The sequence below is a fragment of the Sciurus vulgaris genome, assembly GCF_902686455.1.
Source record: "Sciurus vulgaris genome assembly, chromosome: 5".
NCBI classification, from domain to species: domain Eukaryota; kingdom Metazoa; phylum Chordata; class Mammalia; order Rodentia; family Sciuridae; genus Sciurus; species Sciurus vulgaris.
In genome coordinates this window covers 102,431,296-102,683,563 of record NC_136465.1, presented here as the reverse complement: position 1 = coordinate 102,683,563, position 252,268 = coordinate 102,431,296, and the positions used below count along the sequence as shown (strand labels likewise).

The 252,268-nt window shown below is 35.5% G+C and overlaps 1 protein-coding gene across 14 annotated transcripts; it reads left to right on the top strand.

The window, feature by feature from the left end:
- Nucleotides 1–84,897: 84,897 nt before the first annotated feature.
- Nucleotides 84,898–235,929, top strand: KIF21A (kinesin family member 21A). Of its 14 annotated transcripts, none has more exons than XM_079139261.1 (37): nt 84,898–85,362; nt 162,810–163,032; nt 163,155–163,337; nt 164,230–164,379; nt 165,093–165,227; nt 165,583–165,750; nt 167,505–167,620; nt 170,782–170,977; nt 171,371–171,560; nt 171,914–171,977; nt 177,228–177,431; nt 182,544–182,582; nt 186,663–186,753; nt 187,148–187,265; nt 187,666–187,854; nt 188,329–188,528; nt 189,711–189,818; nt 193,023–193,091; nt 193,195–193,409; nt 193,560–193,713; nt 193,884–194,078; nt 194,502–194,603; nt 195,365–195,530; nt 196,012–196,032; nt 200,879–200,939; nt 201,456–201,510; nt 203,981–204,195; nt 206,518–206,625; nt 207,999–208,127; nt 210,153–210,191; nt 214,214–214,350; nt 215,950–216,130; nt 217,443–217,607; nt 219,524–219,641; nt 220,975–221,145; nt 222,457–222,656; nt 234,658–235,929. In XM_079139261.1, exons 1-37 carry the CDS (start codon nt 85,319–85,321, stop codon nt 234,749–234,751), a joined length of 5,013 nt encoding a protein of 1,670 aa, XP_078995387.1. In that variant the 5' UTR covers nt 84,898–85,318; the 3' UTR covers nt 234,752–235,929. The 14 variants fall into 14 exon arrangements, with proteins under 14 accessions (XP_078995387.1, XP_078995393.1, XP_078995398.1 ...); XM_079139262.1 differs by lacking the exon at nt 84,898–85,362 and adding an exon at nt 139,611–141,285; XM_079139267.1 differs by lacking the exon at nt 196,012–196,032.
- Nucleotides 235,930–252,268: the final 16,339 nt, after the last annotated feature.

Sequence of the window (252,268 nt, the reverse complement as noted above, 5' to 3'; positions counted from 1 at the left end):
GCACACATATGATCCCTTAGAAGTTTAATACAAAGCAACAAATATATTGAGGACTTAAATAACTGAAGAATTCTTATTGTTGTAAAACACATATACACTCACACATACATGACAAAATTTTCATCTTTAGCAGTTTTGAACATATAGTTCAGTCGTGTTAAATATATTTGCATTGTAAAACAGATTTCTAGAAAATTCTATCTTGCAAAAATCTAAAATTCTATACCCCTCTCCCTCCCTGGGAATTACTGTTCTATTCTCTGTTTCTACAAACTTTACTTTAGATAACTCATATAAATTAGATAAAATAGTATTTATCTTTTCTTGATTGGTCCAAGGTTCATTCATGTTGTTCTGTGACAGAAGTCTCTCCCTTTTCAAGGATAAAGAATATCATATTATATGTACAGGCCATATTTGCTTTGGGGATGCTTCTGCTTGTTAATTATTATGAAATCATGAATAGTGCAGTAGGAATGAAAACGTGTACAATTATCTCTTTAAAATCCTGCTTTTACTTCTTTAGGATGTATACCTGCAGTGAATGAATCACTGAATTTTAAATTTTATTATTTTTTTAGAAAGTGCACTTTTCCATAGTGATTGCACCATTTTACAGCTTCACCAGAAGTGCACAAAGTTTTCAATTTTCCACATTCTGGCCCATACTTGTTATTTTCTTCTTCTTTTTTTTTTTTTTTTGATGGGTCTTTTTTTTTTTTTTTATTGTAAACAAATGGGATACATGTTGTTTCTCTGTTTGTACATGGCGTAAAGGCATACCATTTGTGTAATCATAAATTTACATAGAGTAATGTTGTTTGATTCATTCTGTTATTTTTTCCCTTCCCCCCACCCCTCCCACCCCTCTTTACCCTCTATACAGTACTTCCTTCCTCCATACTTGCCCCCCTCCCTAACCCTAACTCTAACCCTAACACTAACCCTTCCCTCCCCCCCATTATGTTTCATCCTCCACTTATTAGCGATATCATTCGTCCTTTGGCTTTTTGAGATTGGCTTATCTCACTTAGCATGATATTCTCCAATTTCATCCATTTGCCTGCAAATGCCATAATTTTATCATTCTTTATGGCTGAGTAATATTCCATTGTATATATATGCCACAGTTTCCTTATCCACTCATCAATTGAAGGGCATCTAGGTTGGTTCCACAGTCTGGCTATTGTGAATTGAGCAGCTATGAACATTGATGTGGCTGTATCTCTGTAGTATGCAGATTTTAAGTCCTTTGGGTATAGGCCAAGGAGTGGGATAGCTGGGTCAAATGGAGGGTCCATTCCAAGTTTTCTAAGGAATCTCCACACTGCTTTCCAGAGTGGCTGCACTAATTTGCAGCCCCACCAGCAGTGTATGAGTGTACCTTTCTCCCCACATCCTCGCCAACACCTGTTGTTGCTCGTATTCTTGATAATCGCCATTCTAATTGGGGTGAGGTGGAATCTTAGGGTGGTTTTGATTTGCATTTCTCTTCTTACTAGAGATGTTGAACATTTTTCCATATGTTTGTTGATTGCTTGTAGATCTTCTTCTGTGAAGTGTCTATTCATTTCCTTAGCCCATTTGTTGACTGGATTATTTGAATTTTTGGAGTAGAGTTTTTTGAGTTCTTTATAGATTCTGGAGATTAGTGCTCTATCTGAAGTATGATTGGCAAAGATATTCTCCCACTCTGTAGGCTCTTTCTTCGCATTGCTGATAGTTTCCTTTGCTGAGAGAAAGCTTTTTAGTTTGAATCTATCCCAGTGGTTGATTCTAGCTTTTATTTCTTGTGCTATGGGAGTCCTGTTAAGGAAGTCTGGTCCTAGACCAACAAGGTGAAGATTTGGACCTACTTTTTCTTCTATAATCTGCAGGGTCTCTGGTCTGATTCCGAGGTCCTTAATCCATTTTGAGTTTAGTTTCGTGCATGGTGAGAGATATGGGTTTAGTTTCATTCTGTTACATATGGATTTTCAATTCTCCCAGCACCATTTGTTGAAGAGGCTATCTTTTCTCCATTGCATATTTTTGGCCCCTTTGTCTAGTATGAGAAAATGGTATTTATTTGGGTTTGTGTCCGTGTCCTCTATTCTGTACCATTGATCTACCTTTCTATTTTGGTACCAATACCATGCCGTTTTTGTTACTATTGCTTTGTAGTAGAGTTGAAGATCTGGTATTGCAATACCCCCTATTTCACTCTTCCTGCTAAGGATTGCTTTAGCTATTCTGGGTTTCTTATTCTTCCAGATGAATTTCATAATTGCTTGCTCTATTTCTGTAAGGTACACAATTGGGATTTTAATTGGAATTGCATTGAATTTGTATAGCACTTTAGGTAGTATGGCCATTTTGACAATATTAATTCTTCCTATCCAAGAACATGGAAGATCTTTCCATCTTCTAAGGTGTTCTTTAATTTCTTTCTTTAGTGTTGTATAGTTCTCATTGTAGAGGTCTTTCACCTCTTTTGTGAGATTGATTCCCAAGTATTTTATTTTTTTTCGAGGCTATTGTGAATGGGGTAGTTTTCCTAATTTCTCTTTCTGAAGATTCATCACTTATGTATAAAAATGCGTTGGATTTATGGGCATCGATCTTGTAACCTGCTACTTTACTGAAATCACTTATGAGTTCTAAGAGTTTTCTGGTGGAATTTCCAGGTTCCTCTAAATATATAATCATGTCATCAGCGAACAGGGATAGTTTGAGTTCTTCTTTTCCAATTCGTATCCCTTTAATTTCTTTGGTTTGTCTAATTGCTCTGGCCAGAGTCTCAAGAACGATGTTGATTAGAAGTGGTGAAAGAGGGCATCCCTGCCTTGTTCCAGTTTTTAGGGGGAATGCTTTCAGTTTTTCACCATTTAGAATGATATTAGCCATGGGCTTAGCATAAATGGCCTTTACAATGTTAAGGAATGTTCCCACTATCCCTATTTTTTCTAGTGTTTTGAGCATGAAGGGGTGCTGTATTTTATCAAATGCTTTTTCTGCATCTATTGAAATAATCATGTGATTCTTGACTTTAAGTCTATTAATATGGTGAATTACGTTTATTGATTTCCTGATGTTGAACCAACCTTGCATCCCTGGGATGAAACCCACTTGATCATGGTGCACTATCTTTTTAATATGTTTTTGTTTGCGATTTGCTAAAATTTTGTTGAGAATTTTTGCGTCGATGTTCATTAAGGATATTGGTCTGAAATTTTCTTTCCTTGATGAGTCTCTGTCTGGTTTAGGTATCAGGGTGATATTGGCTTCATAGAATGAGTTTGGGAGGGTTCCCTCCTCTTCTATTTTATGGAATACTTTGAGAAGTATTGGAATGAGCTCTTCTTTAAAGGTTTTGTAGAACTCGGCTGAGAACCCATCTGGTCCCGGACTTTTCTTTGTTGGTAGGCTTTTGATGACTTCTTCTATTTCAGTACTTGAAATTGGTCTATTTAAATTGTTTATGTCCTCCTCATTCAGTTTAGGCAATTCATATGTCTCTAGAAACCTGTTGATGTCTTCGAAATTTTCTATTTTGTTGGAGTATAGATTTTCCAAATAGTTTCTAATTATGTTTTGTATTTCAATCCTGTCTGTTGTGATATTTCCTTGTTCATTCCGAATTTTAGTGATTTGGGTTTTCTCTCGTCTTCTCTTTGTTAGTGTGGCTAAAGGTTTATCAATTTTGTTTATTTTTTCGAAGAACCAACTATTTATTTTGTCAATTTTTTGTATTGTTTCTTTTGTTTCAATTTCATTGATTTCAGCTCTGAGTTTAACTAATTCCTGTCTTCTACTACTTTTGGTGCTGTTCTGTTCTTCTTTTTCTAGGGCTTTGAGCTGTAGTGTTAGGTCGTTTATTTGTTGAGTTTTACTTCTTTTATTAAATGTGCTCCATGAAATAAATTTCCCTCTAAGTACTGCTTTCATAGTGTCCCAGAGATTTTGATATGATGTTTCTTTGTTCTCATTTACCTCAAAGAATTTTTTAATTTCCTTCCTAATATCTTCTGTTATCCATTCATCATATAATAGCAGATTGTTTAGTCTCCAGATGTTGGAATAGTTTCTGTGTTTTACTCTTTCATTTATTTCTAACTTCAATCCATTATGATCTGATAGAATGCATGGTAGTGTCTCTATCTTCTTGTATTTGCTAACATTAGCTTTGTGGCATAATATATGGTCTATTTTAGAGAAGGATCCATGTGCTGCTGAGAAGAAAATGTATTCACTCTTGGTTGGATGGTATATTCTATAAATGTCCTTTGAGTCTAAATTATTGATTGTGTTATTGAGATCTATGGTTTCTTTGTTCAATTTTTGTCTGGAAGATCTGTCCAGTGGTGAGAGAGGCGTGTTAAAATCACCTAGTATTATTGTGTTGTGGTCTATTTGGTTTCTGAAATTGAGAAGGATTTGTTTGACATACATAGATGAGCCACTGTTTGGGGCATAGATGTTTATGATTGTTATATCTTGCTGATTTATGCTTCCCTTAAGCAGTATGAAATGACCTTCTTTATCCCTTCTGACTAACTTTGGCTTGAAGTCCACATTATCTGAAATGAGGATGGATACTCCAGCTTTTTTGCCGAGTCCATGTGCATGGTATGTTTTTCCCCATCCTTTCACCTTTAGTCTATGGGTATCTTTTTCTATGAGGTGAGTCTCTTGCAGGCAACATATTGTTGGATCTTTCTTTTTAATCCAGTCTGCCAGTCTATGTCTTTTGATTGATGAATTCAGGCCATTAACATTCAGGGTTATTATAGAGAAATGATTTGGTTTCCCGGTCATTTGGTTCATTTTTAAAATTTTGTTTATTTATTTGTTTGACACAACTTGTTTCCTCCTTTATTTGACAATTCCTTTAGGATAATTCCTCCCTTTGCTGATTTGCTTCTTTGTTTTTCATCTCTTCCTCATGGAATATTTTGTTGAGAATGTTCTGTAATGCTGGCTTTCTTTTTGTGAATTCTTTTAGCTTTTGTTTATCATGGAAGGATTTTATTTCATCGTCAAATTTGAAGGTAAGTTTTGCTGGGTATAAGATTCTTGGTTGGCATCCATTTTCTTTCAGGGCTTGAAAAATGTTGTTCCAGGCCCTTCTAGCTTTTAGGGTCTGGATTGAAAAATCTGCTGATATGTGTATTGGTTTCCCCCTGAATGTAATTTGGTTCTTTTCTCTCACAGCCTTTAAAATTCTGTCTTTATTTTGTATGTTAGGCATTTTCATTATAATGTGCCTTGGTGTGGGTCTGTTGTAATTTTGTGTATTTGGAGTCCTATAAGCCTCTTGAACTTGATTTTCCATTTCATTCTTCAGATTTGGGAAATTTTCTGATATTATTTCATTGAATAAATTGTTCATTCCTTTGGCTTGTTTCTCTAGGCCTTCCTCAATCCCAATAATTCTTAAATTTGGCCTTTTCATGATATCCCATAGTTCTTGTAGATTCTGTTCATGATTTCTTGCCATCTTCTCTGTTTGTTCAACTTTGTTTTCAAGGTTAAATATTTTGTCTTCAATGTCTGAGGTTCTGTCTTCCAGGTGTTCTATCCTATTGGATATGCTTTCTATGGAGTTCTTAATTTGGTTTATTGTTTCCTTCATGTCAAGGATTTCTGTTTGGTTTTTTTTCAATATCTCTAACTCTTTATTGAAATGATCTTTTGCTTCCTGTATTTGCTCTTTTAACTGTCAATTGGTGCGATCATTCAATGCTTGCATTTGCTCTTTCATCTCATCGTTTGCTTCTCTGATCATTTTAATTATGTACATTCTGAACTCCTTTTCTGTCATTTCTTCTGCCATGCTATCATTGGGTTTTATTGATGTAACATCTAGATTTGTTTGCAGCATTTTCTTTCCTTGTTTTCTCATATTGTTCAGGTATCAGTGGACCGCTGAGATATTGCAGATTTCCTCTATTGACTTACAATGTCCCTGAAGATTTCTCTATATATCCCCCCTTAGCCTTCAGTAGGCTGAAGTCTTGGAGGAAGTTGATAATGCGGTGCTCCACAAGGAAGCTGCTTCTCTAGGAGTGGTGGCCTTCAGGTGGGGTATAATCCCTGCTAGTGGGCAGAGGTGCCTCCACTTGTTAACCAATGGTCATCCAAAGGGGACCTAGGCTGCGGGCTGAGACAAGGCCTGTTTGGGCCTGAGTCTCTGGTTTTACCGTCCTTGTGGGGAAACCTCACCCAGCAGGGAAGACTCACCCGGTGGGGAGGTCTCGCTGGTCAGTTCCCTCCTAGAGGTTCCCCTCAATTTACAGCTACCGCCTGGGCTGGGCTGCCTTCCTCTGCAAAGTTCCCAGGGGCCCGGCCCTACCTCCTGGGCCTGGGAGCCTCACCCTTCGCAGATGAATCTCCTTAGGCTGCCCCTCCTCAGAGAATTTGCCCACAGGCCTGGAACCTTCGCTCCACCCTAAGCCTGTCTCTGTGCGGCTCTTCCACCCAGAAGCCTCCTAGATCCTGGGACCCTGCTCTGCACCTAATCGCCTCGCTGTGTGGCCCCTCCTCTGAGCAGCCACCTGTGGCCCCGAACAATCGCTCTGAGTCCCAGAGACCCGCCACAGGCCTCTTCCTCCAGACAGCCGCCCAGTATTCCGGTGCGGTCACTAGGAGTCCAAGAAACTCACTGCGTGCCTCCTCCTCCCACCAACCACCCGTAGACCGGGGCAATCAATCGCTCCGAGTCGAAGTGACCCTCCCCATTCCTCCTCCTTCTCCAGATAACCCCCCGGGTGTTCAGGAGCAGTCCCTCTGAGTGGCTCTGAATCCACGTGACCCGCTGCACGGGTCCTCTGGGCAACCGCCCGGAGCTCTGGTGCGGCCACTCAAGACCAAGCGTCCACCACGCTTCTCCTCCAGGCAGCCCCCCTGTGTTCAGGAGCTGTCACTTTAAGTCCAAACAACTCACCACTCGCCTTCTCCTCTGAGCAGCCGCCTAGAGCGCTAATGCAGTCACTGCGAGTCCAAAGGACCCGCCGCGCTCCTCCTCCTCCTCCTCCTACTCCTCCGGGCAGGCCCCGGGGTTCAGAAGTGGTCAGAGTCCAAACAGCTCGCCACGCAGCCCCTCCTCTGGCAACCACCTGTAGCTCTGGTGCGGTCACTCCGAATCCAAGTGGCCACGCTCCTCCTCCTCCTCCTCAGGGCAGGCCCCGGTGTCCTGAGTCCACACAGCTCTCCTCGCCACTCTTCCCCTGGGCAGCCGCCGGAGCCCCAGTGGCTGCTCCGAGTCCCAGCAGCTTTGCCGAGCGGCCTCCTTTACGGCGCTCCCAGCTGTCCGAGTTCACTGCTCCAGCGGGGGGAGGGGCGTCTCGCCGGCAGTTCTACTTCACAAAGTTTCCTGCGTTCCGGGACCACCGTCCCATCCGGGATGCCTCCCCAGGGGGTGAGAGTCACCCGGCTGCTTTGAGTTTGTCCCAAGTGTCTCAATATCTCCTCTTTTGAATCCTGAGTCCTGGAGCAACATGAAATGCAGCCACCCTCTAGGCCGCCATCTTGAAGCCCCCCGTTATTTTCTTCTTTTTTGACAATAGCCATCCTAATGTGGCTTTGATTTTCATTTCTCTCATAATTAATAATGTTGAATATATTTTCATAAACTCTTGCCCATTTGTATGTCATCTTTGGAGAAATGTCTTTTCAAGCTTTGCCTTTATTTTCAAGTCTTGCTAATTTTTCTATAAAATGAAAACTTGTTTTATAGTATTCAGGGCCCACCATTATCTGCCTTAATCTGTTTCTTCTGCTCTCAAATTGCTTTCTCCCCTTATTTATCTTCCATTCTTCTACTCCTCATCTCCTTGCATGAACATGGTAGGTGTTACCTCTTATATTTCTCCTTATTCACTAATTTTCTTTATTAGATTTATGTTCTCAGTCAAGAACATTGCTTCCCTACCATCTTAATCTATCAAACCCCTATTTTGCTTTAAGAACACTTAAAATTCATTTCAGTTATTTATTACTTTTTCTTTTTTTATGCCTGTAGGGTACTTTATTTTTGTGCAGAGGAAAATGAAGGGTGGGGAGGGGGGAGGGGGGAGGAAAGATAATAGAATGAGGCAAACATCATTATCCTATGTACATGTATGATTACACAAATGGTATGACTCTACTTCATGTACAACTAGAGAAATGAAAGTTGTACCTCATTTGTGTATGATGAATCAAATAATAATAATAATAATGGAAAATATGAATAATACTAAAAATAAATAAAATCCTATCATTATATTTACCATATGCTATCTTTTTATTATTTGGGTAGTATGTACCTTCCTACTCATTTTACCAACCAATCACTTGTCTCATAATCTTAGACTATTCAATCTAAAATAGCCCCCCAACAAGTTCCCTCTCCAACTTATTACCCAGTTTTATTTTTTATAAAACTTATTATTTCCATTTGTCATGTTTACTTACTTGCTAATTGATTTTTTTTCTGCCTGTCAAGTTTGCCATCCTTACATCAAAACTATGTGGGCTAGGAATCTTGCTTACCTTATTTACTGTAGCATTCATGGCATCTAAAACAACAGATGGCAGGTGGGGGATACTTAGTTAAGTATTTGCTCAATAGGGGCATAAACGAATGAGTAAACAAATGAGTTAAACAGAGCAAACAAATACAAATATATGATTAAGAGAGTGAAAATGAATTTGTAAGAGTGAATAAAATTACTACAAGAAGATATAAAAAAGTGTATTTTTTCCTTCAAATCCTTGCATCTTAAGCCCACATTGCTAAATAAAATCAATGTGCTTTATTTTTATTCTTTTCTGTCAAATAGAAAAATTGAACATCTTGGGAATTTCAAACTATTTGCTTCATCCATTTTCTTCCTCCTCCCCAAATTAAATTAAGAATTAACCCACTGGTTTTAATCTTCTCATATAATCAGGATGCTGATTATAGAAGTTCCATGAATATTTCTTCTAATTCCCTGATTCAATAGAAATTAGATATTACACTAAGTGAATCATTTAGCCCCATTCTTTCTTTCTTTCTTAAATCATCAAGAGAATATCCTTCCTATTTCTGCTTCATTAGATATTTCTCAGAATCCCTCAGGTCAGGTGAAGTCAAAGATTCTATACTGACATTGTTATCCAGCTCAGTGACCATCGGGAGGTGTTTCCTCAAGTTAAGAGTCTTGAATAGACTTCTACTTTCATTAATGTTTATATAAATTTCAATACCAACAGAACAATTCTAATAACTACTGACTCCTGATAACATAAAGATTCAAAGCAGAAAGCAAATTTCAACTAATAATGGAGCCCATTAGAAATGCTCCTCTGTTTCTACAACACATGCCTCGGGTATAGGCTTGTGCAGTGATTAGGGACACAGGCTCTGGAGAAAGACTGCTTCAATGAATCCTGCCTCTGCCACCTACCTGCTGAGCATATTACTTAAATTCTCTGTGCCTCAGGTTTCTCATTTTTTAGATGGAGATAATAATGGTACTTAACTCATTGCAAGTTGTGAGGACTAAATGTATTAGTGCTTGCAAGGTGCTAAGGAGAGAGCTTGGCGTATGATTATAGTTACTATCAGTTAGGCACATATTGGGATACATCATGTAAATATGGTATGCATTATGTAAATGAAAATCTGATCAGCATAACTCAGAAAATGATTTTTTAACTGAGTCATAGAACAGGGAAGGATAATTTGGGCAAAAATTGAGTTGAAAGAACCCAATTATAAGTTGCTACCAACCATTAAAATTTACCCTTAACATCATTCATTTTATAGTTTGTTTCTTCTCACAGAAGACTGCATCTTTTCCTACCTAAATCAGTTACTCCTAGGAATTATCCTTGGCATCTCCTCATTACTTTTATTCCATATCTAATTCACAAAAAATTCTGTTCATTGTACCTCCTAAATACTAGCTCTCAGACAAATCTACTTCATTCCATCTTTATCATCATTAGAAAAGTCCAAGGGACCATGGTTTCCTTCAATCTAGACTACTGCCATTGCTCCCTAACTGATCTTACTGTATCCATTCAATAATTCCACTGATCTAGCCTTACAATTTAAAAAAAATTAAATGTGACATTGGACATATACTGAAAACTGAACAAGACATAAATATTAACTCAGTGCACTATCACAAATCCAACACATGTTTAACCACCACATAACTTAAGAATTAGAACTTCGTCTGCACTGCAGAAGCCCATCTAATTCTATCTCCAATCATTAGCCTCTCTCTCCACTCCTCCTTGTATTACCACTGTCCTAACTTCAAACACCACATCAGTTTTATGGACTTTTAAACTTCATATTCTTAGCATCATGCTGTATCTATTTGTGTTTGGATTCCTCATTTGCATGAAGTTCACCCAGGCGGTAGTGTGTAGTTGTAGTTTCTTCACTTCTACTACTATATAGTAACCCATTGCATACTAACAATACAAATTATTTACCCTACTCTTGAAGAACCTTTGTTCTATTTCTAGTTTAGTACTATTAAGAACTGTAAACTACTATCAACATTTTTGTACTTGTCACATGCTGCACATGGGCACTCATTTCTTTTGGGCCCATCCATGCCAGTTATAGTAGCCAGAATGACCTCTTCCCAATGCAAATCTAATCTTGTGATTCTTCACTCAATGACTTTCAATAACTCATAAGAAAGACTAAAATCTTTAATTTGGCCCACAGTGCTTTGCATAATATGAAGTCCCTCCTTCAAGCCAACTCTCCAGCAATACCATCTCTGCTTCAGGTCCTTCTTTCCTTTCCCGGGTGAGAAGATGCTCCCTCCCATCACAGGGCCTATCATTGTTACTCCACCTGCCCAGATGGCTGCCCTTCTGCCTCCTCCCCTAGCTTACTCATTCTTTTTTTCAGATTTCAGTTCTATTTTCAATCCCACAAGGAAATTTTCTCTAACCTGTTCTCAGTTTACTTTTCATAGCATAACCTACATCCCCTTCTTATCATTTGTCACAGGTGTAATCTATTTTTCTTTGATAAACATATTCCCAATCTCCCATACCCCTTTCATACTTGATCATCAGTTTCATGAGGGCAAGGACTATGGAGTTTGCTTTTGTTTGTTGATTGACTTTAGGTTTTATCTTAGCCTTCTGCCTGGCCCCAAATAAGAACTCAAGAAATATTTGCTTAAAGAAGAATGAATAAATGAACGACATTCCCACTCTTTAGTTTGTGCAGGGGCTATAAGAATTAAGGTGGTGCTGAAGATAAGCTCAGTTGTAGAGTATTTGCCTAGTATGTACATGGCCCTAAGTTTAATCCCCAGGATGGCAAAGAAGAATAAGAACAAGAACAAGAAGAGGGAGGAGGAGGAGGCGGAGGTTAAATATCAAAACATCAGAGAATTTATTTAGTCACATCATTATCTGAAAGAATTATTAACAACAGCAATAACAACAAACCTCCCCATTTCTCTCAAGAATCATTCAGGCTACTTGTTAGCCTCAATTAAAGTCTGAACTTGGTTCATTCCATGTATGCAAAAATGTTAGCTTAACTTTGCCAGATCTATATTTTATGGACATACTTATAAATGTCTTTTCATAAAATGAAGCTTAAGCATGAGAATAGATTTGGACCTTTCCATATTGGTGGGATATTGATGGTGGCACCTCTCCAGAGCAACTCTTAGGCACAGAGAGAATGTTCACTACTACCAGCCCTGCAGTGGTGGAGCTGTCTGGAGTCTGGATTGTTCCCCAAAATATCAGCAATATTGTTGAAATGAAAGGATGTGAAATGAACAAAGAAAATACAAAACATCTTCCCAGGCATGAGGACACAACCTATAAAAGTAACTGAATAAACATTTAGTGTTTTTTTCTGGATTGGTTATTTTATAGAGATTATTTATTTATTTATTTATTTGTTCATTTGTTTATATTTTTAATAGTATAGGATATTTACTATTTCATAGTTTTTATTTGGGGTAAGTATAAACACTTCTTTGTATAGTTGGTATATATTTAAAAATAAGTGGGTATTCAAAGTAAGATATCACTTTAGAGCTTGAAGAAGCTCAAAAATCAAAGTACAAATTACAATTTGTTAAAACAAAAATTGAAAGCTACCCAAGGTATTTCAGGTTTACAGATTATACATTTTTAATAGAAATGAGGATTTCTATTAGATTTAAATCATTTGAAGTAAATAAAGTTATCAATAAACTAGCTTTGTTGCTAAGAGAGAATCATTTGCCTCCACATGTCTTTTTAAAAAATGGTTAATCTAAGAACTTTCAAAAGAAAATTAAATTTGTTTTTTAACTATAAATTTGTGCAGGGGAGCTAGTGATTTGAAAAAGATAATTATCAACTTGTATTTCTTTAAATATCTAGATATCTAGTTGCTCCATATTTAAAATTAGATGTTGGAGTGGTGGTTTCTAAGGTGTCTTCAACTTTCTAGGATTGATGCCACTTGGTTCTTTGATCCCATCAGTCTGTTTGGTCAGGAGGAGTGGAGTTGCTCTTCTTATGTAGCCCTCTAGTGGCTGGAACTTAAAAGGGCCACAATATTTAAGGAAGAAAAAGAATCAGATTTGCTCAAGAAAAAGAAAAAAAAAATAATAAAGAAAAAGAAGAGCCATTTAAAGAAGCAAAAGGATCAGGAAAAATAGAGAGTAAATGAGCTAGACAGTGAGAGGAAAATTAAGAGAGCTCAGTGCAGATTGTGAAATAGATGAGAAGGTAAGGACTCAAAATTTCCTATAGGCTTTGTGCAAACAGCTTGTGATATATTTCCTTACTTAATCTTTACAAAACTCTAAAGATTGTAAGACCCTATTTTTACAAGGAAAAGGAATGGGAGGGTAAACCCACATTCCGAATCATATAATTGGGAACTATAAAGCTGAGATTTGATTTCAAATATCAATAATATCATGTAATGAATGGAGTTGGGGACACTGAAGGTAATCACTTAGAACTGAAGTTGTCTCTTATTCCTTATAGGGTTGCAACCTTCTGTTGGCTCAACAACTGGACTAGCAGGGGCATGATGGATGGGACAGGGCCACCACCCTACTGCACACCAATCCACCTACTTATGGTTCTTGTGGAACTGGAAGTAAGGGGTGGGGTTCGCTGATGACTCCCAGGTTTATAGCTCCTACCTTAATGCATTAGCTCAAATGGGTGGAGGGGGAAAACTGGAAATATTATGACAATTTGTGTTAAAGGAGTGATTTCTACATTCTAGGTTCTGCTAGGCACACCATCCATATGGAGGAATTCTTTTTCACCTTGGGTTAAGAAAGCTGAAAACCTTATATCTTCACATTTGCTTGTTGCTTCTTATTTTTCTTTATCTATTTTCATGACATGTAATACTGTATCTATAGCCAAAGGCTAGGGATGGGCTGTCGTTGGTAAAACATTACACTGGTTCCAGGCAATACTTAGAGACACTGTGAATAGTTTTAAGGGATACTTCTCAGGCAATGAAACAAGACATGTGCCAGGAAATGCCTGTTAAGTTCTAAATACTGCTTGTAAATTGTTACCAAACTAGATGTTACTACATTTTAAAAGTAATTTTTAAAAAAAGTTTGAATGAATCCTTAACATACATAAAAAAGGAAATTTCCAATGAGGTAGTTCTCACTATTATAGTAAAACCTTCACATGAACATTGGAATTAAAACTTAAAAATATTTAAAAAATAAAAACCAAAAAACTATTTGCCTGGTTTGGTGGTGCATGCCTGTAATCCCAGCAACTCAAGAGGCTGAGACAGGAGGATCACAAGTTCAAGGCTAGCCTTAGCAATGTAGCAAGGTCCTGTGCAACTTAGCCAGTCTCTGTCTCAAAGTAAAATGTACTTTTCCCAGTAAAAGAACTGGGGATGTAGCTCAGTGGTAAAGTACCACTGGGTTCAATCCCCAGTACTGGAAAAAAAAAGCACCCACAATCTTTCTGTCCTTGTTTCAATCCTATTCTGTGATATGATCCCTGTGAAAAAATTTCAAAGTATTCTTGCCTGTTTCTCCATTCATACCAACATATGTAAGATTTATTTTTTTACTACCTACTACACACGAAATTCTGTAACTTTAAAAAATTTTTGCCTAATATAGGTATTTTCTCCTTAGACATTTATTTGTAGGAACATTTTTTATAGGAACATATTTCATACTGTGGGTGCACCATTAATTGCTATTTTAATTATTTCCAGTCTTATAAACACTTATTAAGACTACAATAAATAGCTTCTTGCAGATAGTTCCATACTGTTAACTATGTTCCTGCAGAATAGTTTCTCCAAAGTGGGGTGGAAGAATCAACATATATTGCCACGTCTCTTTCCAGAAAGATTGATCCTTTCTAGAGATGCAATAATGTCTATTTGCCTGTTTTGTCTCTAGAGTTGATGGTTAAACTGGCAAGAACATAATACCCAATTATTATCATTATCATTTGTGGTATTGGGGATCAAATCCAGGATCTTGTGTGTGTTAGGCAAACACTGAGCTGTATCCCTATTCCCCAGGCTCACCTTTGAAGTGCTGTTATCTGACATAGTTCCCCTTTCATCTCAAGTTCTGTTATTATCCCGAGTCTTTTCAGTGTACACATGAATACATCATCAACAACATAACCATTTTGTCTCTCAACCTCTTCATTTCTAATGATATTCATCTTCACCCACATGAGCCATGTACTTTCACGGCCACAGTTGAACTTTGTCATTATCTGGAACTGCTCGAACTCCTTAACTTAAATTTAGACATCTCATTCTCATGCCTTCTCTCTATTCTTTTACTTCTCTTTCCAAGATACTCCCACAAGATCTGTTAATCCATCTAATTAAGGTTTCCAGTCCCATCTGTCCATTCTCTCTAAGTAAACTATCCTATATATGTGAAACAATCTTTCCAAAATGAGGCAAGCAAAGCTTTGGGAAGCACTCCTTCTCGATTTTCTTTTGGATTGTGTAACATCCAGTGACTTTCAGTGCAAAGCAGTTCTAGTCAGTGTTTGGGAATATGGAAATTGTATGGGGTTGTCACAAGACTAAGAGGTCGCAGTTCAAATTTAATGTACAGATCCCAAGGATGCTATATGTTCTTCAAAACCTGGAACAGACCCACAGAAGTATTGGAACAAAACAGAAGTATTGTCCTACTCAAAATACTAGCAATGGCCCTAATACAGAAACACAGAATCTTAATAATCTGATAAAAAGAAAGAATGCAGATTCATGTAAAATCTTGTTTATTATTTAAGGGATTCTAATGACCTCTGATGCCCAGCTATAGAACCCATATTAAAAATTCCTACCTAAACTCTGTACTGTTTAAAAATATGACTAGCTGCACTCAACCATTTCCAAGTTCCTGATGTTAGTCTTTCTGCCATAATTGAAGCTGCAAAAATATTCTGCTATACTTTTTGTCTTTTAAAAAAGTCTAGTTTAGCAAAAACACAATAACCCCTTCACTTTGATTTTTCATAGAACAGCTGAGAGAAATTATGTTTCAGAAGGAAATTCAATAAATCTGGGATAATTTTTAAAATGCATAGATTTTATAGAACTATCACTATTAATCATAAATGTCCCCTTTTATGTCATATTCTGCCTAAAGAATTCATTATTATTCCTTGGATAAAGAATTAGGTAGGACTTAATCCTAACCTAATCCATAGCCTTGTGGATACCAAAACCCTTTTGGTAGAGTTTTAAGAAAGTTCTTAATCTTTATTATAATTATATCAACCGAAAAAAGCATCAAAGGTAGTAATGAATACTCTCCTCATCTTCCTCTCAAAGTTGTGTATAAAAATTAAAATTGCTTTCAGTCCTGCTATGGTTTAGGTTGCCAAGCCACCTCTCTCCATTCACCTTTACTTCCCTGGCTTCCAGTGTCTTAGACAACTCATCATTTCCTAGATTTGAAATGTAATTTCTTCTGTACCTGTTGGTGTATCATTTTTACTCATTATTATCTCAGTCAACAAAAGTATGCTCATTCTTCAAAACTCAACTCAAGCATTACTTTGACCACAGATATTTCCTAAATTGATCAGAATTATTTTGTGATTATTCATTTCTTATATTACTTTTATCTCTTTCTATATTTCTTTTCTCTCTTTTATTTGATTCGGTCACATGCAGTTATTGATAAGGGTATCTAATGCCTTCTACTAGCAAATTCCTGGAGATAGGGCTATTTGTATCTTAGGATCTATGTCTCACAGGACACAATACTTTTACTTTTCCAAAACATTCATTCTTTTATTTCTTTTTAGAGCACCTGTTTATTTTTCCCCTTTAAAAATGATCATAAATGTAGCTATGTTCTTTATGCATTTATTTCTTGACTCCTTCAACAAAATGCAAATTCTATGAAGGAAGGATCATATGTACCCTATTCATCTTTGTTTCTCCAGATGAAAAAAAGGCCAAAAAATAACTGCTTGCTTTTACATTAATTCAGCCTCCAGATGGACAATTCCTTGAAATTATTGACTAAAGCAAAATTCATTTTTTTACTCTTTCCCAATATCTCCATATATTTTAATTAAAAATCAAATATATTTTGTTAAAAATGTATACATGAAATCAAAAGTGAAAAGAGACAAAATCAAAGATCTTGGAAAATCATAGTAGTTTTTTTTTTTTTTCTAATTTAAAAAATCCTGGTCATATACACATTAAATTTATTATCTTAACTATTCTTAAGTATAGGTCAGTGGTACTAAATGCATTTTTAATATTTGTAAGCACCACCACTATTCATCCCCAAAGATCTTTTCATCTTGTAAAACAGAAAATTTATACCCAATAAACAATAGTGCACCTTTTCCTCTCTCCCCAGACCTGACACCCACTATTCTACTATCTCTGTGCCTTTGATTATAATTGGTGACTCATATGAGTGGAATGATAAAGTATTTGTCTTTTTGTGATTGGTTTATTTCACTTAGCATAATGTCCTCAAGTTTTATCCATATTATAGCATATATAATAATTTCCTTCATTTTAAAAGCTGAATATTTGATTATATGTAAATATCACATTTGCTATCCACTGATAGACTCTTGGATTGCTTCCACAATTTAGCTGTTCCGAATAATGCTACCATGAACATGGTAGCATTTGAGCAAGAGTGCACAATTACATCCTTGAGATTCTACTTTTGAATTTCAGGGAGTATACATACCCAGAAGTGGAATTTCTGGATCATTTGGTAATTCTATTTTTGATATTTTGAGAAACCCCCATAATATTTTCCACAGTGATTGTGCCACTTAACACTCCCACCAACAGTACATGAGAGTTCCAATTTCTCCACATCCTCACCAACAATTGCTATTTTATTTTTTATCTATAGTAACCATCCTAGTGGGTGTGAGGTGATACCTTATTTTACTTTTTGATTTGCATTTCTCCAATGATTGAATGATTTTGAGCATCTTCTCATGTGTTTATTAGCCATCTGTATATCGTCTTTGGACAAATCTCCATATAAATTCCTTGCTCTGCTTTTGTGTTATTCTTTAGTAGTTGGACTTTAGGAGTTCTCTATAATTTCTGGATATTAATCCCATGTCAGATGTATAATTTGCAAATATTTTCTCCCATTTCATGGGTTGCCTTTTCTATTTTGTTGCTATTGTCTCTTGATGCATAATTTAAATAGTTTTTAATCCAAATTTGTCCATTTACTCTTTTGTTGCTTGTGTCCTTGGTGTTATATCTAAAAAAATCACTGCCAAATCTAATATGATGCAGCTTTTCCCTACATTTTCTTCCATCAGTTTTATAAGTTTTTTTTTATTGTAAACAAATGGGATACATGTTGTTTCTCTGTTTGTACATGGCGTAAAGGCATACCATTTGTGTAATCATAAATTTACATAGGGTAATGTTGTTTGATTCATTCTGTTATTTTTTTCCATTCCCCCCACCCCTCCCACCCCTTTATAAGTTTTTTTAAGCCTCACAATTAGATCTTTGATCCATTTTGAGCTTATTTTTGTATAATTAGGTAAAGATCCAACTATATTCTTTTCCATGTGTGGTGTCTTTCCAGCATCATCTGTTGAAAAGACTATCTTTTCCCCATTGAATGGTTTTGGTACCCTTGTCAAAAGCCATTTGACCATATATATGAGAATTTACTTCTGGGCTTTCTATTCTATTCCATTGATCTATATGTCTATCTTTTTTTCAGTGTCCCACTGTTGGGATCACCATAACTTTGTAGTAAGTTTTGAAAATAGGAAGCAGGAAGTATAAATCTGTCTTTTTTCTTCTTTTTTAAGGTGTTTTTTTTGGGGGGGGGAGGTGCTATTGGGAGTCTTCTAAGATTCTGTATGAATTTGAATGTGTCTCCTGAAAGTCATATGTTGAAACTTAATTGCTACTATGTCAGTATTTAAGAAGTGGGGCATTTAGGATGTGATTAACTCATGAGGGCTCCTCCTTCATGATTGGGATTCAGACCCTTTATGGGACTTCACATAGTGTTCAACCCATTTCTGTTCTTTGTCACATAAAGACATGGTGTTCATCCCTTCTGGAGGATTCAGCCACAAGGTCCCATCCTAGGAGCAGAGACAGTTGTCCTCAGTAGACCCCGAATCTGCTGGTACCTTGGTCTTGGACTTTCCACCCCTTACAACTATGAGAAATAAATGTCTACCATTTATATATTACCCAGTCTGCAATATTGTACTGCAGTAGCATGAACAGAAACAGACAGATGTCCATTTGTCTGGATTATTCTTTTGATTGGTACATAACTGTTCATAGTACTCTCTAAAAATTTCTGTAGAATTGGTAATAATATCCCCACTTTTAGGAGTCTTCTCTTTTTTCTTAAGTCAATTAAGTAAATATTTGTCATTTTTGTTAATCTTTACAAAGAACCAACTTTTGTCTTTATTTTTTATTTTTCTCCTCTCTAATTTACTGATCTATGCTATTTGGTACCAGGGATTGAACATACATATTTGGTACCGGGGATTAAACCCAGGGGAGCGTAATCCCTGAACCACATCCCCAGCCCTTTTAAATATTTTTTTTTTTAGAAACAGGGTCTCACTGAGTTGCTTAGGCCCTCGCAAAGTTGTTGAGGCTGGCTGTGAACTCTCAATCCTCCAGCTTCAGCCTCCCAAACCACTGGAATTACAGGTGTGCACCATCACATCTGGCCTCTGCTATAATCTTAGTTTTCTGTCTTCTTGCAGATTTCAAGCTTACTTGGTTCTTTTCCTAATTTATTATGTACTAAAATTAGGTTTTGAGCTGTGATATTCTTTGTTTTCTGGTATAAGCATTCATAGTTATGTTTTGCACTTAGCACTGCTTTTACTCTGTTCCATAGTTTTGGTATATTGTGTTCCAGTTTTCATTCATCTGTGTGTGTTTTCTAATTTTCCTTGTGATTTCTTTTTGATTCATTAGTTGCTTAAGATTGTGTTGAATTTCCACAAATGTGAATTTTCCTATTCTATTTCTGTTACTAATTTCCAATTTCATTCTGTTTTAGTTAGGGAAGATATTTTTGTATGATATCCTTTTAAATCTCTTGAGACTTAACTTGTAACCTGGGGGTGAAACTCAGTGATAGAGTGAATGCCTAGCATGCACAAGGGCTTGAAGCCTCCAGTTATTATTGTAGAACTATTTCTCCCTCAAATCTGCCAATTTTTGCTTCATGTATTTTAATTGTCTATTATTAGATGTAAACACATTTGTAATTTTATATCTTCTCATTGTACTGAAACTGTTATTAATATATAATATCCTTAGATCCCTTGCATACAAATTAGTCTTCTCTTACTGCTTCAAGATTCTCTTTTTAATGTTTGATTATGATGCGTTTTTGTGTGAGTTTTGTTGAATTCGTCTTTCTTGGTGTTCGTTGAATTTCTCGGACATTAACATTCATGTCTTTCATCAAATTTTGGAAGTTTTAAGTTATGGTTTCAAATAATCTCTCTTCCCTCCACTCCATCTTCTGGTACTCCCACAGTGTCTATATTGGTGGGCTTGGATGATGTCCCATAGGTCCCTCATGCTTTTCTCCAATCTTTTTTCTCTGTTCATCAGACTTGATGATTTCCATCATTCAATCTTCACTTTTCCTAATTATTTCTTCTGCCTGCTCAAGTCTGCTTTTGAATCCCCTTCGCAAATTTGCATTTGATTTGTCGTATTTTCAATTCTAGAATTTCTTTTTGGTTTGTTTTTAAATTGCCTGTCTTTTTACTAATATTTCCATTCTGTTCATACATTATTTTCCTGACTTTTCTTCACATCTTCCTTAAGTTTTCCCAAGAGTCCTTAAGACATCTGTTTTAAATTCTTTGGTACCAACCACTTAGTGTCATTCAGAGACAGTTTGTGTTTATTTAGTTTTTACTTTCAATGGGTCCTGCTTTACTGGTTCTTTGTATAACTTTTGATTTTTTTTTGTTGTTGTTGTTGTTGTTGTTAAAAACAGACATTTGAATCTAATAATATCGTTATTGTGGAAATCAGATTCTTCTTCTTCCCCAAGATTTTATATTTTTGTTATTGTTTTGGTTGTTTTTTTGTTGTTATTGCAGGTTGCTTCTGAGCCAAGGTGTAAACTTAAGGTCTTAGGTAGTTTGCAGTCTGTACCTTGGGCATGTGCACTCACTTTTTAATTTCACCCATATGTGCAGTTGTTTTTTAATGTCCCAGTTTTTAACATCTAATTCCCAAAGAGGAAAAATTGAGGAAAAAGCAGGCACAGTTCCTTTAAGTTCCCTGGAAGTCAATTCAGTCCAAGGGGGAAGGGCTAGCAGCAATGCAAGAGGTACAATAGTGGTTACCTGACTCCTTGTCTGCACTTCTCTGATCAGAAGCATCCAAGCAAAGGTCACCAGTATTTGGAGGACATGGTCCATTTTCACCTCCTGGGCTTTGGCAAGCTGGTCCATGAAATTGGGATGCCAGATAGGTAGCTGCTACTAAGAGATGAAATTGACCAAAATTAACCACAATTTACCTTTCAAGCCTCCCCTGAAAATTACAAACCTTCAATACACTCTAGAGTTCCAAAATAATTACATCAGACCTATTCTGCCAGTGTAATTATTATCTAGGTGGGCACAGATTCCTGATTTTCCTACTCCATCTCTTCTCAGAATCCCCCAGGATTAGTTTCTTTCAAAAGTCTTTATTAAAGTTCCCCCCAAAACTTTTTTTTTTAATTTTTAAACAAGGGAAGGATCAGGATGTGGTGATTTTGATGAATATCATTGTGTCCTAAGGAATGATCATATTCATGTGAATTCTTCAGTTAAATAGTTTTGGATTGATTATCTTCTATAGACCTTTATAATATGAAAATAACTATGTAATATATTACTGTGACTTTTTAAATTATGCTTCAGTTATGGTCAATTTGTATTAATCCCTCCAGAAAACAAAATTAAATGAAAGAAGAGAAATAATTTTGTGAATTATGCTAATTAAAAAAAAAAAGCCAGTGATCAGTGAAGCTTGGATACAGTGCTTTTGCTTCCATCATCCAGGAAGTTGCTCTACTCTTCAGCAACAGTCATATTTGTATTTGCTAAAATATCTTCTTAATGAAAAATGTCTTCAGCATAAAGCAACAGAAGTTAATGTGTGTTTTTCTCTTCAGTGGAAACAAAAGGTTTATGTAACTCCATCAGGATTCAAACATCCTTATAAAAGTCATCCAATAACACAGTAATACAAATCAAGTAATGATTTGTTGGGACACCATTTATAGTAAAATTAAACCATGGGCTTATATTAATATTCTTTATATTAACATGTATATTGTTCAGTATAAAATGACCAAGTTTATTTACATTGTTATACAACTATGTATTGTGGATAGACTAACCTGCCATTTTAACATGTGCCCCCTTTTTTTCCCAGTTTGCATTTGATATATTATTTTGACAATAATTTACACAAATCATTCCATAAAGATCTTAATTATTCTTATACCTCATCCGAAGAATAAAGTTCTCATTTTACACCATAATGTGCAAAGAATAAATTGTTTTCTTAACTTAGAGACTAGGACATCTGTTTTAAAATATCAAAAACCTAAATTACAATTTTAATTATGTCTGATAAATTTATCTGACCTCATTACTTTTTGTTGGATCTTTAAACGAGGCAGTTTCCATTACAGGAAAACTAATTTATAGGCCCAGATTAGATTTTAAAGATCAGATAAGTATATCCTTTTTATTCAAATGCCACTTAATGATCATGTCCTCCTAAAGAAGGTGAGTTTCATTTAATGTATGAAATGTTTACATCCCTTCAGGCTGCTATAACAAAATATCTTAGACTAAATGTGCCATAAACAATAGAAATTTATTACACACAATTGCCTATGAAGACTAAGATCAAAGGATCAGCAGATTCTAGTGAAGGCTTGCTCTCTGCCCCATAGATGGCACATCATTAGATGTTATATCCTCACATGGAAGAGTAAAAGGGGCTGACCGATTTCTTCAAACATCTCTCATAAGGACATTAATCCCATTCAGGAGAACTCTGCTCTCACCTCTCAAAAGCCTCACCTTCTAATGTCAACTTAGTGATTAATTTTCAACATATGAACATTCAGACCAGAGCAGAAACTGATCACCTCCCGCCTCTCACGGACACTTAAAACATAGTTCCCCTGATAATAAATCCCCCACCCCCGCCACTACAATGTAAGCTCTACAGGGCAAGAGTTTTGTTCACTGGAAACAAAACAAAAAAAACAGTGACCAGTACTATCTGGAACAGTGCCTAGAACTGGATCTTGATAAATATTTGTTGAGTGATTTAACAATATAAATGTTTCAAATGGTGCTTATATGTATCTGTTACAAAAAGAAGTCTTTATTTCACATTCAGAAGTCATTGAATTATAGATGCTATAACCACTAAACAGTTCAATAAAACTTTAGCTTTTCAGTGTGCAAAAATATTTTGTCTAGACCTTTAAGACAACTAAAGAAAACCTGAAAAATTAAGAATTCAACAAATCTTTAAATCCTATTCTAAAGGAAGTGATGGGTAATAAGAAAAGTGGATATATCTGATGCACAAAAACAGTTTGCTATACAGAAGTGTGTGATATTACAAAAATTCTTAAATTTTTATTCTTAAATATGTTACCTAAATTATTTTTTTAAAAGAACACTGACAATAACTCTTGCTATTGAGTACCATGGCAAAACTCATAAGAGAATGCACACCCTAGAGAGAAGATAACTGAATCAAGGAGTTTATTTGTGACAATGAATTGTGATAAAATCAGGTAGAACTGGTTCTGAATACCAATTCTGAATGATACTTTCCATTTTCCTCCCTGCAATTAAAAGTGAACATTTCTAATAAATAAAATGTCCACCAAACTTTGCAAAAAGTCACTAAAATTTTTAAATATTTGGCCAATAATTAAAATTTTAAAAACCAGATGTTCTATCATAACATTTTCGGGCATGAATTTTCAAAATCACACTGTGCTAGTGATGAAGAAACCTACTTTTTGACTAATGTTGTTCAGTGGAAAAACTCTGTACAGGGCTTGGGTTCATGAAGGGGCACAAAATAGGGGGTTGACCATCTCTGTTCTTTTTATAACCTCTTTGCTGCCACCCAGAGAAGAAAGTGACCTGGAGAAAGCATGCCAAATGTCAACATTTATCAGATTTGGAGGGTTATGTTGCCTGTACAAAGTGATGGTGTCAGGAGTGGTTAAGAGCCCAAGCTGGAGCAAACATCCTGCATTCAGATTCCAGTTCCACCACCTATTGGTTGTATATCCTTGGGCCTCACCTGTAAAACTGGTGTATTTACTTCAAAGGGCTATTGTGAATATCTATTCGGCTTAGAGCAAAACCTGGTGCCCAGCCCAGTGGATCCTCATAACTATGAGTATTTGCTATTATGATTACTTTCCTATAAGTTTGAAATCTTTCATAGTTAGAAAAATAAAAAGAAAGAAAATGTCATATAAAGTTAAATTTCCTCCATTGATTCTGATCATTGAAGAGGAAAGTTAAGTTCTCCAAGAAGGAATTCTAGAATAATAGGTGGACACTCAAGAGTATGTTTTATAACATACTGCTAAAGATTTTATACAAAGAATAATGGGTTGTTCAAGTTTTGTAAAATAATGTATCCTACACCTGGAAAATTCATGTTCTTCCTAGGGGCTTAAAAGTACTCTAATCAATGCACATTACCTTGATTTAATTATTAAATGTCGATTGCCATGGGTATAAAGATGTACAAATGTATCTTAGTAAAAAATATTCCAACTAAATTACATTCAAATTTAATTGAAATATATGCTCCATTCTGCCACAGGAATTTTCGTGATTGCTTTCTAGTTGCTAATTAGTTATCATGAGCATGATTTTGTATCTCTTTCAGTTTTGACTTTGTACCATTTCATCACGGTAACCACAAATATTCATAATCATTCCCTCCCCCAAACTCCTTTCTCCCACTGCACACATGAGCTGGGGTTGTGGCTCAGTGGTAGAAAACTTGCCTAGCATTCATGAAGTCGTGAGCTCAATCTCCAGCACTGCAAAAAGCAAACAACAATAAAAACCCAACAACATAAATTGGTATGCATTATCCTATTTGACTCTCATACCACATGATGATGTGGAGCATAGCTACAGGATGGAGAAAGTAGTGAAGAAATTGGGATAAAAGCCTGGGTTTAGTTGTTCTGCAGTGGTGAAAATCTTGTATGCCAGGTACAGTGGAACATGCCTGTAGTCCCAGCTACTGGGGAGGCTGAGGCAGGAGGATTGCTATAACCAAGGAGTTTGAGAACAGCCTAGGCAACATAGTGAGACCCAATCTGAAAACAAGAAAAAAACAAAGCCCTGCTCCCAACTAAAAGCCCATAAAAATAAAAGTCTTCTGTGAAGATTTTGAGTTGGATGTATCTTACTGAGTCTCTAGCCTACTTCTTTTACATCTGAGAAAAATGAGTGGTTAAGGGGTTTTCTCAAGGTTACATAGTAGAGCTGAGCCTTAAATAGCAGATATCAGACTCTAAAACAAGTTCTCTTAAAACAGAATACTACTTTCTCTAATTAGGTATCATTAGTGGAAAGTTTGCTGGGGTTAAAGACTGTGCAAACAAACTCACCAAAATTCTTTTTCAGTTTTATCTTATTCGGTTCAATATATCTGATAGTTCTTGTTTAGTTTATTTCCACAGATATTTTGGGGTGCTTCCACATCAATTTCAGTTCAAAATAACCATTAGGACATTCTGAGAGTCTTTATAGGCTACCCAGGATATACATGGGTAAGGGTATATTTTCACAGTCTAGGATAATGCCATGTGTCTGCATGCATGTACACACACACACACACACACACACTCACACACACACACACACACTATATATATATATATATTTCCAATAATGTAACTCTCATCATTTTCTCTACAGCTCTCCTGTCATCTTTTTTCCACTTCACAGCTATTATAAAATGGAGATATGGCCATAGAATCATGACAGATAGTCTAGTGAATATCTTCCCAGTTCTTTCAATTAGCTAGAGAAAAAATGAACTATAAAAACAATGGGGTGGAGTGATTTTAACAAAAAAACATTTCATCAGAAATGACAATTATGAACCATAAAGAATAATGTTTTAGCATTAAAACCAGGAAAGAAGAGAAGCAAGTTCCAGGAAAAACAGAGTCAGAGGTGTGGGTTCTAATCTAAGCTTACCATAACTCACTCATAAGACTTTGGGCATGTCATGGAATCATTCTGTTTCTTATTTCCTCAGAGGCAAAACAAGGATGACAATACTCACTCTGCCTCACAGGGAAGATGTTTGGATTATCTAATTAGTGATTGTAGAGTGTTATTAAAACACACTATGTAATTATTTTTGGACCTGAATCTCATCCTATGTAATTCAATGGGAATTTTATTATTACCCCCTTTAATTATGACTGAAGATTTTACATAAAATTTCCCACTTCCTCTAATTCTCATGTTAGAAATTTTGCAATATGACCTTTGTGCTAAATATGGTCATTTACTTTTTCTAATTACTTGTTAAGAAAAGATTGCCAAAACCAGTATAATGTTCCTGTGCAGATGCAGAAGATGTTATGAAATACTAGGCCTATGATAGGTCATCCTCTCCAACCTCACACCTCAATAAACTAGCTCCCTGACTTGATTCAGCAAAACCTTTGTAAGGAACTACCACATTTAATTTTAGAATCAACATTCAAGGTTATAACCAGCTTATATTTCCTTACCATGATAAAATCATCTTTTACAATGAGAATGTCAGATTTGAAGTCATGAATAGCATTTAGCAACTAGAGCATTGGAAATAGGGATCAAATTTCAGCAATTGGTGTCTAATTATTTGGGCAAGTAATCTTTAATGCTGCTCTCATTTTTCCTTCTATTTTTGACTATAGAAATCAAACTAAATGAAACAGGATTCTCAAGGCTCAAAAATGTAAGCCTTCTTTAAATTGTAGAGTGTTGTGAAAAAGTTACATTATTATCTTATTATTGATGTACCTAAAAGAAATGGTCCTAAAGGGAAACTTTTCCCTCTGTCAGTCTCCCAGAAAAGAAGTTGATCCTTTGAACAAATGTATTATATAATGAAACATTTTGCCCTGAATGGTGAACTTCAATGATATCACAAAGGTAGTGCTCCTTTGTAGAATATATCTGAGAACATGTGACTGACCTTGAATCCACAGAAAAGAAATTAGTGCAAAATACACGGAAACAAATATATTGTATGGTCTCAGGAAGGGCAGCAAATAGAATGGATTTCAGAAAATCTTCTCAGCCATTTAGTATCACAGAAGCAATTTTATTTGCCTTCTCTACTTGACAATTCAGTAAACGTTCATGGACACCCCAGAACTCAATCTTATCCATTTAAATATCCAGAGAAACAGGTCTACCATGCCTTCCAGACCAGAAAACTGTGGGATCAGGTAGCCCTTTGGTGGCATCCAGCTTTCTGGAATAGAGGATCACTAATGGGCACATGAAGGTGAAAATTTTGGAAACTGTGCTTGAGGTCTCTCTTGATTCCCAACCAGCCCGCAGCTTGGTGATGGTATCTTCAGGGATTAAAGAGATCAACACAAGCTAATTTATTTACTTTTTCAATGTGTGTATAGGTGTTACAGAGGGCATTAATATCTGTTTATATACTAATTTTTTAATTGAATAGATTATTTAAACTAGTATACTAACTTTGCATGTAGCTGGAGGGTAGTCCTCACTTCAGTACTGAAGATTCACACACGCATAAGGAAGGATGCAAATCTACTTAATGATTCATTCATAGTTCTTTACTTGACTACTTTTCACTTTTGGAGTTGTGGTTTCCTTCACGTCACAAAAGGTATAGGATGACAACAACCTTTGCTTAATTGCAGCGGCCCTCAAAATTAGTGTGCTAACCACAATGAAGGGAGTTTTTTGGGAAACTACACTTCTCTAGACCCCAGCCATGGAGGTCTGCTTTAATAGGTCTAGGTGCAGCATTCAGCATGCATGAGCCAGATGTGGGAAATTGCCTTACCCCACCTGGCTTCTTCGAAATAATGCCGTCAACAACATAATCACCTTTCACTATAGTTATGGCATGCCCTACACTATGCCAAGTACATTTTATTCAATACTTCAAAGCCCTAAAGGGTATTTGTTTTATTCATTTAACAATAGGAAACCAGGGACCAGAGAGATTAAATAATGCCATTTGGTAAAGGTGGACTTAAGTTTCAAACTGATTTGTCTGACTTCAGAACTCTTATTTAAGGCTACTTTTTAGTTGACTCTGAGCAGAAGTTTTTATTTCAACAGCCTTGCTACTGGCCCTTTTTCCCCTGCCAGTTCCTTGCTTAAGAAATACTGGCTTAACTTTTCCAAGTAGTTTTGCAAAAATTTCAAAGAAGTTTGTTGAAAGCAGTTTTTAAAAATGCCTTCTACCCAGAAAACTGGTCAGGAAGCCTTGAAAATGGATATTTTTGAGTTGATAAATTGTAATTTAGGTCAGAGTTTTCTGTGCATATTCTCCCTTTACCCCCCATGTAATTGTTACACTAATCTGACACATGTCTAAAAAGCCTCATGACACACATAATGTCTCTATTCTGTGTTGCAATGTTAAAGCCAAAGTCAGACATTTTTGTTCACAAGTAACACCAAATCTCAGATCTGTACTAACAGGGGCTAATAAAATAAATCATGATGATAACAACTTCCCAGATTTTTTAGAATTTTGGATCCTAGAAGATCAAAGGAGGCACTCCAACTTTCTTCCCCATATCATTTGGAAATATATCAATGTATGTTAGCATTCGTTTCCTATAAAATGTTCTCCTGGTGGCTTATTAATACTACCTTCATATCACAGAATTAGTAACTGGTTGATTTAGGTATCAATAGAGAGTAAGAACCCCAGAAGCCCAATGAATTACACTGACACTATAGTCCTTAACTTCAGTTAACTGAAAATTCTCTCCATGACAACTGCAATAGCAGCAGAATATCCACATCCAGGAAACTGCTAGAGGGAGCTCTGTGCCACAGTTCAAATTCCCAGAGGGAGTCAAGGGGTGCCAAGGATAGCCACAGAACAAACTGTGTCCTTTGATGTTCTCATTTGTTTCTATATCTTTAAATCCCAGAGATTTCCCTTTTAACCACCCAAAGCACCCAGTGCCCTCCCACACATCTCCATCATGATCAAATCGTGTTTCAGAAGAAGATCTAGTCTAAGTTCACACTGTGGCATTGACTTTCAAACTATTTGCCATGTTTTTCCATAAAGAAGATATTGTGGGGATGTGACTCAATGGTAGAACATTTGCCTAGTATGCACAAGGCCCTGGGTTCTATCCCCAGCAACACACACACACACACACACACACACACACACACACACACACACACACAAAAAAAAAAATCCAAAAAAAATTTTATCTCATGTCCCTGTCTATACCTATATGACTGAAATTAAAGTCTCATGAAATAATATGAATTTGGATACTTTCTATTTTAACCCATTTCATTTGTTTGTATTTAAATTAGGATGCAATACATTGATTTCACAAAGTTGTAGCTTAAAAATCACTGGCCTCCTATAAATGTTTAATAAGATTATTGTTCCCCTTTTTAGGTATATTTTCACTCTAGCAAAAGGTACAGTATAAGAAAAAAAAGATACGGTGTAAGGACAAAGAAATGCATTTCAAACATGAAATTTTACACATTGATAAATTTATTATAAAGGTTTAGAGGGATAGGAAAGAAATTTCACTGTTCTGAATTCCCAGCAATAGTTAACTTCTTCTTTATATGCTCTATTTTTTAAGTTTTTAGTTGCAAAAATAATATATTTTCTAATCAGAAAGCTAGGAAAATACCAAACAACAACGAAGTTGTAAAACAAAGTTTACCATACTCTAACTACCCAAAAACCTGTTTATCAGACAACCTCTGTTAACATTTTGCTTTTATCCTTTTATGTTTTTGTTGTGCTTGTATCTACATGTTATTTTAAAATAGCACATATTTAAGATAATATATAATAAATATGTTTTCATGGTATTGTGATTTTCAAAGTTTATGTGTTGGCAATGTAATCTCCAATGCAACAGTGTTGGGAGACAGGGCCTGATAAGAGGTGATATTTGGTCATGTGTGTGAATGAATCAATGTTACCATGGAGTGGTTACTTATTATAACAGTGGACTTGTTATAAAAATCTAGTGCAGACACCCATGAGCTCTCTCTACCCTTCTCTGGTTCTTCTGCTGTTCACCATGGATGAAGCAGCAGGAGAGGCTTCATGAGACATGAGTCCCTCAACCTTGAACTTCCATCTCCAGAATATAAGAAATAAATTTCTTTATAAATTATCCCAGTCTGTGGTATTCTGTTATAGCAACACAAAATGGACTAAGACATCTGATAATACTGCTAAAATCCTATTAAGTTTGATACTCAGTTCATTGCACAGATGTATCATCATGTACTTAAGCAATCCCACATATAACTTTATAATATTAAACAATGGAAACAACTTTAAATAATGTGAGGTTAGTGTGAGCATGTTTTTGAATATTTCCTTGAGTTCATTCCCAGAGTTGGATCTCAGGAGTGAAGGATTCATATATTTAAAATACTCTGCCTTAGACTTTGTCCTGGGGTCTATGGGGTCAATGGCACAGTTCTCTCCATAGCAACTGGACTGTCTTGAGTAGGCTTCAGATTTCAGAATATATATTTGCTGACATCTGAAATGTGATTAATAACTGAATATCAAGGGCATCTCTACAAAGTGAAAAAAATGTGAGAAGCCACAAATCTTTTATAAGCAACAGAGATGGGCATGTGGGAAGGAGTATGGTTGCTGAGCAATCATCAGCAGTCCAGAGCTCACTGTAGAAGGCTGGGTCTGGAAAGGCCTGAGTTGCTTTTGTGGCTGCATTTAGATGATCACATTTATTTTAGCACCAGCTTCATATTCTCCCCCTTATTCTTCTAGTTCCTTTCCGTACTGAGTTCCATTCTTATTTCCCCAACTGAGAAACTGCATGCCCTCTATCAACATTCAAGGTCAGGGTCATCTATTAATGGACCATGTCACTGTTTCTTGCAAAGCAGAATTCTGATCATAATCCCCAATAAACATCCAATGATTTATTGGCGCATGCCAACAGTATCTTGTTACTTTGATATTTAAGATCTTCTACAAATCTTGTAATCTCCTATAATATTTGACCAGAGCAAGAAAAGAATGATTTCTTTTGAAGCAGAAAGGAAAAAGGGAGCTGTAGTTACGAAAAAATTAAGATATCAATGACCATAGAAAAGAAAAATAAGTGAGAAAAAGGATGGAACTTGAGAGCATTATGTTAATCGAAATAAGCCAAACTCAGAAAGTTAAGGTTTGTATGATTTCTCTCACATGCGGAGTCTAGAGAGAAAAAAAGATTAAAAAAAAAGGAGGGAAGGAATCTCATGAAAATGGAAGAGACCAGTATGGTAAAGGGTACAGTGAGAGGGAGGAGAAAAGGGAAGACACTGGGGAATGACATTGACCAAATTACATTGTTATATTGTGTACATGTACAAATATGTAGCAACAAATCCCACTATTATATAGTTACAATGTATCAATAAAAATGGGAAAAAAGAAAAACAGGATAATTATGGTAAACGATCAAAAGGATCATCCTTTTATGAGAGGTATTTGGAGACTATTCATTCATTTCTTACTTCTTTCTTGGTTCTTTCACATGTATTAAATACCCATAAAGAGTCAGGTTGTTAGTCACAGCAGAGTCAAAGTTAAATACCTTATAGCCAAGGCCTTTAAGGAGCTCAGAGTCTGTAATAGGCACCCACTGCTTTTATTTACGTTGAAACTTAAATGTGACAGGAAACGGTAGATACAGTTTCCTATGTGAAGCTCAGATTGGGATGGAAGAAATAGTATGATTAGACAAGGCACAGGTCAATGCAGAGTAATATGTGATGCCAATTAGTTTTCCTGGACACTGGAGATCCTGAGACTGTATCCTGGAATTGCATCCGGGATACAGTCATCACACTTGCTTATAGAGTTACCACTTAGTAGTGCATCATGGAGCTAACTAAGTTCTGCCATGTAGGAATAATGGCACCTTGACTTGACACTAACATCTAAAAATGTTTGTCACTGATGGGCAAGGGAGAGGAAAAGTGATTTATTTGATGCTTAGCAAAAAATTGTAAGTAAAACTAATACCAGATATGTTAGGGAATGTTATCAGAATAGATCAGGCCCATTTGAGTTTTTTCCAGGTAGTATCTACCTGAATCAAGAAGGAGAGATGCCTAAAACCCAGAGAGTTAGGAGTCAACTATTTTAGGGAAGCTGGTAAACTTTCTCCTTAAATTATTCAGGGTGCCTCCAGGGAACCTGGACCATTTGTTTGAAAGCACAGAGTACAATAATTAGTCATACTGGAAAGGAAGACAGTGACCAATGCAGATAAGGTGCTATGGTTGAAATTATGTTGCAAAATTTTAATAAAAAACAGATCAACCAGTGGAGATTAAACCAGATATTGAAAAAAAAAGTGGTATCATAGAAGCTTGTGAAGAAGCACAGCTTAATTTTTAAGAAGTCAACTAAATGCCTGTGCTTCTTTTTGACTGTGGTCTTACTCCTAGTTTTGTAATAACCCAGGTGTACCCAGCTATCTCAAAAGGTGTGATGAAATTCCGCAAACCACATATCTACTAAAATAAATAATCTGAAGTAGGAAAGTATACTTGATGGGAACTCATGAGATTTGAATTCTAGTCTAGCTTGCCAATAACTAGTGTGATTTTGAGCAAATGAAATTTCTTTATGGCCCTCAAATTTTTTTTCACTTTTAAGTTAAGTAATCTGGGTTTTCTTTTTTTCTTTTTTTTTTCTTTCTTTTTTTTTTTCTTTCTGTACCAGGAATTGAACTCAGGGGCACTTAGCCTTTGAGTCACATCCCCAGCCCTTTTTGTATTTTATTTAGAGACAAGGTCTTGCTGAGTTACTTAGGACCTTGCTAAGTTGCTGAGACTGGCTTTGAACTCACAATCCTCCTGCCTCTGACTCCCAAGCCATTGGGATTACAGGTGTGTGCCCCAGCACCTGGCTGGGAATCTGTTTTATATAGTCCTACTTAATGATACAACTTTGTCTTTTTTGCACAACTTAGGCCTCGTGGGTGTGTTTGGAGGGTTGGTTGTTATTACTGACTTGGACATCAGACTTAGGCAACTCTCCAATACTCTAGTTAATTATAAGTTGCTAAAAACCTTGCACTTTTTTGAAGAAAGTAATTGAAGCTTTGTCATGCACCTGGAAAGACCCACAGAGTACTCAACAGAACTCAAGGAGAGGAGGATTAAATATGTATTGGTGGTCTGAGATCAGTGAAGACAAGAGGATGGACCACAGAAACCCATGTAATGGAGGCTTTTTCTACCTCATTGTTACTGAGAACTATGCTCGTGCATGTGCGTGTGTATGTTTCCTCTCATACTTTTTTTTCTTCTTTTACACTAATAACTGACTTTAAAAAATATCAAAATATTGCTTTCTGGGATCTTGTGACCCTTAAGTCATGTTACTGATCATTTTAGCTTTGGCAGATGCAAGAATTATACCTTTGATTTTATAGGTTTATAGCTGAACAAAGCCTTTTGCTTTCCCTTGCTCAGTTTCTAATAGAGCAGAACAATTGTTTTTTGTTTGTTTTTAATTTGAAAAATCATCCTGAGCTGTCATCAACACCCATCCCAAGCATGCCAAGTCAAGTGTTATAGCCAGTCAACGCTTCAATTGATAGGAGAAGGTCAGTTTGGGGTCAGGCATTAACCATGAAGAATTCATGTATTTCACCTATTAGATTTACTTGTTATGAAATTCTTAAGTATAGGATATTGTGGCAAGAAGTGTGCAAATGTTTAGGTTGCCACCACTTTGAGCGGTTGCTCACAACACAACCAAGGTGTGGCCCTTGTCCTCCACAGGTCCTATCTTGCTGATTATTTATGGTAATTACACAGGAGGTGAACACACAGTACAAGATGGAAAAATAAAGAAGATATTGTGAGAGTTAAGGGGAGAGGAGGGAAGAGGCGGAGAGAGGAAAGGTAGTGAATGGAAAGGGTGTGGTGTGTGCTTTGGTTTCTGAAACCTTCAGGTCTAATCAACCATCCAGTAGATATTAAGTATCTGTAGCACTAAAACTTTTAAAATCCAGCTCAAGTCTTTGTTTCCAACTACTGCTTTTGAAAGGTGCCTCCAAGTATACATTGAAATAGTTAACTGTTTTTTAATTTAAAACAAAACAAACTCCACCTAATTTGCAGTGTCTCTTATTTTAACCTTTATATACTTATCAGAAGCACATGCGTGTCATAACATCAATAGTTGCTATTTCAAACATTTTTATTTATTGTTCTTCCGTTATCCTGCTGAACAGTTCTTTCCATATCATCTGGGTATTTAAAAATTCATATTGTATCTAAATCTTTAACTTTGTTATATATTTGGGAAATCTGTTAAAATACCCAAGATTCTGTTTACTCCATAGTAAAATGGGATTTGAATATTTCCTAAAGATTGTCGAAAGAACTGAATGAGATAGTGTAGAGAAATCACCTCTCAAAAATCACAGTTTGAGTTAATTAATGCTTGCAAGTGTAGTATTAGCCTGACAGACACAATTTAGTCTTCAAGATATTGGTTACATAGACATTGAATGATTCAAAGTATAACTTACAGGTATGAATTTAGAGGCCTGTGAGAGTTCCATTGCTTTAAACTCTACATCCATTCACAGAACTTCTCTGTGGGCCAGAAAGGATCCCCAGTATAAATAGGTAGTAAAATAAGATCTGTGGGATGAGTAGGAGCTAGCAGCTGTTGGGAGAGAGAGTTCACCAAGAATAAATAAAGGGGGAGATTGGGAATGGGCACCAGGAGAGGAAATGAACTTGTGTGAAGATTTGCAAAGGCTCCCAAATTTGTGCATTGAAATCATCTGGGGAAGTCTAAAAACATCTTGATGCTTGGGTCTCACCCCAAAGGTTCCAATTTTATTTATCTGAGGTGGCCTGGGTTACAGAATATTTTTAAAGTTCTAATGTGCAGTCAATGTTCAAAACCAGTAATCTCCAGGCAAGAAGTCAGGAAGCCACAGGAAAATAGACACAAAGGGTAATGAGGAAGGATGATAGGTTAAGATGGAAAAAATGCATATGCAAAGGATCAGAGGACATAATGCAACCATTACAAAATAAGGTAGATCTCTTCTTTACTCTTTGATACCATCTTGGAACGTTATCTGCTAAAATAAAAAAGCCATTGGAAGAACAATGTAGATAGTATCAGACTAGGTGAAGAAAAATCTGTGCACGCGGGTGTGTGTGTGTATATATATATTACTTAGAATGATCCACAACCAAATTTTAATGTAGTTACTTCTACTGGATTTGGAATTGTACAGTGAGTATTTACTATGTACTTACTTTTAAAAGTTTGTTGCTTTTAAAAAGATTCCTTTTACCTACCTTGAATTGATTTTGTTTTTTCTACCTTAGTTATTAAGGGTCTTTACACAACAGTAGAAGGCATGGAAATACAAAACATCAAGCAGCTTAATATTCATCACCCAGAGGGAGGTGTTGAGGAGCAGGGCATTGAGTTGGAGGGGCCCCAATTAGGAAGGGTAGTCAGGCTCTGATCATGGTGGCTCTGGTATGGCAGGATCACTTCCTTGTATATGTTAATCCCAGATTTGAGGAGTAAATAAGGCAAATCATCCTTCTTGCTATTCAACTATCTGATGATAAAGCCTCCAAAGCTTTCCAATACATAATAGCATAAAGGATTGTTTTGAAGAGTTGAAGTATTTTCAGCTGAAATGTTTTAACCTAGTCTGAATTTAGTGCTGGTAGGAGAATGTCTGTGCTAACTTGTCCTTTAATAATTGCTTCCAACTGATCAGTATCAACTTCTACATCTGCAAACACTTCCATTAATCTTTTAGTTGACATGACATCTAGAAGAAAAATGATAGCAAACCTCAGTAAAGATATTTAAAACATCTAAGAAATTGTGGAACAAAAATGTGTCATCTAGTTTATGCAAACCCCCAGGGAAGAAGAAAGTGATCTTATTTTCACTTAGGAATGTTTACCCTAATCTACTGCCAACATTTTTAAATTAAGTATTTCCTCTCCTTGCTAACAAGTAACACCCTACTTCATGCACTAAAAATTTATACTCTCATGTCTAGATGAGAGCATTTACATAGGGTTATGGACAATCTCTTAAATGCATTAGTTTTAAAGTGATCTACTTTGAAAGAAATCAGATGTTCAATACAACAGTGACTTTTAATCTATGTTCATTGCAAAATAAAACATATTTGGGAATATTTAAAGAAAATAGAATGAAATTTAAAATTACAAAGTAAAAAGTCATGTCACAATCACATAAGTTAGGAAATAAAACATTACTAGCAATGGAGAAACCCCCACCACTGCATGAATTCCTTCCAGACTGTATCTTCCTTCCTCTCCTCTAGACTTAACCCCTCTTATGACTTCACAATAATCACTTCTTTGATTTTGTCACAATTTGTTTTTTTCTTTGACAACCAAAGTATTCATCCTTTTTTCTGAAATTGATACAAAGGATGTATACTAACAGTTTTGTGTCTTAATTCTGCTTAACATTATGGTTGTAAGATTTATCCATTTACAACCATGTAACTGCAATTTGTTCATCCTTATTGCTAAGTAATATTCTGGTGCAGAACATACCACCTTTTTGTTCATTCTACTTTTAATAATTTTTGTTCTCTGAGATTTTATAAAGGTGATTCTGCCTTTAGAAATCAGATGCTCTTTATTAATTATCACAAATTAAGGAAGAGGACAAGCAGGATAGAACCACAAACTCATTGAAGGAACTCCAGGCCGCATGCTTTACACAGGCATTCTTGAAACAGCAGAGCATTTACACCTCCTGTGAGGCAAGTAACTCCCTGCATGCTTTGACCCTGTTAGACTGTCACTACAGCTGTGAAACAGGTGCACAGACCTATTTTTTTCTTTTCTAAACAGTTGCAAGGAGTCTTCCTGCCATCACCCACTTCTCAGTAGGTGGTCCTGAACAAAGCACTGCAGGATATCACAATTCCTCAAATCTAAGAATGGAACCACCAAATGACCTGGCTATCCCACTTCTTGGTATTTTATCAAAAAGTATGCTAAAGTCAGCATACTATAGTGATATAGGCACATCGATGTTTTTGGCAGTGCAATTCACAGTAGCCAAGTTATGGGACCAGCCCAGATGCCTGTGAACAGATGAATGGATAAAGAAAATGTGGCATGAAATTATGGTGTTTGCCGGCAAATGAATGGACCTGGAGAACATCATGTTAAGTGAAATAAACCAGGCTGAAAGTCAAGGGTCAAATGTTTTCTCTCACATGCAGAAGTTAGACCAAAATAAGGATAGAAAATGCAGTGGGAGGAAATCCCAGGAAAATGGAAGAGAGATCAGTGGAGTAGAGGAAGTTGATAAAGGAGGAAGGTTGAGGGATGGGAAAAGTGAGGAATGGTGGAATGAAATTGACCTATATATATATATAGGTCATATATATATATAGAACATATTATATATATATATAATAGAACATATATATATGTTCACATACACATATGAACATAACACAGTGAATTTTCATCTTTTGTATATCTATGAGGCACTAATTTAAAAAAAACTATAAATAATTAGAAGGAAGACTAATAGAGTTAAGGGAATAGGGGGAGAGAGGAAGGGAGAGAAAGGGGAAATTCTAAGGAATAAATTATATTCCATGCTTATATGATTATGTCAAAATGAACCCCAGTAATATATATAACTATTATGCACTAATTTTTATTATTATTATGCACTAATTTTTAAAAAATCACTGCAGCAAGTTAAGTTCTCTTCCTCACAGAGTTCTCATTATGAACAGTTCCTTTATGGAATTAATGCAACAAAAACAATTGCCATTTTCTAACATTGCTGAGTTGATGCCTGGGCAAAAGTGAGTGAATGAAACTGAGAATTTCTGTGACATATGACCTAGAATATTAATCGAACTCTGGAACGGGGAAACTTACAGAGTTTGTAGCCAAAGCATAAAACTTGTTGGACTGTCAGAAATGTTAAATTCCATACTAAGTACAAATATAACAATAGGTTACTCTTTAAATTTACTATCTGAGGAGGAATTTTAAAATCAATTTATAGAACTGCTAAACAGATAATTCCCATATTAGTAAATACCTCTGCTAAACAAATACCTACTCTCACATGGTCCCCTCTCTAGTTAGATTAGAAAAACCTTGGGGAATGACTGCTATTAGCCTGGCTGGGTCTACCCACTGGGACTGAAGGTGATTGCGAAGTAAATCACCACAGAAAAAAGTTCTACCACACAAAAAAGAAGGTTCGAGTGTCGGATGTAAAAGCAATTAATATAGTAAAAATTGGAGTAATATTAAATTTAGATCAACTAACTGGTTCATGAAGAGCAGAACATACAGAAAACCTGACCAGGAAAAGTGGAATTATTGGTTAAACTGTCACTTCTCAAACTTCTGCATCCCTACTAATAGGAACAAGAATTTCCTTTAATTATAAAATTTCATCTCACATTACTAGAAGGGTTTTTTTTTTTTTATAAGATTGATAGTGTAAATGGAAAGTTAAATTCAAAATCTAAATTTTGTTGGTTTAATGATAAGATGTATAAAAATAGTCACTTTTTCCTTACCTCAGAGTACTGTAGCTGGAGGCTGAGGCTCTGATGAGTTCAGGATCTAGTGTCACGCTTGACCAACGCGTCTAAAAAGCACTTGACCCTGGTCTAAGAAGCACTGTTGCTGGAGGTGCCAAGGCCCTCAATACCGCTTTTGAGAGGACTGTCGTAGGCCATCCTTGTCCGCCCTCATCCACTACTGCCCACCATGTGGAATTCCTGAAGATGCCACGCCTAGTTAGATTGCATCCCACTGGGATGAGGCCACATTTGTCAAGCTGGTGGCAATCCTTTGTGCTGAGCACCAGATCAACCTAATAAAGGTTGAGGATAGCAAGAAACTGAGGGAATGATAGCCTCTGTAAAATGACTAACAGGGAAATCCCTTAAGATGACTGGTTGCAGATCAAATAAAAAATTTGACTCCCTCCCCGACCCTGCATGGAAAAATGTTTAAAAATCACAGCATACAAAAACAATTTAATTTGTAGAAAAGTAGCCCAAATGTTTTTATATTTAAGTATCTAAAATATCTTACAAACTGAGCCACCAGTTCATTGAAATGTCTGTGAACTGTTTTCACCGACTGGCCAACTGGTCCTGTAGAGGATAAATAGAACCACCCCAAACCTGATTGATAGAGTACAGCAATTTCCAAAACAGGAAACAGGCTGACTGGATCATACTAACTCCTGACACAGCAATCTCCTCTTCTGAATGCATGTATTTGTATTAAACTGGGGAACATTTCTAACCTGGTTTACTAGCTAAAAAATGAGGCTCTTTAGTAATATTTTCACAGTTGGAGAGCATTAAGTGAGAGGAAGAGTGAGCTGTGACAGACTCCATTTCAATTCCTGCCCTTTTTATCACTTCAGTATTTTTAAATTGTCAAGGAAAATGTTTATGATATATTCAAAGTTGAATTTCATCACAAAGAACAAATAGCTACAGAAATTCTACAGGTTTGTTGCTAAATATTAACATAATAGTAATGTTACTAAGTAGTAAGGTTATTAGAATGGTTTATTCAGAACCTCTAAATCACTGAGTATGGACTGTGTTGGTTTTAGATGAAATTCCTTTTTTATTCAAAGACTAAAGATAAATATATTAGCTTGTTTGAAAGATTTTGTAAGGCAGTGATGCTCATCAAAGCCAAGATTGAGGAAATAAAGACTGTAGAATAGCACCATTTGTGGTTTATTTTTCCATTCATCTCCCCCCTTAAAAAAATACATATTTAACAAAAACTGAAGTTATACTGGAAGATAAAATATTTTTACCTTTTGAAGAGCCTGAATTCTGAATATGGAGCAAATTATATGAAGCAAATTCTCATAAGTTTGATATCTTCACAAGCAATTTGTATCTTAAGACAAAATTTTGCCCTAATTCAAACTTTACCTCAGCAGTACATTTTATGCACATACAGGCACACATACACTCACATAACAGAACAGGTGATAATAACATTTAAGTCATGTATTTTAAATTTGATAGTTAGAATTTATTTGTTTTTCTCTAGTATTCAGAATAATAATTTTCAACTATTAAAGCATTAAATTTGTAATTTCATAAATTGATTTATAAGGGATAATTCATTGAGCTTTGGCACAAAACATGTTATTACAGTATAGGACAAAGCCATGTATTAATACAAACATATATTTTCTTTCCCTCTATGCCTCTGTAAAGAAGTAAAAACAATAAATCACTGTGTCCTTAAGAATACGGAAACGTTTTCATTCCCATGCCAAGGAGTAATATATTGAACCGCAACAGATCACTTATACTGATTATGTGGGAAAACAGGCAAAATTAAGTCATCAAATAAAGTCAAATTAAATTGGATAAATATTGCCTAGTTTATTGCTAAACAGGCAACCCATACCATAAATTCTTAGTGGGTAAGAAATGTGGACAAAGCACTATGACTGTAGGAAAGCTAGCAGGAAGTATGCTGGTTAATTAAGCTGACTGGCCCTTAAGCAATGTGCCAGGCTTCCCTTTTCTAATTCAGCTCTGTGGAGAATTGAATGTCTGTGAGTGTGTGGATCCATCATATCACAGTACAGGAAGGTGCTCCTTTTGTCAGATTCCCACAGGGGCATTGTTGAAACCCCACAGCAGAGGAAGTCAGTCAACGGAAAAGATCTTTCAGTGTCACCAAGAGCTGGTAATCTAGCTCGTTGGCTTCCATATCCAGATTTGCCACTGATTTGCTCGTGATAAAACAGCCCTCAGTTTAGTAGCAATATGGACAAAGCACTAAAATAAAAGCAGCTTTGCAGCAGGCATGGTAGCATGTTTAATCCTCTTGGAGAGCTCTGAAGTCCCTGGCCATGGTTAAGGGAACAGTACATAGTGAAGGGTTTTGGTCTTCTGGGGAGAGAAAGAATTAGGCTGAAAAGTCTTTCTATAATAAATACATGCCAGAAATGTGATTAAGGATTACTGACAAAAATTAAAAGGAAAAGTAAATTTGGCGTAGAATGCAACCTTGAGAAAATATAACCACCTAGCCATCAGTATTGGGTTTGATCATTTGAAATGTGAGGGACTATAAATACTTGAAGAATTAGAAGGCAAGGATGACTTACTTGGAAGGAAACAAGTAGCACCATTTACTGAGAACCATCTATGTTTTAGGCATTCTTTTGGAGGCAGATTAGATTATTTTCACAGTAATCATTATAACGGTCTTAAAAGGCAGGTATTGTTTTCTCCGTAGCAGATAAGCAAAGTATGGTGCTAAAAGTTTCCTTAATTTGTTCAAGGTGATGTAGCAATTAAGCGGCAGAGTCAGTATTTAAACCCAGGTGTATGCTGACTCCAAAGCCTCTAGTTGTCACTTGAGGTTATGGGGTAGGAGGGATGAGGCAGACTGAGTTCCTATGCTATTCCAAGAGGGGAGCTTGCTTGATAATGACTTTTCATGAAGAAGGCATTAATTCCCTAATTGAAGAACCCAATGAGATTTTGCTTGCTGCAGGTTAAGGTAATCAGATGCTGCTTTATGTGTAGATCCTTAGAGAACTACAAGAGAAAGAGAGCAATTTCAGGGAAAATACTGGACTCTACATGAACAAAATTATGTTTGCACCACCAGTATAGTCACAGAAAAAAGCTAATTATTAGTTTATTGCACAATGCAACAATCACTTATTTTTTATTAAATGTGGATTTTTTTAATGCCCATATGATACTTTAAAGTAGGTGCCTTCAGCTTTATTCTCAACGTGAGTAATTGATATTACATTGAGTGATACTAATTGCACTTGATTTTAGTATTCTTTTTTTTTTTTTTTTTTTTGTACCAGGAATCAAACTCAGGGGCACTTGACCACTGAGCCACATCCCCGGCCCTATTTTGTATTTTTATTTAGAAACAGGATCTCACTGAGTTGCTTAATGCCTCACTTTTGCTGAGGCTGACTTTGAATTTGCAATCCTGCCTTAGCCTCCTGAGCCACTGGGATTATAGGCATATGCCACTGTGCCTGGCAGCTTTTAGTATTTTTTAAAATTCAAAAGTAATACATTTTTTGCCAAATGACAATTTCCCTAGAAGTGAAAAATTCTGAACTTTTTAAATACTATAACACCAAAATAGAAAAGAAAGAAAAAAATTGAAGGATTTTCTGACATGAAAACAATTGCTTGAGAAATGTGCCCTTTACTATAATATGAATGGAACAGGAGAGAATGCTCATTAAAAAACTCACTTGCTTTAACATTAAATACATCATTCCCCTATGTACAAGGATGATTACACGGATGGTATGAATCTACATCTTGCATAACCATAGAAATGAAAAGTTGTACCCCATTTGTGTACAATGAATCAAAATGCAGTTTGTAAAAATAAAAATAGATAAATAAATAAATAAAGTAATTAAAAATCAGTGCTAGGTACTGGACAGAGCAAAAAGACCTGGGTTTTAGTTTCAGTGTTTCCACCAATTAAAATTTGGGTAAGTTACCAAAACAAAGGGGTTGAATTTTCTGATCTAAAATGTCTCGTGCAGCTCAAAGTCTCAATATACCTGTATTTCTTAAGAGTAAGATGAATAGCTTACAAAATATTTTCTCAGGCAAGGGTAGATTCATAATGACTTTGAGTCACGGAGTGTTCCCTGGACAATCACGATGAAGGTACCATATGAGAAGATCTTTCCTTGGCTCTGTGTATACACATGATGTAATGTTTTAATAGGCCCCACCTCGTCTGGTAGAATCATTTTATCAGTTGAGTTCTGGGCTGACAGCTTTAACAGGAGCACCCAAAGTGGGCTGTGAATGAAGTTTAAAGGCCTTTCACTATGCTATATGAGAAATTTGGAAAAATCAATATTGCAGCACATGGAGAATGAAAAATTTCATTACCCACACTAGGGCTACTTACTCTGGTGGTACCCGTGTTGTGTGAAACAAGCAGTTGTGCAAATAAAACTGTACTTAGCAAGGAATTCCCAATCAGTGAAGGGGAAGTCCCAGTGATCTCTCAGCTCTCACTATCATCGTGCATTTACCTACTGAATCTCTTTAACTTCTTTCAAGTAATGTGAAAATTCTGGCATTTAGCCATGGTTGGAGAATTATCAGAGTTTTTCTATGTGGGTGAGGGAAATCACTTTGCTACACAGATTACTGCAATAGTTCCTCAGTGTAACAATAGGATAAACTAAAGCAAATAAACTTTACATTTCTCTGGTACTTCACTCTCCCTTCCTGGTTATCTCTTTCTTTAATGTATTATTTTTAAAAGCAAGAAGCATATGCAAAGAAAATATATCACAGACATGCAAATGCAGTTATTCAAAGTTTTTGCTCAAACTTTTCTTTTTTCACCTTGAAGCTGTAAGCTAGATTTTTTTCCCTTTTGAAGATTTGAGCATTTAATTTTTAGATTAGATATCTAGACTGGTGATCAGCATTTATGGTTCATAAGTCAAATATATTGCTTGTTTCTGACAACACTGTTCCCCAGCAAGAAAAAAGGGAAAATGAGGGATACTTATCCTTGAGATTTCTATCAAGGGATCACAAACAGTGCAGTTCAACAAACATGTACTAAATGCTATGCTAGATACTGGAGGTACAAATCTTGAAAAATAGTGATTATTGCTCTCATGGAACTTAAAATCAACTTAAAATATAATTATAGTAATAGTAATGTTTATAATGTCAAAGTTTCCTGTAATGCCAAATCGAACTAAGTATTTTAGATCAATTATGTCATTTAATTATCCCCATTTCCCAATGGGGGTACAGATTATTATCCTCATTTTATAGGTTAAGAAATTAAATATCAAGGTTTTGTCCAAGTTCATACTTATAATGAATGACAAAACTGAGTTTGAACTTTGATCTGTCAATTCTAGAATACTCTCCTTTTAATCAGTATCTTAAAGACCACTAGGAACACACCTAAGGAAAAAAAAAAAGGAAAAAGAGAGAGAGAGAGAGAGAAAGAGATAGTTCATAGAAGGACACTTCAGTGACCTATGGCTCTATAGATTGATGAATCCTAGGCCTTTCATACAGAAGCTGACCAAAAATAATATATTTCCCTTCATATGTCATTCTTTAATTCAGGTATTATTGGAACTAGCTGCATGTGGGTTGCCCGGAGTTCAATCAGGAAGAACATGGTTCTTGTCTTCACAAATATTAAACTTACAAATTCACACATAATCTAGAAACCTCAGATTTCCATAAATTTGTAAAATTCAAAAATAAGCCAAAATTATCCTGCAAATTTCTATGCAAGATTATCTAGGCATAAAACTTCTTGCTGATATCTTTAAATTTTCCATAGAAGTATTTTAAATGCAGGAAAAGATACTAAGCACATGGCTACCACAACAAATTGAAGAGGTGGCCTTAATTGTTTTTATAGCATTTAAAAAACAATAAAAAAATTAAGGAAGATTCATTTGAATCCTGCCATAGAGCAAGTATTTTAATATATTCTAGATATTTAAAATAAGTGTAATTGCCTGTCTGCTACAAGATTTTCAAGATTATCAGAACTTTACTTCAGAAGAATCTATTTTATGAGAAAAGCTAGACAGTAAGAAATTGTATTTTTTGAAAAGAGGTACCATAAGGCTTGATAATACAAGGAAGCTTATTGAGAATCAAGGACCATAAGCTAAGATAAAAAAGAAAATTTGTGGAAAAGTCTTTTTGTTCTTGTTCATAGCAGGGTAGACATAGGATTCATTTTTATTGTAGCTTCAACTTAATGAGAGTTTTGTAAAGATTAGAGAAGAAAATCCTACTTTATAGCTGAGCAACTTCACTCAAGTTCTATTTAATATTTGGTCTGAATAAATTTTTTTTTAAGTACAGCAACAAGCAAAGCTAACCAATGAACTAATTATTCTTATTGCACACAGATGACTCTGGGTGGTATAAAAGAATATTCTTTAAAAAATCAGTGAATAATGAGTTATGGTTATAAGGCTAACTTTTCTTAAACAATCCTATGGGAATATGAGCATTCAAATACACATTGTTCTCTTTTATATGACTACCGAATATCTTCAAACTTAATTGACCTCTTAAGGCAGGGTTACAAATACTTTTAGATAAGCTATTTTGACACTAGCCTTCAAATTCAGCATTACCTTTAAAAATTTTTGCTGTTTATCAGAACTGCATGCCTGAAGGTAGTTTTAGTTTGGGGGATAGCGCTGAGGGCTCTGAGCCAAGTCTTGTAAGTAAGAATGGTTTATAATCCAAAATGAGCAACATCTTTAAAGTAATAAGACATTCTGATATGAGTCTTATGGAAAACAGAGGAGCGATGATAGGGAGACATGTTGCAACAATGATTTTCTTGGTTAATAACCCTGAAAGGCTGATCAGCTGGAGTGCCAACTGAGGGTTCAAGGAATTTGAATGACTTGTTTATGGTGAACCTCGTAGAGCAAACAGTAGAATCAATAGCTGAGCTTTCATCTGAGGATACTCACCAAGGTGTAGCATCACTGCTTGTCTGAGCTGGTCTAACCAAAGTGGCCGGTTTTCTTGTGGGACAAAGGGAAAGAGAAGAATGGGGGATCCTGGTGGTAAAGGGGAAGATTCTGTGCACTTTTAGATTATATGAATAATGTAAAATCTCACTTTTACTGAAAGACTTGAGACTAAGAGCATTTGACAAGGATCAAAACAAATAAATTATTTTAATTATATTGAAGCGGAAAATAAAGGTTATTTTTTGTCATTGTTCTTCCTGTTTTGCTTTTGTTAACAAATGAAGATACATTAAATAAGGAAATAAAAGAAATTTTTCATTAGCATCATTCAACTCCACCATCTCTCTTGTGAAAACTGGCATTTCTGTTCAAAGTATTTCAGAGTCTTTTGCAAGAAGAATTTTATAAAATCTTATAATATGTCTTTGTTTTTGCTGCTGTGACAGAATTCCTGAGACTGGGTAATTTTATAGTGAATAGAAATTTATTTCTTGCTGTTCTGAAGGATGGGGTGTCCTAAGTGAATAAGTTAGCTCTGGTGAAGGTCTTCTTGATGCTTCATTAACATTGCAAAAATATCACATGGCAGAAGGGAAAAAAAGAGGGGGAGAGGGAGAGAGAGCACAAAAAGATACCAAACTCACCCTTTTATAATGAATCTGCTCCTGTGATAACACCTTAATCCACTCATGAGGGCAGAGCCCTCCTAGCCCAAATCCTTCTCAAAGGTCCCACCTCCCCATGTTATCACAATGGCAATCACATTTCAACATGAGTTTTGGAGGGGACAAACATTCATGTACCATAGTAAGGTCCATGTACATTCATCTCTTTAAATTACCTTCTTTGGATATGTTTGGGATGATAATACTTTAAGTTGTCACAGCATGTTGAAGTTTTCAAATAACTTTCACAGTAATTTGAAGTAGAAACTAGAACGGTGCATCAGTCAAAGTGCTCCAGAGAAGCAGAACAAATAGAGAAGTTTTGCTGTTTTTTAAGTAATTGGCTTACATAATTGTGGAAGCTGGTAAGTCTGAAATTTGTAGGGGAAGCCTGCAGGCTGAAAACTGAGAATTCTTCTTTTTTTTGGCAGGGAAACCTTGGTGCTTGCTGTTAACACCTCAACAAACTAGATGAGGCCCATCCCCATTATAAAGGATAATACTTCTTTTACATAAAGTCAACAGGTTGTAAATGTTAATCAAATCTACAAAATACCTTCACAAGTTTCTTTTCTTTTTTCTCATTTGTCACATGTCAAGTAGAAGTTCAGTAAAGTTAAAGCACCCTACAAAATCACTCACTGGGAATTGACAGAAGCCAGGCTGTAGTGCATATTCTGTCTCCTAGCTTACCAACTCCTTTCTATCGTTTTTCTCTTGAATTTTTGCAGCAGGGCTCAGAGCTCTTAGAATTTATCAGGTAATTATTTCCTCAGTCACAATGAATTTCTTTTTCAGGTTTCATGATTATTTAGGAATTTTTTTGTTCTTGATTAAAAAATAATTTTCTCGTTTCTTGTCATTTATTCTTTTATGTATTCACTTCACAAGTTATGTGATTCTAAGAATCTAGTAGTGCTTGCAATTTTACTTGTCACATGAGAAATTATCCTGATGCAATGGTATCCTCCAAGAACACTCAGAGGCAAGCTAACTTGGAGTTCATGGAACAGACTGGCTCATGGGTAAAATTAGGATGTCAAATTACAGTTCATTAAACCATACAGAGTGTAAACCTGGGAACAGAGGTAGAATGGGTTACCATATTTAGACTAGTTTACCTGGGGAATCACATCACCCCATTCCCTGATAAAGTTCGTATGTTCTGTTTCTCTCTTGACTGCATCAGCTTCTCAGCTTTTGATGTGACTTTGAGAAGCAGAGCTTAGATATGAACAAGGGGCCCAGAAATGGGAGGCATTTGTGGCCAATGAAATATACTTGCTATATCAGAAAATGCAGGGGCAAGTATACCTGACACAACTCAGCAGGTCAGTTAGCTTGCTGAGTCACTGTGGATTTTGTTTCTTGGCTTGAGAACATGTAGGGCCAAAATGGGATCATAATGTATGTTATCATGACCCAGGAGTATCATGATCATGAATTGATCTTTCTATCTTTGAATAACACCCATTACATCATATTTTCTATTAACTCTATTAATTCCATCTTCGGGAGATTATCAATTTACTTGACATTTCTGCATGTGTTTTGATTTTGCCTTACATATTTTACATGGCCCTTGTTTACTCATTGTTTATACTTAACAATCTTGTGAGAATCACCCATAAATCATAAATTGTTTGCTTACTATGTATTCTTTATACTTGCTAGTTGCTAGTTTCGCCTTTTTTTTTTTTCTTTTTTCTTTTTGACACTAGGGACTGAACCCAGGGACCGCACTTAACCACTGAGTCACATTCCCAGCCCTTTTTATTTTATTTTATTTTATTTTTTTTAATTTAGAGACAGGATCTTGCTAAGTTGCTTAGGGTCTCACTAAGTTGCTGGGGCTGACTTTGAACTTACCATCCTCCTGCCTCAGTTTCCCGAGAGATGGGATTGCAGGTATGCGCCACTGCACTTGGCTCACTGTTTTCTTGTCTTTTAGAGCATAATGGAATTTTTTAGATAATTCATACTTCATAGTATTGGAGGAAATAATCACAGCTTTTTATAAACCTGAGGGTCAACAGGAAATCTTTAAGAATCAGTCATTAATTATGGACTTTTGTTATGGAATTTTGCCTATTATGACTTGGATTCAAAACAAAATACAAAAACAAAGATGAACATTGTGTGGTCTCCCAGTCTGAGTAATTGTAAGAAGGGGACGAATATCTGTAAATAAGTAAATACTATTACAAAGAACAACGATGCAAAATAAATGGAAAAGAAATGCTATCTTTAAGAGAATAGCAAAATCTTCCAAGAGGAGTTACTGAAGTCAGACTTGATAAATAGAGGCTTGCAAGATGGCTAGTTGAAAAGATGAAAGCAGGCAGTACCAACCACACAAGGAAGATGTGGAGGAAGAGAGGAAGACTGCATGGTCAGGGAATGTGGCAGATTTGGAATGGGTGGAATGCAGACTTTCTAAGAGTTGGAAGATTAATACGGTAAGGCAATTTGTGTTCACAATATGGGCGGCTTCATAAGACTCTGTTAAAAATGTTGGACTTCATCTTTAGACAGAATTGTAAGAGAAGTTAGGATTGAGAGTGACATAATCAGATTTATTCTCCCAGATATCATCCAGTTTGGGTCAGCTCAGATTCTGATCTCGGTTTCTACCTCAAGGCTTTGAGAAACCACTGTTTCCTGCCAGCCTCTTTAGCTCCATCCAACAAGCGCCCATGACCCAACATAAACATCCTTTATAACCCTTAGCCAACACTCCTCTTCTTTCAAACACAAAGAAGAGCACTTTGTATTTTTTGGTTATACTCCAAGTTGAAGTTTTCACTCGTATCTGTGTATGCAAATTGACTATCTCTTTACATAGCCATGAATCCTATTCTCTCTGGAAAGTCCTCTCGAATTGAAAAAAGAAAAGACATTGAAAGCATGAAAGCATCAGTTTAGAAATCATATGATTCACCTTCCTCATTCCATTCTGCACTGATTTTGTATAACAGTTTTGAAAACATTTCATATTATTTAGTTCTTTTTTTATTTTATTTGTTCTAATTAGTTGTACATGACAGTAGAATACATTTATACATTTTGATAGATCATACACAAATAGAGTGTAATCTCTCATTTTTCTGATTATTGCAGAATCACATCAGTCATACAGTCATACATGTAGATGAGGTAATTATGTCTGTTTCACTCTACTATCATTCTTTCACCATCCCCCTTCCCCTCCCTTCAATTCTTATGCATAGTTCCCTTAAAATTTCATGTCTTATTGCCATGTTTATTACAATTACATACCTTTAGTTATTTGATGTTTATAGCAAAACTCTAACAAATAATGGCATTAACTTCCTATGCAGCTCAAAATGTTTATTAACCATACAAATTCAAGCTGGATTTTTATAAGAGTAATTACATGAGTGTAGATGTAAAGTTCAAGGTACAGAAATAATGGCTGACTTTATTCTTATCACAATTGATGCAGAATGTGGCTTGGAACAGAAAATAAGAAAAAAGAATATAATTCTGATAATAGGTTAAATTAATTGAACTCCAATCATAGACACTTCTGTTCATTTCTGAAAAGGGTCTCGTTTAATCCTCTGTCTGAACACATTAAGTCTCTCCTTTTTTTGTGAATGACGTGAATTCAGGTGTCACTCAGGGTTAGGAAACACCCCTGTTGATTGGTGCCTGGGAATCTTTAGGGCTTCTAGACTGACAAAATTGTTCTCTCCAAGTGCAAAGGCTCAAATACCTGTTGTCCCCTCCCACCTCTCAGGAAGCACCTGCTAGTCAAACAGTGATTTAAACAAAAGATGCTTGAACCCGTTAGTGAAATGACAAGAAATATATAGAATTTCTTATGCTTAAAACTACATTTTACCTGCCTTGCAAGCACAAGGCCCTGAGTTTGATCCCCAGTACCGCAAAAAAAAAAACAAACAAAAAAAACCCCCCCAAAAAAAAACACTACATTTTGTGTTGGCTTTATTCACTAGTGGGATGTGCCAAAGCAATTTTGCTGTTAAGTTTTAAGTTTAAAAAATACTTAGACAACTCAGATGAGATTGAAAGTCGTTATTAATAATATTTATTTAGTGATCTTATGCGCATGGTTCTATTCTAGGGAATACACACACACACACACACACGCACACACACACACATGCACACATATTGTTGATGTTGTTGTTTGTTTTATTTTTGTTTTTCTTGGGTACCAGAGATTGAACCTAGGGGTGCTTAACCACTGACACATCCTTAGCCTTTTTATATTTATTTTAAGACAGGGTCAAACTAAGTTGCTGAGGCTGTATTTGTATGTACGAATATACTAATGTGTATATATTTATATGTATAAATCTGTATATATTCATTTATACATATGTATACAAAGATAAACATATATACAAATTTCCAAATAATTAATTTCCAATAATTGTGTGTAGTGGTTTTAAATTAAATGAAAAAAAGAACAATTAATAATGATAGATTCTTTACAATCTGAAGATTAGGGAAAAATATTTAGATAAACTTAAAGAAAAAGGAAATTTGTAGAATTCATGAGAAAAAGAGGTAAATTCAACTAGGTAGATATTTTAACTATAACACATGGTACATGAATACTCAATAAAACAACAAATAAGAAAAATATTTACAGAATACATAGCTGAGAAAAAGGGAAATTTTTTAAAATAAAAAAGCTCTTAAAATTCAATAAAAAGGCAAAGAATCCATGAGAAAAATAAACAGAAGTTATGAAGCATTTTATAGAAAAAGAAATACAAATATCCAATAATTATATAATAAGAGGTTCAACTTCAAATACAAAGAAAATCAAAATAAAATAAGATGTCAATTTTTTTCTTATCAGATTTCTAAGGATAAAAAGTTTGAACATGCTGGGTGCAGTGGTGCAGTCATCCCAGCAGTTCCAGAGGCTAAAGCAAGAAGATCATGAGTTCAAAGCAAGCCTCAGCAACTTAGTGAAACCCTGTGTTTTTTCAAATTATAATTTTTTTATTTTTTTGTTTTTTACAGACTGCATTTTGATTCATTGTACACAAGTGGGGTGTATCATTTCGTTTCTATGGTTGTGCATGATGTAGATTCATAGCATTCATATAATCATATATGTATATAGGGTAATGATGACTACTGTCTCTTTCCACCATTTTTCATAACCCCTTCCTCTCATTTCCCTCCACATAATCTAAAGTTCCTCCATTCTTCTCTTACCCCCATCCCCTCACCCCCATTATATATTATCATCCACTTATTCGGGAAAACATTTGGCCTTTGGTTTTTTGGGATTGACTTATTTCACTTAGCATGATATTCCCCAATTCCATACATTTATCTGCAAATGTCATAATATTATTCTTCTTTATGGCTGAATAATATTCCATTGTGTATATATGCCACAGTTTCTTTATCCATTCATCTGTTGAAGGGCATCTAGGTTGGTTCCACAAACTAGCTATTGTGAATTGAGCTGCTATAAACTTGATGTGGCTGCATCACTGTAGTATGCTAATTTTAAGTCCTTGGGTATAAACCAAGGAGTGGGATAAGTGGTCAAAAGGTGCGTCCATTCCAAGTTTTCTGAGGATTCTCCACACTGCTTTCCAGAGTGGTTGCACCAATTTGCAACTCCACTGGCAATGTAAAAGTGTGCCTTTTTCCCCACATCTACGCCAACATCTATTATTGTTTGTGTTCTTGATAAAAGCCATTCTAATTGGAGTAAGATGAAATCTTAGAGTTGTTTTAATTTGCATTTCTATAATTACTAGAGATGTTGAACAGTTTTTCATATATTTATTAATTCCTTTTATGTCTCCTTCTGTAAAGTGTCCAGTTCCTTGGCCCATTTATTGATTGGGTTCTTTGCATTTTTGGTGTGAAGTTTTGTATTCTTTATAAATTTTGGAGATAAGTGCTCTGTCTGAAGTGTGTGTGGAAAAGATTTTCTCCCATTCTGTAGGCTCTCTTTTCACTTTATTGATTGTATCCTTTGTGGAGAAAAAGCTTTTAAGTTTGAAACCCTGTCTTAAAATAAAAATATAACTAATGCTAGGGATGTTGCTCAGTGGTTAAGCACCCCTCAGTTAAATCCCAGATACTAAAAAAAAAGTTCGCACATACACTCAAGGCATTCTCTAACATTACAATTATATATGTACATGTAATACATACATATATGTATACATATACAGATATCATCATCAGAGATAATTTGGCAATATCTCTCTCATTAGAAATGTATACAGTGTGTATACTCACAAACATTTGTAAATATTTATTCTCATGAATGTTGTGGCACTGTAAGAGCAATAAGATGTAAACATGTAAATGGCTATCAATAGAAAACTTGCTATTTACTTCCACATAATATGATCCTGTATGGACATAAAAGAAGGGTAGAGTATGGACAGATAGATTGATAGACTGATAGATAAAGATAGAAATTTGGCAAAATATTCATTGTGAAGAATTCTGTGTATAATATATTTTACTTATGTTTTAAAAACCGTGGATGCAAAGCAGAAGCTGCAAAAGAAAATAATAGAGATATAAAACTTCATCAAAATTAAGACCGTTTTTGTTTCAGAGGACATTATGAAAAAAGTGGAAAGATATCCATCCCATGTAGTGGTAGAAAATAAGTGCAAATCATATATATATATATAATAAAGAACTTGTATCCAGAATAAGGAACTCTTACAACCCAATAGGAAAAACACAACAAAATTAAAAATTGGTAAAGATCTTGTTTTAGTCAACTTTTCTGCTGCCGTGATCACAAGACCTAACAAGAACAATTTTAGAGGAGAAAAAGGTTATTTTGGAGCTCATGGTTTCAGAGGTCTTAGTCTCTAGAGGGTCAACTCCATTCCTCAGACATCATAGTGGGAAGGTGTGGAAGAGGAAAACAGCTAGGAACATGGTTCCAGGAAGCAGAAAGAAAGTGACAGAGCTAAGGTAAAATATATATTTCAAATACATACCCCCAGGGACCTACCTCCTCCAGTAGCACCCTACCTGCCTACAGTTATATTAATCCATATCAGAAGACTAATTCACTGATTAGGTCAAGGCTCTCATAACCAAATTCATTTCACATCTCAAGTCTTTTGTATTAACTCACTTGAGTTTTTGGGGGACACCTCATGTCTAAACCAAAACAGATCTGAATAGAGATTTTTCCAAAGAAGATATACAAATGACCAAAAAGCACAAGAAAAGATATTAAATATGAAAGCCACAAGGGCTTTTTTTTCCCCCCATTAAGATGGTTAAAATTAAAAGACAGACAATAGTAAGTGTTAGTGAAGATGTGAAGAATTGGAGCATTCATACAACACTGATGAAACCTGTGAAATCACTCAGTAATGTTTGAAAGCAGTTGGTACTTCCTCAAAATATTAAACTCAGAGTTTAAAAGATGACTCACCAATTGCATGCTTACATACTTAAGAGAATTCAAAGTAGATGTTCATACAGGACATGTACATGAATTTCACAGAAACAGTATTCATAATGTCCCCAAAGTGAAATCAATCGAATGTCCGTTAACTGATGAATTAATTAAAAAAAAAAAAAAAGTGCATTACAGTGGTACCCCATATCCAAGTGGGATCCACTCGAAGACCTGCAGTAGATGCCTGAAACTGCGGATATTACTGAATCCTGTATGCATTATACTTTTTCCTATATATACATACCTATGATGTGTACATTTACTTTATAAATTAGACACTGTAAGAAATTGACAATAATAATGAATAGCAAAATAGAACAATTATAACAATATGCTGTAATAAAATGGACATGTGAACATGGTCTTTTTCCATCTCCCAAATGTCTTCCGGTACTGTACTCACCCTCTTTCATTGACGTGAGATGATACAATGCCTATGCGATGACATGAAATGAGGTGTATGACGTAAGCATGTGGTGTAACATTAGCTGCTGTTGACGTTTGACACAATGTCAGGAGGATCTTCTGACTCAGGTGGTCTGGAATCATTAGGCTGTGAATGGCTGATGGTCAGGAGCACTTTATGGCGTCTCTTTGGCATATATAAGTTGTCAGTCTCAATTACTACTTTCGCACGTCAGGGCTATTATTAAGTAATAATCCCTGTGTGTATTCTTTAACATTCTATTTACTATTTAACATCATATTTCAAGCTTTCACAATTTTATACTCAAGGCTGTAAGTATTCTTTACTTTTTTTCTGGCAGGGTGAGGTAGTGAGGATTGAATCCAGGGGTGCTCTATCACTGAGCTACAGCCCTAGTCTTTTTATTTTTTATTTGAAACAGGGTCTCTCTAAGCTGATGAAGCTGGTTTCAAACCTGTGATCCTCCTCCTGCTCAGGCTCCAGGGTGGCTGGGAATACAGGTGAACTCCCACGGCTCCTGGCTATTTTTTAAAATTCTCTGTAACACTCTAGGTGTACTATAATTTTATTTATCTACTCTACTTTCCATCAATATTTGAGATGTTCCTAATTGAGGCCATTTAAGAATTACATATTTCGATTGTTTTCTTAGACATACTTTTCTGAAATTTTCTAATAAACTTGTAGGAATATATTATATATTTTGCATTCTAAACTGTTACCAATTTAATGTAAGCAAATAACTTTCCCTGTGTTTTTGCTTATCTTCACTCTTTTGATGCTGAAGTTTTTAACTTGGCATATTATAAACATTTTATATTTTGAAATAATTGTACAGTTATGGATAGTATAGAGGTTTGATGAACAGTTCTTAATTTTAATGAAATCAAATTTGTAATATTCCTTTTATGTTCAGTACTTATTTGGGGTTCCTATTAAGAAATTCTTCCTTTGAGTGATCTCATGAATACTATCTTCTAAATTTTCTTCTATAATGTTTATAATTTTTCCTTTATATATTAAAGTTTGTAATCTACCTGATTATTTTTATTACTATTTTTTAACTATGATGCGAGAGGTCCAATTTCATGTTTTTCTTTCTTCCTTGCTCTTCCTCTTCCTCTCTCTTCCTCTCCTTCTTTTCCTCTTTTTTCATATTCTTTCTTATTCTCAATTTTCCTAGAGCCAATAATGGTAAAGTTCTTTCTTTAACCACTTATCTCCAGTACTGCCTCTCTGTCACTGATCAAATGTGTGACTCTTTTTCTGAGGCTTGTAATCATGTATTTCTTTCTTCTTAATAAAAAATTTTATCTGTTTCTGGTGTATAGAAATGCAATTAACTTTTTTCTAATGATTTCTATCTCATAGCCTTGTTAATATTAATACTTTCTCTGTATATGATTTATGTTTTTGCTATTGAAAAGTAGCTACAAATACTGAATTTTATTTCTTTCTTTCCAATTTTGGTACATTTCTTTTGCCTAGAGCCTTCAGAGAAATGTTGAAAACTAGTGCTATTAATAGTATCTTTTCTTGTTCATGATTTCAAAAGGAATGTTTCTAATGTTTTCACCATTTAGGAGGATTCTTGCTTGTGTATAGATTCATTTCATAAAGTTAAGGAAGTGCCTATCTATTCCTATTCTTTTACTAAGAGCTTTTTACCAAGAATGATTGTTAAATGTAATAAAATACTTTTTTGGCATCTATTGTGATGATAAGTTTTTCTACAGATATTCCAATATTAAACAAAAGTTTCATATCTGTAATGAAACCATTTTGAACTGAATATATTATTTTAATTATAATTCTAAGGTTTTGTTTGCTAATATTGCCTTTAGGATAGATTCTTTTTTTTTCAATTTTTTTATTAAAATCTTTTATTTTTACAGACTGCATTTCAATTCATTGTACACAAATGGGGTATAACTTTTCATTTCTATGATTGTACATAATGTATATTCACACAATTCATGTAATCATACATATATATAGGGTAATACTGTCTGTTTCAATCTACTGTTTTTCCATCCCCACCCCCTCCCACCCCTTTTTCCTCTACACCATCCAAAGTTTCTTCATTCTTCTCTTCCACCCATTACCCACCTCCTCATTATATATTGTCATGCACTAATCAGAGAAAATATTTGACCTTTGGTTTTTTGGGCTTGGCCTATTTCACTTAGCATGATACTTTCCAACTTCATCCTTTTAGCAGCAAATGCCATAATTTTGTTCTTCTTAATGACTCAGTATATTCTGTTGTGTATATATACCACAGTTTCTTTATCCATTTGTCAATTGAAGGGCATCTAGGTTGGTTCCGCAATCTAGCTGTTGTGAATTGAGCTGCTGTGAACATTGATGTGGCTGTATCTCTGTAGTATGCTGATTTTAAGTCCTTTGGGTATAGGCCGAAGAGTGGGATAGCTGGGTCCAATGGTGGGTCCATTCCAAGTTTTCTGAGGAATCTCCATATTGCTTTCCAGAGTGGCCGCACCAATTTGCAACTCCATCAGCAATGTAAAAGTGCCCCACATCCACACTAACACTTATTTTTGCTTGTGTTCTTGATAATAGCCATTCTAATTGGAGTTTGATAAAATCTTAGGGTAGTTTTATTTATTTATTTTTTTAAAGTCCCAAAAATATTTATGTGAAGAAATCAAGGAGAATATAAATCAGGGTAACTGTTCCTTATCAGGATAAAATTACCCCAGATAATTGGTGATTTAGGGTAGTTTTAATATGCATTTCTCTAATTACTAGGGATGATGAGCACTTTTTCATATATTTGTTGATCACCTGTGTATCTTCTTCTGTAAAGTGTCCAGTTCCTTAGCCCATTTATTGATTGGGTTCTTTGTATTTTGGGTGTAAATTTTTTTTAAGTTCTTTATTATAAACTTTGGAGGTTAGTGCTCTGTCTGAAGTGTGTGTGGAAAATATTTTCTCCCACTCTGTAGGCTCTCTTTTCACATTATTGGTTTTTTCCCGTGCTGAGAAAAAACTTTTTAGTTTGAATCTATCCCATTTATTGATTTTTGCTTTTATTTCTTGCACTATGGGGGTCTTGTTAAGGAAGTCTGGTCCTAAGCCAATGTGATGGAGATTCGGGCCTACTTTTTCTTCTATTTGGTGAAGGGTCTCAGGCCTAATTCCTAGATTCCTATATCCTTGAACCATTTTGAGTTGAGTTTTGTACAGGGTGAGAGACAGCAGTTTAATTTCATTTTATTGCATATGGATTTCCAGTTTTGCCAGCACCATTTGTTGAAGAGGCTATCTTTTCTCTATTGTAAGTTTTTGGCACCTTTGTCTAGTATGAGATAATTGTACTTATGTGGGTATGTCTCCATGTCTTCTATCCTGTACCATTGATCTACCTGTCTATTTTGGTGCCAAAACCATGCAGTTTTTATTACTATTGCTCTGTAGTAGAGTTTAAAGTCTGGTATTGTGATACCTCCTGCATCATTGTTCCTGCCCAGGATTGCTTTGGCTATTCTGGGTCTTTTGTTCTTCTAGATGAATTTCATGATTGTTTTTTCTGTTTCTATGAGAAATGTCATTGGGATTTTAATTGGAATTGCATTAAATCTGTGTAGCACCTTTGGAAGTATGGTCATTTTGATAATATTAATTCTGCCTATCCAAGAACATGGGAGATCTTTCCATCTTCTAAGTTCTTCTTCAATTTCTTTCTTTAATATTCTGTAGTTTTCATTGAAGAAGTCTTTCAACTCTTTGGTTAGATTGGTTCCCAAGTATTTTTTGTTTTTTGAGGATATTGTGAACCCAGTTGTTTTCCTCATTTCCCTTTCAGATGTTTCATCGCTTATGTATAAAAATGCTTTAGATTTATGCATGTCGATATCACCCTCATACCCAAACCAGACAAAGACACATCAAGGAGAGAAAATTTTAGACCAATATCTCTGATGAACATAGACACAAAAATCCTTTAAAAAAATCCTGGCAAATCGCATCCAAAACCATATTAAGAAGATAGAGCACCACGATCAAGTGGTGTTCACCCCAGGAATGCGAGGTTGGTTCAACATCCAGAAATCACTGAATGTAATTCATCACATCAATAGACTTAAGGTTAAGAATCATATGATTACTTCAATTGATGCAGAGAAAGCGTTCGATAAAATACAACATCTCTTCATGCTCAAAACATTAGAAAAAATAGGGATAGAAGGAACATACCTCAACATTGTAAAGGATATTTATGCTAAGCCCATGGCCAACATCATTCTTAATGGAGAAAAACTGAAAGCATTTCCTTTAAAAACTGGAACAAAACAAGGATGTTTCTGTAGAATACTGAAGGCAAAGAGATGATATTAAAAGTAGAGGAAAGAAAGCCCCATTCACCCACAAAGGAATGATCATTGTTTAGATAGCTGTCCTAAAGTGAAGCAATGGAAAACAAAAGATACCAAAATGACACCTTCCGTATGCTGGGAAGAAAAAATTGAATCATTCGATTCTTTATCATAGTGAATATATTTTAAGAGGAAGGGACAGTAAATAAAATTTCAACCAAGTTAACTCTAATAGAAATTATTATCAAGAGGCAATATTAAAAAAAATAGTGGCTGATCATTTTCATGTACTAATGAAAGATGCATACTTTCAGATTCAGAAAGCCAAAAGCTTGTAAGGAAGGTAAATAAAAACCAATACACACCTTCATCATTCTCTCCAATCATTCTAGGTCCTAAAATAAAACATAGAGAAGGCCTTCTCATTTTATCCTCCATATCGATTAGGATTTCTTTATTTGTTTCATCTTTTTGTCTCTCTGTATTCTGTGCTGTGAGTATGTTTTGTTTTGTTTGTGGTATATAAATTGAACCCAGGATCACTCCTGCTGAGTTTCATCCCTAGTCCTTCTTATTTTTATTTTTATTTTGAGAAAGTGTCTTGCTAAGTTGCTGAGGCTGACCTTGAACTTGTGATACTCCTTCTTAAGCCTTCTGAGTAGCTGGGATTACAGACACATGCCATCATACCTGAATATTCTATTATTATTTTAGATCTATTTTCTAGTTCTTTCTTTCTTCAGCTAGGTATAATTTACTATTTTACACATACTTTGAGTTTTTCAGTATTAATTATTCATATTTCTTTTTTTAACTTTCCAAATTTGACTGGCAAACTCTTTTAAAAAGTCTTTTGGGGAAGTTAGGAATATAACTGGGTGGTACAGCACGGGCTTAATATGTGCTAAGTCCTGGGTTTGATTCTCAGTCCCACCCCAAAACAATAGTTGTTCTTCTATCTTTTTATTTTCATTTCTCTTTACTATTTCTTAAAGTATATTATACAGTTATTCATATTCTGTTTCTGATCATTTCAGTAGCTGCAATCTTTGCATATCTGACTCTTTAAGTTATTGGTTTGGAGCTTTGTGTCCATATAATTAGAGTTCAGGGTTACGATGAGGAAATCTCAGGGAAGATGTATTTTTTTCCCTTTTATATAGATATAAAGTCAAAACACAAATACGGTCACATTGTCATATTATGCAGTGGAATTTTCCCTAGTTTACTCATCAAAGGTGTCACTCCTTGCAGATCTTAGTTTTTTGTAAAACTTTCTTCTATCTAATGTCTCATTGTACTCAGACCCCAGACTTTTCTTCTTGTTCCTAGTACAAGTGGCTTATTAAAACCTAAATTTGTATGTATTCTATTTGTGTACAATAAAAATAAATTTAAAAAAATGATAAATCAAAACATCATTAAAAAAAAACCTAGACTCGACTCCTCCACTCCTGCATGAGTCATGAGTTGGGTCCCAGCACGCTGGAATAAAAGCCTCTTGCGGTTTGCATCAAGTAACGCCTCCTGCGGTTGATTGGGGTTGCCGTCGATCCGTGGGACAGAGTTAGGGTCTCCTTTTTGGGGGTCTTACAACATGAATTAAGGTTCTATAAATCCATTTTTATTTTGATTTTAAAGTGTGAGCATGCTCCTTGAACTGTTGAAGCCAAGAAAGGGAACTTCTACACAAGGGGGCTCTGGAGGCTGCCTAGGGGAGGAGTGGCGAGGAGAGCTGTGTGGACTCAGAATACCGGGGAATGCCCTGAGGAGGAGGAGGAGGAGCGGGGCCGCTTGGATTCAGAGTGACTGCACCAGAGCTACAGGCGGTTGCCAGAGGAGGGGCTGCGTGGCGAGCTGTTTGGACTCAGACCACTTCTGAACACCGGGGCCTGCCCGGAGGAGTAGGAGGAGGAGGAGGAGGAGCGCGGCAGGGCGTTTGGACTCACAGTGACTGCATTGGAGCTCCAGGCTTCTGCTCAGAGGAGAAGGCAAGTGGTGAGTTGTTTGGACTTAAAGCGACTGCTCCTGAACACAGGGGGATTGCCTGGAGGAGAAGCGCGGTGGGTCACTTGGTCTCCAGTGGCCGCACTAGAGCTCCGGGCGGCTGCCCAGAGGACGCATGCAGCGGGTCACGTGGATTCAGAGCAACTCAGAGTGACCGCTCCTGAACACCTGGGGGGTTACCTGAAGGAGGAGGAGGAACAGGGAAGGTCATTTTGACTCGGAGTGATTGATTGCCCCGGGCTACGGGTGGTCGGTGGGAGGAGGAGGCACGCAGTGAGTTGCTTGGACTGCTAGTGACCGCACCGGAATACTGGGTGACTGTCTGGAGGAAGAGGCGTGTGGCGGGTCTCTGGGACTCAGAGCGATTGTACGGGGCCTCAGGTGGCTGCTCAGAGGAGGGGCCGCACAGCCAGGCGATTAGGTGCAGAGCAGGGTCCCAGGATCTAGGAGGCTTCTTGGTGGAAGAGCCGCGCAGAGACAGGCTTAGGGGCGGAGCAAAGGTTCCAGGACTGCGGGCAGATTCTCTGAGGAGGGGCAGCCTAAGGAGATTCATCTGCGAAGGGTGAGGCTCCCAGGCTCAGGAGGTAGGGCTGGGCCCCTGGAAACTTTGCAGAAGAAGGCAGCCTAGCCCAGGCAGTAGCTGTAAATTGAGGGGAACCTCTAGGAGGGAACTGACCAGCGAGACCTCCCCACCAGGTGAGTCTTTCCTGCCAGGTGAGGTTTCCCCACAAGGACGGTAAAACCAGAGACACAGGCCCAAACAGGCCTTGCCTCAGCCCGCAGCCTAGTTCCCCTTTGGATGACCATTGGTCAACAAGTGGAGACACCTCTGCCCACTAGCAGGGAATATACCCCACCTGAAGGCCACCACCCCTAGAGAGGCAGCTTCCTTGTGGAGCACCGCATTATCAACTTCCTCCAAGACTTCAGCCTACTGAAGGCTAAGAGGGGATATATATAGAAATCGTCAGGGACATTGTAAGTCAGTAAAGGAAATCTGCAATATCTCAGCGGTCCACTGATACCTGAACAATATGAGAAAACAAGGAAAGAAAATGCTGCAAACAAATCTAGATGTTACATCAATAAAACCCAATGACAGCATGGCAGAAGAAATGACAGAAAAGGAGTTCAGATTGTACATAATTAAGATGATCAGAGAAGCAAACGATGAGATGAAAGAGCAAATGCAAGCATTGAATGATCGCACCAATCGACAGTTAAAAGAGCAAATACAGGAAGCAAAAGATCATTTCAATAGTTAGAGATATTGAAAAAAAACCAAACAGAAATCCTTGACATGAAGGAAACAATAAACCAAATTAAGAACTCCACAGAAAGCATATCCAATAGGATAGAACACCTGGAAGACAGAACCTCAGACATTGAAGACAAAATATTTAACCTTGAAAACAAAGTTGAACAAACAGAGAAGATGGTAAGAAATCATGAACAGAATCTACAAAAACTATGGGATATCAGGAAAAGGCCGAATTTAAGAATTATTGGGATTGAGGAAGACTTAGAGAAACAAACCAAAGGAATGAACAATCTATTCAATGAAATAATATCAGAAAATTTCCCAAATCTGAAGAATGAAATGGAAAATCAAGTTCAAGAGGCTTATAGGACTCCAAATACACAAAATTACAACAGACCCACACCAAGGCACATTATAATGAAAATGCCTAACATACAAAATAAAGACAGAATTTTAAAGGCTGTGAGAGAAAAGAACCAAATTATATTCAGGGGGAAACCAATACGCATATCAGCAGATTTTTCAATCCAGACCCTAAAAGCTAGAAGGTCCTGGAACAACATTTTTCAAGCCCTGAAAGAAAATAGATGCCAACCAAGAATCTTATACCCAGCAAAACTTACCTTCAAATTTGATGATGAAATAAAATCCTTCCATGATAAACAAAAGCTAAAAGAATTTACAAAAAGAAAGTCAGCATTACAGAAAATTCTCAACAAAATATTCCATGAGGAAGAGATGAAAAACAAAGAAGCAAATCAGCAAAGGGAGGAATTATCCTAAAGGAATTGTCAAATAAAGGAGGAGCCAAGTTGTGTCAAACAAATAAATAAATAAAATTTAAAAAATGAACCAAATGACCAGGAAACCAAATCATATCTCAATAATAACCCTGAATGTTAATGGCCTGAATTCATCAATCAAAGACATAGACTGGCAGACTGGATTAAAAAGAAAGATCCAACAATATGTTGCCTGCAAGAGACTCACCTCATAGAAAAAGATACCCATAGACTAAAGGTGAAAGGATGGAGAAAAACATACCATGCACATGGACTCAGCAAAAAAGCTGGAGTATCCATCCTCATTTCCGATAATGTGGACTTCAAGCCAAAGTTAGTCAGAAGGGATAAAGAAGGTCATTTCATACTGCTTAAGGGAAGCATAAATCAGCAAGATATAACAATCATAAACATCTATGCCCCAAACAGTGGCTCATCCATGTATGTCAAACAAATCCTTCTCAATTTCAGAAACCAAATAGACCATAACACAATAATACTAGGTGATTTTAACACGCCTCTCTCACCACTGGACAGATCTTCCAGACAAAAATTGAACAAAGACCATAGATCTCAATAACACAATCAATAATTTAGACTTAACGGACATTTATAGAATATACCATCCAACCAAGAGCAAATACACTTTCTTCTCAGCAGCACATGGATCCTTCTCTAAAATAGACCATATATTATGCCACAAAGCTAATGTTAGCAAATACAAGAAGATAGAGACACTACCTTGTATTCTATCAGATCATAATGGATTGAAGTTAGAAATAAATGAAAGAGTAAAACACAGAAACTATTCCAACATCTGGAGATTAAACAATATGCTATTATATGATGAATGGATAACAGAAGATATTAGGAAGGAAATTAAAAAATTCTTAGAGGTAAATGAGAACAAAGAAACATCATATCAAAATCTCTGGGACACTATGAAAGCAGTACTTAGAGGGAAATTTATTTCATGGAGCACATTTAATAAAAGAAGTAAGACTCAACAAATAAACGACCTAACACTACAGCTCAAAGCCCTAGAAAAAGAAGAACAGAACAGCACCAAAAGTAGTAGAAGACAGGAAATAGTTAAACTCAGAGCTGAAATCAATGAAATTGAAACAAAAGAAACAATACAAAAAATTGACAAAATAAATAGTTGGTTCTTTGAAAAAATAAACAAAATTGATAAACCTTTAGCCACACTAACAAAGAGAAGACGAGAGAAAACCAAATCACTAAAATTCGGAATGAACACGGAAATATCACAACAGACACAATTGAAATACAAAACATAATTAGAAGCTATTTTGAAAAATCTATACTCCAACAAAACAGAAAACCTTGGAGACATCAACAGATTTCTAGAGACATATGAATTGCCTAAACTGAACGAGGAGGACATACACAATTTAAATAGACCAATTTCAAGTACTGAAATAGAAGAAGTCATCAAAAGCCTACCAACAAAGAAAAGTCCGGGACCAGATGGGTTCTCAGCTGAGTTCTACAAAACCTTTAAAGAAGAGCTCATTCCAATACTTCTCAAAGTATTCCATAAAATAGAAGAGGAGGGAATCCTCCCAAAGTCATTCTATGAAGCCAATATCACACTGATACCTAAACCAGACAGAGGCTCATCAAGGAAAGAGAATTTCAGACCAATATCCTTAATGAACATCGACGCAAAAATTCTCAACAAAATTTTAGCAAATTGCATACAAAAACATATTAAAAAGATAGTGCACCATGATCAAGTGGGTTTCATCCCAGGGATGCAAGGTTGGTTCAACATCCGGAAATCAATAAATGTCATTCACCATATCAAAAGACTTAAAGTCAAGAATCACATGATTATTTCAATAGATGCAGAAAAAGCATTTGATAAAATACAGCACCCCTTCATGCTCAAAACACTAGAAAAAATAGGGATAGTGGGAACATTCCTTAACATTGTAAAGGCCATTTATGCTAAGCCCATGGCTAATATCATTCTAAATGGTGAAAAACTGAAAGCATTCCCCCTAAAAACTGGAACAAGGCAGGGATGCCCTCTTTCACCACTTCTAATCAACATCGTTCTTGAGACTCTGGCCAGAGCAATTAGACAAACCAAAGAAATTAAAGGGATATGAATTGGAAAAGAAGAACTCAAACTATCCCTGTTCATTGATGACATGATTATATATTTAGAGGAACCTGGAAATTCCACCAGAAAACTCTTAGAACTCATAAGTGAATTCGGTAAAGTAGCATGTTAGAAGATCAATGCTCATAAATCCAATGCATTTTTATACATAAGTGATGAATCTTCAGAAAGAGAAATTAGGAAAACTACCCCATTCACAATAGCCTCGAAAAAAATAAAATACTTGGGAATCAATCTCACAAAAGAGGTGAAAGACCTCTACAATGAGAACTATACAACACTAAAGAAAGAAATTAAAGAACACCTTAGAAGATGGAAAGATCTTCCATGTTCTTGGATAGGAAGAATTAATATTGTCAAAATGGCCATACTACCTAAAGTGCTATACAAATTCAATGCAATTCCAATTAAAATCCCAATGATGTACCTTACAGAAATAGAGCAAGCAATTATGAAATTTATCTGGAAGAATAAGAAACCCAGAATAGCTAAAGCAATCCTTAGCAGGAAGAGTGAAACAGGGGGTATTGCAATACCAGATCTTCAACTCTACTACAAAGCAATAGTAACAAAAACAGCATGGTATTGGTACCAAAATAGAAAGGTAGATCAATGGTACAGAATAGAGGACATGGACACAAACCCAAATAAATACAATTTTCTCATACTAGACAAAGGGGCCAAAAATATGCAATGGAGAAAAGATAGCCTCTTCAACAAATGGTGCTGGGAGAATTGGAAATCCATATGCAACAGAATGAAACTAAACCCATATCTCTCACCATGTACGAAACTCAACTCAAAATGGATCAAGGACCTCGGAATCAGACCAGAGACCCTGCAGATTATAGAAGAAAAAGTAGGTCCAGATCTTCAACATGTCAGCTTAGGACCAGACTTCCTTAACAGGACTCCCATAGCACAAGAAATAAAAGCAAGAATCAATAACTGGGATAGATTCAAACTAAAAAGCTTTCTCTCAGCAAGGGAAACTATCAGCAATGCAAAGAAAGAGCCTACATAGTGGGAGAATATCTTTTGCAATCATACTTCAGATAGAGCACTAATCTCCAGAATCTATAAAGAACTCAAAAAACTCTACTCCAAGAATTCAAATAATCCAGTCGACAAATGGGCTAAGGAAATGAATAGACACTTCACAGAAGAAGATCTACAAGCAATCAACAAACATATGGAAAAATGCTCAACATCTCTATTAATAAGAGAAATGCAAATCAAAACCACCCTAAGATTCCATCTCACCCCAATTAGAATGGCGATTATCAAGAATACGAGCAACAACAGGTGTTGGCGAGGATGTGGGGAGAAAGGTACACTCATACATTGCTGGTGGGACTGCAAATTAGTGCAGCCACTCTGGAAAGCAGTGTGGAGATTCCTTAGAAAACTTGGAATGGACCCTCCATTTGACCCAGCTATCCCACTCCTTGGCCTATACCCAAAGGACTTAAAATCAGCATACTACAGAGATACAGCCACATCAATGTTCATAGCTGCTCAATTCACAATAGCCAGACTGTGGAACCAACCTAGATGCTCTTCAATTGACGAGTGGATAAAGAAACTGTGGTATATATATACAATGAAATATTACTCAGCCATAAAGAATAATAAAATTATGGCATTTGCAGGCAAATGGATGAAATTGGAGAATATCGTGGTAAGTGAGGTAAGCCAATCTCAAAAAGCCAAAGGAAGAATGATATTGCTAATAAGTGGATGATGACACATAATGGGGGGAGGGAAGGATTAGTGTTAGGGTTAGAGTTAGGGTTAGGGAGGGGGGCAAGTATGGAGGAAGGAAGCTCTGCATAGAAGGAAAAGAGGGGTGGGAGGGGTGGGGGGAAGGGAAAAAATAACAGAATGAATCAAACAACAGTACTCTATGTAAATTTATGATTACACAAATGGTATGCCTTTATGCCATGTACAAACAGAGAAACAACATGTATCCCATTTGTTTACAATAAAAAAAAAAACAAAAAAACCCCTAAATTTGTGTACAGTGATGAGCAGATAGTCTGGCAAATCCATCTCCAGTTCTTTCTTACTCCCATAAATTCACACTTCTTCATTGTTTCTGGCCTTAGCTCTGTCATGTATGAAAAATGTTTACCTATAAAATTTTATCCAGAGGAGCTGGGGTCGTCGTAGCTCAGTGGTAGAGTGCTTGCCTAGCACGTGTGAGATGCTGGGTTTGGTCCTCAGCACCACATAAAAATAAGTAAATAAAATAAAGGCATTGTGTCCATCTACAACTAAAAATATTGTTAAAAACTACTTTATCCAGAATGTTTGAAGAATTGTATCAGGAAGGGGATTACTGAGCCCCTAATACTGGATAGTCAGAGGTAGAAATCTTTTTTTGTTGGATTTCTCAGATTAGAATCAAGCACTTGCCTTTTTCTGCATTAATTCCTGTACACATGAGTCAACTTCTCTCATGTTCTGTCCCCAAGTTCCACTCCTTTCCCGTCATACTTGGTCAGCACATTTCTGCTGCCCAGTAAGCATCTGGAGAGGCAGAGGGGGGAGGGAAAGGAAGGCAAGAGAGTGCTGTATATTGGTACTCCTCCTAGCAGACATCCTTATTCTTAATGAGTTTATTGCTTGGTGCTCCTCTCATTTGGTTTGTTATGAGGGAGAAGCATACATAGTAATAATGCTCATGAAAGGAAGTCTCATTTTCTAATGTCTCCAGTCTTCTCATATATAGACTGGAAAGGGAGGCGGCTGCAGAACTAAGTATAGCACATCCCTTTAGACCAAAGGACTACTCACTTTGTTCACCTACAGTTCTCAAATTTGGGGCCTATATAACATATTATTTGACATACTGTTTAATATATACTATATACACATTTACACATTAATAGGTATATAGTAAATTTCTAGAAGGCTAAATAAAAATATCATTGTAGCTACCTCTGGGAAATGGGAATCATGGGTTTGAGGGGTAAAAGTTACTGTTTTACCTTATATCTTTCTGCCTTGTTAAATTTTTCTTTTTTACCATGAGTATATTTTAAATATATTATTTAAGCTGTCTTGAAAAGGCATGGATTTTAAAAATTAATGTTTATAAAGAAATGGGTGAGGTTAATTGAGGACATGTGGCCGGGAAGGAAGCAAAAAAAGACTTCGTTTTTATGATTTATTTATAAAATTTCATTTAGCATACATATATTGGTCACTTACTAGGGGTTAAGCACTGGGAAATGTAAATATAAATAACCCCCCCAAAGTTAACTTATGGTAAATATGCAAATACAAATAATTCATGACAATCCACCAAGGAATTAAAGATGGGGAAATTTGTGAACAGGGGGAGATTTCAAATCAGAAAATATGTCTGTTTTTGCAGGGGAAATTCTATTCCACTGGTAAATCTTCTGCATCATATGGTTTTCTACAACAAAAGGAAAATCTGGCATAGATTTTCTGTGATAACTGAAATAAATTGTGAAGTCCTTCTTCATATATGGCAGTCTAGTCCCTTATCTGTGGGGGAAAGGAGAATGTCTGAAATATCAGATACTATTGAACTCTATAAGTACTGTGACTTTTCCTACATAAATATATTTATGATAAAGTTTATTTTGTAATTAACTTAAAAGAGATTAAGCATTATAATAATAAGTAGTACAAAAGAACAAATAAATGGTGACAAAAGTTATTTAAAACTTATGAAATATTTGCTTCTGGAATTTTCCATGTAATATTTCTGGACTGTGGTTTACTGCAGGTAACTGAAACCTCAGAAAGCAAAACCAAGGATAAAGTGGATGACTTTATGTGCCACACACTTGTCAATATTTGCTTTGTATTCTACACATGAATAATTTCATCTAATACTCTCTATATTAATGGTTTCATTTAACCATATGCTATTGCTCTTTGTGATAACATTGCTACTAAATGACATTTACTTTGTTATTTATAAAATAAATTTCCAGTAGCTCAGTGCTTTTTCTAACTTTCACTCCTCACCCCCAAATCCACTCTTTTGCCTTTTTACTGACCTCTGTTAAAAACAGGAATAATGTGATCAACTTTTTTCTGACCTTGGATTCTCACCTGCACATACCTGAATGCTGACCAAGGAGAGGAACATGGACATTTTTTTTAGTCCATTTTCTGTTGCTAATAACCCAACGTCACAGACTGGGTACATTTTGAAGAAAAGAGGTTTATTTCAGTTCATGGCTCTAGCTCAAGGTTAAGGGGCTGCAGCTGGTGATGGCCTTCTTACTGACAGAGGCCTCTAATCCCATCGTGGTACAGGACATCATGTGGTAAGACAGGGAGCCCGTGTGTGTGTGTGTGTGTGTGTGTGTGTGTGTGTGTGTGTGTGTGTGTGTGCATGCACATTCGTGCACTTTCTTATAAAGCCACTAGGACTCAATCATGGAAGCTCCACACTGTTGACCTTTTTCTAAATTTAATCACCTCCCAATCCTCACCTCTAACACCACAGTCAGATAAGTTTCCATACTCAGTACTTCACAATGGTGAATAGACTCCAGCCTGAATTCTAAAGGGGACAAACCAGATTCAAACCGTAGCAGAGATCAAGTTAAGTACCACCAAAAGGTAGTCCAAGGTGAGAGAGCTCAACCATTCATCTGGCAAACATGTCTTGAAGGTCACTGTCTCAGTCTGCTGCCATAACAAAATGTCATAGATCAGGTGGCTTTAAAAAAACCAAGTAATTTCTCACAGTTTTGGAGGAAGGTAAGCCAGTATCAGAGTGCCAACCTATTCAATTCCTGGACAGGGTTCTTTTCCTGGTTTGCAGACTGCTGCCTTCTCCTGAGTGAGGAAGTGAGCTGGTTTCCCTTCCTCTTCTAATAAGGCCACTAATCCCACATGAGGGTGTACCCCTCATGACCTTATCTAACCCCTATGTGGGATTACCTCCACATAGTCCTATCTTCAGTTACCATCACACTGGTGGTTAGAACATCAACATAAGAATTCTGGGGAAATATAAATTGATCCATAACATTACACCCCTAGCCGTGAAAATTCATGTTTTTCTCCTGTTCAAAATACATTTATTTCAATAGTCCTCCAGCTCTTAACACATTGTAGCATCAATGTCAAAGTACATGAAGTCCAAAGTCTCATCAACATGTCATCTACATCAGGTAAGTATGAGACTCAAGGTATGATTCATCCTGAAGCAAAATTTGTCTCTAGCTATGAAACTGTGAAATCAGAGGTTATGTGCTTCCAAAATACCATGGTGGGACAGACATAGGATAGAAATTCCCATTCCAAAAATGTAGACAATTCTCAAAAGGAAGAAATTAGAAGGAAGAAAAACTGGTAGGTTCTAAGAATGTCTAAGACTTAGCAAGGCATATTCTATTAGATCTTAAATCTTGAGAGTACCATATTTTAATGCATAATCATCACCACTGCCTCGTTACACACTGTTTTTTGAGCCCCCAAATCAGTTTATAACCTGTCATCATTATGTGGTATGATTCTGTTTGGCACCCTAATTAGAAGGTAAAGAGAACAGCAATGTATTCACCAGTGGCATATGGAATGTGCATTTGTCTTGTGCACTGTGAGTCAGGAGCCTAGAACTTTCACAGAAGCACACTCTCAGTGTATTTCCAAAGGCTGATTTGCATGTTTTGTTTGGAGCACTGGAGTGATTACATGATTGGCACTGAGGATGACCTGTCAGATAACCAGACCAATGACAGTAGTTCAGAGCCTTCAGACATAGAAGTTTAAATTTTTGAAGGCCATATTTTGCAATACTGAAATAAATTTTCCCAAGAGTACTATTTTGACTGTAATCACAAATCAGTAACAATTGAGTTAGCTTTCATAATGGTCACACTCCACTTTTTTGAAAAAAAAAAAAAATTGGCATGAAATCTGTGACAATTATGTAGTAAAATGAGTAATGCTCTTTTGCTTGATGCTCTTCCCCCTGGGCCACTGGGATGGCAGAGTTAACCTCCTGGATCTAGGTGGGCATCCTACCCTCACAATTTCAGGCAGAAGTCCATTTGGACTGTTTAAATTGATGTGGTGTCCCTAATTATCTCTGAATTGCTTTGGGGATATTCCCATCCTTGTTCCTGAAGAATAGAGTATGTTTGCAACTATTTAGTTCCATCATCCGCCATTATCCTCTCTCCTTCCGCTTTAGTTTAATTTTGCAGTGCTTCTCCTTGTAGGATACTCTAAAGTATTTATTAAGTGATAGTCCATCTATATCCCTGGTGTTTTCTTCAGAACATGCTTTACTATTTTATGGATAGGCTGAAAATTTTCTAAATTTTCAAGTTCTGGTTCCATTTTGCATAACAATGACATCTTTAATTCATTTCTTTCCTTTTGCACTTTAGAAAAATCTGTCAGGAGGAACCAAACTGCTCCTTTAAAACTATGCTTATAACTCTCCTCAGCTTAATATCCAGTTGTATTGCTAGCAACTTCTACCTTCCATAAAACACTAGAATGTAGTTCTGCCAAGTTTTTGCCACTTATAACAAGGATTGCCTCTCCCCCAGTTTCCAATAATCTGCTGCTCTTCATCTGTCTGAGACCTCACCAGAATTGCTCTAACATATTTTTAAATGCACCTCAAACTCTTCTACCCTCTACCCATTACCCAGTTCCAAAGCCACTTCTGCATGTTTGGCTATATTACAGCAATACCCCACTTCTTGGTGCAAAAATTTGTCCTAGTCTGCGTGGGCTGTTGTAACAAATGCCATCTCCTCCACCATCTGGCTTATGCTAGATGCCACCCTCTGAAGATAGCAGCAGAGACCTTGTGCACATACATGGCCTGGGTACTGTCATTCTGGTCTTTGCTTGTACTTCAGACTTGGAGGCGAAAAGGGGGAAAGCCCCAACCTGTCAAGACATGACACTCATCAGTAACACAAAACAAAATAATTTGATGTTTAGATGAAGGGAATTAAAATAATTAGAAAATGTTATTATTGGTACATGATGTTACCAAATGAAAGCGTCAAATACGAGTTAATGAGGAGTATACAGAGCTTTAAGAAGCAATTAAAAATAATAATGCATCATCATTCATATGTGAGCACTTTTTTCTGTGTAAACAGTTTTATTTATATTAAATTTATTTATATTTAGATTTTTTATTGTTTACATTCATTTAGACTTGTTCTGTGTCTAAAGTCTTAGAGTCTTAGTCCAGAATATGATAGATATTTGTTGTGATGAAACTGTCCAACTCTTTTTTGTGTGTTACCCTGAGCTGTTTCACAAATTTTCAACAAGCTGGGTCAAAAGAAAACTCACATGCACATCTACATACCTTGTATGTGCAACAAACTGTGCTGTCCTTGAACTGGTCCAACTGTGTTCCATGAAGAAACAGCTAGTGTCTCTGCAACTCACATTTATATTAGTTGATATTTGGACTTAAAGGAGGTTCCATTCATTCATCTTTTGATTCTGTTGATGTCTATGGAGCATCTAATTTGTGCCATTGCAGTATGACAAGGATTAGGCCCAAAGTAGTGAACCAGACACGTGGGCCATGCCTTGCCAGAGGTTATACTTAGGTGAGTGGAGCTTACAACCAAACAGGAAACAATGTGTTTAGCAGGCATTTATCTGATAACAAATAAGTATTATGAAAACAACCTAGGTGCAAGCAAACTTGAACAGGAAGTTTAAACATGAGGGAAATTTTGAAAAGGACAAGAAATTTCAGATGAAGATGATAGAGAATCTTAGAAACATAAGCATCAAATTTTTCTTACACTTTAGTCTTGGAAGTATGCTTTTCTGTGGAGTCCATATCAGTTTAACAGAAGTAGTAAAGAACTGACTTGGGGGAAGTTCTGTTTTTGAGAAATGTATGTAGCACAAGATACTATAGGTATTTTGATTTTATACATTCACTAAATAAGGTTTTTTAACCACTCAGATAAATATTTCCAAAATCTTCATGACTGACATAAAAATAATTTCCAGATAATTTGATAACTGCTCTGCTATTCAGACACTGTTGTGGGTGCATTGAAGAGAGGACAGGCAGGAGTCAGGGACTCCTTCAAAAAATTTTCTATCTTTATATTTCAGTATTAAAAAAGCACTTTCGAATTTTTACTACCTTTTAGTGTTCTTTCTAAAATTCTAACATTTTAACAGAATATTTCTCACACATAGTTTTGTATCATTTACAATATTAGCACCAGTGACCTTTAGGCCCTAAAAAATAATACCAGCATTACCTTTCTCCTTCTTGTTTTTCATGCTGGGGATTGGACCTGGGGTGCTTTTCTGCTAGTGAGCCACATCCTCAATCCTTTATTTATTTTTATTTTGAGACAGGGTCTCATTAAGTTGCCCAGGCTGGCCTTGAGCTTGCAATCCTCCTGCCTCAGTCTCCTCAGTTGCTGAGCTTACAAGCATACACCAGTGTGCCTGGCTCTCTCCTTCTAGTCTTTCTTTTTTCTAATGGTTTACAAGCAATGGAATAAAATAAATATACACGAGTACATACTGATACAAATAAATGATGGAAGAAATAAACAAATGAGAAGAAAGGATAGTTATTTGTTTGGATGACAGTAAATACAGAAGAAATGATGGAAATATTTTGATAATTGATAATTGTTATAGGCAAATCATTGATAATTGTTATAGGCAAGAAATCATTGACAGATGCTAAAATTAGTGAATGAAAGTATGATGAGAAAAAAATTTTTCATGCTCTCAACATATCTTCCCATAGCTATATATCAATAGCAAAGACAAAATAATTTGCCACTGGAGAAACCTGGCAGTCACCATTGCAATCTTGTGATCAAAGTTAGTATCGCTGGAGATAAGACATATTGGTATCATGTGTTTGCTGATTTGATGTGCTGAGCAGAGTGCAATATCCTTATTCTTGTGTTTGTGCCGAAAAATGCATAACCTCAATCAAATCTTGAGAAGAGCTCAGACAAACTGAAGCTGAAAGCTATTCCACAAAATAAATGGCTACTAGCACTATTCAAAATTTCGAGATCTTGAATGAGGAATAGTCACAGACAGGGAAAGACTAAGAACGAAAGTTAAATGCAAAGTGGGATCGTGAGTTGGGTCCCCTGGAACAAGGATGGTCTGTGAATTAATGCTAATATTCTTTTTTGATACTTGTCATATTTTATGTGTGTTATAGAAGCTGAGTATATGGGAACTCTGTTTATTTTGCAACTTTTTGTCAGCTTAAAATTATTTCTTTATAAAAAGTTAAAGATAAATGTATACAGCTATACCCTTTCTCTGTGTGTGTGTGTGTGTGTGTATGTGTGTGTGTGAGTGTTATAAAAATCTCTAGGACTTGAGATTTTACTACCTTTATCGCCATCAGTCATCAACCATCAGCCTGGCCTGAATCAAATCATTTCCTGCTTAGATAATAGTAATAGGCATGTAACCATCTCCATTCCATCCTTGGCTCCCCTCAGTTTGAGTTAACCCAGCAATCAGAGTGATCTCATTAAAGCAAAGTTGGCAGTGTCACTACTTAGCTCAATAGACCCAATGGCATCCTCTTATTTATCAATTCCAATTTTCTATCTCCTTAAAATCTAAGCTCTACAAGGCAATTTTTTTCTTTCACCCATTCACTTTCTGCTATATTTTCCTTGCCTCAGTATCTTCAACATTATGGACACTTTAAACATTGTTATTGATTAAATAAATAATTTTATTTGTGGGTGTGTAATCATATGGGTTGAATTTAAGCCATGGGAGGAAGTGTAAAAAGAAAAGTAAAAAGAAATGAGAGAGGACTTTGATACAAGAACTGGGAATTTCAAAATTTAGAAACTGAGAAGGGAAGACTGGCCAAAAGAATCCAAGATATAGTTTTCCAAATTATTAGCCTAAAAGTAGAAAGTATCTCAGGAAAAAAAAAAGAGCACAGTCAACTCTTAATAGTCATTTGGCGTTCAAAGACATTGTTGCCAAATGAAGGATTTTTTCAGGCCATGCATGAACATTTGATACTAAGTATCAATATGCATTGCACTTGGAGCTGAAAATACCACGAAAGGCATCTACAGATTTCAAATTTAGTGGTCAGGACAAATTCAAAGTCAATTAATAACTTTAATTATGCCTATACACAATGTAAGTATATGAAAGGGGTCTTTAATATAAATATGAAGGAGTAAAGAAAGTAGTTTTAAGTATTATGTTATTTAGGCACTAAAATAATTACATTGATTTAGTAGGCATTTGTTGTTGTTATTTTTTTGTTTGTTTTTTGATTCTGGGGAGTAAACCCAAAGGCACTTAACCACTGAACCACATCCCCAGTCCTTTTTATTTTTTATTTTGAGATCGGGTCTCGCAAAATTGCTGAGGCTAACCTGGAATTTGCAATCCTCCTATCTCAGCCTCCAGAGTCAGTGGGACTACAGCTGTGCGCCCAACTAATTTATTGATTTTTGCAAGTGGAAATGAAATTTAGATTGAACCATTTTGTATCTACCTTAGAAAGCATCTCAAAGGAGTGAACAGTTCCTTTGCCTTCCTACTGTTAATTCTGTTTCTTGGACACCTGACCCTTCTTTCTCCATCCTGTTAAAACTTTTCTGCCATGAGTACAGTTAGCTATGTTCATCTGAGAAATCCATTGATTCTATCCTTGCCTTTTTTTCTTTGGTTCCCTTGGTACCTTGATGCTTCTGTTCTGCATTTATTTATTTATTTATTTATTTATTTATTTATTTATTTATTTATTTATCTATTTTGTAATATTGATTCAACCCAAGTGGTCCTTCCTTCTACCATACACTTATATTTCTTTTCTATCAGATGAACTTTCTTCCCACCCAACTTGCCTGCTTCTGCCAGTAGCACCACTATTCACTCAGATTTAGGATTATTTTAAAAAGCCACTCCATAAATTCATCTTCTCTGACTGAGAACCCTCAAAGACCCTTTTGTTCACATTTCCCCCTCCTTCTTCCCAGTGGATGCTTCCATCATTTTGATGGTGTCTTTATCGAGCATTTTTCAAGCCCACGACCTAACATTTTTATGATAGGAAGTTTAATACCTGAATCCCTTATCCTTCTCATGTATTGCTAAATCCTATTAGTCTTTCCTTGGTACATCTTTGTAAGTCCTACTTCTCCCTTTTCACTGTGGTCCACTAAAAGGCCTTGTTCAGGCCCTTACCACATTTTTACTGAAGTAGAAGGATGCTATGATTCCACTGTCCCAGTTCTCCCAGTCCAACTCACAGACATCTCAAAACATTTTAAAATTTTGTTTTACCTTACACATTTTCAAATAACTGCCTTTATCTTCTCACTCTTTTACTTGCTAAGTTTAAAGTTTGCTATATTCTACTCTATTAGTCTAAACTCTGCTTTCAAGACTCTATTCATCTTATTGCTCCTTAGTATGAAACACACTTCCTTTCTTTCCTCCTCCTCCTCTTCCTTCTCCTCTTCCTCCCTGTCTTCCCCCTTCTCCTCCTTTTCTGTGGTGTGTGCATAAGTGAGTGCATTTAGGTGCTGCTATGATCTTGTTGCTAATTTACCCTTTATCAACATCTTGTGCCCACGTGTCTATTTTTATCTTTAGAGTTAATGTCAGATTTAAAAAGAGGCCCTTTAAATGATTTTGAAAAGTATTTGGGTTAAAAAGGGAGTTTAACAAGAATTTTCCTGTCAGAAATGATTTTCTCCTTAATCATTTCCAATACTTGCACCTCTTCAAGTATTTGGAAGGGTAGTTTAGCATCATAGAATAAATACAAGTGTCACTTGTTTCTCTTGTCTGGGAGGACTTTATTGGAAGAGTGTTCTGTGGAACCTCTGGTCTCAGATTAGATCAGGGAGATGAAAGCAATTTCAATGGATTTAGGCAACTCGTCTTACAAAGGTAAAATGTACAATTTTGTTTAAAAAGAACCAAATGTGTGTTATATATGTAGATGAGAATTGAGAGTTCTAGACGTAAGGCCCTCTCATCCATATTATGTGGGCTTATCTTGGGGGGGAGGGGAGGTAAATCTAAGCACTTATTTGTAGAAGTTGTGAAATACTCATACTATCATTCCCAACTTTAAAAAGTCAACCTTTTATTTTTTAATTGCTATAGGTTTTCTGAAACAAAATAACAATAAAAAAAATTCTGGGTTTTATTAATGTTTTGGTTGCAGAACATCCAGAACCATGAGAATTGAAAACCAGCAATGTGGAGGTAATAACAAAAGGAAAATGGTTAGAAAATAGAACACAGGAACTTCATTTATCAGATACAGGAAAATAATGTTATTGATGAATAAATAGGACAAAGTAGTTCTAAAACCCACTAATAATATTAACATTCAGCAATTCAGCTCTATAGTATTCAAAGAAAAAAAAAAAAAAAAAAAAAAGAAAGAAAGAAAAGAAAATCCCACAAAGAATGAGGTTCTAATGAATGACTATCCCAAACTGACTATCAAGTTTGGTCCTGCACAGTTAGAAAAAAAACATGCTCCTCTTAACCAACTTGGCTCAAGATTTTGGCTCAAGACCAGCATGACTTAATAGCTGTAATTTGCATTTGAATGCAATTAACTGGGCCAGTACTTTGGGGTAATCAAGCTGTCTGCAACACACATATGCTGCAAACCTAACAAAAGTCCAAAGCACTGGAGAAGAGTCTTTATTCCTTGAATTTCCCCTAGGCATGGCACTCAGGTCCAGGACTTTAAATGTACAATTTAGATTTCAAACTCTGATTTTTAAGTGTGAAGAATGAAATCTAATTTTTAATGTATTTTTTCATTCTTAATAGAGAAAGGTTTAGCTACTTGTCATTTTTTCTTAGAATATTCTTCCACTTTTGTAGAAATTTACAAATTTCAAACAATATCTATTCATCTATATACAAGGATAAAAGGAAGGAAAATAAAACTCTTCAAACGCTTACTGTCTACTGAGAAATGTCATCAATATTCAAAATAAGCATAAATGAAAATGTGAATATGGTTAAAAGTTTGACTATTTAGTAATGTTATGAATAATTAAACATGAGTTTACAAAAAAGTTAACAAACTGCTTTAATATTAGGTAAAGTACCACTATAAGAGTTTATACCTTGTTACTTTTCAGCATATATTCTTTTCTTAAAATATTTTTTTCATTTATAGGTGGACACAATACCTTTATTTTATTTATTTAATTTTTATGTGTTGCCAAGGATCAAGCCAGTGCCTCACACATGCTAGGCAAGCACTTTACCACTGAGGTACAAACCCAGACCTTAGCATATATTCTTCATATGTAAACACTTGTAGTGTAGGCTGAGGTTTTATAAACCAAAAGTATAAAATCTGAAACTAATATCGAAGAACAAAGAGTCCAGGACAGACAGTAAAAATGCTTGAATTTTAATTTAGCTGTGCTACCAATTTACTGAGTACTATGTGTGTGTGTGTGTGTGTGTGTTGGGGAGTGGGGGAAACTGGTGGCAGTCATCAATTCTCTCAGGAACTGTTCCTTAACTGCAAAATGAATGCAGTCATTGGAATTGTAAGTTGTCTTTCATCTCCAAAATTACAGGAGTATTGCTTACTTTTGTTAGTTATAGGATCTCAGGTGCTCTGATTTCCTTCCTAAGTACTTGAATAACACCTTTAGTAGACCATATGGTCTGGAAACAGTCTTTCTGAGAACTATAATCAGTAAGCAACAGCTTATCTATGATGAAAATTTGTTTTGTGTTGAAATCAAATCATAGAATGTTCTTCTTCTGGTAACCACTGATTTACTTATTCAACAAATAAGTACTGTTGCCCTTGAAGGTTTTTCATAACTTGTACCACTTAAGAATTTGCAGTCTAGTTGAGAACTTAGAAAATGATCATCACCTCTACAACAAAGACATAAGCAAAATGCAATGGAGGTTTGGCAAAGAAAAAGTCATATATGTGATCCAGTGGAGGTGTGAAATCACTAAAAGGTTGAAGAAAGGTGATCTTTTAAAAAACACTGTTCTGAAATATAGATAAGATTTTAACAGAAGTTGTTGGAAAAGCTTCTCTGTTCCCTCAGACATGTAATTTGGAAATAATCATTGTTCCTACCTGCTAGGGTCATGGAGAAAATTAAGTGAAAAAATACATGTCAGGCATTTAGCGTGATGTGCCGACATGATGGAAGAGTCCTAAAATCATTTTCAAATTAGTAATGGGAAAAAATGCATGAAACAAAAAGGATCACTAAAGAAAGACTGACATTTCTGATTGTGCCACTAAAGGTAAGGTTCCTAAAAATTTTTTTCAAAAGGATTTCTGAGGAGATGGTTGCCTAGACATGCTTTTTCAAAACCACTTGTTTACATATGTAGTTGTAATCAAAACTTTTCCTTTTAATCTTTCTGCTAGCAGCAAAAAGGAAGAGTCAAATAACTTTTAATGACTGATTAGAATGTGGAAACCAGAAAAACATGGAGTAGATGGCCTAGAGGGAGAAAACTGGTGAGGTCTTTGCCTCAGTGCATGTTGTAGCTTCTTTTTGGCTGCTTGTTTAGGGTGTGCTGGAATGAATCTTTGTACCTTGGACAGGTGCAGCTGCAGCATCTGTACCTGCTTTTAAAAGCACTCTGTTTGCAATCATTATTAAAATAATTGGTTAGTAGTTTATTCTGCACTTACTAGGAGTAAGTAAAGCTCTTTCTATCCCCCAAATAACTCCATGAGGTAGGAAATACATTACTTATGTATAAGCAGACTTAAGTCTCATATCTTGTTCAAAGTCATATAGTTATCCAGCTAATATTTAGTGAAAGTTACTATGTACTAGACAGTGTTGAGGGATCTACAGAAACACTGGTGAGTAAAATGGAAATAAGAGATGGGGGGAAGAGAAGAATAAAGGAACTTTGGAAGGTGTAGAGGAAAATGGGGTGGAAGAGGGTGGAGGACAGAAAGATGGTAGAATGAAACAGACAGTTTTATCCTATGTATATGTATGATTATATGAATGTTGTGAATCTACATTGTGTACACCCATAGAGATGAAAAGTTGTACCCCATTTGTGTTCAATGAATCAAAATGCAGTCTGTAAAAATAAAAAAAGATTTTAATAAAAAATGTTCAACATTTCTAGCTATTAGAGAAATGCAAATCAAAACTACATTGAGATTTCATTTCATTACAGTCAGAATGGCAATTATCAAGAATACATGGAAAAATAAAGGTTGGTGAGGATGTGGGGAAAAATATACACTCATACATTGATGGTGGACTGCAAATTGGTGCAACAACTCTGAAAAGCAGTATGGAGATTCCTCAAAGAACTAGAAATGAAACCGCCATATGACCCAGCTATTCTACTCCAAAAGATTTAAAATCAGCATACTACAGTGGTGCAGTCACATCAACGTTTATAGCAGCATAATTTATAATAGCCAAGCTATGGAACCAACCTAAACACTAAGTAGATGAATGGATTAAGAAACCGTGGTATATATACACAAGGGAGTATTAGTCAAAAATGAATGACATGTGGCACTTGCTGGTAAATGAATGGATCTAGAGACTATCATGTTAAATGAAGTAAACCAGTCCCAAAAAGTCAAACATTGAATGTTTTCTCTGATATGCAGCAGCTAATTGAAAATAAGGGGGCGGGGAGGAGTAAAAAATTAAAAAAAATAAATAAAAGAGAGAGAAAAAAAGGGGAGAGGGAATTTAATCAAAATAGAGGAAAGATCAGTAGAGCAGTCCAGGGGATTGAGGAGGAGGAAGAAGGGACAGGAAAAGGAAAGAATGGTAAAATGACTGTGACTGAACTTCCCTGTGTGCATGCATGGATGTGGCACTGTGGGGCCCAACATTGCGTGTATCCACAGGATACTAATTAGAAAAAATAAAAGAAAGAAAAAGAAAACCAAATGGATTGAAGAGAGATTAGTGGAATGGAGGTGGGGTGGCAAAGGAAAAGGAGTTCTGGGGACTGAATTGGAGTGGGTTGTATTCCATGCTTTTGTGATAATGTCAGGGCGTATTCTCATGTCATATAGAACAAAAAAGAATTAATTTAAACAACTAGAAATAATCCTTACTATCTTTGAGCTTATGTTCAGATGGAGGGAAAAAGACAATAAACAATAACAATAACAACTAAACCGAGAAAATATTAGCTAGTGATAAGAGCTAAGAAGAAATGAAATAGTGATGCTGGGGAAACAGCACCAGCTCCATGGGCAAATCATCATTATGGTCACAATCTAATGCTTACAGGGGTCTTGTTCTTGGTTTAATGCTGTTGTCACTGTCTTGTGATTCTTCACTTTGTCTTTGGACTTGAGTTTTAAGTGACAAGATACTGGAGCATATAAGCAAGCAGAGGACATGTGTGTAATATGCGTGTCCTCCATTTCTGGTGCCCCATTCTTATTGTTTTAGCTGACTCTTTCCTCACTGTGACCAAAATACCAACAAGAACAACTTAAGAGGAGGAAAAACTTATTTGGGGTTCACAGTCTCAGAGGTGTCAGGCAACTCCATTGCTCTGGGGCCAAAGTGAGGCAGTACATCATGAGAAAAGGGCCCAGCCAAGGAAAGCTGCTTAGTTCATGGTAGGGTCAGGAAGAGAGAGGGGGAGAGAGAGAGAGAGAGAGAGAGAGAGAGAGAGAGAGAGAGAGAGAGAGAGAGAGAGAGAGAGAGAGAGAGACACCAGGGTGGGGGTGTGCAGGAAAAACACTTCCAGAACACGCCCCCAGCGACTCACATCCTCCAACCATACCCCCACCTATCTACAGTTACCTCCCAGTCAGTCTATTCAAATTAGGATGTACTGATTAGGTTATAGCTCTCACAATCCAATTACTTTACCTCTGAATGTTCCTGCATTAACACCAGAGCTTTTGATGAACACTTCACATTTAAACCATAACATTTATGTAGTATTCATGACCTGCTCATAACCATAGAACTATGGGTGACCCCATGCACGCGGAGTTCAGTGAGATTCAAAGCAAGTAAGAGGATGAAGTAAATGTACTGTGTATGACTGAGGAAGCAGGATGCTGATATCTTAACAAGCTGTCCTCTCAAAAGAGAAGTTGCTTCCCATGCAAAAAATAAGGCAATGGTATTCGAAAAGCATGGCAACCATTACTTCCTGCAGTAGTCAGAAAACCACTGATCCTGAAAGTGATGAACAAAAAGGAAAGGGAAAGATAGTTTCTTTTCATTTCAGGCCTTCATTTTTTATCTATAAGACAAATGTTAGAAGAATGAGCATGTATCAAAAAGTGAAAGGGCTGCGGGTACAGCTTAGGGGTAGAATACTTGAGAGAACCTCTGTTGATTCCCAGTGATAGACAGACACAGAAACACACACACATGCATACACACACAGTGAATAAAAAGCTGAGTTACTTTTGTGCAATGTTTCTACTTGCACTTAAGAAAGAAATACATGTGCATATTTGAATTTGAAAATAGAAATTACATAATTCTTATGATTTAGCAAATGTATGCTATATTCATATTTTAAACTAGCATTGTTCAATATAAAAATGAATGGTAAAATTCATGGAAGTAGTCTAAAATTTTCATTTTTCTTTATGGAGAATGATGTTAAATAGCAAAACATCATAACAATTTAAGAGAGAGCCTAGAAGGAAGGAAAGCAGTTTTATATTTTTATACATTTAATAGTATTTTTATTCTGTTTTTATAATAAGACACCTGCATTACCATTTTCAACTAGGTGGTGCAATTTGTGTAGCTGGCCCTTGTTGGGATGCTTCTTTCAACTGAGTGATCAGGAGAGGCCTCCCTGAGGATATAGCATTTCATTTGATACCAAAAAGTCCAAAATGAGTGAATCATGAGAAGTTCAGGGAAAAGAACATTCCAGGTAAAGGGGAAAAGTAGTAAAAAGATCCAAGGATAGAAATTTGTGTGTTCAAGAAGTACAAGACCAGTATCACCAAAAAGTAGTGGGTAAGGATTAGAGTATGAAGAAATGAGGTCAGAGTTGGAAGTGGCCAGAGGGAAGGGCCTTAAAGTTTAGAGGAATTTATTTTGCTTGTGTTAGGTAGCCATTGAAAAGTTTAAGGCAAGGAAATACACAAATGACTTAGTCATCCTTCAATGTGGAGGCAAGAGTGGACTCAAGGAAGACCATCCTGGGCAATTTATGCTTGAATTGCTTACCTTCCAGCTTGAATTCATCTTCCTTCTATCATAACTTCCACTGTTACTCTTCTAGATTTCTGAGTCTTAGAATTTGACATTAGATTCCTGTAGGCACTGACATTGTCTTATTCTTCTCCGTATCACTCGTGTCTAGCATTGTTTGCAAATAGCAGTCACTTATTAAATATTTGACTAATGACTAAAGTTTAAATCAGTCTGTAGTCAAAAAGCTCTGTCCTTGGAATTTCCTTCAAATTAAGATAATTAATTAATTAGATGAACCATAAAGAAAGGTGTTACAGCAGTTGTAAAGGAATCTGGAATAAATACAATATGGGTTGTTAATTTTACAACTTTTGACATTTGGGAGAAAAATCACTGACTCAGAATTTTTACACTGTCTCTTGCTGAAACCATGCACAGTAAGAACTCAAAGCCACAGCTATTATTGGTACTAATGTTTTGGCCAAAATTTCCGGCCTGGTGACTTGGGACTGAAATGGACATGAGATATACTTTGACTGGTTTACATGATATTTAAATATTGTGCTGAATTAGTGTGGATGGCTAAAACTGAGACGTTTTCACATAAAGATTTGATTTTTCTTTCTCACTTGAGAGGCAACAAACACAGTAAGCAAACAAAAAATGTGGCAGCACAGGGTTTACTTTCCAGCAGGGCAATGCTCAGCCACAACTGAGAATGACCACTGCCTTTGGAAGTCGATTCTGTTTATCAGCCTTCATCTTGCCTGCCTCCCTCACTCCTTTACCTGCACAGTTCCTGCAGACATCTGAGTTTGTGACAGATTTTTCAGAGGTAGATAGGTAATAGTGCCATTTTAGTGAGAACTTACAAAAAATCAAATTATACACATTTCTTTTATTTTTCTTGCTAAATATCCTCTGCTCTTATTGCCTTCCTTACATCAATCCAAGAGGCAAGGTGGCCTGTCCAGATCCACCCTGACATGGACCTGGCCAGGGCAGGATGAAATGAGGCTCTTATGTGTTGATGGATAAATATTGAGGCTAGGGAAGGCTCTCTAGAGGGTAGCCAAAGGAGAACTTTGTCACCAAGTTGGTCTATAAAAGGATATTCACCATCACTGCTCTCTTTACTTCCCATTTATTTGTGTTATAATTTAGGGATAGCAAGATTAAGGCACAGAATAAGCTTAAAACTATCCATAATTATATACCCCATGGGCCTTCCCATGGGTTTGGATCATTAACACTTCTTTTTTGTCCCAAAGTGTGTTGCCTCCTCTGACCCATGCTGCTGTAACTGGTGAGTAGGGTGATTAGGTATATGATTTTAGATTATATGTACTTGGGCAGTGACTTTATTTGGATAGTGCCATTTAATCTATTATGCCGTTTTGTGTGAACCCACAAGCTTGTTTATAGAAATGTATGGGGCAGTCTACAAAAGATATTCTGTGGCAAAGCTAATAAAGGCTGTTTCCACAGAGCTATCTAAAGGCATGTGGAAGCACAATGGTGGCAAGGAGAAACCACAATTGAACAATGTTGATAGAATCCCAGGATTGGGAGGTGCTTTTTGAGGTCCGGCAGGGAAAGAAAATCAGTTTGGAAGGACTTACTACACAGCTCGTTTTGATGGATATTCAGTTCTGGGATCACTTGGCAGTACCAGGGTGTAGTTCATTTACCAGTGTACAAATGATTGAACAGAAACGCATTCAGGAGTCTGAGAGTAAATCATTTCCATATTCCACACGAGCTGGTAAATGGGCGATGGGTTGCAGAACAGCCCAGCTGTCCAGAGACAGCAGACAGACCAGGGAGCCAGTTTAGCATGAATGACTGAATCCAGGGAGGGAGGGCGTTCAGCGTGGGGGCTAGGAAAGGGGGTCAAAGTCCAAGATGAAGAGAAGACAATAAGGCTACGGGTGGAAACAAAGCAGACCCAGAGCAGCAGCTGGCTAGTTGCTGGCGCGCGGGTGAATCCAGCTTTGGTTTTAGAAAAGACACAGGCACCAGGACGTGTACTGGCTGCTTCACAGAAGAGCCTGGAAGGGCGCACCGGTCGGTCGCCCGCGGGCGTGGGCATTGGGGCGGGCACCCTCCCCCGCGCGCCTCCCTGCCCAGCAGCGCCAGGCAGTGCCCAGCGGAGGGCAGGGCGGGGCGCAGGCTGGGGGAGGGCGAGGTGGGGCCCGGCTCTGCGGCCGCCGCTGACGCAGTGCGGGGCGCGGAGCCCTGAGCGCCCGGGCGGGCGTGGAGTCCCCTGGCTGGCCGCTGGGAGGCCGCGTCCCCGTCGGAGGGGGCAGGGCGCATTACTCGGTCGCCAGGAGGCCGCCGGCGGCCTGCTCGCTCCCGGGCCGCCGCACTCGCCATTCAAGAGCGCCTCGTCCCCGCCCCAGAACCTGGGGGATGTGCGGGGGAGAAGGGGCGGGCGCCCGCGAGCCGTGAATCACCTCCTCCTCCTGCTGCCTCAGCGCCGCCGCCACCTTTCCATTCAGTCGCCCAACATGGCTGGAGCGCGGCGGAGGTGAGCCGGCCGCCCCCTACCGCCCCAGCCTCCTGCGCCCGAGCCCCGCGACTCCCGTGGCGCCTCAGCTCTGGGTGCACAGGCCCAGGGGCCCCGCCGCCGCCAGCCGCCATCCGCCAGCCGCCAGCATGTGGGGCGCCCCGGACGAGAGCTCCGTGCGAGTGGCTGTCAGGTGAGGACGAGCAGCGGGCTGCGGGCGGTGGGTTGTCCGCGGGCTGAGGGAGCGGGGAGGACCTGTTGTGGCCGGGACACGGGCTGCTGGTGTGCGACCTGAGTGGCATCTGGACCGCGGCGGCCGCTGTGGAAACTGAGGCAGCGGGTCCCCGCCGGCCTGGTGCGCGTGGCCCGGGAGGCGCCGCGGTCCTCATGACGTGGGCGTTTGCAGGTGGTCGGCGGCTGTGTGGCGCGGGTCCCCAGGGGCGTCCTGACCCCTCGGGAAGAAGCGGTCGCCGCCCACCCCCGCCGGGTCCGGCACCCGAGGAACAATCGCCTCAGGTTTGGCCTCCTTGAGCGATCGCCTGCTTGGCTTTGCCTGGAGGAGTTGCCTCTCTGCTGAACTGTGGTGTTCTTTTTATTATTTACTGAGTGTCTGTCATACGTGTGCTTGCAACTCCGGCCTTCTGAGGCAGGAGACAAAGCATCAGACTGACAGGGCTTGAGATCGCGGAGCCGCGGTGAGCCCACTCGGGTTCTCGAAGTCGGTGCAAATGGAACATCTTAGTAAGCATCCCAGGGAACTAGATGCACTCAAATATGTGGGCGTGAGACAGACTTGGTCTCTTAGGCATTGGAATGGGAGTTGTATTTAAGGTAAAACCAACCCGTGATACATCCATAGAAGGAAGAAAAAACTCTTCAGCAAGAGCACGGGTTAAATGGGTGACTGGGTGAAACATTCTGAAGGTAAGCATAACAGATACAATATAACAGTAACATTATACATGCATGGGTGTGAGCTTTGAAACACTAGATACATCAAAATTGTATTTTGGTCAATGACAGATACACTAATATTCAAAGTAATTTAGACTGTTTTGATACATATCAAGGAAAGCTCTGACAGTTGCTCTTGGAAAATTGCAACATCATCACAGTGTTTAAAAAATTAATGAAGCATTATCATAGAGCAAGTGCATGGCTTTCACTGCTGTGGTATCCCATTGTTAATTCATTTCTCTTTATTTGTACTTTCAGCATTATAAAAATAATCAGTCCCTCAGGAAATTCAGAATTACCAAAAATCTTCCACTCCTGTACCTTTCTGGAAAATCATTTAAAAAATTTCATTATGTAAACATTTATATAGTTGTCATTTTAGTGACAAATTTTGGGTAACAAATCTTGATTAGACATAGGAATGGCAGTTTTATATACTTTGTATCTTTAATCAACTTAAATAATAGCATGGATTTGAAAGTTTTAAAAAATACCCTTATTTTACCTAGGAGGAAATTACCACCCATGGAGGTGACAGTTTTATGACTATTTAGAATCACCTGTTATAAAGCTTTGAAGTTTTAAATCAGCCTTTTGGTTATTCCAGGGCTACTTATCCATTGTTAGCTTGTTTCTCCTAACTACTTTTTCTTTTGGTCTTATAATACATATTAATGACTATAGCCAGGCTGGAAGAGGGGATGGGAAAGGTGGGAAAGGAGAAAGAAAAAAGACAAGAAGACCAGTAAAAGGCCGTTCTGTTAAAAGATCTGATCATGGAATATTAATGAAAACAGTTACTTTTGAGAAAAAAACATTTTTAGAGACTTGAGCTTTTTGTGTGTATATTCTGATGTTCTTTCTAGTGAAGGTGAGCAGAGTCATGACAACCCTAAAGTGATGTTGACTAATAAATACTCACATTTGGTGTTCATGTTAGCGCTTTGTAGGCAAATGAGGGTGGGTCTGATTTTGGGGGAAAGATTTTATAAAGGCTTTAACAGAACCTAGTAAGCCACATTGTGAAGATTCACTTTGGCAAAATTGGGGATTTTTTTTTTTTTTCATTAAATCCATTGTTCTGTGGTCTGAACAGAGCTATTCTCTAAACTTACTTTATGTAGGATAAAAATAGTTTATGCTTACATAGCATTTTAATATTTATAATGTGCTTGGACATATATTATTCACTTAAAACTAATATTTATTAAACATATATCCCATCTCTTTTATCCTGATTTCTAAGCTAAAAATAGTAATAATAATTACACATATATCACGTACTAGAGTCAGGATGTATGTTATGATGTTTTATGTTATAGTTGGGTATGGTGCTCATGCCTGTAATCCCAGCTATTCAGGAGACTGAAGCAAGAAGATCACAACTAGAATGTCAGCCTTGGGAACTTAGCTTGATTTGTCTCAAAATAAAAAAACTAAAAAGGACTGGGAATGATGTAGCTCAGTGGAAGAGCATACCTGGGTTCAATTTCCAGTACTGCAAATAAACAAAAACTTATTGAGATGTTTTATATCATGTAAAAATCTTATTTATTCATCTCAATGCTATATGACTTAGGTCCTGTTATTTGTATGGCCATTTTACTTATGGGGCAGAGAAAGAGGGAAACTGCCCAAAGTTATACTGGTGGCAAATGGAAGAAATAAAGGTCCAACCCAGATGTCTTGACTCGATAGCCCAAGTTCTTAATCATTAACCCTGTATAGGTGAGAAGCAAGAACATGCTTTGCAGAGTTTTACTTAGCTAAAGGTCAGGTGCTTTTTTCTAGAACTGTATTAGTTCAATTACAAATGAGCAGTTTTGACAGATTACTCACAACTTGACATTGCTAGAAAAGATAGTGCTCAGAAGAGAAGACCTGAACTTAAATCAACTGAAATATTCCCTCAGAATCTTTCTAACATCTTCCCATCCTTCCCTCCAGTTTGTGGCAAGCTTCATCTGCAGGATATATAAATCAACACAAAATGATCTAGCTATACACATAACCAACAGAGGTATTTGGCTTTGCCTTTAGTGAATAATATAACAATAGGTAAAGAGAGATGACTGTGTAAATGCATAGAATGTCGTGAAGCCTTGAGTTTTATTAGGTGTAGAGACTTATTAGTATGTTAAAGCTGATAACTCTATTATAGGTTTTTCAATATAAGTGCTTGGACTATATAAGACTTTAGGAAAAAGACGTTAAGCAGAACATTTCTCTAGGAGAATGTTCTCTAGGGAGAACATTTTTTTCTCCCATTGCGGTACCAGTGATTGAACCCAGGGATGCTCTTCCACTGAGCTACATCCCCAGTTCTTTTTATTTTTTACTTTGAGACAGGATCTTACTAAGTTGCCTGGGCTGGACTTGAAATTGGAATCTTTCTGCCTCAGCCTCTTAAATCACTGGGATTATATGCCTGCACCACTGTACGTAATCAGGGAGAACATTTTATATTCAATTTCTGAAAATAACTTTTGCAGAGTATATTTGAGGTTTTCTCCATGACATCTTTCATTGCAGTAGGTATGGATTCAGAAGACATTCCTGCTGTCCAACATCATGTGGCTGTTGAGCTCCGGAATTATGATTAAGGAACTAAATTTTGAATTTAATTTAGTTTAAAATTGAAAACTAGTCTTTAATTCAGTTAATGGAAACTTTTAAGTATGCTTGGAACAACTTGGTTTATGTGATTTTCCTTTTTTAAAAAATATTTTTTAAATTGTTGCTGGATCTTTCTTTTCATTTAGTATTCATATGTAGTGCTGAGACTCAAACCAAGTGTCTCAAACATGCTAGACAAGTGCTCTGCCACTAAGCTACCACCCCAGCCCCTGGTTTTACTCTTTCAACTATAAAGCTTATGAAACCTAAATACTGATAACATATTTTTCATGAAAATTTTGTGTCTATTTGACATGCGCTGTTAGTATAATACATACACTGGATTTCAAAGGCAGTCTGAAAAAATGTAATTATCTTGACATTCTTTATATTGATTACATGTTGAAATGATAATATTTCAACTACACTGAGTTAAATAAAATATTGAAAATAATTACATTTATTTCTTTTTTCCTCTAAAAATGTAGCTATTAGAAACTTTAAAAGTATATATGTGGCTTAGATAATATGTCTAATGATGAGAGCTTCTTTAGAATTTAAAAAATGTGAGGAAGAAGGGAACATAAAACTTTGCATAGATAAAGAAAGGACCACAGACTAATTATCATAGACTTATTACGTCCTTAGACCAAGATAATACAATATTGGGTGTCTATTTTTGGAGTGGTCACATTATATATATACATACACATTATATATATATATTTATACATATACACATTATATATATATAATAGATTTAACAGCAATAATTTTTCCTTAAGGTGAACAGGAATACAAAGGTATTAATTGTAAACTCAATATGGTGGATAATTTCCTAATAAATAAGCTGAACAGATGGCTTAGATAGATGTCATCAACAACAGTGAACAATGAAGTATAGTGTATATTCTCTTCTTATTATCTAAGCATACTGACTTGAACTATTCAGTTAACTCAAAGTGACAAAATCAATTAAACATTTTGAATTCATATCTAAGACATGTGCCTTTCCCCCTTTCTCTGAAGACTGACACAACAAATTTTTAAATTTTTTTCAAGAACTTTAGCTTGCAAAACATGTTAAGAGTTGGCTAAACATGATGACACAGAAAGGACCATTGTGTTTGCATGTTATTATACGGGGTTAATGAAAATTTCTTTGCTTGACTTTGGCAGAACTAGGTATCCTTGATGGTGAGTTTGGATTAATGTGTAATATAGTTCAATTTATGTTTCAGTTTGCTGTATTTTTACCTTACTGAAGCATTTTTAAGAAATGTCATTGCTCAACAGCCTTAAGGTCTGGTTCAACCATTAGAAACTGTTTTAGGTCTGTCATTGACACTCATTTGCAATGTGACCTTCCTGTGCTTTCCTCCCCCAATGCTGAGGTGGCATCTTAAAGCTAAGAAGGGTTATCAGATCTTTGCACATGCTATGTATTAAGTGCAATTTTAATTGTTGTTGTTAGTCTAACTGTTGGTTCTGATGATGCCTCACTATTGACAGAAGGGAATTTTTTTTAACACTTCCAACTTGACTTTTCCTATATTGACCTTAGCTACTTTCATTATTGAGAAAGAAACATTTAGGTGGTTATGATCATTCTGCTTATGATAATGAATGATTTTTTATTTAACTTATATTAAAATTCTATAAGGTAGCCTGGACATATATTATCTTTATTTTATAGAGGAAAAGGTGAGTCTCACACTTGGTGGGAGGCTGGGCTGTATGTAGTTCAGTGGCAGAGCACTTGCCTAGCAAGTGTGAGGCACCGGGTTAAATCCTTAGGGCCATGTAAAAATGGAACAATTAAAGGCATTCTGTCCATCTACAACTACAAAAAGAAAAAAAATTAAAAAGATACTGGGTGATCTCTTCAGGGCTTCTGGTCCACTAAGTATCAGAGTTGGAACTCAAATTCAGGTTTCTGATATCTATTTCTGTGCTCTTCAGTGTATTTCCAAATGTTTTCAAAATATTTACTAAAGAATCTTTCAAGCTGAAACATTAACTATACATGTGAAGAAAGTTATTTGAAATAATTTTTTGCTTAGAAAATATAGATGAGCAAGGCCTCTGGGTAACATTTACTTCATGGAAATAAATGGTTATTTGGTTTTTGGTCATTTGTTTATTCCTTGATGCAACAAATATTATGAAGTGCATACTGTAAACTAAACCCTTTCCACCACACACATGACACACATGATCCTTGCTCCTATGGAGCTTATACCTAGCAGTACAAGACCGTTTAAGTGCACAAAATGTGTTAGAACAAACAAAACAGAACCAACAGCACAGACTAGAAATGAAAGATAGTAATTTGGGTTTCTTTGTTTGTTTGTTTGTTTTTTCTTTTTGGTACTAGGAATTGAACCCAGGGGCTCTTTACCACTGAGCTTCTTCCTCAGCTTTTTTTTTTTTTTTTTTTTTTTGAGACAAAATCACTAAGTTACTTAGGGTCTCACCAAGTTACTTAGGGCCTTGCAAACTTGCTGAGACTGACCTCCAACTTGTGATTCTCCTGCTTCAGCCTCTCAAATCACTGGGATTACAGGTGTTCCCAATTGTTCCTGGCTCTCTTATTTTTTTGCAATAGCACTTTGTTTTGTTTTGTTTTTGTTTTTTGATAACTGGAATTGAACCCAGTGTTGCTTAATCACTGAGCCACATCCCCACCCCTTTTTTTTTAATTTTTTTTTTTTTTTTTCTTTTTTCTTTCCAATAGGCTCTTGCTAAGTTGCTTAGGGCCTCACTAAGTTGCTGAGGCTGACTTTGAACTTGCAATCCTGCTTCAGCCTCGCCAGTTTCTGGTAGTATAGGCACAGGCCACCATTCCCAGCTAGCATCATTTTTTGTTGTTGTTCAAACATTTTTTTTTTTATAAACAATGATTTTAAAAATTGTGTTCTGCTTCCAAATATATTTCATACAAAAATTGTACTCCACAGCCTATACATTAGGAGGACATTATTTATATTATGTCCTACTTGATACAACATACATGTTTTTACCTGTATGCCTTTGTTTTGGGCTCTCATCATAACAGAAATGAAAGAAAGGAAACAAAAGACCTAGAAGATGATGTAAATTGAAAGTCAATGAAATGATTTATTTATAAAATATGAGATGATTCTTTTTCTTCAAATATGGTTTGATAAGTTTAAAAAGTGTGGTGAACCTGTTTATTATTTGGAGCTGCATGGAACTGCAAGGTATCATGTTTAATTATTACTGCCCCTTGAGCTTTTGCCATCTTACCCTCTAATTGGTTAATATTTTGATGCATAATTATGGGGTAGTGAATGATGCACTAGAAATTCCAGTTCAGTGAAGTCATGAAAGCAGAAATTATCTTAGTAGTTAATATTCTAATCTTACAATTCTTGTCAATTTTTTTCAAAGAAATTGACTTGGATTATTTATAATTATGGATGTTTTCCCCCCAAAATGTGTAACATACAACTCACCTGTAAAAATCTCACTTAGAAATGATTATTTTCTATCAAAATTAGACATGACCTGATATTTTAAGTTTCAGGAAGGAAAAGACATCAATGAAGATGCATACCAGATAACAGACAGTATTTGTATACTGTGTATCATTGGAATAATTTTTATGCATAACAAATTTATTTGTTATTCTATTCAGTGTTTCCCTCTGAAAAGAGGATCTATGAATTCTGCCTTTCATCTTGGTTTCCCAGTGGATTAACTATTTAATCTTCTCAGAGTATTAAAATAGTTTTCTCATAGCTGAGGCTTTGTTTAAAGCAAATGACAACCAAGCCAAAGGGACAGTTTTTATGATTATGATTTCTATGATTATTATGAGATCTTTCTGGATATTTAAGAATTATATTTGAGATCCCTTTGTCCTCAAATGTGTTTTTTTAATTTAAAAAGTTTATATAGTTAACATAATTTTTAGTACCCTTATAATTATTGAAAAAATAGTTTTAAAACTAAAAGGGGCCTTGAAAGAACTAGCTGGTCAAGGCCCTTTTTTGAGATAGTTGTGATAATAGAGGTCTGAAGAAGTAGAAGGAATTGCTTGAGGTTACAAAACTAGCAGCTCCAGTCTTCTTTTGATTAATGCTGTGTATTTTCTAGGAGTTCATGTTTTGCTAGCAGGCATCCCAGCAATAGAATATCTTTAATTTTGAAGGAAAAAAAAAGAAGGGGGATGGGAAGAAAAACTGCAGTTTTAATTCCTTAAGCGTCGTTTTAAAAGTTTCATTTAACAGATGCATTCTAACACTCTCGGTGCCCTTTACTTTGGTTTTATGGATGCCTCATTTCTGGGACTAGCCCAGTAATTTTAATAAGGATCTTGCAGAAGCAAAGAGAAGAATTCTAGGAGTAGAAAGGCTTATCTAAATTTTGAGATTTCTGGTATATTAAAATATGACAAAATATCAGAACTGACATAAAAATAACAGTTTTTACATTTATTCATAATGAAATATTTTAACAACAACCACATAAAATGCAATTTGTAATAGTCTAATTATGAAATAATCTTTAATGTGTAAATGAAAGTTGGTGTGAATTCTAGGCCTGGAACATGTTGCTACTCTGCTACATGCCCATGTTGGTTCTCAACACTATTTTTTTTTCTTTCTGTTACCCCAATAGGCTAAAAGATGATAACTCATTCCAGTACTAATGGTCTCACTACAGGGAGGGTGGCTGGGAAGTGGGTGAAGCCTGCTTATGAGAATCTCGAGTGGAAGATGGAGGTAGAAATCTGGGTGGTTTAAAATGACCCTATTTTGCTTGTTACTTCACCAGTGGTTATTAAGCTTTTAAATCATCTTAGCCTTTTCTTTATTTCAGAGAGAAAGAAAGATTATGACACACAATTATAACAGAGGCCTGTCATACAAAAAGTCTCCTAAGTTTCACCTCTATACAAAGCTTTTTAAAACTTTTCCCATGCAGAGAAGTTTCTTCCTTTGGAGGAGGCACAGTCCTTCCTTATATTCTTCCTTTCTCCCTCTGAAATAGAATACTCTTTTAAAAAAGAAGGTACCAATGTATTGAATGCTTTATTACAATAGAACATTTGAAGAAAATTGGGGTTATGACATAGAACAAATAGATATCTACATGTCCAGATTAGACTGACAGTCATTTAAGATTTAACCACAGAGTCAGTCTACTTTGATGACTATTCAAATCCACTGCTTCTTTAGTAAGAGGAAAAAACAGAAAAAAATTTCAAGTGTGGATGTAGAAAAGTAAGCATCATGAGCCCCTAGCCAGGGGCTAAAAAAACCAAGGACAATTCATTCCTCACTTTTTGGATCTCTTATTGTGTAGTTAAGATTTTAGTTTTTGAAATTGGATTGATATTATTTTCAACTTTGGAGAGCTGTGTCTGTTACTTTGTCATGATGGTATCACAAATCTCTGAACATGATGAAGGAAATTATATGTTTTCTCAGAGTAGACATTCACATTCTTTTATATGTCTACAATGTCAGTTAGGAGTTGTTCTAAATAAGTTATTTATTTATTTTTTTCTTTTAGCAAACAGGAATAAGAGGCTTTGGAGAGAGTCAAGCTGTAGTTAATTATTGTGATGTGGTATGTTGATCACATAATGTACTAATGAGGCATAGGGCATCTGCAACCTCAGTTGTATTCCTTCTAATTTTATTTATGTTTTTGGATCAGAATGTATTCATTTATTACATAATTATTAAATTTCCACTGTGTACTAGCATTACACAAACTGGAGGTATTAAAGCTATCAAGGGTAATGTGATATAATACAATAAGCATTGGATGGTCAGAAAACTGTTTTAGAACTCTTACCCTTGATAAACTTGGTCTTGGGCAGGCAGTTCTCCACCTACTTCAGTGGATTTGGGAAAGGATTAAAAGAGACAACCATGTGAAAGCATTGGAAAATGATTTTTACATAACCATAGGTAATAATAAGATTAGAGATGAATTTGTATAATCAACCATGGGCATGTTGGTAATATTCCAGACTCCAGCTATTGGATTAGTCATTCTCTAATGTATAACCCATAACTTGAATTTTCAAAGTGCTTTAAAAGTACTTGCTATCTGTTCTTTTTGTCTTTCGAGTGTCTATTATTTGAGCCACTATGAATGACATAGCAATATATATACATATATACATATATATATGATATATATTTCCAAACACCTTACCTAACCTAGCTTACCAGTTTTAAACCACATATTATCCTGCTTTACTCTATCAAATTCCTCCTTGTATGGTTTAGCAGAATCTACTATTTTTATTCTTTCTTTTCCTGTTTTCCAATTGATATGGTTTTTAGTGTTTTGTAAAGTTACTACCATATTCTTTGTGAGATTAACCATTGTTTTGAGTTACACTACTCTAGATGTTTAATCTAAGAGAATAGTGACTGGATAATAAAAATGTGAATTTCCCTTCTGAATTGGCTTGCATCTGATCTTAGAAATGATTGCTGATGCTTTCCTTTTGCTTTCTCCTATCAATCTTGACAACAAGCCACTAAACTATGCAGTGGATCAAAGAGTACTGTACTGGGTAAATTTATGAGTAATTGGACCAGAAATAATAATCCTATGTAATTTTTACCACAGGTCTGCCTTTTCTGTACTTTTTTCCTGGTTTCTGTAGTTGATGGAGGCAAGGTACCTGCGGTACTCTTCGACAGAGCTAAGTGAAGGCATTTTAAAGGAAAACTCATTCTGGCAGGCATGGTGGTGCATGCCTGTAATCCCAGAGACTCAGAAGACTGACACAGGAGGATCACAAGTTTGAGGTTGGACTCAGCAATTTAGTGAGATCCTCAGCAACTTAGTGAGACCCTGTTTCAAAATAGAAAATAAAAGGACTGAGCACGTAGCTCAGTGGTAAAGTGCCATTGGTTTCAATTCCTAGAACAAAAAGAAAAAAAAAAAAAAAAAAGACATACTTAGAAGCAGGAAATATATATTGCAAACCCAGTCTAATCATCTCTTGTTCAGCTTTACTTTCATAAAGATGTTTTTCGTTTTTTTCTATTATTGAAATAATACAGCCACATTAGGAAATGGATCATAGAACAGACAAAGAAACAGTTCACTGCCCTGAAGTAATTATTATTAGAATTTTGGTATATTTATTTTTAGTGCATTTTCACAGGTGTATGTAGTCGTTTTTTTTTAAATTTTTGTTTTTAAATTGAATAATCAGCATATGGATACTCTATTGTAGCATAATAATCACTACTTTATGCATAAGAATTTTTCCATGTATTTATATGAAGTATATTTTGAATAACATGCTAAATATTATACATCATCTGCTTTATTTCTATGATTCAGTACTTTATATATTAAATTCAGTATAGCAAATAGTAATATAATTGGCAAACCTTTATTATTAAATAAGCACACTAATTTCATTTTTCTAAGACTTGTCCTGTCTCCTATGACTCTTAGTAATGTTCTCATTTGCACTGATTAAGCACTGACTACAAATGACTATTTCCTGGAATCAAAAAATGAGGGATAGTGCTATTTACCCAGACTACATGGCTAAATGTTATGGTACTGATGATGCTTTTCAGAAGGCATTGATATTGAATTTTAACTTTTCACCACCTATATCTACATCAGGACATAATGTATTAGAATATTATAGACATTTGACCGACAGATGATAAGCCAAACACAGCAAACAGAAGTCCATAATCATTCCATGCTCCTTGAAAATTGGTCCTTTCTTTCTCCCCCCACCCCCTTTTTCCCTCTGTTCAACCCAAAGCTCTTTTGTTTGAGTTACCTATTGGTTATTTAGTCTGTATCTGTCCTGCCCTAAAATGGAGGTTCTCAGCTATTGATTAAACTTGAAATTGCAAATTTAATTCCTGGTTATTTGACTGGCTATGTAAGTTTCCTTAATTTAAATGTGACATCTGTGATGCTTTTGAGTGTCAATTTAGGCAATACAGTATGATGCTGTTGAATTTCAGTTTGCCAACTTGCCCTTAGATTGGCACGAGATTCCATCTTTCCTTGATTATATTCTTTTTATTCTGCTACATAAGCATAATTGGACCTTCTGTTACCTTTGTAGCATATTTCTTGTCTCTGAGTACAGAGTTTTTTGGTTTGGTTCTTAATTTTTTATTTTTTGATTTTGTTATAAATCATCATAATTTTACATACTATATGTGTTTTGATTCTGTCACTGTCAACATAGAGTAACTCAAGGACTTTTGATGATTTTGCACTTTTAAATTTAAGCATTTTTGATGTCAATTTTTTGGCCTATTTTATATTTTTATTTTATTTTATTCTTTTTGGTACTGGGGATTAGACCCAAGGGGACTTAACCACCAAGCTACATCCCTAGCCCTTTTTTATTTTTGAGACAGGATCTCACTAAGTTGCTGAGGGCCTCACTAAGTTGCTGAGGCTGGTCTTAAACCTGTGAAACTCTTGCCTCAGTTTCCTGAGTTGCTGGGAGTACAGGTGTGGGCCACCTGTGCCTGGCTTATTTGATATATTTCAGTATTAGAATCCTGCCTCATTCTATTTAAAAATTGTCATAACGATATTATATTTTATTGGTTCCTATGAATAAGTGTGATTTGTAAGTCCAGTTGATTTTAGAGTGCTGCTGGTAAGGACAAATTTGTGAGTTTGGTCCTGGATGGACTTCAGCTTTCCTACTCTTTAATGCAACCTTTACAGTTACTGTAAATACTGCTGTTCAGAAGCAGGGTTTGGATATAGGTGAGGATGAATCAGTACAAATCTGTTAACACTGGCTAAATGTATCTCCAAACATGTTTCAGAATTTTCATCCCTTTCATTATGAATGAAAATAATGCTTCATTCAATATCTATAGAAACTGAACAAATCTTGAAAGCTTATGTAAACTAAATAAGTGAAAATAATATCTATTTTATATGTTTGTTGTGAAAACTAAATGAAATCATGCATTAAAACCCTAATCATATTTTTGGCACTTAGTAAATGTTTTCTAAATGATAATTATTACTGTCATTTTTGATGTTACCATTTTCCTCTAGAAGAGGAAAAAACTTGTCAAAATGACTTCACTGACTCTGAACTTTGGTTAAGTAGAAGATCATAGGGTAATCAAAAGCAGAACATTGTGTCTGCCACCCCCCCTTGCCCCTTTGTAGGAAATCTGAGTTCATTGGTCTTTAGTAAGATAATTGCCATTAGCATTTTTAAAAGAAGTATCCTGAGCGATTCTAATCTACAGCAGTGGTGAATATCACTGCCTAAGTCAGGAGCCTTCTTCCCAGGATACGTTTGAATCTCTGTCTTCCTCACTTTTTGTCAGATGGAGTCGTTGGTGCCCTGAATGGGTAGACTTAGTTCCTCTGAGTTTTTTGAGTCAGTCCTATATAAAGCCACAGTAAATAACAGTAGTGGTTTTTGCCTCCAGGACCTATTGGTCTAAAATTTGTTTTGCTGTTCTGAACTTACTATTGATTTTGCCTGTGCTTTTGGGTCATAGCCTTCTCTTTAATCTCCTATTTATTTATTTGCCCAGACTTGGCCTCTGTCTTAGTTTCCTGACTTATGTCCCTTTCCTCATATCTAGATTCCAAACACACTTGATTTAGTGGAAAAGCCCTTTTCTGTGGAGAGACTTGTCCTCTTCTATTTCATCTGGATTTCCCTTCAACTAATGTGAGCCCCTCCAAACTGGAAGTTGCTACTTAACTGACACCACTGTATGCATGTGCTGTCATGGATGTAGCCTTAGTCACCTGTGGACCTCACTTCACTTCCTTGTCACCCTGGCCTCTGGTCAGGCTACTTGTACTACTCTCCTTCACCAGTGCCAACCAGGAGGCCCCTGTATGTTTTCAGATTAAAGTCACCTGAGATCAAGAAACTGTGATTTTGATATGAGATTAATGTGAAACATACACACACATACATGAACCGCCCAAAATAAAATTCACTAAATAGTTAAATGAACTTAGCTAATAGTGTATAAAATATATTAATGTTAATGAACAAAAATAAATTGATAAGAGATATATGGGTTTGTCAAGACGCCTTCTTTTTTTTAGTTTAAAAACAATTTTATTTTAAAGTAATTATAGATTCACATGAATTTACAAATACAGTTCAAAAATGTCTTGTGTACTGCCGGGTGCTGTGGTGCATGCCTGTAATCCCAGCGGTTCAGGAGGCTGAGGCAGGAGGATCACTTGTTCAAAGCCAGCTTCAGCAAAAGTGAGGCACTAAGCAACTCAGTGAGACTCTATCTCTAAATAAAATACAAAATAGGGCTGGGGATGTGACTCATTTGTCGAGTGTCCCTGTTTCAATACCTGGTACCAAAAAAAAAAAAAAAAAAAAAAAAAAAAAGATCCTGTATACAGTTTTAAATCATTATCTAAAGCTCTCTTTGATTGTCACTTTGAAATGGAATTTTTGGTCAGTCCTAAACTGTGCCTAATGTTGCATTAATATAAAAATGTCCTATTGGCTTCTGCTGTGACCTTACTATATATACAGTGACAGTTTGGCATCTTATTTTGCTAAAGTATCCCACAGACTGCTGGGCAAGGCCAAGCTACTGGCACACACATTAAAATTGTTCTGGATGGGACTGGCACGTCTAGGTAAGTCAGGTATGGTTTCTCTCCCAGCAGCATCACTGACAGTGGGGTGGGATAGGGAAAAAGGAGAATATGAGAAGGGATTATGGGTGTTCATTCTTGAAACCAGGTATCCATCTTGGCTTTTTGGTTCTCTGCTCCTGGCAGCCCTGTATTGTGGAGTAAAAAGCATTAGGGCTTTGTGGACAGTGTTATCTCAGTATCTATCAAGTAATTGCTAAGAGCTGGCTGATTTCCCCTTTCTTTTCCTAAGTTTATGTTCCCTATTTATTTTTAATCTTCTTTTTAATTGAATAATATTTACACTTTTTATGGGTTACAGTATTGTAATTTGATAAACGTATATAAAATGTAATGACCAAATAGGGTAATTAGCTTTTCCATCTTCTTGAATACTATTATTTCTATGTGTTGGGAAACCTTCAAACTTCTCTAGTTATTTTGAAATGTATAATTAATTGCTGTAGACTGTAAATGCCCTAGGTGCCATACAACTCCAGAGCAACTTGTCTCCCTCCTACTGTTGTGTTACTCATGATGCATCCTCTTCACTCTCCCCACTATCCCTACATTTCCTAATCTCTAGTGATTTCTGTTCTACTCTGTTCTACTCTCTTCTTCTATTGATTTCCTTATTTATTTTGTTTCATCTTCTCATTCCCACCTTTTCCTTAATTTTATTTATTTATTTATTTATTTTTTGCAGCATGGCTTATTGAAAATAGTGTAGACAGACTTTAAAGTCACAAAAATATGAGTTCAAAATTTTAGGACAGCCACTTAACCTTTGTGAGCCTTAGTTTTCTCATCTGTAAAACAGAGTTAATGCCTATCTATCGGGTTGTTAAGAATATAACAATACTAGTGTATAGAGAGCTATAAAAGCCTTGCATCTAGGGAAGTTTGGGAGATGTTAGATTCCTTTTCCTTTTTCCCTCTCTTCATCCTCCTGTTCTCTTTTTCTCTCATCTTTATATCTTTGTCTTTTCCTTTTGTAGGTAATGTCTAGTAACTAACCATAATTTCTTTTCTGACCACTTCAAGATAGGGATTATTTCTTTGATGAGCTCTTGTTTATAAAACTCCTTTTTTATCTATGTGCTTTCATCTATGAAGTAGAGATAATAAGGGTACTAGCTGTGTTCGTTAGCTTTCTGTCTCTGTGACAAATTACCTGATCAACTCAACTTAAAAGGAGGAAAGAGCTGAGTGGCTCATCCCTGTAATCCCAGCTACTCAGAAGCTAAGGCAGAAGGATTGTATGTTTGAGGTCAGCTTGGGCATTTAGACTAGTGGCCCTGTAGGAACTGGGACATAGCTCAGTGGTAAAAGAGACTTGGGTTCAATCCCCAATACTGGAAAATAAATAAATAAATAAATAAATAAATAAAGAGAATAGATTTATTTGGCTCACAATCACAAGATTTCAATTCATTGTCACTTGGATCCTTCTCTTTGGGCTTGTGCAAGGCAGAACATTATGGTTGAAGCATGATGTGGAAAACTGCTCATCTAGTGGTGGCCAGGAAGCAGAAAGAGAGAGGAAGGTGCCAGAGTTCTTATATCCCTGTTGAGGGCACACCCCTAATGGCATACCTTCCTTCCACTAGGCCCCACCTCCTGATGTTTCCACTGTCTCCTGATAGTGCCACCAGCTGACAACCCAGCTCTTCACATAAGAGGCTTTGGGCAACACTCCAGATCTAAACCTAGTAATAGGACTGTTATGAGAATTGGTTGACATACTTATAAAGCATACAGAAAAATGCCTGGCATATAGTAAACCTCAATAATTGTGTTTGGATTAATTTACAAAAAGCTATGTCTATAATAGAACCTCTCACAGGTCTTCAAAGTTACTTCATCTGTCTCTTATGAAGAAGAAAAGGGATGATAACAGTATACTTATTTTAGATAATATATATGACCTTCATATCATCAGCATTGTGTTTATATGATAGAATGCTGCCTTGGTTTGCTTTTATTGACTATGCTGAGTTGAAAAAGTCAAGATTGACCAGTTTGAGTAAAGTCTTCTTAATTTTGTCTTCCTTGGCATGTGCACTAGTGGAATTTTCTGTTTATCTCTAAGGACATGGAAGCTGCTTTTGATTTCTAACTGCTTACCTGGAAAGGTGAGCTGACTGGCATGTTAATCCTTAAACCTCTGAAATATATCACTTAGTTCATCATTAACCTAAGCACACCTCTACTTATGCCAACAAGGGTTTTTTTTTTACTAAGACCCCATAGTTTTTTTTAAATAGAAACTACCATCTCACTATTTCCATAAATAGTGGCCATTTCACTATTTCCATATGGCATTTCTAATTTGAAATAACTTTTGAAGACTTGATGGAGGTGACAGTTTTGTTTTACTAACTTAAAAAGGATATTTGACGCCTTCAATTTTCCACAAGACCCGGGACCCATTCTATCCATCCCTCTAGAAAATGGGAGGTTTTGTGGGCGTAGTCCTCAGCAGCTCCTGAGATATCTGGCCTCCAGGAAAAAGGAACCCATACAATGGAGGGGTTGGGGAGCCCCAGAGATGCCGATATTTTATGTACAAGCTTAATGATGAAAACTCTGTATTCTTGTGTCGCTGTATAATGTTTTGCTAATAACATTTAGGACCAATTCACTCTTTAAAAAAAAAAAAAAAAAAAAAAAAGGATATTTGATTAATTTTGCCTTTCTTTTTTGTATGATAAGAAAAGTCATTCTGCATATTTTTAATTTTAATTACCTTGGTTAAATAAGAAAAAAATAAATCAATGAACAAGTATTGTGACTTTCTTTTTTTCTTTGGACCTTACTCAATAATTGAATCTTCATTGTTTATTTAATATTAGTTCCCTAAACCTTTGACTAGATGACTAGTTTTGTTTGCATTGAAAACAAGTTCTGAGTGATGAGGTATCAACAAATGAAGTCTGAAACTTTTAAATCATGGTGGGGGAGGAGATTTCACTTTTTAAAAAAAACCTGTTTAGGAAACAAACCTGATTAATTTTTTTTTTCTTTTTGGTGCTGGACATCAAACCCAGGGCTCCACATGTGCATGCACTCTACCATTAAGCTATATCACCAGGCTGTGATGGAACTGTTGACACTATACCTTTTGTGTTCTTTACAAGTTGACTTGCTACAAAATGAAACTTTGCAATGACAGATGAACCTACAATATATTGGTAGATCAGTAAGTGGACTGCTAAAATTTAATTGTTTTCTGTCTTTAACAAACAGAAGAATCATCCTCATCCAAGTATAAGCTGTTAAAATAATGAATACAACTGATGGAAACAGAGTAATGCAACTAAGGATAAATATCCTTCACATTCATAGTTAAATTCCCAACACTTATGCTGTAAAACAGATGTTTACATATTTGAGTTGTTTCCTGTACATTCTGATGAGAACCATATTCTTGATTTACCTGGAAAAACAAAACATTCAATAACAGGAATTTCTGTTTTCAAAAGCAATAATCGGTGTGACTTTTGTGGACTTTCAAATATGTTTATTTTATTTGCATATATTTTCCTTTTACAACTCAATCTTTTAAAATGAACTTTGGTGATGAAAGTAATGCTGTTGGACTTTGAATTCAGATCCCTCTGTGCCACTGACTCATTTTCAGGTGTAGTGATATAAAAGTAAACTTGTGGAAAAATAGCATGACACCTCTCTGTGACTCAGATCCTATGTGTAAAGTGGATACTACTTCTTTGGAGTACATCACAGGTTTAGTAAAAATTCAAAAAGGAAGCTACCTCAAGCCTTTGTAACTATGGCAGAAGTTACTTACTTAGGTATATTTTGATAGCTAAAGGAATGAATTTGTAAGTATAATAAGTAGCTCTCATCTCTGACCATTCCAATAAAATTTCCCTCAGATTAATTCAATGTATTTCACTTAGTGAAATTCAGTTTATTAATTATTGAAACCCAGTAAGATCAAATACACACAACACACTTAGCTGGGGAAATGCAAGATGAATCAGGTATAGATTTTGCCCACCTAGAACTCAGTCCATTTCAGAGAATCTTACATATTCATACAAGATCTGATGCCCTTCCCTTGAAACATGTCAAAAATGAATATGAACACATTATGTACAAGTTATTGGAATAGTCTGCCCCTGCAGCAACTATAATCACATTAGCCACTTTTAAAGACAAAAGCAACTTAATATTTGCATAATAGTAATGTAAATGCTTCTTAATAATTAAGTCCTGTGAAATCTAATCTTTGCAATCTCCTAATCTTTACCATAATCCCATTGGTTTATTAGCTTTCTCTTCTATACTTATCCTTTCTAATGCTTTCCTAATTTCTGTGTTCATTCAGCTTTTTCAGTCCCTTTCTGTGAATTTCATCCTATTCTCATAAGATGTATTAATTGCAGAGATATACTGACAACTGCTCATCTGCACATACCAGGATATGAGTATGCACATCCATTTGTGTATTTGTGTGTATACTCATGTGTATCTATGTTTCCTTTTCCCATAAAGTTGGCTAGTAACATTTGTTGGCCAACTTTGGTCTGAGTAACATAAATCTTTTATGGAAATTTCCTGAAATATACCATTTCTAAGAATATTTTGAATACAGTTTTAAATTCCTTTGTTAACTGCATATCTTTTTCTTATGTATCTATTTATTCTTTCTTTCTTTCTTTCTTTCTTTCTTTCTTTCTTTCTTTCTTTCTTTCTTTCTTTCTTTCTTTCTTTCTTTCTTTCTTTCTTTCTCTTTCTTTCCTCCCTTCCATCCTCCCTACTTCCTCCCTCCTTTTCTTTTTTCTTCCCTCCCTCCCTTCCTTCCTTCCTTCCAGTACTAAGGACTGAACCCAGGGGCACTTTACTACTGAACTACATCCCTAGTCCTTGTTACTTTTCAGATAGGGTGTCCCTAAGTCACTAAGAGTCTCACTGAGTTGCCCAGGCCAGCCTCGAACTTGCAATCCTCCTACCTTTGCCTCCTAATTGCTGGTATTTCAGGCATGTACCACACTGTACCTGGATTTTATTTCATCAATCCCAATTTCCTGTGGGTATAAGACTAGGTTTTTTTTTTTTTTTTCCCCTCAATAAACTGATAATCTGTGTTATGAAAGGCCAAAACCCAAGGAATGTTGAACTTTTAATATTGTTGGTGGTTAGCTGCTTAATCTTTGGTAGACTTTTAAATGTCATCAACAATTCCATTTTTTAGTCTCTAATCTTACTTCTACTAGGTGTATCTTTCAGAGTAGCCAGCTCTTGTTATAGCTGCAGTAATATGATTGACTATGAGGAAGATAGGCCTCGATATCAGGAGACTTGTTTAAGGTTTTCTCCTTTTCTAGTTTTTGACTTTGGGTGAATTTTTTCCTCATTTGTAAAAAGACATTGATAATACATACTTCATATAATTATTTGTTCCTAAGGATTCTTTTCCTAAGTCTACCATATTGTTAACACTACATCTGCTCATCATATGTAAATATAATTTATATTCTATGATAGTGTTTTATTTGTAGGTTGCTACATAAACAGTTGTATTTAGTGTTGGTTTTTTGTTGACTTCCCCCACTGCACATGAATTGTGAATTATTTAAGAGCAAGGAGATAGGCTTTTTTATTTCTTCATTGTCCTTTTCAAGTACTTGGTAGGCATGTTGACTCTAATCTTCAACTTCAGAAGAGGAAAATATAGTGTATTTCAGATTCTTAGGGGGGCTTTGGTCAATCAGTTTAAAAAAAAAAAAAAAAAAAAAAAAACGACTTCTACTGATGTGCCAGGAGTGTTCTGGGTGTTGGGGATACAGATGTGAGCAAGACAAGAATTTTCACCCTGAAGGGGGCTAACGTTGAGTGAGGATAAGACACTTTTTTTTTTTTTTTTTTTTAATTCAGATACTCAGATGTACTATGGGAGGATAGAATGATATGCTTTCCAGTTATTGGTCTTTATTGGGAAGAAACATTTGAGTTGAGACCTGGATATTGAGAAAGGAATCATGGGGAGATCTTAGAGAAGAACATTCCAAGAAAATCACATGAAAAAGCATGTTAGTGGAATAGGGAAGAACAGCAGTAGAGACAAATATAACACATAGAGAAGAGGATGGAAACAGGTAAGATCAGATCGGTATGGATCAGATAGTTTTGAAGTTCAGAGTGGAAATTTTGAATTCATTTAAATTTTAGTGAGATCACTTTAGAAAATGTCGTGTGGTAATGTGATGATATGAACTGATTTACATTTTAGAAAGATAACTCTGATTGCTATGTATAGGATGGACTATATTTTAAGAGGTAAATATGGAGGTGATAGGCAAGTGAGAAAGATGTTGTGTTCCAGAAGAGAGATGGAGGTGGGTTGGATGGACTGAAAAATAGGGTGTAATGGATGAGAAGCAGATTTGGGGAGATAAAGGTGTTAGGATGTGCTGATACAGAAGAGGAGAATCAAATAGATTCTGTTTGGGGCTTTGAGAGGAAATTGATTTTGTGGGGTGGAATTCATTGTTCTACTTCGATTATGTTGAGATTGCTATTTGCATTAGACAACTAAAAAGAATGTCAAGTTGGTTGTTGAACATATGAGTTTAAATCATAGGGAAGATGTCTGATCTGAGGATAAACTTCTAAGCTCAAACAGCATTTAGTTGGTTGAAGTGATGGGACTTTACCCATGAAGAAAGAAAATTTAGAGAAGGCTTGTTAGGAAAAAACCCTGGGACACACTCAAATTTCGAGACTAAGAAGAGAAGATCCAGCCAAGGTGACTGGAGAGGTAAGAAAAAAGTGGTGAAAATATGTTGTCCTAAAGTTGGTTTTAAATGTTGCTGAGTCAAGTAAAATGTGAGCAAAACTTCGCATTTGACTTTGGTTAGAGCTAAGTTATGGGTACCTCAAAACTGAGCTATTTCTCTGGTGTTTGGTTGGAGTAGGTTAAGGAGGAGATGCTAGGTGAGGAAACAGAAACAGCAGAATCAATAATGCACATGATTTGGTGGACCTGAGAGTATGAAGATGAAGTAGTTTTCTTTCTTTCTTTTTTGTTTTTTACAAAAATGGCAATAATTTTTATTGACGAGATCAGGGAACCCTGAGATTATGGTGTTGGAAGCATTACTTATGGCAATTTCAAGTTGCCAGATTGCCAAAAATGCTAATAGTATTACTAGTGATGAAGGGAAGACTGGCCCATGAGATCAGTGGATGAGGCCATGCGTCAAGGATAGCAGTAAAGGTCATTGAAGGTGATGTGAGGTTTGGAGGAAGAAGGAGGAGAGTCAGGTTAAAAACTTCACTAGGCAGCAAGGAGAAAACGCCTATCCAGGCATTGATTTATATGTGGTGTGGAGGAAGAATAAAAAAAGCCTAATTATTTACAGCACTTCAGTGAAAGTCGTGTTCTTAGTGCACAGGCAGGTGAGATTTTTTGGTTGAGGGCATAGGTGAGATTTCTAATTGAAATAGCTAATTTTTCTAAATTAATTTAGCACTTGCTGAGTGCCAGAATCAACAGTTCTAAAAACAAAACTCACATTATCCTCACAATAGTGCTATACTACAGGTACTGTTATTAATCTTACTTTGTGAATGAAGATAGGTTAGTAACTCCAATAAGAAGTTAAGCGACTTGCCCATTGTCACAACACTTCAAAGCGTCAGAGCTGGATTTGAATTTTAGCTCCAGCCTATGTTGTAGCCTTAACTACTCTTCTGTTCTGCTGTTGGTGAACTCTGATTTCTAACATGCGGTAGGGGTATTTAGGAGAGAAGTGAGAGACTGGCAGTGGAACCAAATTAAAGAATATACATAGCAACCATGAATGAACATTTTTATATTGAAAGATGGTCTTGGAAACTGGATATTTTGTGGAGGCTCTGGTGAGAACAATTTCATGACATTTTTCAGTATTTCAGACCAAAGAGAAACTTGCAGATCTTGGATGGCTGGTTTTGCTGGGGACTGGAGATGTTTTACTAACTGGGAAAAAGTGGCTGAAGAAAATTTTGAGATAACTTTGGTTATCACTGAGAGTACTGGAGCATTCTCCTCTCTGCCTGTCCTGTTTTGAATTCCATGGCTCCAGTTCCCTCTTTGTTATATGTCTGTGGCCTCTTACAATAAATGTCCATTTCCCCTAGAGTCAACTTTTTTTTTTTTGGCAAAATGCCATTGTCTTCCTTGTCCACATGAGCAATGAGAAGTTAACACACGTCTATGACTTGTCAAACAGCAGAAGTGCAGCTTGCTGGCTTAGTTGCTATTCTTTTGCTTTTCTTGATTTTCTATCTTCAGCTTTTTCCAAATGAGCAGCAAATGCCATTGTGTATTTATGTGTGTGTGTTTACATAGCTAGACTCAGATATTACCAAGAACTCAACCATCCTCCTGGGTAGATACTCTGGGATGGGCCTGACTTCTATGAGATGGACATTCTGAGATGGTTTACTCTTGAGTTCTGCAGAAATGAGATGCCATAATTCTCTTTGTTTTTTTCATTTCTTTAAATAAAAAAACAAAAACAAAAACAAAAATCTTTGGGCTACCCCCTCACTTGGTTTGGCAGGGGAGAGACATTCTATATTCCTATACTTTGGATAAGAAAAGAGAAAATAGTGTTCTCTATACCCAGTTCCTTCAAAATATTTGCACCATGTATCTTTAGCCTTACCTCATATAGCCTGAGGCTGAGAGATAAGGGCTGATAGTAGAAAGGTCAGTTGGTCACCTCTTGGGAAATCCTTGGGATGTCTGCAGGTTTTTCTTAAGGCTTTTAGTTGACATTATAAGATGACAAGAAAAATATTTTCCTTATCTTGTCATAACTCTAGTATTTTACTATGTGAGTTAAGAGCTCATGTGATTTTGTAGTAAATATTGCTGGACAATATGATTCCCTCACATAGGAGTTCCTATCAACCCTCAAGGGAGAGGCAAAAGAATTGATTACACTACAGAAAGGGAGTTCAAAGACCTAGGACTCGGTCCTACTTCTGCCAGTAACTAGAAAGTTACTTCAGTCAAATCATATATTTTCTCATGGCCTAATCTTTAAAATGAGAATTTGATAAAGGATCTCTTCGAAGATTCCTCTGGCTCTAACATTTCTGAATCAGTTTCCAAGACATTCCTACACTACTCTAGGAACTTGTCGACCTGTTACTCAAGGAAGTGGAGCTTTCAGATTAGAGTTAGTGATATACCACTTTGTCCCATGTCATACTATTCATTTAAAAAAAAAAAAAATCACTCAACAAATACTACTTTGTTTACTTGTATGTATCCAGTCATTACACCAAGTTCTCATGCAAGGTAGATACCATTTGTCATTAGTGAGCCATGCCATTAGCATAGAACACATCTGTCTTTTCACAATGTCACAATTTATTGAATCACAATAAATTCATAAGTGACATCAATATCATCAGTTTTAATTAACCAAGTACTCTTGGTTTCACTTGGTAATTGTAACCATGGCAATCACAGTTCTTTTATTCCATTTCAATCTTAATTCTTTATATCTATAACACTCAAATCACATGTATCAATAATGTATAAGTTACAAAAAGGTTGAGAAAAGCTTAAGGTGACCACAGAACTTAAAGGAGTCAAAGCCCAATGTCAGTATCAATGCAAAAAGTCACTGAACCCAACAAACCAACTTGGCAGAGCTGTCAAGTCATAGAGCTGTCAAAATGAGGGTCCGGAAGGCAGTTTCCAAGTGAGCAATGTTGTGGACTGGAAAAACTGCTGAGATGAAACCTGGGGATAGAAAGTTGCAAGTTCATTGTTGTGATTTTCTTGGGCAAGGCTTGTGAGTAGTGACCAGGTGATGGGTCAGTGTGCTGTGTTGCAGTTTGAGGGGCTCTTCCTTTTATGGGTCTTAGGTGAGGGGGTTGTATCTGACGTGTTTGATAAACTTGTGTGTCTAGTTTCTGGTAGGATTAGATATGCCTATGTGCCCATGTGCTTCTGATATAATTTGATAAATTCACAGGTGGTAATTATTTTTTATTAGCACAAGTAAGTTATTTATAACTATGCGTCCTGATTGTTCTGTGTGACTGGGGTTGTTCTTTTTAATAAGTTCTGTGTGTTCAACATTTGGTGGTTATCTACTCATCCAGACAGGTTACCAAGTCACTCTGCCTTAGAGGTTGTTCTGAAATGGAGTAACTCAGGGCTAGGCACAACCTGAAAGCTGCTGTTTTATACAACATGGAGTAACTCAGAGCAGAACAGCCTGCTCTCCACACTATTCCTCTTGCTCTGAATAGAAAACAACAACAAAACCAAAAAACAGTTCAAGAAACTCTCAGTTGAGCAAATAGTAAATTAAATAACACTTGTCAATTCTAAGTACAGTTCCTGGTGCATAGCAGTTTCTTAAGAAATGTTAATTCCCTATTGAAACAAAAATCAGTAAAACCTTTTATCATATCCTGGGGATTGCACTAATTGTGTCATGTTAATGCTAAATTTTTGGTGATTTGCAAATAATCTTAGTACATTATCAATGTAATATAATGATGTTACCTCATCATTTGTCACAGGCATTTAGCAATTTCCTCATGTTGCAAAACCAAGCCTTCCTTTAACTTATTAATGGGTCATTCTCACTGCTGCTGCTGTAGCTACTTGAATATTCACCATTCATTAAGGAATATTATGAATTAAATTGTGTCAATTGACAATTTCTGTTGCTTCTGTTGTTTCCTGACATTTCTCAAATACCCCAATATTTATGTGTCTAAGTCAGGTGTCCCAATCAAATATTAGATATTAACATCAACAGATTTATAGAGCTTATAAAAAATTCTCAGAAGCCCTATGTTGTCATCCATCAGTTATCCAAGTGAGAGAAGAGGCATTTGCAGTTGTTGGAGGAGATTGAACAACAAATGTGTTGTTTTTTCATCACCAAACATGTCACTTCATGTATGTGGGTCATTCCTGCAGAATTACTAACTGGGCAGGTCTCAAAACTGTTACTAATCATCTCTATCCAGATACAGATTAGACCTTGCAAAATCAAAGCTTTCTGGATGCCCTTCTGTCTTTAGCTACCTTTTGCTTATTTGAATGACAGAATTAGACATCGCTTGGAAGAGGAACCAAATTGGATTCCTACCAGCATAATTGAGTTGGAAAGCTTGCCATTTCATATTCATGGTGTAGGTGCATTGTTACTATCTTTTATATCTATGCCATTTTCCCCCCATTCCACTTGTCATCACCCTGATTCAGGTCTTAAATTATTTAATGCCTTATGGAATATAATAGTGTCATTAATGATGTGAACTAGCACGGTATGCCCATTCAAAAGAGCAAACCCTTCCAGGATGATCTGACCATTGAATTCAGTTGTTCAGATTGTTTTGTTAGCTGTAACCTCTCTAGAACTTTACAGGTAACAAAGGAAACTATATTTTCCTTGTTAATAACATTGCAAAGTAATACAAAGAAACCTCTTATAATGGTTCCCTTATGATTAAAAAGTAACCAGCTAATGCATTTTCATTCTTTGTCCATCTACAAGATAACATAATATAAATTAATATAATTATATATTGAGGAAAGTTTAGTGAAATTTAAGCTATTGCCAATATTTTTGATATTAGAAAGTATAGTCATGACCAAACAAGACGTCTTCACTTGAAGGAATTTTCTGTCCTCTTCACATGATTTTGGTGCTAATAGATGTTATATTCTTACTTTTCAAGTCATATTCATATTTTTCAAATTTTTTCCCACAAGTTAGTACTGTAATGTTTTTCATTACTCTCTCCTGAGCACATATCTTCTAGTACTAATGTTTTAAAATTTTCTGCCTTTTCCATGCACCCCTCATTGCCAAATTCTGCTGCTTGTTTCTCATTCATGTCTTACATATTTCACTTTTCTTTTTACCCCACCCTAGCCATTCACATTGCCTTCATTCCAGCTCTGATCTTTACTATTTAATTGCTGACTTACTGTTATAGTCAGCTAACTCATGATAGAAATAACATTCATAAGGCTTCTTACATGTTAAGGAGTAAATCCTCATATTTTTTTCAGTCAACTCTTCTAATTCACTTGCTATTCCTGTTTTGAAGATGACAAATGGACTCTGAGAATATAAGAGACTAATAATTAAAAGAGCCAGGACTTGAACCAGGTCTTCTGACTGCCAGTCACATGTTCTATTATGTCCTTCTGCCTTGTCTTAGATCTTCTTCCATGCTCTATTTCATTGCTATCAGGGTGTTTTTTCCTAAGTATCACTTTGAACACGTCTCTGCTGATCTTTTTGTCTTCTTGCCTTTGTATATCTCTACCCTTTGAAGTTAGGACGCCAAACACTTGCAGATTTCTCCTTACCCTAGGACAGAACCTGTTCTTAAACACTGGGCCATCAAGTTCACCATTGTCTTATCTTTATTTATTTATTTTTTCTTTTTTGGTACTTAGCCTGGGAATAAACTTATTTTTCTGAATGAATTAAACCTTTATTACCAGCCCGTCAGTAGCTTGATTCCAGGAACTTTCGGCCCTGCCTTCTATCACTATTCTAATAATTTGTGCTGTTGTTGCCCCTTGTACCTTAGTTACTGCCTTTGTTTACTGCTTAGTTCATCTCTGAAGTTTCCCTTGAGCTAATATGAACAACAGAACACTTGTATTCACATACTGTTTAGCACAGACCCTTGTATATGGTAACAATCTTTGTTTTATTTATAACTAGTTTGTCAGTATCCAGGACAGTGGTTAATTCATCAAACACCTTCAATAAATATTTGTTGATTGACTCTATGAATTTTGTTACAAATCAGAATAGACCTTTGTGACTGAGTCTGTGAAATCTGTAGACATTATCTGCTTCAGGCTTACCGTATATCTGCTTAGAATTCTGCTTGCTGTGTGATCCCATATTCCTGATATTCTCTGCCTCATGCTATGCCTACCTACTAAGACCTTCCTACACAAGCATATTTCTTCCTATTGTGTGGTGCTACTGGGACCCACTCATTGTCAAGTTCCTATGGGTCTATTAGGTCTTTTGGTCTTACATTTAGGTTGAATGAGATGTTTGTTTAGCCCATGTAGAATTCTTTAAGAGCTTCGTAGATGCATTTTAATTGTTTTTTAAAATGATTTTCCGACTGTGTTTGTAGTACGTGTCAACCAAATATCAACTAGATCTTATAACAGTAAAATATCAAAAGCAGTGATGTAACAGTAGGTAATGATCTCATAATGATTATTTTTGGTTTGCTTTCTGCACAACTACACTTTTGTCATTGAATAACTAGAGGCAGAAAGAGTAATAATGGACTACTGGTTAAATTATAATCTCTTTATTACCATTCCTAGCAACAGGAAGAATACTTATGTCTAAATGGTTGGGTAATGATTTTGAATGTTTCTACTAATAGAGAAAAAAAGAAGATATCAATTCAAATTCCTATAGTTTTTATTCAATGTTTTTATTTCAAAGGAGTTGAGCATTTCAAACCATGCCCCCAAAGTGATGCCAGGTTTTTGGATGGTACAAAGTAAAGGATAGATAGCTTATTAAATTTTAGGCAATTTTTTTTTTTTTTTCAGTGCTGGGGACAAATTCAGAGTCTCATGCATGCTAGGTAACTGCCCTACCACTGAACCACTATGCTCCTAGCTCATAGTAAATTTGTTGTATATAGCATGTTAGGATTCTTTTAACTTTCTTATAGAGAATTATTTGACTAGAGTACAGGGTCTGGGACTGCAGCTCAGTGGTAGATACATACTTAGCAAGTACAATGCCCTAGGGTCAGTCCTCATCACCAAATAAATAAATATATACATAAACAAACTAGGGTACATTTGAACCATTTGTGAAGTCTAAACATATAGTATGTTTCTGAACATTTTATGGGTATTGGTATAAAACCTTTATTAACTTCAGCAGCTGTTTTGTTTAACTCTATTTCATTGATCTTTATTTGTCACAATTTAACCTCAAATATTACATCTTCCTAAAGGAAAAAAAATTATAAGGTAAACAGTTGCACTTTAATATGACTCTAATTCTACACATGACACTTGATGGTCTTATCATTATGGCACAAAAAGAAGGGGCTGCCTGAATACATTTTTTGTATCTTACGGTGTATTCATTTTTAAGTTTTTACTAATATAAATATTAACTAATTAAAATAAATACAAAAATAATGTGTATTTTTAAGATTTTACAGTCAGCTTTGGAGTGATTTGAATTAATGATTCCTCATAAAACTTTAAAATTATTATCTGTCAAAATTGATTTTGTTTTCTTAGAACAAAGAAATGATGTGTGACATTAGGTACCCATTTGGACACATTTTCTACTTGTCCTGGAGGGACCTCTTTTAAGTAAAGGAGTCAAAGAGACTCAAGGATTAGGTGTTGATGTTTTGTTTAAGTGGAATAACATTGAATAGATAGGAGCAAGAGGGAAGAATTGACCAATTGTTTTCAGAATGGGGGTTAAGAAACTGGGTAGGCCATATGAGCTACTAATGTATTTGTTTAAACGGGAAACAGATTAAGATTTTTTAGATGTTACAGTGTAACATAATGAAATTTTACTTATTTTTGAGAACATCTTCTCAAGTATCATATTCTTTTTCTTTTCTTTTTTTTAAAGAAAAAGTTCAGATAGGTAATTAAGATTGATATTTGGTCTGGGAAATAGAGATGAAATCTTAAAATATTTGCCAGATTAGCAGTCTCTTTAACTGTCAAAAATGTTATATATGTGCTCCAAAATGACAGAAGAGTGAATTCATGATTATTTAAAATGAAATATATAAATATAGTATAATAATATCTTAATATACTTATATCTTAATAAGCATATTAAGATTTTTTCTTACCTTATGAATGAGAGTTTTTCAGCATTGGTGAACTATATGAAATTTATTAAAATCTAAAGATTTTAGGATAGCATTTAAAAGCAAAATTAAGTGTCATTATTTGGGGGCTTGAGTGGGTTCTTGAAGCAGTTGCCATGTAGGTGTTTGTGAAAAATACTCTTCTAATTATGGCAGATGCAGTCGTTATGGTAGGTACATAGTCAATTAATTTTCAACCAGTCCTTTTCATCTACTTGATGGTGGAGGAGGCCTAAATAACCATCTGATTTTTATTTTTCATCATAGGTCATCATTCCTAGTGAGTGACTAAACATTTAAGTATTTCATGTAGAATGTCTAGACAACAGCTAGGAGAAACATAAACCTTGATTTTTATGGACATATTGTGTTGCCATGTGCTAGAGTTTAGATGTGTTTACCAGTATACCATTAATCATTGTACTTCCTGAAAATATATTTTTTGACCTTAAATTCACTTTCGGGTCACTTTTGGGTTCTTTTAGTATCTAAAGAAACTAAAAACTGTGGCATATTTTTAGATCAATTTGAATATTTATTGAATTGTTCTATTTACAATATATTGTGTTGGGTTGATGAGAAACCCTGTAAGGCACAACATTTCAAATTTCAGTGTGTAGTCCAGTCACCCATAACTCTTGTAAAAATAAAAATTTCAATTTAGCAAGTTTGGGGCGGGGCTTGACATTCTGCATGTCTAATAAGCCCCTCAGTTGATGCATAAGCCACAAGACGATAAGGTATAAATTATATCATTAAATAGTTGACATTCATATTGAAGTATTAGTATTTATACATATGAAATATTTAAAACTTCAAGATAAGAGGTGATTGAGAGCTAAAAGAGGTATGGACAATATCTGGTCTGAAAGTTGAGGTAAAGTTAAGATTATTTTGCACAAAATGAATTAGGGACTGCTTCATGGCAAGGGTACGGTTTAAGGTAGGCCTTCGAGGGAGGTAGAAATTTGAGGAAAGGTGGAAGAAACTTCACAAAGAAGGAGAGCAGTGTCAAAGACAAACAGGAGTCTGAATGAGGATAGTGATTTCAGGGCAGAGAAGAGCTTTCTCTCCCTTTCCCTCATGCCTCCAGGATGTGAGACTTTTGGAGCTTTGAGGGAGAAAAAGGGAGCTAGAAAAGGGAGCTAGTTTTCTAATATGTAGAAAGTTTTTTTTTTTTTTTTTTTTAAATTTTGGTTGATTTTTGAGTTTAATTCCACTGTGGTCAGAAGATAACAATTAGTATATTTCAGTTCTCTGAATTTGTGGAGATTCGCTTTATGACCCAGAATGTACTGTTTTGGTAAATGTTACAAGAACTCTAGAAAAGTGTGCATTCTCTAGTGCTTGTGTTTAGAGTTCTATGAATGTCAACTAGGTATAGGTATAGGTATAGTTCTATATCTCTACTGATTTATTTTTGGCTTTTGCTTTATTAGTTACTGGGAGAAGTGAGTTAACATTCTCCTAATATGATAATGGACTTACTGATTTTTCCTTTTCTGTCAATTTTTGTTTTTTAGTTTTGGAGTTGGGTTAATGTTGTATTTTCCTGTTTTATCAATCCTTACATTAGCATCCTACTGATCTTGATCCAGTGGAGATTGGGAATGGGTTCTTGTTTCCCTGTGTTGAAGAATAAATAAGTACCTGAGAACCTCAGAGGCAAGCATTGCAAGCAAGTTTTATTTAAGAAAGTGATACAGGATAGATTCCCCTGAAGAGGAAGGGGCCTCAGAGCTGAAAGCCCGTGGGAGGGGGTGCAACTTACTTTCTCTTAGACTCCAGAACCTCCCTCTTTGATCATTATTTTCTCTTTCTTCCCATATATGTGATTGGGAGCAGGAGCTGGAGGTGAATAGTTAGCAACCCATTGTTCTCTTTGATAACCAGTTGTCACTCTCTCTGTCCCCTAATACTACTGCTTCTGTGACAAGTTTCTATAAACTTAATAGCTTATGACACACACATTTATTATTGTTTAGTTCTGGAGATCAGAAGTTCAATGTGGGCTTCATTGCACCCAAATCATTGTGCTCCAGAGGCTCCAAGGAGAACCTCTCCCTAACTTTTCTAGCTCCTAATGCTATATAATCCTTGCACTTCTTGCTCATAGCCTCATCTTTCATCTTCAAAGCAATCGAGTAGCATCTTCAATCTATTTCCGTCTTCACATTACCTTTTCTCTTATAAGGACTCATGATTAAATTAGGGCTGATGCATAATTCCCCCATCTCAAGATCCTCACTTACTCACATCTGCAAAGTCTCTATTATTGTGTAAGGTAACATTCATAGATTCTAAGGATTAGGAGGTGGACTTTGGGGGGGGGTTTATTCTGTCACAATTTTATTATCGTTATAAAATATTTCTCTTCATCTTTAGCAGTATTTCTTGCATTAACTTAACTCTTCATTTAAGGTTCATTGAGGTTCTTAAATCTTTGAGCTTGTATTGTTCATCAATTTTGGAAATTTCTTGGGCCACTATCTTTTCAAATCCTGTTTCTGCCTCGTTCTCTTGTTCTGGGGCTACAGTTACACCTGTGGTACATGTTGAAAGAGTCCTATATCTCCCTGTGCTTTGTTTTCTTCTCAATTATTTTTTCTTTCTGTGCTTCAGATTAGATACTTTCTGTTGATCTGGTTTTGAGTAATCATAAATGTCTTCTTTGTCCAAGCTGTTATTAATCCTACTCAGTGAATTTTTGATTTCAGATATTATATTTTGCCATTTTTAGAATATTCATTTAATTATATCTAGATTAAAATTCTCTCTTGAAATTCTCTTTTCATCCTTTCTGTACATATTTTCTTCTCTTTAGTATATTTGTAGTAGTTTTTATTTTATTTATATATATATTTGCAGCATTAGGGATCAAACCCAGGACCTCACACATGCTAAGCAAGTGCTCTACCACTGAGCTACAATCTTAACCCCTATAATAGTTATTTTAGAATCTTCATTAACTAACTATAATGTCTTGATCTTTTGTTGATTTTTTCCCATTATTTGTTTTTTTCTCCTAATTATTGGTCACATTTTCCTCTCTTCAGGTATCTGTTTGCCATTGATTTTATACTAGATATAATGTGTTAAAGTTTCATAGAAAATTTTGTTTTTGGGATAGGGCATGGATTATAAGAATTGAAAATTACTGTAAATAGGATAGTATGAAGGTAAGAAAACCGGCTTGTTACTTGTGAAGGAATTGGGCTGGGGAATATTTCCTAAAACAATTGCCAGAATGTAGCCAAATTTGGGAATTTTCTCTAGAACTTGTTGGGAAATTGAGTAATCTGTGTAATCTTTAGCAAGTTATTTAACCTCTTGATGCCTCCGTTTCCTCTTCTCTAAATTAGATAATTATAGTGTCTGTCCCACAGAGTTATTGTGAGGATTACATGAACATGTCTGGCAGCAAAGCAAGTATTCTGACTTTGGCTATTATTTACTGAGGACTGAAAACAGACTACTGGATTTAGCTACCTGAGAGTAATTAGTGTCTATGACAGTGACTTTTCAAGAAGGTTCAGGAGAGAATAAGGAATCAGACAGTAAGAATAGGCCACTGTTTGCTACAAAGGGGATTAGAGAACTGTGGTAACCAGAGGAGTACAGAAGGTTAAGGGTAGATTTAAGGCATGATAATAATAATTATAATTATAGTAATCTATAAAGTAAGTATATATAACTCTGAAATTCTGTGCAATAGGTACTATGTTTACCCTCACTGCAGAAATGAGGAATCTGAGGCATAGAGAAAGGAATTCAATCATAAATATTTGTATGCTGAGAAAGACCTAGAAGGAAGGGAAGAGATAATTCCAGGAACCAAGTTTTCAAATAGGTGAGAAATGATGGAAGACAGCCCACAAGTGAGAGATTGATCTTTGGTAGCACCAGGGAATGTACATTCATTTTACAAACTGTATGAGTAGATTTAGGAATGGTAAGGTAAAATTTTATTTTGACAGCTCATTGTTTCTCATTGAAGTAAGAAATAAGGGGGGTGAGCTGAAAGTGAGGTTGGGGGTATTGGAACAGAATCAGAAAATTACATATTTTGGAAAGTAGCTGAGTGAACTTAGGGTATAATGAGTACCGGTATTTTGGTAAATACTGAGGACCCTTTTGATTTTATTATCATAAACATAAAGAGAAAAGGGGGTTAGGAAGGTTTTTGAGTAGGAAAAAGACCAGTTAACATGATGAAGCCAAGAAAGGAAGAAAACAGTCCTTTTCCTTGAAAAATTTAAAGTCTACGTGCTAAGTTAAGCAATATAAGCCTAAAAGTATGCATAAAGAAGCAAATGATAAATGCCAGTGGATGGCCTAGAAGACCACAGGTTTCGTCCCTGCAGAAGAGGGAGTGTAAGAATCAGAGTGGCTTGAGTGAGGAAGCATTGCATATGCAGATGCCAAAAGGACAATCATTTATCATCTCCTGGGATTCAACACTGTGCTTTAACATTCAGTCTTTGAATTCTTTATCTTTTGAGTCTGTACCCTTTGGAGTTGGAGTTGGGTCTATATGAAGTTAACACAATGCTATTGTTATTCTTAAAGAAGGCATAATCATATTGTAATGACCTTGAAACACCTTCATTTTCATTTTGTTTATCAAATGTATTGCTTAAAAAGTGTTGAGAGTTGGAAACATTATTTTATTTTATATTTTTTTTTGTAGGGAGGATGTGGTTAGGGAATGAAGTATGGAGAGAGAGAGAGAGAGAAAGAGAGAGAGAGAGAGAGAGAGAGAGATAGATAGAGACAGATATTAAACAGGATATGTTCTGTAACTTCAAGTTTCTGTTAGAATTTAGAGAAGTGTTTTGAGTGCTGTCAGCTTTCTTTGACTTAAACATGAAGGAAAGAAATGTGTAAAGTCATGCTTTACATATGAGCTAAGGAACGAATTTTTTTTATTTTTAAAGAAAATAAAATGATGGTCATACATATAATGATGGGCTTGTAACTAGCTGTCCTGTGACTCTTATGTCCATTACTGAGTGAATTTATCATTTTTCTTATTGCATTTTTTTTTCTTGTGGTCTAGATAAGAATGACCAACTTTGTGTTTTTAGTCATTTCAGGGAACAGGCAACCTTCTGTTTCAAACAGAGGAATGTCTGTTAGTAAGAAATATGGAACAATAATGTGGGACTTTTTCAGTAGTTTGTTTTGGAACTTTATATACATTTTTATAAAGCAGCTGCAAGGAAAAGTGTGTGTAGGTTTTTGTTTCTTAAATGTTAATGTAAGGAATATTTAAAGAACTTCATGAAGGTTCTCAGCAGTGTTTTATTTGACTGTTACTATTTAAATATTTTCTGTACTGTAGCTTAATTAGATGGAACAGATTTAGACAAGATCGTAAATTTATTTAACATACACATCTCTCCCCCTTTCTTTCTCTATTTCTTTCTTCTCTCATCTTCCCTCCTTTCCTTCTGTTGCCCTTCCTTTCCTTTCTTTCATGATATTGGGGATAAAACCTGAGAGTACTTAGCTTCTGAGCTATATCCCCAGACCTTCTTTTATTTTGAGACAGAGTCTCACTAAATTGCCCAGGCCAGTCCAGAACTTGAGATCCTGCCTCAGACTCTCAAGTAGAATAGCTGGTATTACAGGTGTGCATCATTTTCTTTAAAAACTAGGCATTCTTGAAAATGTTACAATGATTTTCCTCAATGGAGATTTAAAAAATTTGTGTATTTTTCTAATTAATCTCTTACTTTTCAAAATAGCATTTAATGTAAATTTAAAAAATAAATTCTCAACTTTAATTTTACTACACAAATAGTGTTAAAGTCTCCATTATGTATTTTAAGGGGTACCCACTGTATTTTTAATTGGAAAAACAGAGGTCTTAGGAAAATTTACTTTTAATAAATTTGGAATACTTGGAATAGTATAAATATTTCTGAAGTAATATGAAACTATAGCTAATCTCGTATTAATTTGCTAAGAAAAAGAACTCTTAAATTTTGTCATTTTCGTGATATATTATTAGTCTCATTTATTGCTAAATTATAGAAAGCATAGTTATAGAGCTATTATACATTTTTACATTGCTACCTATATCATGAAATGTGATGATAGTATTACATTTCAAGGAGCAGATGGTTATTATCCCAGGGGAAAGTAGAACCCTTATATTTAATGACCCCAAACACCTATTAAAAATTCCCAAACTGACTTTGGTTGTGTTTTTCTAGTTATAATAAAGAATAACAATTCAGGTTACTTTTTAACACTACCTAGGGTAGTAAAAGTAATACCTAAAATGTGTCATCCTTTCTTGATTAAAACATTTTTAAAGGAACTTGAGAATGTAGTAATTATTTCATGTTTTTTTTTTAATAATCAAGTCATTTTATTCTGATCTGATTTGCTAATAAAGTAAGAAGAATAAGGTGGTCTTTCACCATAGGTAGGTGGCCCTTACATTTTAAGATCAAGAATCCTCTGGATACTTGATAGATATTTAGATTCCTAAACCTAGCTATTTAGAAATTCATGCTTATAAGCCAGCATGTTTAACAAACTCCCAGGTGATTAGGATGAATTTGGCCCTTTGAAAAATTTTTGCTAGGTGGTATTTCTTCAACATTAACTTAATTTTTATTAATATTTAACATTTACTTAATTTTCATTAAATCTTCAACACTAGTCTTAAAAGGAGTAAGACTTTGCTGTTAAATTGGCATTGTTTTACTTAAAAACTTACATGAAAGTATTTTAGCTATTTTAGTATAGCTTTGAAAGTTAAAATAATAAGTTCTCATGTTTCATGTTTCAGTTTATAATAACATTATTCTTTTGTGTTGAGTTCTATAGTTTAACAGATAGTATTACATCTATTGCTTTTATATCTTCACAAGCCTGTGAGGTAGGTAAAACAGGTATTATGATCTTCATTTTATGTATTGGAAATAGGCCAATGGAAGTTAAATGACCTGCCCTAGGTCACGTAGCTAATAAGCAGCTGAGCTTGACTAGAACATAAGTCCTGATACCTAGACCAATACTGTTTCCATGGTATGACCCCATATAAGTTATTTAAAATTGAAGACTTAAAAAGTATATGTTTGTATACACACACACACACACACACACACACACACACACACACACACACATCATCATCATCAGACCTGATAAAATTATTCTAATTGTAGGTTAGTGTGCTGATTAGATTTTAGCATTTTAAAAGTTTAAAATTAGTTAATATGGGGATCGGTAGGGTGATTTTAGCATGTCTTTAGACAATAAGTATACTTTATCTTTTAAACTCTAGACTGTGAGTTTTATAAGGGCACGGACTGTGTTTTATATATCTTTGCTTTCTCATAGCTTAGTTTGTTCTTTTGCAGAGTACCTAGGTGTTCAACAAGTGTAATGAATGAGTGCATAGGTGAATGAATGACCTTCAGGTTATTGTGTCAAGAAAGGGTGATGGAAAGTTTTTGATGTGTATTCTTGTCTCAAAGTGGGAAAGACTCATTATTGGGCTCTTGATATTTAAGTAGGAATGACACACATTCTTGAATCACAAGTACATGTAGTGCCAGTTCTCCCAAGCAGATGCCAAATACTGCTTCATAAAGGAGCATAATAATCACATCATAGTAATGATTTTGTTCCTATATTGAATAACAGAAGATTTTAGTTTTCAGGTCATATATACACTTTTATCCATGAGTAAATGTAATGTTACCGGGGTGGAATTAAATTTTAAGAAGTGAAAGGGGTTTCTCTCATTTTTGGAATGTCTCAGAACCCTTTTGAGAACATCTGAAGAAATTGTTTCTAAAGTTTTTTTTTTTTTTTTTTTTCTTTTGTGGTACTGGAGACCTAACCACCCAGGGGTGCTCTTCCATTCAGCTACATTCCCAGCCCTTTTTTATTTTGAGACAGGGTCTCATTAAGTCACCAAGGCTGACCTTGAACTTGAAATTCTCCTACCTCAGCCTCCTGAGTCCCTGAAATTACAGGCATGCACCACTGTGACTGGCTAAAGTTGACAAACTTTTTTTTTTTTTTAATATTGTTTTTTTGTCAATGTACCTTCATTTTATTTATTTATTTATTTTTATGTGGTGCTCAGGATCAAACCCAGTGCCTCACATGTGCTAGGCAAGTGCTTTACTATTGAGCTACAAACCCCAGCCCACTAACAAACTTTTAAACTACCTTTGCAACTTTTTTCTTGTTGTTTTTTCTAGAAAGAAATTGATTCACCTCCTGCTCTACCCATGTGACTTTTGTAATCCAGAAAGATTTCTAATATTCTACTATATGTTCACTGGAGATCCTTTTGTGTTTTATAAAATAAATTTCTCTAGTTCCTCTTATGAAATTTCTAAAAGGCACAGTTGCCTTTCTTTCCTAGAATGAGATTATTCCCTTGCCAATTATTCAGAATGTCCAAGTATGCAGTTTTGGTAAGCTGCAAGTTTTTAAAAATCAAAATATGTATTTTTTCTCCCTTTTAGAAGTAGAATAAAAAAATCAAATCCACTCAGTTTATATATCTGCATAATTGCAGGTCATTACCAGCTTGACAAAAAGTACATTGAATCAGTGTTTCAAATGAAGTTTTAGATAAACTGTGGTTTCATATATTTGTACAGTTTTTTTTTTTTTGTGTCTCATGTAATTGATAAATACATTCATTACTAATCCTGAAATCCCATTTCTTGAAAGTGTCTATCAAAACATTTTTTCTTGAAAAATATTTGAGAAGAATTTAGGAGAAGGAAGTGCTTTAAACACTTGTCATGATGACATGCCTTCAGTTTGTATTCTGGGCACTGGTTTTGATTCAGTGTTTGGTGCTTATCCAAGAGTTCCTCCCATGCATTCTGTAGTTCTTTCTGGCCACACTCTGAGTTTGCCTCAGTAAGTATCTGTAGAATTATGGGAACTTGGCCTTTTACTGTTGTTGATAACATTTTATAATGAATACCCTTTAATCACTGGTATACTAAAATCTTGTTTTCAGTCTAAGAAATGTTTTTCAAAAATTGTTTTTTTCTAAGACAATGAATCTGGGTAATGAATCTGCTTTGAACATTTTGTCTACTTACTGTTCCATTTTCCATGTATTATTCCAGTTAGTTTTGACCTGGAAACAAACTCTTTCTACATATTCTTCTCTTATCTTTTAGCTATTCTGAAAACTTTTTGCTTCTTCTGAAAGTTGTCTAGAAATTGTTCTGTTCAAATATTCCCGGCTTCCTTCCTTGATATACAGTCTGGCCCTCCCCCGATTTGCTTTTGCCAGTTTATGGTTCCCTTTGAGTTCCTATTCCTTTTTTGAATTCCATTTGTAGTACTTATTGTTTATCTTGCATTTTTAATGCAACATAGCTGTATTCTCTGGGAAGCAAACTCTGTGAGTATAAACTCTTGTCTTAACTTTGTTTCTCAACAAATGCTAACTATGGAACTTTTCAACAAGTGGATGCTCCATAAATGTTTGTTCTCAAGGACTAAGCTTTTAGCCTACTTGCTATTAATAATAATTCTGTAAAGATCACTTACCTCAGAAAACTGTATATAACCTGGGCAGAAGATTGCCTTCTTCTTTGGTAGAATTGACTATTTTCTGCTTCAGACTTTTTTTATTTTTGATGATTTCTGATGCACTATCATAACTACACATCTTGGTAGTACATTTATCTTCTGTTTTTTTGTTCATGTAAAATGACCACAAGAGCTTTATCCTAAATTACCCTTTCTGTATTTCTGTATCTAGTGATAATGCTTGGCACTGTTAGCATACTGCTGATGTTAGCAAAAATGTAAAAAAGTTAAAGACCCCACCCCTTTTCCCAGTAATAGATTTTTGGACTCACAACTGTGCTCATCACTTAGAGACATGAATAATGTTTATTCTGAGGCTGGGGTTTTCCTAAAACCAGGAAAATAAATATTTTTTTGTATTATGTTTACTCTGCTTTGTTTCTAAATTATTATTTTTATTTTTTTAGCAGAACTCTGTCACTATTGTACACTAGAGACACAGTATTAAATGCAATAAAGAGGTACATGATGCTAATTCATCCCCTTTCTTTGTCTCTGATTCCAGTAAGATTGGGAATAAATTAATTGAGGTGAGATCACATCAAATACATTTAAATTCTTTGAACTTATACTAAATAAATGCTTTGTACTCATGGTTGTCAGGATACAAAATCTCTCTGTTCAGAAGTGACAGTTATGGCTTATAAGTGGTTCTTAAGAAAAATGGTATGATTCCTTTTGCCTTTTATTCACCAAGTATCTAAGCCTAATTCTGTCATAATAGAAAATTTCAGTTTTTATTGCTAAATTATTGCAGTTCTCAAGTGTATCTCAATTTCACAGAAACAATTCTTGCTGGCTGTGTGGCCTAGTGTTTCAGTTACCTCATTAGTAAATTGGGACATCCTGATTTGGTTCCACATAGGACCTGCCTATTCTTCCTAGCCAAGATTAATTTCCCAACTTTCTTAGTTGGCCCCAGTGACACCTCCTATAGGCACACCTATTTCTTAACTAGTCTATTTCTGTATCTTGTCCTATTCCCATCCTGTGCAGAGTAGGTTAGGATTAAATCATTCTCTGACTGCTGGTGCCCCTGGACCGGCTTGTGACAGTGCTCTTTACTAGAACCCATGTGAGGACTAAGCCTGGCTGGCTTTGCAGTTGAAGGTCTCAGCATTTGTTTCCTTTTTCCCTGCTTTATATGTTGCCTTCGGTTGTTTCTGACCCCAGATTCAAACCAGTTTACACACACACACAAAGAACCCTCTTGAGAATCACAGGGGGTAGTTGCCCTTATCTTATTTTAGAGACAAGGAAACTGAGGCAGAGTGAGTCTCAATTACTTGAACAAGTTCACTGATCTCTGAAGTGGCAGAGCCAGGATTCAAATCCTGACCATTTAATCTGACTCTGAAATCTGGGTTTGTTACCACATACTGTACTGACTGTGTACAATGCCTGGGTCTGCTGAGAGCTGGCATAGTGACTGTATTTGGGTATTCTATGCCTTTTTCTCCCTCAACTGAATAATCTAGTATAGGTCAATACCTGAATTTTGATTGATTCTTTAGTAAATTTCCTAAGGGGTTGCCTTACCCATCTAATTACCTTTTTAAAGAAGATTCCATGACCACAGGGTTTTCTCCTGCTTTGACTCTCAAGTCCCGCCTACTAGCCATGTTATTGAGGTGCATCTGATGGAGTTTATGAGGTCAGGATTCCCATGTTTTCTAACCTAAGAAACAGAGTACATACAAAAGTGTGCAATTCTATTAATTTCTTATAACTTTTGTTATTGTACATTATAGAATCTTTAGAAGATCAAAAAAATTTAAAGAGACCAAAAGTGTCTATATTCCAGCCCAGAGAATGTCACTTGTTGGCTTTAAATACACATATACAGACTTCAGAATTTAGACAAACATGTATATTCATGCCATATTCATACACTCTAGTGTCATATTTTAACTCAATTAAGATAATTAAGTAGATATACTGTTTTTGTACTTGTTTTTTAAAAAAGGATTATTTTCATTTACATGGACAATGTCTTAAATGGACTTCGTATATTCTTATTTGGTATTTTAAGAACAAATTCTCTCATTTTATGACATCCATATTTTCATTCTATACGTCAACTTCTAAAATATACAAAACAAATAATATTTCATTACTTCTGCCGCTGCCTTGGTCCAAGTCACTGTTGTCACTTGCCTGGAAGACTTTACATCCTACTTTTAATTCACCTCATTGTTTGTGATCCTCTATGGTGTATTTTCTATACAGAGACTAGTATGATACTTTGAAAATCGACATCATATCATGTTACTCTTCTGCTCAAAATCCTCCAGTAGCCTCCCATCTTGAAGTCAGGTTTTCTGCAGTAGCTTACAAGGCCCTATGTTATACAGTCTATAAAGATTTACTGAACTCCCACTCCTTTTTTCTCTTATTCTGTCCTTGCCCCATTGGCTTTTCTTCTGCCTACTCAAATCTGCCAGGAGTGCCCAGCCTGAGGACCTGTTGCTTGGGAAGTGGTAGTCTCATATCAGGTAATCTACCACAGAGGCAGGAATAGAAATCCTCAAATACCAAATTCAGATGCATAAACACAATTTTTTAAATTGATTTAAAGCACACCATGGGAAGGAAGAGGAGAAAAATGGAACAGTTTACACATTTAGTGTAGGGCACAAGTGACTGAAGGATCACACTCCCTGAATCATTGTACACAATGTTTATATGTCTTTTCTCTCTTTGCCATGTCAGCAGCAAGGAACAGAACTGAGGTGAATGAGGGGCCCGATCAGATGGAAGATGCCCAGGGCTGTAAACTTGCTGTCAGAGAGACATAGGAGCAAGTATGCCTGGCCTCAGCTGAAACCTGCCAGGTAGCCTCCTGAGATGCTTTGGGATTATTTGCTACTTGGACGGAGACCATGTGAGATAACCAAATTAAGTCCTCATGCATTTAGAGTGTTTTATATACCTCTTATTTATTTAGTATGTCATGGATATTCAGTGCCTTAGATATCTCATTATATTTACAGCTTCATGAATAGTAGGTGCTTCTTACATATTTAATGCATGAATCTAGGTTTCTCCTGTCCATCCATTCTTACTTATATTTAGCGATACATGCTCTAATTACTAAACAACTTCCATTTATACTCAATACATCTTATGAATTCTGCTTATGTTTCACAGACAACGTGCTTACTAACTATTTTTATAGGCTTAGCACATCTTAAACTTTTTACCTGTGTCTTATAAACCACACATTTATTTACCTGCAAAAGGAAATGCACATTACAAGGCCTTTGCCTTTGTGGTCCCTTCTTTGTTCATAATACTCTTCCTCCAGATATTTGCATGGCTCCTTCTCTTTCTTCAAACCTTTGCTCAACTATCACCTCAAATATCTTACTGATAGTGACCTAATTGTTCTTTCTCCCTGACCTCTGCTTCTCTTCTGCCTTGTTATTGCCCTCACACTTAGGACCACTGGACACACTGTGTACTGACTCACTAGAACTGAGTTTCTTGAGGACAGGCACTTCATCACTTCACTCAATGCTCCTTCTCCACTGCTCAGTACAGAGCATTGTTGAGTAAATATTTGCTAAGTGAATGAATGAGAAACTAAATAATTCTTTGGGGCTATATTTAAAATAATGAGACATTCTTTAAAAAGTAGTGTAGACATAAGGAAAATTTTTGACCCCAAAGGCTTTGAAAGTGTTAACTTTGTTGTCAGGGAACATAGAGAACATAATAAATGCATTTTCTTTAAGTTTATCTGAGATAAGAAAGATAATTAACATTAGTTACCATTTCTGAATCTGTGGTTCCATGATAAATCAAGTAAAGAATAATTTTTGTAGTAGTTACTATGTATTGCAACAAGTGTTTGTGGAATTTATGGTCTTTCCAACAGAAGTACAAGGAATGATTTTGGAATTAAAGTACTTGAATTTTATTAATTTTTACTTTATTTTTTGGCACTGGGGGTTAAATTCAGGGGTGAACTATATCCCGTCCTTTTCAAATATATTTTTATTTTTATTTTTGAGACAGAGTTCCTTAAGTTGTTTAGGGCCTCACTAAGTTGCTGAGACTGGCTTTGAATTTGTGATCCTTCTACCTCAGCCTCTGGAGTTGCTGGGATTACAGGCATGTGCCACTATGCCTGGCTTAAAATGTTTACATTTTAAGTGGGAGAGCACATATATTCAATAAACAAGAAAAGGCAACATGTGCCATGATAGGATTTTACATGGAATAAGTTATAAAGCTAATAAATACAGTGGGATTTCAGAGAAGAAAAGGTCAATATGGGCTGGAATGCTGGGGAGGTCACCATCTGGACTTTGTGGGATAGATTGGATTAGTTGAAAGAAGAAGTGTTTAATGGATGGAGAAAAAAAGATGCAGAAGACTTGCATGACATGAGAAAGCATTTGGTCTCTATCCTATTATGTTGATGGTAAACCATTGAAAATTTTAAAGGAAGGTGTGATATGATTGGATAAATGTTTTAGAAATAAAATAATGGGTGTCGTATGTACTGAGGGAGAGGTAATGGTTTCCTCTGGAATAAAGGTAAAGAAAGCTTGTTATTTAAAGAGATGATGGTGTTCTGGACTCAAGCTGAGTCAATGGGATTCTCTTTTTTTGGTTACCCTTCTTTATGTTTGTTTGGTCTTTTACTTTACTTTTCTCTACCAATAAACTTCTCATAGGTCCCTTTTACTGCATGTATTATTTTTCAGGTTTCTATTCCCTACCAGTTTATAATCATCTTGTGCCCCAGGTTCCTAATTCAGTGCTCAGAAAATATAAGAAAAGCTTAAACTAATTAATTAACGTCTAAAAATTTGATTAGCTCAGAGTACATCTGAGATGTTTTTCTTCTTAAATTGAGCCTTCAGAATATTCCAGTCTTTAGTCGGGGAATGGTCAACACCTGTTCATAAAATATGGTTAGTGATTAGGTGATTGACACAAAATAAAAATTTGCATCTTCATAGTGTCTATACAGCATATCCTGGATGCCTGTTCTGCTTCTTTGGTAGTTCATATGTGCATTATTTCATTTTCTCTATCTTGAAATGAAATAATTTATATAGAGAGTGCTTAAATGAGCAAAATATAAGATTTGATGTGTAAATATATTGAAATAAAAGTCAGCTGCTAGTAGGGAGGAAAAAACTTTTAAATATTTTGACATAGAACTCTTAGTCTATCAAAAATGTTTCTTTGATAGCTCTATGGAGAGCCCATAGGCATAGCTTTTTGGTAAAGTGCTATGATTTCAGAGCAGTGATTAGAAAGAAATCGAGTACAAGTCTGAAAGACAAGAAAAATGTGTATAATAAATACAAAATAGGTATTTCTTTGAGCTCCTTAAGTACCTTCTGATGATCTCAGTCATTGACACTTATGATGTCCACATTAAACCAACACTCATTGATCTTTTCTCCCTATGATAATTTTTAAACTCTAGAATGTGAAGTGTACTCTCAAGTACCTACTTGGGATAGTTCATACAACATTGTTGGTACCATAGACAATAAAAATGTGTCAGGTACTTTACAGATAAAATTACAGTTAGAATAATCCTTTTTAGTTGTTAGTTTGACTTGTGGTTACTTAAAAGTCTCTTAGGATGCAATTTAAAAGTCCGGCTGAGTATTGTGTTCCATATGTGTAAGCTGCTGTGGTAGAGGCAAAACTTTCTATTTCATTCTCAGAAACTGAGGAGTTTGTTCCCCTCTTCATCCAACAGTGTGTTTTGTCTGTGGGCTCTGCACTCATCTATTTATATCTTTCTGGACAGTGGCTAGTGTTAGATTATTTTTGTCATCCACTTGAGTTGCTATGACCATGTGTGATGAGCTGGGCTCCCTGTGGATCAGTGGATTCCCAATGTTAGTGTGCCATTATTTTGGTCAAGATGTGGAATTGTGGACCCTAATCCACATGGTCTATTTGCCTCACTGCAGTGAGGCCCAGAATCTGGAACTTCAGTCATTCAGCAGATATTTAAGTACCAACAATATCTGCTAGGAACTATTTATTCTAGGTATTTATTCTAGGAAGATGTCAGTAACTTCTCTTGGGAGCCCTTTTACCACTGTATGTGTATGCCAATGTGAGTGTTAGGGTCACTTGTGGGAATAAGGCAATAACAGTAAATAATTATATAGTATGTTAGAGGGTGATAAGTACTATAGAAAAAAAATAGAGTTGGTAAAGGTGGATCCATAGTGTGGAGAGTAATGTGTGGAGCGGTGAGGGGTGAGAGGTGGAAGTAGGAGTACAATTTATTTATTTATTTATTTATTTTTGATTTTAAAATTTGTTCTAATTGTACATGACAGAATGCATTTATACATTTTGATAGGTTATACATAGATGGAGTATAATCTCTTATTTTTCTCATTATACACCTTGTAGGTTCACGCTGGTAGGTCATGCAAGTCATATGTACATGAGGTACTAATGTCTGTTTCACTCCACTATCTTTTCTACCCCCAGATCCCTTCCCCTCCCTTCACTCCCCTCTACCTAATATAAAGTCATTCTATTCTTCCCTATCCCCTCCCCCTTACTGTGAATTAATGCTCACATATCAGAGAAAAGATTCAGCCTTTGGTTTCAATTTTACCAGCTCTCCATATTATTCTGATGTGTACTTGACTGTACTTTCAAAAACATTACTTTAGACATTAAAATTTAAAATGGTGATTTGACTTCCTTTCAGCAATACTTCTTCAAACAAAAACGAAAATCTTTTGAGCACAAATATTATGCTCAAAAGATAAGCTTTTAGCAGTTTTATTTGGGTGTAATTTATAGATCATAAGATTTGCCCAATGTAAGTGTCTAGTTCAATCATTGTTAGTACATTTATAAACTTGTGCCTCCATTGTCATGGTCCAGTTTTAAAACACTTCCATCACTTCCCAAGAAGTTTTCTTTGTGATTACTATCAGAACCTCCTCCTATCCCTGGCTTCAGACAACTACTGATCCTGTTTTCCATCCCTACAGTTTTCCAGAAAATTTTCAATAATGGAATCTGCTATTTTGAGTCTGGTATCTTTCACAGGCTGTTTTTGAGGTTCATCCACATTCTTGCATGTATCAATAGTTCATTCCTTTTCACTGTAGAGTACTATGTATATGATTTACACTTTACCTGTTCACCAGTTGAAGGATTTTTTTCTTTCTTGATATTCTGTTTTTATAGTAATAGAAAATTAGTTGATGTGGAGGTTTTATACATGCACACACATGTATGTGTGCTGTGTATGTGTATGTATATGTACATACGTATATATTTTTTTCCTTTCCTGAGGTAGGCAGAATAATGACCTCCAAGTCCAAAAATGTCTAAGTCCTAAGGTAGGCAGAATAATGACCTCCAAGTCCAAAAATGTCTAAGTCCTAATCCTCAGAACCTGTGAATATATTCCATAAAATGGCAAAAGGGAATTGAAGAAGCAGATGGAATTAATTTGCTTAATTGACCTTAACATAGGGAGATTAACCTGGATTATCTGAATTGGCCCAAGAAATTAAACAGTCCTTAAATAGGGAAGAGGGAAGCAGAGTATGTCAGTGATGTGATTGGGAAGAACATGATTGCCATTGCTAACTTTGCAGATGGAGAAAGTTTCCATGAGCCTGGGAATGTAGGCAGCCTGTAGAAGCTCAACAGGGTAAGGAAATGAATTCTTTCCCAGAGCCTCCAGAAAGGAATGTAGTCTTGATGATATATTGTTTTTTACCTCAGTGAGACCCATTTGAGATTTCTGAACTACAGAATAATAAGATTATAAATTTGTGCTGTTTTAAACCACATAGTTTGTAGTAATTTGTTACAGTGGCAATAGCAACAGATACACCTCCTGTTAATTGCCATCAGATAATAATTTTGAAGCTCTGTGGCAAATACACATCATCTTTATAAGAATCTCATTTACAATTTCTAGAGTTATTTTAAGACTGATTTTTTTTTCATTAAATCAACCCTTGTTTATTCTACTAATTAAGTAGAAGTGGAAATAATACATCATATTACTCACATTAAACTAGATATACGTCAGGGGTGTGCTTTCTAAATGTGGCAAGCCATAATCCCCCAAAGAAGGAGCAATCTTGCTACGAAAGAAACCTGTCCCTGGACTCCTACAGTATTAAAAACAAAACAACAAAACAACACATAGATTTTTTTTCTCTCACATACCACATTCATTACTTTTGACACCAGGTGTGTGAGGGTATTTCCCCACATAATAAGCAGTTCTCCAGTGGATATCAGCTGGATGTTCTAATTCAATTTAATTATAACACTCTCTACCAGGTGATCAGTTACCAGGGTTCAAGGGCTCTGTCCCACAAGACTGCCCTGGCCCCTCCACTTCAGGTTTCAATTGCTAAGTAGTAGTCTGTCGTTGTACTTCTGACTAACCACACAAAATTCAAGAGTTCTCATTCCCGCCTCTTCAGTTTTTATTAATTTGCCAGAGCAGCTAAAAGAACTTAGAGAAACACTTCACTTATGTTTACCCATTTTTTGTAAAGGATATGACAAAGCAGACAAATGAACAGATGCATTGGGCAAGGTGTTGGGTAAGGGTATAGAGCTTCTCATGCCACCATTCGCTGTGTGTGGTTAGTTATGCGGAAGTTCTCTGAACCCAGTCCTTTTGGACTTTTATGGAGGCTTCGTTATATAGGCATGATTGATTGTATCATTGGCCAATGGTGATCACCTGACCCTTCAGCATTTCTCCTCTTCCAGGAGTTGGGCGAGGGGTAGACTGGAAAGTCACAGTCATCCAATTATGCCTTAGTCTTTCTGTGATCAGCCCTCATCCTGAATCTATCTGGAGTGCCTCAGTCACCAGTCATCTCACTGGACTACAAAAGACACTTATTCCAGAGACTCCAAGGATTTTAGGAATTGTTTGCCAAGGTCTGAGGATTAGATATCATTTTATGATATCACAAGAAGGAAGGAGTTCAGTTTTGAGTACTTAGACCAGTCACTTATATCCTCCTTGCTTGAATTTTCTTCTCTACAAAAAGAGGAAGTTAGAATAAAGAATCTTTCAGGTCTCTTACAATTCTAATAGAATAACTATTTGTACATGTGTATATGCATGTTTGTCTACACTATTATTCTTTTATCCTTGTAAGTCAGGATTTGAGGAAAATGTTTCTTACTTAGGGATTTCAAAATATAAAGTTTTGTTGAGTAAGATAAGTTGATGAATTGCTTATTTCACTTAATTTAATTGCATGTTTACTGATTTTTTACCATTGCTTTGTACTAAATATATAAGGTGAATATCTTTGCTGCCCTTAAAGATCTCATGGTGTCACAGAAAAGACACAATTAGACAATTCTAATAAAAGTGCTATGCACAGGGTGCTAAGGAAACATGAAGAAAGAGGACTTAACCCTTAGGAGATGAGGACTGGCCTCCTGCAGGAAATGATGCTGGGTGGTATCCTGAGGATGGACCTTTCAGGCAGAGGACAGGACATTTGTGGAGCAAAGGAGGGAGAAAGACCCAGAGTTTTGAGGATAGAAAGCCTAGCTTTGAAGGTGGTAGGGTGCTATTAAGAAGTTTTAATGTGACAGGAAAGAGCATTTTTGGCAAATTTGATTTTAGTGTTTTTGCTAAATTTGATTGAATGAGATAACAAATGTAAAACAGTGCTGGGCACATAGTGTATATTATACAAGTGTTTGTGATTAAAATCTATAGAATCTTTGCCATTTTTGTTGATTTTGGATACTAATACTGTTTAGATATAGTGATACTCTTAGGTTGTCAAACACATGGAAATAGCAAAATTAAAAATGCAGATCAGTGTTTTTTTTGTATCTAGTTATTTTTAAAGTGATTTGCCAAAAGTGATAAAGGTGATTACCTAGACAGAACCACATTCAGTTTCTTTAAAGATCCGATTGAAGAGAATGAAGTTTAAATTAGACAAAATTTAACAGATTTTCTGCTTAAAAATATAAGTGGACAAAGACTATAACATTTGATGTGAAGATGACATCTGTTTTGCATGCTCTGTGAAGAATTGGCTTGGAGAACCACTGCCTGGCTGCCTCTGCTTTGATTAGCATCTGAATGGCAGAATGAAAAAAGACATGAAACCAAGCATTCAAAAGGAGGACTGATGGATTTCCTGCAGATTTGTTTAGTATTTAGACACTCAAGTTCTGGAATATGCCTGAACTGATCTGACCTACTATAACCCTACCCCGCAAACTATGATGCATGTACTGTTGTGTTATACAAGTTGAAAGCTCACCCACTTTTCTTATATTTTCTTGTTCTTCAACAACAAAGTTGGATGGTTCATTGTGAGAATGAACTGATATTACATGAAATGACAGGAAAACCCAATATGGTGCCTGGCACATTATAAATGCTCAATCTACAAGTTCCCTTTCTCCTCCCTGTACTTCAGTAACACTAATGGCGAGAGCTTTGTTCCTTCTCTTTTAACACTTTGTGGAAAGTATCAAAAAGTTACCTCAATTAGTTTAATAGTGCTTAAGTAAGTCTGGGTTTTCTAGACAACTGAGCCCAGAAACTAATGTTCTACTAGGAGTACAATCCCAGTACGGCAAGAGGAAGGAAAAAAATGAAGCAAAGGAGAGATGGCAGAGATTAATAAAGATGGATATAATCACAAAAATTTAGATGGGGGTGGGGATAAGATACAGTAGATCCTAAAGCAGTAATCAGCAGGACCTGAGATCTTAAAATGAAGGGTATTTTCAGCAAGAAGGGCGCATCATCAAAGCTGGGCGCTAGCAGAATGTATGCAGGGAAGAGTAAAGGGAATTCTTGGGCACAGTGTGCCTCAAGCAGCATTCCTCATAACTCTTTATGCAGAGTCAGTCAGTGCCCTCAAGCTATAGTGGTGTGTATGATAACTGTTGCAGTGCATAAAGAGGTTTACCCTTGGTTCATTTAGCCTTTCCTTGCAGGATCTCTCACAGGAACATTTGCTTTATAATTCAGTCATTATTCCTTTGTGGCAAACTTAGCACTTGCACATCTTTTGTCACCCATTTATGTTGGCAAGAACATAAATGGCAGTGGAAGAGTCATGGTGAAGTGCTGGACAGAACTCACTCAGCTCAGGACAAGGAGACAGTTGGTGCACTTGTCAGCTGAGAGCATTTACAGCATTGCACACTCATGTTGAAGCCCGGGAAAATTTAGCACTGCCTGCTGAATTGGATCTCACTGGTAATACAGTAAATAAAACTCAGATTGTGTGAGAATATGTACTATAAAAGAACTATGCTAGATGTTTATATAAATAAGAATCAACATTTAAAAAAAATAGCTTTATATTCTGCTGCATGTTGAATTCAGTATTCTTTCCTTTTACTAGTGCATTATAATTATACATAATAGTGGAATACATTGTTACATATTTCCACATGCATACAACAATATAATTTGGCCAATTTTGTTCCCCAATACCTCCCCTTTCCTTTTTCTCTTCCTCCCCTTAGACCTCTTTCTCTACTGTCTCCCTTTTGTTTACATGATTTGTCTTCCTTTTGTTTACATGATATCCCATCCATGCCTCCCCCCCACTTTTTAAAATTATTTTTTTAGTTTCTTCTAATTAGTTATATATGATACTGTCATGTCTACTGAATGCACTTTGAACATCATGCATAAATGGAGTATAACTTCATTCTTCTGGTTGTACATGATGTAGAGTTATACAGGTCATGTAATCATATGTGCACATTCTACTATCATTCCTACACCCATAACCCATTTCCTCCCTTCAAGTTCCTCTGTCCAGTCTGTTACCTCAAATTACCTCTATTCCTCACCCCATTGTGAACTAGCATCCACATATCAGAGGAAATATTTGACCTTTGATTATTTGGGATTAACTAATCTGGCTTAGCATAATATTCTCCAGCTCCGTCCATTTGTGGGCAAATGCCATAATTTCATTCTTCTTTAAGACTGAGTAATATTCCATTATGTAGATGTACCACAATTTCTTTATCCATTCTTCTGTTGATGGTAATCTAGGTTAGTTCCATAGTTTAGCCACTGTGAATGGAGCTGCCATAAACATTGATGTGGCTGCATCACTGTAGTGTGCTGATTTTAAGTTCTTTGGGTATAAACCTACAAGTAGGATGACTGGGTCAAGTGGTGGTTCCATTCCAAGTGTTCTAAGGAATCTCCATACTGCTTTCCATAATGGTTGCACCAATTTGCAGTCCCACCCTCAATGTATGAGTGTATCTTTTTCCCCACATTCTCACCAACATTTATTGTTGCTTTTATTCTTGATAATTGCCATTCTGACTGGAGTGAGATGGAATCTCAGTGTAGTTTTGATTTACATTTCTCTAATTGACATGTTGAACATTTTTTCACTAATTTGTTGATCGGTTGTATTTGTTCTTCTGTGAACTGTTTGTTTAGTTCCTTAGCCCTTTTATTGATTTGTTTATTTGTTTTTCTGGTGCTAAGTTTTTTTGAGCTTTCTATATATCCTGGAGATTAATGCTGTATCTGAGGTGCATGTGGTAAAGATTTTCTCTCATTCTGTAGGCTCTCTCTTTATGCTATTGATTGTTTCCTTTGCTATGAAGAAGCTTTTGAGTTTGTTTCTATCCCATTTATTGATTCTTGATTTTACTTCTTGTGATTAGGAGTCTTGTTAAGGAACTTAGTTCCTAAACTGACATGATGGAGATTAGGACCTACTTTTTCTTCTATTAGGCGCAGGGTCTCTCTTCTAGTACCTAAGTCCTTGATCCACTTTGAGTTGATTTTTGTGCATAGTGAGGGATAGAGGTTTAATTTCATTTTGATACATGTGGATTTCCAGTTTTCTCAGCACCATTTGTTGAGGAGGCTATTTTTTCTCCAATGTATGTTTTTGGCACCTTTGTCTAGTGCCAGAAACTCTATTTATGTGGGGTTATCTCTGTGTCTTCTATTCTGTACCATTGGTCCAAGTATCTGTTTTGGTGCCAATACCATGCTGTTTTTGCTACTATTACTCTGTAGTATAGTTTAAGGTCTGGTATTGTGATGCCTCCTGCTTCACTTTTCTTGCTAATGATTGCTTTACCTTTGCTGGAGCTCCTATTTTTCCAAATGAATTTCATGATTGCTTTTTCTATTTCTATGAAGAATGTCATTGATATTTTAAAAGGAATTGCATTATATCTATTTAACAGTTTTAGGAGTATGGCCATTTCGACAATGTTAATTGTGCCTATCCAAGAGCATGAGAAATTTTTCAATCTTCTAAGATCTTTTTTAGTGTTGTGTAGTTTTCACTGTAGAGGTCTTTTCCATTTTTTGTTAGATTGAGTCCCAAATATTTTATTTTTATTTTTAGGCTACTTGTGAATTGGGTAGTTTTCTTAATTTCTCTTTCAGTGGATTCATCACTGATATATAGGAACACATTTGATTTATGGGTTGTAATTTCCCTTTTTTTTCTCTCTAGTTTGAACATATGAGAGAAAACATATGACCCCTGACTTACTGAGTTTGACTTATTTCACTTATAATAATGCTCTCAAGTTCCATCTGTTTTCCTGAAAATGATACAATTTCATTCTTCTTTATAGCTGAATAAAACTCCATTGTATATATATATACCACATTTTTAAAAAATTCATTCATCTGTTGATAGAAACCTAGACTGGTTCCATAATTTGGTTATTATGGATTGTGCTCCTGTAAATATGAATATACATGTATCACTATAGACTTTTTTCTCCAAGTAGATTGCAAATTTTGTCAACCAAAATTCATGTGTAAATCTCTGTATCCCCCATTGAATTTATTGCAGGACCCATAGTAAACCTGTTTTGATGGTATCTCTTATCAAGTGAACACTAGGTGTCTGAACTTCGGAACTGAAAAAAGCATTCTGATGATATTTGAATGAATCCTTCAGTATCCAGATTTCTACTATTTTCCATTTAAAATTTAAGGACCAAGTACATTGAAATTCCTTGCTATGGGGAGCTTGCTTTCAGAACTCTCTATTCAAGTTCAGGGACCACTTAGTTTTAGACCATAGGATACTTGTCTTTCCAGATTCATGCTGTTTCAATGATGAGATCAGCATGTGTTACACTGAGATTGTAGCTATGGTTCCTTCTATTCTGACTCCAATATAATAATTACATTCAATTATTATAATCATAATTACCCAAGTATAATAATCAAACTGTTACTACTATTTTGAGGGCTGTGGCCAGGAAGAAGTGTGACTTGGGAAGAACTCACAAGTTTTGGAAGAAGCCATGTCTTGGCTTTAGTTCTGGCTCTCTCTGCCACTTAATTGCCTATGCATTATTTTTCTCATCTTTAAAATTGGAAAAATAGTATCTACTTCTTACGATTATTATACAGAATAAACATAATTTAAGTAAAACGATTGGCATATATAGTAGGTACTTGATGAATGATGAGTATTGTTATTCTCTCCATCAGTGCAATTAATTGTCTTAATCAGCCCTGGAAAAATATGTATTTCCCTTCTTTAAAGCAATCAGTCATCTAGTTTTTGTTGAATAATTTCTATGGATTAGATTCTAAAACTGATTGTACACATGATTTTTTATTGGTACTCTTCTTAATGTAGGTTGGTGTAATAGGAATGAAGTCTATATCATGATTTTATGAGTTTTATTTATTTTTCTTTTTTTCTCTTGGTACTGGGGATTGAACCCAGGGGCTCTTTACCACTGAGCCACATTCCCTGCCTTCCATTTTTATATTTATTTTTTATTTTGAGACAGGGTCTTTCTAAGTTGCTTAGAAAGAGTTTCTAAGTTGCTCAGTAAGAGTTTTCTTTAGTTTTTTTAAATGAATTTTACACTATTCATTAAAGACTACCTTTAGGAAAAGAAAGCTAATGTCTCATAATCCTACTTATCTTTACTTCTCCTCATAAATTTGAGTCTTTGACCTTTTCTTCCCTCCCTCCCTCCCTCCCTCCCTCCCTCCCTCCTTCCTTCCTTCCTTCCTTCCTTCCTTCCTTCCTTTCTTCCTTCCTTCCTTCCTTCCTTCCTTCCTTCCTTCTTTCTTTCTTTTTGATATTTTGTACCAGGATTGAATTCAGGTGTGCTAAGCCACATCCCTAGCCCTTTTAATGTATTTTTTAAAATTTTTGAAACAGGGTCTTACTAAGTTGTTTAGGGCCTCACTAAGTTGCTAAGATGACCTTTTTCTTGTTAGCATAAACTGACTGCTGTTGTTCCTATATAGTAACCATTTTACTACAGATTTGTACTTTAAAATGTCATATATACCGTAAATATACAAAATAATATTTATTCTAAAAATTTTTATTTAGATCACTCAAGTTTTAGTCAACTTTTTTGCTGTAGTGAATAAAAGATCTGACAAGAACAATTTTAGAGGAGGAAAAGTTTATTTGGAGGCCCATAGTTTCAGAGGTCTCAGTCTATAGACAGCATCTCCATTCCTTAGGACTCAAAGTGAAGCAGAACATTATGGTGGAAGAGTGTGGTGTAGGGAAGTAGCTTACATGATGATCGGGAAACAGAGACCCAACTTGCCAGACACAAAATATATACCCCAAAGGTGCACTCCCAATAACCCACCTCCTCTAGCCACACCCTGTCTTCAGTTACCAGTTGGTTAATCCCTATTAGAGGACTAATTCACTGACTAGGTTAAGAATCTCATAACCCAATCAATTTACCTCTAAGCCTTCTTGCATTGTCTCACAATGACCTTTTGGGGGACACCTCACATCCAAACCATAACAACTCATATGAGTAGCTGGTCTGATTTGAATACTCATACCTTGTAAAGATTGTGCAGTGAGTAGATCACACAACTGGAAGAGAGAGCCCAGGTGATTTTTTTCCATTTGAATACTTTCCATAACCTTTCCTCTCTTATCCTCCCAAGAAACTGACAGGTGGAAAGAATAGTGCTAGACAAAGGAGGTTAAATATATTGGACAAGAGTTACAAAGAGATGAAACAGAGATTCATTTAACTGTTCCCTAAAGTACAACTGGGTTAGAAGGTGTGTGGGGGAGAGAGGCAAATGTACCAAAGATGGTAAGGTGTATAGTATATGGGTAGTATAGCAGAGAGGAGAAAGATGTTAAGCTCTCAGCTCAAAAATTACAGAACACCAATTTATCTAGGGGAAGAGGGTGAAAACCACACATGAAACTTCAAAGCATGTACTCAAGGTAAATGGGAATTGAATTAAGTCATTTAAACTGTTGTAAATTAAAGATTTAAAGGATTTCCAGCTTTATAACAGTGGACACCTGGTGGAGAGTGCTTTGTTCTCCTAGAACACAATGGGTAAGAACGTACTAGGAGTATACTGCGCCTAGCAGAGGGTGGGTTGTTTTTTTTTTTTTTTTTTTTTTTTTTTTTCAGTTGACTCCAGAATTTCAGCCTGTCCTAGAGACTGATTAAGGTAAATGTGTCTTACTCCAAATATTCTTTTAGGGTTTAAATTGCTTACAAATATTATTTGGTTTGGGGGCATTCTGTACTAGTGGCAATGGCAAGAAAACTCCAGTGAAACTAGGTCCGAAGCCTATTGTTAGTGGCCAACGAGGCATACAGGTAATGTACCATGGGGAGTATTACTCATCAATTTATATCACACATTGCTCCTTGAAGCCTGTGTTATGGATGATATGATCTATACACTATTTTTACTTATTGATATCTAATTCTTGAATGGACAAAGCCAATTCTGTATGTTAGCAATATGAAAAGCATATGAAATATCAAACATCGTTAGCTTTTTTTCTTTGTTCTCTGATTTTCAGGAGACAGCATTATGTATATGTTTTTAATGAATAAATTTTAAGGAACCAAAGAGAGCAAATATTAATTTCTCAGACACATGTTTTTTCACTTGCAGTTTTATTTATTTATTTTTTTAAATTTAAGAGGATGGGAATGTGGCTCAGTGGTAGAGTTATGCTTAATGTATCAGAGTTAATGGGTTCTATCCTTGGCACCCCAAGGGGGAAAAATGAGGACATGAGCTGATGAACAGCCTATATATTAAATTTCAGCATTCCTTGTTGCAGTTTTATAAATACATGTAAGTTAGCATACAGAATTTGCTGCTATAATAGAGATCCAAAACAATATGATTAAGTAAAAGGAAAGTATTATGCTAGTCTCAGGCTAACAGGAAATTTGTAGGCTCCTTCTATATTGTCACTTGGCTATTCCTAGGATATTGATCTCATGTGCATGGATGGAGAACACCATATTCACATCCCAGCAGGAAGAGGAGAAGGGAGGACATGGTTCTTTAACGGGACTAACCAGGAAGTAGTACACATCTGTCATCTTGCAACCATTTAGTCAGAACTCAGTCATATCACCACATGTAAGTAGCAAAACGGGTTATGAAATGTAGACTTCCAAATACCCACCCAGAATTCCTGTTCCTATGGAAGGGGGACATGGATTTTGGGAGACATCTAGCAGTTTCTACATGTGTACTTTATTTCTGTCACCAAACCTCATCCATTTCATAGTATATTGTCCCTGGATAATGGGAAGTCTGTTCTTGAGTCCAATTGTGACTTCTTGTGGTTGGCCTATTCAGTCTGAAAGCCAACTTGTCTGCCGTATGAAATACACATCCAATGTACAATGCCAAAGTAGGGACAGGGTAACACATCCAATAGACAGTGATAGAGGAAAAGCAGCATGAGACACTTCATTTGGAAAAGGGAAAGATTGGAAACCCAATAGTCACTGATCCTTACTTAGCACCTGTTAAATCCTGTGTATAGGAATCATGAAGACTTTTATGCTGGTAGTAGAAAAAGGTCTTTGTTAGCACTGATGACAAGCTGGCCCCACTGTCCCCAGGGAGGAAATCACTTGTGCTCCCTGGTTCCTGACTTTGTCCTTTGGGAGATTCTTTATTATTCTCCATGGCCAGATGTAAAGTGGATATTGGAAAGTATGTTGTTTTCCTGGGACTAGATAGCTTTCAAACTCACTTGCTACTGGTGCAGGTAAGGGAGCCTAAGGGGGCTTTATGTTGAGCAGTCCAGGTTTGTGTCTCTCTGTGTGTTTAAGTACTACATCCTCCCAAAACGTATTGAACTTTAAGCCTATTTGGCTCCAAGTACAAGTTACCATAATCAGTCGTTTCCCGCAGCTAAAATGCTGGATTTTAGCTGTGCATGGTGTTGTACACCTAAATTCCCAGTGACTTGGGAGGCTGATGGAGGAGGATTGCAAGTTCTAGACCAGCCCCAGCAACTTAGCAAGATCTTGTCTCAAAAAATAAAAAAGGACCAGAGATACAACTCAGTTGTCCAATCCCCAGAATGAAAAAAAGAAGTTTGAATTTTAATTGTTGACTTTTGTGTTCTGTGAATCCCTGTTTCTTAAGGCTTAGATGAACAGGTAATAGCTTCCATATCTTTTTTATTTATTTAATTTTAAAAATTTGTTCTAATTAGTTATGCACGACAGTAGAATGCACTTATGCATTTCCTCATGTACATACGTGACTGCATGACCAATGTGATCCTACAATATGTACAATCAGAAAAATGAGATATTATATTCCATATCTTCTTAATTACTGGCTAGCTCCCATTGTGTGAGTGGGAGCTGCAGGGGCCCATGGAGCTACTGGCCTAAGCAGTGACTTCTGAACATTCTGTTTTCACTGTGTTGGTGTGGAGTGTAGAACAACTTAGATTTCAATCTGTGGGTGGTGTGAGCTGAATTCCCTTCCACGTCTACCTGAGACTGCTTGATATAGGCTGAATTTATATATCTTAGGTATATAAATTTATATATCTTGTTGAAAGCAGCGAGAAGAAATCAATACCTATTAACATTCTTGATTTTTCAAGTAATTTTCCTTCAAGTTAGAGGCTTAGTCCCTTCAAGGTGACAGTTGACTGAACATTTTGCCATGGCATAACAAGAGCCAGTATCTTATCTTTGGACTGTTTGCTCACCTGATGTTCATTCTCTGTCAGTGCTACATATCACAAGTTCTGTTAGTGTGGCATCTACTTATAGCTATCAGTCTATTTTAGTTAGGATATGGGTTGGGCTGTTTGAACAAAGATCCCAAATTACTAATAGAAGTTTGGACATCTCTTCCACATTACAGCTGGTATATTAACAGCCCAGAACTGAAAAGTTCCACTGTGCTGGGGGCCCAGGATCCTTCTCTCTAGTTGGTCCATTGTCCCTCGTGTTGTCCCGTTCACAGGGGTCAGCCTGGTGCACCACCACCATTGTAATCTAGCCAGTGAGGAGGGAAGAAAAAAGGCCAAGACCCATCCTTACAATTTAAAGGCTCTAGTGTTGGCATTGACTAGAACCTGGCCATATAGCCACATCTAGCTATGAGAAGGCCTAAAATGTGCAGGGTATTCAGGCAAATATGTTATTAATAGCAAATATTTTTATTAATAAGGAAAAAAGAATGAATTTGGAGTACCATTAGTATTATGCCACAAAATGTAAAATACATATTTGGATTTTAAAGAACACAAGCAAAAACAAAACCCAAATTAAACACAAAGCTTTTATCACCACACTTAAATTAATGTTTGGGAGGGATAATTTTAAACCTTGGCATCAACCCCTGAGTGCATGACATATAAATTTAATTGCCTTTGGAACAATGCAGTCTGCAATTTGCCTTTTGAGGACTATAGTGAATATGCTCATGTGCATTACATTTGAAACTGTCTGTTTAAAAATTTATTTCTTCACCTGTGAGGGTTTTTTTCCTCATTAATACTTAACAAGGCATAAAGTACTGAGTATACCCAAAATAGCATTAAGTCTCAAGCTTTTCCATCAAAATTCCCCTAACTACAGTGAAAGAAAAATGTGTAATGTACTATCCAACTGTAAATTTCTTAAGTATTATATAAAAAATTGCTTTAAAATTTTTATTGCCCTGCGTTTTGTATATGTATTGTAGAACCATGTTTGTTTTCATTGTGAAAATGTATTAAGTACTAATTAATCTTATCAAATGTAAAGTTGACATTCTTCAAAGATGTGCAGTATTTTTTCTTTTTTCCACATTGAATCCTAAGTCTGAATATGAATAAAATAGTTGAGAAGATTGGGTAATTTGGCATATAAAACTCACATTTTATATATATGAATATATATATATTCATATATATATTTCCACCCAGTTAAGAAACTAAAAGATATTCAATATGGCTACAGGTGGCATGCATTTTAAAGGCTACTTTCCCTTTCCTATTTCTTCAGTAATTGCCTCCTCAGTCCATTCTGCTGTAATATAACTGACTCCTCCTTTGTTAAGTCTCTAATGAAATACCACGTTTTCTGAGGAAGAACTCTTTGACACATGAGCTCTAAAGACCCAATGACACCTAGCTCTTGTTCCTTACTTTTTGTAATCTTTTTGGTTTGAGTTGGTAATACTTGGGACTTGCTTCTAATCAGTAGAATATTGCAAAAGTGATGGGATATTACTTCTATAATTGCATTATATGGAATAGGTTTTAAGAGATAGGAGTGAGATTCTCCTGGTGGTTTTGAAATAGTAAGCTGCCATATTTGAGAAGGCCACATGGTTAAAACCTGAGGGCAGTATTTAAAAACTGAAAGCAGTCATCTGCCAGCAAGAAAACAAGGACCTCACTTTAGAACTGTAAGCACCTGAATTCTGCTGACTACTTTAATGTGCTTAGAAGACCCTGGACTCCCACTGAGAACAACCTCCAGTTCTTGCCCTGATTTCATCCTCCTAGGACTTTGAGCAGAGACCCCAGTTATACCATGCCTGGACTTCTGATTTGTAGAAAGCGTGAGATCCTAAGTATATTGCCCTAGGTCCCAAGTTTATAGTAATTTGTTACACTGCAATAGAAAACAAATACAGGTTTGAAGAGTCCTGTGTTGCCTCAGGAACACAAAACAAAACCATCCACACTCCTTATCTTACCTTCCTTCTTCCTGGATGTGACTGCCAATATTTGGAGCAACCTTGTCCAAGTGGGGTGGAGTTGAGGATAAAACCCAGAAATTTGGTCTACAAGTTTCATGTTCTGTTGAGCTTTCTTGTCTGAGCTCATCTTAGAATCACTGATTTAAATACTATAGTTGGTGAAGCTGTTTGACTTTGCAGTGCCTAGAAACAAAGTTACTAGGATTTGGCACTTTAATAAAATTCTGTTGTATCTGTATAGGTCATATAAGTTAGTTATTTTAAAACAATAGATCTAATAGCCATTATTAGGATTTTCCTTAGGTGAAAAACAGTGTAAGGAACAATGCACATATTTCTTTGGTTGATTTGTTTTCCATTTCATTTCTTTTTCTTCCAAATCCTACCTACCTCTGAACCTTCTGAAATACCATCTTCTCTCTCCCTGCCATGATGATACTGTTCATCCCTCTTCTAACTTGGACTGATGTTTTCTACCCATTCTGCCTTTGAATTTGAAACTCCCAATGGGGCATCAGCATTACTTAGTGTTTGTTAGAAATGCAAATTTTTAATTCCTACTTGGACCTCAACATCAGAATGTATATTTTTATAAGCTCCCCATGTTATTCATGTATACACTAAAGTTTGGGAAGTGCTGCTCTAATATTCTTTTATGTGTAATAGTATATCATGTTGAGTTACAGTTATTTTTGTATTTCCTCATTTCCAGTACTAGATGATAAATTCCCAGGTGTCAGGAACTTAAAGTTTGTTCTTCATTTTTCTTGCAGTACCTAGCATAGCATCTTACATGGGAGGCACAATAAGTTATTTGTTAAATTGAATCAAGTCTAGGAAGAGTTCTTAATTTCTTTAAATTGTTAGTTCTTATAGTTAACCTCAAATGTCTGTAGTTTAGTCAACACTATTTTGATAAAGCAGAAACCTTTATAATCTATTTGTAGACATTAGACCTTGTCCTGAAAGGGGAAGCTAATGGCTTAGGCAGACATTTGTGGTTCAAAAATTGTTAATGGCATTTTTATTCAATTCCAGAGACTCAGATTGTTTTCTCGGAATGTACAAATGTAACTCCTAACTCTTTTAGTGTCCATGTTAATGAATGACATTTATCTATTTCCTCTGACCTTCAATTCAAGAAGAGGATTAAGTGCATTCTGTGCATTTATCAAAGATACTTTGTTCTCTAATGTTTCTCTAGCACCTGAGCTAAAAAGTCTGAGAGTGAAAGCCAGCTTGCCCATTTGCCAAGGATCTTTTCACTTCCGAACTCTGATCTCAGTTTAAGGTAATAGGCCAAGTTAAACTGGTGAGAATTGTATGGGAACTGCTATTCACATTCTTCCTTTCTGATATTTCATGAAGTAATGAATGGTATTCAGCAAAAAAGGTAGAAAAATCAGAAAAAAAAGGAAGCAAATTTATGAAAGTTTAGCCATCAGAGAGGCAATTTCATTGACAGGTAATTTCATTTTACATGCTCTTCTATGGTCCATTTGTGTTTGTGTGTTTAAAAAATGCTAATTATTAATTTTGTATGTGAAGGACCTTTTGCAATTATTATTATTATTATTTAAAAACCTACTAGTATGCTGAATCCTGTTGGTGCTCTTTCATGGTCAGTTCTGCTTCACTGCACTCAGCAAGCATGATAGTATGTTGTGTCATATAGTGTATCCAATACAGTATGAAAATAATTTTAAAAAGCCTGTCTACTTGCCTGTTAAAAATATCCCATAGTATAATCTCTCTTTTTTCCCCCCCAAATTAAATATATAGTGACCTGTGAAATTTAAATTCTTAGGCAACCTTATCCTTTCAACATAATTTGTGCTTTTAGTTTTTTGATAATCAGATTATAATTGTTCTAAAAATCATCACATATGAAGTGTCTGGAATTTTAGAGATAACACCTCAGGAAACCTAATATTATTTACTAAACTTCTTACTAGATGCAAGGGTTTCCTCTATGACAATGTTTCTCCAACTTCTTTTTTGATTCCCAAATCATTTTTTCATAAAATAAAATCATATAAATAAATAAGAAGCTGAATCTGCTATGCTTTAAGAGAGTGATAGAAGACAGAGAGGTTGAGGTACCTTCAGGCAGAAGAGCTGGAAAATCAAGGAAAGGTAATTTTTAAAAAATAAAGTTGGATGACAAATCCAGACTTACATTAATTACAACAATTTAAAAATATAGGTTGAGCATTCCTCATCCAGAATTTTGAAATCTTAAATTTGAAACTTTTGAATGCTAACATGATGCACAAGTAGAAAATTCCATACCTGACCTCCTGTGATAGATAGCAGTCAAAATGCACACAATTATTAAAAATATTGTATAAAATTACTTTCAGACTGTGTGTATATGGTGTATATGAGACATAAATGAATTTTATGTTTGTACACAGGCACATAGCTCATTATGTAAATACAAATATTCCAAATTCTGCAAAATTCCAAAGTCCGAAACACTGCTATGGGAAGTCACAACAAACTATGGACATGACGAACCTACTTACTTCTGATGATGATTTGGTTGAATAAGCCTTGGTTTTCATAGGCTTATTCTCAGAGGAGCTTGGGATTTCATGGGGATTCTTAAGAGCTACTGGGGGTGGGGAACCTAGTGGTAAGGAATCCCTGGGGCAGCACCAGCAGGAGGTACTCATTTTTAATGTGTTTTTTTAATGTGTGTGTGTGTGTGTGTGTGTGTGTGTGTGTGTGTGTGTGTGTGTGTGTGTGTGTGTGTTTCCATATTGGGCCTTAGGACTAAGATTTTGTTTGAGAGGAAAAAATGTGGTGGAAATAGTGACATTGTTATTTGTGTTGTGTGTCAGGGGACCCTACCTTAGGGTGTCAAGGTCCACTTCTAAATTCAAGCATAAATGGCAGTGCCCACCACTGCTTCCAAAGTCTGGTGCTAGGCTAGCACTCTGTTAGAATCCAAGTGAGAGCTAATTAAAAGTATTGATCCTGGGCCTCACCTCTGGAAATTCTGACTTAATAGGTCTGGGGTGGGGCCTGTGAATGTAAATTAAAATGTAACTAAACAAAATAAATAAACACATTGAACTTACCAGGTGATTCTCCCATGCAGCCAGGTTTAAAAACTGATACTACTCTTATCTGTTATCAGTAGCCAGTGTGAGAACCTCCCTGTCTCCTAAGACAATCAACCTGATTTTGATGTATTATTTGTTAAAATTTTCTTTCATCATTTTGACTGAAATATTCATCTCTGTAAGTTTATTTGAATTCTCTGCTGAGTGTACCATGAGTAGACTGAGCATATATCTCAGTTTACTGTGACATTTCTAATTTATTACAGTTATCTTGGAACAATTATTAATAGTATTCCTTTTGGTTTTGGAGATATCCTGGATTGAATAGATTATATGATCTCTCTAACTATGACTAATATCTTTAGGACCAAACAATTTATATGAAGCTGAAGAGCAAATATTAGTTTTTCATTGCTGCTATAACAAATTATTATAAATTTGGTGGTTTAAAAAACCCAGGGACTTACTCTCTTATGATTCTGGAGGTCAAAAATTCTAAAATGATTTGGCACGACTGTATTCCTTCTGGAGTCTTACTCCACGATTAGAATCTCTTTCCATGCCTCTTCTTGCTTATAGAAGCCACTTCTTTGGCCTTTGACCCCCTCCTCCATCTTCAAAGCCAGCAAAGTCTGGTCAAGTCTTTCTCACACTGCATTACTTTGATATGCCTCTGCTGAAGTAAATCTCCTGACTTTCTCTTATAAGGACACTTGTAATTACATCAGGCTACCTGACTATCTCAAGATTCTTAATCACATCTGTAGAATCCCCTTTACCGAGTATGTTAATGTGTACATGGTTTCAGGGGTTTGGGACTATTATTTAGCTAGCCAAAGGGTACAATCTATTCCGTTATATTTTGTACTTGTCGGTAGCAGTAACTGCTACCAGAAGAAAAATATCAGGAATTCCTAGTAAAAAATATAAACAGAGAAAAATGGGAACCCAGACTAACTGATTGCTGAAGAAGCTTAGAAAATATAAAAGTACTTATTATAATTACTGTTTTATTGTATAATTGCTTCTGAATTTAAGGATCAGAAAATACTATATTTGAAAGGAAACCATGTTTCTAATTGAGTTAATCTTCTTTATCAGCATTTATTTTTATTTTAGGACACATAGGAAATGTGACTGTTGTCAAACATTTGATTCAGGGATTCTGAAATCAAGAACATAAGGTTAAAAAAAGGTAGATAAAGATCAATAATTTAGAAAGAGTATCAATTTGTTTTTTTCTGCAAAGGACAAATAGATTAATGGTGTTGTGAATGAATCTTCTTTGCCCTATTTAGTACTGTCATCAAAATATGCCAGATGTCACTCATGTCACTATGCCAAGTTCAAAATTGCATACACAGTCCTTTTAAAGATTATGGTCTTGAAACAATAAGGTCTAATGTCATAAAGGTCATAAGGTATCCTTCTGTATTAGTTTTATTATTGCCATATAACAAACGATCACATATTTAGCAACTTGAAACAAGTAACACATGTATAGTTAATGAACTTTACATTGCTGTGACCAAAATACCTGACAAGAACAACTTAGAGGAGGAAAAGTTTATTTTGGCTCATGGTTTTAGAGGTTCAGTCCACGGTGGGCTGACTCCATTGGTCCGGCCCAAGATAAGGCAGAACAACATGGTGGAAGGACATAGCAGAGAACTGCTGCTTCATTCATGGAGCATTCATGGAGGCCTGGAAGCAGAGAGAGCAAGGGGAAGGGACCACAGGGAAGATGAACCCTCCCAAGGCACACCACCAGTGACCCACTTCCACCTGCCTACATTTACCATCCAGTTAGTCCATTCAAAGTAGGATACACTGATTAGGTTACAGCTTTCTTAATCTCATCAGGTCACCTCTGAATACTCTGGCATTGATAAGGAGCTTTAGGGGCACACCTCATTCCATACCATAACAACTTGTTTGCTGTGTCTTAGTTTCCATGCATCAGGAGTCCAAGCACCTTTCACGGGATCTTCTGCTCAGGTCTCAGGAGGCTGCAGTCAAGGTGTCATTTGGGGCTGCACTTCTCATGTGGGCTTGCTGTCTTTTTATAAGCTTTAAGCAGGTTGTTGGTAGATTCAGTTCCTTGTAGTTGTTTGACGGAGGTCCCATTTTCTTACTGGCTGGTCAGAGGATTGCTTTCAGTGCCTAAAGGTATCTCTCTTTAGGCACTTTACCACTTGATGCTTTCTTCCTGCAGTCCAGCCGAGGAGTAGCACACCTGCCTAATTAGATCAGACTCAACCAGGACAATCTCTCTTCTATTAACTCCATGGCCACTGGTTAGTCACTGAATTGAAAGTGGCATCTTGTCATATTCATAGGTTCCATCCACACTCAAAGAGCAGGAAATATACATGGGTGTGCATCATTAGCCACTGCAGATCTTATTAAAATTCTGCATCTCATACATTTGCAAAAGTGTTTCTTGTAGTTTCCAGCCTTGGCTTTGACCTGTCACATGTGAGATGAAAGAATTATAGCTTGTTTTGGTGTTTGTGATAGGAGTTATTTTTCCTTGATGGTAAAAATTGGTATCAATGACCTATGTTCATTACCTCAGAACCAGAATCCTAACCTGTACTATATTATCCATGCTCTTAAAAGGTTATTTCTATTTTAGAGATGAAATGACTATAAGCACAAATAACATACATATGGGATCAAGGACATATTACTATCATAGGAAATGATAAAATCAATTTTCTCATAATGTTATAGTTTAATAAACATATAGTATTATTAGGCAATAGAATAAAATGCTTGCCTCTCCCTCAAGGTTTCATTTAGAAAGAACTTTTGAAAATTCTTTATAAAATTGGGATAGGAAGGGAATAAGAAAAAAATAGAAAGTATTAGAAACTGATCCTACAAGAGAGTTGACTATCATCCTGTTATTATGACCCACATTCTTAGGTGATTTTTTTCCCTACCCTCATCCCCTTAGGAATCTTTTCCCTTCTTCCATTCAAGTTTTTGAAATAAGTTAAAAAACAAATCATTGTTAATTAATTCTTTTAATTATAAGGATTTATAAAGTCATTCTATTGAATGAAAAAGATGATGCTTTTTAAACTTTGCATTATCACTAGTAGCATATTTTACAATAAAGTCCATTACATGTGTTTTAAGCACCACCTCTGCCCAGGAAAAAGAAAGGGTCAGTGACTTGTTTGGGAGGAGCTGGAGAATTGTAAGGAACTTGATGGCTTTGTATTCTAGGTCAGTGCTGATTTCAGAGATGGGAGTGAAATGGATGGTAACAAAATTTAATGCTGAGAAAATAGTTATTGCCATTTCTTGAGGCTAACTCTGATTCAGTTAGTTGTTAGGGATCCAGTGATCCATTCAAACAAGATAACTGGGGAGAGTGTGTTAGAAGAGAGGCAACATTAAGGGAGACAAGGAAAAAGGCAGTTCTGTGACCTAGTATGCAGCACACTTCTAGCTATGGGTGTAGGGAGTGACTACCTGATAGGAGCTGTGGCCTTTGGGAAAGGGCATAGTCTAGCACCAGGACCTGGTGGGGAAGGAACCAGGACAATAAGCTGACCTTGTTCTCCTATCCTGCAATGTCCTACTGTCCTACTCTCCACTGTGATCCTCACTGGGTGCTCAAGGGGCCCCTTGTTGCAGCCCATGAAAGTCAGTCTCCTGGGCACAGGGCAAGTTGAAGATGGTCAAGAATCAATCTGGAGGAGGTAACTATTTGGCAGAAGTCTCAAATATGCGTTTTGGTGCCATCTTTCATCTTGTGGAGACCAGGATGATCATTTTAGAAGACAGTGTCTTAGCTGGAATATCTAATTAGTGTCCTGATATTCATAAAACTTCTCTAAATTTTAGCAACTTTTATGTTATTGCTTCTGCTGCAGAGGACTGTGTGTTAACCAGCAAGCAAAAACACTTTATGTATCTTTGCTCTTATTTATGCCTGAACTGACTTTTTTTCTCTTCTCAGTCTGAAGAATTTGAACCATCCTCCAAACTCAGGTCAAGTATAATTTCTTGTGTGTAGCTTTTCAAGTTCCTCCCCTATTCACTTCTGGCCAATCTTTGTTGTATTTCTCCACTGTATATATAATATTACATTGCACATGTTTACTTTTCTTGTAGCCCTCCCCCACATGGCTATACCCCTCTTATTTTTTGTTTTAAAGATCTGTGCCTGTCATACAGTTTGGTATGTAGCAGATACTTCAGGGGAGTTGATTGACTAAATGGTTTTTTGAGGGACTTGGGTTTTAGATATGCCACCACATGAAGGGACCAGCAAAGGCAGAAATTTTATCTGCACTTTGGAAAATAGGTAGGTGGGTAACTATATCTCTTGAAGTATTACTTTCTCTCCCTGTGTTGTTGTTACTATTATTTTAGGTAGAAACTTTTCTATTTCTGGGAGGAAGACTAAAGAAGAAAGACTCATTTTCCAAAAGGATTAATTACAATGATGAAAGAGGATTGGACTTTTTCCTAAATCCAGAATTTTGCTCATTTCTTCTTTTTTTTGTCAGACTGTGTGCAGTATTTCAATGTTTTTCTTTGAATATCTGGTGTTCAACAGAGGAAGTGTCACAGTGCCTAAGTAAGAATTAGTTTCCTTACTTAAGAGAGCTTCTCTCAATGTGCCATATTCTTAGATAAACTGGGAGGATAAAAAGGCAGGAGGTATGGAGTAGAAGTCAGAGGAAATTGGTATAATATTCCATCATGTATTTCCCTTGCTTTCTTTCCTGAGTCAGCTACAATGGAACTGCACTTGAGGGAAATAAATCTTTTTCCAAATGGTGTTGCAAATCAGAGACTGAGTAACTTAGCTGAGGATTGAAGACTTAAATGTTAACTCTATATTCTGTATTAAGCATTTCAACTGAACATCAATATGTTGATGGAGATCTTTTCATGTTATTGGGTAAAAATAAACTTGATCAGAACCATCACATGGAGGTGAGGCAGAAAGATGCATAACTGGTTACTTAGATTAGGACAAGATGGATGGATCGTTTTTCAAAGTGATTTATCATTAGTGGGTTAGAAAGTGAGGTTCTCCTGTCATTTTTAGAAGTTTATACTTCCTGGTTCCTAGAGCACACTGTGGCACTATATTATTCTTAGACTTTTTATTGAGCAGATGATTTTTTAAAATGAAATTATTGAGGGTTGTTTCTTTTGAATGTCTTAAAGACATACCTTTCTTTCAGTCAGCCATCATTGTAATTAAATATCCATCTTGGGGAGAGGATGTCCTTTTGTGTGGCCTGTTCTCTTAGGAGACAATTCATCAAGGCCATCATTGGCCTAATAACTTTTCTAGAACAGAAGGTGGAGGCTTAAAGGACAGCAGATGTTTCTTTTAGGTAGTATCTACTACTGGAACGAACTGGAGGAAGGTTAAAAAAGGCACCAGAAACCCCAGTGGTTCAGATGTGACAAAATGATAGCCCCTAAATTTTAGGAAATGGAAGGGAGGACACTAGTAGGATATAATTAACATTAAGAAATCAAATTGAGCACTAGTAAGTAGCAGCCAATAATAATGATCATCCAAGACACTAACAAATGAGATAAAGGCAAAAGATCTGTACAAGAGATAGATTTGTTGTTATGTAGGAAGAACAAAGGCGTTAACAAGGTGCCAAGCTGGCTAGTTACAGACAGGTGTAAGTAAAAGAGCTGCACAAAGTGGGAATGAGGTCAGATTATTGAGTAAACTGGAGAATCACCACTGTCCTGTGGGGATGAGATCAGAATAGCTCAAGTAAAAAAAAGAAGAGGCAGTTTACAAAGACATGTAGGTAATGGAAAAGTTCGTCACGTCTGTGAAACCATAGAGGAAGGACAACAGTACTTTCCAATAGGACAAGAAGCCAGCAATGGCCAGTGGCAAAAAGGGGAACATTTTATGTGCTGCTCTATTCCTACTTGTGGGGAAAAATAACAACCCACATATTCACAAAAGAAAGGTGTATTTATCCCTTGAGATATTTTTAATAAAATGGGGAACAGAGGAATCGGAGAGGTGAAGGTATAAGAGAAAGTTTGACAACTACTTATAAAACTACATACATTTAAAAATATGGGTTTGTTGTCTACATCCATGGGCTTACATTATTGATGTTAGTGCTACTCTTCTAATTTTGAAAAAAAAAAATTGTTGTTTGCACATCTAGTGGGAAGTTATAAATTATAATGGCATGGGTTTATTTATTTTCCTTAAGTCAGCATTTTTTTCAGTAACTACAAATTACTGCTTAGCCATATGTCAACATTCTAGTCTCTAGCATTTAATTCAGTTTAATTAACTATAAGAAAAAATTGCACCATAATAATTTAATCCCCCCTTTTAAGTAAACCTGTTACTAAGAAACTTAGTTCTGTTCCTTTCTGAATGAAATTCTACCAGCTATATGGAGATAGAAAAATGATAATACCGAAAGACTGAAAATACTCATTTTGGGAGCTTGGTGTGTGCCTCAGTGGTAGAGTGTTTGCTTGCCTAGCATGTGTGAGGTCTGTTCAATCCCCAACACTATCAAAAAAATAAGAAATAAAAGAATTCTCATTTTGATTCCTATTGTACCCTATGCTGGTATAAATAGTGCTGTAAATACAGTTTGATTAATTATTAGTATGAGAAGACTAATTTGGGATCATGTCTTTAAATGGAGGTATAAAAATATTTAGCTTACTTTTGTTGATCAGTATATGTGTATATATGTGTGTGTGTGTGTGTGTATACATATATATATGTGTGTGTATACATATATATATACATATACACACATGCAGGTAACAGCATTGTATTATACTTCTATTCTTTCCAGAGTAGTTTCACACTAATTTTCCTAAAATCCAAAATACAGCTTTTTTTTTTTTTTGGTACTGGGAATTGAATCCAGGGTGCTCTACTGCTAAGTTACATCCCCAGCCCTTTTTAATTGAATTTTATTGTTTTGCAGTATAGGTGATTGAACCCAGGGGCACTTTACCATTGAGTTATATCTCCAGCTTTTATTAATTTTATTTTTATTTTTGAGACAGGGCCTAAGCTTCTGATGTTGGCCATGAACTTGTGATCTTCCTGCCTCAGCCTCCCAAATAGCTGGGATTACAAGTGTGCAGTACTGTAGTGCCTGGTTCAAAGGGTGTTTTTTTTTTTTTTTTTTTTTTTTGGTGCTGGGGATCGCACCCACGACCTTGTGCTTACAAGGCAAGCACTCTACCAACTGAGCTATCTCCCCAGCCCTCAAAGGGTATTTTTAAAAGATATAACAGTTTGGAAACCCAAAGACCATTCTTTAACATGTTGGAAGGCCGGAACTGATGTAAGTTGTTATGGTGCTTTATGGGGGAATTGACTTAGGGAATTTTCAAGTCATATAACAATACTTGATATCTATGTAGACTTTCATTGACACGTATTTTCTCATTTGTTCAAGATGCTGTAATAGGGATATGACATAATATCTTGTAGATGTTTTATGGATAAGGTAATTGAAGCTGAGAGACTGACTTGCCAAAGGTCACAGCTAGTGTGTGTTAAGACCTGTGAAGGGTCTGAGAATTTTACTCTACTTATAGTCAGCATGCTTTTTCATGCTTGCTGTTTCATGGATAGTGGCAGAAGACATTAAGACTCCTAAGTTGGAGACTAAGGACTTTTATTTATTTTTTATTACAAAACCCTGGTAGATTTTATTACAGAGAAAGGTTTGAAAGACAGTTTTCAAATCATATCAATCGTATGGGAAGTGATTTGACTAAGGACTTGTATTATTCAGAGTGCAGTATAGTAGCACCGTAAGCTTCATGTGGATTTAGATTGGTTCCTCATTCCCTCCTAATGTCAGGAGCAGTGCAGGACATCTGTTGTATGGATGCTGTGCAAGCAATGGGGCATCAAGAAACATTAAGGATGGGATTCACTGGTTTTATAGTGAGCAGAAGCAAGCCAGCTCTGTCAGGTGGAAGACATTACTTATCCTGAAAGTTACTTGCTGCAAATAATCCATGAAGAGCAGTCAGGGTCTTCCATTCTTGGCATGCCAGCAAGAATGTGCAGGGTTGCTGAAGTCCCATGGTGCATTTCCTGTTAACAACAGTATGTGGCAGAATTAAGTACACTCAGTTCTGCTCTCATTATTAAAACTCTAGGTGAGTACGTAGCAAGCATAAACCTTTCCCCAAATTATGTTTATCTTTTTCTTCCAGTTTATGTTGAAACTAGCCCTCTTGGTTTACTCCATATATTCAGTTAACTAAAAATGGTTTGATTATTATGAAAGCAAAGTACAGAAAGAAGGACCCAGTTTCCCCAGTTTGGGAAACTTAATTGGATTCAGCTTCAGAATCTCCTGCTGTCCCCACTGGCTACTGTCACTGCAAGGAGCCATAATAGTGTTTTCACAAATGAAACTTCTTGTCTCAGTAGTGATAAGAAAGTATGAAGTATACAGTAGGAACCATGAAGAAATAAGGAATAAGAGGCATAACTGAAGGTGAGAATACTGTATGGCAGGAACGAAAATAGTTTGTTGCCACTTTTTAAAAGTCAGCATAGGAAACTTTAATTTTCTTTTTCTTGAAAGGTTAATTAAAATAGAATTTGAACTTGCAAAGAATCTTAGAAATATTGAATCTAACCTCCTTATTTTACAGATTAGAAAATTGAGAGATAGAATGGGTAAATGCTTGTTCTAGAACAAGTTTTCTTATGACAAGAGTGAAGTGATATGAGATTATTATTATCATTCCCCTCTTAGTGTGATGTAGGGGAGTCAGTATACATTTTCTGACTTACTTTACTTCATGAATTTAGAATATACTGTGTCTCCAAAGACTTATTTGCTAGTGGAGAAACAATAATTCAATTTATATCTACTATTCTAAAATCATGAACAAAGTCCTCAGAGGAATAAGTAATTAATTCAGCTTGGGGAAAATGAAAAGAATTATAAAGGTGCCAGTATCTGAGGTGGGTCTTGAAGAATTATGAATAGGTTTCTAGGTAGAGAAATGGAGGACCAGCATTCTACATGGGAGGAGTTATGTACAATGTATGGTGGATAAAGGTATGGTTGATCAAGAAATGATGAAGTGTTAGATGTAGCTGGGGGTGACTTGATTTGAGGATGGAAAGACAAGAAGAATCCAGATTGGGGAAATTCTTATGTAATAAGATATGAATGTGGCCATTTTTTTCTGGGAAAAGATTGACATTTTAAGGTAGGTAGTTACATGTGGCATTAGGCATAATATCAGTTCAGAAATCAGAATCACTAAAAAAAATGGAAGTCATAAAAACCAACTGCAATAGAGATTTAAGAAATATGGAATTGAATATAGGATCAAATTCTGAAAAGAGGTCAGGTAGGATGAAGACTGAATGGTTCACCATAATTTTAAATAAGTTGTTAGTACTATTTGTGGGAGCAGTTTTAATAGAGTATGAGAGTAGAAGCTAAATTGCTGTACATGCTAAGGGAAAGATTCAGATGTGAGAAAATGAGGACACCATGTGTTTCTTCATCTTCAAATTAATTAACAGTTTGTATTATATTCTGTTTCAAACCTTCAATCTTCAAAAACTAGGCATATCAAATTATAGTTTTATAACTTTATAAGTATCTACATATTATATTTATTTGTAATTATGTATCCATAATTTTAGATATATAGATATAATAATTATAGATAGCTAATTTATAAGTATCTGTTATATATAGATATATGTTGTTATCTACATATGTATAGATAATAGCCTTTTAAAATATAATATTTCTGTGTCATATTAGAATGTTACATCCTAAACATTTGTGGCATAAATTTTATGCAGTTTTTTAAAGAAGCAGTTTCAAATATATCTAGTTGTGTGATTATTAAAATTCTACAAGGCTTTCCTATTTGTATTAATATTAATCAAAATGTTTATTGGTGTTGGGATTAGATGAATGTTTGTCATATTGTTTACATACATAAAAGTACTAAGAAAGAAGGAATTTCAAAATATTCAGAGTTGTAAATATCAGATTCTTTTTTTTTTTTTTTGGTTTTCTATTTCTCGGAAGGACTGTTAAATATATTTTTTTAAAATTTTGATTCATTGTACATGAATAGAGTACAACTATCATTTCTCTGGTTGTACACGAAGTAGAGTACAACCATTTGCATATTCATATATGTACATAGGGTAATGATGTTTGTCTCATTCTATTATCTTTCCTTCCCTGCCCCCTCCCCACTCCTCATTTCTGTCTACACAATCCATCCTTCTTCCATTCTTCCCTTCCCTTCCCTTGGCCCCATAATGTATCATCAACCACTTATCAGAGAAATCATTTGGCCTTTGGTTTTTTGGGATTGGTTTATTTCACTTAGCATGATATTCTCCAACTCCATCCATTTACCTGCAAATGTCATAATTCTATTCTTCTTTATGGCTGAATAATATTCCATTGTGTATATACCACAGTTTCTTTATCCATTCATCTATTGAAGGGCATCTAGGTTGGTTCCACAATCTACCTATTGTGAATTGAGTTGCTATAAACATTGATGTGACTGTGTCACTGTAGTATGCTGATTTTAAGTCCTTTGGCCAAGGAGTGGGATAGCTGGGTCAAATGGTGGTTCCATTCTAAGTTTTCTAAGGAATCTCCATACTGCTTTCTGGAGTAGTTGTATCAATTTGCAATCCCACCAGCAATGTATGAGTGTACCTTTTTCCCCACATCCTTGCCAACACCTATTGTTGCTTGAATTCTTGATAATAGACATTCTAATTGGAGTAAGATGAAATCTTAGGGCAGTTTTGATTTGCATTTATCTTATTACTAGAGATGTTGAACATTTTTTCATATATATGTTGATTGCTTGTAGATCCTTGTCTGTGAAGTGTCTGCTCATTTCCTTAACCCATTTATTGATTGGGTTATTTGCATTCTTGGTGTAAAGTTTTTTGAGTTCTTTATAGATTCTGGAGATTAGTGCTCAATCTGAAGTGTGTGGCAAAGATTTTCTCCCACTCTGTAAGCTCTCTCTTCACATTGTTGATTGTTTCCTTTGCTGAGAAAAGGTTTCTTAGTTTGATTCTATCCCAATTATTAATTCCTGCTTTTATTTCTTGTGCTTTGGGAGTCATGTTAAGAAAGTCTGGTCCTAAGCTGATACGATGAAGATTTGGACCTACTTCTTCTTATATTAGGTGCAGGGTCTCTGATCTAATTCCTAGGTCCTTGATCCATTTTGAGTTGAGTTTTGTGCAGGGTGAGATAGGGGGTTAGTTTCATTTTGCTGCATGTGGATTTCCAGTTTTTCCAGCACCATTTGTTGAAGAGGCTATCCTTTCTCTATTGTATGTTTTTGGCCCCTTTGTCTAGTATGAGATAACGGTATTTTTTGTGGGTTTTTCTCTGTGTCTTCTATTCTGTACCATTGGTCTACCTGTCTATTTTGATGCCAGTACCATGCCGTTTTTGTTAATATTGCTCTGTAGTATAGTTGAATGTCTGGAATTGTGATACTACCTGTTTCGCTCTTCTTGCTAAGGATTAGGACTGTTATATTTTATTTCTATGTAATCTCAAAAAATGAATAACAGTTTTGAAATTGAGATTTGTAGTTGCATAAATTCAAGCTCTTTTTTATTTTAAGCAGGTAAATTGGTTTGGGTTGGCATTTCTTCTGAGAATTCTTGATTTAAGTACAAATTTAGAGACTTGGAGAATTTAAAGTACTAATTTTTGAAGAATTGAAAAACTAAATGCATACCTAACTTTTAAAGTGTTGTTAGCCTCCAGTTACCTGCATATGTGGGACACCATCCCCTCTCAGGTGGGAATTTCTTCAGACCTGCTAGGATATTGCCCTTGCCTCTATCAAGTACAAAGGGTTCAGTACATCTTCATGACAATAAAACCACACTTCCTCCTCCACCCATGCAAATGAGTGGAATTGGTCATCATCTGTTTCAAACAGATCCTCCTTGCCATTAGCAAGGATAATAATCAGATGAGTATAGGTTAGGAGGTTAAGGTTAAAGACATGCAGAGAGATATTGGCATTCTAAAATTGGCTGTAAAATCTGCAATTCAAATGGCACCTAGGTTTCCTTTGTCATGTTGAAATTAAAAGTATTTTAATAACCAAGTTACCTTATGGTTATAATTATTTGAAACTATTAAGGCACATATTTCAAACAGTAGTTCAGTTCTTATCTTCATTTAGATAGCCTTGATTATTTTGATTTGTTTTATTACATGGGATTTGTTAAGCTTCTCATAGTATAGCAGCCATAAAGCTGGAAGAGAGCAGAGACCTGGGGTTAATGAGGTGGCTTTCAACAGAGAGACCACACTGAGCTCAGGCACTGACATAATCAGAATGCAAAGGGGTAATGAGAATTTCCAAAATTAATTGATATCTGAACAGAATTGTAAAACATGAGATATTTAGGCTTGTAAAGGAGTTGGGAATTGAGAGATTGGAGAAGAGTGTCCAGAAGGAAGGATTGTCTTATAGAAGGCATAGAAGTAAGAGAGCACATAGCTGGTTTGAGAAACTGATTAAAATAAACTCTCACCACAACCATTAATGAAAATACTTTAATACAAAGACGGAGCCTTGCAAAAGCACAGGGTTGCATCAAAGGGTTTTAGGAACCTGATCAACTTAATATTTTACAAATATCACTCACTGTGCAGTGAATAGAACAGATTGCTGGGGGCAAGATTTGACAGACATGTAGGTAAGGATAATTTTGTAATATTCTAAGTAAGAGATAATGATGGCTTTAATTAGGATAGTGTAGATGAGGAAAGAAAGAACTTGGTGGACTTGAGAGTTATTTCAGAGATAATTGATAGCTCTTGGAGATGGATCAGATAGTAAAATAGGAAAGAGGGAGGAATTTATATTTAGCTGAGATTATCATTGGTTTTCCTATTGGGGGGTTGGCAACAATCAAGATGCTCATTTTCCTAAAGAATATTGGGTTTCAATATGGTTTCTTCTCCTTAACTGGATGAAGTAAGGGTGTAAAAAAGAGAATATTAATTTTTAAAAACACCACTTATTCAGAATATATGGTGCAAGAAAGCTACAGCCATAACTATTGTGGGCTGTTTTTATAGTGTAAGAATATAGTTTATTATAAGGAATTCTTTATTTGTTATACTATCATTTTATAGCAGCACAAAAGTATTGTTTTCTTCTTTCTCTTTTTTATATGCAGTATCCTACAGTTAGTGTTAAATCTAGCTAGAATCTTGGAAGAAATTATAGTTTCCCCCCAGAAGTGAGGAAACTGTTGCTCTGACAGAAGATCATGTGATGTCTGTGGAGTGACATTAAGTAATAGGTTCCAGGTCTTCTGCGGGCCAGTCCGTTGCTCTTTTCATGGTACCTGACTTGCTCCATGTCAATTATTGTATTACATTAAAGCAAACACAGTTGAAGACTTTATCAAAGGAAAAACACCAATATCATAAAAAAAAGGAAATCATTGCTTAAATCAATATATTTTTTACTTACATTTTTTTGGGACTGTGGAAATCTATTTAGATCACCAGGGTTGCAGAAGTTAACTTTGTTTTCAGAATTATCTTTCTTGTCCTTCCATTGACTTTTCATTTCAATAAACTGGAAACAGTTAAGAGTCAAAAGATTTAGACTTGACTTTAATAAGTGGATGAACTCATTCTTCCCCTATAGACTTGACTTGTATAAAAAAAAAAAAAAAACAAAACCAAAAACACCCGATAAACAAAAAAATCAAATATGTGGGAAGATTTCTTTAAAATCCATTCTTAATCCTGTCTTTATTATTTTATTTTTCCCATCTCTGTCTTATCTTTCTTTTTTAAAGATAAACCTCTTTTTCTCCACAGTAAACAGGAATCTCTTTAAAAAGCCTAATAAGTTGCTGGTGTGTATGTCCAGTACAGTCCATGCCCAGTATAGTCCTATTTATAGAGAGAATAGAATAGGGGCAGATTTTGGGCTGTACTGTTACGAACATATCACTATATTTGCTTTCCTTTGTAAATAGGCCTGATGTTAGGAAGAGAAGACAGAACAGAAAGGTACTGGAGTCTGGAGTAGTATCTTGAATGTGGGATGGTTGTAGTACTGTGGTCGTCAAAGTGGGCGGAAGAGAACCTATAATAGTCACTGAGTTTGGTAGAGAAAATAATAGAACTTTTATTTGTGTTTATTTTTAATTTATTTTTGAATAAAATTCTGCTGCTGTATATATATCTCAGTACATAACTAATAAATAAAGAGGTACATACATATGTACATGAATAGAAATGCACATTTAAATTATGAGCATATGCTTAAACATGTTAAACTGATAGTAAGTAATGGTCAAATAAGTGAAAATCACTGGTAAAGAGTTTGCAAAAAGGTGAGTCAAGGTCATTAGAGTATCAAGATAAATATGTTCTTAATATTTCATTTTTGCTTATAATGATCATCAGAAATAAAGAGAAGAAACCTAAAGCAAAAATAACAAAAACAACATTTTAGTAGCAGATTTTATTTGACTGGTTTGTCTATTGCTTACCGAATCAAGGAAAAGTATTTAACTGAATAAGTATTTAAGATGAATTTTATACTCTTCATGACTTTTGATGATTATTAAGCAACTCATTGGAATTGTTAAATAAGTCATCTCACATACTAAAATTAATTGAGTAATTAAAAATTTAAACTATTCACTCGAAGCAGAGGTTAATTACATTAGTCTTTTACAAAAGTCAAATTACATTTGGTCAAGAGTTTTTAAATCATATTATTTGAAGGTTTCTTTTTTGAAATTTTATTTTATCTCATTGTTTTTCACAGAATAAGACCACAACTTGCCAAAGAAAAGATTGAAGGATGCCATATTTGTACATCTGTCACACCAGGAGAACCTCAGGTCTTCCTAGGGAAAGATAAGGCTTTTACCTTTGATTATGTGTTTGACATCGACTCTCAGCAAGAACAAATCTACACTCAATGTATTGAAAAACTAATTGAAGGTTGTTTTGAAGGATACAATGCTACAGTTTTTGCTTATGGACAAGTAAGTACCATATTATTTTTGTAGGAGTTGTATCTTTTCAGAAATGTCAATTCAGCTGCACTTTCATTTTTTTTCTTGAGGTTATGTTAAGGTTGAACGTTTTTCTCTTTTCTTTTGTTCAGACTGGAGCTGGCAAAACATACACAATGGGAACAGGATTTGATGTTAACATCACTGAAGGAGAACAGGGTATTATTTCTCGTGCTGTGAAACATCTTTTCAAGAGTATTGAAGAAAAAAAACACACAGCAATGAAAAATGGGCTTCCGCCTCCAGATTTTAAAGTGAATGCCCAATTCTTAGAGGTAATAATCTAATCGTGTCACTGATTTCCTTTAAATCTTATCCTTAAGGCATAGCCCTATGATTTTATATTGTTGGCTTCTAGCACAGTTCTTTGCAGATAGTACCAATAAGTGTTGTTCAAGTAAGTTAACATTAGGTAGTAGAAAATAGGTAAACCTTATTTATAGGCAATGATATTAGCATTTAAGATCATAAACACTTGAACAGTGTACATAGAGTAAGAGTACAATTAACATTATTTATTTCAGATCATTTTTTTTATCTCAAGGGATAAAGATAGTTTAAAATTACTCTGATAATTTAGATAGGGTCACAAAGTGCTGGTAGCTCAGCCACTAAGGCAGGGGAAGCATGTGAAAAATAATAGGATTATGGCTATAGCACTAATCTGCCTGCAGAGGCTGTTCTCTGCAAAGACAATTTCATCAATGCAGTGTCCTAGGATTGGGGCAGGATTTGATCAATTTAAGGCAGTTTAGTCTGTTGTGAAAGGCTTAACAAGAGAATAGGTAGGATTTGAGCAATAGTGTAGCAAGCCGAACCTGGCAATATAATTCCGAGTCCTTGGTCAAGGGTGTTCTGGTATAGATCAACTGATTCATAGCTAATCATTTTGGTCATTGGAACATGTTGTTCAACTGTATTAAGTAAGTACAAAGTAGAAAACTTAATTGAAATTAATATCATTTATCTTACTGCTGGCTTTAATGGACATCCCAATTTAGTTAAAAACCAGGGAGAATACATGTATGTGTTTCTACCAAAAGAAAGTTAGGGGATAGTGAAAAATGAAAAAGTGTTCTTCCGTATGTTCATACATTATGACGTATATATTGATGCTCATGGAGCAATTTCTACCAAAATCAAACTGCTAATATTTCTTTGTGATAGCTCTATAATGAAGAGGTCCTTGACTTGTTTGATACCACTCGTGATATTGATGCAAAAAATAAAAAATCAAATATAAGAATTCATGAAGATTCGACTGGAGGAATTTATACTGTGGGAGTCACAACGCGTACTGTGAATACAGAATCAGAGGTGATGTTTATGTTGTAATTGAAATATGGCACAGTTGGTTTTATTTAGTTAGCTATACTGATAGTCTGCTTAAGATCAAGATTTGAAATTTGTGTCCTTATGTGTAACATGGACTTAAAAGTCTTATCTTTTTCCCTCATATTTTTAAAGCAGGACATAGTATAAAAATGTCAATGTTATAATACAGGCTGTGCGTTTATCATGACATCAAAATCATCTAAGACTCTGTATGTATAGTTTCCTTTCACAGATAGGGTTAAATGATTGATGGTGAAGGATGAGACCACAAACTAGTTGTATCTTTCAGTGTAACATAAACAGATAAGATTGCATCTTGGCTCCTAAAGGGAAACTTAAGAAAAATTACAAAACCCATAAAAAAAATTCAACAGAAGATACAAAAGAGATCTAGTAAATTAAAGTTATTGTTCAGTTTGTCCCAAAGTATTCTTCTGTAACCATTTTGGAATGGAAGCTGCAAAAGTCAGCAAATAACAAACAATGGAATCTCAGTGTTTTTTCCTGTTTAAAAAATAATACACCATTATGCTGAAAAATTCAGCTCAAAAAGTGCCTGAAACTAAAATGAAAATATGAAAATCTGCATCTTTTACATTCTGTAATGTGATGGGGTTTAGCTGTTAGCTTGGATGTAAGATTGGGCTGTGTCTTATTTAAATGTTGCTCAGGTGAAACTCTTCTTCCTTTTCCAGATGATGCAGTGTCTGAAGTTGGGTGCTCTATCCCGCACCACTGCCAGTACCCAGATGAATGTCCAGAGCTCTCGTTCACATGCCATTTTTACCATTCATGTGTGTCAAACCAGAATGTGTCCCCAAATAGATGCTGTGAGTTACTAGTTTTCATTTCTCAGACTTTTGAAGTTGTCTCCTTAAATATCACATGCATCTCAGAAGAGTACGCGACCATGGTGTAATGAGTGCAGTTACCCTTTGGTTTTAGGGACCATGTGCTGTAGGTTTCCCTTCCTTAACATAAGCAAAGCCTTAGTCGATGACAGTTGTGGTTTGACCTTTCCAACATTAGGTTTCTAATTTCCAACAGAGACATTTGCATTTATTTTCTTTTGGCTATGTCTTTTTCTTCAGCTGTGATTATATATGTATGTAGGATAAGGACAAAGAGGAGGGTTCTCTAGTGTCATGTTAATAAAGATATTTTTCTTGTTTTCCTTACTTGCAGGAAAATGCAACAGATAATAAGATGATTTCTGAATCATCACAGATGAATGAATTTGAAACCTTGACTGCGAAATTCCATTTTGTTGATCTGGCAGGATCAGAAAGACTGAAGCGAACTGGAGCTACAGGCGAGAGGGCAAAAGAAGGCATTTCTATCAACTGTGGACTTGTAAGACTACAGCTGTGTGCCCGGAATATATCAGGGCTTTTCTGTTGTCCTTTTCTTTTTTACAACATACAATATCCTCAAATGGAGATCTTTTATGCACTTAACTGAGAAATACAAGTCGCAGTAAATTTATTAGTGATTCACTGAATCTCTCACATCACATGTAGACTTTCCCTCCCTTTTTCCCCCTCACATTTCAGGTTTTCTTTATGTGTGTAAATTTAGTTGAATTAAATTTCACGATATGTGAAAAAGGTTTATGTATATATAATTTTAAAACTTTTTTATGCTCAAAAGTCAAACAACATTATTTTGTAAGACTCAAAGTATCTCTTTACTAACAATTTGTGACAGTCATTTTATTGGCTTTGAGATTATAGTCAAATGATTTTAGTAATTTTTTTTTTTTCCAAAATGAAAGTTTTTGTAGATTATATTAGGAATTAACTTTAATGCTATGCCACCTAGTGGTATGTTGACTGGAAAACAACTGTGCTTGAATTGGTTTAAGACTTTCGGTGTGTGGAAGAAAATGTTTTAGAGCAGATCTGTGTTTACTAAATCTTTTCTTATTGTCTTCATTATAAAATTGGACATTTGTTCCTGCATAAAAGTAATAGCATCAGTAAATTTCTGTGGTGCTGACAACATCAGGTTTCATGCTTTCTGCTTTGCTTCTCTCCCATCCTGAATCTGGGGTCTCCAAAAATATGCCCCCCACCACCTTTTTTTAATCTTTACCCAACATTTGCTCATGTATCATTGTGACCTGGTGTTGGGGCACTGTACTGAGGCAGCTGGAGAGAGCCAACCCTCCCAATCCCAAGACCCATGTTGATGCCACACCATGTGTTTGAATGTTGTATAAAAGGGCATGGCCTGGATCCTGGATTTTGTGTATTGTTTTAAATTTCTTAGGAGATAAAATTATGGTGGTATTTACATGTGGACTGTCAGGGAAAGATGAAGTCACTGCTCTGTTTTCCTATTTAGGCTGTTGAGGCATGTTGAGACATATCTGATGGTTTCATTGTGACCAGTGCTTAAGACTGTAAATAACCTCTAGAAAAGGAGAACCAAAACCCAATACAATCCCGATACCCCTCACTGTATGTTTTGGTTATAACAATGACATGGTTACAGATATTTGTATTATTGAAGGCTAGTATGGCCAGTTTTGGGTAATGCTTATCTTGTAAATGCTAGCTCATTGACAATAGGAAAAACAGTACAGGTAGCAGGAGTGACTATAGACTTCAGCAATTTGACTCATTATTACTATTTTTTTTTAATTGAATGCTTAGCACATAGTTTCTTTGTTATTTCTAAGGGAAGTTTTACTTGTACATGAATTTCTAATTCAGAAAAATCATATTGATACTTTTATTGTGGTTAAAGGAAATTTTAGCTACATGAAAGGTCTCTATTGCAGCAAGAAAGTTTTACAGGATTGTTTACCAAATAGTTTGTTCATTGAGTTGAGAAGAATTTACAACATGAATCTATATTTTATGGTTATATATATGTGTTATAAGTAATATTTATATATTTTGAATAGTATCAATTATTAGTATTTAATATAGAACACTTTAAAGTTTACTTTATATGTACTTGAAAATACAAATGTAAAACAAAACCAAAGACAGATGTTCTCATATTTGTCACATCTCCATTTTATTTAGTCATTATAGTCATTCTTTATTTAAAAGTGTTGTAATTAGTAAACATGTCTGATTTTCTCCTCTCTCTTTTAGTTGGCACTCGGCAATGTAATAAGCGCATTGGGAGACAAGAGCAAGAGGGCTACCCATGTCCCTTATAGAGATTCTAAACTGACAAGACTACTGCAGGATTCCCTTGGGGGTAATAGGTATGCATAAATGACTACCCTCTATATTAATAAATTTAATTATTTATTATTTTTAATAAACTTATAAGATGATTTGTAATAACATCTTTTACTATAAAGCAAATTAATTGGATAAAAAACTAATAAGTATGAGTCATTTTATGTGTTATTATTTCAGGTAATCCTTATAACATTCCTTCAGGTATTATTATTTCTATTTATAGATAAGGAAATTAAAATTCAGAGAGGTTAAATAATTTATCAGTCATTTAATGTGTAAGCAAAGTCTATAATAGGAACTCTTTCTCCTATACCATTGTTTCTGTTTTAAGTACTTAGCACATAGTAGATGCCTAATAAAATTTTGTCAAAAAAATTAAGTGCTATCTTTAAATATTATTGAACATTTTTATTGAACATATTATTGAAGAGTCTCCTAAAATCTCAAACTTTTTTTGTATTTGGAAAAAAGCATTTAAAATGTCCACAGAAGGAAATATAGGGTTGTTTGCTGGTTCTCAACTTTCCAATTCTTTGCCTTCTGACATGGTTCATCAACTAAGCACATCCTTTTGGTAAAGCATTCCACTCTGTAAATGTCAACATTTTTGCATTTAAATCCAATCATTGCATAATTCAACCAATGATAAACAAGCACAGCAAATCCATTTTATAGTGTTTTTGATGGTCTAACAATTCATTTACTGAAAAAATCATTAGATACTCTGCTATGATCTGGTAATTAAACTTCAAATTTTCTTTATGAACAACCATTATTCAAAGAATTTTGGATAATGTTAAATCTCTGGTTTTGAAATAAGTTTGGTTTAGAAATAAAGTTTTCATAGAATTAAATAGAATTTTTATATTTCTTCTTTTTATGTAATATTGCCATTGTCTTAACTCATTTCTCGTATAGAGTATCCTATGTGTGGACACAATTTTGCTTCCATTGTTGCATATTTCTTCTATATTTTCAGTCTGAACTTCAGCATTAATCCAATCAAATTTTTTTATTAAATAAACAAATTTTTGTTTTAAACCAAATGTACTTTTTTTTTTAGTTTTTGAAGTTGTAGTATTTTGTTGTATTTATTTCTTAACTATAAAACAAAGCAGAGATGTTAAATGTCCTACCAAGTGTAAATACTTTTGAGTACTTTGCTACCTTTGAAAGGTTACTTGTTCTGTAAGCAGTCTTAAAATATTTTCACTGCAGGTCTTGAATTCCTGTTGAGTTTCAGGCAGGCTATAACTAATCTCAGATGTTCCTCACCTGTTCCCTTAATGAATAGTAACCCCTCTGAGGAGATGAACCCTTTTAATTCTACCCTTAGTGTGCCTCAATTTCTGCTTAAAATGTTAGGATTGAATTTCTAGTTGAAAAGCATTGTCTTTAATGTAAATCTCAGAAAACAAAATATCTTCATTTTTTGAAGCTCATATAAATTAAAATAAAAATTTTAACCGAAGTAGTTTTGGAAATAAGCTTCATATATTTATGTTCATAATTAAGTCTTTTATCATTTTTTTTACCAAACTGGTTTTACATATTTATAATGCTTAACATTACAAGTTTATACCAAAGGTTTTAGAATATACAGAAAAATGTAAAGCATGTATAAAAATCAATCATGTTTCTATTGTCTAGAAGTAACCACTGCTAACATTGTGATATATTTTCTTCCAGATGTGTACTATAACTTAATATGCCATATGTAATACAGTATATTTAAATTATATCACTTCTTTTAGAAGTGATTTGAAATTATTGTGTGAACTCTAAGAATAAATAGCTTTAATTTTCATTCTTTAAATTTGTACCTTTGGGGTTTGCTTAATATATTACCTTTTCCCTATACAATTGACCTTAGCCAGTTCTTCTCATTCCTGACTTTTGTCATTCTTATCAAACTTTGATCTCAGTGCTTCTCAAAATATTTGTGAAGGGCGAGTCCCTCTCCCATCTCCATTTAGTGGTAGATTAATATTGTGCATGACTACACTGTTTGCCCCATTTGTGACTCACCATGTGAGTTTAAAAACACTTAATCTGGTCTGCACTCTATTCAATGAGATGAGTTCATTGATTACAGGACCGATTATAGAAAGTTCAAGTGTTAAGTTTCTAAAACGCTTACTCTCAATTTCTGTATTTATTGTGGACAAATAAATAGCAGAATGGCGCTGGACTGGGGACCATACTTTGAGTTCTAATCAACATCCATAAAACCTCACTTTTGTTTGATTACTTTATATTCATCAGATGAGAGAGAGAGGTATAGAGGCAGGAGTTATTTCATCTTACTGATTTGCAATAAATATTATGTAGACATGCACACCACAATTATTAATGACCTAATATGCTACAAATATTGTGTTATATATTAGGAGACTACAGATTAGAATTGATAGGCATTGATTTCTATTAGGATAGGCAAATTAGGTCTTTAACTACAGTTCCTATACATTGTTTAGTTAGAAAATGTGAGTGCCTAACAAACCACCTTTTGTTTCATTGACAGACACAATAGCTGGGGCACGCTAAGCATTTCACTAGCCAATGTTTTGGTTGGTAAAGCAATTTATCATGACCATAAACTAATGTTTCTAGTGTAATATTTTTTATTTTTTCTCCAGAATAATCTGGTTGGAAACTCTGGAACTTTGATCATTCAATCACACATGATGTATTGTACTATGTCACGTAGGATATGTTCTCTCTTTTTGTCTGAGTGTAATTGAATTTTATGTAAAATTCTTTGCTGACTCAAAAATCAAGATACCAGTAATGAAAGGAAGAAATTTTAAAAATATTGATATAAGTAAATAGTGAAATTACTTTGATTTTCAACTTATCATATTTGTAGTTAGATTAATTTTAGATTATTACCTGTATTGCTTCTGAAAGTCTCTGTATAGAAGTGAGAAACAAATGCATGTGTTTGTACTTTCAAAGAAGAATAATACAAATTTATTTTCTCCAGTATTACCTAAAAATACACAATCCTTTAAAGATTAAAGATGGCCATAAAAGCATGAACACTTTTAAACTTGACTTTATTTTTAAGTTAGTAGTGTCAATCTTTTGGTATTTCAAAGACAGATACTATTTAAAAATGATTATTTCAGTATTCTATTTGCTTTTATATGTAAACCTAATTACTATTTGTAACTTTCAGTCAAACAATCATGATAGCATGTGTCAGCCCTTCAGACAGAGATTTTATGGAAACCTTAAACACTCTGAAATATGCCAATCGAGCTAGAAATATAAAGAACAAGGTGATGGTTAATCAGGACAGAGCTAGTCAGCAAATCAATGCACTCCGTAGTGAGATCACGCGACTTCAGATGGAGCTCATGGAGTACAAGACGGTAAGCAGATGGGGTTGACTGCATTTTGTGATACATCTGAGACTGGCGTGTGTGTATATAGTGACCTCTTTTTTGATGGTTTGCTCTTTGTGATGTGTTTCTGGAGTCTGTTGGTTGTAACAGTGGAGGTATCTGGAGGTAGGATTCTCTAGTCTTCCTTTTGGTTAGTGTTAATGATGTTCAGTCTAATCTAACTAACCATTTGTTCAAAACACATCTTACCCGATCAGTTTTTTTACTGACTAATGCACCATGAAGGGTTGTAGCAAAGGGAAAGGATCTTTTTGCCTTGGGACTGCTAAGATAAAGAGCTCTTGGTTGTAGAATTGTAATTTCTGGAGTTAAACAAAACTAAAGGCTCTTCAACCAAAAGAAAATATTTTCTTTTTCCAGGGTAAAAGAATAATTGATGAGGAGGGTGTGGAAAGCATCAACGACATGTTTCATGAGAATGCTATGCTACAGACTGAAAACAACAACCTGCGTGTGAGAATAAAAGCCATGCAAGAGACAGTTGATGCTTTAAGGTCCAGAATCACACAGCTTGTTAGTGATCAGGCCAACCAAGTTCTTGCCAGAGCAGGTATGCCTTTGTATATAGAGGGATGAGTGAGGGATTAACTTCTGGAGGGCAGGGAACATTGTGTTAATTACCTAGAATAGTTGAAGTAGAAATGCTAAATGGTGTGTATACAATCTGTGATTTTAAGTTAAATACCTCATTTTAAAAAATAATAAATTCTTCTACAAACAAAATGTGTCCTTCACATCTTATTATCTTGTGGTCTGCTCATCTAAATTAGGATAGAAAATTACTGTAAGAATTGTGCTTTAAAGAACTGTTTGTTGTTTTATATCTTCAAACTCTTTTTCCCTCTTGTTTTATTGACAAAGAAAACTTCATTTAAAATAAAATTTTAATTTCATATTTTTCAGGTGAGGGAAATGAGGAGATCAGTAATATGATTCATAGCTATATCAAAGAAATTGAAGATCTCAGGTATGGTTTTTCTAAACATAGTGCACGTGTTTTAGTACTGAGTTTTACAATATTATAGTGTATCTATTTGTTGGACTTTATTGTACAGCAACTGTTCATGGTGATATTTCAGCCTTCTGAACACGTTAACCTTAGAGAACTAGATACGTGCCTTTCCCACAATGTCATATTCCAAGCCACTGTCCTCTTCTTTCTTCCCACATTATCCTCCTTCATTGGTTGCTTACCTAACCTGACATATAGTACAGGCATGAAAGTTGTTGATGAAGTTATCTTTGGTGTCTTTCCTTACTTTGCTTCTTTCTCCATAATATCAATATTTACAAGTCACCTCCAGCTTTTTGAATTTTCTGTTACTCTTGTTCCCGTCTACTTCTTTAGCCATTCTTATGAGTAAATTGTTGCTTGTCTATCTGTTATACCTGCCTCTCTTTGGTACATTCATTCACATGTCATGCAGTGTATGGCACATGCTCACTATATATCCAGTGCCATGCCATGGATTGGGATAAGCATGACGTAAACAAAGAGTGCAGTTTAGGTAGGGCATCATTTATTAATAGTCACACATAGTAAATGGGATGACAGAATTTAGTAAAGGATGCCCATGCATGGTATGGGAATGTGGAGAAGATCAGAAACCCAGATTGTGGGAATGAGAGTGGAAAAGGAGGTCAGGGGCATTAAGATTTTAGATTCCATGGTTTGCCTTGATGACTGAGCTTTTATCCCTTGAAGTAAAACTCTAGTCGAGTCCACAGGGAAGCATCTAAGTTCAAATCTCACTTGGTCACCCACCCAGTAACAAGGTAGGATGAGCTCATCTTTCACAGCTACCCTAACTTGTCCCCATCTTGCATTTGTGTTCTCTTTCCCCTCTTTTCTTCTGGCTATTCTAGATGTATTGTGACAAGTACTGTTTCTGGCTCCCCAGGGCACAACAGATCACTTCAGTGTTTCAAAATCAGAAAACAAGAAGACATCCTAATGTGGCAATAGATAGTTATTTGAATAAACATAACTTTTATTTTATGTGTGTGTATATACATATATATATATATTTTTTTTTTTTTTTTTTTTTTTTTCCTTTCTGTTTGTCAGAGGACTTTGGGGCCTTGTGTCCTGCTGAGCAGCTAAACTGGACTTGGCAGTTTCTACCCTGGATTAACTATGCTTTTCCCTGACTATTGCTCAAAATTCATTCTTTGAACAATATTTCCTCACTTTGTAGACCCTATCTTTACCATTCCATGAAATACAACTGATATGTTTGTAAATTTCTGAAAATCCTCTTCAATCAGTTCTTCTCTTTAGCTCTTTATTTCCTTGGTGCTGACCAGTTGTTAGGGCTGATTGTATTTTCTGGTTCTTGCAGTCTATTTCCTCTTCTCCACCCTGTTATTCTAAGGCTGTAGTAGGCTTGATCTCATTATTGGACAAAAGGCATGACTAGCATTTCTATTTGCTAGAAAACTGCCTGAGTCATTTCTGTTCCTTCTAGTGGCTGAAAGCAGCATCTCTTCCTTCAAGGTTTTAAATCCATTTCTTAATCCATTTTGAGAACAGAGGTGACTCATGGGTCCTGAGTTCAAGGGTTGATCAGATCTTTCCTGGTATAGGTTAATACTTTGTTTCAGGTTTCTAGCTTTGTTGGCTCTTTAATTAGATGTGTCCCACCCCTGGAGAGTAATCTAGAATCCCAGCATTATAATTTACTATGTAAAATAATTTACTTATGGGAAAAGCATAAATGAAACTTGAATTCAAATTGGATTTCCTGGATTAAAATTTAAGCTTTTATTTATTGATAAGGTGTATGACCTTGGCCAAGTTACCTAACATCTCTGTGTTTCAGTTTGCTCATCTGTAATAATGACATAATAACTGCTATCCTCACAGAATTATTATGGGCTCAAATCAAAGAACAACATGTAAAGGTTCTTAAATTGAAAGGTATTGTAAAGGTCTAATGTTATTATTATTTAGATCCAAGTTCTCACATTCTGTTTCTACCTTCTAAATTCTACTTTAATCCATATTTCTGTCAAATTTGGCTTCATGAAGACTTCTTTTCACAGCTGCTTAAACTTCATGCAAATTTATATTGATCTAGTCCCCTTGGAAATATTTCTACTTTGTCTTATTATCTTAATTGTTAAATAATAGGAGTTACCTTTTAATAAGATTCCAAGTCATGTTATTTTTTGAATCACCAATTAATCCTTGTATTTTTGAGGTATTAAAATTTTTGTAGAAATTTTTGGACAAGTAGAAAAATATAAAAAGATGAAACTAAAATAACTTATAATCTTCCCATTCCAAGAATGGATATTAACATTTTGGTATATCTCTTCAATAGTTTTTCAATATTTTAATAAAATCAATGTCAGAGTGTATGTGTTACTCTGCTATCTGTTTTTAAAATGTGATACTGTATTATAAACAAATGTTATGAATTATTTTTCTGAAACAGTTTTTATGTGGCTCCATATAGCAATATTTTATGATTGTAATTGAGCTTTTTAATCCCCTACTACTAGATAACTATGCTGTTTCCAAAGTTTTGACAAATTCTTATTATTTGTTAAATATAGCATCAGTTAGGCTAGTTTTAAATTATGTCATAGACTCTCATCAAATTCCTAGGGAAAATATCTACTTTCATCTGCATTTTATCAAGGGAAGAGAGGGGCTTTTAGATACTGATGGCCTGTTGCTCCCTGTCTGGCAACAAGGTCCGATGTACCTCCTCAGGGCCCGCCTGAGGAGAATACAGGGCTGAGCAGGATGATGAGTGTTGGGGGCAAAGGAAACATACTAGAGCCGGGAGGTCTGTCAGCACACGAGGCACAGCAGTAATCTCGTTTATTGAGGAAATCACACAGCTTTTATGTAGGGTGGAGGTTAGGCGGGAACCAATCAGCTTAAAGGTCAGCAAGGCATGGGGGGTTCACGCAGGTGAGAGTCCCATAGGACTATATGGCAAGCATGAGCTTCATGGAACTGTTGTTAACCAATCCCTGACAGTGGTCTGATTTATCGTCATTAACTATTGAAACCGCCTTTGAGGCCTTGATCTTGCTCACTCGCCAGGGAGTAAGGAGTCAGCCTGAGTTAGTTAACGTGTCATTAGTCCCAACAATGGCCCAAGATCCAGTGAGTGCAGTTGAGAGGCAAGCCCTGTCTACGGCTGCCCCTTTCCAGAGATGCCTGTCTACTTCCTCTCATGCCTCACTGCCTAATCTCCTATTAAATGAAATGTGGGAAGCAACAAGTGGATGGGCAGATAGCTGAGTGGAAAGAGAAAGAGAAAGAAAAAGGGTGTGGGGGTGGGGAGAGAGAGAGATGTTCTCTTTATAGCCTGTATAAGAAGTGGCTTCTGCTAATGTAGCACGGGGTTTATAGAAGTGAGCTCCGAAGTGTTCAGTGTTCTTTAGCACTAGGGACCGAAGAAGCACGGAATATGCCCCTATCAAATATAAGCTTTTAAAATCAGGCAAAGCCCAACAAAACATAAGTTGTCTTTCATCATATAATAATTGAACCAACTAAAATACAGGTCATTACTGGTTAGATGATTTATTGTTTTTCATTCATTCTTAGCATTCATTAGTATGGATCTAGGCCTTGTGCTGCATTGAAAATCTAGGAAAGTGTAATATGTTGCTTGTACTTTTCTGTTGTTTGATAATCATAATCTTGGCTTTGCTTTTGCAAAGTTAACCTGAGTTTTTATACTCAGTTTGCCTTCTTGATTAAAAAATATTGACAGCATTATATTCAGAATTTTCTTCAAAACAACTTTGAAATCTTTATATAGGCTACTTAGTCATTTATTTTAAAATTTAATTAAAAATTTTTTTTGGTCCTGAATGGAAACCAGGGCCTCAGGCATGCTAAGCACATACTCTACCACTGGACTATACCCCCAACCCCTATTTAACCATTTAAAAATGCTAAAATTGTTGTTCTACTCATACATGACACCAGATATATAAAATAAAACCATGTTCTTAAGAATGTGTGGGGCATTGACATGAAACATGTTCACTGATACATGTATACTTTGTTTCTAGCTGGTTTCAAGAATATCATAAATAATTTTGATAGTGAAAAGACACTGAGCTGACTTCGTTTCAGAGCTTAAAGATTGCAAATAATATAGCATTTTCTTCTGAAAAATTTGAACATATGGTGAAAATGCTTAATAATATAGTGTCAAGGCAAAGGCAGGCCCTATGTTCTTAGAGTCCTGTCTCTCTCACCCTTATACCACATTAACCTTGAAAATCTGTTATTTTGAAGTAGGTAATTGTGTTCTTGGTGGTTTAAATCAAGTAAATGTGAAGGGATTGACCTAGAGTTTTCTCTGAATCCTTTATTAAAAGTCCAGGATCTTTTAGGATCTTATTATTCTGTGTTTTCACTTACTGCCTCCAGTATGTATATTACTCTCTTGTCATTACTAGGACGCCTGAGCAGACAAAAGCATGTTTTCAATTATTAAACTCAGGTTTCCTTGGAGATAACATTTTTCCCACACTATATTCAGAGCCAGATGTCTGCCTACCAGTTAGGGGCAAATTTGACTGACTATTCCTTGCAAGGTTTTAGAAGTGCTATTATTATATGATGAATGAGCAACTGAAACTGTGGGGTCCATGCTGCTTGTGTATTTTAAGTTTAAATAATGAGTTTGTAAAGCTAGGACAACTGGTGCCCAGTGGCTAGAATTCAAGTAATTACCACTGGCTTCTGAAGGTGTAGAGTTCTTTTGAGCACTGAAGAGTGTGATTTGAGATTGAGATTTATACTTATTCAGTTGGAATTTGAAAATGTCTTAAACATTAACATTTGTGAGCACAATTATTTTGAAAAACTAAAACCTATAAAAACCTTGTAGCAATATTGAAATGCATTTCAGAATTTTTTTTTTAGCATGCAAAACAATGGATTTAAAATGTTCCCTGTTTATTCCTAAAGCAGTCAAATTTATAGAACCAAAGCAAAATGGTTGGTTGTCAGGTGTTGGAAAAGGTGGGAAAGAAAGTTAATGTTTGATGGGTACAGAGTTTCAGTACGGGAGGATGGAAAAGTTCTGGAGCTGGTTGGTGGCCACAGTTGCATACAGTGCTTAGTGTCACAGAACTGCACACTTAGAAATGGTTAGGGTGGTACATTTTATATAATGTGTCTTTTAGCATAATAAAATATGTTCCTTATTGAAGTGCATATATTTTTGATCATTAGGGCAAAATTATTAGAAAGTGAAGCAGTGAATGAGAATCTTCGAAAAAACTTGACAAGAGCCACATCAAGATCGCCATATTTCAGTGGATCATCAGCCTTCTCTCCCACTATATTATCTTCAGACAAAGAAACTATTGAAATTATAGATCTAGCTAAGAAAGATTTGGAGAAGCTGAAAAGGAAAGAAAAGAGGAAGAAAAAAAGGTAGTAGTATAAAATCACTGTTATGTGAATACCTACTTTTCTTTTCAGGATATTTTAATTTGTGATTGCAATGAATTTATATAGTCTTATAAGTATATTCACATATTAAATAAATCATTTAAATTAGCTGACAATGATAATTATACACTTATTAATGGATTATCTCTACTTATATGTAAGAAAAATAAATTTAGTTTTAACAATATGTTAATGATTTTTATTTAGACTGTGACAAGGTAATGTTAATGTTAGAAATTATTTTAATTTTTCACAAATAGCCGCTTTTGCATTCCATTCATCTTGCTTTTCTGCAAAGTTCACTGTACCATTACAATTCAGTGTTTCATTTTTTTCCCCCATTTCCTAATACAATTAAGTAGTCTCATGGATATTCTAATTCCTGTCTAGATTAGTTTAACTAAAGGCTAAACTAATCCATCAAAATGTCATTTAATGTCATTTGGTCTCTTAAGTATTTTCTGCAGGGCTTCTAATTTGATCATATGAACATTATTCATGCTATTTCAAGCTGTCTGAGTCTTCCAACAAGGAGTTACTCAGCTTTTCACCACTGTTCTAGGCGTTTTCTTCTTTGCATAATTTTATCTCCCTCTAAAATCAACTGAGTGCAAAGAAGAGGAATAAAATGAAAATTTGACCACTCATAATGTGTGAGTGGTTAAATTCTTATAGTACTCACAAATTCTTCACATGTTCACACATTGATTCTATAGTGCAGTCAAATTATTTACTGACAAAATATTTTGAACATTCCAATCAAATTTAATCATTTGGGGCTAGATATTCAAAAGAAGGCAAAGCCATTTTATTTGCTATGTTTTTTTTTATAGTGGGAGGAGCTTTATAGAATTATTATTGACACAATTCTATTTGCTGCTTTGCTCAATTTATTTAGAAATTTATTTAGGCAACCAGGCATTTCTTCTTTGAACAGTTATAGGAAGTTTAAACTCTGCAGATTAAGTCTGCTTTGGGTTTTTGTGTTAAAAAAGAATAATTATTACAGGAGTTACACATTTATGGTTAGGAGGCATTGAATTCTTGAGATACTAATGTCCTAATAGGTGTTTTTCATGGATGACTGAGTATGGCAGCATTAAGAAATGTGTAATGATTAGTTCTCCCCTTGTGGAAGGCAATTAAAACTGAAGTAATGATCACAGGATATTAAAACTAGTGTTACCCAACATTCTACTTGAATGAATATGAGACTTAGGCACATGACTTTTCATTTACTTGTAAAATTCAATTCTGTAAATGGTCAAAAAGCCAAAAGGTTTGTTTTAAAGCCCAAGGTAGTTTGTGTTTATGAATAATAAGTGAGTATAAACAAGGGTATACCTTTCAAGGTCGTGAGCTGACTGCCTTTTTCCTTGAAGTTAAATTAGAGATATTGCTTTAATAGCTTTTTGAGTATGAATAATGAAAAATAAATAGGGATTCCAATAGAAATGCTGGTTTTGATATTTTTGTATTGGTGATATGTACCCCAAATTAATACCTCTGGTTCAGGTTGTTTTGTAATAATCCATGGTAATAAGCACTTTTGAATGATAAACTTTACTAATGGAAAAATACTTTAGTAGTAAGATGTGTCCTTGTTTCTTTATTTTGGAACTCCTATCCATTGTAAGGTAAGCAAAATTTAAATTAAATATCAGTTACTTCATACTGAACAATTGCAATTCAGTAAGTATGTTAGATGTTAAAATAATTCTTATGATAAAGATAACAGTAGGTATTAACAATAGCTCACTGAATAACTGGATTTAAATATAAAAATGTAAATGTAGAAAATAAGTTACTTCGTAATAAATATGAATATAATTGGAGATAAAATATTTGTGAGCAAAAAGAATAAGCCAGTCAAGAAGAGAAAGCTTAGAATGAGAAAAACAAATTAATATTTCCTAAAATTTGATATCTTAGAGTGTTTTATAAACCATGTTTACATAAGTGTGCTAGTGTATCTTTGTAAAACTGACACTTCTATAATTGGTGAAAATAGAAAATTTATCTGGAGATAAATTTTACAAATTCATATTATTACATACACAGGTTTATAGAATTTAATGAAAATTGTCTTACCACACTGTAGACAAATGTTTTGGGTTAAAAATGAAAACCAATTTTTTTACTCAGCTTGATAATGCATTTCATTCATCGCACTTAGAGCTCAATAACTTTTAGCTCTGTGTAATACAACTTCCTATTTTTAAAACACAGATAAGCTCTCATTTTAGTCAAAGGATTGAAACAAAGCAAACACACAATAAACCAGGAGTCTCCGAGTGTTCAGAATGACTGTGGCTTTACTAAAGCTAGTATTTAGTCTTCCTCTGGAGCTCCCAGGAGGCTGTAGATCCTGCTTGGATTTATAGATTTGGGATCAGTTGCATTGTAGACATCATCTTTATCTATTTTGTTTACAAAAGAGTACATTTCAAAATTTGAACTCTGCTTCAATTTTCACATACAGTTCAATGATAAAATGATTGTTTGGAATTTGTGACTCCTTTTTATGAATGCATGGTATTCAGATTCAAAGTCATCTGCTTTTCTCCTTTCATCTCCTTAAATTCAAACTCAGGAGCAAAGCTGTCTGATTAAAAGAATTCATACTGGGGAAAATGGCTGATAACCAATAAGCTTCCTTTCTAGGGATGTTTCTAATTTTGAGAGAGGACACATTAATCCAGTGAAATTTCAGCATAACCTAGCAAAGAAGAAAACCATGCAAACTAGAGAGGATGTTTTAGCCCTCCTTCAGCCGAGAGAGTTCCTAAACCTGTCTGGGACTTGACGTTTGGCATAGACTATCCAGAGCTGTCCTGGCTTTCACAGCTGCTTACCACTGAATCTGCATGTTGTTTAGAAGTTCTGGTCTTTGAATTTACTGTTTTATGTTGCTGGTTTTGATTTAGTAGCTACAGAGTCTACACAGAGTACCAATGTAAAAGTTGGTAGGAAGAGTGCATTTTTATGTGAGAAGCTACATTTGCAATCAAGAAGGATGCCACAAATTAATTGTTCCACATACAGGTGGATGTTCTCTTCTGTATTATTCTTACCAGAGCTGTAACCGATAGCTAATATGTGGGGGTTTAAGTGCATTTCTAATATTTTGGGCTTATTTTTATTGACCTGAAAACAACCCAGAGGTATAGATAGTAAAAAAATAAAGGACTGTCAAGGCTCATGGATGCCCTGTTAACAAGATGATTTGCCTCTGAATAATTGCATAGACTATGTTGCCCATTTTACACTTATGTAAATGTTAGAATTGTTGGCAAAATTTCTCTTTCAGCATTGTATCAGAACCAAATAAAATAGAAACTGAACTCCTTTATAATATGGAGAGGGTGTTGGATTATTAGTTTATATCTCTGCCTCTCCACGGTCTTTTTGAAATATTGATTGAAATGTTTTTTAAAGAGCTAATTGGAAAGACATTTAAAATTGATCTACTTTTTCATTCATGTGATTTATACATTTTAATATAGCTCTATTTTGTAAGGTAAACAAAAATTCTTTATGTTGAAAACAGGAAATTTGAGCTCATAATTAAGGAACCATATCTGTTGAGCCATTGTAGTCTCATCATCAGTATTAGCCTAGATTAGACTTAAATTTTTATGTATATAAAGAAAATTTACCATTCACACATTAAGTCCCATGGTTTTGGATATCTAGCTTTAAATGACTATCAATAAAATAAAATCTTCACTCATTCTTCAGACTGCACTATATTTATATTTAGTGGTGTTGGGTTGAAACTCTAAAAGCACACGGATTTCTTAAGTGATGGCTTTACTTTCCTTTTTCTAACTGCTATACTCAACCATTAGATCCCTGGTTAATATCATGGTAGACTTTTTTTTCTTTTTCTTTTTTTCCTTTTAGAAAGATTGCTAGTCTTATCTTGCAATTACAGTATTTAAATTAATTGTAAAAAACAATCACAGACCAAGAAATAAAAAATTAAATGCAAGAACACATGATACAATTTAAATGAGAAGAACTGGCTTAATGAAATAATTTGTACCCCAAGCTCAATCTCTTCATTTTTAAATATCGATGATATCAAAAAATCATTTTGGAATTCTGGGCAGGAATGCTACATCCAGATTGCTGTTATTCTTAATCAGAGCCTAGCACATCTTTTTTTTGTCTACATGACAAATACTGGAATATAGTACATTCCATTGAGTAGAGCGCCCCCCCACCTGAGATTGTGTATGGAATTTTTGTTAAGTTATATTTCAAAGTCTATATCTACAAATTTATATTTTTTTCTTACACTTTTTTTGCTTAAAAAAAATCTTATGAATGGAAAGTACTATAGTTCCTATTTTATTTCCACTTGCCTTAGGTATGCCCTTTTGGTAGGTAGTTTATAATAGTAAAGTCCTATGAGACTTTTTTTTAATTAATAAAATTATAGTTTTTCACTGATATCATAACAACCATATTCATTTGCCTGTAATACCATTTCATGTATAATTTTGATAGAGGATTTTTAAAATTTAGATTTAGTGATGTTCACCTGCAGTATATTAAAACAAAACAGCAAGTTTTTAAAAGTAGCATTCTAGTATGTAGTATTAGTATTTTCATACTCTGGTATAAAGGCATTACTTTGTGAAGATTTTTAAATGATGCCATTAAATGGTCTTTTGTAAAGATTTAAAAGGAAGAGACCATCTCATTGAAAGTGGGCTTTTTTGTGGGGGAGAAATTGAGAAAATTGATCCATTTCAGAATTTAAAAAGCAATGGCATCCAAATACTCTTAACTACTTATCAACTTAGATAAATTGAGACTGTACCTTTTACTGTTGAATAATTTCAACTGATAGTCTCGGTATATTCTTTCTAGATAAAATGCTACTTGGTTTTCTGCTTACTTTTTATTCATACAAAATGTATTGCCTTTTTACTGTATATTGTCCTTTGATGATATCTTTTAAAATTTATTTTAAAGTCTTCAAGCTCATGTATCATTTTTACCTTCTTACCACTTTCGCTTTTTACTGTCTGGTTTGTCCTTCATTGGCTTGGCCTTCCAATACTGTGCCTCGTGATTTTGAAGGCTACAGAAACTTGAGGAAAGCAATCAAGAAGAAAGAAGGTTGGAATATTTCCCAGGTTTTTTATTAAAATGTCATTTAAATACTTAGTTGCCATTAACAAAGAAATGTGTTATAGATTTATAGATTGCTTCAGACTAGATTAGTTGTATACTCCTAAAAGTAGTGATGATTTTTACAAAAACAAAACTACTAAAAACTTTTAAGGTACCTTTTTAAGAACAAAAACTTCACTAGTTACTTGAACTGAAATTCAGGCAATTTTATGTGATTTTAGAGTAAACTCTCAAATTATGATGATGATGTAACTTTTTTAGTACAAAAATGATCAATCCCCTACCACTAGATTTATTAAAAAAGAAAAGCCTGTAATTCTGTATCTTTCAGAAACTTGTGAGCAGAATGGGTATTATTGATTAGGCAAGAATTAGTATTTTGATGTAGCACATGGATGCACATGGGTGGGCCTCTTTCTCTTTTCTTCCTTATTTGGTGTAATCTTTATTAGAAAACATTGAAATGGCAACAAAAGCAAAAGGAAACTGTGGCCTTACTATAGATAAGACTTGTGAGGTTTTCTTAAGGTTGAACTAGAAAACAGAAATTTGCTTTTAAAATTTATTTGGAAGTGCGTATCAAAATCAAGATAGTCTACTTATTTCTATTTGGAATATGAGCAAAGCGGAAAAGCTTATTTCTGAACTTTAATGAAAATTTGCATTTTACTGATTCAGAATTATGATTACTTTAATAAAGATCAACTCATATTTCACTTCTTATTAGTACTTGTCTTCATAGATTTTCTAAACAAATCTCCAGGTTATATACCAAATTAATTAAGAAAATAAACTTTCAAAATAATATTTACTTATTTTAGAAGCATCACTTTAGAAATTTATTTCTTCCTTAAAATAAGAACTTGAGAATTTTTACTGCAAAATTAAATGACTATTTCACTTTAAATATCTTCAAAGCTTAAAAATTTTATTTTCTTGAAATTATTTATAATTTACATTCCAATGTTATATTCTACACATTATAAGTATTCTAAAATTTCTAAATTTATATTCCATCAGTCTATAATTTCTTTAAGCTATTCAACAGTTAGAATATAATATAAAAGTGAAATAAAATGCAACATAAAGTTATCTGTGGAAGCATTTTGCCACCTTGAAATATTCAAGTTCTTTAAATTGCTTCATAAATAGTTTGCTTGCACTTTTATCGTGATCTTTAAAGAATATCAAAAGCTGTGCAGTTTGGTAGGTAGTACTTCTCAATCATAAATGCATACACATATCTCTGAGGGTTTTGCTAAAAAATGAAGATTCTGACTCAGTAGGATTGAGGTGGAGCTTTGTATTCAGCATATCTAACAAGGTCCTAGTGATGCAGATACTTTAGGTCTGTGAACTGAATTTTGACTGAAAGGTTTTAGAATACTGGGCCTGGGAGTCAGAACTCCTGGTTTTAGTTCCCTCCAGTGGATTAACTTTCCTAGGCCACAGTTTCTTTTTTGTTTGTCAAATGAATGGGTTCATTTCTAATGGTAATTTTAGCTCCCAAGATTCTGATACTATGTGAAGTGCAAATTTAATATCTTTCATTGCTGTGTAGTTATTTTAGGTACCAATTTGCCTAGTTTATTGAGGAAAACTTGAATATTTGAGTATAATAATTTTAAATATCAACTTGTGTTTTAAAAGCTGAAACCTTAAAAGTGATTTGTAATGGTGAATTAATAATGTAACATTTTGACAGTTATTTTTTCTGCATCAAAGTGGCATAAACAACTTATAATGCATGATTTAATATATAAGTGAAAGATAACAGTTAATAAGTGGAATATTGGTTACTTGGGAGAAGCAGTAGTATGTGTTTCCAATATTTGGAATCAAATAGTCCTATGGCTACAGACCTGACCAAACAGAGTTTTGGGATGAAGAAACCAACAATAAGAAAAACTGAAAACTGTAATTGCTGTGGGTGATAAAGTGATATTGCTTGGGGTGGGGCAAGGAGACCTGAAGCATATGTCTTGCTAACACTTTCTCCTTTGCTAGCCCTGAGTCTTGGGCCCAAACTTCAAGTATGACATTATTTGAGTCCATTCTGCTGACTTTTTAATATGAATGGATGAAGGGTGATTTTTTTTTTTTTTTTTTTTTTTTAGCTTTTTTTAGCTTGAACTGCATGATGGTGGAAACAGCAGTTCTAGTATATTATAAGCAATCTAAAAGAGGTATTCAATATATTACATGAGGGCTGGGGAGATAGCTCAGTTGGTAGAGTGCTTGCCTTACAAGCACAAAGCCATGGGTTTGATCCCCAGCACCAAAAAAAAAAAAAAAAAAAAAATATATATATATATATATATATATATATATATATATCACACAAAAATATATATATATCACATAAAATTGTTGCTCATTTGTCATGAAGGTTCTTTCCAATGGTTTCTAACTTTCTTCAAATTGATTTTTTTCTCTAGCAAAATGGTCTAACAACACTCAGGAAACCCTGTTAACAATTTACTTGACTCCAGTTAAAACTATTTTTTTGGTGCTCTTGCTGGCACTTTTTTTCTCACTCCAGAGATATGCTGTTTTCCATGCATCTTTGTGCATTTTTCAAAAATTACCATTCCATTCAAAATTAACTAGAGTGTGACACACAGTCTTTTTAAAACAGAGATGCTCATGAAGAGTTAAAGGGATTGGCTTATTTTTGCAATACTGCAGCACATTTACTATGTGCCCTTCCTGGGTGCAGGGACTATAGAACTGAGCCACTCAGGCTCTTTGCCTTCATGAGACTTTCATTCTTTTGGGAAAGACAGACATCAAATAAATAATCATACAAATAAACATATATGATGAACTCTGAAAAGTGCTTAAAAGAGGAAAACATTTATATTCGTATTGTTCTGAGTACAAAAATATCTGTGGGAATAGGAACCTAGAATTAAACTTTTGAATTAAATAAATAATAACAATGTCTAAATTGTTTTTGTTTTTCTGTTTTTGTTTTTGTTTAGAAACTAAAAATAAGTACATGTAGTGGGAAATTATTCAATCTAGCAGAATATCTGAAAATAATTATAGCTGTTGTGAAGCTATTCTGATAAAATTTAAAAGCTCTTTTTAGAGGAATTTTATTTGGAATACATTACTTATTCAAATATTCTTTTTATTCTTAATGATTTTAAAATGCTACTGTAGAAGGAAAACATAAATTCATTTAAAGTTCATTTTCTTAATGTTATTTAACTTGATTAAATGTATAAGTCTAGTGAACAGAAATATAACTTCTGTTCATACTTGGTCATGGTTGCTAAACCTGAAAAGTTTCAAAGTAATTTGTATGTGCAAAAACTTTGCTCACTGCAGTCTTCCATCTTCTCCTAGGACCACCAGGGCTGAATTAGTTTAGCTATAATCATTATGTGACACCATTGTGTAGTTATGGCTGTAGGTACTAGATCACTGAACAGGAGGGCTTCCAATTGTATGTAGAATCTTGTTGCAGACCCTGGAATTTCCTATTCAATCAGAGGGTAGCCTGAACTAGTTTTTATAATCAAAGAACCATTCTGTGAGAACATGAGAAACAGCCCTGTGCTGTGGGAATGGTCTAAGAAAAGACTTGAACACTCTGATGGATATAGCTAGCATAGACTAACACACTGTGGACAAACTTATTTTGAGTCTTTATTCTCAAATTTATTAGGGCATCAACCAAAGTGTGGTTTTTATAGCTTTGTATTTTTTTGAGAAAAGTTTTATATATTCAGAAAAGAAAACAAAAATGTATGTTTTATTTTCTTTTGAATTTAAATAGCCTTGTACATTGTAGTTAACTGTCAGTTAACTTTTAGTGTCTCATAAGATCTTGTGCTTCAGGGTATAATCTATTCATCAATGTTTCTAGAAAATGAGCTCTCCTCCAGTGATGTGAATGGTGATTTCTATTTTTCTCTGAAGCATTAGGATAGCTTTGCTTAGTCAAGTGGACCAACTTTTTTAGTTCTTTTTCACAAATAGTTTTTAAAAATCTGAGAGAAAAATGAACAATTTTATTTTTAACTTTAACACCACATCCTATGTTCCTTTTTTTAGTGTGGCTGGTAAAGAAGATAACACAGACACTGACCAGGAGAAGAAAGAAGAGAAGGGTGTTTCAGAAAGAGAAAGCAATGATTTAGAAGTAGTAAGTGTGGAAGAATTAACTTATAAATTTTAATACCCAGATGAGGTTGCTCTTGATTGCTGATATTTATTTGTATGTAGAAAAGGAAGTGGTTATCTTGTGTTGAGGATTTCTTTTCTTCAGAAGTGTGAGTTCTTAACTATTGACAACTCTCAATCTGACGTGTTATAAAGGCATTGTGTGTGTGCAGATAGAAAATTATGAGAGATAAAGAACTTTTTGATTAAAGACAAAATTATTATATAATAACCTTGAAATCTTGGGATGGTTTTTGAACTGATGAAAAGTGACATTTTTGTGCCTCTATACGTTGTATTCCATCAGTTTCTATTAATGAGGCAATCAGTTTGCTATGCCAGTATTGTACTTTTAATGGTCACAAATCACATTTCAGGAAGAGAGTCAAGAAGTGAGTGATCATGAGGACGAGGAAGAGGAAGAAGAGGAGGAGGAAGATGACATTGAAGGGGGTGAAAGTTCTGATGAATCAGATTCTGATTCAGATGAAAAAGGTACTTCCTCTTTAGTGTGGTGGCAGTAATTCCTTTTGGGTGGTTATTTAAACCAGGATAGAAAACTCTTCCCAGTCTCTATTTCATCCTTGATGAAAGCAGCTTTTATGACTGCTGACCTACATAAACGCTACAAGTCTAAGCAAATGAGTTCCTTACCTTATTGGATTTAGTCACTGAGTAACGTCTATTTTTCTTTAGTACAGATAGTATCTGTTGTCCTGATCAATATGAACACACTATCTTGTTCACCTTTTTAGATTTTGTATTTAGGAAATTTTCCTAATAGCTGCCAAATGAATTCCTGTGTGTAGATGATGGTTGTTACATTCTTGTTTGATAAGTAGAATTATATTTTGTCTTATTTGCAGTATTTTTACTTTCTTTTTTTTTTAAATAGCCAATTATCAAGCAGACTTAGCAAACATTACATGTGAAATTGCAATTAAGCAAAAGCTGATTGATGAACTAGAAAACAGCCAGAAAAGACTGCAGACACTGAAAAGGCAGTATGAAGAGAAGCTAATGATGCTACAACATAAAATCCGCGATACTCAGCTTGAAAGAGACCAGGTGCTTCAAAACTTGGGTAAGAATTATATTTAATGCAGATGAAAGAGAAACTAAATCATCAGAATGGGAATTTATGTTCTTATACTTGAAAAGAAAATAGAATTTACATTGTTTTGCAAGTCAAAGTTTGTATTTTTTAATTTAAAAATTATATTTTACCCATAATCATTTGTTTTTAATGTTAATTTCTCATTATATTAAAAACTTATTTGTTTTTATTTTTTATGATGATATCTGTCTATGGTGTTTATTTTATTCAAAGTGTGGTTAATTGAATATCTTGATTTAATATTAGGAAATTTAAAAATATTACCTCAATAATTATTAAACAGGTTGAATAGATAATAAAAGAGTAAATGATAGGAAGATCCCCTGTTGTCCTGAGGTGTACATGTTTGGGAGGTATTTCTTCTCTAGGGTCATAAGTTGTAAGTTTATGAAATAAAGCATGACTCACAGAAACAAATACAAATATCCTTTGATGATTTAGGCTCAGTGGAATCTTACTCAGAAGAAAAAGCAAAAAAAGTTAAGTCCGAATATGAAAAAAAGCTCCAAGCCATGAATAAACAATTGCAGAGACTTCAGACAGCTCAAAAAGAGCATGCAAGGTTGCTTAAAAATCAGTCCCAGTATGAAAAGCAATTGAAGAAACTGCAGCAGGATGTGATGGAAATGAAAAAAACAAAGGTATAGATTATGTTTTCCATTAGAGTTTGATGTTAAGGATGCTTGTGTCACTTGGGACAAAGAAATTGTTGTGGTCTTTCCGTATTCCATAAAAAGTAACCCAGTCTTACAAATGCTGCACTTCTCTTTAGCAATTAGAAATTGTTTCCAATAGTCATTCCTCATCATAGCCTTGTCCAGAGTAACTGAAAATCATGTGGGTCAATAGAGCTTTGCAGACTTTGAAGGATATTTCTCATAAACCTCTTGTACAAGGTAAACAAAAAAGCAAAAATATTTCAGACATGCAAAGCATTTGATAGCATAATAAACATGACATCCATTATCTAGTTCAAAATATTATGAACAAACAGACAGTATGCCTCCTGTGTATCCCTTCCTAATCATATTCCCCATTCCCCAAGAGGAAACAATTGTCTTGAATTTAGTGTTTATGATTCTCATGCATGGAAAAGTACACATTTTCTTCACCTGACCAAAGGGACTGTGAATCCTGATCTTTTATCTGTTTAGTTTGTAGGATTGTTTTTTCATTTCATTTCTGGTCTGAAAATTAACGTAATTTCATTAAAATACCTCACATGGAAATGATTGAGGAAGTAGTTAGATCATAATGTTGTGTAGCTTATAATACCAACAACAATAGTAGCTGAAAAATTTTAGGTGCTTACTATTCATTAGACCCTCTTATGAACATCATTGAATTCTAACATTAGTCTAGTGCTGTGGAAGTAGTATTTCCACTTCATAGATGAGAAAACCAAACTTGTTCAAGGACTACTGATAATTATCAAAATCTCATGTGGGTTACAGAACAACTTAACATTGAATATGGAAAGCATAGAGTACTAAGCAGCTTGGCAGAGATGTATAGAAATTACAAAAGTAAATGTTCACCTTTTTTTTTTTTTCATGGATTCTTGGTAAATTCACTTATTTTTTTTATTGTAAACAAATGGGATACATGTTGTTTCTCTGTACATGGAGTAAAGGCATACCATTTATGTAATCATAAATTTACATAGGGTAATGTTATGTGGGGAAAAAGGTAAAACAGTTCACTTTCTTAAACGTGCAGCATAAACCTATGTTCAGAATTTTAGGAACTTATTTCCATGCATGCATTGATTTAGTGAATATCATGAGAGGATATTTCCAAGAGATCTATATCCCTAATTTTAGGTTCGCCTAATGAAACAAATGAAAGAAGAACAAGAGAAAGCTAGGCTGACAGAATCTAGAAGAAACAGAGAGATTGCTCAGTTGAAAAAGGATCAACGTAAAAGAGATGTGAGTCCACTTTAACTGTTAATTATGTAAGAATATTCTATGTTGAATAAGATTGTTTAATAAATAGAGGAAGTATCTCTAACTTTATTAAGTGTAGGTTAAGAACACTAAACATTCATTTTATTAGATTACATTTATTGTAATATGTGTATTATAGTAATTCAATACAAAAGCTTATGAAAAAACAAATATTATAAGTTTTATTCGAGGGTTACTTCTTAGATAATGAAATTATGTTGACAAAGAATGACAGGTTATCTCCAGGGAGATCAAGGAGCTGATTTCCATATTATGTAGATTAGCAATTTCAGGATGTTCCAGGGACAGTCTGATCACCAGTGATTCTACATGTGTTCCTGGAATAATAATCATTTCTCACCAGAAGAGGCTTTCCTATGAACTGTAAAACTTTTCATATCCTTTGACTCAAGAATTCTATTCCCATGAATTCAGACTGAAAAACAGAGATCTAAAATCAGAAAAATTAACATATGTTCAAGTATTTACATTAGGATCATTTGTAATTATGAAAAAAGTGAAAACAGCAATGTTGCTTGGCAGTAGGGGGAATGGTTTAATGAATGTTTAATGTATTGTTATCCATTCATTAAAAATCAGAATTTGGAAACAATATATTTATAGGAAAAAGATTATAATTTAATATTAAGTGTAAGGTAGCATTTAATATATGTATGCTTGATTGCAATGAGGGAAGAAATTGGTAGATACATACAATGAGTGAACTGTGGTTGTATTGAGGTTATAGATCATGTTTGATTCTTCTTGTCAAACCTTTGGTAATATCATTATTTCTTTAGAATGAAAAATGATATTTATGATTTCTTTAGAATGAAAATTATATTTCTGATTTTTTTTTTCCTAAAATAAGAGCCTCTCCCATTGCTCCTTTTTTCTTGCTTATTTTTTCTTTTTGACTCCTCCCTGGGAAATAAATAAGGTTATACAGCATATTTTAGAAAATAGAAACCTACTTTGTTATTGAAAGAAGAAACTTAAGGAGATAGAGTGGAGAGAGTTATTACAAAGAAAAGTTGATATTTTAGTCAGATGACTCATATTTATGACTATATTTATTTTGTTTTTCCTCAGTATATCAACATGTTTTAATAATCATTGTATTTGTCACACTCAATTCCTGGCATTTTAAATTTTGTTTATACAATTTGTTCCTACTGAAATCAAGTAAAAGTATATTCTAACATATTTTCTATTTTTTTCTGCAACTTACTTAGTGATATAATTCACATATCATAAAATTCAGCACGTTAAAGTGTACAGTTCAAGTTTTTAGAATATTCACAAAATTGTGCAATAATCACAAATTCCAGAACTTTTTTTTTTTTTTAACTTCAGAAAGAAATCCCATATCCATTAACAGTCACTTCCCATTGCCCTTAGGCGCTGACAACCTCTAATCTACGTTTTGTCTGTATGGATTTGCCTATTCTACTCATATCAATGGAATCCTATCATATGTAACACTCCCCCTTCTTTGTGGAAGTGAGGATAGAATCCTGGACCTCACACATGCTGGGCAAGTGCTCTACTGCAAAGCTACATCCCCAGCTCCATATGTGACCTTTTGTATCTGGTTTCCTTCATTTAGCATGATGTTTTGAAAGTTCACCTTGTTGTAGCATGTAGCAGTGCTTCATTCCTTTTCATTGCTATATGAATATAGCACAGTTTTCATCCATTCACCAGTTGATGGACACTTGGGGTGTCTTCCACTTTTTAAATTTTTATTTTGGTTTTAATGAAAACTTCTGGATGATAAGAATATTAAAAAAATGCCATTTATCCCTTTAATCATTTGAGATACATAAGTACCAATATGAAACAATTATCTCCTGGGGTGGAAAATTTGAATCTTAACCATAACATATGATACCTGTATACTGTTTTAAAGATATAAGCCTGACTAGCCACATAGAAACTAACACTCAGACTTCCTCTCCCATTTATTTGTTGCTTTGTGTGTACATTGAACCCCTTTCTAAATTGTTCCTTGTCATGTTCATCTTTCATCCCTTAGAAAACCAAGTGTGATGCTCATTTCCTATGCAAAAATATGAATAAACTTGAGATTTGGTTTTTAATAGGGAGAAATTTAATGTAGAAATAAGTTCCAAACTATATGTTAATTTTAGTTTTTGATAGTTCATAAATTTAAAATATTTTTCTGTACTAGGGATTGAACCCAGAGCACACACATGCTAGGCAAGTGTTTTATTGCTGAACCACATCCCTAGCCCTAAAAAATATTTTAAAGCTTTTTTTTTCTTTGTCAGTTATCCTGGTAGGCAAAGTAGATATGGCAGTGATGAGATAGAATCCTTTCCCAAAGAATTTTCTTCTGAGAAGAAAAAATACTTATAAACATGAAGTGAATGATCTGTTTGGATTTGAGATACAAACATGAGGGGGTTTGTAATATAAGAGAATTTAAGTGCTAGAAGGGATGCTTTTCATCAGGTCCAATTCCTAAGCTTTGTCAGTGATCACAGAGTTGAATAAATGATAGAACCAGAACTAGTACCTATGTTCTTTTCTAGGCCAGAATTCTTTCCTAAATTATGTCTGTATAGAATAATCTATAGTTACCTTTATTGTCTAAAGTACCTAGAAACAAATTGCTAGTTATCTTTATTATCTAACGTACTTAAAACCAAGGTGGTAGTCAATACTGACATGTTTTATTGTCCATTTACTTTACTCATCATAATAAAATTCCAAAGTTACTATAAAGTGCCAATACAATCAATATGTCTTCCAATATTTAAGTTTATAATCACTATATATAGTAAGATGACTCTATTGAAAATGTTTTGTTTCTTCCTGCTCACGCCTCAGTCAGCAATTCAAACAAAATATCTTACAAAAAATGTGAGATGTATTCATAAAGTTTTTAGAAAAGTACTTGCACATAGAGACACTATAGTGTTTGTTAAATAGAAGTATGTGGCACAGAGACAACTTCAATTTTTAGGCAGGGATGGGTATATGTTTATGTTTGTTGGAATAAAAGAGCCATATCTATAGTAATGGATACAAGGTTATTAACTCAGATTCTGCTAATAACTCTGGAGGTTTCCAGGGACTTGGGGAGATATGTTAGTGTGGGAATAAGAAGTATCATATCTTTCAGTTTAATATTTCAATGTATTCAATATTATCTTATAGCATCAGCTTAGACTTCTGGAAGCCCAAAAAAGAAACCAAGAGGTGGTTCTTCGTCGCAAAACTGAAGAGGTACAGTAAAAAAATTCACCATTTGAAGGAAACATTGTGACTTTGAGATAAATGATGTATTTCTATAGCTTGAGAGACTGAGACAAGTCCTGTGCCATTTTAGGTTACAGCTCTTCGTCGGCAAGTGAGGCCCATGTCAGACAAAGTGGCTGGGAAAGTCATTCGGAAGCTGAGCTCCTCTGATGCCCCTGTTCAGGACACAGGTTCCAGTGCAGCTGCTGTGGAAACAGATCCATCAAGGGCAGGCACCCAGCAGAAAATGAGAATTCCTGTGGCAAGAGTCCAGGCCTTACCAACACCCACAACAAATGGAACCAGGTTCAAATGATTCTTCTTTTGCTCCTGACATAATCTTTGTGGCCATTTATACTGAATGCTGTGCATGAATTAAACAAATCTTATTTTTGGCAGATGTACAATCATGTAAATGCATAGTAATTATATTTGTCTGTCTTTATATGATTATAGAAAAAAATATCAGAGGAAAGGACTGAGTGGCCGAGTGTTTACTTCCAAGACAGCCCGCATGAAGTGGCAGCTCCTAGAGCGCAGGGTGACTGACATCATCATGCAGAAAATGACTATTTCCAACATGGAGGCCGACATGGACAGACTCCTCAAGGTACAGAAAGTAGAAACTAGACATGCTCCAGTTAGTCAACTGTTAATTTTATTCTTCCAAATTTGTTTCCTGGGTACATTTAAGTTTTTTGTTTTGTTTTGTTTTGTTGTTTGTTCTGTGTATGAATAAATAAACATCATTTCTTAAAATCCAACCTGTTTTTTCAATAGCAACGGGAAGAACTTACAAAAAGACGAGAGAAACTTTCAAAAAGAAGAGAGAAGATAGTTAAGGAGAATGGAGAGGGAGATAAAAATGTGGTTAACATCAATGAAGAGATGGAGTCACTGACTGCTAACATAGATTATATCAATGACAGTATTTCTGATTGTCAAGCCAACATTATGCAGATGGAAGAAGCAAAGGTTTGTAATTTAGAAGATGTTGAATGGCTTAATGAACAATGTTTTTGTATTCTTTATCTTTAAAAGCACTTTGAATTTTTAAAGGAAGGAATTTCCTATTTATTGGTTTAATTTCATTCTCAGATTTTATACATAAACCACTCCTTGCCTGCTCTCCCAATTTCTTTGCTGATTTTGTGATACGGTTTCTTGTTTGTGCAGCGTGTAATCTTTTATAATATCCTGCCTTGAATTCTTAACTGCTCATATGTATCTTATCAGCTAGACAATATATTTCTTGGTGCAGGGATCAGATGTTATATTTTTCTGAGGAGTCTCACTGATTAGTCCAATACTATCAAATCAATACAACAGGATTTTGACTTCAGTTTATATATATGATCCATGTCAAAGTAATAGTCAAAATATGCTGGTTTGATGTAGGAAGAAGGTGAGACTTTGGATGTCACTGCAGTCATTAATGCTTGCACACTTACAGAAGCCCGATACCTGCTAGATCACTTCTTGTCGATGGGCATCAATAAGGTAAGATTTAGCTACCCTATTACTGACACATAAGGCTTGACCCATTCATTGTAGCAGCATTGCTTATCTCTTCAGTAACCCTTCTCTTTGTAATAAAGAAGGACATTATTTTTTAAGAAAATTATTGAATTATAATTATGCATAATAGTGGAATTTGTTGTTACATGTTCATATAGGAAGCACTTTTAAAACTTTTTTTAGAGTTAAGAAAATAAGCAATACTTAAATCAATTTCATTAGCTTGTCACCTATTATATTTGTCTTTTAGAACAAATAAACAAATTAAAGAAGATTTAATACCAATTTTACTTTACCACAGGAAAAAAGTTCTCAGGGTGAACAAATTTGATATTATAACTACTTAGTATTGATTCTTTATAGCTGGCAGGAAACTCAGACAAAAGAAACAGTCATGTAGAGCATGTCTAATTGGTTACCAGTAAAGATGATTATGACTTCTGACTCATTTTTTACTGGGACTGTTTTAGACCCTTTATGTTATGTTTTCTCACTTTTCACAGTGTGCCAGAAAGTAGGTATTCTTCAGATCATTTTACACATGAGGAGACTGAGAATCAGGAGGTTCACCTCCTGGACAGGTAAACTTGCCCAAATCACCAAGCTAGTCAGTGGAGAGGTGAGGTTGCTTCAAGGGATGTCTGATGTCAAAGTCCATGTATCATAAGAATTTGCTATTTGATGCTGATCTTTAGTGGTAGATTCTGTTTTGTGTGAGTCAAGATCATTGGTTTTTGTTGCAGGGTCTTCAGGCTGCCCAGAAAGAGGCTCAAATTAAAGTTCTTGAAGGTCGACTCAAACAAACTGAAATAACCAGTGCTACACAAAACCAACTCTTATTTCATATGTTGAAAGAGAAAGCAGAATTAAATCCTGAGCTAGATGCTTTACTAGGCCATGCTTTACAAGGTAATTTGGACTAAATTTTAGTTAAATGGTTGCATGGTAGCTTTGCTCTTTGAACATGCTATACTATATCTCTTTCCTTTATGGCTTGACTGAATAGATGCTATACTTACTTATGCTCTTAATAACTATTCTGCTTTAATTTGCATGTGTTTATAAATTTTGGGGGAATTATTGTTTTTCCAAGAAGTGATTGCCAACTTAAAAAGGCTTATTAACTTTATTATACAATTAGTTTTTATGGATAAAGAAGACCAACCAAGTTTCTGAATTGGTTATTTAAATTACTTAAAAGATTAACTAAGTTTCATTACTTTATTCTGCATATCTAACTGCCCTAAAGTTAAATTCATGTTTGCTATGGCATCTATTCTACATATCTTATAAATGGTACATAATCTTGTTTTATGTGAGAGTTCTTAACATTGGATCTGTTTTGATTGGAGTATTGCTTTTTGTTTCCTTTTTGCTGTTATTTGCACAGATCTAGATAGCGTACCATTCGGTAAGTATGTTTAGCTTTCTATGTACCCTGCAGCTGCATGAATTACTAATTGTTCATGTACACTAATTGTGGTACATCTTATTGTTAGAGTTTTTATTGGCAGTCAACTGGTGTTGCATGATCTTTTTTGAAATATATCCTTGACCACAAACATACTAAGTCGTTTGTCTTTATTAAACATTCCTGATTTTAAAACTCTTAAATGTTTAAAGAAATATGCTTTACTTGTCTCTTTTATTATTTGAGCTCCAGTTATAGCTCTAGTTTCAGAAACCCTCTTGACTTCTTTCTCTTTCTTGTAGGAAAACATGAGATATATATTTCTTTTAAATTTTTAAGTACATCTGTTAACATCTATTGTTTTAACCTCATAAATAACTTTGTTTTGCATAAGTCTTTGGTATATATTTGCTATATTCTTAACTATTCTTTATTTTTATAAAATTAGTCACACATTTTTAATATTAAAATGTGAATAAAACTCTTCAAGGACTTTATTTCAGCAAGGTGATGCCATATTTATAATCATAAGCATATTTTCAAGTTAGAATGTACAGTAGGGATTATTGAGTACAGAGGTTCCAACATCCACAAGAATTGTACCCACCTGATGGTAACATCTCTGCTTCCTTTTAATGATGATATATATGTAGGATCAGGAATATTGGGGAAATTTTATTACTGGTGGTATGTCTGAATGATTATCTTGGGGTAGTTTTTATTTGCCTAAAATTATTAAAAACTCTGATCATGATCTTTTTCTTAATTACATAACTGTTATGTTTTCTAAATATCTGTATTTAAAGGAGAGGAAAATAACTGAAAGATTAAATGTAATTACCTCCCTTTGTTGTTAGAATAAACATAGTCTAGTAATCTGTATTTATTTTATATGAAGTCACACAAATAAAATACACGATCTATTTGATTCATACACTGCATGTTAACATCAAAATAATATTCCTTGAGATCAGTGAGATCAACTACATAATAGAATATGTCAGAAAAGCTAATGAGTTACTCAAGCTATGACAGGGACAGGGACAAGACCATCGAGGCCCAATTAGGAGTGATTAAAAGAACCATGTTAGGCCACGCAGGTACCTGCCATTAAATCAGCATTCTTGCCATTTTATGTGTTATAAAGCAGATGTCATCCCCTCTCCCTTCTCCTCTCCTCTCCTTCCTTCCTCCTCTTCTCCCCCTTCTCTCCCTTCCTCTTCTTTCTCCTTTCTTCTTCTCTTTCTCATGTTTTTTCTCTCCTTCCCTCTTCCTGACCTTCTTCCTTCTTTTTCCCTCTTCCTCCTCCTCTTTCTTTTTGTTCTTCTTTGTTTCTCACACTTATAATAATATATGATCTCTTTTAGCTTGGAAGAAAAATTCTTTGATGTCCTTTTGTGCAGAATAACACTAAACTATTAACTTGATGAGCAGTGTTCCTTTTCACATCTGTCAAGTCACTTTTAATTGTAGTGTGAGGAGGGGTCAGAACAGAGTGCAAGCCCATTCAGCTGATATTACCTGTGACTCATGGCAGAGTATAGAGATTGGGGATATAATCTAGACTAGAGGAACTGAAGGAAAAGCATAGAAGGAGAAAAGAAATGGAAGTTGCCACAGTCATTGAAACATTGATTTAAAAAGAAAAAAGAAATTTTAGCTCTTTAGTTGCATCTCAGCATTGAACTGGGTGCTAGACTCAGAGATAAGTGAGACACTGACTTTCATCTCATAACCTGATGCCCTGCTAATAGTGATAGACCATCCACAAATTATGACATTGCAGTGAGGACAGTGGTTGAGAGACATACAAAGAATTATGGGAGCACAGAATTGGGACCACCCAAAAAGAATGGCTGTGTCGCTGAAGACTTTCTGAAGGAGGTGACATTTGAGCTGAAACATAAAGAAAAGAAAATGAGTCATCCAGGCCAAAGACAGTATTGAAGGGGCTCAAAAAGAGTGTGCTCCAGGAAAAGGATTAGCACAAGCATGAAAATATAGCCATGATAGACTTGAGGCCTACAAACAGATTGTTGCTCTTGAACAACAAGTATGTGATATGTAATGATGGAACTTTAAGTTGAACCATGGTCAACACCCCACACTACTAGGCTAATACTTTAGTAGCCTTTGGAGAACATCTTTATTTTCCCCTCCCCTGCCCCCACCTGTATAAGGGTCCACAAGGTCACTTCTATCTCTGGAGATTTGTTAGAAGATTCATAAGATTCAGTATGTAGTTGTGTTTATGACTAACATTTGTGATAGCAATTGTGGCAAGGATGTACAGCTGGAAAAGGGAAAAGATACAGATGGGTCTGTAGGAATCCACAGGCAGGTGGCCTTACGCTGTTTCTCATGAGACATTCCTCAAACTGCAGCCTCCAGGAACAAAAATGCAGCTGTGTGTGCAGTGTCAAGCCAGGGAAGTCCATTAGACATTCAGCACCAGGGTACTGTTGGGGATGGTCAGATAACCTCTGGTATGATCTAACACATTGTAGAATTCAAACCTTCAAAAGGAAAGCAGGTGTTCAGCATCATTCATACTGTTTGCACAATCCCTGCCTAGCCTAGCCAACAGCTTTTGTTAATTAAGTGTTGTCTGGGGATTTTCTGAGAACTGTTTTCAGATGTCATCCAAAGTGCAGTCTTATAAACAGGTGTTCTGAAAGTAGCAAGCAGTCTCAGGGTTGCTGTGTAGACTCTTAAATATAACTACTTTAACTATATATCTTTTATTTAAAAAAAATTAAAAAAAGAAACTTTGTTTGGTTATTTCCAGTGAATTTGTGAAATTTTACCCTGATATGGATGTATCTTAGGATAGGTGGGAGTTTTGTCTGACTTTAAACTTATGATGATGAACAAAGCTGCTAGGGTTAATTTTGGAGTTGGAAGTGCAGCAGAGAGGCGATGGTGTGTCCTGCTGCTTAGATAACCCTGTGCTTCAAACTGTTGTCAGTCCTGATGACTCATCTGTTGGTGACTGTGGGTGGGGTGATCTTTGCTCTGTCCAAGTTGGTTATGTCAAGACGTAATTATCTCTAGGGCATACTTGCACAAGCAGGGGTGAAGTGGCTTTCATTCAACATTCCCACGATGTTTGCATTCTCTTTAGTTCCATCACTCCCTGCAAGAAAAGGACAAGCAAATTGTAACCTGCTTTTATACGTGGGAAAACAGAGACTAGGCTTCTCATTTCTTTGTGACCTCTTTTTCTATATTATCTACTAATTCGATCACCTTAATACTCAATTATTCTGTCTCTGAAGAAAGTCCTTGAGCTTTCTTTGAATGATGGGCTTTGAAATACCGTTGCCTTCAAGACCTCTCTTCTTACTTAAGAAAGTAATCTCCCTTTGTGTGGGTCCTTGATGTGGTTTCATTTTAGATACCACTATCAGTTATTGTTGAACTTCTCCTAAGGTGTCTGCTAAAACAGGAAGGAAGAGAATATTAGTGGAGAGACAGAAATAGTTGACTCAGGTGTCACACTTCACCTGTGTGATACATAATTAGAAATTAAAAGGGGGTGAGTCCTATATATTTTTAATTAATACATATTGCTTATAATACTGTCTTTAGTTTTATGGAATGGTTTTGTAATATATGTGTTTTTAAAACTTGCACTTATATTAGGGGCTTGTTGACATTTTAGCTAGTTTACTTTCTGTGGCTGTTTTATTTACTGATTTCCTACCAGCTTTAAATGTTTGACTTTTTCCTTTTTTTCTAGTCTGCTACAGTTGTTCTGAAGTAGCAGTGGTTTATTTGTATTAGTTTATAGAACTGTTGCATGCAAACCTATTGTTTTTGTCTTCTGTGTACATGTGAATGAACTGCATGCTGATATGTGATTTCTGAATATCTTCATACACTCTCCTTATATATGAAGGCAAAAAGTAGACACAGTTTTAAATGAAAAATATTTAAGTATTAAGCATGTCGGTGCACACCTGAAATCACAGTAACTTGGGAGGCTGAGTCAGGTGGACTGTAAATTTGAAGCCAGCCTTTGCAATTCAGAGAGGCCCTGTTTCAAAAATAAAATTTAAAATGGGCTGGGGATATAGCTCAGAGGTAGAGCACCCCTGGGTTCATTCCCTAGTACCTCAAAAACAAACAAACAGAATGGCTTAACTGATAAAATATAAGAAGTATGTTTATACTTATTTAGTGTTAATAGTGGGCTCAGTTCATTAAAGGTAATTTATGTAGCATGTATTTTAACCTTTTATTTTTTTATGTTTTATTTTGTCATATTGGGGATTGAAACTGGGGGTGCTTTACCACTGAGCTACATCCCCAGACCTTTTTTGGGTTTTAATTTTTTATTTTGAGGCAGGGTCTTGTAAAGTTGCCTATGGCCTTGCTAAGTTGCTAAGGCTGGCTTTGAACTTGCAATCCTCCTGCATCGGTTTCCTGAGTTCCTGGGATTACAGGTATGTGCCACCATGCCTGGCTTAACCATGTATTTTTAATCAGTGGATTTTTGTGTTTGGTTGGTGCAGAGTGCATAACTCTGAAAGAAAATATATATAATTATATATCCTCAGATAAATATATCATCTAATTCCCATCCAATGTTATTCTTCCATGTTTCATCATTCAAATGTATGGTTTTCCTATTTTGAACATGTTTTTCTTCATCCTAGGGCATATATTCAAAGGAGTTTCTTGGGAATATCTCCGCAATTCTATTTTGATTCAGTTACTAAAACTAAAGTGCCCATTTTGAGACGTTGAGTTTATATTCATATGGAATAGGGACTGTGGTTACCATTGAAACTATGTCATATAGGTAACATTTCACTTTGGGATTTTTCTTTTCTTTTTTTAGAAAATGTAGAGGATAGTACTGATGAGGATGCACCTTTAAACAGCCCGGGATCAGAAGGAAGGTAAGAGAGCCTTAGGAGACTGAATAGATTTGACTTGATTCTATGTTTTTAGTATTTTTATCTTGTGTTAAACAATTATCATAAAGCACAAAATTTTTTGAATTTTATGACTAGATGAATAGCACTAGAAACAGTAATATGGGGACTAGAGGTATAGCTCAGTGGTGGAGCTCTTGCTAAGCATGCGTGAGGCCCTGGGTTTAATCCCTAGTATTGCAAAAACAAAATGAAAACAAAACAAAACAACCCCCGCCCTTCCCCCCAAGAAAAAAACAACCACCACCAACAGTAATATAGAAGCCAAACTAAGTCATCCTTAACCCTCACAAAATTTAAAATAAAAGTACTGGAATATTTAAGGAAGAAAAATGATTTTTTTTAAATAAATACATTTTGACTTTAGATATTGTCTTTCTGTGTTTTCCATAGACATATTTTTCATAGTCAGAAAGGATGTGTAGTTTTCTATAATATGTTCTCACTTAATCTTGTGGCTAATTCCTTATTTCCATACAGCACACTCTCTTCAGACCTTATGAAGCTTTGTGGTGAAGTGAAACCTAAGAACAAGGTAAGGAGAATTGGAAATACCAGGCAAACATTTTTGTATTGTTGTTACTATAGGCTTCAGATTTTGCTCTTAATATAGTAGCCAGTAGGCATACTTTTACCAATACTCTCTCATTTGTAAGGAATTTAGTTTGTCATATGACTCTGCAAGTGATAAATGAAAAAGAATTATTTTGAAACATTTCTCTTTATTGAAATTTGAGCTTTATTTTATTCTTGCACATTTTCCACTGGATATGGATTATGGAGACTGATTTGCAAGCCGTTTGTTAACTAAACTTAAACCAACATACAAGGTAGAGGCTTACAAGGTAAATCATTTAGATTGGAGGTTTAAAATCATCATCATTGGGGAATTTGGAATTTCAGCATTTTAGTATGTATCTTACATGTTACTTATTTCGTTTAGTGTCTTGAGGTAGCTTAAATAATAAGTTGACCCTTAATTTTCATATTTTAAAACTTATGCATCTATGATGCATATTCACAGTGTTTTAAAAATAATTTAAATGATGCATACTGTTAAATATGTAAGAAACACATGGTACATTTCAGATTGTGAATGGGTGCATTTGATACTAGATGAATTAACTAATGATTTCAAGATTATTTGAAAACAAAGAATTCTTATAGTGTTTGGTAAATATGTGTTGATTGAATGGATAGGATCACAACCTGGAAGAATAATACTATGCAAATGCATAGAGTTACGGCCCATCCTTATTAATCCTGTAATGCAAATGAGTAATTTGGCAGGATGTAAAATAAAATAGTGTGTTGCAGGGATTCATTGCCCCACATAAAACAAATAGTCACCATAAAGTCTTGCTCATTTTTGCCATATGGGAATGTGGATCTAAGTTTATCAGATTCTGTTTTCTCAAGAGAAATCCTAAATGTAGATTTTCAGGAAGAATTTCCTTATCTTTAAAAAACTGGGAATAACTAATCAAAATATATCTCCAGATTCCTGTAGCATCTTGAGCTACTGGCTTGGTGACATATGGTTTGTGTTTTATTATTCTAACTGACCAGTCAGGTTACTAAAACTCAAAGCAAATATTCTAAATATGACTTGGATACAGCCCTAAGCTGGAAAGATAATCTCCTAAAATAACTTTCAGGTCCTGGGGAAGCCTCATTTGTTATGACAGAGAGATGTGTGGAGTGATGGCCTAAAGGTCCTCTTTAGAAAGAACCACTGGAATTAGGAATTCCCAAGAAAAGATTCCATTCTTCCCTGGGGCCCTGACTGTGGAGAGAATTGTGGGTAAATCAGGGCTGCAGGACTTTATATTTTCTAAAGGTTTCTCAAGTGCTCCCTGCTACTTCTTTTTATTTGCAAAATACTAAAAAGGTGTACTATAATTTCTTTTTTAGTCATTGAAAAAGTGAAGTTGATCATGTATCTTAAGTAGGTCTACAGCACTGTGCTAAGCGCAGGGGGTACAAGTGCCTCTCCTCTGGAGGCTTATCATCTAGTAGACCCTTTGTTTATCTGCTAATATCTTAGGGATAGCAAAACCAGCTCTGAGCAGTAACCCAGTTTACTTGGTTTTTAAAAGTAAGGAAAAGAATGCTTATAGTGAGTCTGAATTCTCTCAGAAAATAACTTACCTGCCTCACCAAACTGCCTAAAACTGGTGCTGACTGATGCTAAAAGTGGGCAGATTAAACACACAATTATGGCATCAGAAAGAAGAGAAGGGTCACAAAAATTGAAAACAAAAATTAAAAATATATATTAAAGAAAGCGTTTAAGTATGAGAAAAATGAGAATTTAGTTGAGCATCCCTAAAATTAATTATCTTCTGACTTAATTTACTCCTTCTTTCTTCTCCACCATTTCATTTCCCCACCCTCCCTCTCTCCCTCCCTCCCTCCCTCCCTCCTTCCCTCCTTCCCCCCTTCCTTCCTTCCTCCCTCCCTCCCTCCCTCCCTCCCTCCCTCCCTCCCTCCCTCCCTCCCTCCCTCCCTTCCTTCCTTCCTTCCTTCCTTCCTTCCTTCCTTCCTTCCTTCCTTCCTTCCTTCCTTCCTTTTCCAATTTATGTTGAGGAAGCTGGCCACTTGCAGTAGGATAACATAGTGATATATGGAGGCAGATTGGCTTTGGATCTGGCTTTGCCACTTACTATCTGTCTGACCCTGTGAAAATTATTTATTCTCTCTGTAGCTTAGTTTCTTCATTTGAGTCGGGATGGTGACATTGCCTATCTACATGCTAATTTGACAATATGTTTAGAATCGTGCCTTGCACATAAGCACAATACACGTACGTATTGGCCTTCATAGGGCTTATCTGGCTAGAACTCTGCTTGTCACCTATCTCACTTGCTTTGTTTGACACACTTGCTAGGGAAAGACACGCTAAATGGTTTTGCCTATTTCAAACTAATATAGATCTCTATTCTCTAATCAAGTTCTGTGCAGAAGTTTGCTCCTGATTGCTTTTCCTTCCATTCTCTAACTAGGCTCGAAGGAGAACCACCACTCAGATGGAATTGCTGTATGCAGATAGCAGTGAACTAGCTTCAGACACTAGTACAGGAGATGCCTCTTTGCCTGGCCCTCTTACACCTGTTGCAGAAGGGCAAGAGATTGGAATGAATACAGAGACAAGTGGTACTTCTGCTAGGGATAAAGAGCTTCCTCCCCCATCTGGCTTACCTTCTAAGATAGGCAGCATGTAAGTTTGGCCCAGCTACACTAACTTCTTTTCTTTTAGCTTTTTTTTTTTTTTTTTTAATATGCATGTTGCTAATTTCTTATTTCTATTTTAAAAAATCTTGTATAAATAAGATCTCTGGTTTTCAAAGTAATCTGTTAGGTATCATCTCCCCTAATCTTTTCATGGTCAAAATAATTTGAGATGTTCTTTGTGGAATTGTTTTGCCTTATCACTAAACTTTAGGCTCAATTTTAAGGGTTACAATTTTTACAAAAACTGAGTTATGAATTACAGACAAAGTTTACATATAAATACCTAAAGTAGGTTAATGTTATACCTATAAACCCATTATATATAAACAGAAACTTAAAGACCTACATTTTCTCTGAATTACCTATCTCCTAGTTCTACCAGTCTGGTGAGGGTGGTAAATTTTTGCTGACCATTTTAAAGAAAAAAAGAAATACTGATTGCAAACTTAATACATTTTTAGCTTTTCTAATTCTTTACCTTGAAGCACATTTCATGTCTTGGATGAGGTGTATGCACAAAGTATTTTTACTCATATTATTAAACATTTCAAGAAAGAAATATCCTCTCTCTTATCTATGATATTTGGAACAAAACTTTCTACTCGAAACAAGTTTTCTTGCTCAGAATAATTTAATGATTATTTTGAGAACAAAGAAATATTTCCCTACACATGTTAGTGTGTGGGCGTACCTCATGTGTATGTATGTTATGGTAGTTATATTTAAACTAGATCAGTTATTTACTTGTTAAGATTTTTAATGATGCTTTTAAAACTAACCCTCACATACAATCTAGAAATTAGTTTATGGAATACTAACCTCTGCATTGAGGAACATTGCCCTCACAGAAGTGGCACACACTGTATGACTGCAAATAATACAAAATAACGAACTTTCACTCTTGAATATGTTTCCCATAATATTCTTCATTGTATGAAGATATTTCCATTTAGTAATCCCATCTGCTTTTAGTTTCAAAATTAATTTTAATGATGACAGAACTTTCTTGCATGTGCTTGAGGTGGCTAATATAATTTACTATTGAATATTGCTAATCAGTATAGCTATGGCTTCAGTGCATTTGTGATAAGACAAGAATAGAAGAAATGCTTTTGGCGAAGGTAGTGATATAGAACTAAGCGTAAATTTTAGGGACTTGCGTGTGTTCAGCATTTAGTGTGTCAGATGAGTAGAGACTTTTGGAACTTCAAGACTAAATCTGTGGCCTGGAATCCAGATTCAGGTAATACCTTCTTTTTGCTTTTTTCCCCTCCATTTAAAAATGTACCCTTTAAGACAGGTTGTAGGAAATATATATCTTCATATGATATAAGTTTTTATAAATTCAGAAGGTCATATGTGTAAGTCTGCAATTCTTTACAAATTTAAGAATTGCCATGTGCTTGGTGCAGTAACTCCTGTAAGCCATTCTTGCATAATGTCTTTTCATGAAGTAAAATATTTTTATAATCCTTTTGATTTACAAGGATGTAGAATTTCTAAAATATGGTTTCCTGTGGTTAGAAAAAGCAGGCACATGAAGCTTAATATATTGTTTTCACTTTTAAGTTGAAACCATGTAAACCCATTCAGGGGGTCTTGCAAATTCTTAATTTATTTATTTTTCTTATTAATGTAACTAGCCAAGAATAAATTTTTGCCACCATACATAAAAATCACTACCACCGTACATAAAAATCATAATTCTGAATTTTTAATTACATAGTAATCATTCAACATTTAAATTTATGACAGGATTTTTTATTACTAAAATATATATAACTATTAATTACTAAATTAGTAATTTAAAAATATATAATAAAATATATATAACTACTAACTACCCTAATTACTAGTTCAAATATTTGTGTCATTATTTTTGTTTATTTACCTGAATTACTATTTTGCGAATAAATATTAATTTATCAAATGTCATTGTTTCTCATATTCTGACAGTCTAATATTTTTGTCCTTGCAAACTTTTTTATAAATGTAACTTTTATTCAACTGAAGCAATACAATAAAACTTTGGCATTTATACTTAAAGTATTTATTATGTTTTTCAGCAGTACAGTATTGATATTTACATGTAAAGATAATAGGTTTGTACATATTTGATAAGATTACCAATTCAAAAATTTCTAGTTGTCAAACTTCCATCAGCCAAAAATAACTCTTGTAATATTTTCCTATTCTAGTTTAATTTTTTTGTGTCCATGTAATAATCTTTCTCAATTTCTAGTTATTAATCTATTAAAAATTTTATATCAAATATCTACCAAAGATAAAGAATCTTTTCCTTTTTTAGTTCTAGGCAGTCATCTCTGTCAGAAAAGAAATTACCAGAGCCTTCTCCTGTAACACGGAGAAAGGCATATGAAAAGGCAGAAAAACCAAAGGCCAAGGAACAAAAACAGTAAGTTACTAATGCTTAAAACTGTACAAAGCATCTGCTGTGCCAGATGCTGAAAGACAGTACTGTATTTATTTTCTAGATTTAGACTGGCTCTGTGGTTATGACCAATTTGACCAATCAAGACAATCAAGTCAGCTTGTGTGACTTTTTGGTCACACATATAACAATATATTTGAGCACTTATTCCCTTTCATGTCCACTAACTGATTTTTCAATTATTGTTGTATTATCATTGAAAGAGTTAATATGCACGTGAGCTAAGGCATATTAAATTTATATTTCAAATAGAGTTTTAGAAAAATTTAAAATTATTTTGACTGTCATTGATAAAACAGACCTTGACCACCTCTTTAGAGTGGCTGGTGAAAAACTAATATTAATCACAGGGTGTGCTAGTTGTGCCATTTTCTTGCTGTTCTCTGATGTTTAAATTGTCAGTCTTATCCTCGATTGTTTCTTCTGTGAGTTTTTGGAGGATCAGTAGTACTATGTGATATAATTTGATGACCCGCTTAAATGGGCATTTATAAATTGTGACACCATATCATGTAGAGATTGAGTGGATTAGAGCCAGGGTTACCTTGCCATGCCTCCCTCAGTTGATCTGATGTCCTTCCTGTGTTTGACAGGGAGCTCTCAGGCATGTTGTTGAGGGAGAGCATCAATGCCCGTCTACATTTAAATATTAATAAAATGCATTTCCTTAATTTCTTTAACATAAAAATAAATATGAAAAGAAGTGTTCATACATTTTCTGTATCTAAGTGGACAATCTTATACAACCCCTCTCCCCTGTGCCAAGAAACACACACACTACTTTGTCCACTGGTGTAGCTGACTTGAATGTCATAGAAATTATCCTTCTCATCATCCTAGCTTCCTATATTTTTAAAGTTGCAATTTGCCTGATTCTATTGAATCAAATGTCTCAAGAATAATTAGAAAATGGGAAATTGGAACAAATAAATAATTTTAAGGTAAACAAATGAATCATCTGATTAGGTAAATTGTTCGCAAGCTATTTCCTTATCTGTAAAGTGAGCAATTCTTCTCAGTTCTAAAATTGTGTCATTTTAAATTTGGCTTGCTTAATGGATATGGACTTCAGATTTCAGCAGGCAGAAGTTTTCTTTATTGCCACCTTGTGGCCCAAGTAACAAAACCCATGTTAACAATTAAAAAAAAAAAAAATTAAATTGCTCAGTATACATTTTATTGCACAAAAACTGGAAGGAAGAAAAGAAGGAATTTTCTAATGAAAAGCTTTTTTTCTTTTTAAAAAAAAAAAAAAAAAAAAAAGCATGTTTCCTATAACTTCCCTAACAAATCATAACCAATTAAAGCCATCTGTTTAATGTTCTTTTTTCTTGTAGCTCAGATTCTGGAACTTCAGAGGCTAGTCTCTCACCTCCTTCTTCCCCACCAAGCCGGCCCCGTAATGAACTGAATGTCTTTAATCGTCTTACTGTCTCTCAGGGAAACACATCAGTTCAGCAGGATAAGTAAGTCATTATGGAAAAGAGTCCCAACTATTTATACAACTTTTTTAATCTTTCAATACAGTCTGCAGAAACATCTCTATGTAGGAGATGGTGTCTGACTTGTAAACTCTTGCCATATTTCATGTATTTTTCCAATGGAAAGAACCATATAATCAAAATCAGAGAAAATTATTTTCCTGCTGAACATTATTCCCTGTTGTAAATTTGCATTGCTATACTTTCGACACTGTTTTGCCTTTTCTTTTGCAAGCAAATTAGAATCGAAAAACCTCTGAGACCATTTGAAGTTGAATTTCTTGGGATTCTTTCACTTCTTTGTGCCCACAAAAGCTTCCCTCTTGGTCTCCTGAGTTGAAAAGAGGCATGATTTTTACCTTTGGTAGATATAACAACTTAAAAGACTATTCTTATATGTGTAACATGTTACTATCATTTGGTGATTCTAGACAAATTCACTATAAAACTTCAGTACTTACGTTCTTGGAATAAAAGAGCACCTTTGTGGATGGAGTGGGTGGGACTGGAAGAAGGTTGTGGGAAAGGAGAGGATGGAGAGATGTGGAAAATGTAACTTACATTAAATTAGACATGAGAAAGTATCCCCACATCGAACCATAATCTCTTGCAAGAATTCAGTACTAACAATATTGCTGTGAGGCATTTATTAACTCTGACTTGTCAGCTTGGAATTGAATAACAGCATTGTGACTGTATGTGCTTGACATTCATCCTTTCCCATCCCAACTGTTTTGTTTTCTATGCTGTCATCCCTCTGTATATCTCATGTCTCTGAAATTTATAGGATGTTATTTAAGATCTTTCTGGCATGTTTAGATTGTGCTAAATGGCTGTATAAACTTAAACAATCCATCATTTTGAATGAAATTTTAATCTGCTTAATTTATGGATACATTTTTATTTACGTATTCATTATTATATTTTATAGTTTGATCAGTAAATGACATGCCCTTTAAATTAAAAAATCTATTTTATGTATTATTAAACAACATTTAAAAAAATATTGTTAAGTCATTTCTCTCAGTCACTGAGGAAAATAGAACATTGGGAATATCTTTGGGAAGTTAGTTTTCACTAGTTACGTGAAGAATTGCTAAATTTTATCTGCCATGCATTCACAGGAGTTATAAATTTTTCTGTCAGTCTTGACAATCTTGGCAATATAACCATAGTTTTATATTTTTTACTGAAATATTGTATGAACTATCAATAATTCTGTTAGCTAAAACTTAAGATAACTGATCTTTTTTGCATTTCAGAAACTCCCTGCCTTTCATCTCACTCTCCTCGGGGCTCCTTTTGAGAGCATTCCCTAGTGAGATGTGCATCCCACAGGCAGTATCAGACCACATTCCACTCCAGCACTCATCTGTCCTTGTTGTCCCCAGGTCTCTTAGACAGTATACTAGATTTTCATAAAGGCCAAACTCACCTCTTGAAGGCTTCTTGGGTAGGACTTGCAGGAGTGCTTGCCCAATTTTAAAATTCCACTAAAATCCCCAAGTCTTATTGAGGGTCTCCTTGCTTAAAGGAACCCAGTGTTTTTGAGGTTTATTAAAACCAAGGATTATTAGAATTTTGACTTATTTCTCATGCAAATGTAAAATGCATTTGTGAAACTTCCATCTAAGCAGTCTAAATCTACTAAAATGGGAAAATTTTGTGAGTACCAATCAAGTTCAATGGAAGAAACCTGGAAGTGACCCATTTCATGCACTTGTTATTGTTCCTCTCCTGTGCCTAAATTTGAGAAGTGAGGAAAGATTCTGTGGATCATTAATAGAAAGTTTCCTCCCTGCCTAAGTCTTGGTAGAAAACATGAGTCAGGGCTCTTGTCTGACAATCTATACTTTAATCTTGCTGATATCCAGGCAAATAGAAGAGGAGGCCACCAAAGGAAGCATTTCCTGTGTGTTATTGTGCTGTTGATTTTCAGTTCCGTGTCAATGTCCTTAACTGTTGACATCTGTATTCTTTCTGCTCATAATTCTAACTCTTTCACTGTAGGTCTGATGAAAGTGACTCCTCTCTGTCGGAGGTACACAGGTACTTTCTTTCTGTCTTTCCTACATTCTGACATTTCACTGGTGTTCTAAAATGCCTTTCTAGAAATCCCAAGCAAGTCTTATTTTTGTTGCATGTGTTACTTGTTGTAAACCATTTAAATGCACTAATACTTTTAGATGTATTAATTTTAATGTATTTTTGTGATGATACCTTATATATAAAGTAGTGGCCAACTCTTTATATGATAGCTTAAAAAGTTGTGACATTTGTTTTGTGTCTGTAGTAGAAATGTTTTTAAAAGAAATAAAGCTTTCACCTAAAAAAAAAAAAAAAAAAAAAAAGAAAAAGAAAAAGAAAAGAAAGAAAGCTTTATGAGTATTATTGTGAAGGTTTGCTCCTCAATGATTATTTCTAATGCTTCCAAGTGTGGGGGATGGATCAAGTATTTTTTCTTATTGGGTTAGCAATTTTAAATAAAAAGGTCATGTGATAAAGGAATACTAGGAAAAAAACATACTATCATACCAAAAATTAGAAAGAACAAAATTAGAAACCAAAGGAGCTTTTATTGAAAAAATATATTTTTTCTTACTGATAGATATAGTTTTTAAAATAACTGTGTTGAATTTTTTTCATGTTATGAATTTTGGGGACCCTTAATTCTTTCTCTCTTTCTCTCATTTCCTCTCCCCACTTGTCCTTTTGTCTCTTCCCTTGTTCCACTTGTTTTATTGCCATTTTGCTGATCAACAGAGCCTCCAAAAGGTAGGCAGGGGAAGGGAGAGGAAATCAATGTTCCACTGTATTACTAGACTTTACAGATTTGTATGGAACAAAAATAAGTGTTTTCTCCCTCCTTCTTTTCAGATCTCATGTACAAATTTTCAGTATTTAACTTTAACTTCATTAATTACTTTGATGTTCATTTTTCATATTTCAGAATTTGAATGGATTAAATCTAATAGAGAAATACTGTGGACATATGCTTCCAGTGCCTGTATTTTTTTTCTGTGATCTTTTTGTTCATTTGTTTCTTTGTGTTACTGAGGATTGAACCTAGGGGCACTTTACCACTAAGCCACATCTCCACCCCTTTTTATTTTTATCTTGAGACCGGGTCTCTCTAAGTTGCCAAGGTTCACCTCGAACTGTCATCCTCCTGCCTCAGCCTCTTGAGTAGCTGGGATTACAAGCATGAGCCACTGTACAGGGCTTTTCTATTATGTTTGATTTAGGGTAATCTATATGAATTATTAACCCTAACATTCTGAATATTTGAGGATATTTTAAAATATCTAACTAATGAAGTGCTGATATTAATATCAGAATTATTATCTTTGGAAGACTGAATAGCCAATGATATTAAAATACTTAAAAATGAAAAAGAGGCATCCTACTATCTAAGAGGCAAATATTTAGACTGTTTTCCAAGTATGATCTTTGACATGACAGATTTCTGTTGGATGTTATATCATCAGGGGATAAAGCTGGTATTCTGCTATAAATTTTTCTTTATAATCACCTTTTGATTTACATACATGTGTCTTTGCTGTTTGAGAAGTAACAATAGTAGCCTTCTCTTCATTTTAATCATATCTTCAGTATTTGAAGTTTGATGACTTCAGTTTATAGCTATGGACTTTACATCAGCAAGATTTCATAATAGCATATTTAGACTCTTGAGGAAACTTCACTCCCATTTCAGGTTTAATCTCTTTAAATTGTTGGATTACACATATTTACTGAGCATTAACTTCAATAATCTGAAACTGACATAAGTAATTGCATTGGATTTCATAATTACATGCCCAGAGATGACATTTCTTGGTAGTATTTCCAGTGATAAGACAGCCCTTTCACTTTTGAAATCATTATAACTAGTCCTTAAAAAACAAGATTTTTTTTTCTTAGCTGATTCCAAATTTACTTCCTTTATATTTCTACTCATTCGTCTCTCATCAGCTCTTTTAAGTTATATCAAATTTAATATACTTTTGTATATATGTGACTGCTTTTTAAGTAGTCTTTCTACAATGCCACTGTATCCTGTCTCCAGTAAATGCTCTTTATCAGTTTAATAGTGCTAGTTTCATCACCTATACTGTAAGTAATAAAGTCTTTCTTGTAATTCAACTGTTTTGGAAAAGTTTTCCATGTTCTTAAAATGTGGCATCTAAAGCTAAACCCCATTCTGAGTGTGGCCTAGGTAAAATACCATAGGTCTCTTACATTCTTCTGAAACATTTACTTCTGTTGAATGAATCATTGATAGTTTTGGTAGGGGAACCACACGTTGATAATCCTTTGATCTTTTATTCAACAAGTTTAGCCCTTTAGGTTTTTAAACTTAGGTTACTATGATCCTCTTTTCTACTTGAAGCATTCTATCTTCAATTTAAATTTTATGCTTAAATTTTATTCATAAAAATGAATTTTGTTTCAGTGATGTTTTTCAGGCAATACAATATACTAATCAGCTTTTAAATGTATCAATTTAATAAGCCATCTCTGTCTTTGGCTGGGGAAAGATTGACTAGGTACCAAAGATCTCCAAGACTGACAGTTTTGTTGACTCTTCAGTATGACTTTTCAGCCACCTCTAGAACTACCTTAGTAATTCAGGGTCATGACTACCTTGTCCCAGGGGATATCACTGGAAAGCTTTAATAAATGGCTGTACTGGAACCCACATACATAATAAATATGACACTTTCCTGGTGGACTACCTATTAACCCTACAAAAAGCTTCCCTCATGAGATTGGTGAGCTCATGTTCTCTCTTACTGATGAGCATTTATTTTTAAGTGTTTGTATAAGGGCTTATTTTGCATTTTCATTCGTGAGACTCTACAAGAAATTTTACCTATGTATAGTTTCTGAAACCTGCTTTCCCACCTACTTTTGGATAATCAAATGTACATATTTTGTTTTCTTTATCAATCTTTGTGATTTCTTAGCACACTGACAATGATTTTCCCTCCATAATGGCATGTAATTTCAAAACCCTGACATAATAATTTAAAAACATAAATATCTGAACTATTTGAGTACATCTGCATTGTCGGCTTTCTCTTGTTTTGGGCTCACATTTCTTCTTAATCACTTTTGTTCCATACCTCTTGAAGATTTTTCTCTTTGAAGAATGTGGCAATTAACCGGTTTTTCTTTATATCTGTATTTGTCCTAATATTATTCCATTTGCTTTACTTGGACTTATTTCAATATAATTTTTCTTCTTACTCTGAGTTAAGTATTTGATAGATTTATCATGTCTTAATTCATTCTCATGATTAGCCTTCCCAATGCAATTATTTTAGTTCAGATTCTTTCTTAAACTCCTTTAGGATAGGGACAGTGTTTTGATAAATCTTTCTATTTCCAAAGTGCTTAGCCCAGCGACATAAAGGAGAAACTCCAGAAATATTAAACTTATGAGAAACTCCCTAAAGTGCTTCACTGTTATTTACAATACTCATTTTAAAAATGTTGAGGTTATTAGAATATTTTCCTGTGTAAGTTTCTGATCTTTTGAATTATCCTCCCTTCAATTTCTGTTCATGCAGACATTCCTCTCTTTTCTTCAATTTTTTTGAAAACCTCTCCCTTAGTGTAAGGTGGTATACCGTGTGTTATACTTTTTTCTTCGGCATGCTCTTTTTGACTTAGAATTACACTCCCACATGACCTTGAGCCATGTCTTTCAGTTTTTCTTCATTTCTACATCTTCCTTATTTGTCACAAGTAAGTACATTGAAATAGCTCCCAATATTGCTTCCTTAAGCTTTCAGAGATGAAATCGTTAATGAGACAATTCAGGTATATCATGGGCTTTGCTGTTTGCAGAACGCAGCTGCTGGCAGATGCCTGATTAGTTGATGTGTTCCATCACTGCTATTAGTCTTTCACACTTTATACCCCCACTTTTTTTTCTTATAAAACAAGCTAGATTTTATTATTAATTACTTATAAAGACTTCTTAAAATAAGGAAAAAATAACCTAGTCTCATGAGATAGAACCGTTGAAATGAATCTTAGTTTATTTGTTTTTCCCCCCATCTCAGGGGCATAATCAACCCATTTCCTGCTTCAAAAGGAATCAGAGCATCTCCACTTCAGTGTATTCACATAGCTGAAGGGCATACAAAAGCTGTGCTCTGTGTGGATTCTACTGATGATCTCCTCTTCACTGGATCAAAAGGTGCTAGCAGTTATCTAATGTGGATATTTAATAGGGTTTTCTTTTCCAATGGTTTAGTTTTTAACAGGCTCTAAAAAAGTCAAAATGTTTGAGACTAGTAAGAATCTGATAATCCTGTTCAACCCCTGAATACATTAAATATAAAAGCATTGCCTAGTGGGGAAGAAATAAAACCTCTGTTGACATTTTGGGAATGCAATGGTGAGAGAATGCATCTGCCTTCATTATTTGGGTATCTACTGCATGCAGGGTTCTGGGTTTTGTAATGCAGGTTAATATACACATTTATAAAAGGCCATTAAAAGATCCAGTGTGGTAAAAGGAATAAGACAATAGCAACCATCATTTCTTGTATACTAGTTATATATCAGAGGCTGTGAGCCACTATACATCTCATTTAATTCTCACAGTCCTAATGGATACATGTTGTATCTTCATGTTACAGATGAAGAAATTCGGGAAGAGATTAAAATATTTTCCTATGTAAATACAGCTAGAAGTGGAAAAAACAGAATGAAAAACCTAGGTCTACTCATCTCTCATCCTGAACTTTTGACCCATTTGGTATAATTCCAAGCAACTAGACATCAGCTATAAATGCTCGTGCAGATCATGTTCTGGGGTTGCAGGAAAGGGAAGATTATGCCTAGGTGTGAGAACCAAGGAAGGCTTTGATCAGGAAGCTTTTAGGATGAACCTTATAGGATGCTTTGGATATTGACATAGAAGGATGTATAATTAAATTTCAGGGCAACATTCACAGACATAGCATTTCAAGTGGGGTGTGTTTGGAAACTAAGTCCCAGTTGTGTTGAAAAAGTGGAATATTTAAAGTAAGAGAAGTGGTGGACAGTGAGACTGGAGAGGTAAAATGGAAGCATGCGTAGGGAATGTGGGGAACCAGTAAAAGTTCCTTAGCATTTAGGGACATTCCAAGGTTCACTTCAATATGCAAACATTTGTTGTTCATTGTCCATGAAGGAAGCATAAGGCCCTAGCTAGAACTTATAAATTGAGAATAATGGCAAGAAATTTCCCAGTTAAAAAAATCTGTTATGTGAAGATATCACACTTTTCTGATGATTTAAATTTAACTCTCCAGGATAATTATATATTCAATATGTCAGAAAAACAAGGAAGAATAGTTCTGGGGTTATGTTTTGGGGTCAAAGTAAACATAAAATCCATTAGTGCCCTGGAAAAAAAAGGTTTGTGTGTATAAAAGATTGGTAAGCATAAAGAAAGCAGTATATTTTGAAGAGGCTGATTGGAGATGGCAATTTTAAATTCAGGGGCAATCTGAGACACAACTCTTTTAGTATGACTATTTAAAATTTTTACATAAATATTTTTTAATACCATGTAATACATACAACAAACATCCCAGACTCTGATCTGATCTATTGCACCTACCTTGCCTATGAACCTGCTGCAGAAGGTCAACAATGAAGTGAGGATGCCTGTTGCAGGTTAATTGAATAATTAGCTTTCCTTTCCCATCCTCTTCTTGTAGAAGAGAAGTTGTTTAAGTAATTCTTATTGTTAAGAGAACCTAAAGTAGTTCATGTTAACAGTATTTCCTCTTTTCATTTGTTTTAGATCGTACTTGTAAAGTATGGAATCTGGTCACTGGGCAAGAGATAATGTCACTGGGGGGTCATCCCAACAATGTCGTATCTGTAAAATACTGTAATTATACCAGTTTGGTCTTCACTGTGTCAACATCTTATATTAAGGTGTGGGATATCAGAGATTCTGCAAAGTGCATCCGTACTCTGACGTAAGTAACTTAAAAACACCTGAAGGGGCAATAGTTATTTTCGTTTTACAAAAGACAAAAAAATATAAATCTATGAATGCATTTCAATTTTTAATTCTCCTCAGAGAATGTTAAAGTTTAGATAATAAAAGTACAGATAAATAAGGGGAAAACAGATTAACAAAATGTAAGAGCCTGGCCTGGTTTTAAACAGAAAAGAATAAAACATTTTTTTATGACCCAGTAGTGCATAGTTCATGTTTTTTCCCTTCCAAATACTAAGGAATTACATTCATACTATTTACCACTTGATGGAATTAAATAATTTATATTAGTCACTTCAAATAATTATTAATCCTTGGAAAATGACTGAGTTCATCAATACTTTGGTGTTAGTACAAATTTTATAACTGCAGGTTGTGTTGGATAATGATTATTTTTTGCCCTGAGATTGAACTATTTTATATAATCAAAATTAAGGTTACCTCTGTAATTATTTAAATGAGAAGGGAACATTTGAAAGGTTAATTTTTACTAATTTGCACAGTAGAGTTTATTAATTTTTGAGTACTAATTTATAATTTGAGAACCTCTAATTATTTTATGTACTGAATACAAGTCTCTTGAGGAATGTTTTATAGAAAAAGAACACTATATCTTAAACTAGAAATTTACCAATCCAATTGAATCACTAAACTCATACTTGAAAAGTTTGTCTATAACTTAATTTAGCATTTAGCTAAGAAAATGTTTCAAATTAAGAAAATAATATCTAGAATTTATCTGGAGAGATAGAAACAAATTTTGATTCTTTAGCACATTTACTCTATTTGTGATTGAATTAAAGTAAACAGAACTGCAAATAATTAAAAAGACCCCAGTGCCTTTAATCCAAAATGGCAACTTTTATACACAAAAGAGATTTGGTGAACCTAATCCACAGAGAACCTCTGGAACCTGCCGACAAATGAATTACTTTTATGGCATGATGTCATTTGTTGACTTTTTTTCTTTTACATCTTACCTTTTCTGAGTGATTTTATAGTCATCCTTATCTCAGGACTTAGAATTTCTAGCATTATAATAAGCATTAAATTGAAAGTTGTAAAGCATGTCCTCCTGTTTTATCCATTCATGTATTCACTTATTCACCGAACATTAATTTATTTGTACCAACTCTGTGTGGGGTACTCTGCTAGGCACCATGCATACAGTGACAAAAAGCATGTTGTTCTCTTTGCCTACAGCCATTTCCCTAGGGATTCAAGAAATTGTAAGCCACACTTATGTCTGGAAATGTGACTGTCTTTGCTTTGTTATTTTTTGTGTTAAGGTCGTCAGGTCAAGTTACCCTTGGAGATGCTTGTTCTGCAAGTACCAGCCGGACAGTGGCTATTCCTTCTGGGGAGAACCAGATCAATCAAATTGCACTAAACCCAACGGGCACATTCCTCTATGCAGCTTCTGGAAATGCTGTCAGAATGTGGGATCTTAAAAGGTAGAATTAAAAAACAAATAAACAAACAAAAGAAAACCCCCAAAATGATACTTCTTGCATTTAGTAAATGCAACCTCATACTTTAATAACATTAATACTTGTGAAATCTAATTTTTATATCCTCAGACAATGTAAAATAATAAGATTTTCTTTTCAGCATAGCACTCATTAACAAACTCACAGTTTTCTTTCTTTCTTTTTTTTTTTTAAATCTCCATGCTGGGAAAAATGTGTAGGGAAGAAAATAGAATTATTTTATGGTATTTTGAAATCTGTCTACAAATAGTGTTGTTTATTAAGAAGAGGTGAAGATTCTCATCCAAGTTTCACCAAAATCTTTGAAATAATTATTTTTACATCATTTAAATATTCTTTATCTCAACTGTTTCAGTTTATACAATTAATTTAATAATTTGAACCATAAATGCTCATGGGTTTTGTGAATATAAAATAATAAAATATATAAAGATAAAATGTTAAGAAGACGAAGTGGTTTAAAAGAAAACAAATGGTAAATTGAAATGTAAGGCATTTGTGTTTCACTTAATTTTTATTTGTCAAGAAATGTGAGCTTTTATCCCTTAGTTGTGGGCTTGTTTTAGCTTCTTTTCTAGTTCTTAAAATTTTGGCAAGAAAGGAGCCTATCTCCCTTTCCTTCCTTCCTTCCTTCCCTTCTTCCTTCTTTCTTTCCTTCTTTTCTTTTGGTGATCCTCGGGATGAACCCATGGCCTTGTGCATACTAGGCGAATGCTTTACTGCTGACCTACATCCCAACCTGGGAGCATTCATTTATTACTTAACAAATAGTATTCCACACTAATTATGGCGGGCATTGCACCAACAGTACAGTAGGTCCTTAGTGTAAACACTGAATAAGATAACTATGGTTTCTACTGTCTTAGAGCTTGTGTTTTGATGGAGGATAAAGCTGTTTACAGACTGTGACAGGATACTAGAGTGAGACTCATTCAGGGAATACAGAGTGCTTCTCTTCCTACAGAAAGTCATCTCTGTATTTCAGCAGCTGACTTGAGATAGGACTGTAAAATAGGGTTATTATCACCCTCTGACAATTTATATTACATTTTTTTTACTAGCCAGTTATCTGTCCTGGTCATTTTCATATCTTTATAATAATTAAAGTGGACCACCTATTTTCTGACATACACATACATACAAATATATGTATGTGAATATGTGCATATATGTATGTATATATAATGTATGTGCACATGTGTATTGTGAAAATACGTATATATATGTAATTAAATATTTTACTTTCTCCTAATTTTTGGCCTCAAAATTATATTAGTGGTATTTTTTTATTCAAATATAAATTGGACCTAAAATATTAGTATGTCTATCAGAGCTTCGGATATTTAACAGATTAAAATTTACTTAGGGGGAGTTTAAATCAATCCTTAGCAATTTTTCAGAATTTTGCTGCTTTTTTTGTTTCCTATCTAAATGATATCAAGCAATGTTCGAATAGCTAGCATAGGACTCTCCCCCTTCTATCATAAAATATGCTAGTTTTCTTTTTTGTTCTGATTTGAACAGAATTTCATATAGATGATTCTGAAATCAAAAAGAAAATAATTGGGCCAGGTGTGGTGGTACACACTTGGAATCCCAGTTACTTAGCAGATTGAGGTAAAAGGATCACAAGTTTGAGGCTGCCGAGGCAATGTGGTGAGATCCTATCTCAAAGTTAAAAATATAAAAAGGGCTGGGTATACAGCTTAGTGCCGAAACACTTGCCTAGCATGTGAGAAGCCCTGGGTTCAACCCATACTGAAGCAGAGAAGGAAATTAGTGAACCATTTTATGAAAAATATAGATTATTTATGTTGAGGCTTAGCCCCATCATGCTAAGAAATATTTTCAACTAAAATCATTTTTCTTTCTTTTTAAAGGTTTCAGTCTACAGGAAAGTTAACAGGACACCTAGGCCCTGTTATGTGCCTTACTGTAGATCAGATTTCCAGTGGACAAGATCTAATCATCACTGGCTCTAAGGATCATTACATCAAAGTATGTATTATAGGGTTGTTGAAGTATATTTTTCTATTTTTTTTTTTTTTCTCTTCTTTTTTTCAGGACTGAGGACTGAACTCAAGGCTTGAATGTGCTAGGCAAGCACTCTGCCACTGAGCTATATCCCCAAAGCCTTTATTTGCCTGTTAAATGATATATTTGAAGTATTCCAATTCATCTAGGACCCCATTCTCTTAACAAATTTCCTTGTTCTCCTTTTCTAGCCTTTGCTTTTTTTCTCCTATTCTTTTCCTCATCCACAGTCCTGATTTTACTCTTATTTAGTCATGTGTTTTCATTTTTTCATAGGAGATAGATTGGGAGAGATTTTAAAGATCTTTTAGCTTAGTCTTCCAATGAATAATTGAACACATTATTATCATCTTTAATAGAGAGCATATCATGTCTTAAAATTTTATGTAATTTAACAGTTAAGGTGAGCAAAGATAAATAATTTGATTCTAGAAATGTTACATTTGAGATCCCAACAGAGGATGTTCATATGCAGGCCAGCAGGCCATTAGAAATGCAAGTCATAGCTCCAGATAAGCTATGACTAAGATGTAAGTTTGGGAGTCATTCAAAAAAAGGAAGATATTCAAGGAGTTATCTTCGAAAACACAGCCAAGGGAGAGAGAGAGGTTCAGCTCTTCATGTGCATAGGAAATGGGCTCAGTGGAGAGGGAAAGAGTGATGAAGGTGAGGCCATCGATGCAGTGGGGGGAGTTCCTGTTGGATCCTGGAAGCCAGCCGTGGAAAGCAGTAAGCATGTGCCAGCCTCTGGTGGAGAAGAAAGGGCAAGAGCATGTGTGAAGATAAAAAGAAATAGGCAGAGGGGAGAATCCAAAGCATTTTTGATCGTGCTAATCTTCTTAGGAAAGCCCTAGGCCATTGCTTGGAGAGATGAAGGCAACTCAGAAAAGCGCAGAGGTTTGCAACAGCTGCTTTGGGGACTGGCGATGACCTCCAGGACTGCAGATCCACCTAATATTGATTAAATAACAGCGATATAGCTTATTTGAATTTCAATTGGATTGATATGTAGTATTTTTAATTATTGAACTTATCATTTGCTTACTTATACATGAAAATATCTGGTTGTTTTTTATTATAGCCTGCAGACATTCAAGCATGTGACGTATAGGCAAAACCAGTGTGAAATAAGGCTCAGTTCGCTCTCAGTCATTTATATCAGGTTAATTCAATTAACTTAGCAAAATGTTATAAAAAGTCATGTATGATTTGTGTTTGTGTTTCTATAAATGTGCACATATACTTGTATTTAAAAGTTAAATGGGATAACTGCTTTCTTTCTACCTCTTTTAAATAGATGTTTGATGTAACTGAAGGGGCTCTTGGAACTGTGAGTCCCACCCACAATTTTGAACCCCCTCATTACGATGGCATAGAAGCGCTAACCATTCAAGGGGATAATTTATTTAGTGGGTCCAGAGATAATGGAATAAAGAAATGGGATTTAGCTCAAAAAGACCTTCTTCAGGTAATGCTGAACTTATTCATGGTATGAAGTAGGCATTTTAAAGCCACTTAGTCATCTATATAAGAACTTGAAGAGCCTCTGTATAGGTTTTTATTGTTTAAAAATAATATTTATGAGGACTCCCTCTTTTGTCAGTTACAACAGTTACTAATTGGTAGAAAGGGAACACGGAACACTCAACACTTAATACCTGCTAACTAACAGATCAGATGCTGGTAAGAGTTGAAAGATCTGAAATTGTCCTTCATGTGTCATATTTATTAAATATAATCAGCCTTGGAGTAGAGCAGTTGCATTTTCTTATTTTGTTTTGTTTTTTGTACACATATTTCACAGTAGCATGTTTAGCTAAGGTCAAGAGTAATATCCATGATTTCTCAACTATAGGAGCATTCTCATGCATCCAGGAGTGGTAGCACTCTCATTCCCCACAGAATGATAGTTGGTTGTGAGTTAAAGTCAGACATTAACGTATTTTCCTAACAGAGGAAGAACGTAAATGAAGTTGTTCACAATTTCAGACTTTTTCTTACATATGTATGCCATACACACACGCGCGCGCGCACGCACACACACACACACACACACACACACACACTTATGCATGCATTACAGTTGCTATCACTTTATTGTTTGCAACCCAAAGATGAAGACAAAAAGAATAAGTAGCATGAATATTAATAGAAAAACTTGACAATAGATGGACATACTGCATTTAGAAGCTTTTATAGACATACATTCATGGTTATGATTTTTATATTGTGCATATATATATTTATGCATAGATTGTGGGTATATAGTCTCCTTTTCTAAGTGTTTGTTATGAAATATGTAGATTGCATATGATCTTCAGCAAAAAAACTTTAGGCCTCTATACACTCTACCCAAGTTTTTAAACCAATGTTTTTATGAATAGATCTTATAATCTACATAGAAGGTTATAGCTTTCAAACTTGTTTTATTAAATACATTTTGGAGAAAGATGAGATACTTACTGCCCATGAGAAGGATGTGATATTTGAAAAATCCTGTAGGCATTCTGAGTTTTTTTTAGCATCAACATATTAATAACATTAAAAGTTCTTAATACTGATAACAATTATGGAGATTATTGAGCAAATTTGGGAGCAAATTACAGATTCATTTCTTCACATCACTCAGTGACTACATAGAAAATGGACTTTTATAATTTCTACACCACTCAGCATTTTAAATATTGAGTTTTACAGATAAAAGTGTAACTTATTTTGGTATGAAAATGTCAGTTTGGAAGGGGCCCCTTAAGATGCTTTTTTCTCTTTTTTCTTTCAGCAAGTTCCTAATGCACACAAGGATTGGGTCTGTGCCCTGGGAGTCGTGCCGGGTCATCCAGTTTTGCTCAGTGGCTGCAGAGGGGGCATTTTGAAACTCTGGAACATGGATACTTTTGTGCCAGTTGGAGAGATGAAGGGTCATGATAGTCCCATCAATGCCATATGTGTTAATTCTACCCACATTTTTACTGCAGCTGAGTAAGTTTTTCCTATGTGGTTTTGCTCTTTATTGGTTGCTTGTATTCAGATTTAATAAATATTAAGAGTTGTGAATATCTAATATGAGAACCTTTTATTACAGTCATACTAATGTCTGTTTAAGATAACCTATTTTATATTTTTTGATGTATGCTGAGAGCAATGAGTTGAAGTTGCTAAGTTATAAAACAATCATGTCAGTCTTATACTAGTACTCTGTTTATAATAGCATGTCTGCTGCAAGATTTTTTCTTGGTGATTTTAATTTCTAAAAAATTAATTTATAGATTACTGATTTAAAAGATTTTTATTTTCAGAGAGGCAACAATTTTGCCATCCTTCATATTTAGAACAGATTATTTTCTCTGCTTCTTACTCCCTTTAAAGTAAAAAAAAACATGGGAATAAAATCTTCTTCCCTGTTATGGATGACTGGATTGATGGGTTCATTTGTTCATTCATTTGTTCACAGTGAATCTTCTATGTTCTGGGCACTGTTCCAGACTCTTGGGAATACAGCAGTGAACAAAATACACACAAACGCTAGTTTTCATTCTAATGAGAAGAAACAAAAATTAAAGAAGTCAAAATATGTTAGATGGTGATCAATGCACTGGAGGAAAATAAAGCAGGTCAGGGTTACAAAATAGAGTGGTCAGTGAAAGTGACATTTAATTGAATGAGATAGAAAGATGTCATGACCATGAAAATACTCAGTACATGAGTACTTTGAAAAGGAAAGTGTATGTATTATAATGTGAGGTGTTGGTCTCACTCAAAATCTCCCTATCTCATTTGTGCATGGCTATGTTAATTTAATTTGAACATTGCCTTGATTCAGTCTGTCCCAAATGCATGAATACCCTGATTTAATTTTAAAACCTCTACTTCATTTCTGTGCCATTTCTTATTAGTTAGGCTGTTTCTATTGAATCCTTTTCATTTGGATCTACTTTTTTCATCTTTAAGAAACATTGAAGCTAATTTATTTTGTTTTGCTAAAATAAATAAAATTTATTTTGTTTTGATGCTTCATTGATGTTGCTTTTGCTTGTCTATTAATTTATATTTGATTGGTTCTTTGTGTTATCCTATCCATCCCTCCTCCTTTCCTTTATTTTATTCTAGCTTTCACATATAAGAGAAAACATTTGGCCATTGAATTTCTGAGTTTGGCTAATTTCACTTAGTATGATGTTCCCCATTTCCATCAATTTACTGGCAAATGCCATAACTTAATTCTTTTTTATGACCAAGTAGAACTCCATTGTATACACAAACATATATGCAAACACACATATACCACAATTTCTTAATCCATTCCTCTATTGATGGGCATCTGTGTTAATTTCATAATTTAGCTATTGTGAATTGTGCTCCTATAAACATTGATGTGGTTGTATCTCTGTAGTGTGCTGATATTAGATCTTTTGAGAAAATTCTGCAGTGGGACAGCTGTGTCATATGGTGGTTTCATCCCTAGTTTTGAGGAATCTCTGTACTGCTTTTCAGAGTAATTGTATTAGTGTATAGTCTTACCAACAATTTGCAAGTGTACCTTTTCCCCCACAACCTCACCAACATTTATTTTTGTTTATGTTCTTGGTTATTGGCATTCCAACTGAAGTGACAGAAAATCTTAGGACAGTTTTAATTTGCATTTTCATGATTGCTAGAGATTGTTGAACATTTTTTCATATATTTGTTGGTCATTTGTGTTTCTTCTTTTAAGAAGTTTCTGTTTAGTTTTTTTGCCCATTTATTGATTGGATTATTTTGGGGGTAGTTAAGTTTTTTGAGTTCTTTGTATGGTCTGGATATTAATCCCTTTTTGGAGGGATGTTCTCTCATTCTGTAGGCTCTCTCTTCATACTCTTAATCATTTCCTTTGCTATGGAGAAGGTTTTTAGTTTGATGGCATCTCATTTATTGAGATTAAAACAAAATAAAATCACTTGATTTTATTTCTTGTGCTTTGGGGCTCTTGTTAAGGAATTTGGTGCCAGTACCTATAATAGAGTGTTGACCCTATTTTTCTTTTTGGCAGTTATAAAGTTTCTGACCTCATTCCTAAATTTTTGATCCATTTCCATTTGAGTTTTGTGCAGGATGAGAGAGAGGGGTCTCATTTCATTTTGTATATATAGCTATACAGTTTCCCAGCATCATTTGTTAAAAAGCCTGTCTTTTCTCCAAGATGTTTTTGGCACCTTTGTCAAATATCACATGGTTATAGATATATGGATTTGTCTCTGTGTCTCCTCTTCTGTTCCTTTGGTCATCATGTCTATATGATGGAAATATTATATTTATTGTTTTGTTACTACAACTGTGTAGCATAATTTCAGATCAGGTATTATGATGACTCCTGTTTCACTTTTCTTAGTATTGCTTTGGCTATTCTGGATCTCTTATCTTCAAAATGAATATAAGAATTGTTTTTTCTAATTCTGTAAAGTGTTGTTGGTAGTTTGATGGGGACTGACTGCATTAATCTATACATTGCTTTTGATAGTATAGCCATCTGACATTTTTAAATCTGCCTATCCAAGAACATGGGATATCTTTACATTTTCTAAGGTCCTCTTCAATGTTCTATAATTTTCATTGTAGAGCTTTTCTACCTCCTTGGGTAGATAATTTTCAAGTGTTTAATTTTTTTGAGGTTATTGTTGATGGAATGGTTTTCCTGATTTCTTCCTTGGCTGAATCACTGTAGGTGTAGTAAAGTTATTGATTTTATGGGTGCTGATCTTATATCCTCTACTGTGCTTAAACTCATTTTAAGCTCTAGAAGTCTTTTGGTGGTGTTTTATGGATCTTCTGGATAAAGGATCATATTGTCGGCAAACATAGTTTGACTTCTTCTTTTCCTGTTTATATGCCTGTAGTTTTCTTTACTTGCTTGGTCTCTCTGACTAATGTTTTGAGAACTGTATTGAATAGGAATTGCAAGAGTGGATGCCTTATCTTGTTCCTGGTTTTAGAGGAAATGCTTTTAGTTTTTCTTCATTTAGTATAATATTGGGTTTGTCATAAATGGCCTTTATCATGTTGAGGTAAGTTCCTTCAATCCTTAGCTTCTCCTGTGTTTTTAAGATGAATGGGTTTTGGAATTTATCAAAGGCCTTTTCTGCTTATATTGAGATGATTGTGTCATTTTTATCCTTAATTCTGCTTAAGCAATGAATTACATTTATTAATTTGCATATGTTGAATGAACCTTCCATCCCTGGAATAAAACCCACCTGGATGATGGTTTATTATTATATTTATTTCTTTTTTAATGCAGTTTTATTAAGAATTTTTATATCTCTGTTCATCAGGGATGTTGGTCTGTACTTTTCTTGATGTGTCTTTATCTGTTTGGGGTTATTCTGGCTTCATAAAATGTATTTGGGAGTGTTTCCTCTCTTTCAATTTCCAGGAATAATTTGAGAAAGACTGGTGTTAATTCTTCTGTAAAGGTTGAGTAGAATTCAGATGAGAATCAATCAGGTTCTGGGTTCTTGATAATCGCCATTCTAATTGGGGTGAGAGGGAATCTTAGGGCAGTTTTGATTTGCATTTCTCTTATTACTAGAGATGTTGAACATTTTTTCATATATCTGTTGATTGCTTGTACATCTTCTTCTGTGAAGTGTCTGTTCATTTCCTTAGCCCATGATTGGATTATATGTATCCTTGGTGTAGAGTTTTTTGAGTTCTTTATAGATTCTGGAAATTAGTGCTCTATCTGAAGTATGAGTGGCAAAGATATTCTCCCACTCTGTAGGCTCTCTCTTCACATTACTGATAGTTTCCTTTGCTGAGAGAAAGCTTTTCAGTTTGAATCTATCCCAGTTGTTGATTCTAGCTTTTATTTCTTGTGCTATGGGAGTCCTGTTAAGGAAGTCTGATCCTAAGCCAACAAGTTGAAGGTTTGGACCTACTTTTTCTTCTATAAGATGCAGGGTCTCTGGTCTGATGCCGAGGTCCTTGATCCATTTTGAGTTGAGTTTGTACAGGGTGAGAGATAGGGGTTTAATTTCACTCTGTTGCATATGGTTTCCCAGTTTTCCCAGCACCATTTGTTGAAGAGGCTATCTTTTCTCCATTGCATATTTTTGGCCCCTTTGTCTAGTATGAGAAAATTGTATTGATTTGGGTTTGTGTCCATGTCCTCTATTCTGTACCATTGATCTACCTGTCTATTTTGGTACCAATACCATGCCGTTTTTGTTACTTTTGCTTTGTAATAGAGTTGAAGATCTGGTATTGCGATAGGAAGGAAGGACTGTATAGAGGGAAAAGATGGATGGGAGGGGTGGGGGGGAAGGGAAAAAATAACAGAATGAATCAAGCAACATTGCCCTATGTAAATTTGTGATTTTTAATAAAAAAATAATAATTTTTAAAAAATCAGGTTCTGGGCTTTTTATTTTTTGGAAGACTTTTAATTGCTGTTTCAATTTCATTACTTACTATTGATCTGTTTAGATTTATCTTCCTGGTTCAATTTGGCCAAATCATATGTGTCTAGAAATTTGTCATTGTGTTCTAGATTTTCCAGTTAATTGAAATTTTCAAAGTAGGTTCTGATAATACTCTGGATTTCAGAAGGGTCTGTGGTGGTGTCTGTTTTTTCATCTTTGATTTTGTTGATTTGCATCTCCTCATTCTTTCTTTCATTTATCATTTCAAAGAACCACTCTCCTTTGCATTTATTCTGTATATTATTTTCTTATTCTCAATTTCATTGATTGTGGCTCTGATCTTAAATATTTCCTGCCCTCTACTGGCATTGGGATTGTTTATTCTTCTTTTTCTAAGGCCTTGAGATGGAGAATAAGCTTATTTATTTGGAATCTTTCTAATTTTGTAAGCTATGCATTTCATGCTATAAATTTTCCTCTTAGAACTACTTTCATGCTGTCCCAGAGGTTTCGATATGTTTTATCTCTCCTCTCCTTGGTTTCTAAGAATTTCTTGATTTTGATTCTCATTTCTTCTTTGATTCATTCTTCATTTAATAGAATATCATTCAATCTCCATATTTTTATAGGGTATGTGGTTTCTATTATTTTTCTTGGTATTGGTTTCTAGCTTCACTCCATTATGATCTGATAAACACATGGCATTATATGTATTTTTTGTATTTGCTAAGATTTTCTCTGTGGCCTAAAATGTGATCTATTTTGGGGAAAGTTCAATGTGCAGCTAATAAGAAATTAAATTCAGTATTTTGGGATGGAATACTCTCTGGATGTTCTTTTGGTTTATATTCTCTGGATGTTCATTTGGTTTATAGCATTGTTTAGGTTGGAGATATCTTTGTCAATTTTATGTTTTGATGATCTGTCTATTCATGATAAGGGTATATTGAAATGACCCAGTATTATTGTGTTGTGGTCCAGTATTATTGTGTTGGGGTCTATGTGGACTTTAATCTCCTGGAGTATTTATTCCATGTAATTGGTTCATTGACATTTGGGGCATAAATGTTTTTATATCTTATTGTTGAATTGTTCCCTTTACTATGATGTGGTGGCCTTCTTTGACTCTTCTGTTTATGTTTTGCTTGAAATCTGCTTTGTCAGAGATGAGAATAACTACTTCTGTGTGTTTTCTTGGATCATATGCATGGAATATTTTGGTCATCCTTTTGCCTTAGCCTGTGGATGTCTTTTCCTGTAAGATGAGTGTCTTGTAAACAGCATGTTGTTTTTGTTTTTTAAATTCATTCTGCTAATCTGTGTCTTTCAACTGGGAGTTGAGACCATTAACATTAAACATTAGTGTTAATACATGTTTGTGGTTTGCTGCCATTTGTTTTCTTTGCTATATTTTTCCTGTCTTGATTCTCATTTAGTAGATTATTCTTCTATTGAACTTCTTCTGTTTGGGAGCTTTGGGTATTGTGTTTGATTTCCTCTGTGTTTATCTTTGAGTATTCTTTGTAGTGCTTAGTGTTCATGGATTCTTTTAGTTTATTCTTGTCATGGAATACGGAAAACCGCCGCTTCTTTGCCCGGCTGCTCCAAGCTGCTCCGCAGCCGCTTCTTGCTCTACGGCCCCACCAGCGGGATGAAAGACACGTACACTTCAGAGGTTCATGAAGCAGCTTCCCGTTTATTCAAATAACACCTTCAATATATAAGCAGTCTCATGCATAAGCAATTGTAACCAGATATGTCCATCCAATCCTGTTAAAGGTCAAGCGATCACTCGCTCAAGCATACATGTAGTATATCTGTCCACTCTCTAGGCAGCAGAACTGATTATCATACAGCCAATTGTAAATGCTTCCTGCCATTCTCCAGGCATAATCAGGATGCCGTTTGCTCTCTGCCAGTCGCCATCTTTAGATGCACATGGCGTAACCCTGGGCCCCGGGTTTCGCCCACCACAATGGAAACTTTTTATTTCCACCTTCAATTTGAATCCAATCTTTGATGGGTATAGTAAACTTGGTTGACAATTTTTTTTTCTTTTAGGGCTTGGAATATCTCATTCCAGGGCCTCCTTGATTTTAGGGTCTGAACTGACAAATCAGAAGTGAGCCTTATTGGTTTGCCTTTAAGTGTGACCTAATGTTTATCTCTTTTGGCTTTTAATATTCTTTTCTTATTTTCGGTGTTAGGTATTTTGATTATGATATGTCTTGGTGAACTTTTTACTTGAGAAAGTATATTTGGTGCTCCTTTAAACCTCTTATATATAGATGTCTATGTCATTTCTGATATGGGAAAAGTTTTCTGTAACTGTTTCATTGAAAATATTCTTTATGTCTTTAGTTTGTATCTCGACATTCTCTTCTATTCCAATAATTTTCAGATTTGGTCTTTTAAAGTTGTCCCAGTGTTCTTATGTATTCTGGTCATGTTCCATTATTTTTTTTTCCTTTGTTGCCTCTGTGTAGTGAAGGTCATATAGCTTGTCTTCAAGGCCTAAAATTCTGTGTTCAAGGCCTGAGGTTCTTTTTTTCTAGGCAATCTATTCTATTAGTGATGGCTTCAAGTGAGTTTTTAATTTGATTGTGTTTCATTTCTAAGCGTTCTTTTTTTTTCACTACTTCTATTTCTTTATTAAAGTGGTCTTTCATCTCCTCTAATTTCTCTCTTAATTCCTTCCTTAGATGTTCTTTTAGTTCGTTGAACATTTTGGGTGGGGGTGGTTACCAGGGATTGAACTCAGGAGCACTTGACCACAGAGCCACATGCCCAACCCTATTTTGTATTTTATTTAGAGACAGAGTCTCACTAAGTTGCTTTGCACCTCGCTTTTTCTGAGGCTGGTTTTGAATTTATCATCCTCCTGCCTCAGCCTCCTGAGCCACTTCATTGAACATTTTAATAATCAATTTTTAATAACCTTTCTCTGGGCTTTTGTTCACCTTGCCATCAGTGGTATCCTTTGTTGGAAATTGTGGATTTTGGGGGGAGATTCATTTGCCTGTTTCTCTTATTTCCAGAGGTCTTGGACTTGTGTATCAGTCAAGGTGGATTCCCTTACCTCTTTTTTTGTGTGTTTCCTTTTGGGTGTAGTTCTTGTTTGTTCTGGGACTTCTCTCTATTTTTGATGTATGTATAAATGCCGAGGGGTGGGACCTGAGTTCCCTCTTTTATTGTTCCTCCTTGGCTTCTAGTTGTTGGTTTGGGGCTTTTGTCTCCTCACTTCTTTGAGTTGGAGTAATGTCAGGGAATGTTTAGTTCAGTAGCAGGGTGAACTTTTAGTGTCCCTGTAGGTTCCCAGCACCTCATAGCTTGGGGTGAGATAAACAGTAGTAACAACCATTGCAAACAAACAAACAATACCAGTGTTAAAGTTAATACACAGTTTGTACTATGACATCTTCAACATTAATTATCACCAGTAAAGAGGACTGGTGGATTCAGCAGTTGTCAACAGTAAAAACAATAACCATGAACTAGATCTGCCTTTAAAGCAAAGAGCAGTTATCAACTATATCATCTACAGCAATAATGAAGGTATTATCATTAGTGGTGGGGGCAAGAGTTATATAGACCAATTTGTTCTGAAAGATGGCAAAAATACAGTTAATTATGGTTTTAAAAGGAAATATGTTAGGAAGTTAGAAAAGACTTCACAGTTTCAAAAAGCAAACAGAGAATGCAGAAGAGTTGTATTGGGTGATTTTTATATGCAAGGAGGGGAAAAATAGAAGAAGCAGAATATTGGGAGGGAGGAAGAGAGGACAATAGAATTTGACCATTAGTAGGAGAGGATAAGAAAGATAAGAGAAATAATATAAGAAAATGAAAATAATACAAATTCAAACCAAAATATACAGTCCAAAGAACCCAAATGCTCAAAAGAGAAGGCTAGGAAAAAATAATGTCGTTTAAAATATACTACCTATGAAAGAAACAAAACAAAACAAAACAATCAGCACAGCCAGAATTCACATGCACATCCACGTTTTCTCTCTTTCTCTCTCACAGACACACACACATACACACACACACACATACACACACAGAATAAAAAAAGTAAAATAAAATGAAAAAAAATTTTGGTTGGGAATGGGAAGGATGGTAGAATGAGATTATCCTATTTACATGTATGGTTACACTGCTGGTGTGACTCAGCACCATGTACAGTCAGAGGAATGAGAAGTTATGCTTTATTTGTGTACCTTCTCCACTGAGGTATTCAAAATAGTTGAACAGAATGGGTGGTCACTTCTTTGCGATTCTTCTTGAATTATGTACTGATAGAGCAAGGGGAGGGGATTGTTAAGCCATTCCTGTTTTTGTTTTCTTTTGTTTTTTGGGCTGCCAGTTGGATCAGTCTAAGATTAGAGCTGTTTGATGTAAGACTCAGTCTCCCTTCTCACCAGTCTGAGGCAGAATAGGTTAGGATGAAGTACTGTCAATTGGTGTTTTGTCTATTTGGACCTGTTTGGTGCATTCCCAGTGTACTACTGCTATAGCGTTCTCTGAGGGGGGTAGGTCTGATCAGGCCTCCAAGGCTTTATTGGGTGGTGCCTTCTTTGGAGAGGCTAGATTGGCCTGTCCCTAGAGCCAGACAGTAGCAGATCTTATGTGGGTCTGGTTCTCAGGAGCCTCCCCAAAAATCCATTTATCTAGCAAGGAGACTGATCCTTCACTCACTGCTGCCCATGGTAACAGCCTTCCTGGGCTTATTGCCTGAGTGTATTCACTCCCCATCCACTCAGACACGCGGCCTGCTTTAACTGGTCACATGAGCCACCAGACACAAAGGAAAAGCAAGCTGGGCTCCACTTTGCCCTTCCAACTTGAATCCCTCTAGGTACAGTCTATTCCATTCCTGTTTCACTCATATTTTGTTAGGCCCAGCCTAGGTCACTCAATGTTGGATATTATAACATTGCTTCTTAAGTATTTCCATTGTGTTGTATTCCTTTAAAGAGTATTGGACTTTGTCAAGTAGTTAAATTACTTGCGGTTCAGTTCCATCTTTCAGAGATTTATTTTCAAGTTTTTAAGGGAGATCTAGAGAAACTTTACAATAGGGTTAGTTGATTCTTGCAGTAAGATTCATATTTCTGATTCCTCTTGAACATCCCAGATATTCAGTGGCATCTCTCTAGTCAGACCTTGAACATATCACAGCCCTGTGTGAACTCTGGGAATTGTTAAATTTATAGCTCCCTGGTCATTGTTTTTGGTCTGGCTTCATAGTCTCACTAAACTCATGTGAAACTTAGCATCCATTGAAGACTTTAGGGGACTTCTGTGGAGATTATTTATAGAGCTCTTTCCCTAGTCAGCTCTCTCCTCTTCTTTTCTTGGTCTTACACATTCTAACTGCTGTTTACGCTCCAGATATTATTTTCTGTTTCTTCAACTCAGTGATTCTCTAGTTCTCTGGGTTCCTCTTCCATGTGCTGTAGAGTGGAAGGTGCTTTCAGGTGGAAGCCAGAGTTCTCAGAGTTCATCTTCTTGGGTTCCCTTTTCTTGGGGTCATAGTCCTATACTGCCACCCCTTGTGTCTGAAAACCATCATTCTATATATTTTGTAAAGTTCTCTCTTTATTTGTGGTAGCTTTCTACCATCAGGCTGACCTGATATAAATTGCTATCATAACTGATGGCGGAGGGTCCATCATCTTGAATTTAACATGTCCAAAAATGGTCTTCCCTACAAAATCCTGCTCATCCCACAGCATTTCCAACCGATGGCTTCTTTTCCTCATTTGCTCAGGCTGGCACTGTTCATTCCTTTGTTTCTTTTGCACTCCATATCCAATCCATGGTAAGATCCTGTTGGTTCTGCCCTTCAGCTTAGAAGTCAGGGTGTGCTCTTTCTCCTCTCAGAACCCTGCAGAGGTCCTCCATTTTGCTTGGGTTGGTCTGGCCCTCTGAACATCTTTTACCTCCCTTGCCTTGCCGTCTGCTACCCTCTGACCTATTTCTTCTCCTACAACTCTGCTAGCCTCTTTGCTGGTCCTTCAATCTGCCAGGCTCACTCCTGCCTGGGGGTATTTTTCCCTGAAGCTCCCTCTGCCAGGATGCTTTTCCCTCAGAGATCCTGACTTTTCCAGCTTTGTTTCACATTATTGTTTGTCTTGCAGCCTGGTGCACCAGAACTCCCTTAGCATGGCCTGACTTTTTTTTTTTTTTTTTTCCATAGCACTTGCCACTTATTTTATTTGTTTCCATTGTGGTTTATTGTGAGTCTCCTCTTGCTAAAATGTGTGGTCTACAAAGGCAGAGACTTTTTTAGTTTTTGTTGTTATTGTGTTTCAGTTGTATTCTAACCATCTGGAACAATGGCTGGCACATAGGTTCTCAAACATTTGCTGAGTAAATGGGTGAATGAATAAATGGAATGGTTGAATGGGTAAATAAATAGACATGTGCTACTGCTGTTATCAATGTGTATGTGTTGTGTGGGATGCTGATCAAATTCCAGAAAACCTGGTTCTACATTTACACTAGGCACATCACTAAATCCCCCTTTTCCCTGGAACAGACTACAAAACTCTGAAGTGCCTTTTAGCTATAAAATTCCATGAAACTTTTTTTTTTTCCCCTTTGATTTTGGGTTTATCGGGAAATTGGGGAAAAAGATATTTTTTAAAGCCAATGAGAAATGGTAAAAAATGTAACTATATAATCACTGGCCCCAGTGTCCACATGCTGGGTGACAAGAAACACATTTTCTTATACACGTTTTTTTTTCCTTTTTAAAAAAATTGTACTTTACTTCCAATTGACACATAATAATTGCTTCTACTTATGGTGCATCAGAAAATACTTCCACATTTAATCTTCCACATTCTGTGCTAGACAGAGTATTTGTCCACTTCTCAATAGCCTCCTGCTCTTTCTGTGGGTTTATTTGCTGATTTCACTCAAAGGTAGCTTTCCCTGCCTGTTGCCAGATTCACCAGCTCCCTGGAAATCCTGCCTAGCTCCTCCCTACCAGAAAACTTCAGGCTTTTGTGCCTGAAGACTTGACCTTACATCATATAACATGTTTTCTAAAATGATGAGTGCAGATCTTGTGTTAGGAGATGGGGCTTTGGAGCCAGATGGCCTGGATTCAAATCTCATCTCCCACTTATTTTGTGATCTGGGCCACAACTTACTCAATAAAAAGAGTATCACAGTTCCAGTTACTTGGGGGACTGAGGCAAAAGGATCTCTTGAGCTCAGGAATTCTAGGCCAGCTTGAGCAACATAGCAAGACCTTGTCTCAAAAACAAAACAAAAGTATCATAGCACTATCTATTTCTAGTGGTACTTAAAGGAAATTAAATGTATTAATATATGTAAAGGCACATAGTGACAATACTGGTATATAGTCAGGCCTTGATTAATATGAGCTAGTATCATTATCTAGTATCATTATCATTATTGGGGATATATGTTTGCTATTTTTGTGAGACAATGTATATTTTTATTTGCATTTATCAAAGGCTATTTAGAAAATATTTCCATCATAAGTAAGTCTAAGAGCTATGTCTATCTTTCTATCTCTGTTCACATGTCCATTTATTGTTTCGTAGTGACCGAACAGTGAGAATTTGGAAGGCTCGCAATTTGCAAGATGGTCAGATCTCTGACACAGGAGATCTGGGGGAAGATTTTGCCAGTAATTGAACATGAATGAAGATAAGTCATAAACTGAATACTGTGATGATACTCCATATGTTCTTTATGGAAAATATCCTGCATTTATTAGGCATAAACTTATGAATGGGATTAACTGGAAAATATATCTGAATCCATTTACTAAATATTAATGGTGTTCTTAAAAATCGTGTACTATCCTGTGTGCTTAATTTTACTATCTACCAATACGTATGTATCCTACAAATGATATATGGCTTGATTCGCACTTTTGTTGTGGCTAGATTTTTGTGCCTAGCTATAAAAATACAACCTTCAAATTATTTGAATTACAAGATATCTGCTTTTGTGACAGTCATAAAACACAGCTGAAATACAATGTACCTCACTGCTCACTCATTCACATAGTCTGTTCAGATATTACATTCTTAAACATATTGGAAATGTTAATCAAACTGTGGTCTGCTTGTCAGGTATTCATATCAGTCTATAAAGAGTTCCCAAATTTCAAAGCTCATTTAATGTAATGGAAAAAAAATAAAGAACATTATTGATGATTTCCCATAAAGTGAAATTGACCATAATCTACTAACAGAGATTGTTTAACAGTTTGTGTTAAATGTTTGCATTCACTTTTATTGACCAAAGTTTTGCAGTTATGCTATATTCTGTGCTCAGGACTAAGACACTGTTAAATTGTTTTATTAGTGCTGTGCATACACTCTGTAATGGTCTACATTTTTGATGCGCTAACAGAAAGATATTTTGATCTATTTTCCTAAGGAGTTGTTTCTATTATCACCTTTTACTTTCTTTTTTATTTAATAGTAGTATTTCCTTTCCCTTTTATCTAATTTTTATATGCTGCTAAATATATTTTAAATACACTATGTTGGCAAACCTTAGTAGCTATGATGAGAACTATTAACATTTATGGTGGGAAAAACTATGTAAATAGGTAGATGTAAAAAGAGATGATCTTGTGTTGTGCCTGTATGAATTTTTAAATGCTGTAGATGGGATTTTGCAAAAGGATGTATAATTTATCTGTCTGCTCATAATATTAATTTGTAAATTCTGCAAGTATAATTTTTGTGTAGATGGTGTAACACTTGAAAATATTGTCTTAAGTGATATTTCCCTGAAAACATTTGCTTGTAAATGAAAGCTAAGCGAGTGCTTAAATAAATGTGTTGCTGTGAATTATCTTTATTCTCTTGTTCTTTTTCTAGTTATAAGGAAATGACCAGTGTTTGTAAAGCTGTTTGGTATCTAGGAATTCCTTTCATTGCTCACTAGACATGAAATATTCCTGAAAAGTTTAAACTTTAGTCTCATCTTGATGAACTATGGAAACTCTATTTAAGGAATTAAATCAAACGATGTAATTTAGAGCTTTGAACATAGATGATAAAATAAATGATAATTATTCCCATAAATGTTAGGACAGTGGTGACCTGGCTTACCTGGAGAGGAGTGGGAGTGTTTTGTAGTGACCGAACAGTGAGAATTTGGCAGATGTCACACAGGTGAGCTGGGAGGCTTAAGAGGGTGTGGAAAATGCTTCTGTGTGCCCAGCAGTCTTCTTTTTGACTTGGGTCCTAAATGTTCCTTACTTATATGCTCATGTAATATGTTCATGTTTCACTGTACATATATTTCTCTATCCTTTTCTATATATGTGTTCTATGTTTCAATAGAAAATTTTTTTTTTAATTTTAAAAGAAAATATTTTTCCTATGAAGAAAATAAAAAAAGCTACTTTGTAATTTTGCCTCTTTCCTTAAAGTTAGATACTGTGCCAAGACTTGAGAAAGTTAAGACTATGTTGAATTTCATGTTTCTTGGAATGTTTTTTTCCATAGGACTATTGGTCAATAATTCAATAATCTTGCAATTAACTATTTAGTAGATGTTGTTGAGCATCTAGAGGGCTAGGTATTGGAGATGAAAAAGAGCAAGACCAAGATGACATTTGCTCATTGGGTGGAGTGACATAATAAAAACAGTATTTACAAGACTAGGAAGTTCAGGATATATCCATTCCTGTGAGACCAGTCTGAAGCCCTAAAACACTGTTTGCTTAGGCAAAATACAAAGCCATGTGCCTATTTTACCATTTTAAATGGAAGCTCAGCTAGTGCGGATCTGATTCAAGTAATTCAAAAGAACATGAGAAAGGGGTGGCCTTCTTAAGAATTTACTTATTAAAGCATAATGTTTGTCCATAAAGATTCCATTCAGAAAGGTTAAAATAATTCTTTAAAACAGTACAATAGTGCCTACAAAACTTAAAAATTGATTACCCCTCCCTCTGTATTAAATGTATGCCTGGTGCCTCCATGTGTGCTAAATAGCCTTTTCTTTCTGGGGGAAGGTAGATTTTCTCTATCAAATCCAAAATCTCACATCTTATCTAAGAGAAATGACAAGATTTTACATAGCAGTTCAGCAATAATTTCCACAAGACTACATTTATTGAATTCACAGTTGATGGTAGAGTCTGTCAAAAAAATTTAAAGTCATCAACATGTAATAAGTCCCTCCATTCTACTTGTTATTTTTCCCAAGCACTTCCCATACTTTAGTTCAAAATCATTTCAAATTGTTTTTGGCCTTGTAATAGGTTGTTTTCTTGCATAGTTGTTGAAGATTTGATCTGCCAACTACTGCACAGATATGAATAGTTGGGATTTTGTAATTGTAAATTATAGATATAAAATGTATGATTATATATGGCATCATCATAGAAAAATAAGAATTATCTATCTTTCTAGTTTCCAACTATATTGAGATGCTCAATTTAAAAATTTCATAGGTGCCATTAATCTCTCCCTCTCAGATGAGAATAATAATTGTACTAGTCAACATTTATTGGGTTTTTACTCTCCCTTTGTTTGAAGAGGTAACCTCTAACATGGGGAGAATCTAAGATGTCATTGATGATCAAAAGCACCCAATTTTAGGGATTTTTTTTTATTATGAAAAATGATCTGCCTTCTAAAATTGATAAAATTTAGTAGTCATATTATGTAGGATTCTGCCAGACAGTCAAAAGTAATGGCAAATGTTCACTACTTCATATATGGTAGATGATGATTCTAAACCCCATCTAGTATGCTTCGGTGTGTGTTAGACATAGAAGAGCACAGACCACATTTCTCAGGTGTGTCTCAGATTAGCCTGGCTTCCACCACCTGGGTAAGAGGTGGAGCCAGGAGGAATCAGTTTTTGCAGCACAGCAGCCAAGACATTTGTTTTTCCAGTGGCAGCAGTGACAATCCCAGTGACTGGCTACTGGCAGAGGGAGTTGGCAGGGAATAAGGTACCCTTTTTTCATTGACACACAGCTGACATAGTAATCTTGAAGTCAAAAGGCGGGCAGGCAGTGGTTCCTGTCTTCCTGATTGTGGTAGAGGCAGTACCCTTGCTGGGCTGGTTTTGGGGGCTAGTCTAGCAGCTGCTCCTCTTGTCTAAACAATCTTGAAGTATGAATTTCCCTACAGTAAATTTCTTTCTGCTTAAACCAACTGTAGTACTTTCCATATTTGCAATTGAATTTTAAAAGATACACTATCTTTTTTTAATTTGTGAATTGTGTTTTAAAACATTTCTTCCATTTACTTTTTCTTTCTTCTAATTAATCTAGGTAATTGTTTTTACCTTAAAAACAGTGCTTTTTAGTTTCCTGAATGAAGTCTTATTATATTAGAAAAAAATTTCCTTAAATGCTATTATTACTCATTAAAGTTGTCTTCTCTCTTCTCTGACAGTTCTTTTTTTTTTTTTTCCAGAGCCCTCCCTAGTTATTCTGCTTTGTCTTCCTGTAGTTGCTTGGTTTTCCTTAGGTGTGGTGTTCTTATTTTTCTCTGCCTGATCATGGTTCTGCTTACCTGGGTTGATAGGGCAGGCTTGTGGTGGGGAACAGCATTCTGCTCTGGTAAGCCTGGATTTTACAACAAATTGTCAGTTTTCTTTCGATAGCCTGGGAAATCCCTCTGCTCTCCCTTGTCTCCAGGTCTGTAGGTATTTGTCCTGTGCTCTGTATGCAACTGCCTCAAGGTTCTGCTAGGCATGGAAGATTTAGCACAACCCCCTGGGACAGCATTATTCAGAAGCATTGCTTTCCTTGGAGGACATTCACAGTTCTGCTGTCCCTTGGAACCCTGCTTCGTGTTTTACTCAGGAAAATATAAGTAGAGATTATCAGAGATACATTTTCATACTTCCTCATCCCCTGCAACCATTTAACACCTCACTGAAAAATATCAATCAAATAAAAATGGAGTAATGGGAAACCTGATTTCAGTTAGAACCAGATTCAGCTGCAGTTCCCAGGAATCTGACCAGAGTTGTTTATTAAACTCTGATTGGGCTTTCATTTTAATAATTGGGAGTTTCGGTCAAAGGTAGGCAGCTGGAAGTCTCCTCCACAAGCCTCAGGAAAGATAGGAAGCTGCTGAGGAACTTAACTAATGTAATTTTCAATTACTTTGGTCATTAACTTTGGATCCTAAAATACCCCCTTCTATCTGATGGGCATCTCATCTCTGCCTGTTCCCACCTCCTTTTCCCCAGGCCTTCTTCTTCTGTCTTTTGGTTGTAGAAGGGGAATCCCCATGGAACTCTTAGGAGTGATCCTGATGCCTGGGGCAGGGAAGGGTGGGACTACAAACCATGTGGGAGATTCAGCGCTAACCCAGGAATCAGAATTCTGTAGTTTATGTGCAGAGACCCGCTAAGTCCCCCTCTACCCATCTCCCTGATATCCTACTAATAACAAAAACCTGAGGATTTTAGCTGAACACCTGATGCTCAGCCAGAGGTTATACTTCCCACCTGATTGTACCACGGTACAATCAGGGCCACATGCTTTTGTTCTGGCTGCGTGATTTAAGTGGAAGTAACATATGCAGCTTCTGGTCCTATTTTTTAAAATAAAGAAGTGCTTGACCTTCACTTTTTTTTTTTTTTTTTTTTTTCCCTGCACACCAAGGAGAATAGAGAAGAAGAAGTGGAGTGAAGAGGCAACCCTGAGGGTGCGTTTGAAGATGACCACAGGTAAAGGTGGTGACAGTCCTCGAGTGGCCTGGTGGGACAGAAATGTCTCCCTACCTCAGAGAAATCACATGTGGAAGGTCAGCAGATTTTCTTCCTGTGAAGGTCCAAATAATAATTATTTTAGTGTTAATCTTCTTCTTCATTTTTGGTGTTTTGAAGACCACACAAAAACAGATTCTAGATTATAGAGAGATAATGTCTATTCTTTAAGAACCACTGAATTTTAAGATCCCTTTTTATTAAATAGCAGTCTAATGTAGTTTAGGTCTATGTAGTTAATGATTGTAACTATATATTCTAGAAAATATTTTCTGCAGAGAGGAAGTACATCTATCAAGCATGACACAACCCAAACATATAGAAGATACCTAGTTTTCAGGGTTGTCCTGCAGTGCTCAACCCCAGGAAAATACTGCTTGCTTGGAGACATTTTAAATTTGTGTATTGGCTACGTGTTTGAGACAGATGGCAATAAATCATCTTGTTTTAAAAGGTATAAAAATACAAGACAAATTTTTAGCACATGAAAGTTAAAAGTATATTCAGGAGCCTAGTTTTTCTAATGTGAAGAGGGGTGCTAGTAAAAACCGCCTCAGTAGTTAACCCTTTGATCTCCATTGTGTAACACTGAGTAAGTTAACATAAACTGGTTAAGTAATGCAGTTCAAAAATGATTTTATTCCCCTGTGAGCATGCGCCCATTGATGTAAAGCACATGCTCACAGGGCGCATGCTCAAAGCCTCCTTTGGCCTGTGGAAAAGACTCTGGGGGCTAACTGGGGGTAAAATTGGGGCTAAAATGGAACTGGCTGGAGGCCAGAGCTGAAACTGGAAGCTGTTACCACCTCTGAATAAACCATGCTTTCTATCCTGAGTCTTATATCTTCTACTTGCCCTGAGTCTGAATCTGTTTCCTGGACCTGAGCCCCCACGTGATAGAAGTTCTGATTAACATAAGAAAGAGCATGGGTTTCCTCCTGGTATTGGGGAATGAAATGCTTTCAGGGAAACCAGGAATGTATGAGTTATTTTACAAGAGCACAGGTTAAAAACGTCAAAAATGAAGAAGGTTGACACTACTTGTCGCTGGCTCTTTGTGGTACAAAATCTGTGGATATTTGTCACCGCTTGCAACAACAACTTGCATGGGTCTTATGGGTGGTGGACTGGAAACTGAGCTACTTCTATTTTTCTCTTTAGTGCACTGCTTTCTTGCTTGTTTGTTTATAGAGGATAGAGGAAATGAGGTTTACTTGCTTTGAGAGGAGAGAGAGACTTTGCTTATCAGAGAGAAAGAGAGACAATTCCCCCTTCTTTTTATACAATGAAAAGAAAGCTGGCAGGGATTGTGTCTGTCTTAGGTTGTCCACAGCAGAGCAACATCCTTACCCGTCATTGGACAATGAGGCTCTAGCCCTCATTTCCTGTCTTAGGTTGGTATGAGCTCCCCATAAATCTTACCCGTCTTTGACTACCGATCCAGCACACCAAGCCATACACTGGGAGATTGTTCTGCTTCAAGGGCGGCCATGGCCTATTTCACAATGACATAAGCCTGTTGACTGGCTTTGAGGCATTTGTAGATGTAAGATAGAATTAACACAAGTACACCCAAGCCTATTAGTGTAAAACCTAAAATTCCCCAAATCTGGTGCCAAACTGTGCTGAAAAAAATTGTTTCACCCTCCCTACATTTTCAGTATTAACTCCATTAACCTTCTAGTCAGTGCACTTCCTTTTACTTATAAACCCTCCTTAAAGGTGAGGTAGCAACATGAGTGATTAGAAAGTGAGTTACACAGGATGAAAATAAGCAGCTTGCTTTACTGAGAAAAAGATGAAAATCATCTGTGTGGCTAGATCAGCTTATGAGGGGCTATGGGTCCAACAATTCCAATTTAGGAATTGCCTGAGTGATGCAATCACTATCAGCAAAAAGATCTGTTACTCCCCAAACTCTACAAGGGCTATGACAACTGCTTCCATTTTGTGAGCCCTGAGTTGAAGAGTTCTGTGCCTTGTTTCTTGAATGATTTGGTAACATCTTTCCCTCAACAACAGTAATTAGCACTTGTTAACCCAATGTTTTCCCTTTCTGCACTTTGGGCAAAAACCTGGGATACAAGGTGTAACAGATTTTACTATAGTTATCTCTTGGCTTTTCTTTTGTTAGGGCATTGTCTCTTTGCTGCTGTATATATGTGCATACACTCCAGGATCATATTAATTTTGAGTATCTATTGAAACATATTAGCCTTCTATTAGCATATCAACATTTCTACCTTACTACTGCGTTTCTGCAAGCAGTTTCAACAGCTATTTCTTGCCACTGAGCTCTCCAACTAGACATTGTCCTCCAGATAACACTTCTCTGCATAGCTCAGCTCTCTCCTACTTTTTCCCTTGTTCTTAAGTTTTCACTACCACTTAGTTATTCCTTTTCAGGGTTCTTTGTATTAGGTTTAGCTTTCTCCTACATTTTTCCCTTGTTCTTAAACTTTCTGAGTAATTGTTTTCTAAGTCATTACCATGCAATTATTCCTCACTTTGTTTTCTTTAACAGTTCTTTTCTGTTGCTATTAGATCCTGTTTATGAAGATCCCCTTGTGGCACATTGAGCAACTTTTCCTCTGTAAACCCTGGGCTTATTTCTGCTAGAGTTTGAACATATGATCGTACAGTGGTTTCCTTATTTTCTAATTCTTCCCCAGTGTTTCCTTCCTCCCCAGAACTTTCCTGTTTTTGGTTACCCCAGCTAACTTTCTTTTTAATCTCTTCCAGCACTTCTTTTCCTTCTTGTAATATATTTTTCACGCCTCCTTTTGAATTATCCCTTCAGACTGACTTCATGATATTTCTGAATCCATCCTTCACTGTACAAAGGCCACACTAACAGTAGTACAAACACACAAACAATACAAAATACATACATTCCGGACCTCCTTTATCCATTCTGATCAAAGACATGAACTCTTGACAAACAACAAACACACAAAATCTTATTTTAATAATACCTGGCTAGTCCACTGGGGGTTACTTTACTCAGCTCCCCGTACTTGGGCCCTCTCCACTGGGGGGTTACTTTACCCAGCTCCCTGTACCTGAGCCCTCTTTGACCCAGCTTCCTGTATACTACTTTAACTTTTCTTGACTTATTTTACTTGACTTATTTTATTTTTAAACACAAACAACACAAATACACGCATTTTTGCACTTCACTGTCGTGTCCTTTGTGACCTTTAGTTTTTGACCAACACTATTTCTTTTTACTATTCCTCACCCTTAAACTGCTCTGGCCAGAGACTCCTGCGAGGTTCCTACTTTCCCTGCTGTATCTATTCCCGGGGGCGGATCTTGAATTTTCCCTTACCCTATTCCTGTGAGGTTCCTTAGTTTCCCCACCGTGCAGATTTTCCTTTTTTTTTCCTGTAAGTTTGTTGCTAATTTTCCTTCCCCACATGCTCCCCATTCCCCGTATGGGCTACCATTTGTCGCTGGCTTTTTGCGGTACAAAATCTGTGGATATTTGTCACCGCTTGCAACAACTTGCACGGGTCTTATGGGTGGTGGACTGGAAACTGAGCTACTTCTATCTTTCTCTTTAGTGCACTGCTTTCTTGCTTGTTTGTTTATAGAGGATAGAGGAAATGAGGTTTACTTGCTTTGAGAGGAGAGAGAGAGAGACTTTGCTTATCAGAGAGAAAGAGAGACTTTGCTTAAGAGAGAAAGGGACCTTGAGAGAAGGACAGGCTTTGCTTAGAGCTTAGAGGAAGAGAGACTTGCTACGCCTCACTTAAGATCTGCTGCTTCTTACTGGTGCGTCCTGCATCCTGTGAACTAAGGGTGTGTCTACCTAAGGTGCTTTAGTGATGCGTCTCAGTTCTTCGTTCTGCGATCTGCCTTCCGCCGCTGCCCCTACTCGCTACTTCTATCAGCTAGCCGCTTCTTCTTCCTAGCTGCCGTTCTGCTGTCTTTTCTTTCTACTAGCTGCTGTGTCTTCTGCTAGCTGCTGCTGTGTGTTAGCTGCTGAGTTTCGCTGTCTCACTCCGCCTACGCTTATATCACCTCCAGGAGGCGGAGAGCAGGGCCATGCCTCTTACGCAAAGATTAGGCCAGACGCTAGAAGTCCGAGCAGGCACAATTAGGAGTGCTTGAGAACACATGCGCATACATTGTGTGCGTGGACGATAAATCACCTGAGTGTGCTTATGTCAATTAACCTCCTCGCTGCTGATGTGATCAGGCGCCACCCTGGCGCAGTCAACATGGCACAGCCCCCAACAACTACTCAGCTAAATATATGAAACTGGGCTTCATACCTTTGCTCACAAACAAGTAACCATTTGTTTAAGGTTAGCTTAACCTGAAAATGAGATTTTAAAAATCGAAGCAATGGAAATGTCCACATTAATTGAATATTTCACAAAGAAGCATGCTAATGAGTTGGAAGAGATTTCATACTTCTGATATTTGAAGAAAAAGTTTAAACATTGTAATCCTGTCCTTGAAAAGAAATTTGATCAAAAGGGGGAGAATTATGGTTCAAAAGAATTACACAAATGATTGCAAAATATGATAAGCCAAATTATAAGGAATAAAAGAATTAGCTTTGTCTTCTGCTTTAAATGCTATTAATGAATGATGGGAACAACTTCAAAATAATTACTTTCTTCTATTTCATTAAGTTATGATAGGGTTTCAAGAAAAGTCAATGAGATGACTAAGATGTTAAAAATCAAGAGCATGACCACCACAAGATGAAGCATCATGGAAAGATGCTTCCCTTTCCCTTTTGTAAGAGTCACTAAAACAACAAAGACAAATAAGGGAATAGAGACAGTATACAAAGGAAGTATTAGTTTATACCGATATTTTACAGTTAATTTCTCACAACTAACAAGAAACTTGAAACATATATGAAGACCTAAGGAAAAAGCTGCAAACAGAAGTTGTACCATTTTGTCCTTAAATGTTTGGTAGAATTCGCCAATTTGGGCTTGGCGTTTTTTGCTTTGGAAGGTTATTAATTAATTGCGGGTTCAACTTCTTTAAGATATAGGCCTAATCAGATCATGATTTTCTTGTGTGAGTCTTGGGAGATTGTGCCTTTCAAGCAGTTGGTCAGACACACGGGCTAATGGCTCCTCTACTGGGCAGCACAGTTGTAAGGAGCGGTGATCCTCAATGATCTTTGGGCCTGTTTCCTTAGTGAAGAACTAGGACTTGGGGATACTTTTATAGGATATTCTCTCAGAAACTATCCTAAAGAGATGGGAGATGAAACTTCCTACTTTTTTGAAATGAGGAAATCAGTGGAATTAGAGGGAATTGGATCTGACTCAGAACATTAAGGTAATTAACCAAGGCTCTCTGGGGGCTTACAGTCTCACTTCCATCTCATAGGTGGCCCTGAAGATTGACAGAGAACATGGCTTACTATGGAGTAGGTTGTTGTTGTTTTTTAATAAGAAGGATGGCTTTGTGATTCAAAGTCAAGTAATTGTCATCTTTTTCTTCCTTCTTTCCTATTTTCACTTTTCCTTTTGTAATCTGAAATTTAGATCTGGTTGTAATGAAGAGGGAGGACATTATTTGATTTGCTGCAGAAGTTATGTTAGGAAAAGAAGGACCAGAAAGCTATTTCAGAGTTGGATGAAGGATAATATTTGCTTTTTTTATTTTTATTTTTTCTTGGCCTGCTGGTTCATTTAGTTTGCATTTTCCTCCTCCACCTTTCTATTACTCAGGAAGAAGGGGGTTGTGAAATTTTTCTTGATTCACTTTTCAATTATTGCCATGTACTATGCTGCCAGATTATCAATCTAAAGGACTGAAAATTTTATTTACCTATGTAATGATTTTTACATGCATGAATTTTTGGGTCAGTATAGATGTATTACATCTCCATGTATTTAGGAATCTGGAAATATTTTATTATTATTTAAATGTTAAATAGAATGCTCGCAAACATTTATTTTCTTAACAGTTTTGTTTTAGAGAGGTATAGGTTTGTACATCAGTTTGATATATCCATCATAATGCTATATTATAATTAAGCAAGATATAAGTATACTTTTACAAGGAAAGTGATGTACTTATGATTTGTTGATTAAAATATACATTATGGCTTAGACTGAATTGAATCTTATGGGATCTGGGAGCATGATGGTAGTGTCCATCCCCAGGGAATAATTCCCTCCATTCAGGCTGATTACTCCCGGTGGTGTAAGTAGCTTACATTATGGCTCATCAGTTGAAGCTGCTCATTCACCTTTCACCTGAGGAGGGGCACTTGGGTGCTAATATATATATATATATATTTTTTTTTTTTACTCCAGATCTGTTCAATCACTTTGCTTTATACAGGGCATTTTTTTTTTTTTTTTTTTTTTTGTCATCAGCTTGGTAATGCAGAAACTGAGTCAAAACTGAAATTGTGTATATTTTATTATTTCTACTCATTCAATCATTCAACAGTAGTTTGTTCCAGATATAAAGATGGCTCAACAGGATTCTCTCACCCTGGGGCAGTTATAGTTTACCAGAGCAGAGTGCACAAGCAAATACTTGCAGTGTGGTGATACAGGTATCATGGGCAGTTCTACCTGGTAGGAGGAACAATACAGGGAAATGCCTTATTAAAAAAGGAAACCCAAGAGTCAAGAGTCTTGAAACATAACTGTTTGTCCTGAAGAAAGGAGTAGAGATGGGGAAAGCCTGGTGCAAGCAGTGCTTTGAACTCAGGCCAAGAGACTTAAAATGGTGCAAGAGTGTTCAGGGGAATTGTAAGTTGTTGGTCATGGTTGAAGCATAGCTTTTGTTTGTCATGGTAACGAACAAGAAATTTTACCACATGCCTGATAGACATCAAAAGATTTTATTTGGTGTCTAGAAATACCACTCTGAAAGCAGTGTCAAGGGCAGTTGGGAAGGCACCCTGTTCTGTTTCCATCATAGAGTGATCCTTGAGGATCCCCAAGGAATTGGTTCCAGAACATGTTCTTCCTGCCATGTCATGGATACAAAAATGCAAGGATATTCAAGTCATATAAAATGGCATATTTATATATAGCTTACATCTTTTTGTATACTTTAAATCATCTCTAAATTTATTATAATACCTAATACAGTGCAAATGCTATTAAATAATTACAATGTATGGTGTAGGGAATAATGACAAGAAAAATGTACATGTTCAGTACAGGCACAACTCTTTTTTAATATTTTTGATTTGCAGTTGGTTGAATCGATAAATGTGGTATCCATAAATATGGAGGCCTAATTGTATATATTGTGTCCATGGCAAGAGCCCACAAATAATGATGCATGAGTGAAATTGCTGGCAATTGACAAACACGAGAATTTTCTTGAAATCTTTCTGTTATAGATTGGATATGAGGTGTCCTCCGAAAGCTCCTGTATTAATGCAGGAATATTCACAGGTGAAGTGATTATTAGTTTGTGAGAGTGGTAACTGATCAGCCCATCTCAGTTTGAATGGGCTAACTGGGTGGTGACTGTAGACAGGTGTGGTGTGCCTGGAGGAGGTGGGTTCCCTTCACTGGGAGCATGCCCTGGAAGGGTTCATTTTACCTGCAGCCCCTTCCCCTCTCTGCTTCCTGGCTGCCATGAGTGGAGCTGCACTCCTCCACCACGCCCATCTGCCGTGTCCTTCTGCCTCACCTTGTGCCCAGAGCAATGGAGACAGCAGATTATAGACTAAACATCTGACGCTGAGTTAATCTAAACTTTTCTTCCCCTAAGTTGTTTTTGTCCCAGTGACAAAAAGCTGACGAACACAAAATCAGTTATGTAAGAAACATGAAAGAAATACTGTTCTTAAAAAGTGTAAAGTTTCCTTAGAGACGTCCCTCATTGATGAAAACAATTTGAATCCCTAGTCTCTGAAATCTTGATTCAGTGAGTATCTGGGATTTCGTATTTAACAATAAGAATTTATGATAATAGCAATGAAACTACAACTTTCCAGGTGGGGCTGATGATCTTCCAGGATGGGCACCCATGTGTTTAGAAAATAAAAGCTTTCGGAGTTCAAAGGAATAAGGCCTGAGTCAGAGGGAAAGGCTTCTTTGGTCACAGCTGCTGTCACACTGTTTTTCCTCCGTGTTATACTGGCACGGGAAAATAAAACATCCTGAGGCTCACCCATCTCATTCACTAACTTGTTCAACAGGAAAAAGACGTAGGTGATAAAAAGTGGAGGGGATTTAAGAGGTGATTTGTAAATTTGTCAAGTTTACAGCTGAAGCCAATTTTTAGTAGATATGTGAGTTAGAGTTCTCCATAAACTCCAACTGTGTAATGATTTTGGTTTATAAATACAAGTTCTGCCCTGCCCTGGAGTGATCACTGTATTCTGTCCAGGCACATTAACTGAGGACATTTCGGTCTTCCAGCGTCACTCTTCTGGAGAGCATCTGATGATGAGTTGCAGATGGTTGAAGCAATTTAAACCAGAGGTTGAGAGGTTTGGGAGTGGAAAAGGAAGTAGGATTATAACACGGTCTCTGGGACCCCATGACCTTCCAATTTGGAGATCATTAGGAAGTTAGTGTTTTCTGGATAAGCTGCAGAACTTCTTACCTGTGAAGATTTGTGGGGCAGTCTCAGTAATAGTTTTCAGAATTTCCACCAGGGGGCAGTGACGCCCTCTGCAATGAAGGTGACTGTAGCTAGAACACTTTTATTCTTGTTTTGGACTTGAAGTGGATGTAACTGGGAAGCATAGATTAATTCTGACTGCCCATGGACCTTAGGGTGATCTGGAGCTGAGTTCCAGCAGAAGACAGAATAGTTAAATAGTAACTACAGAATGATAGTCTTTGGAACCAGAGGGACTACTTAATTAAATCAGCTGCTACAGTTGGTTAAATTGAGTAGTTATCCTAATGCACTGATAATTTACAATGGTTGGAGCTCCTGTTCAGCAGCCTTAGGAAGATCAAGGACTTGGATTTGTTAAGAATTAGGTGTCCCATGATATCATGGGAGCAAAGTTTGCAGAATAGAGGACAAGGGATAGAGAATTACTTCTGAAGAATTTTAATGAGTTCAGGCCTTGTGCTTTTGCTCCCCCCACCCCAATAATTCCACCTTAGTTAGTCAAGAGACATTTGGCTGTGGGAAAATAAAACTGTTTCTACGGGGTAAGTGGTATAATGGGCATGGCCCTTAGAAAGCAGAGGAACCATCAGGGTACTATGGTAGAAAAAGGAATGGACTGAGTCAGGGGAAACTAGTCCAATCCTGTGTTTTAAATGACAGTGGGACCACAGTTTACTGCAATGGTATGGATTAGGATCCTACCAGCTGGACTTTTCTTGGTTCTGCCATTAATCATGTGGGATCTTGACTAACTTGCTAAACTCCTTTGGTCTTCACAGTCCATATCTGTGAAATGAGTTGGTTCAGGTGAGCTTTCAGATATATAACAACTACAAAAATCTGAATTTTATAAAAATACAAATATATTATCACTTAGTACCACCTATGCAGCTCAGAGTAGCTCATGGAAGAAGGAAATTTCAGCATGGCCAACTTTACTAATTTTATCCTGCAGCACAGGATTTGAACTTATTTATAAAAGAAGGGCAAAGAACTGGGAGAAAGGTATCATATGCAGTTTCATTGAAAAGGCATTAGTACATTATTTCTACCCCATTCCTTTACAAATGAGAAAGAGGAAATGTGCCATGATTCATTCTTCTAGATGTTCTGGTGGAGATACTGAAGCCAAGAGAGTAGGCAAAGTTCCTACTTTATTGAGCTAATGTTGAAACTAGAGGAGAGCCAATGTGCAGAATTGTAGATGATGATAAACTGGAGAGCAAAGGCAAGGCAAAGAGAAAAGAGAGTGACAGGGTGCCAGTTCATTGGGATTCCTTTAGAGTAGACTTCTCAATAAGCAGATATTTGAACAGAGTCCAGGGGAAGAAAGAGAGTCGGGCAAATATCTAGGGGAGATGATTTCAGGGAGTGAGAAAAGTGAGCACAATGCCCAGGGATAATGGGCAGAGTGAGGATTTGCTCATTCACTTATTTATTCTTTAACATAGGCTCATTCAGAGATTTTGCTGTTCTGTTGTTTTGGCTACAGGATTGGAATCTTGTTCAATTCCAAAACATCTCAAGCATGTCAAGGCTCTCTCCTGGGCATAGTGCCTTTTTGCTGAACACCTGCTCTCTCTATGCCGAGCACCATGGACGCTCTATGGGCACCATGTTGAACTCAGTTTTCAAAACAATTTCTCAAGATTGTTCCATAAACAATGAAAAGAAATATGCTAAGAAATACACAAAAAAATGAAACCTAATATTATTTATTTTATACCTTACTACATTAGATGGAAAGAATCTCTGCTTTCTCTCATGAACAACTACCATAAGAAAGTTATTTGAGTGACTTCACTGAAATTATTCAGCTAAATCATGTGCCCGGCATGGTGTTAGGTGACTAATGAACTTGTGTATGAAATTACAATAGTGTTGATAGATCCTCTATGTATTAGGATTAACTCTAAGAGAATGAGTAAGGTGCCAAAGGCACCTTGTGTGGGAAGCAAAGATCTGATTCTTCTTTGGGAAGTTGAGCAGGAAATTGAAGGCATTGGGACAAGGGGTCATGGGCACACACCACTTGCACTATATGGAGCACGTATTTTAATGGGTTTATTGGGGAAAACTTACAAGGGAATTAATGGAGCACATGTGATCTCCTGCTCTCACAGCTGAGACCAATTGTAGGCTGCATGTGTGATGGCTGGCATTCCTGTTGAAAGTTTCTGAACCTGCAACTCTACAAACTTGAAGGGTCAGAGGAACAAAGGCCATGCTGGTGACTCTACAACAATGGGCAAGAAAATGACATTATTAGGAAAGGGTGACTCTGAAGCCCAGCAACTGGTACTGTCCACATTTTCCGAGCAAATCAACACCTGCTAAGTCAGCTTTCTGCTAATTTATTAAAAAGGGAGGAAGTGAGGCTGTGGGCTCATCAAGATCTGATCTTCCTTTAAATGAATGAGAGGGAAATTTAAAGGTGCTCAAAAGCATTCAGATAGAGGAAAGAGTACAGAACTGGAGGGAAACTAGAGATCATGGTGTGAAGAGAATTGTGAATATGTTGTTATGATACTGCGTGAGGTCAGGAGGGATGGATTCCAAAAATTTCGCCTGGCAGAAGCATATGTAGAAGGCTTATGTGCCAATCCAGTCCTACATGAGATCAGTGAGTGAGTGTAATGTATGGGAACTGCAGCTCAAGGCTTTCCAGGTCTGCAGGAAGTAGGTGGTATTATGTTCCATACTGTTGCTATGTGGCAATTTGTGTCCACTGTTACCAAACCTTTTAATTTTTCAAGTGAACTAGAAATGTAGGTTTGTAAACCAAATATTCTTTCTTTAAGTGCTGTCAACAAATTCAAATTTACTTAACAAATGTATAGGCCAAACTAAACGTAGGCTGCTTGATCTTTTCCCAACAGGGACCGTGTGAGATCTTGATAGGGTGACTGATGGGATTGGTTTTGTTTTTTGGAAGGATTATTCTAGGAACAATAAGCAAAGTAGATTAAAGGAGCTAGCAAAGGGTGAAGAAAAGTAATTAGGAAGCTGGTGTTGGGTATTGAACCCAAGGCCTCACACATTCTTGGCAAGTGTTCTACCATTGAGCCCCATCCCAAGCCCAATTATGAAGCTTCCTGAAATAAAAATTGAGACACTGAAGTAAGGCAAAGGTAGCAGGGTTGAAGCTTAAGTTCATTTAGGAAGAGAGTTGACAAGATTTGTTGACTAATGAGATATAAAGTTGTACAGGGTAAAGTGATAGGGGTTTAATTTCATTTTGCTACATATGGATTTCCAGTTTTCCCAGCACCATTTTATTGAAGAGGCTATATTTTCTCCAAAGTATGGTCTTTGTCTAGTATGAGATAACTGTATTTATGTGGGTTTATCTCTGTGTCTTCTGTTATGTACCATTGGTCTACATGTCTGTTTTGGTGCCAATACCATGCTGTTTTGTAGTATAATTTAAGATCTAGTATTGTGATGCCTTCTGCTTCACTTGAGATATAGATTCTGCAGGAAAAAGAAATTAGGATGATTTTCAGATTTCTAATTTGAATGGCCAGTGATCTTTGAAGGCACTGAAATAGGAAATGAGTAGGCAATGCTGGCTTACAAAGCAATATCAAAAGTTCTTTTTGCATACACAAGTTGAACATCTCTAATCTAGAAATCCAAAATCTAAAATATACCAACATGATGCTGAAGAAGTTTTGGTTTTGGATTTGGGCTTAGAGATGATCAACTAGTAAAGTCTATGCAAATATTCCCAAATCCAGAACACTAAATCTAAAACACTCTGGTCCCAGGTATCTTAGGTAAGGGATACTCAAACTATATTGATTTGGAAGTATCTGTGGGACAATTTGATAAATTCTGAAGTTCAAGAAAGAAATTAGA

Excerpts from the sequence above, each read along its gene's own strand:
- KIF21A (XM_079139261.1), top strand. The coding sequence starts at position 85,319 with ATGTGGGGCGCCCCGGACGAGAGCTCCGTGCGAGTGGCTGTCAG. Across the intron at positions 187,266-187,665 it reads TTCTGATTCAGATGAAAAAG|CCAATTATCAAGCAGACTTA; the intron begins GTACTTCCTCTT and ends TTTTTTAAATAG. Across the intron at positions 222,657-234,657 it reads CACATTTTTACTGCAGCTGA|TGACCGAACAGTGAGAATTT; the intron begins GTAAGTTTTTCC and ends ATTGTTTCGTAG.